Source organism: Falco rusticolus, chromosome 1 (genome assembly GCF_015220075.1).
Source record: "Falco rusticolus isolate bFalRus1 chromosome 1, bFalRus1.pri, whole genome shotgun sequence".
NCBI classification, from domain to species: Eukaryota; Metazoa; Chordata; class Aves; order Falconiformes; family Falconidae; genus Falco; species Falco rusticolus.
Window position 1 is genome coordinate 112,546,276 of NC_051187.1, and position 272,494 is coordinate 112,818,769.

Genomic DNA, 272,494 nt, shown 5'->3' on the forward strand with positions numbered 1-272,494 from the left:
AAAAAAAGACGAACGGGAAAAGTCCCGTCCGGACTGACCGGGAGCCCAGCGCCACCCGGTGTCCCGGGCGCTGCCGCGGCGCGGCTCGTCGCTCCGGCGGGGCCCCGGGGGCGGTGGGGGCGGGGGGCGCCGGGCGCTGCGCGGGGGGCGCGGAGGGAAAGGCGGGGAGCGGGGCCGGGGTCTGTGTGTGTCTGTGTGGATGTCTCTGTGTGTGTCTGTGTGTGTCCCGGCGTCCCCCACCGGCGGGGAGCCGCGGCGATCCTCCCGCAAAAGCGCACCGCTGTCCCGCTAACTTCCCCCTGCCTTTCCCTTCGAAAAAGAGGGAAAGGAAAAAAAAAAAAAGAGAGAGAAAATAAATCAGGGAAAGTCAGCTTTACTGAAGTGGCCGGGTTTATTTCCATGATTTTCACTTTGCAGCAGGAAGGTTAAAATAAGTGCTTAGGTGTTTAATTTCTCACCTAAACAGCAGACTTGGTAATTTTAAAGGAAATAAAAAAAATTACATTGTATCAGCTCTCACTGTCGCCAGCTCGGAGAAATGAAATAAATCAAAGTTAAAAGCTTGAGTATCATTTAATTATGGTGCGAATAGCGCTTGGAAAGAAGTAGAACAACATCTCTAAACAAATTATGGCCGGGCCAGGAAGGAATTATTAGATTGAAATTTCATTTAGGCTCGGGAGACACAGCGCTTCAATATGTAATCTGTTATGCCTCATCTGATTTGTATGCTTAATTCAGCTTGACGAATTTATTAGTTTTCATAATAGTAAAAAAATTGAGCAGCACTATGGGCTAATGCATTGTGTGTACTATAAATTGTATGTCACCGTTGAAAGGCTGAAGTCTATAGAAATCTTTTATTAATGACAACATAGGAAAGAGGATTTTCTTGCAAGCCTTTAAGGAGTTCATGCCAAACCTCCGCGCTTCGTGTCTCGGTAGGCTATTAACATATCGTCATACTAATTAGGCTACTTCATGAGTGATATAATTTCAAACTTTAAATTATGTTCTAATTAACAAGGGTTGTCCAATTTGCTTAATCTTCAAAAGGCTTTTGGCTTGTCTAATTAGTCTAAAGCATCGAGCATCTCCAACGCCCAAGAAAAAGCCATCAATAACATTTTGCGTGTTTTCCGTGAATCCCGGGCAGAGCCCACGCGGGGCGCGGCCGGGACTGGCACGATGCCAGCGGCCCCTCCGCCGGGGGCCCCGCAGCGCGCGCTCCCGCCCCCCTCCGCCCCCCCCCCTCCCCCCCCGGCAGTGGCCGCGGCCCTTAGCGCTCCGGCGCGGACGTGCGGGGAGGTGTGCGGGCAGCGGAGGGAGATCTCCCGCTGCCGGGGGAGGGGGTGGGGTGGGGGTGGGGAGGAAGGGAAAAAAAAAAAAAAAACCAAGAAGAAAATACCTGGTTGGCGCCGGGCAGTGCGAGGGCAGCCCGGCCACCGGTCCGCGCCGCCGGGAAAGGGCTCTGGGCTCTGCCCGCCCCGCTCGCCGGCGGAACTTCGGCGGAGAGAAGGGCGAGGAGAAAAACCTCGCCACGCTATACATTTAACCCCTCCCGCACTGAGTTTAATTACTCGCAATAGTTGTCCTAATGTATGCTGTCACACGGGAGAATTGAGAACGCATATCGTTAATACGAATTAATCTTGACTTTAATAGCAACTGACAACCGATCTCCAAAACGCTGAGCGCTTATCGCCGCTCCGAACGGCCGCCGCGGGGGTGCGGAGCCAGGGAGCGGAATAGCCGCGGAAACTTTGCCGGGTGCCGCGCCCGGCAGCGACCCCGGGGGTCCCCGCGGCGGCCGCGGCTGCCGGTGCCCCCCGCGCTGCAGGGTCCCGCCGCCCCGGCCCCGCGCAGCGCCCTGCCCGCCCCGCCGTTCCGGATTTCCCCCATTTACCCCCGCCTGGTACTGGCTTTTTTGTTTTGTTTGTTTTGTTTTTGGGTTTGGGTTTTTTTTTGGAGAGGGACGCCCCGATGCCCAGCTGCACACCCCGCCCGGTGTCGCCGCGGGAGCCGTAGCAGGCGTGGAGCCCCCGCCGCCCCCCGGCTGCTCGTCGCCCCCCCGGGGCCGCGGGCCCCGCAGCCGGCTCGGCGCACGAGCGGGCCGCTAAATAAAGGGAGAGACACCCCAACCCCCCCCTTCCCCACGCCCACACCCTGACCCACGCAGACATCTGGGGAGAAATCACTGTCGCCTCTCATGTATCCATGTTCTGATTTACGATTAAAATTTAAAGACGCGCATTCATATTTTACCGAACCTAATGCGCCCTATGAATTTTTAATCCATTAAGATGCGGGCTACACTTTGAGCAAACTCTACCTTTGTTTTGAACGCCGGGCAGCGGCGGCCCTGCCTTTGCTGGAGGGGCGGCCCCGGTGCCCCACATCGCCCCCGGCCCCCGCCTCCTCCGGGCCGCTCCCCCGGGGCTCGGGGGCGCCCGGGCCCCGCCGCCGCGGGGGCACCGCGGCTGCGGAGAGCTGCAACCCGCGGAGCGCCGGCAGCCAGCGGACGGGACGCCCCGTCGAGGCACCCCCGGCGGTACCTCCGCACCCCAGTACCCCCCATCCCCGCAGCCCGGCGCCGCTGCCCGCACTGCTCCCGCTCCCGCTCCCCCTCTCCCCTCCTCCAAATCCGGGTGCGGAGCCGGTGCGGGGCGGCGGGCGGGCGGCGGCAGGGGGGTGCGCCCTCCGCGGCGTCCCCGCCGCCCCCCGGCCTGGCCGGGGCCGCGCTGCCGCCGCAAGCCCAGTCAAGTCACGAAGTCAAACTTAGAGCCCGGAACGATCAATGGAGACTTTTGCCGTCCGTGGCGCCTCGTGCTTCCTGGCACTAAAATAAATGCAAGAAATCGAAACTTAATTACTTGAAAGAAATCCAGAAATCCCTCTGCATAATTTATCCCGGCATTTTTCGTGGCGTTTGTGTTGAAGGCACGCGTTTCGCTCCGCACGCTCCTCTCCCCAGCGCCGCTTCACTCCGCGGGCGCGGGGCGGCCGGCTCGTCCCGGCGGACCCCCACACCCCCCGCACCGCGTGCGGCCCAGGGGCGAGGGGAGGGGGGGCAGTCTCTGGAGAAGACCACGGTTCTGCCTCGGGCTCGCCCGCGCTGAGCCCCCGCCCCCCCCTCCCCCGCCCCCCCCCCCCCCGCGGCTGAGAACATCTCCCGGGGCAGGGATGCAGGCAGGGCAGCGTGTGGTACCCTCCCCATGCTGCCTGCGAGGTCTGAGCCCTGAGCGAGGCACCTGGCAGATATTTTCTGATCAGGAACGTCTGGTGTAACAACCCCAGTCTCCCAAGCGTAATGGAAAGTGCCAATAAAGTAACTCACTTATTCTGATAAACTTCCCCCTTGTCTTTGACGATACCCCCGTGGCCTCCGCAGCCCTTCTTACACACAGGGTATGACCTGCTGGCTGGGGGGAGAATATCAAATGGCAACGTGGCGATGGCCTCCTCGCTTGCCACCCAGCCTGGCTGCTGAGAGCCCGCTCCGAGCCTTCCGCTGAATTCATCAGGGCTGCGAGTCTGCTGGCTCGGGAGCAAACTTTATCATAGACACCTCATCGAGAAGTTGAAGTAATGTTATGAAAGAATGAAAAATACATTTGGGAGCTGCCTGGAAACTGAAGTACATTTTGATTTAACTTACATTAACAGAAACCTAATGTAAAAGTGAAGGGATCTAACAAAACCATTAATAATTTAAAAATAATTACAGATAGTCTATCCTCACTATTCATAACTACTCAACATTTTAGACAAAGAAAGCTGAATATTCTTCGTGGGAGAAAGATGTGAGCTGACTACTAAGCAGAAGCCGTCCGGCTCACGCTGCCTGTCCTCTGCTCGCGTACGTTGCGTGTTCCCCGCTGTACCCAGGGCACCATCCCAAAAAGTGCTTTTACAGGAGGGAGGGTGGAAGCTGGCTGAAGGCGGAAGGCATGTCCTGCCTTTGTGCAGGGCTTTTTGGCAGGCAAGCAGCATGGCTTTCTGTCCCTCCTCCTTGCTGGAGTCACTATTTGAGGTGGGCCCTGTTTGGCAGGGGAGACCAAGGATGCTCTCGCACCTCCTTGGGCTCTCACGAAGCTCTGCCAACCTTGGAGGCTTCGCAGGAGGCCTTTTCCATCCAGAGCCTTGGTTGACACCAGGGGCAACAGTGACTCTCCTGTCCCATGTTGTGCTGCGCTACATAAGGACAGCTGATATCAGCACCATACATCATCGGCTTGGCTTGCCGTGACCCTGAACAAAAGTTATTTTTAATGCATCCATTTGAATTCAAATTTCCGTCATGCATTTTATAGCTCAAGGGTCTTGAGCATCTTGCAAGGACGTGATTTTGCCTGTGTTTCTGTTTGTTTGGGGTTTTTTTGAGGTACACCTGCTGTCTAAACACTGTGTAAAATCAAAGCAGCTGGATATGGGGCAAACTTCACTGCTTTTCCTTACAGATAAAGATACAATTGTAAAGAAGGAAATCCTCAGACATAAAGTGGCTTCTAAAGGAAAAGAAAGTATCATACAATACAAAGCAATAAGAAATGCAGATCTAACTCTTGCAGGAACCTATCTTACAAATAGCCTCACATGTGGGATCCCTTCCTAACCGCTTCCCCAGCCCCTCCTTGCACTGAAAACATTAAGATCTCATAGATCATAAAAAAAATATAATCTTATAAATCACACTGTGGATGTCCTTGGGACTCTACTCTTGCTGATTTAGACAAAACCCTGGTATCTTAGATTACCCTTCATTAATTATTTTCATTAATTTTCCCTGTTATAGATGTATTATCACAAATCATATTCCAAACACATCCCCTAATTAAGCACAAAATTCCTCTCTACCTCCGTATGCCATTTAAATGGAGCATTGAGAATGCGCGTGTTCAGCCTGGTGCCCGGAGGCTCGTGGCAGGCAGTCGGTGCAACAAAAGATGGTTCTGGCATGTCAGCTATCTTTCAGGACTTGCTCTAACGCAGAGGAAATATTTTGATTTTTTCATTTGGTCATCAAGATGGGCATGTTCTCAGCTCGGAGCTCTTGGCCCTTCCAGATTTTCAGTGTCTTCCATCTTCCTCTGCAGGTAAATCTGAGTTCCTTTTCTCCATCTTCCACCATGTGGGGGGTTGGCTGATCTCTTTGTACGTCCTCAGGATTCACCGGGTGCACTCACAGAGCAGCCTTTCCCCTTTCAGTCAGGAAGAAAAACTGCAACAGGTGAGAAGCATTGGAAAAGGTGGTGAAAACCTTGTGTTTCTGAGAAGGCTGTCACCAATGGATAGGTGCAATTTTAAAAAAGGGTTTACCAGTTGTGTCACTGGATCACTGTTTGTATTTCGGAGCCATTAAATAGTGGGCTAAAATACATTTTTAGGTAGACAGGGTCCTGCAGCTCCGTGTGAGAGGTGTGTAATGTACAGCTGTGGTATCTCGTGTGTGCTGTGCCATGCTTTTTCCACGGTCTCTAGGTTTGGTGAGGTCTTGCCTGGACTCATCCTGCTTGGTGAATGGTTAGTGGAAAGCACCTGTGGATCATTCTGTTTTCTCCCTTTGATTCCACATCCACACAATTGGAGCACAACATGACTCGACCCTGGCTGGTGAGCAAGGCCTACTAGGGCCAGCATCTGCTAGAAACAGTAGATATATGCTGAAGCATCGGTCCCCGCGGGACCAGGCACGCTGAGATCAGACCTAGTCTACAGGCTCATCCTCCTTGAAAACCAGGCTTTAATTTTCAAAAGACATATCTATGCATAAGAGTAGTGATAACGTTTGGGAGGGGATCCACCTTATATGTGGACATAGTTGTCTGCGTTATATTCAAAGCGAATCACAAATACTATTCTTTTTTTTCTGGTTAAAATTCAGGGGAAATGCATTCCACCTTTCCTACAACCTCTGGGCACACATCAAAGCCCTTCCTTTCACACGCAGAGCATGGGCACGTATCTGCTGGTGCTCTCCTATCCCTTATAAATGAAATATTGTATGTTCTGAAGACTGTTAATATAATGAAATTAAATTGTGAAGTGCCTCTGCAGCTCATATCAACATTTTCTATGGGAAACAGCCTGTTAGGACTATGTTACCACGTATCACTTGCGGTCCTGAGACAGCAATTGAATTCCAGTGAAATCTCTTACCAAAGGCAATCAAATTGATCACTGGGAGTTTTGCCAGTAACATCAAACCTGATGAAATGGTTCTGTGTTAAGAACTGGAAATATACACATGGAAAAGAGGACAGATCAGAAAATGAGAGTATGAAGATAAAGAAAAAATGCAGAAAGAAAAGAAAGGATACCCAGGGGAAAAAAAAGACCGCGGGAGATTAGTAATCGACAGACGTACATAGCCAACCCAATGCCGACATTTTAAAATGCAGACAACTCAGTTTATAGCCTGCAACACAAACTTCTATAGAGGCATTTACCCAGAAGAACTTTTATCCACACATCCCACCTTAAATATTTTGCTGAATTGGGATGATCTCAACTTGTGCTTAACTGCTTTACTGTGCGTTTTGTTGGGGGAGACCTGGGACAACCCGAAGAAGCTGTCATTTAAAACTTTCAAATATCACCATCAAGCTGCCTATGTGTCTGGTGCTACGTATATATAGTAAATATAGCATCATGTCAGAGTTTTACTTGTTAACCCCTTGACAGTTATGTTGCCTGGTAGGTACCCTGGCATAGTGAACTTATCTGAGTAAAATACATTTTGTTTTTCTTGTTTAGGCCAGCACGTTTCCTCAGAGTAAGTGCATTTGTTGCCGCACACCGATGAGACGGAGGCAACACTTTCTAACGGGTCCCAGCATCCCTGTTTTTCCCAGTGACTCGGGCTCCTGGCGTCTTTGCCTGCCTCTGAAAATATTCAAGCTGGCTCCAGACGCTCTGGCCCAAAGTGGGCCAAAATAATGGTGGTGGGGTTGATTTTTTTTTGTTTGTTTGTTTTCTTTTTTGGGGAGGGGGGGATTTTTGTGGTGTGTGTGGTTTGTTTTTTTTTTTTTAATTTATTTTATTTTAGCTTGATGCAGTTTTTAGTAATGTTCGGATGTTCGTGGATACTTTTGAATGAGGGCGTTGGATCTGACGCAGCTTTCCCAACCCGTAAAACTCATCAGGTTTAAGTGCTGCCAGCTGCGGAGCGGCGCTTAGCGGGGCGGGACGCTGAGCAGCCCCGCCCGCGGCCCCCCCGCAGCCCGCCCCTCCGGGCGCCCCCGCCCGTGTCCCCCCGCGGTGGGCTGCGCTGCCGCCCCTCGCTATCCGGAGGCAGCCGAGGCGCCCTAGGGGGGACACGGCAGGAAATTAAGGGCAGCGTGTGGCCGAGGGGGGGCAGCCCCCTTGTTTCTTTCCCCGGGAGGCTGGGGCAGCCCAGACGCCGGGGGGATCGGCTCAGGAACAGGAATACCCCCCCCCCCGCCGCCCCAGCGACCCCGGGCGATGCTTTGGGGGGGGGGGGGGCGGGGCTGGCTGCGGCTGGGGGTCGTCCGTGTTCCCGTGGGAACACCCGGGGTCAGGCTCTGGGAATTGCCTCTGGGAGTTTGTTGCGGGAGGTGGGATCCCGATCCCGGGAGGCGCTTCCCGACGGCTGGGGGTCCCAGGGACAGGCACCTCCCAGCAGCCGGTTTGCAGGGATTAGGGAAAATCCCTCTCTCCTCTCAACTGGAGCCAAAAGCAAACCCCCCCTGGAGATTCCCGGCAGGATTCCCACTGCGAGGACCCTGGGAGAGGCACATCTGGGAACGAAACGTGGTTTCATTCTTATTTTGTGTCTCTGCTACACCTGGTGTCCTTCCACATCCCCAGTACTTCGTGTCTCTGCTACACCTGGTGTCCTTCCACATCCCTGGCATGGCATGGCATGGTACGTTGCAGCATGCTATATTATGACTGGTATGTAACAGTGGGCATGTTACTTTATTAATAAATAAATAAATATATATCTCTGCCCCAAACATGTTACTTTATTAATAAATAAATAAATATATATCTCTGCCCCAAACATGCCAACCTAGAAAGAAGATGGTTCCATCTGTATTCATCAATTGCTCAGAATACTTAAAAATTAACCAAAAGACCAGAAAAGCTGGGGCCCTGACGAGTAAGGGTTACATGCTTGGAGGCCAAAGAACTTCAGTGCATCCCTTAGCAAGGCTCAGCTGCTGCAGGTACTGAAAAATGGGATGGAGGAACCCAAACAGAACAGGTGCTTTCTACCCAAGTGAGGGAAAGAAGGCATGAAAAAAGTCTTGCTTGATTTGATTCCTAGCTGCGCTCCAGCTGGGGTGGGAGCCAGCGCTGGGTGGGTGGGTGACCCCTGGCTGGGGTAGGGAGGGGGCAGGGCTGGTTTGTGACCCCAGTGTTTTGGGGCTTGCTGCAAACGTCGGAGGGCTCGTGTGGGGTTTGGTGTTCACTATTCGTGTGGTTGTGTTTTAGCTGGGATGAGCTCTCCATGCACAGCTGGTGTTTTCACAATCTTGTAGATAAGCTGTGTCAGCACAGCCTTTATAAATCCCATTTTCCCCAAAGATTTATGATCTAACTGTAAATGTGTGCTCTGGACCAGTGTCTTGCATAGAGGGTTTTAGTGAAGGATCTTAATTTTAGAAGGTTGGTGCATTTATTTTCTGTACCCAAGATATATGATGTAAAACATAATTTATAATGTGGCATAATAAAAATGGATGACCTTTGAGAGGACAGCAGACTTTCTTCTGTACCTACACAATATCCTTTTTGGTAACATTTTGATAATGATTTTACATGTGCATTGCAGTGTGTGAGAGCGGGTGACAGTGCATTTGGCAATGGTAGGAGCTGTTGTGCTAACTTATCAACCTTATCAAGACCACTATGCGTACACACGGCGGTCAAGTTGGGCGAAGAGGGAGGGAAGAAGCCCTCATTCAGCAAAAGTACGTGGGTAGATTTTGCTTTTATTTATTCCACTTTGAATCAGAAATAACCGAGTGAATTGGAAGCTTCTTTGCTGAATTAATACGTGTGTGAATGCTCCAAATATTTCAGCGTTCTTAAAAAATTCAAGCAGACCTGGGAATAGCTGGGTAGCTTGCTTCTGAGAGCTGAGATACACCACCTCCTGTACTGCTCTTTGGCAAGACTGCCTGTTTTAAAGAGGCAGTCCAACGTCACAGCTGGTTTGAAGCCAGGCTGCATTCGCTGCCTGATTGTGTGGTATTGCCATACCTGTTAATTTCATTGTAAGCACGGTAACTTTTTTCCATGCAGATCAAGCTGTTACACACAAAGTGGGGGCAAAACAGATCTCTGTAACTGTGTGAACAGTGGCTGGTTTTCCCTTTCCTCTGGCACTGTGTGCACTGAAGGTGCTGCAGGCGTCTGCAAAGCAAAAGCCATGGAAATGGCAAATGAACACTGGGCTAGTGCATTCTTCATTGTGGCAAAGCTCCTGCCAAGTCAAAGACCATCGAATGTGAGTTTCATCTGAATCTAGAGAAGAGACTTAGGCTATATTAGTACTGTGAAAATTGAGAAACTGTTAAGTGAAATTTGCCATCTTGTTTTGGTGGTGTTTTATTTCTGATTTTGTTTTAGTTAAAGAAATAACTGACAAACCAGCGACTGTAAAAACTTAGTTGCTTAGTATATACACGCAGTTACCTTTTGAAGTCATCATCCTTCCTTACACTATGCAAGCAAAAATTCCTACATATGTTGGCCCTTCCCTGGTTTGTTAGCCAATGTACATATGAAGTGGACCTTAAATACTATACTGGCACACATCACAATATTAAGAATTCATGTTATAGCAATTGCTCAGTTCAGTGTTATAATGTGAATTCTTGAACCACTCCCAGTAGTAAAAAAACCCCCAACTATAAGTCAACAAAAGTTATTCTAGGTCTTGTGGTGATCTTGCCAACTCCTCTGGTGTAAAATCTGTAAGTTTGCTTACTTCTCCTGTTTGACAGGTCATCTAAGTAGAAGCAAGGAAGAGGAACACCCCGACAGTTTTGGAGAGGGCAAAAATGAGAAAATAAAACCCCGCTGCTCATGGTTTTTATACCATGTTTCTAAAACACGTGCTAGCATGAGTTCTGAGATTAGCTGAAAGAGAAGAAACTTTGCTCCGAGTTGTCTATGTCTGCTTCAGATTGCTAAAATTGTGGTGTTCAGAATTTGCTTGAAGACTACTGAGAGTTTATGTGCAACCCCCCCGCCCCCTTTTTTTATCTGCCCCTAATTGCTATAATTTGTCATGAAGAGAAGAGCGGGAAGAGCCTTTTAAAGCAGGTTGAGGATGGTGGGATGACTGGTGATGGCAGTGCAGGATGTGAGCAGGAAGCACACGCCTTCTGAGGGTAACTTTTGTTATTTAGTGAGGTCTATGGTTCAGAGGAAAAGTGGTAGACGAGAGCAAGAACTTTGTGCTAGAGGGGAAAAAGCAGAGTGCTACATCTTCAGGATGAAGACTTTTGCTTCTCTGGTGTGGTGAAAGTTAGTGCTGTAGGGGGCGGGGGTTTTAGATTTGTTTTTTATTAATCCTTGCTTCTGCAAAAGGAAAATCTTCCTTTAGGACTGGTCCAAGGTGTGGAACAAATACACCCAGGAACCAGGGATGGATGCTTACTACCCTCTACCTCGCTTCCCACTTACCTGACTTGCTGATACAAAGATGTCTCTGTGTGTGCTCAGCTGAAGCATCTAATCACATACCCACTACTGAAATGAAACAAAAAAAATGAGACGGCTATAGCAACATGAAAGTCTAGGCAGGAAGGGAAAAAATATATCCTGAATGGCTGGGGTGAGGGTAAGGGAGCACAGTAACCCCACGGTAGTGCATTGCTTGCACTGCTTAATGTACTCCCTGTAGCAGCACTCGGATGTCCCTGCTGGGTGGTGAATATGGGCTGGGGGCGAGGGGCATCTGCTGCCCCTGTGTGCTGCCAGGACCCCGGGAGAAGGGCAAGCGGTCGAGCAGGAGGATGAGGTGACTCGATTAACATGATGGTTTTATTATCATAAACTCATCTGATAACAGAGGAAGTCAGGAGCAAGCGTGGGTTTTCATAGCCGTGAGGGAGAGTCCCCAGAGGAGGTGCTGGCTGGTCGGGCTCAGTCTGTCAGCCGCAGCAGCCGTGGGTGGTTTGGGTTTGTAATTTCCAGAAGCAATTAAGACAAGAAAACAAAACACTGACTCAATGGGGTGAAGCAAATGTCATAAATTTCAGTACTTACTCAAAAGTTATTTTTCAGCCCTGCACTTAGCTAACTCAGTCCAGGAATTTCCTTTTTCTCCCCATCAGAATCGAATTAAATCAAGATTTTAATCCCATTTATTTCAAGATCCTTTGCTGGAAAACGGTAAACAAAACCGCTGTGGCTAGCGACTGACAAACAATGCATTTAGGGCTTAGCAAGCAGCCACTGAGAGCTGTTTTCTGTTTGAAGATTCTTGCTGGCTCCAAGTTTTGGGAAGTTCAGACTGCCTATGTCCAGCTGCCACCTAGCCTGATAACCACCACAGCCCCACCTGTCTTGTTGTTACTTCATGTTTAGTGGGAGTTTAATTGCAAACAGCTGAAATTGGTTGCTAATCCCCTGTGTGGAGTATGCTGGAGGCTTATGTCCTGTTGGTCTTGGAGTAAATTGAATGTAGTAGGTTTGGCAGTAGGTGGACTTTTTATTTTCATAAGAAGCTGACCAACTGATGTTGGTGGAAGGTAGTTCCTCTTAATTATTTTAAATCAAGCAGCTTGTCCAGTAAGTGGGATGCCACGTGAGTGTGAGGCTGTCTGCTCTGTTTCAGGCAGGGCTGGGTGCTGCAGAGCTGGGTTCTGCCTGCGCCTGGCCCCTGGGCATTGCCGGGGCTCAGCTGCGGGACGGTGCTGGCTTCTTGGCTCTTTGGGGCAACTGCTGTCTTCTGGTACGTGTTTATGGGCTGAAAAGCACAATGGTGCTATCTTCTGGCTGGGGTCTTTGGAGGCTGCTACACCACCAGTAAGTAAAAGTTAATTGCAAATTTATTTCCACGTAGCAGTAAGGGAAAGACACTTGGGGCCAGTTTCCTTTACAGAAAAGGGGGGGAAAGCCTGTTCTACGCTCATTTGATTAACCGGTGCTGTTAATCACTGCCAGGTTTATGAACCTCTATTATAAACTTGTTACTCTAAGGGGTTTCAGTTCAGCAGTTGAAAAACAGCTTTTGGGCCTCGGTAGGTAAGAGTAGCAAGAAGTACAAGTAGAAGCACTGAGCCTTTGAAGAGTGTATAAATAATTAGCAACCTATTTCATGTGGACTCTTTTGTCAAGATACAGTGTCAGACCTGGGATTTTACCGGAACATGATGAAAATGTGGAAATAGCTCTGTATTTATTCCAGCGTAACAATGTTGAAATGGAAAATAATTTGGTATATTAGAAGCAATTTTAGGTCACAAGTAACAGCTCTGCACTGCTGAACTGGTCTGGTATCTGCCATGGTTTCTTCAGAAAGTGGAAAGTGTCTGAAAGATTCTTTACACTCTTGTGTCTTTTGAATCTTAGATCCATATTTCATGGTTGCAAAACTTACAACACAGGTGAAAACCTGAACTGCATCTTAATAAAGAAAAGTGATGAACAAATAGTAGCTCATGCCACTTTGGATGGTAGAGGGAAATATAGAAGGTAAAATAGAAAACAAAGGTGGGAACTTAATGTTTTCCACACTGTGGTGCAAAAAACCCCACAACCCACAACAAAAATCCCCAGTCCTCCAGGACATACCCATATATCTCAGTCAAAAGTGACAAAAACTTTGCTCTTACTAATAAACAGCTAGTGCAAATCCCTCTGATGTAATATATGTATCTGGAAGCTAATGGCATCGCAAGTGTCTTAGATGTCAAGAACAACGCTGTTTTAGTCATGGTTTGGTTTAGCATCATTCCACTTGGTTGGCTTTGGTTGGTTTCGTTGTTTTTCCCCCCATGTTTGTATGGTAAAACTGTTTGCTTTTTAGGGCAAGACTTCTGCTCTTCCATTTTCAAACACTAATGCTGATCTCTGGGGAAAAGCCCCAACTCCATCCGTTGTAGATGGCTTTGCTTGTTCCCACTGGGAGGGGGATGCTCAGTTGGCATCAGCATGAGTTTTGTTCAACTAAGAAATTAATTCAGGGTAACCCTGCATCGGTCGGTGGTTGTGGGACTCCTGTAAGAAATCCATGTGCTTAAACGCGGAGGTTATTTTAGCAGAAATGCGTCTGTCTCTGCTACTTTCAGAAATGCTAATGGGACTTCAGCGAGGTCAAGACTTCAGAAGCACTTTCTCTATTAACCCAAACAGAATCAAGATTTCACTCTTCACCTTTTTCTACCGAGGCTTTCTGCCCAGCTTTGAAGTCTGGAAGGATAAATCAAACTCAAAGAGTGAACTTCATTTTGCCTGCAGTTCAGATGTTTGGGCTGAGCGATGGTAATCTCGGTGCAGGACCACAGGCCAGTGAGTTTCTCAATTGTGGGTGTGAGGCATTTTCCGCCTCTTCTACTTACATTAGGAATTACATAAAACTGTTTAAATAATGATTACAGTTTTTTTTTTTTTAAAATAGCTTTCATGCCTGTGTGCATTTGTATTTTAAGAGGCTAGTTTTTAGCTAGCTTTAAGTTGTATTTGTGCTTGTCAAATAATTTTAAAGGAATATGCTGCGTTATTAAAAAAGTGTTCTCTGTTTGCTTGTTATGTGATGTGAAATGCAATGGGATCTCTGCAGAATATAATACGCAGTGAAATGAGAAGTTTCAGCTGATATGTGGAAGGAGAGAGCATTACCCTGATTCTCCTGGGTTTAGCTCGGCAGCATGTGAGCTCCTGAAAAAAGTGAGGAGGCAAAACTGGACCCAGCAGGTGCTGCTGGGCACTGCCCGTGACTCCGGCTATGTGGTGGGTGTACGGCTGCTCCCTCCTGCTCAGGGACTGCTGCCAGTATTTGCCCACCCAAACAACTCCGCAGAACTCACGGATGGTTTGTCACAAACCCAGTGAACTTGGTGGCAATGTCCTAGTTGCAATTCTGCACCGGTCCAGGTGTTCAGTCCTCTGTGAAGCATTACCCAAGTTAGCCGTTCTGTTTAAATTTTCATTGCCGCTCTTGCTAAGAGTGTACTGCTCACTCATTTTCACACATCTGCCTCTAAGCTTGCCTTTGCTACTCAAGTGCGAAGCTGTGTGCAAGAGACCAATGTTTAGGCACCAGACAAACTACCCAGCTACATACAAAGCCAGCTCCTCCTCCTTAAACAAAACTGGTTCTTCCCACCCTCATCTAAACTGGAAGCAATGCTATAGAAATCCACAGGCTTCAGCAAGGTAAGCAATGGAAAAAGCAGGTCCGTATTTTTTCTACCTTCGGTACCTTCTGGTGTCCACTGGATGCTGACACTAATCTGGCTGTTGCGCATCCCACAGTGTCAGACTGAGCGACTTCATAGCCATCTCTGTGGTGGGTTTGATCTTTATTTTCACCATAGCCCATAGGGCAGGTTTTACACTTGACAGAAGTGGAAACCGTACCGCTCAGCCATTACTTTTTAATCTGCTAAGCAGGAAAGTGAGCCTTTTAAGTGCCTGGCTTGTGGGAGGTCATCATTAGTCTGTCAAAGTATTTCTTTATTGCTCTCTTCCATAAATGTATTTGATATGGCAATTCCTCGTTATGTTGTTTTGAACAGACAAGACGTACTGTTTATGAAAACAGACTTCTTAAAAGCAAGCTGTGGTGGCGGGTAAAGGAGGAGAGGTTGTTTACAATATTTTAAGCCAAACGGTTCCTTTGGCAGGAGGTTTTCTGTAACAAGTGAGAACAACAAGAATTAGCTCTCCCAGCACTTCGACGAGCAGAGATTTTTGTCTGTAATGAGAAGAATGAGACTTGTTTGACATTAGCTACAAAACAACACAGGAGAGATGAAGAAGGAGGGCAGAAATACATTACTGAAGGTGAGGAGAAACAACTTCACTGCTCTACTGTGAATTCCAAGATTCTTGCTCATTATAATGTATAATTATACATTATTCCAGAGGAGAGGTTGAAAGAAGGTAGGTCTTGCCAACCGTGCTAAATCCTGTTGAGGAACTGACCACAGCAGCATCCTACCTGAGTTCATATCATCCAAACTGTTCCCATTTTATTCTTCTGTACTGGATCCTTCTTTATGCAGAAATGCAAATTCTCTTTGGACTCCTGAGATTTGAAAACTGATTAGAATTTTTGTGTTCCTCCATTAAGGGTAAAAATATGTTATCCCAAGACAGACAGCCCCCCAAATTATACACTGACCTGAGAAAATGGGAATAGCTTGCTTTTGTCATTAAACAAATGACAGTTTTCAGCATCCAGTGCCAATGACGTGGTTGCACCTCTTCTGAATTTTTGTTGTCTCTCTGTTTTGTTTTTTTTTTTTTTTTTAGCAGTTTAGTGAGAAGTTTACTAATGCCAGATTCTATTTACTTGAGGTAGGATATTCATCCATCTATCATTTAAAAGCCAATCTTTGGTTTGCTTTCTAAATCTAGTGTGTAATAGAAAAGTGGAGATATTATGTATGTGGCAATCCTAATTTCCTCTGCAGCTCTCTCACAGAGCAGAGCTTGAACTTAGAGGAGTTCAGCTCAGAGGAGAACAAGAGGAGGCTGGGCTGAAGTTTGGCTGCCTGAATGCATCTGGGTAGATATGTGTATGTGCAGCCTCTAGGGCATGGCTTTTGCTTTTAAGAACAGTGATGGATCAGGATACTATAGGAAAAAGTGAATATTTATTGACTTCAAGCTTAGGATGGTTGGTGTTGGCCAGATATTTCCTGCGTAATGAAATTGTAAGGCTCCTGCTTTCCCCCCTGCCCTTCTTTTCCCTTTGAGTGCAATTGCAAGGCTAGGTTGCATCGCTGGAGAACGGCTCCATTCCCACCAGTCAACGGTGCCATCTAAGCAGCAGTGGCTGCACACAGATGCCTCTGGACCCTGGTCTCCTGGCTCTGAAATACTTGTCTGTCTGGTGGTGGGGGACGATGATTGCTTTTCTTCTGGTCTGGCTCCCAAAGGCCCTTCATACTTCGCATACCCTAGTTACATTGACATGGTTCTTCCCTTTGCAAGGTCTTCTGACAGCCTCGAAAGTATTCACTTTGTCACTTGCTCTCCCCCGCTGTTGTTGGGTGTTTCATGGCAGCTGTCTTGGCTTTGCTCTCCCCCTCAACCTGTAGCACAACATGTGTATGTGTGCTTTGTTTCCTTGAAAGCTTGGGACAGGAAACTGGTGAAGTGGTCTGGTTGGAGTGGGATAGTAGAAAGCGAGAAGCTAAGGCTCTGTGTAATGGACCAAGTCTTATCTATGCAGCTTTCCTTCTGTGTGGATGCAACTGTGTGCTGCCTATTAATATTTCATTTGTATTGCACATACACACTGCTGAGAATGGTGCTCATCTAGGCATAAAAAGGCTATTATTAACCAATCTTATACGTACCTGTGAGTTTCCAGAATCTTATTCTTTTTGTCTGCTTCCATTCAAGTGTTAGAGGCTCCACTTGCTTCTGCTTCTCCACATAAGCCCACGTTTTTTTTTATTATGTTGTGAGAATAGCGGAGAAAACCAAGATATCTAAGGATCTTAAAGGAACTAAATAATTCTTACACAAGAGTTTAGGAAGATTTTTTTGGAACTATTTATTCCTTTTATTTCCTGATGGCAGTGCTATTTTCTTTACAAGGGCTGGCTAGGGGAAGTAAAAATGTGTGTTAAAGCCAAAGGGGCGTGTATTCCTCTGTACTTTACCTACAGTTTTTGGTTTAGACCCCGATCTGTTACACAGCCATAAAACAGGGATAATGCGATTGTAATAATAGACACAAATCAGGGTTAGGTCTGCTAAGCAAAAATTGAGAATTACATTGAAGTAAAGATTTATGGAGCTACTCCTAGGTATGTCAGGCAAGGGGAGAACCACGGATGTTTTAGATAGCACGTGAATATATGCAATAAAAGAAGTTATGAGGTTCTGGTTCTGTATAATCTGCTGAACTTTATTCTTTTTTTTGTGTGTATATGATAAAGAAGTTGTTAAAATCAGCAAGAGGAAAATCAGCAAAGTTTTGTTGCTGTGAGAGAGTTCTTACAATTTCAGGTCTACGGTGTCAATTTGGAAAACAGAGGGCTTTGTTGGTTTTTGTTTCTCTCTTTTTTTTTTTTTCTGAACAGTGGTATGAACTATAATTAAACCACACACCCACATATTTACATAGAAAGACAAACGGTCTGTTTATTTCAGCAGCTGTTTAACAAGTCACTAGCAAAATCAATTAAATTAATCCCAGGAAATAAAACTTGAAATAAAGATGATACCTGAAATCATTTTTATTCATGGTTAGAGACCATGCAGATTCTTTTGACAAGTTGAAAAATCTTATGGGTGATGTTGAAAACTTCAATGTACAAGTGCTAATTCAATTTGAGGGCAAAAAACCTGACTTGATAGAATGGTTTCTGTAGAGATATTACTAGAATAGCAAACCCCCAAGCAATACAAAGGCAGCCAGAGTATTGTATGCTCATTACCTGAATTTTCAAACACTTAACAACTGTGAGAAGTATGAATATGCAAAGCTTCCAGACTCTGACCAACATTCCTCTTATTCTTTTCTATTCTGGGGAATGAAAAAGCCAGGGTTTATGTCATTGCATACACGTAACTGTTATTAACTCAATTTAAAGTTGCATATGGTATAAGGTCATAGGTCTCTAACTCAGCGTTTAAGTAAATCAGCCTCCTCACCAGCAGCAGCACCTTAAAATATGTGTGCAAGTGCTCTGTTGAACTGGGGCTTAAAATTTCAGCCCTTGTATCTTCACAGCTGTTACGCAGGGAAGATGAACAGTGGACCTTGCACAGACAGTGTAATATTAAAAAAATATTAAATCACAACTATGGAGATTAAAATAGTAAAATGGGAACGAACTCTGGTCTTTAATGGTGAGGGTCCTAAACAGTCATCCTCATCTCTAGAAGGAAAAAAACATGGAAAAGAGAGCCTTATAATGAATGTCCCATGTGAGGGAATGGTTTGAATAAGAATTTCCTTCCCACGTGGAAGACCCCTTGACCTCCACGAGGATTTCGGGGACTTACTGCCATGTCGGGTCTGAAAGCTCCAAAGGCAGTGTTAATTTGCCTAATTTTAAGTTCTGGAGCAGATCCTGCAAGCTCTTGTTTGCATATATACTCCATTATGCCTGAATATTTTGTGCTGCTGTTATATGAAGGATAATGTATCAGCCCTGATGTTTTAACTGGAAATGCAAAATACCACAAAGCACGCACCACAGTTACGCTAGCATCATTGCCTGACCCTTACCTTTTGCTTTTTCTCACATAAGCAGTACCATTGATTTTAGATAAGACAAAAAAAGCCCCTGAGATATTTGTGCAAGACTTAGGATCTTGTCCTTACTGCTGAATGCTCAAAGCTTTGACATCTAATCTTAAAAAAGACTATAAAAACTACAAGAGTCTGGGGTTTTTTAAAAGCTAAAATCATGTTGCTATAAATAAAGGACACCAGTCTCTGCAGGTTTAGGCCAGCAGGGCAGTAGCAAATCTGTTTATGTTAGATTATTTCTTAAATGTAAGAAAAATGTGTTTTAAAAATCAAAAAGCTGAACTGTGTATAACACCGAAGAATGCCACAAAAAAAAAAAAAAGCAGTTTGTGCCATGAATGCTTTTTGAATGCTTTTATCTTTTAAAAGGCATTTTTTTAATTCTGTATAGGCATTAAAGGATGTAGTCTGGGAGGTTTTTTTTCTGAGCTGCCTATAGTCTTTCTCCTCCTTGCTAACTCTTGCTGGTGCTGTTTGCAAGAGTCTTCTCAGCTGCCTGAGTCCTGAGGGTGCCAGGTAGGCAAATATTCTAGGTTATGACAAAAGCATTAAGGCTCTGAGCAAAAGGCTGGCAACATCTGCAGTTGCTCTAGGCTCCTAAACTCCTAGTGCTCTGATCACTTTGATGGGACCTGTTGGAAAACATCTATCTTCTCTTCAGCCTGAATGCTCCAGTTCCCTTTCTGTGGAAACCAAGTGGCACAGTGGCCAGTTGAGCACCACTGGGTAGTGTTTCAATATGGAGGTAGGTGGTGATGTGCCCTGAGATCTGGGAAGTGCTTCAGGGTCCTTAGCATATGCTGAATTACAGTGGAGAAGTGCAGGGGGAGACACCACTGTAGTCTGGAAACGTGGCTGGCATCTGAAACGAGACTTGCTAAAAGCAGAGCTCCTTGCTTGTTCGTCAGTGTCTCCGCAGGGAATTTCCTCCATGGACCGATTTTTCTACTGAATTTTTTTTGTCTCCATTACTTAACCTGAAATGTGAAAATCAGTCCAAGTTTCTGCCTAAATATTTTAAAAAGGGAAACACAAAAAAAAAGATGTCCACCTGCTTGCCTACTGCAGACATGTAATAGTCTATGTACTAGTTGACACAACATTATCTGGGTTTTACTGAGCCCAACGAATTCTTTATGACAAAAGAAAAAGAAACCTGCTGGTCTTTAAATCACTAAATAATTTGTAAAATAAGCGTCTCAAGAAAATGAAGAGATAAGCACAGGGAAGGAATGGTGTCACTTTTGTGTACCCAATGTTCAGAGCACGACTTGGGTCTTAACTACAGAGGGCCCTGCCAACTACTGACTGGAATTTAACGTTTTAGCTCCCATGTGGCTTCCTATCTAAGAATTGACAGGTGATTTGTGTAGTAATCAATATGCTGCTGCTTCCTGGAGTTGTACACATTTTCTAATAATCCCAATTTTTGTTTGGCTGTCACTGTTAAAGATGATCAGAAAAGAAGGGGTTTGTGAATATAAATGAAGCATCCTATCGCTCAAGGCTGTGCTCTGTCTAGCTTGTGCAAAATGATGTTATTTGGTGTTAACTCCATAGCTTGCTTTTTTGCAGAAGGCTGGCTCTGTATTTTGGAATGCTGAATAGAAAATTAAAAATGCAGGCCAGTCTTCGGGAACATTTTACTTACTGTTTTAATAAACTTTTGTTTATGCCTAGAGGTGCCATTAAATTACCAGCCAGACATTAATATACAGTACACAAGGGATCTTGTATATAAGCAATGATTATTACTGCGTGACTCAGACGAAGCTTGCTATATACACAGATAGCTGCTGGACGGGAGATGAAAAGTGAATACCTGTCTGCATAAAGAGTGGTGGTACTTAGGCAGTGGATGTGCTATTCGGTCGGCTATGTTCAGAAGAAAACTATTTTTTTCAGAACAGAAGCATGACTCAAGGGGACAGTGGTGTGTCATGGTAGAAACACCTTTGCTTTCATAAAATGATGGAAGGCAAGCACATGGTGTGGATGATCCCGGAGCTAAAGTTACTAAGTATCTCCAAGTGAAGCATTATTCTGGCCTCTCTTAAACAAGGAGTCTTTTTGCACCACCAAAGCATCTACTTCAGCTGCTGACTCTGAGTATGCAGGGATGCTTGAAATGGTTAATTCCAAATGTGGCTTGCTTTCTGTGCTCCTGTGTCTGCAGCGAGACTACCACCCAAGGAAGTGAAGGCTGCAAGAACAAGCTGGAGTAAACATGGGCCATGGACCCCACACTGGAAAGTATCTGTCTGAGTAGCAGGGTGGACAGGTAAAATCAGAAGGATGCATTTTGCTGTAGGCCTTGTGCTTGCATGCTTCCACAGACAGGTACAACGTCAAATGTGGGATTGCAGGAGTGTTTTAAGTTCATCTAGAAAGAAGAAATTCAAAATCCCTCCAGCTCCTGAAAAAATGTATGCCAATTAATTCTGAATTGGGATTTTCCTTTACATTTGATCTACTTAAGAATGCACCACAAGGAAAGTTTCCTATGAGGAAAGCTTAGAAATGCTCTCAGGGAAAAGGCACCATCGTAGCTCTCCCACTTCCTAAAGGGATCAGGGTAGAGCTCTGCTTAATGCACATCCTCTAAAGGAAATATAAGGCCCTACCTAATATAGTCTTCTTAGATTCTGCTGCAAAAAAATAACCAGATGATTCCTCCCCATCTGCTCTTCTTGTTTCTAGCTTCCCTGATGCACTTTCTGACTGACTTGCACCTACAAAAAAAATGAGTTCTTTCCCTCCTTTACTATAGCACATGGCTCTGGCATTAAAGCCGCTTACATGGAATGAGATGTGGGAGACTGGATGGGACCTCTGAAATGAACAACGAGATGACTTGTGTGGTATAAGCTGGAGAGATGGCAGGCAGTGGACAGTGCTGCTTGGAAATCTTTGTGAGACCCGAGTAGGTTGTAGGAATATTTCAAGTTCACAGCAGAATAACTTCCTTTCCTTGAGAATAGGAAGGAGAGGGCAGACTGTCCCAGGGGCAGACTGTCCCAGGATGCTGAGCCTGAGAGAAGGGAGGAGTGAGAGAGTTTAGCAACTGTGTTGGCTGTGCTAAAGAAACAAGTGGTGGCCATGTGCCAAAGGTGCAAAAGCCTTGCCTCCTGGTTAGTGAGGCAGTGGTAAGCGAAATGCATCTGTAAGAAGAACAGTATGGCAGTAGGCTTGGATAGAAGAGGCTTTCCCTTCAGTCTATGTCCTTCATGACGCTGTTTACCTTGGGATGGTATGTACCCCAAAACTTACCTCAGTGTCACTTTAATTCTCAGTTCCCATGCCATCATCCTCTCTTTGTTCAATTAAGCAGTCTGGGCTGGATGCTTCTGGAATAATGACTGCATCCAAAACTTTCATCAGACAGTGCTGACTTCATGATTTGTATCTGATTACTGCCAAAAAAATGAGGCAGTCATGTTTTCCTTATATTTGATGGTTGGAGGGGCTGTATTTGTTTCCATGCTTATGTTTTTCATTTATGTTATTATTTGCCAGCAATATGCAATCGTGTCCTCTGGTTTAGTTCAACTTTATTCCCTTGTCCTCATGTGATAGCGTTTTAGGCACAAAGCGTCCCAGTTTTTTTAATATTTCATCACCTATTAATGCTGCAGATCGTGGGATGAAGAGTTGTCAGCATCCTCATTTTTTCTGTATTGACAGATATAATAGCTGATTTGTTATTAAATAGTCAAGGTTCTTTTCCTCTCTGGTTATATTTTTTTTTTCCTAATTATTTAGCGTATTTCCCAATAGCTTATCTCCCTTTCTGATGCCACTTTTTTTTTTTGTGTGTGTGTCTAATTTCGCATTTGAGATATGTTTTCCACTTAACTTTGAAACTTTGAGGGGCAAGGCAGAAGTGAACCTGGTCAACGCAAGAGATATCAGACCCAGAGATATCAGATATAGACTGATATCAGATATAGACTAATATCAGAGATATCAGTGTGCCTTCATGCCTCTCTAAGAGAGGGCTTGTGAGGATTTCTGCAGGAGATGAAGCACGAGTTTGTCTCAGTTCAGAGTACTGCCAGTGGGGATCTCCTGACAGCTTTGGCCTGGTGGTCCCCATTCATACTGAATCACCAATGGTATTAATTGCTGCAGCTGGTACTAATGAGGGCTACATTAAAGTGAGGTCCATTATGTGTCTGTGCAGTACAGGTCCTTGATTGTGTGCCTGGGTTTATGCTTGCACAGTACCTGGTCCAAAGAAGCCTTGCAGTCTGATCAAGATCTCCAAATTCTGCTTTGGTATAAGCAATTTAGGAAAAAAGAAATAAAAGAATATACCACTTCCAGCACTCCAAAGGGGCATAGTGCTACACAGATGGGTGGGAACATGCACCTTCCTCTCGGGTCTAACATAGGCAGCACACAGAAGCACTTATGTTCCTGCGGGGGAACTTCCTAGTCCATTATAAATCAAAAGGCCAGATAGGCTGGGATCAAGTAACTTGATTTTTCAAAGACTGGGGAATTTACTTCAATGCAGGTAAATGATGGTGGCACTGTTAATATACAACTGTAAGCTCCCCTATTTCCTTGCATTTTCAGAAAGGGTTACTGAGGGAAAGGCAGGCAAAACCTTCCTTTGTAAATCTGTACCCTAGTATGTATAACAAGCTGCTTGGTTTCCAACCTGCAGGGGGAAATTGTGGTGGCTTGTCAGGACTGAATGGTCAGGCTCTAAGTTATGAACACGGTTTGATGTTCAAAATAGTCAACAGAGGCCAATGTGCCAAGCTAAGCACAAAGGATGTGTCTACACTTGCACCTTTCTATTGCACATCACGTTGACCCTGAGACTGTAGTCTCTGAAATGACCAAACTGGCCGTGGTCAGAGTTCATCACAGGAATGCGCTTGGTTTTTCTCCAGACTGATGGAGAGCTGGGTCCTGGCCTGTGGTGAAGACAGGACATGGCAATGGTGTGCGAAGATCCAAGAGGTATGAAGCAACAGGTGCTGTCATATGATGAAGTCAAACAGACAAGTCTAAACCTAAAGACAACTTCTCTGGCATTCTTCCTCAGGGAAGCTCCTGAATTTGTTCTCTGTACCTTTAAACTCTTTGCTAACACTAAAATCAAAAGGGACAGACACAAGAGAAATCAGGCTCCACCTCCCATCCAGCTAAGTGAATACAAGGTTTGGAGCATGGGCTGTCTTTCCTCTTGGGCAAGCCCTGCTGTTCCTTCTTCTAGAAGGCAAAGCTCAAGCTTCTAAAAGCCAGCTTTCAGCAGCCTTAGGACAACCCCTTTTTCTAGCAGCTGCCTCTTTCTCAAGCCTAAATGTGCTCATGTATTTCTGATTTCTCCAATGGCTGCTCCTTCCAAACTTGACCTTTGTGACAGGTATCACAGCTTGGAGGATTGTTCTTTCTGATTTCTCTGATTTGCATGTTTTCCCATTATGAGTGGTTAGTTGCTCTGAAAGTGTTGTAAAATGTTTGCATCTGCACACGTGTGTGTACGTGCCCAGGAATAAAGCTGCTGCTTCTCCCCTGTAAAAACACAGCACAGGTTTTTATGCTGAAACGGCTCGTATTTGAGGTGGTTTTGGTATGATTATTGTAATATTAGAAGGTTATTTTTGTAAGCGTAAGGAGAAAAAGATGTAAAAGTATCACCATCTCTGAAGTGTCTTACTTAACAAGTTAAATCCAGTTGTTGTTCACTGTGAAATCATCCAGAGAAGCCATTTCAAGTTCTCACTTTCATTTTCCAGGTTTAAGTATGTACAGCTTTTCATGGTTTTACGAAATCTATATATTTTTTCTTATGTTTTTAAATTGCAGTTAAAGCAGCCCATAATCTGTTTCAAGCATAACTTTATTATGGCAATTGCTTTTTGTTTTTCTTTTTTTTTTTTAATGCAACCTTCTGAATGCATTATAGCCTTGTTGTCTACTGGGAAACCATATTTTTGTGAAAAAGTGCAAAACATGAAAATTTATCAAATCTATATGGTCTCTTGGAGGTCTAGGAGGACAAGGCAAGAATGAGTGAAGCAGCACTAAGCCAGGTTCTGTTTGCATTAAGAACAAGCAGGTTCTAGGAAAGGGTTCAGCAGCGCCATGTTAGTTGCCTTTTAAATTTTCTTCCTAATACCTAAGATTAGTGCATGAAAATTTCACACTGGGCTCTTAAGTAGAAGAAAAATTGCTTATTTGTTGGATACCTAAATATACAAGGACTCTTCACTACAAGTGGATAAAAAAAAAAAGCATTATGCATTTTAAGTCTCTGGGGAAAAACAAATCATACCATTATAGAAATAAAACCAAAGATTCACAAAACCTTTTATCACCTTACAGCTTCTATTTATAAAAGCATGCCTATACGTGTGTTTAAGTCCCATTAAGTGCTGTTCTAAATTGAACTTGTACATAATTCCTACTACTGCATTATGCTCATGGTAGTAAGTCCTGCAGCTGGCAATACCTAAGCGCCCACAGGCATTTAATAATATTCAGCAGCAACAACCAAAAAATCCCTTGCACGTGCCTAAAACAGTGTAAGAACCTAGATCAGGAGAGAGTAAGAGTTGTGAATTCCACTTCCATAATGAAAACCAGCTAATGGGATCAGTATAGCAATTTCAAGCACCTGAGATCTGAAATAGTGCCACTAAGTGCTTGTGAGAAATGTGTTGTAAACTGTCTCCCATATATTTCCACTTTTTCTCCTCAACTTTCCTATTTATAATTAACACCTCTCTTTATCTTGTTCATTCTGAATATCTTTGTTCTTTTCAAGATAAATTATTTACTATCTCTTTCTCTCGTTTAAGCTCCCTTTATCTCGTGATCCCTTCTCCTTTATATTGAAATCTCTCCTGTCTAAATGCATAATCAGATGACGTCTGCCACTACAGAAGTTAAAAATCCCAGTGCATTCCCTAAAATAACTTAAATGTGCAGTTATTAGACAGTAAGGTATAGCTGTACAGGTAAGAGGCTGGGTACACAACAGAAAAAGGCTCCATATGGCACAAAGGGGAGCTAACATCTCGGCATCGGTTGCAAACCACATGAGACCGATTGTTCGTAACGTGAAGCCCAGAAACGTCCAGTCCACTTCTGCATCTTTGCAGACATGAAAACTGGTCGCTGCTCATATTAACGGTCCTGTTGATTTCAGTAGATTACCTGTGAGCAATGAAGATGTGGTGTCACGTAGCTACGCATGTCACGAAGCTTTTGTATTATGCAGAAGGAAGCACAAGGGCCTTGAGAGGCAGGAAAGCATCTGGAAGCCCCGAGGTATGTTTGCCGTTGAACAAAAATGAAAATTTGGTCATGTGAAATCAGAGAGAAGCTAAATTCTCGTTCCTGTACTGTGTCTAAGCCCCAGCTAAATATATCCCAAAATGCTTTTGTACGATGTAATGGAGCATACATGTACACATGTGCCAGACCATTTTGGGATCTGGTCGAGTCCCAGTGGTTAATGAGGAAAGTGAAATGTTGCAGGATAGTTGTGGATGACAGACACTGAATTGCCCCTCTCCGATACTGATCAAATGCCTCAATATGGATGACAAATTGCCTTGTAACAACAGTGATGCTGTCTTGCAGACTTGAGGGGCTTAAGAGTCCTGCTAATTATACAGTACACTTGTAGTGCTTTTTTCCTTCCTGTTCCGAGCTGGTGGGGCAGGGCTTAGAGAGTGCTGTCGTATTTAAAAGCAGGAACAACTTAATCTATTTCTCATGTATGAGACCTATATGTTTATCATGCTAATTGAAGAATAGCTTTTAAACAAAACCAGTTAAAAAATCTTTGTGAGTCTTTCAATACACAGCTTAGAATATCTGCATATGATCTTAAAAATTACAGAAGAGACATAAATCTGTATATTTTGTAAATCAGTTGGCAAAATAAGTTTATTATAAACTTCAGATCTCTTTGGAAAAATCTTCCAAGCAAAGCATCCACTCAAAGCAATGGAGTCTTATAATGTCTTTAGTGAGTACAGACAAAAGTTAAATTTTTTCTGTGATACCTGATAACCACTGGCCAGCCATTAGGTTTTTTTTAGTATTTCTTAACTGTTATAATATGCAGTGAGATAGCTCATCCTTGTCTAGAGAATGAGAGACAGGCCTGGGACGGCGCACAAGGAGTGACCTTTGGATGGGAAAATGAGAGCAACCTTCCAGGGCCTAGGGCAGAACCTGAGGTTTCTAACTTTTGCCAGTTAGATCTGCTGTAAGCAAACATCTGAAACTTGTTGGCAAAATGAACCTAGAGTTAACTTGGGCAGTGGGCAAGATCAGGAATCCCCAGTTGGCATCCACCTGCAAAGAGTGAGGGGCAGGATAAGTAATGTACAAAAACAATGATGCAAAAGCAGGGAGAGACTGCCGTCTTCACTGCAGGATTGAATTTTATTACAGACTGAGTGCCCTCCACACCTGCCTCTACTTTGCATCTGTCTACAGCTTCTGCAGCAATTGCCACCTTCGTTCACTATGAAATCTGGCTGCTTCTGAATACTTAACTTTTGGACTCATTAGATTGTCATTTTGCTTTGCCTCGGTAACAATGCTTTCCTGAATTGTGCTGAAACTGTTTGTGCTTTCTCGTCCTGCAGGTGCAGACTGAGGCCTCTGCATCGTGCAATGAACCAGCTGGACTGAACCGCCAGGCAGAAGGTGCCAAGCTTCCTGCCCCATCTCTGTTAGGACCGCCAGGGCTGTGCACATGTTCACAACAAAATGACCTGGGAAACACTGGACATCTGCCTGGTCTCCTGCTGTGTTCAGATCAGAGGGCCTGTGCCTTGCTAGCGTGTTTTCAGAGCCACGTAAGAAAAGATCTAGGAGTGGTGCAGATAAAAAACATCACAGAACTATGGCCCCCTCACATGTGAATGCGTATCCACACAAAGATTTAATGTAATTTATATGATAAACATTGACTTTACATCTTTAGCTGATCCATCTTATCCTTCTTGTGTAGTAATCAAATCCTCCAAGTGATCAAATTCTACGCTCATTCCAATCACAGCTTGCTCTAGAAGAACAGCCGTTACGTGTTTATTTTCTCCCCAAACAGTCAGCCTGTAGCAGTTCACAGGCAAAACACTGTGAGGTTTTGCAATTTGGCACTCATATCTGAGAAAAGAGCAAGGACCACCATGTACTCCAGCAAAGCAGCGAAATGTATAATCATCTTACACTGCACACTGTGGATCCCTCATGGGTGGGAGAAGGCACATTTCCTCCCTATTAAAAAAAAAAAATCAGCTATGACGTATATGTGTTTACACAAGTGAACCTGACAGGACATACAGCAATATACACTTCCTGAAGTCGCCGAGAGCACAGCAGAGCTCTGAGGTACAAACATTTATTTACGTGGTAGCGGAGAGCAGAAAAGTGCGTGGCAGGGCTGTTCTTTGAAGCCTGAATAGACCCACAAAGACCGCGAAGTACAAACTTACCGAACCGTTCAGAAGTCACACGGCAGAACCGCTGTGTGGGGAACCCGCCAGCCCCTGCCAGCCGTGGCCGTGCCGGTGTGAGCAGCAGTGGTGGCGGCACGTCTCGTACTTTGCCATGTCCCTGTCGGTGTGATCCAGAGCGCGGGGCCGCGGCCGGGCGGGGGCTGGGCTGACGCACCCCCCGGGAAGCGGCGGGAAGGGGGGAACGGCGACGGGACGCGCAGGCCGAGCACCAGCGCGGGGGGGTTTACCACACTCTGCTTTAATGGAAGTGTATTGAACACTGAAGTAAACCCACCGACCTCCGCACGGGGAATCGTCTCCAGCTTGGAAGCCGGCCCGTTCGGCAGGCGCACCGCAGGTGATGTCGGCAGGTCGCGACAGGCGATTCTTCTCCCGCGGGCAGGGCAGACGCCTGTGGGTCCGCTCGGGCCAGACAGGCAGGCGCCGTCCTGCGGCAACCAAGCGGCACAGGGGCGAGCTCCGGGGCGACGGGGAACAACCTGCCGCCTCGGCGGGGGGGCGGGGCGGGGCGAGGCGGCCGGCCGTGTGCGAGGCCGGTTCGTGCGTGGCACGGCCGGTTCGTGCGTGGCACGGCCGGTTCGTGCGTGGCACGGCCGGTTCGTGTGTGGCACGGCCGGCGCCGCCCGCCTTCGCAATACGGGCTGCAGGATTGCGGCCGGCGCTATCCTCACTGCCGGCAGCCGCGGCCCGCCCCCACGGGAGGATCCCGCTCCGCTTCCCGGGCGGGAGGGGGCGGCGGGGGTGCCCGTACGGCCCGGGAGCGGCCCCGTCGGCCGCCCCCTGCCTCAGCCCGCTCCACGCGCCCAACGGCCAGCCCGCGCCCGCCCTCCCGCGCGTCAAACGCTGGGCGTCTCGCAGGCGTTGTAATGTACCAAAACAGCGCGCACAGCCGCGCTGCCCCGCCGCGTCCGCTCAGACCCCGCGCCCGCCGGGGCCGCGCCGCCCGCCGGGACCGGCTCTGGGGCCGCGCTGCCCGGCCCGCCTGGCGCTGGCGCTGCCGCCACCGTCCCGTCTCCCCGCTCTGTTCCGCCGGCGGCGGCGGCCCGGCGCCACCGCCTCGGAGCGGGGAACGCAGCGCGGAGCAGGGGCGGCCGAAGCCGGCGTGGGGTCGGCGCTGCGGGCAGTCGGGCGGGCGGCGGCGGTGGCTGCGTGTCTATTCGGAGGTGCGTGGTAGCAATGGCGGCGGTGGGTGAGACTTTTCCTGTCAGCGGATCCGGCTGGTCCTGCCGGCGGGCGGTGGGGCTGCACCCCGCCCCGCCGCTGCGCCGTGGTGCGCCGGGCCGGGCCGGCGGGTAGCGCCGCGCCGCGCCATGGGGCTGCTGGAGCGCCTGCGGAAGGAGTGGTTCATCGTCGGGATCGTGCTGGTCATCGCGGTGGCGCGGCTAGAGCCCGCCGTCGGCGTCAAAGGGGGTGAGTGTGGCCGCTGCCCCGCCGGGGCTGGCTTGCCTCGGTAGTTCGGCGGTGTGGCGAGCGCCGGGCAGGGGCCCCGGAGCCGAAGCCCGGGCCCCCCTGGGGGGGCTGGCGGGACTTTGTCAGCTCCCCGGCGGCCGGCGCTGCCCCCCGCCGCGTTTGGGTCGTGCGGGCCGGAGCTGGGCCCCGGTACCGGCGGGGAGCGGGCGGCCGCGCAGCCGGGCGGTGGAGGCAGTCGGCAGTCCGCGGGTCCGTGGGCGGAGGGTGCCGGTCGCCCTGCTGCCGGGGGCGCCGAGGCATGGTGGGGCCCAGAAACTTTGAAGCGAGTTGCCCGGGGGGCGGCGGGGCTGGCGGGCACAGGGGGGTGGGCCGGGCCCCCTGTGCGCCCCTCGCCCTCCCGCCGCGCTCGCCGGTCACTTTCTCAGGTAGCCGAGGAGTAGTTCGAGGTGTGTTCCCGTGTGTAGCTTTGCTGGGCGCTGTGCCGGCTGCTGGGATAACAGCCTGCTCTTTTTTTTTTGATTAGTAGTAATGAGAAGTGGATAGCGGCTTACTTTGAACGTGCTCCTCCTAAACTAAAGACTTCAAAAACTCTTTAAGATGGGCCTGAAGCCCTTGCACTTCAGGGTGCGGATGTCTGCCATCTGTGAGCTTCCCGAGAGATGTAGCTTAATCTGTATTACAGTGTATATTGTGTTAAAATCCCAGGTGCTGTATCTCAGCCAGATAATTTTTTTCACTTTATAGCAACATATTTGCATTTTAAATATTTTTCTTTTAATTATTCCCTCATGAAAGATGAGGGAAAAGAGTGATTGTATGCAAAATGGTGTCAAATGTTAACCGTAAACAAATTGGAAGAAAGATCTGTCCTTTTCTAAGCAGTGAGGTCTTGTTTGCTTTTCGTAAGGAGAGCTGATGAAGTAACCGGTGTTATTTTAAAATCAACAGTGTATTTTTTAAGTATAAATGTGGGCAGCATCTTCTGATTAGTTTCTATTGTAACTTCAGTTCCAAATCTTCACAATTTTCAAAAATAAATTACATTTTATATGTACTTTTTTCTAACTGATTTAAAAGATTTAAGAAAAGGGATGTAGAACACTTGAACAAAATTCCTTCAGTAATTCCATGTTAGGGGAGGAAGAATCTAGCTGTGTTTCTATACGCATAGATTTTTTAAATTTTTTTCTTTCTTAACAGAGCTGAAGTTTGAGGATAGATAGCTTCTCAGCCAACCCCATCCCCCTGCCCTCCTTAGGTTCTGGGAAAAAAAAAAGTGATTTAAAAAATACAGCTCTGAACACTTGCTGTGGCCACTAAGGCTCTGGTACTTCATGGAGTTCAGGGTAGGCAAGTGCCTGCTGTGTGAGGATCTCTTCTAACATCTGTGTGCTCTTTTGCATAGGTGAATAGGATCCACTTGGGGCTTCTTCCAGGATCCATGCTGTTGTCCCTTTCTTGTTTGATTGTCATGCTAACTGTTAGCAGCAGTGTGGGAGATCCTTTTAACTAGAATAGGAGATAATTTTTTCCTCAGCTTACTTCCTGCATGGAAGCACTATGATGGAGTAGTTCGTTTAATTATCCTATTGCAAAGAGATGTCAGGCTTTGACATGATATTGTTCCCGGGTCAACTTGCTTGAAAAAACTTGCAAGCATTGATTGAAACGTGTGAGCACATGTTCCCCAAAGTGGTATCCCTCATCTACTCATTTTAAAACCAGAAAAAAAAAAAAAAAAAAAGGTGTGAAGGCGTGGGAAATATCAGCGTATGGGAAATCTTTAGTTTGTAATCTTCTAGCTGACAAAACCATATATTGTAATTTGCAGGGCCTTACTGAATGGTGTGGATGGTCCAGTGTCCATACCAGTGGAACATTGTGCCACAAATAACAAAGATTTGTGCTGTTGCCACCTTCGGGGCATAAGCCAAGCCCTTTTTGTGTGTTTTCCTATTTGATGAATGAGCCTATTTATTTCCTTTGTGAAAAGAGCTTTCCTGACCAGTTTTTTGCAGGAGAGATGAAGGGGATCTGTTCTGACCAGAGTTCCCAGTGTTCCATGAATGTGGTTGCTCTAGTAGTGGAGGTTTCTCCTGTGTAAAGGAGTTCAGGTAGCCCAGTGAAAAAACCTAAAATACACACACAGAGTCCTGGAGGAACCCTTATCTTAGCCAGACTAACTAACCCACTACCAGTCTGCCCAGTGTGTATATGCATGTACGTATATACTCTAATTTTCTAAAACATTAGAAAAATTTTATATATATAAAAGTATAGTTTTCTGTGTGACTACATATATAACTTTTCTGTTGTTTCCCCCCTCCCTCCAGCTGTTCAGCTAATGTGCCATAATTTTGCAATGAGCCATGTGCTTTGTTGCAACTTTAACTCTTGCATTTCCTGGCTTACTTTTACCTTATGCTTCATATGAGTGGTTTATTTTTTGTGTTTAACACAGAGTTTTAGTGTCTCATAAAGAGAGCCCTCTCTGAGAGTAGGGTTTGGGTTTAAATGACTAGAGATGCAAATTTGATTAGACTCAGTGTATGATCAAATCCCTCTAATTTAAGGATCATTGACCTTGTTCCAGTGTGACCATCAATGTATCATTCATCCAAGAGAGCAGAAAGGATCTTCTCTTCTGGAATGTTGAGTAAAGGCTTGCTTGTTTGCTGCTGCAGTTTTGCTCATGAAACTTGCTCTCGCTTGCAGAGTTAGCGTATTACTTTGGTCCTAAGTAGACTGCTAATATTTTCTTTATAATATAATAATTGGTTGAATGCTTGTGAAAAAATGAGTATATACATTTTGCGCTTAGTGGCCTCCAAAGGCAAAGTGTATTAAGAGAATTCATCATTTTTATAGGAGTGTAAAAAGTATTTTATTTTAATCTCCCTGGAAAAAAGTATATAAATATATACAAATGTAAGTCTTTAATATAGTGGAACCCTTAGAGGTGCAGGCATCTGCCCTTGCTGATCTTACTGCAGCAGTGTGTCTGAAATGCCTTACTGTAGGGCAGGAATGAACCATTTTGCCACAGCCCTGTTTTGGAGGAATAATGCAGAATTGTATTACCCCGAGGCAATCATTGCAAGGTACCATTTGGTTTCCTCTGTACAGGCAGCCAGACAGGTGTGTGTGTTGTGGTGGAAGAAGAGAGAGGTAGATACGTGAATGATATCAATGGCCCTGTGGAGGGAGCAGCTGATATTTTTATTTAAGTGTATAGTTTGAGTTTGCTGATGTTACAGGGGTACTCTGATGATAGAACTGTGAAAAATTACCCGTTTTCAAATTTCCAGAATTTACCTGTTAGTTCCCAGTGGCCTGTAATCACGGAAGCCAAATGTATATGACATCATGCTGCACTCTCCACTCAATGGTTTGCTTTTATTTAAAAATGAGTAGTGTGCTTTCTGTAACTTAATTGAAACCCTATTCTTCTTATTAGAGACTTTAATGATTAGTTTTGCTCCAGGTATTTTTCTAAGTATTCTCATTTACTTTGATGTAATATATGCATATCATTATCTCTGACTGTAGTTAATTTTGTTCTCTACGTCTATATTTTTTAGGACCGTTGAAACCAGAAATTACCATAACTTACATTGCTGTTTCAGCTATATTCTTTAACAGTGGACTCTCCTTAAAAACTGAGGTACTGTAATTTCTCATTGCTTCATTCTTGTTTTCCTTTAAAAAGTTTTGTGTTGCTTTTGATTTGAATGTAATTGCAATATTTAATTACTATGCTGCTGTTGTTGGGAGAACGGCTAACGAGAAGATAAAACTTGGACATTTATGGAATAACCCCTCCTTGATTTCAGATGATTCTTTGCAAAGTAATGGACATAATGAGAAGGAGAGTGGGAATAAATTTCACCCATCCATAGAGGCTGGGTTGCTTGACTTTTCAGGGCTTTGATTGAATGGAAGTGCTGAGCACAGTTTTGAGCTGGATGCTACATGCTGCATGTATCCCAAACCCAAAAGAGTGAGACCCAGGACCACATCAGCACCTGCCTTCTGCCACCCCTTCTGCGCCATGACTTCCCTGCTGCTCAGTTGAGATACAGGCCAGAAAACTGTCTGAATCCTAGGGCAGAACTTTGTAGGGATCTAGGCAGAGAGGGGCTATGTGGAGTCTCCATGACTGTGGGACACAAAGAGGTGTGAGCTCTCTGTGCCTCTTCATCTCACCTGCTGGTGTGCTCTCTTAAGTGAAACTGTTCAGGCTAGTCACTACAGGACTGATGCAAGCAAAGATCTGGTGGCTTTAAGTTACCACATTGGGTAGGCACAGGACAGACAGCATCCAGTGTCAACACAAAGGGGTTCCTCTGCAGAGACAGGGCCAATATACAGGTACAAAGTCTTGGCAATCTTTTTCTATAGGGTTTAGTTGTAGATGAGTGGACTTGAAGTGCCTGTGCTCTGCTGCATGTTGGAGACACTGATACTTGTTTCAAATTTTGTCACACATTTTTCAAAGAGGAATAATCTGGGAGTAAGAAGAGATGAAGAGGAGAACCTCTTAGTGATGTGTAAAGGAGATATGGAGAAAGGAAATGATGGCTACGTGCCGAGAAGAGAAGGAGCAGCCAGAGTTGACTTCAAACGCTGCATGCCTCTGCTAGTCTAGTTTCTTGATTCCTTTTACACTGTTGGCTGTGCTAACAAGTGATGTCATTCATATGTTGCATGCTACTAATGTGTAAAAGAATCATCATGATATTGTCCAGTTATCTTCTGGGCAAAGTAGGATTTGGGTGAACAGCAGTTGTTCAACATAAAAAATTTCTATGCCTGTATCATCGTTATAGTGATAAAACTTCAAATGGAGGTGATATTTGAATTGATGACAGTCCTTTCCTCCTGTGTCTGCTGGCATTTCTGGCACCAGGGCCTCTAGTTCTGCCAGGATATGGTGTAAATGAAGTGACGTAACTTTAGTCAATTCTATAGCAGCTATTTAGACCCTTGTGGTCTTATACGGAAGCAGGAAAAACCATGTTATCTGTTTGACTGGGACAGTAATTAATCCTAATGGAAATAGGCTGCAGAGAGGCACTTTGTTCCACAGAGGACCTGAAACACAAAGCCCGAGTAGTGCTAATGGAGTTGAGTTTTCTGTTTTCAGGGTTAGGAATCTTTGCATGTGTTGTGGCCGGAGCCAAAACACAGCACTGTACTAGCTACTAAGAAGAAAATTAACTCCATCCCAGCCGAAACCAGGACAGCACGCAGAGGATAAAACCTTGAAGCTTTGTATTTGTAAAGCAGCTGTGACTGAGGGTGAAATCCGTAGCATTATCAAAGTCTTGATTAGATTCTCAGTGCTAGTGTACCTCTAACTTTTCCCAGTTAAGGTGACATGACTGACAGGTTCCTGGGCAGTATGTCATGTCCTACTTTAAACTTAACTTCTTTTCATCTTTGGTTCTAAAAGCAATATATTGATGTAAATGAAGCTTTTATAGGTGGTGTAAGGTAGCGTGTCAAGGTAGCTCATCTCAAATTGTTTTGGAAGCATCAAGTTAGCTGGATGTACAGCACCAGTCCTTTATGTTCCATCAAGAAGTGAAGCCTTTTCTGAATTTCTGCTGTGGTGTTAGAAGATGAAGAGGAATTAAAACACTTCACTCATTGTACCTTGTGCTAATATTTTCAAAAACGTACATTAAAAACAATCCTTAAATGTGTTAGGAGGCCAGGTCATGATTTTATTAAAATGCTTTGGGGCATGTTTTAATTGTTTAAGGCACAACTGAAAGTTTGTATTATTAGTCAGTTAATCTATCTTTTTATTGGATTGCAATGTAAATAATTTCTGCTTTTGTCTTTATTAGTTCTTGACCTGTGTGTCAGCTGTTCTACCTTGGTTAATATATTAATTAGATTGAAACTTGTGTTTGGTATGCTTTGTGAAATGATGTTGTGTGAAAAAAATGTGTAAGTGTTAATGGAGGCCTTCTGATAAATCTGACAAAACATAGCTGATGCTTTTCTAAGGTTACACTTCTGGTTTTATTTGCTGTGAAAGCGCATGCTGAAAAGAATTTGCTAACATGCATTCAGAAAGCATTTTACAAAATAATTGGCAGCATTCAGGGAGAGCCTGCCTGTGTATGGCCTTGTTATGTTTTCAAATCTAGAGGTGACTGAGGTCCTGTTACATTTGTAGAAATAGTCTGTGTCCAGGAATTACAAGAACATTTGATTCCACCTTAATATAATGCTCTTTCAGTTTTCAGTGAGTAGTTAGCTTGCTCTTTTAAAGCAAATACTTCCTGTAGGGCCCCAGAAATTAAGTTACATACTTGAGTTATCCATTTCAATGAGGAATTTGGCAAGCCACTGAAAACAGTGTTTGCTCTGTGTGGGTATTTGCCCAGAGGAGTCCAGCTATGACCATCTGAGTGTGGCTGGATGGCAACAGGGACCCACACTGACCAGCGAGAAGCTAGGATAAGCTCCCTAAGGGGTCTGAAATACGGGGAAAGGCAAGGTAACCTGTTCCACCTGGTGTGCAGGAAGAGTTGTAACTAGCAGCTTCCAGTAACTTCTGAGACTTCTGCTTTTTTTGAGAGCTACAGTGACAGATGTATTTTGGGACAAGCCCTTGCAGATTGCTTAAAAAGGTGAAGGCTGTTTGCCTCTGTGTTTGTTCTATGATGATATGGTCTAAGGAATTCTAAAAGGCAATTGCTAGAGACATTTTAAAGGCAGTAATTTAGATCTGCAAAGACCGGCTCCACCAATACAGCATTCCTTCATGCACTAGGTTGGCTGTGTTGTAATCACCTTCCTTGTTCCCTGGAAGCTCTAACCAGTCTTTCTGAAATTTTTGTCTTGAATTTTGCTTTTGAAAGTATCACACAGGTTTTTTTCAAACCATCTGTTTTTAAGGTGTTTTCCAATTGTAAAAATACAAAACTAAAAGGGCACTTCTGTATGTGTGATGTGATGCCTTCGTAGATTGGTCCAGTAGGAAGTCTGGGGCTGGAGGTGACTTCGCAGGAAAGGAGTCAGAATTAGCAGCTTTGCTCAAAGAAGTCACTTGTTTTGGTTTTTTTCAATTGTATTATTTACTTTTAAAATGTACGCTTTTATGTAGGTGCCTTTTCTTCCTGCATTGGATGTATTTCTACTACTTAATTGTTTTTTATTTTTGCCTCTTTTTTTTGAGATCAGATGAGATAGTTCTATGGTGAAGCTATTCGTAATGCCATAGGTACTGTGACAGGTTATATGTGAAGAAGGCCCATTTTCCTCATGCGGAATGATACTAGCCTGCTTAAGAGCTTGCTTGATTTTTTTAAAAAAAGTTGTTTCATTCGGTTAACCAAGCCCTGAATGTAATGATACTTTCTTGGTAAAACTGGATCAAAATCTATTTTTCAAATCCACATTTTGTATAACTTTAAGAATAGGTTATGAACGGATGTGTATTTTTTTTTGTGGAAGGTTTTTTTTCCCCTAACCCAAACTTGGGAGATACTTTATTTGTGTTAAAAAAATGAACAGGGACACGGTGCTGAACTGCTAGTACTTCCAGATGTATAATTACATCAGTGTGGATTTGGATGGTTGAAAATGGGGTATTTGATTGTGTTTCATAAAAGTTCGCCTGTTTTGAATCTGAGGGAGCATGGTATTTGAAGATTGGCTGCTGCATTACTGTAGAAATGAACTTTTTTGTATTTTTTTTTAATGCGTCCTGGGGTGTCAGATAGCTGGAGAATCCTAGCATATTAGACATTGAATAAAAGTGCCATCAGCTTTTTTTTTACTGTTGCATTGTTTACTTGAAAAGAGTGCCAGTTATTTTGAGAGAGGGAAAGGAATTTTTGCTCTCAATCTGAGAGTTGAAATGAGCTGAAATGTACAAGGCTTTTTTCTTCTACTCAAAAACTGTGTAGAAGGTCCTTGGAGTGCCTGAAAAGAGGGAAATAGGGAGAAACAGAGCGAACTGAAGAGTTTATTGAGTAAGGATACTTGATCATCTCTCTGTAGTGCTCTTACACTGTTTAAAATTAAATTATTTTTTTTCCCTCAGTCTCTCGTGTTTTGCACTTTATTTCTCTGACTTTTATGGCTTAGCTGTTGTTAGTTTGTTATGGTCTTGGTATTCTTTCATTGCTGTTCTTCATCAGCTTAATTTTTTTCTATAAATTTCCTATCTGTTAATACAATAAATAATCAAAATGTGCTATAGATTACTTCACTTTTTATGTTTGTTGGTCTTCCCTTAAAAAAACCTCACCACAAATGAAGACTGTTTGTAATGTAAACATCCCATTTTCATGGTATAAATGGGAATCACAGTTTGTGGCTCTCTTTAGACTAAAGAAACCTGCAATCACATGGACACTGCAAGTTTCCCTTCCTCTTGATATCAGCAGTCAATAAACAGGCCGTCAGCATAGTTAACACAGGTTTTGAAGCAGTGATAAAGTGCTCAGGCTGCCTGCTGAAAAGCTACCCTTACAAGAGCTACACTATTACTGAAGTGGTGGACAATGCTTTTGGAAAAATGCCCAGAAGCAGACAGAGCTTTTATGCTCTCTAGATGTACTTCATTAGAAGAGGAGATCAGATGATCCCTAAAAAGGTGTCTTTTTGACATGCACTCTTTGTATTATAAAGATGATCCTAGCTTTAAAATCACAAACTGATCTTACTTCAGCTGTTATGATTGCAACTTCCTCTCTTCTTTTTTCTTTTGCAGGAGCTGACAAGTGCTTTGATGCATGTGAAACTACACCTTTTTGTCCAGATTTTTACCCTTGTGTTCTTCCCAACAGCAATATGGCTCTTTCTTCAGCTATTATCAATCACACCTATAAATGAATGGCTTTTAAAAGGGTATGTTTAAGCATAATGAGTGAACTATAATTGTAGCTGTCATCTTAAAGGGCTGCTTATCCTGCTGTGGGTGCTTTAAGACTTGTATTACAAACAGATTTTGCTGGTTGTTTTTGTGCTTCAGCACTTTGCTGTTTAAAACACTGTATGTGCACAAGATTATCCTTTCAGGAACCTGGTCTTGTTTTTAGAAAGTCTGGTCAGTTAGTTTCACATTTAGGAAGCTTGCAACAGGTTAGCTTTCTTTCACAAAACCCAGTTGAAGTGATGTGCTGGGTCTCAAGGACTATGAGGAGGAAAGAAAAGGAATGCTGAAGGAAAAACATAACTTGGTGGATAAAGACTGTATATGCCACGTACTGGTGTTCCATTCTGTTTTTAAACAGTCCGTATGGGGCACCTCTTGCCTGTGTCCAGACTGGGGTTCAGTATCTGCTCCTAGCTAAACTATATGGGGGGGGGGGGGGGGGGGCAAGAAAGTAAAGTTTTTGTAGGAGGACAACTTTGAGATGAGCAGAAGCTAAGTTACCATGAAAACAGTATGTTTTCAGTCTTTGGTGTATTCTGTCAAAGTACTGTGTGCTTCCAAAGCTGCATTGATGGTGTGGTAGTGATAGATGTTATGAAAAATCCAAAAAATGAAAAGCTTTTTTCAAAATCAAAGTTCAATACCTAGCACCATGCAGCTATACTGGAGTGTTTGAGTGCAAAAATCAATTCTTTTAGAAAACTACTTAAAGAATCCCCCATTGTTTCTTAACTGCTTGGTGAAACACTGCTTGGGGAGAGTTCCGGTCTTAAAATTTTAATGATAAAGCTGTTCATGTTTATGTTTTTACAAGGCCTGAACTTAAAAGAGCATTTTGTTTTGTTTGTAAGAGACTTCTCCAGGTGTGAAGTGGTCCAAATGATACTGAGAACCTGAAAATTGAGACATCATTTAAAAGTTAGCACTGTTTTGCTAAACAGCATTAGTACATTGAGGAAATAACAAGGTCCATCTGCATACACTGTATACAGTGTCTGTATGCACTTGGCTATTCGCAGTAAAGGTTATTCTTTAAAGTAAAACCATTGTGAAGGTTTTCTCAACTAGGACAGAGACATGACTTTCCACAGTAGCCAAAATTCCCTCCTAATCTGTATGAGTCTCAGTTTATGAAGTGCAACGTGCAAGATATTTTTGTTCCTTGCAGCACTTCCCATCCCTTATTTCCTATGACTTATGCCACTTTGGTTCTTAGTATTAAAGTGACGTGATCTGTTACATGCACAAATATATGTGTATGTATATACATACACACCTGTGAAACTGCATGTAAAACTACGTATGTATATATATTTTTAAAAAAAGCTCATGTGTGTATCTCTGTAAACGTGGAGCCTAAACCAGCCTTATTTTTCATGAAGGTGTGTCTGTGTATTACCAGTTTTAAGAGTCTGGTTTTTTGTTGTTTTTTTTTTTTTTTGAAATTGTGCTTTCTTGATAAATACTGCTATTCAGGATATGTTCAGGGCAGCAGGCGTGTGGCTCTGAAGGCATCCATTGCAAAGGGAGCCTGCTGGGAGCTGTACCTTCAGTGCTGTGTAGGTGAGAAGATACTGAACTTGGTCCTAATCGTAGGATAACACATTTTAAAGCAGGTACTCGCATATCCCTATGTGGGTATGTGAAAGAACAGCAAGGAGCCGACATGAGGAACTGTCTGTGCCTTGGCCGCTCTGTGTAACCAGAAGTTCATCCTAATGCCCTGCAGCTGTAGTTCTTACTCCCTAGAAACACTGAAGTACCCTAATGAAAACATGGGAACAAGACAGGCTTTGGCAAAGTTACTTCCTCGTCATGCATGTTTAGCACAGCTTATGAGCTGTGGGAGCTAGCAGGTAGTTCTCACAAAGGCCTGGAAAAATAGACATATGTACCCAAGGGCATGCAGCACCCTTTACACAGGGTGGCTCCCCGGGGGACTGTAGTTCTCCATTACTCTCTACACAAGGTTATACCTAAAGGACAGTGTCATGCCCACAGCCTATTTCCTGTCTTGCTTCAGAATGAATGGTAGATTATTATGTCCTCTATAATAGTCTGTTTTGCTGTAAATATTATTTGAGAGGCAGATTCAGGTGGTACCAGCTTTTCATCTGTGCGTCTACAGTTGTATTCTTCCTGCTCTTTCATGCCTGGGATGGTATTAGGAGGTTTGTTGCTTTGCAATTATTTTGAAATATATAAAACAGAGGCTAAACCGTCATCATCCCAAGCATCTTTTAAGTTAATTTTTTATTAGATGACTAGGTTTTGCATTGGCAGCGCCCCTTTGAAAAGGAGCATGAAGTGGGTTATTAATGTTTGCACAGATTCACCTCTTCTGCCACTCCTAGCATATAGCATTTACGGTACAGGTGGTAAGGCATGAGATACAAAGATCTGGTACAAGAATTGGCTTTGATAGTTCCGCATCTAAAATATGTGACTTTGGACCCTACTACTTTGTTGTCTGTAATGTATCAGCAGAACAGGTATTATTTATCGCTCTTCAGCAAGTGTTTGGACCTCTGGTGTTAGTGCATATAGTATGACCTGTACCAGTGGAACGTTTCAGTTCATTGGTTGTTACCTGTAGTAAGTAATCTGTTGGTCATTAGAGGAATTTGTATATCGGTAGTATTGTGTGTAGTTGGTACAAAGCAACAAAAATCTTCACAGGTGCATGTTTCAATACACCTTATTAAAAGTATTTCTGTTTAGTGTGTACCAGTCTTTTGTAGATAACTGTTTTCATAGGAAGAATATTAAAAACCATAGCTTGATAGTGATTTTTATTTTTTTTTTAATTCCAAATGTATTCTGTTAAATGTGAGAGGGTTAACAGAGCTTGTATTATTAAACTTTTCCCTTATAGTGTGGAATATCGCTGCCAGCTGAGATGAATGCCCTTGCACACATTTCATGCCTTTCTGGATAACTCTGAACTTAATCCACCCCTTATTAGTGCAGGTGAGAAGTTCAAGGAGCTGGCTGCCAAGAGACCACATAGAAGAGAGATAACAGTATCGCAACCGGTGTAGGGGATGGACATCAGACTCGCTACGTCTGCTGTATATTTTTGTATTTATTTCCAAACTTTTCAGTGTAGTTTTTTTCCTGTATTTCTTTTCTCTTCAAAATGAGCTTATCCTGCTAAGTGCTGACAACTCTCTGCTTCCATAGCTTATTTCAATGTAAGCTAAAGGTTCTGTATACTTCCAAGGTGGTGCTTGGCACTTTGTGATTGGATTTGTGTAATGCTTACATTGGTTGCCTCTTTCCTTTTCCACAGTGTCTGTAGCTGACAAACTGAATACCGTCATTGTCATTTACCTGTTTCTTCTGTTTAAGCTTTTTGTATATTTGCAGCGTATCAATTGCACTGTAATATGCTCCCTGTTGTTTGGATTTAATACTTCTTTTTGCTACAGCTTTTTGACACTGCGTTTCTTGGGAATGGACTAACACAGTTACAAGTGCAAAGTAGTTCACCACTAGTAACTGATTGTTCTGAACTAGAATACTGTCTCAAACTCCAATACTTGAAAACATATAGATTCCATACTTTTGGGGGTTTTGCAAAATATTGTGTCCCATACCTTATTGTTCTTTCGAAGTCAAAACAGTTGTTCTTCAGAAGCCCTATTTTACTTAGGCCCAAATTTAATTTTAAACTATTGTATAATGTTGTTGTTGTTTATAACTACACATTTTATCCAACTAATTTTTGTAATAATCAGTTTTTATGGACTGTCTTTGGAAACAAAGGAAACCTCACCATTTTTTCTTACTTTGCAACAGTATTTACTATATACATTGATAATTTTGCTACGCAATCAACAGAAAAAATGACTACAATAATGTGTATTTTAGACTTCTAAAATGCATGAGAAAGCTTTTGATGTTTTGATTAATGGAAGTCAGGTGATTTTACCAAGAAGTGAAAATATGCATAAAAATTAAACATTTGATGGGCTTTTAATGTTCAGGAAATCAAAAGCTCAATTGTGATTTTTCTTTTAAACCTTTTTTTTTTTAAGTAGGAGTTGATGAAAAACAAAGTGTAGTGGGAACCTGGAACAGTGAGCATGGTTCTTCTTACTCTTCTACTAAGCAGAAAATGTTTTTCTTGATGAACAGCTTTTCCAAGAAATAGAAGTTTAGTTCCTTATTTTTTTTTCCAAATAGCTATGCGTATCTCAAAACACACTACAAACTTTACTATATCAGGACTTGTGATGCAGTTATCTTTGTGATAATTGTAGATATCTTTGTGAACGTTTTAACAGTACTACAGATGGGGAAATGAAGTCACAGAGAAGTTAAGTGTGTGTATTTTTAAATGGTGGTGTGACTTCACTGTAGGGGTTGGTAAGAGATGGCATGGAAATAATGCCAGCTGGTGCAGGGCTGTAACTGTAATGCAAACTGATTGGGTTGCGCAGGTGATAAGATGATTGTTTCAACTCAGCTATTTGGTATTTTAAGGTTATAGGTTGCATAGTGTTTGCATTGTGTGAGGTATGTAACATTTCTTTTCATTGTTTTCAGCTTGCAGACAGTAGGCTGCATGCCACCTCCTGTGTCTTCTGCAGTAATTTTAACCAAAGCTGTTGGTGGAAATGAGGTGAGTTTTCGTTTTGGTTTTGAATGGTTTTTTTAAACAGAAATTCAAATATATGTTTATGATCAACTCATGTGGCAAAACACTGACTGCAATGTAGTTTGTAAAAAATTCTAGAATTAAAGCTTGGGTATCGTGTTGGTGTCAGACACGGGAAATAGTGGTGTTATCTGCTGGCATTGGTCAAACTGAAGCTGAGTTTTATGAGGTGGTAGGAAGTTTTCTGATATAAATTGGTGTTAGGAGATTTCTGCTTATTGCTGCACTGTAATTCCTAACAATATAATGATCATATGCTGTGTACTGGTTATCTCGCGGAACATTAGCTTTATGCTGAAGGTCTGCCCTTGCAGTGATTGTTTGGATGGTGTTTAGTATTAAGAGGCCCTCAAGCTTGAAGTTCCTCAAGCTTGAAGCTGCAAATGTAGCAAGAGAGGTGATGGAGACACAGACATCAATTAAAATCTTACGTTATTATTTGAGACTGCATGAAAGAAAAATTCTGGGAACATGGAGTTCTCTGACAGTAAGGCAATGCAAATTCCTCAACAGATAGGAAATGCCACAATTGAAATTGCTTGTGCAAACTAATTTTGGTCACATTATACTTCTGTCTTAAAACGGCATATGCTGATACAATTTTGGACTCTTTCTTTAGGCACAAAACACATGCTATTTTCAGGAAGACCAGTGTTTAGGAAATTAATCCAGGTGTGATATTAATGAGGTTGTTTCCTTTAGAACTGCTTCCTCATAACTGCTGAAGGTGGATGAGACCTAGTAGGTGAGGAAGGGAGAGGCTAACACTAAAAGAGCTTGGTTTTAAGGCTAGGGTTCTTGAGATGCTGTGCTGGAAGGTTAGAGCCAAATCTGAATTCAGCCATAGAGCTCTTGCACGAGGTTGGGTGAGTCACTTCAACCACATTTTTAAAATATGGCCATTAGTTGTGTACTTCTCATTTTCTGAGTTCAGACTCTTGGGACCGATTAATGTCAGCTTTGAAAAACACATGATAGCACTGAAATAGATTGAAGTTGTACTTTGTACTGACAAAGTGCTGTTTAATTGCTCTATCCTCTGAAGAGAGACCCAAAGCATTTCAAGTCAAGCATCTCTAATTACGGGCAATCCTGATGCACATTGCTGTCTCCCAGTTTGCTACCTGAAAAAGAGTCATAAATTTGGCTGATGGAGGTGCTGTGGAACAATTGGTATAAGGAAATAATTCAAGTACCTAATAGTGATCAACAGAGAAATGAAAAGTTTTCTAGTTACGATTCTAGATGTAGGTGCTGTAAATTATATAAAGATATCACATAGTGAACAGTGAGGATAAAATGAAGTATTGAATGAGTGCTTATTCAATGTTAGCACTGTCTGTCCTGTCCTTAGAACAAGGAAAAGATCCTCTGGAAACACATGGGGATATGGTTGGTTAGTTGAAGGCAGTATCATACAGCTTTCGTGTGCAGGAGGGAGAGAGTTGCTTTAGTTTCTTGACCATTAAAGTTCACTTTTTTTGTGGTAGTGTTCTTCTGGGGTGGTGGGAGTGTTCGTACTTTATACCGGCTGAAAAATGGAAACTTTCTGTCATGTGAGGCTTGTGTAAGTAATTGTATAAATCGCTGACAAAGTAAGGTTGAACCTCTAATTCTGTATCAAACTGGTATTGGAGGAGTGTAAAAATGCATACCTAGTGATTTTTACAGATAGTTGCTGACAGTGAATCAAGAATTAGGTTTTGGGATTTGAAAGTTCTCAGTCAGGCTCTAGGAACATACGCAAAAGAGAAACACGCTTTAAACATGCTCAGTGTAGACAAAGTATGTGGCAAATTTATTGCCAAACATCAGCAAGTTTCCAACGCAAACGTATTTTTGGAGTTTGATGCTTCTGTGTCATTCAGACTACTGTTAATTTTTCTTCTGAAAAACAGCAAATCACATCCCTCGTGCTAAGGGAGAAGACCCTCTCACATCTCCTCACCAAATTTCCTTAAGCTGTGACTGATGTATTTCTTTTTCTGACATAAGCAGAACAATGCATTTTTTCCCATTTAAATGTAAATCCATTCTGATAAGTGAAGAATTTAAACCTGGGAGTCAACTGGAAATATAAGTGTTTGTACTGTGAGAGCATTTGTTCATAATAATGTCTCTTAAACCACTTTTGCCTCGTCAAGCATGTATCCCTTACCTGGAGAAATTGATTTGTCTGAGGGTGTATCTACACTGCATAATGTAATATGAAGATAAATGAGCTTGCTCAGAAGCAATACAGTGAAGAAGCTCCACATGAACTAATTAGTCTGAGAAGTGTCCTGCTGCTGTAGAATACAGGCACACCCTCAATAAGTGCTCTGAAAACCTCTTTGGGTTTCTTGAAACACAGCATATGAGAGCTGTGGTAGTTGACGGTAGTACGACAGTATAGAGGGTTTCTGGTTTTCCTTACCCAAGTAGGAGTGATTGTTGAATGTCAGCTTGGACTTGGGTTTTTCTCAAAGGAGTATCAGGCTCTATGCCATGACTTGCCTGGGGCTGAGGAAACACAGATTCTATTTTTAGCTGTGTCATTTACTTGTTGGGTAAAAGTGGGGTGTCATGTCTCTGGGGTTAGCAGTAATGGGTAATGGCAACTTTGAAGTGTTTGAAGATCAGTGCTGAAAAGCCTTACCTAAGAGCTGTATTTTATTGTTCTGGGACAGGGTTATTAAGTGTTTGGTCAAGTGCTTGGAGAGTCATTAGAAGCTACTTGGATGGGGGATTTTGCTGCGTATCAGTTGGAAAATTCAGTTGTAAGATGATAAAAGGAAGAAACTTTTTTTAGTATTTCAAGAATCTGTTTTTTTAATTGATAAATGCCTGAGGGCAGAAAATAAAATGTTCTGCTTTTGTTGGCTGAGGAAGGTGTGGCCAAAGCTGATACTAAGAATTCTGATTAAACTGTGCTCCTCACTGAAGTTAATGTTCTGGGATTGTGAGTATAAATTCAGGTAAGTTAAACTTTATTATTTAACTGTCCCTGTTTAATAGCAACTACACAATCTACCAATGTTTATTTTCCCAATGGTTGAAACACATAGTATATCAAAAAAAGTGTATCTCAGCTTTAAGTTCTCTTTATCCGTGTATAAGAATAGAACAGCAGAACAGTTACTCAAGAGTGCAAATATAAAATTGTCCAAAGCAAACCCAAGTCTTCTTCCTATACATCATTTGATCACCAACCCTGTGATCTATTATACTTTCAAATTTCTAGTCTTAGTGTCTGTTAGGTGTGCCTTCCAAACTCTACCACGTTAGCCATTTGCCTGGTAGGTGATCAGGTGGAGGCTGGTTTTGATGGTTGGGGTATTCCAGAGGAAATCAATCTTTATCAGAAGCCCTTTGTCAGCAGTAGCCTTCTATTAATAAGGGAAGATGATCAAGATCAAGACATTTAGCACCTTTGCTTGTTGTATCTGTGGCATTATAGTGGGTGGAAGCATTATAAAAGGCTTCCAAGTCTTTTGGTGTTTAAGGGTGAAAATTGACATCTTCACTTAGCTCTGATGTGTGAGTTGGTGGCTTGTTTTAGATGACTGGAGAGAGCCTTCTTCACAAGTCCTAGGGATTATAGAGAGGAAAAGATCCTTGTCACTTTATAAGAAAGACATGGAGAGACAGCAAAGAGATTGTCAGGCTGAAAGCCAGTAGCAGTTTTTATAGGTGTATTGGATTTTTTTTTTGCCATAATCAATGGAGGAGATATCCGGTGTTGACATCAACAGAGTGGAAGAACAAAGGATTCTAGCTGCAAAGAAAATAATGGAGTGACTAGTTCTGTCTCAGTATTTCTTGTTACACGAGACTTAAGACAGACTTTTCAAATCTCATTTTCTTACATACTGCCATTGATGGTAGTGGTGGCAGCAGAGGTGTTTAGCTGTTCAAGACAGTGTTTCTGTATTGCTTAAGAATAACGTGTGTGCTAGTAGTGTTATAGGTACCGTGTTCTGAAAATATCTGATATGTGGCATTGTAAGATACTTACCTGTGGTTGTTGGAAGAAGGTATGGTGGAGATCAAAACCGCTGTCCAAAGATGAGCCTATATAATTCAGACTAGCTGGTATCGTTCTATCCAGAGAGGTGTTGGCTAATGTAAGTGGTATGGAGGAAAACTCTCTGTGCTTTCTGAAAATCTGGGCTTTTGAAGGAGAGGAAGATTTATGGCTATTCTGTCTTTTGTTTTGGTGGAAGTAGCAGTTCTTGATGTGATGAGCAGAAATACGACTTGTCTAGTAAGGCTACAAATTCACACCTATTGACTTTGTGACCCATTCCTAGTTTTTTTCAGCTCCTCTCCCTGGTTTCTGTATGATGTGTGGTTTGTTCTCTCAGCTGCCTTTCAACTCTTATTTCTTTTCTCTTTTTCACCCTCTTCACCCTGATTTTTCCATCATTCCTCTTGTGATCTCTTCCTGTATGGTGTTACTTTCATTAACCCTGTAAACAGCTTTCTAAACCAGCCTATTCCTAGCTTTTGTTGCAAATGCATTTAGTTCATCAGCAAAGCCAGTTTCTAGTACTGAATGTGATTTTATGGATGAAGGCCCCAGGTGAACAAAAAAATGTTCACATGTACACCAGCAAAAAGTAAGGAGGGAGCACCATGAGAAATCAAAATCTAATTTTTAATTTGATTGTATTTTCTCAATTATTTAATTGTTTCTGTCATCAGTAACACTGATGAAGTCTCTTGATTTGTGAGGAGGACAGTCCATGTAGTAAAAAAAAAGTTGGAGTGAAAACCAGGTCTCACTTTTGTTTTTTGCTCTTTTTGAGTCGTGAAGGGTCAGGATTTTAGTGACGTTGTTGCGTCTGACAGCACAGAAGGCTTTTCTGTGTCATTTTTTTTCCAAAATTCTTGTAGTTCTTCAGTGAAATTATAAACCCCAATTCTTTAAAAGTTGGCTTCTAACTGTGCATTTCTGCGAGAGACAGACAAATAAATACATCAGCATTTCAAGGTGCTGTAAAGACAAACCTATTAAAAGCTTGGAGATCCTCAAACAGAAGTGCTGTGGAGGTGCTGGATATTACTACAAAGTATTCAGATGGCAAATGTCATACTCTTCTTAAGAATCAAAGTAATGAAGAAGAGAGATTGAAAATTAGATCTATAAGTCTATTATCAGTTTGGGAGAAAAACAATTTGTGATGACTTTTATGGCAGCTTAATGACATATTTTTGAAAAGTGTAACATAATAGGCAAGAGCTGTGATAGAATTGTACAGATAAATCGTGGCAGACAGTTCATTTTATTGAAGAATACTTGTGGCTATTTTGCTATCTCATACACAACAAAAACATTGAGGTTTTTTTGTTCAGTTAAGCTGTAGCTTGTACAAAACCTCATAATCAAGGTGCTGGGTGGGTTGGTTTTTTTGGCAAGTTTTGTGTGGATCTGCTGTGCCTTTTGTAAAATGTGTTGCATATGCAAGGCAAGATTTTGAAATATGAAATAGACTAATGAAGAAAGCGAGAATGGTATTTACAAAGTAAGATAGAAAGTAAAGAAAGAGTTCTAGTATTGATTTTTAGATTTGTTTTTTGAAGCAGATGTAGAACATAAAACCAAATATAAACTTGCAAGGTCTACAGCTAGCCTTTCTGGAAAAGAATCAAGGAAGAGTAGTAACATTTTGCCAACAAATTATATAAAATAGTTTAAACTGATATTTTAAAACAAAGGGCATATGCATACTCACTGAGAAATGATCACTGGAAAATTCCATTTGTGAGTGGTGTGTTTTTGATTTTGGCTGGTGGGTTTTTTGTTTTTTTTTTAAGTAAAAACAAAAAAGTGAACCCTAACACTACTGTAAAGTCACAGGAAAGGTATTGATTTATCTAAAAATACCTGAAGTTCTTTGAACTGTGTATACATGTACATTAACCTTTTTACAAACAAAATAAAATGAATAAAAAGAAGTACAAGCTCTAATGGTTTGAGATTCATACACTGATGCACTAGTGTACCAAGAGTGTTTACCCTTGGAAGGTAACACATGAACATTACGAAACAAAATCGTTTAAGATCTTCAAATAAACTATATGTCATGATGTGTAGTTGTCTACTATAATACAGTTTTCTCTTCTCTAAAAATAAGTACAATTTTACAGTAGTATTGTCTAAAATTTGAATTCCAAATTGCATTTAAAATATACATTTTTTTAGGTTTGTTTATGGAAGGGTAAGTAATTTCATTCTATTGTTTTTAAATTTGATACTGTAAAAGGAAAAACCTATAATGAAAATGTGTTTTTATTTCCTAAGCAATAAATTTTGTCTGCCTACACAGATTAAACAGTTCTAAATGAAATTGTAACTAATTCTACCATTACATACAGCACTGAAGTCTCTGGGAAATGTATGTGGGTGTCAGAGGACAGATTTAGGGAAGATATCTGTACTTCACATGTACAAATATAAAGAATTAACTGTGTCAGCATAAGCCTTGTATGTACATAGGAGCTGTTGTGCTATTAAATTCACCCACTCTATTCTAGTATTACAGTCTAATTTTTTATGTATCCTAAGAGTTTACTTTTCTTCTATCATTACTGTGCTTGGAGCAGATGGTTTTTATTGAAGTATTTATTGATACTTAGGGTTTTTTCCTTCCCTGAGTGGTGAGTGCATTTTATATCCATCAATGCATAGGAGTAGCCCAAATTATTACTTACAATATGAATTTCATCACTATAATGTGTCCCAGTCACGCAGCTCCATTAGATATCTCTAGAGTTCCTTATTGTCTTCTCAAGTCTTCTATAACCGAAAGCAATTGTGGAATCTTCTGGGCTTCTTCCCTCTCTCACTGTTCTGCTTTCATTTATCACTACCAGTTCTAATACAGATTCACTACTAAAACTGTTTAGAATGGAAGGGATTTTCAAAGGCATTAATCTCTGCTTTTAGTTCTATAGGAGCAAGTTCAGGCAAACAGTGAGGGTTCTAAGTCCCCGTATTTGAACACTTCACCTCCAGATTCCTTACTTAGCTTGTATGAAGTTTCAGATTCTCCCAAGACCTTTGAAAAGCAGCTGATTTACTAACCTAAGGTGTTGAGGTTGAGTTGACTTGGATGAAGTAAAATCTTTGAATCACCTGGTTTACAGTACCTCTAACTCAGGGTCTTTCTTATGGCTCATAAGGTATCCAGGGAAAAAGCCACTCTCCTGCACTTGTTGGAGTGTAAGAGATTTAATTTATGTTCTTGCACTGCCCTAACCTCTTTAACTGCACAACTTTATGTACTGTTAAGATGTATGATCCAGAACTTGCGGTTCTGTGCATGTTTAGCTTTCCCAAATCTGGGGTGCTTGTAGCAGCTCTGCCATAATCTAGAATGTTGTAAAATTGCCAGTTTAAATTATGCTAAACTACTTGGGCTGTGGCTGGAATCTACCTGAAATCATTGTAGCCTTGTTACAGCCTTTTTACAGCAATGTTTGCCCACTGTCTTAGATCTGACTTTGTAACCAGAGTGTTCTCAGAGGCTTTGCTGTTGCTATTCTACAGTGCTTGGCTGGAGACATCAGTTTTTTGTCTGCTGTGGGATGTTCAGTGACTCTGAAAGCTGTTTGTGGCATAAAGAAGCCAGGACAGAAGAGGACTCTTGCTCTCGTGCTTGCAAAAGTGGCGTTTAAAGCAAGGTGGTTTTGTATTTGTCTTGGTCTGCAGGTTAATTCAGTGTAAAACTATAGTGTGCAAGAGCTTCCTTTATTTAGCAGGGAGTGCTGTATGAAATGCATTGCATATGCAAAGCATGCATTTTTTTAAACTATTTGAACAAATCATTAATACTTCTATTAAAATATTTGTGGAGAGTGGAGTCTACTGCCCCACTAAAATTCAGCTACTGTACTCTGATGTTTAATCTTTACAGCTGTTTGAAAGAGAGAATGCAGATATTTTACTAGCAAGGGAGGTGTTACCCAGTCTCTCTACCTCAGTCTTTGAAAAGAAAGGTTATCTTTTGGAGAGCAGCGGAGACTGGAAATATTATTCTGAAGGTGACAGCTTCAAAAAGTTACAAGTGGTTTGTTTGCAGTGGAGTGTTTTATGCAGTCTTCATTCCATTGAATGCCTGCACGATGCCAGTGTTCAGCTGTGTAAGGGCTGTTTTCTAATGGCTTGATTTTGGCAGAGCAGTGTAGTTAGTTGTCTACTGGCACCAAAACCCAGTGAAACACAGTTCTGGTTCTGCTGTCCCTCACCCATTTGCTTACAAAGCAAATGCTAATTTAATGTTAATTTTAATAGTAACAGAATGATTATGCAATAATCATTGCATATGTTAAGATTGGTGTTAAATCAGCAGAATGGAAACTATTCAGCTTTGTCCGCTGCTTGTAGGCAGTTTATTTTCTACCATGAACAATAAAGATGGTTCCTTTGACATCTGTTCATGTGTTCACCTGTCTCTGTGGACCCCTTGCACAAAGGGATACTGCTCCAAATGGTTTAGCATGGCTGTTGGTGGGCCCTGCGTTGTGACTAGGAGTGAAAACATGTATTTTATAAAACCAGCAAAAGATAATATGCAACAATATTGATTGTCAAAAATGGAATTAATTCAGTATTTCTTTCTAAAAAGAACCTTTGGAATGATGATGTGTAAAGCATTGCTAACATTTTGATATCTGAAGAATACTTTATACGTTTGACTGTTGGCAGCTCACTGCAGAGAAATCAAAATTAAACATGTCTATTGAGAATACAAAATGCCCTTTAGGAGTGTCTTCGGTGGATTTACTCAAGGATAGCATTACTGTTCTTGAAATGTGCCAGTTCTGAACACTGGCTTGTAAAGAGATAATGTTACCTTGTTTCTCCTTTCTTAAATTTGTCCTTTGTGTGTTAAAATCAAAGCTTCAGAGTATTTCACTTGGTAAAGTTTGGGGTTTTTTTTCTATCCAAGCACATTTTTTTCTGGTGTGAATATATCTGCTTAGTGGCTACTGATGTAGGAAAGAAAACTATCAGGCTTGCAACGTTAATAGTTCTAGAATTTATTTTCTTTAGCTCTCTTTTTGGGTGTGCAATACAAAGTCCTGATTTGTGGAAATCATAGCTGTAAAACATGAGGCAGGTATTTCAGTTAAAATTACTATTGTCTTTAATTCTTTTTCAAGAAAATTAAATTGACTTTATTGTCCTTTTTTCCTCATTATGATTATGAGAGAACATTGTGAAGGTTTTTGTCTTCTGAATTGTTTGTCAAATGATTATATTCAATGCATGTTAAGAAAACGTGTTTTGCATTCTATGAGGAAAACCTCATTTGTGTGAAGAGGCAGAACAAATTTCTAGATTCCTTTATATAAATAAGAATAAACAAGCCCATATTTATTTAAAATGTTTTTATAGAAATCTTATGAGAAGATAGAATATTTTAGAAGTGTTTCCCAGTTTGTAGTATTCTTTTTTTTACTTTTTTTACTTTTTTTTCACTTGTTAGAGCATTTGGCAAAAAATGGGAGAGCAGTAGAGCAGCAAATTTTCTCTGATTTCAAAGGATTATTTAGGCTCCAGTTTCTGGAAAACATTGGCCCTATGACAAGATCTGAAAACAGCATACTGCTGGTAAACTGTTTCTGGACATGCTGAAGAAAAGCCGCATGCCTCCTGGGAACCCTTTTTCAGACATGCAGTCCCCACAGCCGGGTGCCTTCCTGCTCAGCTAGGATTTTTACCGGCGTTCCCTTGTGCCTGTGGCCTTTTCTGTCTGAAATCTGCTACTTCTCCTGCTACTTCTAAATTATCAAGGATAGAGGGGAAACGGCACCCCTTGGAATACCTGTAGCAGAGGCTTAAACTCCTGTATTTGCATGGGAAGTCCCTATGAGAAGGTGGTAGTGCTCAAGAAAATTTGAGGGGCAGGAGACTTGCAAAGGAGAATTCGTTAGTGCATTCGCTCTACTGTGGGTGCCCTGAAAGCACAACAGCCCCTGGTTATCCATCTGTGTGGTGGGGAGAAGTTTTACCACTAAATACATCCCCACCATAAGCTGCATTTCCAGATTGTTTGCTTTGCTGGTGTTGTGGGTCCTCTTGCCACCCTCACCTTAACTACTGAAGGTCTGCACTGCTTGCCTCTCGGAATCCTGCCCTGCCTGGGGCCCTTGTAAGCATCCCCAGGGAGTTGGCACCAACTGCCTGGCGGCTCTGTGAGACAGCATGAAGCAATGTTGATGTGGGAACTGGTAGGAGCCACGGTCACGCTTGGCAGTATGTTATCATTGGTTGATGTGCACTTTTAACACTCTGAGGCAGTAGCTATGTACTTTTTGACTAGGGCTGCAAGGCAGTGCTTGAATTTAAGGTAAATAACGTTTCTGAAGGAATTTTCCCTAAGATTCAAGGGAACAAACACCTTGTCATATATTGAGTTGGATACAGTAGTTCTGACTTAATCTATTTTTAATGGTAAAGGGTTGTTTAGTAAGAAGTACATGAGCAAACAAAGCAGGTAGTGTATTTATCAGCAATGTCAACAGCCATAAACTAACTAGGTGTAGTCTAATGCAGCAGTTCTGGTAATTATATGGCACACAAACTAAAGAGAATATTAGTGTGCTTGAACTGAATTGTGTTTCAGCTGGTAAGTCCAGAGCAACACAGTATATTTCCTGAATTACTTTGCCAATTTACATATGCTACTACTTCCACGAACTTTTGAAACTCCCTGTTCTAGCAGATATTGTGGATTATTGCAGCAAGATACCCAAAACGTTGAATTTCTAGTGTGTGGATGACTTTGCTTAGCTAGATCTTTTTGTTGTAGTATTTTGTAATGATCTAAGTTAATTTTGTTTGTTAATATTGTTGCAAAATATCTGTAATGTATACAGGGATCTATACTTTGATACATACTGTGTGAGTGTTTCAGCTCCAACTGCATATCCAAAACCTTTTAAAAAGAAATCTCAATGAGCCCCATGGGGCAAAGTAAATTATTACATGTGGTGAACTCTTAAGTCATAGACCAAGGTCATGGCAGTGAGAGTGTATTTCAAAAAGGTTTTATCTGTGCTTGGAAAGCAAATGAAATCTCTCATCATTAACTTTAGAATTATAGTTATAAGAGGATTTTCACTAGAGGTGAAAGATCAAGTTCATGGCGGACATAATGGAGTCTGAAAAGTTATTTCTCAGACATAATACTGGGGCATGAAACATTCACTGAGGTTTTCGCATTATTGATGGGGAGTTTACAGCCTCTAATCCAGATACAGAAGATGAGAATCATTGTGATTATTGCTATCTATTGTGGCTTTATTTCAACCTTTAGATGGAAAAAAAAAACCCTCTTTTTTTTTTGTAATGCTGTAAAGACTTTTAGAAAAAAATCCTAGCTTTTCAGCTGTGTCAGGTTTTGTCATAGGATACAAATAATCCCTTTCTTAGTTAATAACAATAATCCTTTTATAGAAATGTAATTTAGTAAACCTGAATGATCTTCAGTCCCTAATGAATTAATCAAAGCACATGTGTGTGCAGTGATGTTGCGTCTCTGTCCGTGTTTGTTGATAGTTCACATAAACCAGAAAGAACAAATTTTGAAGGGAAATGGGGCAGAAAAGCGTAAGTGGAACTAAGGTTTTTAGTGACCTAGACTATTATCCTGTCAGCAGAAACGGATATTTATTTGTCTGTTTATTCAACAGACTTTTTACATTTTACTGGACTTTGCATGTGTGCATACATGCATTTCAGCGGTACCAATGAGCAGTAGAAATGTGCTCAATAGTAGAGAGTCTGAACTCTGTGCTTGCGTTTTGGGAATGGTTTTGCAAATATCTCTGCCAGTGACAGCACTTGCTTGTTCACAGAGTTTACAGTGCTCAATCTGCTTGTAGAAGCGTTGAGATTTGCCAGTTATGTACTGCATTTCAAAGTAGAGTATTAAAACAAGCACTGGCAAAACCAAATCCTTTCATATTTGTGCTTTCACTGTCATGAAGGTTATTACATTTACAGGAAAGTTTCAGCTGTTGTGATTTTATTCAGAAGAGTCCGTTTAGTCCTGTTTTCATGCCATTTCTAAGTAAAACTTAAGGTTTTGGGGTTTTGTTTTCTTAATGCTTCCATCTACTTTAAGAAGTGATGTTTGTTAAAATGTGCATTTGTTTCCTGAGTTACAACTACAAATAGCAAATACGTAGGCATTTCTGGCAAGTGATATTTTAATTTCTTTGAAAATATAAAAAATATGAACTGATACAACAGTAAGAAAATTCTATAACTGGAACTAGAGAAAGTCAGCTCTAAGAATGGCTGTCAGGTTTTTTTATTCTACTTAAGCAAAGTAGTTTGTTTCAAAATGAACATGTTTTTAGGGAAACTTCATACACTCAATGTATATGATTTCTTAAAAGTCCTATGAGAAGAGGAAGCATAAGCTGTATTGATAAGTTACCTGTAAGTCAAGAAATGACAACATTAAAGTTGGGCATAAAATCTCAGTTTTGATCTATGGATATGTTTTATGCTTCTGTTTTAAAATGGCATGTGAACATGCAATTTAGAAAATGCATCCTATGACTTTTTTTTTCTGTAATGTTAATATCATATGTGTTATCCCAGAAATACTTGCTGTACTTTCATTATCCAAATGGTCCAGAATATCTGTATTGAGTGAGACTTTCTATATAGGTTATGTTCTCTAAGGTGTATATTTCAATAATTTAGTCAATGGCCTCTTTTACACATTTTCTCCTCAATGAGCAGTGCAATCTCTTTTGTACAGTTGTGAGGCATTTCTATTTCTAAGCGTAGTCACAAATGTCTGTGACCTATGATACTAGGACATTTTTGCTATTCATACCACCTTTGTTGATGATTTCTGCATGACTTGATTCTCTGCAATTTATGATCTGAGAAGCTCAGAACAATAGATATTATTTGTAAGTATGGAATACCCAGAAAAACAGGCAGTATTGTAAAGTGCTGTCCTCAAATACTTCTGAAAATGAGTCACTCCAAGGCATCTCTGCTTCATAAGGGGGCCACTCTCATGACCCCTTGAGTCACAAATGCCTATGTTGTTACATCTAGGTTTTTGAACTTTCCAAATACTCCTAGCAGATAAAACTCAAGTGTAGTTATCTTCTGCAAATAACGAAATACCTACTCTGCAACCTTTCTTTTCTATTTTCTTTAGAGTATTACATTGAAATTAGTTGTATTTTATAGGTAACAATTTTCTCTCGTTTTAGATGTATATAAATTCAAAACAGTAGCCTCTGCATTAATTCTGATTTACTTTGTTATGTAAATGGGAAATCCTGGAATGTAATGACATTTTATAACCCAGGTACTTTGAGTCTGACAGTTTAGCGCTGAGTTGTTAACAGGACTCCGATGTGCATTTCTGTCTTTAGAATGTGTAAAATTTCTTTGTCGTTGTCTTAGCAGTATAGTTATGCTTACTACCTTCCCAGCTCTTCCCCCCTCTGGTATTTTTGCATAACATAAGTCACTGTGCCCACTGTGTAAGTATCTTGTCTTCTCTCTTAAGTGATCACACTGACTTTCATTTCCCTCCTCTTTCAAATCATCAGCCAGTTCCAGCATGTTGTTTGTAGTCTTTCTTGCTAATACAAAACCACAGTGAAATCTGCAGTAGTCTTCTGTTTCCCAGACTGCCTGGTCTTAGTAGCAGTCAGTGCTTTCAAGAGATTATTTTACTCAGGCAAATTGCTTGTTATGCTAACTTATCATACAGTATCTTGTGAGGTAGATGGCTCATTTAGCAACACTTCCAGCAGGCTATGCTCATGGTTTCTGCATCAGCTCTTGTGTTTTTATTTTTATTTTTTTTGTTTTGCTTTGTTTTGTGAGTGGTGGGAGGCAAGAGTGTCTTTTTGTACCCTCTAATAATTTTTTGCAACCCGATGCAGATGTGCCATACAAGCAGATTTTATGGAGACTTTATGTCTTTCAGGTTTCAAATTCTTTCTAAATTGTGTGAGGCAAACAATGGAAAATTTCATTTTCTCAGGTTATTTTTTCCTGTAGAGTATATTGTAGTATGCTGAGACTTTATTCTGAGCCTTAGATGTTTTTACAAAACTGGAAATAGTTGAATTTGGTTTTCCTGCTAATTAGCACATGCCAGCTGCCACCAGCAAAAGAACACCTGTGCTGCTAGTGAGAGTACCTGGAAACTTGGGCATGATTCTTCTCCTTCATCCTAGTGAAAATCAGATATTCTTCTGTTGAAATCGAAGCAATGGACTGGGTAAGTGTAGGAAAGAGTCACAAATGAAAATTGGGTCTATGTGATTTGTAGTACATGGCTTCCAGAAGCAGTAATTGGCCTTAGCTGGTGTCCTTATGCAAAAGTGTGCAGTTGACATGATGTGCTAAGTAGTATGTACAATGTCTACTGTACATTAATTACTGTCTTTTTGAGAATATAGTCTTTGTTTCAAATAAATTGTGCATGTAAATTTGAAATAGAAAAGCGAAGAAAAGTGTTGCTCATACTATAAATCAGGGGTCCTCAAACTTTTTAAACAGGGGGCTGGTGTGCGGGTGAAGTGGTAGGCAGTCATCTGCGGCTGCTTGGTCGTCCCCGCCCCCCCCCCCCCCCCCCCCCCCAACTCCCGGCAGGGAGGGGGTGGTGGTGGTGTTCTGTAAATACCGGGGGCCGGATTGAGGACCCTGGGGGGCTGTATCTGGCCCGCGGGCCGTAGTTTGAGGACCCCTGCTTTAAATGCTTCTATAGACAGAGCTTTATTTGTGGGTTAAGTGTATGCCATTCTCTTGAAGCTAAGAGTAATCATACTTATTTTTTTTTTAGGAAGTGTGTTCATCAGGAAACATCACTAGGTTTTCCCTCTGCTTTCTCCTTATGGAGATATTAGAGGAGTATAAAGTCATTTTATTAGCTGACGTGCTGTTTAATTGCAAGGTAAGAAACAGAGCTTTGCGCAGTGGAGGAAATGCATTCTTCCATCTGCATTCAGAAGCCTGTTTCCTCCAGCCTTTATTGGAGGTAAAGACAGCCTCCAAAACCCAGGAGAATTTAATCAAAGTAGTTTATGGATGATTTTTCCTAGGTTTGTTCATACATACAGAAATAAAATATCTAAATCATGAAGAACTGCATATTATACATACAGTCAGCAGTGAACTATAGAGCTGTGCTGTTAAATGTCTTAGATTAGGAAAGAAGAAAGATGTTATAGTTGTATTATACAGCCTTTCAAATATATGTTGGAATCAGAAGCCCTATTTAGAATTTAGTACTTTGGTAGGATTAATGGTTCTGCAGTGAGATCAATGCTTGAACTGTATGTAAGTTAAAATATTGCTCATTAACTCTTTATGATATAAACTGACTAGGTTCGTGGAGGAGTTCCAGATATTGTTCAAGGTGGTGGTGCTAATATCCAAAATGACTTTTCCTCTCTCTGTTCTACTGTAATGACAGATAAATGGGAGCTACTCCGTTCCATTTCCAAATTAGGAGATGTGTTAACATGGATTTTGTTTGAAGACCTTTTTTCTCTGGAGTTTGTTTTCATACTTGATTTACCTTTCTAAATATATGTTGGCATTCCTGTCATGGCTACAGTGCTCACTTCTTCCAGCTGTTGAGTTTAAGAGAATGGATGTGGGGAGTTTTATTTAGTGTTAGAAAACCTCACTGAATAGCTGTAATTTTGGAATAGATAGTGCAAGGCGGCATCAGCTACCAATGTTTGGATACCCACAGAACAGAAATCTATACTTAAACGGAGGAGTGTTTATGTTCTGAAGCATTTGCTTATTTGCTGTTGGAGTCCTGGTGATGGTATATGGCTTTGAAAATGTCTGTAATACATATGTCCAAGCTGTAACTGTAATATTCCAGATAATCCTATAAAAACATGCTTTTAGACACTGTGAGAAATGTTTGTTAGAACCTATATCTATATCCTCTGTGTTTTTTCTGTCTTTAATATGAAGAATTAACATGGGGTTTGTTTGCTTTATTGACTAACTGTTTATTGGGGACAGGCATCTTAGTAGGGCCTGTTGTGATAGGATGAGGGGTAATAGTTTTGAAATGAAAGAGGGTAGATCTAGATTGGATATTAGGAAGAAATTCTTTGCTGTGAGGGTGGTGAGGCACTGGCACAGCTTGCCCAGAGCAGGGGTGGGGCTGGGAGCAACCTGGGCTGGTGGAAGGTGTCCCTGCCCATGGCAGGGGGTTGGAACTAGATCATCTTTAAGGTCCCTTCCAACCCAAACCATTCTATAATTTCCTGTGTATTTTGTGAAGTGGTTCTTACATGTTCATATGTGGAGTATTTGTTATTGATTTAAAAGGAGTAGGGGGGAAGGTGTGGGATGTACTATTCAAATTTTGTGGCAAGTGAAAAGAAGAGGGTGTGTAATGAATCATCTACAGTGTATAAAATGCCAAAATTAAAATTCCTCATAGCCTTTACTTTCTTTTTTGGTGTTACTTGTGTTAATGTTATCTCCGCTAATACAGTCACATGCTATTTTTAAAACATATTAGCTTGATCTGTTCTAACTTACAGTGTTTTTCTTATTACACTGCAGTCTGGATTGTTCTGCAGTAGATGATGTATTAATAAATACAATACAAGTTTTTAGTGTGGTGGTATGGAATATTTTATGACTTGTTTCTGTTTGCAAGCTGCAGCAGTCACAGAAGTCATCAATTAATCTATAACAGACTGATATCATACCAAAGCTTTTAAGAGACACATTTGTTGAGCATGTATTGTATATAGAGAGCACACAAAACAGTTTATATTGTTCTGGTGCTGCTGGTATTTTGAAGTTTAATTATTCAGACTAAGCCACATTCACTCTAACAACATACCTGCTTGGTGAGAAAGCAAAGGAGAATTTGATTCATATTCAGAAAAAAATTGCCTAACAACTTTCTGAATATCTCAGAAGTATGTTGAATTGTTCAGGAGTGTTATTTTACTGTTGATATGATGTAACTAAAGCTAGGTGAAGCACAGTTGTTTGGGTGTTTTTTTTTTTTTTCTTCTTGATCCGTTACCGTCCATTAGGAAACAGCTAAAATACATTTGGAGTAACTTTTAAGAAAGTAGGATGCTGGGTAACAGCTTGATCTCTAGTAAAGTTCAGTGCACTATTTTCAAACTGCTTCTGTCTGTAGCACCTTTTTAAAGGTTTTAGCAGCAATCTGGTTTTTTTGGGAGCTGGTGTGATATGGCAGATTATTCGGAGGTTTCTCCAAAGCTCTGTTCCGAGTGCTTTGAAAATACCCTGAAATGAAGCAAAGTTAAATCATATAGGCCTGCCTTTAGAAAAGTATTAGAATCTGAATTTATTTAGTGTCCATTCTTTTTAACTTGCTCTTGCCAATGGAGGGGAAGAAAAGGTGTGGTGGTTAATTGGAAACAAAAAGGATACCCGCACAGAAGTACTCTTGTCCTTATCGTTATGTGCCACCCCGGGGTTTTAAAAATGATGCTGCATGGCTGGGATAAAGTTCATAGTATGGCTGTACTTACTTCCCTCGGAAAAATACATGGGAGATGTTTATTTCTTTCCAAGTGCCCTGGTTCTTTCAGTTGCCAAGTGCAGGCAGTAAGCATGCACTGAGAACACTTAGGCTATAGGGGCCCTACTGTAGGAAGGATACAGGAGCACCAGTATAGGAAAAGTGCCTTCTGCAGGACTGCTTGCAACAGTGCTTTTCCAGCATCACATCAGACGTAACCTATTATGATTTGGAGAGGATGGGAATCTGATTGACCCGAGTTTGTGGCAAAACCCAGGTAGCCTCTGATTGTAGAAGAGCCTGGCCTCAGAATTCAAACCTTTCTTTCTCTGTCTTTGCAGCCCATCTCACCCCTGTGGGTTCAGTGCGTTGTGAACTGCCCTGTCTCTAAGCCCAGAGCAGCCACTCAGGCACTCGGCTGAATCTGTTCCAGTTGTCAGAAGGTCATACTTTAGGAATAACACTGCTGGCAGCTAAAACCAGTGAATTAGTCAAAAATAGAGTGGATGTTGGAGTAATTTTTTGGCAGGCTTTTAAAAACGTTGTTTGATCATGCCGTGTGTTGACCTTTCAATAGAATCTTCATTAAATCCACCCATTCCTTGCAGGTTTTTTTACTTCTCTTTGCCTTTGTTACATGTTCTTTCCTGGATTATCATTCATTAGCTTCTCCAAAGAGATTAACAGTTCCTTAAAACAGGATCATGTGCATTCTGGTGTTGTGTGTGAAAGCGGACCTGGAGAGTGGAGAAGCCACAGGATCCCTATAGAAATCTGAAGACAATTTGATACCCTAGTCCACTCGAAAATCTGCTGATACTGTAATGTTTTTTCCCTTGCCAGGACCCTCCTTGCCTGGTGTCATTTCTTGAGCTCTCATGGGATGAGATTAGTCTAAAACAACAAAGTAGCCAGATGTCTGGTTCTGAGAGAGTCCCAGAGGCCAGGGTATGGTAGGCAATAGTAATCGCTTGGGGCTGAAGATCAAAGATACCTGAGAATTACTTATGGGCACATACTATGTGTCATTCCCATTATTAACAGTCTGAGAAAATTTGTATCCCTAATTAACCCTTTTGTTGGTTAAATTTTCTTGCCAGTACAGCCCTGTCCGTAATAACTATTTGTTCTTTTTGGTGCTGTTACATAAAAACATGTTAGTTTAAAAAAAGAAACCAAAATGCAATACTCTCATAGTAGCAAATTTATGTAACCCTTCCAGATACTTTTTATCATGGTCATTTGTAAATGTCAGAAGTTAGCATCATTTCTTTTTGTTTACTGTGCCATACTTAGGGCTGGTGTTATTCCTATCCAGAACTGTGTCAGTAAGATTAGTTAACTTGTCAGGGTAGTGGGTTTAGTTCATTGCTTCCTAATCTAAAATGAATTAGAATCTAATCCCAGAGGCAGGATGTCTGCACATCACTGCTTTTTCCTGTAGTGATATTTCTAATGAAATGCTAATTAATATTTTCAGTGATCAATGTTTGTTTGTATTATATACTCTGAAATAACAAACCAAGATTTAGGTGCTGTCTCTGAATTCTTGTAGTGCTTTTAGAATGAGTGGCACCTGGAGAGAGAGAGAGAGAACCTGATTGCAGCCTTCTGTGCTTTTTTTGTCCTCAGGTGAAAATATCAAGGTTGTAAGTGGAATGTCTATTTTACTAAATGATGACAATGTCTGCACTGTAGGACTGAAGACTTCGAACAGTTTTTCCTAGCTGTTGAATAGTCAGCTGTAGTTATTGGAGATACCCGTTGCTTGTTACTACTGCTAGAGTTTCACTTTCTTTAACATGATATAACATTAATATGTGGTAAATACTGAAAAAAAAATAATTAAAATGTGGTAAATACACACTGTGTGTGAGTGGGAGACTCTGATTTTTCTGGTCACACTGAATGTGTTTGTACTTTATTGCCTATATTACATGTGTTTAACAATTTTAAGAGACTTAATTTTGAGTAGTGAGTGCGGAAAAGATCCCTGAAGTGATTTAAAGGACTGAATTGATTTTACCTGTTTCAGTCTCAACAGTCTCTCCTCAAAATATTTTATTTGAGCAAGAAGCCCCCAAACCTGACTTGCCTGAATGTGTATTGAATTTTTACATTTTCACTTTTGACACAGGTACGCCTGCTGTGTGCATCTTCCAACATGGCCATGATTGCTGCTCTGTTGTCCCTATTCCTGTTCACTTGCATAAGTCATCAGTCTTGCTCTACACCCAAAGGGCTGTTTAAAAAAAAATAAATATCAGCATCTAAAGAAATTTGAGGGCAGAGTTTTCTGATTGTGCAGGGTTATTTAACCTTTCAGGCCCTATGGCTGTTAGCGGGTATAGCCAATCATTAATATTATGTACCCCATTAAAATTCTTATAGGATAGGGACAGGTACTCTGCTTCTCAGGGACACAAAGGAGGGAGGAGCTGTGTAGGAATGGTTCACAGGCAGGAAGCAGCCATTTCCCTACGGATGTAGGCACTCTGGATTTTGGATCATTTGTTGCCATTCATGTGCCGTAATCCAGGTGCATGGGGCCTCACTGTGACTGCTTGGGAGCCACATGCTGCTCAAAAGATTCTGGCTGGCTATCCTGATATGAAGAAACCAACTCTTCATAACACTTGGATTCTGTTTTGCACAACCTTTGTGGGCTGTTTATTTTCTTACTTTTCTTTCTAAGTTGCTCCTTTGGGAGGCATTGCAGCAGTTTTGGTTGTCTGCACTGCTCTGTTGAAGGTCACAGTCAGCACCAGAATAGGTAAAATCCAAGTGTCCACGAGGTCATGTCTGCAGAGGCCAGTGTGATCTTTTTTTTGAGTTACCTTACGCAGGCAGCAAGGTGCTTCCCATAAAGGTGTTGAATCCGTAGCTGAGGTTTTGGGAGAGCCCTACCAGGGTGGATTTGCAACATACCTGAGACAGAAATGCTTTTCATTTTATTCTCTTTTGTTATCTGCCTAAAGCTCTTGGAAACTAAGAAGCCACAGCTACTGTCGACAAGCGAGGACATGACGTTGTCTGCAAATATTACATTAGTGTATATTAGTAGAAGCACTCCCATCCCTCTTTTTGTTTACAGGCTGGTAAAACATACATATAAATTTTGATCACTAGTACCACCTCTCCAGTTTAAGTAAAAAAAAAAAAAGTGACTGGATCTGAATGTGGGAGATTCAAATGCAGTGCAGGAGCAGAGAAAAGCACTGCAGACCTACTTCTCCCTGGCTGATGCCAGCTACTTTTTATGCTGAGGGATGAAGTTATGAGACACTAGTGGTTATTAAACCAGTAATTAAAGTTTGGAACTGGCAAAATTACTGATTTCTGCAGTTAGATTGTCCCCCAGTTTCTTGTTCATGTAGCACATTTCTTTTCTGTACCACAAAATGTCTTGGGGACCTATAAAATGATTCCTTATTTGGACTTAAGGAAAAACAGGCTTTAGAGCAATTGAGTAGACTTGGGAGTAGGTGTAAATATGTTATCCAGGTGTATTGGGTTTGCATGGCAAGGCTTTTGTGGGGGGAGGGGGAGGCGGGCTACAGGGCTGGCTTCTGTGAGAAGCTGCTGGAAGCTTTCCCCATGGAAACTGGCCAAGGCTGAGCCCATGAGTGGCAGTGGTAGTGCCCCTGGGATAATGTATTTAAGAATAGGGGAAAAAAACCTTGAGTGACTGCAGTCAGAAAGAGTAGTGAGACTCTGTGAGAGCAGCAACTGCAGCCCCCAGGCCGGGGCAGGAGGAGGCCAGGGGGGCTCCAGGCCTGGAGCAGATCCCCCCCTGGCAGTCCCCGGTGCAGCCCCTGGCGGGGCAGGCTGTGCCCGTGGGGGGCAGATTTCCTCCCCCCCCCCCGGCAGCCCATGGAGCACCCTGCACTAGAGCAGATGGATGCCCAAAGGAGGCTGTGACCCCATGGGGAGCTGATGCTGGAGCAGCTCCTGGCAGGACCTGGAGAGAGGAGCCCAGGCTGGAGCAGAGTTGCTGCCAGGGCTGGTGAAACACTGGAGCAGTCTGTACCTGAAGGATGGCACCTTGTGTGAGGGACCCATGCTGGAGCGTTTGAGAACTTTAGCATGCAGGAAGGGCTAGTGTTGGAGAAGTTTGTGGAGGGCTCCCTGCTGTAGGAGGGACCCCAGGCTGGGGCAGGGCAGAGTGCAAGAACCCCCGCCCCGAGGGGGAAGCAGTGGCAGAGACAGCATGGGATGGACTGACCGTAACCCTGTTCCCCTGCGCTGCTGGGGTGGAGGAGGGAGAGAAAATCAGGAAGGAAGTTAAGCCCAGAAAAAAGGGAGATGTGGGGAGAAGGTGTTTTTAAGATTTGGTTTTATTTCTCATTATCCTACACTTATTTGATTGGTAATAAATTAATTCCCTAAGTTGAGTCTGTTTTGTCTGTGATAATAACTGGTGAATGATCTCTCCCTGTCCTTACCTTGGCCCGTGAGCTTCTTGTTAGGTTTTTCTGTCCCCTGGCCAGCTAAGGAAGGGGAATGATAGAGTGGCTTTGGTGGGACCCTGGCATCCAGCCAAGGTCAACCCACCACAACATGCTGAATAAATTTGAGTACATTAAGGTGTTAATATTACATATTAATGATTACAGCTTCGTTCTGGGTTACTTCCATTACAAGAGAGTCTTTATGAATTTGAAATAACTTTTGTAAAGGAAAAGACATAGGAACTAAAGAGACTGTTCCCTATGCATGTGGGAGCAGCCTTCTAGCCAAGGCTGATAGGCACCTGGGGATTACAGGCTCATATTTGTTCTGCTGGCACAGCTATGTATGGAAGATGACTGTTGTCTGTTGCACTAATGTACTCTTCTCTGGTGTTTAAGAATAAAATCATAGGAATGGTGCTATCAAAGAGCAAGGGCTGTATAGGTAGTCAGGAAGAGTGAGTCTTGCAAAAGAAAAGAAAATTGCAGTTGAATTGAAGGAGAAATTGTGAAGGAAATTACATCATCAGCATGGACCTAACTGTTCATTACTTCAAGGAAATTTTTTTTTATAGTGATGTTGTCATATGAAATACATTTTAAACAACATGTATATATTTTCCTCCATACGGCAACTTTTATGTTTAGTAATTTCAGGGGCTATTCACTGTTTTAAACAGCCCATCACAACTTGAGCATATTCTGTGTCAGAAGCTTAAGCTACAGCTTCCCTTTTACTTAGCTGTTGCAATGTTCTGACCTTGGGCTGTTTAAAATCAAATTTATAAATTTCCTATTGACTTAATTGGGACATGGATCTGATCTAAAGATCATGCCATGAAATAAAGAAATCTGTATTTCCGTTCACAAGTTTATTTCTGTTCACGTGTTCCATTCACAACATTTGAATTCGTAAGAAAAGTGATGGATGTAACTAACATTGCAGCTTTCTGCTGTCATCTGCCACTGCTGGCAATGTGTCTGTAAGCGCAAAGCATTCACCCCTAACAGCAAAAGCTACTTGATGACTTGATTATACTTGATTTCTTGGTAGAGAATTCTTGCTGTTGATCTTGTAGTCTTCCAAGCGTGTCTGGTACAGCTTGCTGTTACTTTAGTTTGTGGAGTTTTTGACCTTGAGTTTGGAGAAGGAAGGAAATTAATTAGAACAAACCTCTAGAAAACTACAAGTGTTCAAAGGTTTTTTCTTCTAATCTCTTGTAATCAAAAATGTTACTCCTTTTCCTGGTTTATGGATAACCAAAGTAATTTATATTTAGAGGTGTTGAAGGAGAAAAGCTGTAGTTAATGTTCCAAGTGCTGTTCAATTTTTACATCACTAATGGGAAGGTAACTGGTTTGGGGGGCAAAGGAGATGGGTGGGAGGATCATGAGATAGTTGACAAAGCTCTTACCTAAATTGCAGATTCTAGAAGTCTAGATCAGGTCATAGTAGATACATGAGCTTATGGCTGTGTGAGAAGACTGCTATATTAAAATGTTTTGTAAACCTGTAGGTTATTCTAGTGTTTTTTCCTGTGACCTAGAATGAATTTAGTGCAAGGGGCTATTTTAACTGTACCCCTCTTCCCAGTTCAGAGGGGCGTGCTGCTAACAAGTTATTACAACTAGGGTGGCAGAATGTCTATGCTGTGAAAATTAATTGCTTGTAAACATAGTTTTTAAAAAAATGTGTCATGATTTTCATGATATGTAGTTTTTGTTACCATTATGTAGAACTTCCTTACCAGTTGCTTTCTAAAATATTTAAATTACATAGCTAGCATTATTTTAAGTGTTCTTCCTCAGGCAGACTATTGTGACATGGATTACTGTGCATTGCACTTCTTTATACTGATAATATAACAACCAAGCATTTAAAATAAAATGTGAAATTGCTTCTGAATTTTTCCTTCTTTGAGAGGGCTCGATAAATGAAAATTAATGAGGTTAGGGAAATTTTGCTTCACAAGTGATAAAGTAAATTTGGATTTGCACAGTCTGCAAAACATTATTTTAATAAGACTGTATTGCATTTCTGTTGTGCCTTCCATTGTTAAGGGAAATTAGAGAATATGTATTTTTTAATTAAATTAAAAGTTCTGTTAGAACCAAAGGCTTTATTCCTAGTAGCCTTTGAGGTTGCCTTGTATAAGGTGAAGAAAATAGTATCTTTTACTGGCAAGTGTGTTTATTCTTTTTGGTTAAGTACCTGAGCTTGTACTCTGTACAAGCAGCATATATACTGTAAATGAAAAGGTTTGTAAGAGAACCACATTGAAATACACTGCGTAATAAATGTGACCATTATTTTTTTTTTTTTAATTTATTTCAAGGGCTCAATAGAGGGGATGTGCAAATTAGTATTCTGAGTTGCAGTTTGCTTGCTACCCAAAGCATTTGAAATCCGGGCATATTTCTTAGATATTAAATATAGGTTGGGAAGAGTAGTACAATTGTAAGCTTTCTTTAAATTGGAAGACTTCACGAGTCTTGCATCCGAAATCAGCGTTGCATGGCAATTCTTGGAAGTTTCTTGTCTGTGTGTTTGTACAGCTGAATCCTTGTCAGGGGCTCTGTTCCTTAATCAGTAGCTGTGTACTGCGCGGTGGCAGGCCATGTACCAAAGGCTGTGAAATCGCTTTGCAGCTGAAAATCCTCCAGCTTTGCCAAGCCCAGGAAGAACAAGCAAGCCAGCCCTGAACTGGTTGCCTTGGATGGCATGGCACAGAAATAGCAAGGGCATGTATGTTTGCCTTTTTGTTTTTTCACGCTCTTTCTCTCGGGGGGAAAAATCCGGAAGGCAGGTAGAGCTGGAAGTTGCATCTGGAGAGCAGTGCTTTGTATTTGATATTTTGTTTCAAAGTCTGGTTCCTGCTGGCAGCAGCAGTAGGTCCCGTTAAAAACCCTAGACTTCCCAGAAGTTGAAAGGCAAGGAGTCGGCTGGAAATGGCGAGGCAAGGCACATTCAGATGGTAAATAAGGACGTGCAGCAGGTAGGTTAAGCAGGCGTGGAAGAAGGGAAGCGTGTCTTCTGTGGGAAGGTAATTGGGCACCCGGGCTTGGCAGGAGCCGTGGGCCGAGGCGGGGGCGACTGCTACAGGTTGATGGGCAGGTGATCCGGCGGCTTCCACCTGGGCGGCGCAGGAGGCCTGCCTAATATGCTGTCTGCCCTAAGGGCCTGGGGGAACACAGTTGGATTATTATGTTAATGCCTGAGCCTGCTGCCCTCTTCCTATCCCAGCTGGGCTCCCCGTTGTTAGGAACTGCTTTGCTCTGACAGTGGAGTAATATACTTCATGATTGAAAGGGCAAAGGGGCTCGCAAGAAAAAAGAGCAGGCCTGCACAGATATGTAAATGAAGGGGGGAAGGCTGCAGGGGAGGGTTTGTGCCTAGGTGCGGATAGAAAGTTTATTAGGAAATGAGTAATATAAATCTGCTAATTGAATTGTTATTTACAAGTCCCATTTTCTGATTTGTTTCTTTGTGCATTACCCCCCCTAATGCTGATGTACAGTGAATTCGAAGTGCTTACCAAAGCAGGCACTTAGGTTGATTTATTTTAAACCGAGGTGCTATAATACACTGGTACCAGTGTACAATGCTGACAATGGTGTATTTTTCAGGACTTTGATTACTGTTTCATGCTCTGCCACTATATTGCTGCACTACAGCTTACAGAAGTGATATGATTCTTTTATATATTGTAGATAAGTATATCACTCTGAATTTTGTTGATACTTCCACAAGAGTAGGAGATAGATACAGATTACAGAAATGTATTTGTTACGGTGTTAGAGCAAATTGAACTTTGATTCAACGAGATGGTGACTATGTTGTGATGTTTTTCTGAGGCCTTTCCTGCTATAGGATTGACTAAACAGCATCTTGGTGTTAGAATGAATGTATGTGAGAAATGAAAATCTGTTCTCTAAACAGGTATCTTTAATACTATTTTTTTATTTATTTTCATGATGATGACAGTGATATGACCTGGTATGCAAAGTCTTTCTCCACTTTTTATCAAGCTTCTATCAGTGGCAAAACTTGACTTGGAATATAGCCAGATGTGATTTCTAGCAACCTTATTTTTCTATTTTACCCCCAAAGCACTGATCACAGACTACTCTGAGAAGTAGCTGTTAACCTAAATTACACTTCTAAAGTGAGAGCTGTTTTTGTGGAATGCAGCTAGTGTGTCAGATGCAAAGTTGTTTGATAGGTGAGGTGCTTTTCTTGTAGGTTTAGCTGATACTTGGTGTTTGTTGTAAGATGTGATTTCTGATCGCTTGTAGTGTGCTTTCTACTCTTCACCCATTTGCTTACATATCCCAGTTCTGTTCCTTAGTTATGTGTATTGCTACTCTGTTTTGCTGTTAAGAAGGTGCATCTGTCTTGGCATCAGGACCTCCTGCTGCGCAGGAAAGCTGGCAGCTCTCGTACTTTTGACCTGGCAGTTGTGAATGGACTTCTTAAGCAGTTTTGTCCACTTAATGTATTATAGGGCATCTTATGTTACCGAAGCACTTTAAGGTGGAAAAGAATTCTGGATCTAGGTTGCTTCTGCAAACTTAGTTTGGTCTGACGGCGTAGATACAGGATGTTCTAGGCTTAAATGGCATGGTAGTACAATTTTGCTTCCACACCTCTTGCCTCATTGGGTGCCCATGATGAATAATCATTGCAGAATAGGTAGTAGTGGTGTCTGTGTTCTGCTGGGGCCTTTGTACTTCACACAGAATTACCAACTTCTTTATAGAGTTCTCCTTGGAGTTCTCTGTGGGCAAATCAGAATGCATTGGCCCTGTCTCTAGAGTTTATTAGTAAGATGAGAAGATATCTTTAACCACAAAATGGTTAAAGCTGGAAACAGACTAATTGTTATAAAAGGGGTGTTTTCCAGTTGAAGGAGTTTTTTCTGATAATTGCGTTTTTCTTTCATATTATGTATGCACCTAGTTCTTTAACTGCTTTAGAAATAGGGAAGTCGGGCTATAAACCATGCTGATTAGGGAACATTTCCATTCTTTTTGTCTTGCACTGTGTATGCAATTTAGACTTTGTAGAAATGTTTACACTTTCGGGGAAATCTGTATGTAAATATTTTGTTTCAGGTCAGGTTAACCTGGGTCAGTTTTGCAAACAACTAATTTTGACTTTGTCCGTGTTCTTCAGTGTAACTTAGGTGCTCCGTGCTTTCATTTCTCTTGATAAGCTGATCTTCCTGGCTGTGTCTTCTCTGTGCAGCATAAGAATTTAATAACAGTGCTGCACTGTGGACCAGCTGAAAAGCTTGTGCAGCGACAAACCAGGCAGAGGTCATCTTCTACTAGGCATGAGAGCAATTCAGCTGAAAGCAGCAAAATACCAAAATGAAATGGTTAGAAAAGAAAATTTCAATCACTGTCTGAGAAGTGTCGATTCTAGAGGTGGAGGGGAGCTTAGGTTTAAAGCAGATGTTTAAATACCGGAATATCCCTTATGCTGGCTATTCCAGTTTTCAGCCAACTCTGGATGCAAATGGAAACTGTGGAAGCTCAGTGAATGCTGCCAGAAAGAGCATGTTCGATGCAGACGGCAAGTTTGTGACCTTTTGCAGTAAAACAAGCTTGTGCGTTTCTTAGGCTCGCACCCAGCACAGCTCTTGGTGAGCCTCTGCTCTCCACAGAAAGTGAGTAGAGTTCTGTACATGAAACTCATAGGTTTTAACATTTTTTTTCCCACTTTTTCTTCAGAGAAGTAGTGGTTATATAGTGTTCTATTCCGTTAGAGGATAAATTACTTCAAGGATGTAATAAAAATACCTTTAACTTAGTTGAGTTGCTATGTATTTTATGTATACATTTATGTAATATATGTATATGTTTATATATATATATATATATTAAAAAAATCAAAATTCCAAAGATCAGTTTCAGCATTTCTGTGGATCATGGTGTACTCCTGCTGATAGCCAGGTAGTTGTGAAAGCAAGTCCCTGACCTAGACTTATCAGCATTTGAGTATTAATCCTTGGACTTTAACGAAGATAAGCCTCCCTACCCCACCCTCTTTGGATTAGAAGGTGTAGCAGCCTTCGAGGAAAATGGGGCAACTAACTGGTTAGAACTTTGGGCATGCTTCAAAATTTGTTTTCAGAGGAAAAAAAAGCTTGGATCTTCAGTTGTTACTGATCCACTACTTAACTCCTTGGACAAATTTTGGGGATACGTAATATGTAAAGATGCACATTTATGCACCTTCTCACTCTGTGTATGTGTAACTTTTAGTATATGAATTGCTAATTTAGATGACGAGTATCTAAGCAGCATTTAAAAGAATGCAGCTGTATGCATCAAGACTGTTCCTTTTTTACCTTCAGGCAGTGGCTATAGCGCTGTTCTCCTTACAGTATGCAGCTTTTCTTTCCCTTCCTTTTCTACCTCTGCCACAGTATTGCAGGGTACAAAGCTTTGGCTGGGCTCATAAAAAGGGAATTTCTAGTACCATACAATACTGGCTTACAGTAAAGCCTAACCTTCAGGCTTCACCCACACCTAGTAATTGTACCTTCTTTGAGATATGGACAGACATTTGTTGATGAGATGAAAAACTCCTTATCTTTTAACGGCAACCTGTGACACAGTCTGACATGAGCTCCAGAGATTGGGCTTCATGGATCTGTGCAGTGAGCCACACTACTTTTTATTTTATAAAGCTGGTACTTCAGCCAGCCTCCTCATGCTGTGGCCTTCCTTGCTGCTAGTGTTTTATTTCCCATCGCCTGGCATTGCACAACTTACAGTGAAGCTGTTCCCGGTGGTAGTAGTGACAGGGACTTGAATAACAATGCCATTCTGAGCTGGTTTGGATGGCACAGCAGTTAAAATGTCTGGTTCTGCTACTAACTGCCCAGAAAGCAATATGACAGCGGGATATTTATAGAAAAATACTGGTGCAGGCACAGCCTTACAGTTGATGCAAAGGGCACCTTTTAAAAAGTGGCCTTGTGCTTTCATTTCACTTCAGCAGGGAAGTAATACTCTTTGGAGTTGTAGGATGCATTGTTTAACTAGACCTCTAATCATGTTATGGATGATGTGTCTCCAGGAGAATCAGGGGACAAGACCTTTAAGTGTTTTTATCACAGCTTAAGATCTTAGAAAATGTGAACTTAAATAAAAGTATGTTTGGGTGGTTGTTATTGCTCTGTATCCTTTTGAGGATACCTTCTACAGTAATATTTTTTTTTAAGAGAGAAAGTCACTTACAGTTATGAAGTGCTTGACCATAAGAGAGGATCAAGTTGGCAGAGTTACTTGTATACCGCTGTTCAGCTGAGCCTCCTTTATTAAATCATTGTTCAGCATTCCGTTTGTTCTGGTGGGAGAGCTAGTGGCTTCATTGCTAAGGTAATAAGCCTTGAGTTACTAACAAATGCACAATGTGCATAAGGTTTGTGGATAGTTTTCATACCAAAGTGTCAGTGACTCAGTTTCTCTCCTTTTTGCGCTCTAATTGTGTAGCATGGTCTGTTTCACAGGTCAAATGTACAGCTGCTAAGGCTTCTACTTTACAGTACGTAGGTAGAAGGGGGAAGTTACCTTGTTTCCCCATGATTAGGAGAACTATGGAAATGGGATTTCCATTTGGGGAAAAATACATACAAAAAGTTTGGCTGTATGCCTTCCTGGGAATCCAGAGCTTTCCGGCATGGCAGAGCCATATTATGGAGTTTGTGGAGGAGTGGGTCAGGTGCTAGAGCACGGAGTCTGTGCATAGTTATGCACATGTGTACTCAGTATGAGAAAGCATGTGTTCCTACGAGTCTGTCAGCTTTAAATCACTGCTTACTTGAATGTTTACACTGGCACTGGCCAGTAATCTTAATATTTGCATTTACAGTAAAGTAGAGGAGAGAAAATTAGAAACTGCCTCTGTTTATTCATGTTGGTATTCAGAATTCCACTGTGGATGTTCAGGTTACTGCCCATTGGGGTGCATGACGTAGGAACTGACACTTAGAAGGCCCTGTGTCTTCGGTGCATGATTTTTGTGTTTTGTGCTGCAGCTGATGGGAGGACAGGAAGATTAAGTTATAGCTTCAGGGCTTGGGGCATAGCTGGTCAAGGATTGTCTTGCACAAGGATGAGGTGAGATTACTGGTGGCTATCTCTGCTGACAGCCCTTCTCGTTGTCGAAAGGAAACAGACCATGGTTGTTAGAAGGAAGAAAAGGGTATGGGTGGATCTGTGGCATTTATGATAAAGCAAAAAAACTACGAACAAAGTGACTACTGTACAGCTGATAGCCTGGGCTAGTCAGATACTGTGCGCTGTGTCTCATAAGGTATCTAATCTCTTCTGTACCTGAAGAGACCAAGTCTTGGTTCTTTCAGTGTGGCGATGGACATTCCAGCTCCTGAAAGAGTTTCTTCCCTCCTGGCTTCCTTCCTGTGATCTTTCTGATACTGATGACAAAGGTTTTTGTTTTCATTCTGCTCAGTTATACAAGTAATCTCAAGTAAAAAGATCCAGCCACGCAGGGCAGTGCTGCTTTCCAACCTCTGCTCAACATGAATTTCCTGTTACTTATATAACTTCCTGTTACATCTTAGTATCAGTGGAAATTTGCAGACCGACACATAAACGTTTTTGAGGTCTGAATGCTTAACCTTCACTATTTGCATTGTTAACAAATGTTTATGTTCTGGTTTTACTCTCTGGAAAAAAAGCCTTTGATGTATATATTTTGATGTCTTCATCTACGGCCCCTGAATGAGAAATACAGTGCTGACGCTCCAGAACTGCCTTAAGTCATGCCTGTCACAGTAGAGAAGTTACTGTTTCTGGTGAAAGGAAGCAGGATAGTTTTCTTTCCCTGTTTCAGTATTGCTGAAACTATTGGTCAAACAGAAATCCTTCAAAGGAGAGCACCACATACACTAAAGTGTCTAAAAAGCCTGCCTTTTGACATCCTCTTGATTGATGTTTTTTTATTTATAAATATTATTACCAACAGGCGGTGATGGTTATGAGAAACTGCAAAAATGTGGGAGTGAAAGAGTCATTTTCAACAGAAGGAACTTGGCTAGTAAGAGGTAGGAGGTAATAACTCTCTGCCAGCAGAGCCCCCAGCTTGTTTCTGTGCTCTGCTTGTGGCAGAACGCTGAGCCTGACTGAGGCAGCACAACCTTGTACTCGGGTGATGGCAACCTCTGCCAGCCCGGAACAAATCTGGAGTGTATGCAGCTTTGAATCCATGGCTCAATGAGGTATTTTAGAGGAGATCATTCTCTGGATGACATTCCCCCACTGAAATGTGAACAAAAAGCACATTAGTTATTCTGTTTTCATTTTCTGGTGCCTTTTCAGCATTATTTCCATAAAACTGATGGTTATTGAACATGGTTGAAATAAAGAAATGTTTTCGTATTTTCAGCACAGCTCTAGAGGCAGGTTGCGGATTAGGCCATATCTTTTGCACAGTCAACAAATTGTGTTGGACCACAGGGAATGTGGCCGTGGATAAAAAACATAATCCCCACCGTATCTTGGTGGGTTTTCCTGTTGTGTTCTGGCGTTTCCTTGGTTTGCAGGCATACAGGTTTTTTTGTGTGTGGTATGGGTTTTTGGGTGATTTTGGTTTTGTTTTTCTAAGAAGATAAGGTTATGTGTACAGTTCCACTCCACTAAAAAATTGGAGATTGGTGTCTTTTTTTAAAAGACTTCTTGAATAAGAGTTCAGATTTTTATTAAGGTTTCTTTGGACTCAAAATGTAGTTGTTGCCAAAGTCTGGTTTTGTGTGTTTTGTTTTTTTTTTTTTTTGGGGGGGGGGGCATGTGTGTGTTTGTGGTTTTGTTTGTTTGTTTTTTTTAATGAAATAACACTGTTGAGGTGGCCTATCATGTATACAATACGTGGGGCCAAATTAATGTGTAAGATGCATACTACTGCTTCTGCTGAATTCAATATGGAGTGTTTATACATCTCCAAGAGTCAAGTCTAGACCCTGTTTGTTTCTCAAAGATGATGCTGTAGTGTTAAAAAGGCATGTGCGTTGCCTTTGAGGGGGCAACTGTGCAGCTAGAGACTTTGTTGAGCAGTTAACACTACCTCTTTTATTTTGCCATGCTGTAGCAGGATTTTTATATGCATTTTAACAGTTATTTAAGAGTCCCCATATGCTTAGAAAAGAATCTGAATATATGTGCCTTTTTTAAAGCTGCATCATAACTAGGTTATTTCATCAATACAGTAGATTGACTAGGAGCTGCAGTTGGAACAATATGTAAAAATACAGCTTGTAAAAGATTTCCTTTATTAACTGTCATCATCCACAGAATGTATGTTCAAATAAACGTTGTGTAATAACTAAATTTGAGATTAATAGGCCCCTTAAGAAACAGCGAAGTCATTCAGGATAGTCAGTGAAAAATAGCCTGTAAGACTGTAACATGCACATATTGTCCTGCTTACATGCTCTCTCTGGTGTCATTCCCATTTATCAATGTCGGCAGGCTCTGTTCTCATTAAAACACTCTTGCACAAAAGCAACTTAATTTTCTTAAGAGAAGAGGACACCTGATTCAATTTAGTGCTCAAAACCAGGAACTTGAATATATATATTTTTCCCGTCTGAACTCAGATATGAATAGTTATGAACAGCAACACAGATTAAACCTTATTAGGTATATTTATATTCTGTTTGCAGTAACAGTGCTGTAGCAAATAGCTTTCTACAGAGCTGTAACATCTTATTAATGGAAACAGCAGTTAAGACATGAGCTGTGGTAACACTCACATGAGATTTTATTTTTAAATAGAAGATTGAAGGAGTTTAAAGGGACTCTGCCAGTGCATTCAAGCTACTTCTGACATCCTACCATCTTCCTCCACCTTCTTGAACTACACTGATCTCTTTGGCGAGATAAAATTTCCTTTTCTGCCGTCTTGGGTCAAACCATTTCCATCACTTTCTTCCATTTTTTTAAATTTTTTTTTTCTTCTTCCTGTCAAATAGGAGACACAGGTCTATCAATTTTGCATTAATAATATGGACAATGTAAAATCTTACAGTACTACATTGTGTTCTGTGCCTCTACTGCATAATCCTGCTAGAGTCATTGTCTTTCTCCAGTTCCTTTCTACTGTTCTGGGGTTTTCTCTCTTCTTCATTATGCCATGTGTGTTAAATAGGATATTTAATCTTATGCCTGGTGCTCGAGCTGTATATCCCCCACTAGTGCACATCTGAAGATGATGAGGTTTTAACTGCAGGTAATTGTGGACATACTTGGAGCAGCTTTGTATGACACCCAGGCCACTTCCTTCTGAGACATTTTAAGGTGATTTAGTTTCATTACGCTGCATCTGTGGCCTTGGCCCTGGAATGTCCTTCCCGCAGAGCAGGGACAACTTGGGGCCAGGCGGGTCCTAGTGTGCATAGCATATGCTCTCTCAGCTATAGGGTGCCTCTGGGTAAGCATCGGGTTAAGTACAGTTAGGAAGGTTACTTTCCTAAAGGCTGCCAAATGACACTCAATAATCAAATGTTTTAGTGTTAAAAAGATACATACATATTGGTGAAAAAGCCTTTTACTTTTTTACGTGATCCACATACAAAGCTATAAGGCACCGTTGTTTCCCTGTGACTCTGCAGTAAAAGAAATTGTAGTTCCAGTTGAGTTGTGCATAACAGTTTCATTCAAATACTGCCGATAATGATAGAATGTTGGGTTTTGACCCAGGTGTTCCAAATGTTGCCAGTGTATCTTTTCCTCTTCTTTAATGTGGTCTTGCTACATTACTATCAAAAGTTATCTAGTCTAATAAATTCCAAGGTAGTTTAGTTTGATACCAAAATACAAGGAAGTGGAATAGAGTTCAGAATTTATTCTGTGTTTACTGCTATCAAAACCTTAGCACGCTTGTTCGATTTGCTGCTCAGGTACACGGACTGGAATGCTCTGTGTACTTGCTGCTGCAGTTGGGTACCCACCCGTGGGGAAGTGCTCAGCCCCTTGGTTGTGGCTTTGCCTTTTTCTTCTTTTACTAGCCTTTGTTACAATGGGATCCGTCTTGGTTTTTGTTGCCGTCACTGTTAGAAATTGTAGCAGTGTTTTCTGTACATGTGTTCCAGATAAGGTGAGAGATGAAGGGCTGAAGCTTTGCACTAGGTTTGAGGTATGGGAAGAGGAAGGCTTCTGCCCAGTGTACTGCCAGATGGGTTTCCTTCAGAGGTGGACTGAGTTACTGCTCCCTTGAAAGTGCTCCAGGCCAGCAGATCCTCCCTGGAAATGCCGACCAGCGAGAGAGTTCCCTCAAGTCCAGTGCCATACAGAGTTGACTGAAATTGTACCTGCTTAACATCAAGCAGATTTGGTGTTTAGTGGAGCTAGTGTGTACTGTTTTAAACTGGAGATGTACATGCTCTCCTGTACTAGCCCTGTTAAGAGTACCGATAGTGACTTTCAGTCATGTCTCTGAGTTGATGTAAACTTGAATGATTGGTCTGGTTCTTACTGCTGCTGCTTTTGAATGTGGTCTGACCTTGCATTTCAAGACATGGCTATGCATTTACCTTTTGAAAGGATCTTGCCATTGATTTTATAGTGAACTCTCCCCTCGTATTAACGGTAAGTGCAATGAACGGTTTGCAAACACATGCGAATCTGAACTTGGAGTATTATAAGGACATCTAAATGTTTTCATGTTTTATTGTTTCATTTAAGCTGACTGCATATAGTCTGATATCTGTTGAAGCACAAAAGGAGCAAACACTAAAAAAAGTTATACAATAATAGTGACTAATAAATGTTTCAAATAGAAAACGAAGAGCCTAGCTGTATCATGTGTCAGCACTAATGTTTATTTGTATCATCCCTCTAAGGATCTCAGAGTGCTTTTTAAGCAATGAATTAATTTTGACAATGCCCTGTGAGGTATGTAGGCAATATTATCTCTCTTGATAGAAGGGAGTTGGAAGCACAAAGTGTTTAAATTCTACAGGGTCGTGCTACTAGGTATGTTTAATTACGAATTGGAGCAACTCAGTTCACTACCAGTTTGTTTAAGCTGAACCAGAATTGCAAATACAAGCCCCAGGTTTGTGGGTATGAGAAAAATTTCCTCTGAATTTATTCTGCAGGAGAAATTTTTATAATGAAAACTGCAAATAGACTAATTGACATGTGTAAGTCCTCCCTCAGTGAGGCAAATAATCTGAATGATTATACCTTAACTTGCGGTTTTCGCTTTTTGTTTTATTTTCCCTTCTTTTTCCTCTTTTGCCTCTAATGTGTGCTTAATCATCTGCTATGGACAATTTCTGACACTTTGGAGAAAGGGAATTAAAAATTGCAAACTACTGTACCCCTGGACTAGTTGTGAATTATGATTTTTGCACATGACTGGCTGAATACCTGAAGCATAAAAATTGTCTAAGACTGTTGTCTTAGTACCTGTTATGTGCTTGAGAATATTAAAAAAACCCAAACAACCCGGAACAAACAAACCCCCAAAACAAACAAATCGGAAATCTTCCAGCTGGATTGGGAAAGAAGAAAGTTTGTTGATAGCCAAAACATCACCATCCAGTATTGCCACCACAGAGCTATCTAGCGTCTCTCCTTAACACCTTTCCAGGTACAGAATTTCTCCTGGAAGTGGAATTGCAGTGTATTTTAAGTAAAAAATACATTCTTGTGTCTGTAGATGATCCTCAAATCAGAATTGGTAGCTGCTCATGTGGCTAAAACTAGATGCATGGTGTCATACTAAGTGTACCGGTTCTTGCCAGCTACTCCTTTGAGCTACTGCTTTGTTTTTTGTGCATCGTTGAGGTGACCAGGAGAATGGCTGAGAGCTGTCTAGCACTAAAGTTATTTCTCTTGCATCAGTGGCTGTGGTCTGGCAGGCTCACCTGCAGTGCAAGCAGAGCCTGGCCTGAATCCAGCTTCTGGTAGGACTGGATATTTTTGAGACAGGGAGGTAAGTTTAGCATGTTAGAAAGCGAAGGGCTACTACTTATGCTCTCTATCCATTTTACGTTGGCTCCACCAGCTTTCCTGAAGAGGGTGAGCGACACAGTTCTTTGTGGCAGACAGAAATGTAGCTGTCGCTCTGCACACACAATTTGCATTGGGAGGAGGGGACCATCAAGTTTCCTCCCAGCCTTCTGGTGTGGAAGTGAAGCCCAGATGCTTCTGTCTTTCAGATCTTAACAGTTGATTTACACTGATTTATATAGCAAAGACTGTTTTGCAAGGAAGAGATCTTTAAGTGTGCTTAAAAATGGAAATCTAGATCCTCCTTCATGGATTCAGAGGCAGATGTAATAAAAGGGACCTTTCTGCATCTTTTCCGGTTTGAAGAGGTCAAATACAATCAGTCTGTGTAAGAGTGGCATGTGTCCAACAAATACCAAAGAGACTTGATAAACCTGGTGGGTTTTTTAATATAATCGTGACAGGAACTTGAAGAGGGATATATGAACAAAAAATACCTGCAAGGTGATCTGTATTGAAACTGATCCTTTGCAGTAGGTTTGTGTGCATGGGTGTAATCTGGTGCTCTCTGGCCACATGGAAGTATCAGCTGCACGGTAGAAAATCCTGATTTAATTCACACTTGTTGAAAAATTATTTTAAGTAGTACTCACTCTTGCTTTCAGCTGTGATCTCTGGCAAGAGGAACTGTTTGGACTTGTGCCTCTTTTTATGTTCAAAAAAGGAATGCTGATGAGGAAGAGGTGTTAAAATATGTTACTGTAGTTTACAACTGTCAACTATAATGTTTTATTTAGCTGTATCTATTCAGATGCTCCCTCCGCAACATGGAGTGCCATATGCCATTGTCCCTGTTAGTAAGCAAGTCAGCAAAGGTTTCCCAGTCCGCATTTGTTTTTGTATTTGGGCCACTGAGGAGCTGCAGTCCAGTGCCATCTTTTATTGATAGGGCTAGCAGAGGAGGAATCTAATGAAATTATCAAAGCTTTGAATTAATTATGAACTTGAATAAGAAAGCTAAGCTCTCTAGAGCCAAGGATCTCATTACCCATTCATTTTCATTGCATCCTCTTATGGAGCAGAAGGCAGGTTCAGCTACAGCTCCTACCCTGATTTTGGACTTTATTCAAACTTACTAAACTCGCTAGCATCCACTTGTTATTAATCTTTAGCTGGAAGTGTCCAGAGTGATTAATTTGACTGTGCTCTAAATTTTCATGTAGATGGTAGATTTCCCTTCTCCCTTTCCTCTTACCTTTGCTGTGTGGCTTTTCATCATCAGACTGGCTACTATACAAGAGTTTCCGTTCTTTCTTGGTAATTGGGGAAAGCTATTCAAGACTCAAGTTTTAATTTCTTGGAATTTAATGAGTTAATATTAAGAAATAATACTGCTACCTTGTATTTCCTGGATATTTAGGTAAGCACAAAGATGTCTAAAGTCATTATCAGACTTGTTTATTTTCTTATTTTAAATGAGTGTGGAGTAAAAAGTGATGATTAGACACTGCCCTCAGAAGTGTGGGGTGGTTGTGTGGTTTTGGTTTTTTTGGTTTTTTTTTCCTATTTTAAATTTGTTGGTCAAACTACAGAAACTTACGAATTTGTCAATACTTTATTATGATGAACAACTAAGTTTGCCTGCCTGATTAATATTCCATTAAAAATTAAGTCTATGAAAATGCAGTGTTTTACTTAAGTCAGATTATATTTATTTCAATTAATAGGTGTCAATATGTAAAAATGTTTCTGGCAAATCAGGGCAAAAGCAGTGAGATGAAGCTTCTGTGTAATATTCTTAGTTCTTGTGGATATACCTCTTAGGTCAACTGGCAAGGATTTTCTTCTCCTGCTTTTGTCCATTTCAGCACATTACTTATAAATGCATAAACTAGAACCTATCAGTCTTCATAAGTTACAGGCCACTGGCAATTTTTTAAGCAGTGGCCAACTGCCTAATGTCTCTGTGTATGTGTGTATTTGGAGAATCGAATAGCTTGTTGGGTGGGGGAATAACATTTTATTCTTGTACTATAGCTGTTTTACCATTGGTGATATTTATCTTTTTCTCTCTTCAGGCAGCTGCTATATTTAATTCTGCTTTTGGAAGTTTTTTGGTAAGTAATGCATTATTAATAGCAAGTGCTTTTATTTTAATAGTGTCATTGGTGTGTTTGTATTGTTCACATTAGTGTTGGTGGAATTATGCCATATAGCTGGCAAGAATTTGAATCATCTTTCAGTTTGTGTCACCGTGCCGTTAAATGCAGCTACTACAATTTCTTTTTGTTAAACTCTTGAGAAAAGTAGTGAGTAAATTGTTTCTGCTCGTGGTAAATTAATAATGTGTAAACACATCTTAATTTTCTCCTTAATGGGTTAACAGAAGCTATTATTATGCAGATGTTTCAGACATGGGCATCAATATATTGATTTTTCTAATAAGGCCCATCAAATACTCATTATTTTCTATCAAGAGGCCATGGATTTTGAAAAGAAAACATGACCCAGCTGATCAGAGAGTAGATGCTAATTTACTCAGTGACTTGTCATTTGTTTAGCATATTTTGCTGTCAGTGAAGCCACTCTGTCTCTGAGGAGCACACTAAAATAGCTAGATATGGGAAAACAATCAATCCAGCTGGAAATATAACCATTTCTGTAAAAAGCAAAAACAGTATTTGTGGGCCTGATGGTATCCAAAGATTCAGAAAGGACACTATAAAAATCACTAAATATATTTATGAAGAAAGGAAGATTAGATTTCTTTTATTGATATGTTGTTTAGAGAGACATTAATGAATATTAAATACAAATTATTTTATGTGTAGGCAAGATACTGCGACTGTTTTATTTATTTAGGCAGCTAATAATTTCATTTGTTGGTTTTTACTAAAATTTGTAGTTGTTTAGAAGTATTCACTCGTGATTCCAATCCTGTGTCCCCAGAAGGAGGACTATGTTGTATAAAATGAATGAATGACAAATTCAGATTAGAAAATTAAAATCAAAACTGCAAGTGCAAAATAAGTAACTTGATGCATGTTTGTTTTATGAATAGTTAGAGTTTGGGAGTTTTAAGTATGTAAAGCTGTACTGCCAGGAGAAAATTGTGTGGCATTTTGGAGTTATGCATTCTGCTGCTACTTTTGAGGGTTTAGCTTAAAGTTAGGAGGGTGGATATAAGTTTTTTGGGTATAGATGACTTCACATTTTTAAAATATCAGTTCCCAAAATACTTTTTCCTTTCAGTCATCTATCCTCTCCTTTTCCAACGGGAAGAAGGTGCTTTCTGCCACAAACTGTGGAATCCCAGTGTTAGAGCAACTGTTAAGTCTGTGTGTGTGTGGCATTTTCTCTTGTTGCTTGGCATGAGCTCCGGTTTCTCTGCTTTCCCTGGCTTTCTGTTCAGGAGGTTTCCTTGAATACCCAAAGGCCTCAGTTCAGCTGTCATTAGGAGAATATCTTTTGACAATGCTGGCTCCTAGTAAGGCACCATAAACATATTTCAATTTCTAGAACGTGTTTGTAGCTCTTTGAAGAAATCTCGGTTAAAGAAGCTGAGCTAGTTTGTGTGTTCATGTAATACTCCCACTTTTGGTTTTGATCTTAGTTCCATGAACTGATCCCTGGAAAGTTCAATGTACATATAATTACCTCATTTAACTTTTTTTATTCACTTCACTTTTTTTTTTTTTTTTTTTTTAAATCTTGGAGCAGCATTGCAGTAAATATTCTTGTTAAAAAATTCTTAGGAAAGACTTCTAAAAATATTGCAGATCAGCTAGAACCAAACCAAAGTACCAGCTGATTTCTTTTCTAATAATTGATTTGTTTTGAAAAACAAAATTATAAAGAAAGTGGCCATTATGAATTCACAAATACATGCACACAATGAGATGCTTGTTGTGGTATCCTGGTTTGAAATCATGATTTTGTAGGGAATATGTATGTATGACAGAAAATAAATCACAAATACATTTACTGAAAGCCTTGCTCTTACAAACATTTCCAGTTATGAAGTTGATAGGATGAACCTTATGACTGAAAATGCAATGGGGTGATAACGGGGCAGGGACTGCAGTAAGTAGCCAGTGCTGTAGGTAGGTCTATGTGGCCTTTATGGAGTGGCTTCTGAATGTCACTAGCATGTGGTCACTTACTTGCAAGTTTTCCATGAACAACTAGCGAAGTAGTAATTATATACACGCACACATACTTGTTTGAAATCAAAACTGTTCTGTAAAACATGAAAATAATTGGCCTTTTTCTGAGAAGATAATGGAAGGTCCTGGTGGTGGTTTTGGAAATCTGTGTTTATATTGGTGCCCAACTTACAGACTTGGCTGTAGGTGGAGATCCTATTTCCTGTATCTTTAATTCATGATGATTCTAAATCTCATTTGCATTTTTCTTATTAGTGTCTGATGATGTGCTGTCTGTGGATAGGCTTAGGTATATAACTATATCTTTGTGACCATAACCGTGTACATGTCCTGGAAATAATGTGAAAGGATCTGACCACTGGCAGGGCTGCAGTTTTCTTATGTTCCCTGTCTTAAAATGTGTAGCACATGGGCTGTTAATGTAGCCCTGACAAAGCCAGGAGGACAGTATGTTGTTGTCTGTTCTCAGACTATGCCCTGTGGGCCAGTGCCTGCATATGATACTGTGAAGCAAGCTGATTTGAAGGGGCTGAAAGATGTGCTATGCTTTTAAATCTCTTTTTTTAAAATCTTTTTTTTTTTTTTGTAAGACTAGGAAATGGTCCTTGAGAAGTTAAGTAACTGTGGAACAAAATGTTTGTGGGAAAAGACTTAGCATAATGTTAGAATGATACTGAGATGAGGTTACTCAGGTGAAACGGAACACTGTGGTATGCAAAACGTAGAAATGCCAAATATGTCTTGATGAGCAGAAATACACTTAGATGAAGCCTTTGGAGGTGTTTTCTGGTAAGGAGATTTACAAAAATTACCAACCAACTGCAAAGTAATTATTTTTTAAACTCTACCAAAGCCCATATTCCTATAAATACACAGGCAAAACAATGTATGGAAAGATACTATATATATTTACACTTAGTTTAATAATATCCCAGGTCTAATTAAAATGCAGTGTTTTACAGAACTAATTGTTACAGAAAAGTGTTTTTATGTAGCTAGATTAGTAATAACTAACGATAGATGAATTCAATTTACATAAATTTCAGCCAAGAGAATATTTAGAATCATACCACAGAGGATCTCTTTGAGTTGGGTAGTTAATGTCATTATCTCCTCCCCTCGTTTAAACAGTTTGGTTTACAATAATTGTAGAACGTAATAAATTATTTCAGTTTTTCCTTTTAATGAGGTGTTAATAAAAATCTGATAGCGTTTTACTAATATGGGGTAGTTGGTTATCAGCAGGGTTGCTAACGTAAAGCATGCAAATGCGTGCTAAGATCTGCTGGGATACAAAGCACTGAAGTAGTTGCTTCCACTTGTAGGAGAGAGTACTTTTGCACCTAATGGCTAAAGAAATTGTCTGGGATGTTAAGTATGGGTCTGCTGAGATTCTTAACATTGTATGCATTACTGTTGCTTCCTAAGCATTTCTGTTCTACTTCGAAAAGTTTTGCTGCAACAGGAAGGTAGTGGTTGTTAAAGTCCAAAGCACAGAGCAATAGGCAGGATACTGCAAAACATGCTGTGCTGATGGCTGTTCCATGGTGTTTGCCTGGGTGGCTCAGCGTCCTTGACTTTTAAGTTCAGCAAGGCATAGCCTGTCATTGAGGCTGCTCTTGCACTGAAACAGACTGTGCTCAGTTGAGAGCTAAACTCAATTCGCAGTGACAGTATAATACCATGTACTTGAAAGAAGGAGAGTCAGAAGTGTAGAAGAGGTTGTCCTCACAAAATACTGTGCACTGCTAGACTAGGAACAGTCTTGTCTAATCTCTTCCCACCTCTCATTAATCTCCTTTCCAAGCCCACTGTCTCAAGCAGAAACCCATGAGAGTACGCAGCTTGTGATGTGAGTCAATTTTGTCTGATTCTTTGGTGCCTTGGGGTTATGAACAGTAAGTGTGAAAGGAACAGCCGTCAGCTTCACCTTAAACAAAGAACTGTAACCAAGATCTGAAGGTCTGAGGTGGCAGGAAATCATGGGGAAAAGTAAGGATTCAGAGGGTTCTGCTGCTGTGACGATGGCACTCCTGAGAAAACAGAGCAAGGGACAGCCAAAAAATGAAAGTGTTGGTTGAGACTTCTTCAGATTCTGTCTTTGATTAGCTTTGCTTCCTCTGTTGGAACCTATGGGATGAAAGAAGGCATGTGTCTAGGCTACATAAGTCAGTCTGAAGGAAGGAGCCTATTCCAGGTGCCCACCACTTCATCAGTCTCCTTTGTCCAAATTAAGTATGTATGGGTTTGTTGGTTTATCTGTCTTTTGAAGGGGGCAGAGCTCATTCATATTGTTCAGAACTCAGTTAATTTTTGGAGCAGCCACTTGGCTAATCAAATCAAGGCTAGTGTTTTTATTTACATTGTATTCCAAATGAAAGCTAAAGCTAGCATGGAATATGTACGTTAGCCTGTCACATGTATGCAAGGCCTAGCTGGATAATGAAAATGTATGGAATTCTTATCTACTCTGCTTTAGCAGGCATAATGATTTACACAGCCTGACAGCACTAGTGCAGCAAGTAAATGCATTAGTCATAGTGTCCATTTTTCTTGCAAATTTGTGACACAGATTTAATTACGGGAATGACCGGCAACTTACAAATCTAATTTTGGTAGGCTGAGACAACTTTTTTATTTTAATAACAATGGATTTTTTAGCAATGATTTCATTACTATTTAAAGAAATCCACTCGTATGGAAATAACCAATTGGCTGAATTTATTTACTGTATTTTACCTTAATGGATGTTGAATGGTTTAGGTTTGTTTTGGGTGTTTGTTTTTTTTTTTCTTTCTTATTGTTATCACTTTTTCATCTTAGTTATTTCTAGGATAAATATCCTTCTCTGGCTTGATTATTTCATAGCACAACCATTGTAAATATTTTTCTAAAATCCGGCAAATGTTTGTATACCCCTTTGTTCCCTTTTAATTGTGTCTTTGCAGTATGAAAAGGGGCAGAACAGTCATCTGGGATTCCCTTCTTACTGCGCTAGCTGTTTACAAGAAAATCTTGCCAGGACGTCTGTTCACAACAGGTGCTGAATTCTGGATTCAGTCTTGTTTAATTTCAAAGCAAAGCTGCTTTATGGTGAGCCACCATGCTCCTAGAAGTGGTCTCTTCTTCTGTGAAGCAGTACAGTGGTGCTGCTGGTCTGTGCTCCACATTTGATTCTGATGGTTCTCAAAATCCTGAGCAAATTCTCCCTGTTAATGAGCCACTTGGGAAGCCACCTCGGCCCTGAAGGGTGGGTTTTTGCATGAGTGGAAGGGGATGACAGATCTCGGCAGCAGTGAGTCTTTGGACCAGATATTGTGTACCTGGCAAGAGGAGTTTAGATTCTGTGGAATTTAAATAATCTTGGAAGCCACTTATGTTGCCTTAGTGTAACTTTCTTTTATTTTGTGGCTGGTGCTTGGTTCTCTCATTGTTATTTGACATGCTCATTTTGATTTCTGCTAGCTTGATCTGAAATCTCAGCGTAAGTTTGGGTATTATCAGCTGTTCCCAGATTTGCCACGTAACTTGATAAATGTGTAGGCCTTCACTCTTACTGTGTGTTAGTGCTTCCAGTGAGTAGCATGCTCAGTTTAATACATAAATTTGAATTAGCTTGTACTATTTTGGTACAAGCAGGGCAGAGTAACAAAGTTCACTGTGACAGAGACCTGTTAGTATGAGCTTAAGAAAAGAGCCCTTGATACTGATGATTGTTTTGAGGGATGGATAGGTGTGTGCATCCATACCAGTATATTCTAATCCCACCCACTCCACCTCCTGCCAAACTGACAGAGTTATGTCAGTTAAAAAATGAAAAGGAAAATCTCCTTGTCTCTGAGTAAATAAAAAAGGAGTAAGTATAAAGGTGTGATTATCAGAAAGTTGAAAAGAAGTAAATGAGATCCTGCTTTTAAGTGACTGAGAGAAATCGGGTAGGGGAATAACTGGAAATCTGAGTATTACAACACTTACCGTGTGGTCTGTCTGACACAGCTCGTTTGAAAAGACCAGTGAAGCCAGTAGGGGTTGACATGGCCAGCCAGCGCAGACTGTTTGAGAACCAGTTAACAAGTAATAGGCCTGCTGTTGGTTATCTTTGAAACATTAAGGAGAAGGAGGGTAGGTAACAGTAACCAAGAGGAAAGAAAAATACACTATTAAGCTTTCAGAAAAGAGTATCCTCTAGAAGGCCAGTGATTTGTCCCTGTATTTTTTTTTCAATGGCTAAGAGGAAAATGTCTTGAAATCTACATAATACAAAAAAATGAAGCTATTAGCTGTCAAATGTTTATAAATTATGTGAGCTGTAGCTGGTCTCAGTGCTTTCTTAGTGTTCCCATTAGCTTTTGCTACTGACCATTTAATTAATCTCCCTTGGTCTTAAGGGACTCAAGTAGCCAGTTCTTCCAAAAAAAAGTTTATTTAAAGGTAGCAGTAAGTAGGCCATTAAATGTATCTCTTCATATTCTCTTTGCAGCCCCAAAATAATGATCTACAATCTTTTTAAAGATAAATAGATTTGGGTATTCTGCTTTCTACACTTCTTCATATGATAGCTAACAGTAGGTAGAATTTTTTCTTGCACCTACTTTTTTGGTCAGCAACCCCATCTAGTGCTCTTGCTTGGTGTGGTACTTGGTGACAGACAGCTTTTGAGACAGTATATTGAACCCTCCCATCTCTCATCATTACTGTCTCTATGGGTTAACAGGCTCTTACGGAAAGAAATAGCTGAGGATGTATGTGCAGTAGCATTTTTGAGTTAGTAAAACAAGCAGCAAAAGTGGAAATTGCTGCAGAAAATTCAGAGGCAGAATTTGGGGTGTTTGTTTCAAATCAGAAAGATAGCATGAGAGTTGAAGCAGCTTTATTCTTCCAGGCCAATTTCATGTAGGAATTGCAGAGTAGAAGGGAGTGAAGTTTTAGGAGCTAAAACTGAGCATTCAAAGTACTTTAAATTTTATTATCTGACCATATTTCTCCTGACCACATAGTGTGGGGAGACTGGAAATGAAAGTGACTATATGACTATGGTACAGTCATCTCTCTCTTACTGAAAACTTATAAAAAGCTTGATTCCATTTTAAATGAATGCTAATGAATATCAGAGTCAAGAGAGTATGTAAGTTTGGTAAGTATCATTTGGAGAACATCTAAAGGAGGAAATGTGTGTGTTTAATATTATATAATCAGGCAATTTGGATTGATATGTGAATCACATCCATGTCGATAAACAGTTTTTGCATAAAATCAGCTTGTCTAAGATTACTTTGGTCATAATTTGTAAAATTCATCATTGCCGCCTTTACTGTGAAAATTAGCATTTTTGTCAAAAGGATATGCTTTTTTTGGTCTATTTTTTTCTGGTTCTGCTTTTTGTTAATAGTCGACTTGAAAAAAACAACTGCACTAGTGCAGAATTGTATGCAGATCATAATGTTGAAAAGGTTATGGTATTAGTTTGTGATGTTTTCTTGTCTTCTGTTTTGCAACCATTTCTGTTTACTCCAAGTCAAAGACAGTAAAATTAACAGAAAGAAATATCACTAGTTCTGTTAGAAAGATCAAGGTGTCTGACTTCTAGTTAAGTCACTGAAGTTTGTATCATGGAACGATGTCATATCACTTACTTGAAATTAGTTTTAAAAAAGTTGCATTTGTTTCTGACATATACTTGGAGAATTATTTGCATGCTTTGTTTAAAAAGGTGAGAATTAGCACTACAAAACTTTGAAAATTGGTTTGTTAAACGAGATTTAAAATTATTGCAAATAACTAGTTGTCTGTGGGAACCAAATATTTGAATTTATTGGTTCTTTATGGTAGGTATGTTGGTGCATGAAGGAGAAATTGAGAAGGGAGGCACTATGAAAGACAATGTGGTTTTTATTTCACCCTCTCTGTAGTGTCTTTTAATACTAGAAGCAGCAAAACTGCATTCCTCTAGAGCTGTGGTGTACACAAACATGTAGTCATTTGGCCTGATTTGAGGGTAAATGTTCCCTGCAGAAAGATTTGGAAATGCACAAAATATATAATTTTCTCCCTCCCTTTTAAAAAATTCATCAAAAGGAAATGAAAATGTTTTTAGACTCTAGTGTTAATGTTCTCCCCCAAAGTTTTAGTTTCTGATTGAAATGGAACAACAGTCTCTCCTCTGTACTGCAGCTGTTAGTCACCTGCATGAAAAAAGTGTGTTGGGATGAGGAGGAGTGGAGAGAAATCATCCCTTCATTTGGAACAGGGGTATTTAAACCCCTGTCTTCTGCTTCATTAGCACTTTGAGCTAGTGCTGCTGAAAGGAGTTGTTTCACCTGATGTCTGTGTTGGTTATAAAATATAATCTGGTATGCTGAGGAGTCACCTACATGAATGCACTAATTCATAATGGAGCATGGAGATCTTTCTCCTTCTCTGTCTACCAGCTGGTGTCGTTTCAACAGCCAGCAAGAGTTCAATTCTAGAAAGCAGTATGCGTTCTTCATGATATCTCTTTACAAACAGCAATACTAGTGCTGTATCATTTATGCAAACCTTTTACTTTGAGTTGACTCTTTGGCCGTGGAAAAATATACCAAACACCTAATTTATTAAGCTGCTTGAATTTTTGGCCCAGAACAGGTTAAAGCTCTGCCTGGGTCAGGATTATTTTTTTTTCCTGTGGTTTTCTCTCTGACCTAGCAGTGCCTGTTCAAAACTCAGCAGTTCGTGAATCGGCAGTCCTCAGTCTCTTGGGGTAAAAACAAGAGGGACATCATTATTAATATAAGTTGAGTGGCTGGAAACCGTTCCCCTTGCTGTCAGGGTGACAAATACTGTCTTAATGGAAGTGCCAGAGGTTAGGTCAAGAGCTTTCACAAAGTCTTTTAAGTTAGCTAGCAGGGAAGGCACGGTTGTTATAAAACTGGAGCTTCCTTTGGAAGTTTATGTTTCTTTATTACTTATTGTTGGCCTTTTAAAAGGCAGTTTTGGGAAACTGTTGTGACCCTTCAGTATGAGACAGCAGTAGTTTGTGTATTTTTTTTTTTTTTTGAATGGCCGTGCTTGTGTCCTTGCTAAGAGGCTCCCTTCATTATTATTTTGCCTTAGCTTCTTTCAAAGTATCAAAACAACCCTCAGCTTTCATTCTTAATGGCACTTATTTAGAAATATCAGTCATTGTGAAGGAGGGGAAGAAATGTTTTAATTAATGATCTGTCATTACCTGGCTGCTTTTAACACTGTTCTGTCAGTGGAATAGATTGTTTGTTTTGACTTTCTGTAAAAAAACAACCACCAACCAAACCAAAAAAACCCCAACAACAACAACATCAAAAGCCCTAAAGCTCCACCCCAACAAAACCCAAACCATCTTGGAGATAGTTACTTTGCCTGCCTTGAGGCTCAGACTTGTTCGTACAGTTTGTCACCTTTCTGCCATGACATGTCAGCAAATGCATCTCCCAGCATCTTCTTTCCTCTTCCTTCATTCCAGTTCTCCACCCACATGCCCCTGATTATTTTCCTGTAATGACAAGTAAATTGCTTATTTGTTGCTTCTACTTTTTTAAAAAAGATTGTATCACAAAATTCCTTTTCTAAAATATTTTCTGAAGGTACCTTCTTGGTCAACTCCAGTGTAAGGGCTTGTTGCAATAATGGCTGTGTGATGTCCTTTCCCGGTTAGTTGGTGGAAGATCAGACTAGGTGATCATCTGGCTTTTATCTATGAAGAACTCGGTATGTTGTACAAAGTGGGGTCACACGCTGACAAGACCGTGTGAGCTCTGACAGGGTGAAGCATTTAAAAATTTGCTAGTTTTTACTTCCCAATAAAAAGACTTCTTTTTACTTGTATCTAAATGTGGTGATCATTCCATGTCAGACAGAAATTTTTTTATGTTAACATAAGAACATTGGTCATTATTTCTACATTTGTAAACCATGCTTCATATTATCTTCTGGTTTTCAGCCAATGTCGTGAAAGGACAACTTTGGACACTTTGACTGGATACCTTTATTTTCCTAGTGTTTAACTTGACTGCAACCATGCATGACTGGGAACAGCTTTTTTGCCTGACAGAAACCCACTGGATGAAAGCTGCGTGTGGTTTCCCCCCTTCTGCATACTTTCTGTATGTCACTTTGTACTGTGGTATGATAGAGGTGCTCATGGTGATGCCCACCTGAGTGGAAAAATTCTAGCTTCTTCCTCCTGGTGCATTTGAGGCATGTGCTAATAGCCTGAAAAGGCACACCTTGTAGTGCCTCATTGCTTAATTGTGGTCTAGTTTCTTTCCCACATTTTTACTACCGTATGGAAAGTGAATGTTAACTATTTGAAGGAGAAATATATTACATAGGATTAGATAACATGAATAATGTGAAAGCCAGGGTTTTTAAAAAACTCGAACCTTTTAATAAAATGGAATGTCAAATATATGAGCATGTCTTTCAAGAAATGATCAAAAAACATGTGAAAAGTTTCATATCCTTTTAAAAGTCAAATAATTATCCACCATCATATAATTTTTGTTAGATGGACAGTACAAAGATGAAAGAAAATTTTATAGATAGCATTGCACTTCACAGCCGACTGAAGCAGGTGTTAGAAATGCAGATTAAGTATACTGACTAAAGACTATATAAATTTGAAGTGAAAATGCCACTGGTCTACTTGCAGTGCCCTGCACATGTGAAGTTTCAGATAGTTAAATTATTAATTTTATTGTGTGAGATAGTGCAGCAGTTAGGGAGAAGGTCCTTGTGCATTTATGATGTTTTTTTTCCCCTGTAATCTTTTTAACAGTACATGGTGCGCAGCTAACAGAATTCGCTTCATCGTGGAAGTTTTGATGTGGAAAGAGATTACATAATGCAGCTAGATATATCCACACTGTATGTTTATTTGCCAGTTAGGTGTTTTACAGAAACATGCAGTGCCAACACACAATTGTGGGTAAATACAATTTCTATAAATGAAGGAGGCTGAATGTTAGTAGTGTTGCTGTAGAAGTCCTCAGACACTGGGAAATTTGTAGCTGGCTCCTTCAGCACGCTCCTGTGAAAGTGGTATAAGGTATGTACAGGTTAATGTACAGGTCATTCTTTTCTAGACTCTGTAGGCTTTTTGTGGACATTATGCTTCATGATGTACGGGTGGGTGCCTTACTCATGTGAGTGGTATGAAGCTTGTTAGGGTTTTGGTAGGAGGGCATTGGGAGAGGGGTTGAGGGTATTTTCTTGTCTTCCAGCGACTCGGTAACCTGCTAATAAACTGTACTAGCCTGTGAATTTAATTTCGTCATGACTTATCAGGTGCCTGGAGCTAGTAATCAATCTGTACGAGGTCTAATTCTCAGATAAATTAGAATTGGAAGTGGATTGGGAGAGAGAATCTCTTAAAGTGAGGACTTTCTTAAAGAAAGCAGTACAGAGGCCCTTGCTCAGTGTGAGGGACAGTTTATTTTCTTCTCAGTCTGGACCTTTGTGAGAAGAGGTTGGTAGGATCCCCATGTTAGCATAACATCTGGGTAGTGCAGGGGACAGTAACAAGGGTATGGCACAGTCCTCTGTCACCTAGAATGACTGCAAGGGAAGGACAGCTTTTGCAGGATTTTTTCTTAGTAAGTAGTCCCTTGATCTGCTAAAAGTACTAAAGGTATGTTGTCATGAAAGAGCCACTTTTTTTTTTTTTTTTTTTTTAATAAACAGTATTGTTTTGTCAGTCAGCTCAGGGGATTTGCATTGGCAACAGTTCTGCTCTGACTGGAGGAGCTAGTCCATAGTCTGTAAATATCCTGTATATGGTTGAGAAAGCTTGGTTGTAATGAGTGGAACAGATATCCAAGTGTCTGTCCAGTGCTTCCTGGGAGATAGACAGCGTGCAGCTGGCAAACCAGTCATTTGAAATCTGCAAAGGCTATAAATGGTTGTAAGTGTCTTGCATGTATCTGCTTTATTTTTTTCCGTAAGAACAACAAATAAATCCCAGATGTTCCACTGTTTTTCATGCACCTCTACCCATAGGCACCTAGACCTAGCTCTGTTTCTCATTTCTGTTAACTGGTGGTTAGTGACATGAATTTTTTTGTTCCTACAATGACAGTCATTGAATCTTTCTCTGTGCTGCAGAATTGAGTTCCCTGCAGTGGGTGTAAAATCGTGTGTAGTCATACAAAGTCCCCAGGAAGGCCACTTGGTGCATTCACAATACAGATAATGCACTTTAATGAAGTTGTTAGCAAAATAACAATGGAAATTTTCCTCTAGCTTTAACTCATGTGTAGCATTTCAGTAAGATTTTTCTGGTCACTGACATTGTATGAGAAACAGCTTCTGTCCATCTTCCTTATTTTGCAGGCCTGTTAAAGCAGAGCAAAAGACTACATATAGTTCATTTTATAGACTCTGTAGTGTCCCTAGCAAAGAACTGCTACATGAATTTATGTGTAAAATGTATTTATTACTATTGCTTTTCATATTTTTAGTAGGTAATTAAAATACAAGCAAAGAGCATCACTGTAATGCAAACAGCTTGCAAAATAATAAAATCTAGATGAAGCTTAATATTTATAGTGTACTGCCTTAATGCTTAGTTTAGTCACTTGGTTAATGGAAGTGCAAGTATGGTTTTGCTGCACTTTTTTTTCTTCTTATTTTTGTTCCCTCCTAATTACAGTGTGGGCTTCCCGGCAAAGCTGGCCCAGTTGCCAGTTTGTCTTCCAGTTCCAAAATCCAGTCAATGTGTATACATATTCAAGTGCAAGAACTAAAATAGGATTTCATCATTACTATCTCAGTTTGCTTACCCTCAAGCAGAGTTAGTGGGGGGCTGATCCTCCCTGCATTCATAAAGGTCTGTCAAAATAGGGTATGTCACTCCAAAGACATTTGGAAAAATATATTCTCAGAGTCCTAGTACCTCAAGCTGTGGCATAATTACTGCACCATAAATGCTTGCAAAGCATTATGCTGACTGCTTTTTTATTTTTCAGTCTGATTTCTCTTAACTTGTGGGATTAAAATTGTTATGCTAATTCAGTCAACAGCAGAGTCCAGTGCCCCTGAACTTGTATTGAGAACATCCTGAGCCAGTGTTACCAAATAATATACAGAAAATGACATCATCTGTAATATATGGGAAGAGTTATGATTTGTTTTATTTGCTGTTGGAGTTATTCTAAAAGCTATTAAAAACTCTCTACAGCCTCTTCCAGATAATTATTATGCTTTCTTTTAGGGGCATAAAAGGCCATCACTGATAGAAAAAATACTATGTTTCTATCCATCTGTTTCATAAAGCTGTTCAAGCACCCTAGATTAGCAGCATGATATAGATTAAGACTTCTTAGGTGTGGTAGTCACTGTCTCTAGGCTGTCCACATAAAGTTTTTCTGATATGGTGCATGGATTTCTTAAAGCTCTATCAGAGTAAGGGGGAGTTTCTTCCTCTTTGGACAACTAGCAAGAGGGAGATCCAGCAGGCATCAGAGTTCAGTCAGGCACTGATATGTCCAAGCAGATTAAAAAGAGATTTGTGACAGAAAGGGGTTTTGGGACAGGAGAGGCCTGGAGAGTGGGAGGTCTAAATTAAGATGGTATATTGGAGAAGCATAAGTGAGAGAGGATTGACGTATCTCTGGGGAATGCTGGTTTTGCAGAAGGAAGAACAGCAAGTTCTGAGTCAGGCTGGACTGGGGTTACCCTGCAGCAGCCCCTGCCTGGGAGTTCCTGTTTCAGGAGGAGCGTGCACACACCACAGCTGTCCTGACATTCCCTCTGCACAATTGGAACATCCTCTGCCGATCTGTTGTTCTTGCGCCCATCCGGGAGGCCTCATCCAAGTAGTCATTTGAGAGCCAACACTAACGTAACGTGTTTAAGCTGAGATGGGAACATAGCTCTTCAGGGTGTTAACATCAAGTGGAAGCTGCTATAGTGATAAACTTTTGAATTAGATTTTCCAGACTGATTCTGTTACAAATGTCCCTATAGAAAAATAATTGTTTTATGATATTATATGATAAAGTTCTTGAACTGAACTCATAGGGAGTACAGTTTTCATGGATAATCAGGCAGTAATCTTCTAGAGCCTTTGAATGCTATCCTCAAGGTTTTACAAGGAGCATGTTAAATCATGGTGTAAAGCTAATCATCAGTACTAAGATGCTGAGGCATGCCTTGTGCTGTTAAGATTCTTTCTGATCACCTATACATTCATTGGCTGAAATACTATTTCAGTGAAGATTTCACAAATTCAAGACACATTTTCAGGTACTTCCTTGTATTAGCTTCTCTAGTGCCTGAGCTTTGTAATGGACCATCTGTCCTGCTGCATGGGAACTGTGGTGCACATGGAGTTGTGTATGTCTGGCATAGTGAAGGTGCAGTGTGGGTGTATTAAAAGCTTGCAGACAGACATGTTTTTGAAGGTTTTTTTCCTGAAAATTATATTCTGAAAGGAAGGGTTTTCTTGCTTAATAATTTTGAACTCTGAGCTTACTTCTACTCGAGAACAGAAGTGTGGAAAATTGTTACACTAAATGAGAACACAAATCAACTTGTTACAGCATGGATGTGTCCATACCTAGAGTTAGCTTAGAACAGCTATTGCACAAATGCTGAATTTAATCTGTATTGCACAAATACCACAAGCATCTCAAAAGGATATATTCTTTTTTGCCTTACCATTGGCATGTGCAAAAGGGAATTTTTGAACTGCAGTCTAGTAGTTGTGCACATAACTGACTGTTTTACATACAGAGCTATTAGATTTGCACTTACAAGGTATAAATGTTTGAGTCAAACGTAGAGCTTTATCTACTTAGGCCATAATCTCATACAGTATCTTGTGCTTACAGTAGCACCTTGCATAGACAACACTACTGGGAGCTGGATTGCTGACTTCCCACCCCATTTTATAATGGGTTGAACACCACTGTACGTGCATGAGTAATAGAGAAGGTGAGAGAAGAAACGTTTTCAGTATAATTCTTATGACAGTATCTTTTTAGAATCTGGGATTTCTTTATTAGAAATACTCAGAGGTTTTCTGTAATTTACACAGTAAGAAACATTTCTGAAGTCCTTAAGAAAGAGCCATTCTTTTCCTCTGCATCATGATAAATGTAGCAATTGTGTGTGTATACTAGAATAGATCATATTGAACATCCCCTGAGCTCCGTTTGCAGACAAGTCCTATCTCCACCATGACAAAATTCCCATAAGAGTTTAAATTATTAATGCCCTGGAATCTGCGGGGTTCAGCAGATATGTTCAGTGTTATTGATGGCAAACTTTATCCCTCTATTCCTAAGACACATAATGAAATAGGGAGTCCCACAAATAACTGCATTTTATGTTTAGGCTAATTTTGTAGAGGCCAGTGGGCTTTGCCTTAATGTGTGTAAATACAATTTTTCTCTTTTACAGCAGATTGCGTGGTAGATGGGAAGGAGGCTGATTTGGCACTAATTTATGAATCCTTCAAGCATTCTCTGTGTGCTGCACCCTGTGCGGGCAAGATGCTCTAATTACACTTACTCTATATAATGAGAGCTTTTAATGACAATTGCTGATTGTAGTTACGGATGTTTAGGGACCATTTTTTCTAGCTTAAGATGATGTATTGACTTCTACAAGAGAAGACTTTTATTTTCACTTTATACAATATCTCTCCTTCCTCCCCCCAGCCTTCACAACTGATAGGTGGACTGGTGAAGCTGCTAAAGTGTAGCCACAGAGATTTTTTTTTCCCCACTTAATTTAATTTTACAAGGTACAATTTTTCACTGGTTTTTATTTCTGAATTCAAATCTGTGCATTCACGTTTTTTTTTTCCCTAGCAACTTAGTATTTGGAGTGATGTTATACAAGCTGCGTTTGTTTTATATAACAAGATAAAACTACTTTGCACTGAATATGTCACTGCCATGTTAAGCAAAAACATTTACAAAAGCTTCATTTTCCCTTAATGTACTGGTATAAATGACATTTTACTATGACACTGTCGATTTTAAATAGGAGTTGGTTTAATCTTTGATCCCTTTTTCAATTAGATTAGTTATAATGGAAAACAATGAGTCCGCTCACAGTCCCAGATTACAAAGTTGCTTTGCATAGGGCCTGCTCATCTTTTTTAAGTAAGGCTGTGAATATACCTCTCATCGACTGTTGCCTTTAAATATAAATTCAGATATGGGCAGCTTCCAGTTTAGCGGTCACTGAGCTGTCAATAATTGAAAGATCAGTTTTAACACTTGTGAGGAAGAGATAGTTTAAAGATTGGGGGTTTGCTTTTTTCCCCTCCCCTTTCACTTCGGTTTACTAGTTTAGGGGGGGTGTTAGAGGTATGTTTCTTTGCTTTGGTTCCTGCTGCTGGCAGCCTTGTATTGGTGTGGAAAGTGAAGCCTTCTTGTAATTCCAGGGAAGCAGAAGAGAATGTGAGAATTGCCTGTTCTCATTAGCAGCACTTGTGGCTTTTCATTCCCACACATGCCCTGCAGCTTGCTGTGCCTTCTGTTGTCCTAACACAACTAGCAGTGGGACTGGGTTGGAAGGCAGACCTGGTCTGAGTATTAAAATAACCCTTTTGATGTTTGTTGTGGTTTTCTTGTGCTTTGTTCTATTTTAAATCCTGACCATGGCAGTAGTCTAGTTTATTATACAGCTGTTTTAAGTGAGAAGATGGTATTCCAGCATATGGGAACAGAGGTAAAATGTTGGAAGAGAAAAGAGAATGGCAGCTTCTGGAATTCATTTATAGCTGAAGACAGCAATTAAGTAGTCATACTATAAGAAAGATAGTCTGTATACTACTTTATTTCTGTGGTCTACAACGTTGAGGCCTTAAGTCTGATCTTAGTATTTTACTAATAATACTTATGTGTACTTCACATTTATTTGCTAATTCTGCTAATGTGTTAATGAAAGGCTTTCATGAAATCAGTTCAGGTCTTCAGTAGAAGCAGCCAACTCTTCAGTTTTCAGGAGGAATTTGTGAAATTAGAGGCTTAATTTGTCACTCTGTTAGCATGATGTGTCATTGCCTTCTCAAACTATTGAGTGTACGCAGATGGTTTATGACAAGCATTGCAGGGCCTCATGTCTGTTAGAGTTCATACCTTTGGACCTATTTGGACAACCAAAAGTGCACAGGTAATAGCAGATACAAACATCCTGGTTAAACATAAAACATCATCTCCTAGGACCAGTAATAGGAAGCAAGAATCCTACTTCTCTGTGTTCTGGCATTGGTTCATAAATACTTGTGTGACTGGCACACGGCTTGCATTGTGTTTTGCTGTGTAGGCTGATTGACCTGTGCCTCTGACTAAAATGGAACAGGTCTGGGTTGCAGTCACCATGGGCAGACACCAGCCTGCTGTGACTGGATCCAGTCTCCAAATCCCACAAGCTAACATACCTCTGGGTGTTGACTCTGTGATAGGTTTTGCTTCCTAGCAGAGGACCTCTCAGTTTATTAGGTTGTTAGGTTATGCTAGATCATCTCGAGTAGAGGAAACCTGGTTCCCAGGCCATGGTATGAGGATCTTAGCCCAGAGATCAGCAATACACAACCTGGGTGCTAAAGAAGTTGCTAAGGAAGAACATGAGAGGCAAGGTCAAGTGCTAGGAAGTGCAGCATCTTAAGAGCTGTCTGTGAAAGGTGACAGCTCCCAGTTTCTGTTTCCCAGTAAAACTTGCAATTAGTAGAAATTGGAAGAACCTTACACAAAAATAGGATTATCAGCATCTTGCTCTTGAATAGGAGCATATCTGAGCTTCTGAGTTTCTGAATAGACTTGTGAGCAGGCTTAGCCTCTGATTTCAAGTGTAAATGGAGCCTGAGAGAACACCCTTACAAGGATTTTGGCCCAGGCTTAGCCAACCTTTTCTCTATGATGATTATTTTTAGTCTGTCTCACACACCCCTTCCCTTATCTAGTGATGAGCTGAGGCTTTAATTTTCTAATTACCTGTAGTAGGAACCACTTGTCAGGAAGGCGAAGAATTGTGGACGTCAAAAAATGAATTTCTTATTCACAAGTCTTACGCAACAAGAGAGTTACCCTAGGAAAAGCACAGGCTCCGGTTCCTTTGTTCTTCTGTCACTGCTTCTGGGAGTCTTGCATTTGTGCCAAGCAGTTTTTCCTGCCTTCTCGGCTCAGCGGGCATATTTTTTGGCATTGTTAGACTTCTCTTGCTTACAAAAGAACCAGTCCTTTCAAAACTGGCTGGTTCCCAAGTCTCTCTGGGCTGTAAATTGGGTGGTGATTTCAGCTGCCAGCCCATGTCTTCGTTTCCAATATTCTTTTCCCAAGCCTTCCACTTCTATGTAATTCAAAATCCGTGCCACAGTTGGTGGAAAATACGCTGTTGTACTGGAGAGGAGTCTGTCTGCACTGGTGTGTCTTGTTTGCTCTGTGGCCGCACCATCCACTTGGTGTCAGACCTCTGTAGTATGGGGAGGTTTCTGGTTGTGCTGGCAGAAGGTTGTGGTCAGCGTAACGGTAGTAGCACTGTGGATCTTGAATCGAAACTCTTCACCATCACCCCTAATGCACCAGCAAAGAAGTGTATCACAAGGACTGCAGAACCACTGGGACAATTATTGTTTATGACAGCATAATATTTGGGAGAAAATTCCTTTTTGAAGCTTATACGCTTGAATTTTTTTTGGTTCTTCCTCCTAAGGAAGCCTGAAAATATGTCTGAAAGAGTAAAACGTGAGTGTGAAGAATGTGCAGGGATTTACTATGTGAACGGAGAGAAACACTTCGAAGTAAGTCACAAGTGAAGTTAGTATAACTTACCTGCTGGAAATGACATCTTGGACATCTCATGTCTACTCTAGGGAGCTGTCAAACTTTTCACTGTAACTGTGGAGTGATTAAAAGTTGTTTGTGTCTAACAAAGATATGGTAGCCTTTGGCTTGTCAGTACAACTGTAGGCTGTTTGGTCAGAGACTTAGTTTTTATGGTACCTGCAAGAACTTCGAGTGGGATCCTGCAAGAGACTTGTGTGGTGCAAGTTTTATTTTCTGTAGCCCTGAACAATGATGAAATGACTGGAAGAGGGATATTTTGTGGGATGTTTTGGATAGAGTTTCTGCAGTGAGTCAAGCCAGAGTCACTTTACCATGAACCTGGGATCATTAGAAAGGCATTGATTTTGATAGACTGTTTAGGTGAATGGAGCTACAAAAGAGAAAAAAACATCAAACAGGTCGAAAAATGAACCTTGACCTTTTAAAAGAAATGTAATGTTTTGAGAGCTAATCTTGTTTGGAAAAAAAAGTGGGGGCAGGAAAATGAGTTCCAGAGTAGGTCAAAATGGGCAGTAGGCATTTTTGTGTGTTCCAGTGATGACATCCCAGCTGTTCACAGTTCATTGCTGATGCCTGATAATGCTAAAGAACACTAAGCTTCTTGGCTTTGCTTGGTTTGCTGCTGTGATAAAGCAAGCAATATGCTTCAAATGCTGCATTTGTGTGGGGTTATACTGTGAGTTTCAAATAAGGGGTATCTTTTTCCTAAGTGTGTTTACTGGTTCACTTCATTACCTTGTTTTGAGGGTTCTTTTCATAGATAGAGGTAGGGTGCTCAGAATGACCAATGTTGCTGTCCAGTGACTGTCAGGGTTTTTTGGTTTTTTGTGGGTTTTTTTTTTTTTTTTGGTTTTGGGTTTTTTACAGCTACTCTTTTTGTTTTGTGGGTTGTTGTTGTTGTTGTAGTTCCTTTCAAAAGGGAAGTGTGATCCAGCAAAATGGGATTTAATTTTTTTCCTTTTTCTGTTTTTTACATCTGAGGTGCAATTCCTCATTGACTTCTCTGGTGACAGAGTGAGTTTAAGAGGTGACAGCCCTGCTTTCTACTTCCTTCATAATGCAAAAAAATGATGCCAACCTGTTGGTTTCTTGGGCCATGTTTTAGACTAGTACAGTGAAATGAGCTGAGTTTAAAAACAAAAACCTGGGTTTTATTTCCCCCACTGGGATTATGTCTGTGATCCATTTTAGAAATGGTCTCATCTGTGCCTGAAGAAGAGATAGTTCACTGTGGGCAGAGAAGAGGAGGCTAAGAATGACAATTTATTAGCTTTGCTAGAGGAGACTGAAGTGAAGCTATGCCTTGTATAAAGTTAAAAAGTAGAATTCTGCCTTGATGAAAATCAATGGAAAAGGCTGTTTTTTTGCCAAAGTGCAAGGTTTCTTTAATTAATGTTTTGCTATGAAACAGAAGGGTTACAAAAAGTTGGTGTTTTGGTGGTTTTTTTGTTTGTTTGGGTTTTGTGGTGTGGTGGGGTTTTTTTTGGCTGGGGGTGGTTTGGGTTTTTTTGATAGTGTATTTTGTAGTTTATCTTGTCAAGTATTGAAGTGCTCTAAGCTATAGCCAGGAAAAAGCAACCAAGCATGTTTCATATCACTCTCTTATCTCTCTTATTGCCCATATATTGACCTTATTGCGCTCTACAACTACCTAAAGGGAGGTTGTAGTGAGGTGGGTGTTGGTCTCTTCGCTCAAGTAACAAGCAACAGGACAAGAGGAAATGGCCTCATTGCACCAGGGAAGGTTTCAACTGGATAATAGGAAAAATTTCTTCACCAAAACAGTTGTCAAACATTGGAACAGGCTGTTCAGGGAAGTGGTTGAGTCACCATCCCTGGAAGTATTTAAAAGACTTGTGGATGTGTCACTTAGGGACATGGTTTAGTGGTGGGCTTGACAGTCCTGGGTTAGTGGTTGGTCTTGATGATCTTAAAGGTCTTTTCCAGCCTAAATGATTCTATGATATTTCATTCCAGTCTTGAGATCTGAGTGGGGTTAGAAAACTGGGAATGCTATAAGCTCATACACTTACTCATATACAGTCTTTCTGATAATGTCCTTCTCACAGCTCTACTGGATTCGCTGCCTGAACCACATGACAAATCATGTACACAATATTCTGCCTTTCCAGAACTAGGATGAATATCTTCCCAGCTGGAGAAACGTTACTGTTTTCAAACCCCTTTTGCTTGACTGGAACATCTGCAAATATTTTTAAGATATGGTTACATGAAATAACTTAGTTTTCAAATGCTGAAGTTCAGTTGAGATACAAAGTAATAGCAAATGGGGATATACATGTAAGTAACACTGTTAATATGTTGCCAGCATTGCCTTTTTCCTCCCAGTTACTTAAGATCTTCCAGTTACATTTTTTAATATGTGACATTTATCACACAGTTTGATAGTGAAGTTAAGACTGGGTAATGCTTCTAAGGGGCACGTGGATATTACAGGAAAGGGTCTGGAAAAAGCCTGCTAGCATCCTCAAATGATGGAACCAGAACTCTTCCTGGCTTTCATGCAAGAAATCAGAAGAGAAGTGCCCTTTGCAAGTACCACTGTTGTATCAGTGGAGTGTGGGCTACACTGCTTCAGAGGGGACCTCTTACCCATCTGATCTGCTGCTTGATGAAGCAAAGTGGGGGAATCTTCAGTCCTCATTTGTTTATGGATAGGTATTCTTATCCTCCAAAAGTTGCATAAAGAAGCAGTCTTTTCTGTATTATTCATTGTTAATATGAACTGTGACATGCATGTGACACAGATGGAGTATTCTTTGTTTCTCCTTCTAGTAACCAGCCCTTTATCAAATGCCAGCTTTTACCTTCCTACAGCTCAAGCAAAGGCAGTCAGCACAAAAATAACACATATTTAACACTTCTTCTTAATCCGTTGTCTTTGCCAGCCTGTTACACACAGTATTGTGTTAAATTTGAATGTTCTGGGTGTACACTTTGTGAAGTCTCACCTTGTGCTAGATCTCAGTACCTTGTACTTAAACTCACTATATAAATATCTACTGAATCCAGTCAGTTCAGGAGCACGTGAACAGATAGGTGCACTTGCTCACTTCATGCCATTACTGTTAACTTCCTGTGACTCTTCAGGAATTTCTGTTAAAAATAGAGTTAAAAAAAAAAAAAAAAGGCAACCAAACCAGACAACCCCCCTCATATATCTATCTGTCTCTTGGCTTTCTTTTCTGTTCTCTGGGGATTTTTTAATGTATGTCTCATAAGCCAGGTTATAGACTTTTGGAGGAAGAGACTGCCTGATAAATACCTAGTTTGCTGCACATTGGGTTGTCTAACCATTTAGCATTACTGTAAAACAGATAATGCAAATAACTCTGTTCTAGTGGTGAGAGTCCTCTGTTAATTTGTAGGTTAGCACTTATATCTTCCTTTTTATGCTTTTGTTTCTCCTGTATGTGTGTATGAAGGTTGCATACAGATTAAATAGGAGACTGATTAACTGGCAGTGTAGAAAAATCAGTGAAACCAGCTACTCTGGCTGTTTGACAACCATTTGCATACTAAACTGAACAGAAAGGAGAGGTGCTTTTTACTCTGTTTCAGTCACAGCAGCCTAATGAATTGTCCAAGGCTATGTAAGTTATTGGACATAGTTTGTGCTGGAGTTTATTTTAAAGAGTTTATTGTATTCCCTTTAAAGGTAATCTGTTGGTGCTTTGGTACAAAAAGGAGGATTTATGTTTTCACTGTACCATTAAATATTCTGAGGTTGTGCCTTTTTTTTTTTTTTTTATTAACCTACTTGGATTATATTCCTTTCTGGCATTTCATTATACATGTATCTGAGGTGAGAGAGTGTGTTAAAATTGTGCACAAGAAGAGCATTTATTAAACCCCATTTGTTCCTTTAATTAACATTTAGCTGCCTGTGTTCTCTTCATATGCAATCAGGGCAACATTTAGGAAAATACTGTGTTCAAATATGCCATTTCACAGAGGGAAAGACAAAGAGAGTTTGCCAGGGCAAAGGGCAAGGTCATCAATTTGTATTCGCTGAATGTGACATATATTGTATAAAGAGGATTTGATCAAACGTTTTTAATGTACTTTTGTTCAAGAGGTTGAAAGGAATACTGCTGTAATTGTCTACACTGTATTGGCATTGGAAGGCAGATGGCTACTAGAGAACTCTTCACGGGTTTTCCCTTCAAATGTTTGCAGGTATATGATAAGTGAAACGCTGCTTTTGGATGGGATTGTGTTGATGTCAGTAAGACAAATGCATATACGTCCATCTGCAGAATTTCTCCTAATCTAGATGTGCTAATGTAGAACTAATTGATACTGTAATTCATGTACTGGGATTTTTTGTTGTTTGTGTTTTTCAGGGTTTGGTTTTCCCTTTTTTTTTAAATACAAGTTATTACTGTCCTTAATTTTGAGACTCAGCATGTCCCAAGATGGGGATAAACAAAAATATTATTCTATGTATCTTGTTGACGAAGGATGGTCGCACACTTTAAATATAATAACGAACTTTTTATCATGTCTGATACACAATGCATTTTTTTAAAATTATGGTGGCTTGTGGGTTTTTTTTTTTTTTTTTGCTTTGTATATACCAGTTAACTGAATAGGTAACTTCTCAGGTGGATTCAGCCATGGAACAAGATTTTATGTTTATGTTAATGAATCTTATTTTTCTAAGTTTTCCACACTTCTTTATGTCAGTGAATGTATTTGCATTTAGTGTGCGTGTGTCCTGGTCATCTAAGATTCTGTAGTATTTTGCTGTGCCTGAAAACCTTTTCCCGTTGAACACCTTATTATTCCACCGGGTATCAGATTTTGTTCAACAATTTATTTTTATCTGTCCTCTTTGTCCAAAAGAATAAATATCATGTTGGAGGAAAATCTGATACATTTTGCTAGCAGATCTGTAATACTGAAGTGCATAATTTGGCAAGAGCTTGGGGCTATTCTCCTAGCAGTTGGACATTTTACATCCCTCAGCCACCAGCAGTACATCTTGATTCATTAGAAAACAGTGAATGGGTAGGCTTTGTTTTCTCTGTAGCCTGGAAATGTTCACTCAGAAAGAGAGCAGTGTCCGTTATGGTGTCTTAGCTGTCTGTGTAAGAAGCTGGTGCACTGTGCTGAGGCAGCGGATCAGCAGAAAGCGTCTAATTGTTAATAGAGGTGACAGATCTCAAATAATATTCAGACTGACCGAGCGGTATTGGAGGTTGTAGCTGCAGATATATTCACTGAGGCTGTTACTGTGGAGGTATTTATTTCCAGATTCTGTGCCTGAGTTACTCAGAAGATAACTTCAGTGGAAAGGGAGTTTTTGTGCCATTTTGGGCTTTTAACCTGCTTTTTTGAACCCACTGTTCTTTCATAGTTCTATCTGCAGATTATATAGGGAGCTTTCTGTTGGATCCATTACTCTTCAAAGACTTAATTAAATTGTACAGTGTAATTAATCTGTCTTCTTAATTTCTAAAATTCTCCTAGTGTGTAGGTAATAAACAGAGAGACTCTGTGGCTGCTTAGCTGTATTATGGGTCTGGGTGGAAACAAAGAATATATTCTTTTTGATGGAAGCAAGTTTATACATGGATGGCTGAGACTGTATTGCAGCAAACATAAAATCTGCTGTACTGGGACTGACCAAATATTCTTTTTCTTATCAATGGCCTCAGAACAAATATTTAAGGAACGCTGTATTTAAAGTTCAGGGAATTCATATATGACACTTTCCCCTGAAGTTCTCTCACTCTCCAGCTCTGTATTTCCTGAGCTAGTTATAATTTCTGCATACGTAATAAACTTCAACAGGCTTTTCTTCTGTAAAATTGTCCTGTTTTTTTCTTCAAGCCATGTACACGCGTCTGGTTGTAAAAGATAAACAGTTTTGAGGAAAGAAACATTGGGGGTGAGTGTTTTTTCTATTAGGTTTAACCAGAAGGTTCTGCCATTTCTCCACATACTGACTGTGCTTACTAGCTACTGCTTTGGGTATTCTACTGAAATAGTAGGGCATTGGTGTCTCTGGCTCACACAACAAATGAAAAAACAGATAGGTCTTTGAACAAAAGTCTTCAAAAATAAAAAATGCCACCTGCAGGCGCAAGGCATGGCTTTAACACCTGGTTTGAGATGGGCATCAGAAAAACTTGCATTTGTTTGCTGCTTGATTAGGACTGTCATTCACCAAGGAGATCATCCTCTTCAGGAGACTGGTCCAAAGTTTTGGTTTTGGGATAAATAACAGACAGAAACTGTTTGGGCAAAGGCTTATGCATGTATCCTGTCCTTCCTCTGCTTTTCACATTTGTTGCTGTGAACATATCCCTTGTGATGATTTCAGCTATATGTTCTGATTTTACAAAACTTCTGTGCAAAACAGTATCAGTAGTGAAAAGTATGTAATTTCAATTACACCTTCAAAAAAAAAAAAAATCACAAGATGCCTGAGAACCTTTACAGAAATGCCTGTGTGTGCTTTGACAGATTTAACTCATAAGGTTAAAAATATGTGTGTGGATTCTTTTGTTTTTTAATGTAGCTATTGATAGAAGAGGAGAATACAAATGTAACAAAAGAATAACTAAACTGGCTCTTTGAATCTTACCTCACAAGAAACATCAAAGAAAGAAATGCATGCCACCTGTTAAGGTAGTATGAAAGGTTAGCAAGTGTGCATCCTTCTCTACCATATTATTTTGCTCTTTTAAATCAAAGTTAACTAGTTCAGAAACTTTGATTTTACTTCAATAGGTGAATCCTCTTTTAGTTGCATTATTTCTGACATTCTTCTTACTGTTCTTGGGATGGGAGATGCCTTTCAGTTTCATGCTCATTTAGTCTTTCTGGGGCACTCTAAGCAAGCTGAGATAATAGTGTTGGGTTTTTTTCATGTAGCAGTCACTAAAAAAGTAAGAAATAATTAAGCACAGTGCTTATTAAAATAATTGCTGATCCTTTCAGTGTGTGCTCACTATTTTGAGCATGTGTGCGCTAATGGGATAAATGGGATCACATAAATATCTTGTGTGATCTGTAGAGGGGAAAAAGAGGATGACATATGAAATACCTCACGCCAACATGAAGTTTTGTGTCTGCACATCCTTCAGTTCAAATACAACTGTTTTTATTGACGCATTTCCCTTGTTGCATCATTGTGTTGCCAGCTCAAATTTCATAACATTACATTAGAGCTTGAAACTCCAAATATGTGTAAGCAGATATATGATTCCTCAGTGCTGCACCGAGGAAGAAAGCTTTTCAGTTGTTTGCTGGTGTTGGTTGGCTCTAAGTATGTTGTAAACTTGTATGTAATTCTGAGATACTTGCAGGTTAAGGGAAGAGTGTTGCTGATGGACAGCGCCAGGGAAGCATCACAGTACAGCTGTGGTTTCAAGGGTCCAGGTTTCAGTGTGGGGAGAGTCTTGTTTTCTGAAGACTGGGCAGGACTAAAGTTCCCAATTCTTGCTGACACTTGGGTGTCCCAACACATTGGCTAGAGGTACTCGGTGGTACTCTGTATTCCACTTTCTGGTACCTGTGGGCAGGGGCCCATGACAGCTGACAATAAGTTGTTCAGCTTGTACAGGTCAAACATAAATGAAAGTGAGCTCTGCGTGTCAAACACGCGCATTTCTTTCCCTTCTCATTCCTCTGAACAAGGCAAGGTTGTATCAATCTGCCTATCCATACTTTCACCATCTGTGTGAAATGGAGTATGTTTGCAAAGCGCACTGTGGTACAGATAAGCTGCTTTCTCCCTTCCTTCCTGCACCTGAAGTCCAGATGGGTAAATCTTTGATGCAGACATGAGCTGCGGAGGCTGAGGAACAGCAGCTTCTCCTAAGCAGGATGTCAAGATAAGCTGGTAAACTAAAACTTGAACTTCTTTCTGTGATCACACTTGACAACACAGAAGAGAAAGCAACGTTTGGCTTGAAGCATATGAAGAAACTAAAACTTCCACTTGCAGATTTTAATTACTTAATACCTGAAAGGGTGTGGAAAGTAAAAAATCTTAATTAATGTTCTTATTCAAGATACATTAATAGGATAATGAAAAGAAAAAGGTTTATTTACTGGTATTTATACTGTGTCTGCTAAGTCTGCCATTGTTTTCTTCTTTAGTTCTGTATAATTTTAAGGCAGCAGCACAGCAAGCTGAATCCTGATGTGACCTTACGTGCCTTGCTGTTCAGCTCAGTGGTTTCCCTGTAGAAACAGAAACTGACACTGCCTTGCTTGAATTTTCTTCAATCAATACGAGTGTGGCACAATACAAATTATACAGTAGAATAGTATTAGAGAAGAGCTTATCTATTGATACAGATGGATAGAGAAACCAGTTTTTATCTAAGAGCTTTCAAAGTATTATTTACAAGTTAAATGGGACCCCATGGAATCAATTGTGTGTTTTGTTACTTTTTTAGATGCAGACATCCTTTTCAGCTGGTTTTAGCAGTGTAGAATTCCTTCGTATAAAAGTTCATAGAGTTATTTACTGTTACTGTACATCTAAAATGTAGCTATATAAAAATATTTATGCATATGGTTCTGTAGCTTTTAGAACAAACCCTCAGAGGTTATGGATTGTGCAAGTGCAAGTCTACAGCAGCAAAACTGTTAATTTGCCTGACTAGAAATATTAACCATACTATATCAAATAACTGCCAGGAACAATTCCCCACCATTCCCTGTGACTTCATTTTAATTGATTTTTTTAAACTTCCAGCTTCTGAGATTTCGTTTACTCTGACAGAATGTTTATTAAATGTGTAAAAAGAAAATTGTTTTGTAAATTGTTTCTGAGAGTGTTTTTATCTTCCATAAATTGGTGGCTCATTTAACATTTTCCATCTACCATTGTTTTCAACCCCTGTGCTCTGCCTCATTTGTTTCCTTATTGGATTTGGTGATTAAATACTGATCAGCTGCTGGTCTGATCAGCTGTGCATATTGCTTTCTTTTAAACATTGTTCATATACACCCTGAGGACAGGGTTACATACACAGTTATAAACAGAGTGTGTGGGGGTGTTTAGTGGTACCATTTGATCTGTTTTACAGATGATGGTGAGCTCGACAATGAATATTTGTAAAAATGATCATTGAAATAGACTTCTGTTACAGCAGAAATAAATGATGCACGCAGTCCAAAAGGGCTGTCAGTTGGTTGCTTTACATTGTAGCAGAGCTGTAGTTTGTGTTCAGGCCTCTGATGCTAAACAGAATATTGATAATGCTTTTATGAGGATTTTTCTGCTTTGTTCTCCCCCTCCCATATATTCAATCATAATACTGTACTGTCATGTATTACTGTATTAATAATACTGTACTGTCATGTATTGCTGTGAAGCTTCATGAAGCAACATGGAATTTACATATAAATTTAAATGGAGATTTTTCTCTTTGAAAAGCAGAGATAACTTCTGCAAATGTAATACTGCTGTTAAATGCTACCTCTGAACGACTTGAACAAATCAGGATAGTAAAGAAAATCCTCTCAGGATTTAGACTGTACTTCAATTGCAATATTAGTCTGTTTGCTGGGAAATATAATATTTTATTTCTGCATGAAACAATTATTTCTGAGTAGCCAAATCCTATGAAATCACTGGAAATTTTACAGGAACAAGAGACATCTGAAAAACTGGTACTGTGTACAGGCCCAGTCATGGGAAACATGGTGAATTCATAACTCTTGTTAGGCTGGTACAGTTGGTGGCAGGGCTGACTTCAGCACTCCATGATTCAAATTTAGTCCTTTTCTAAATCCCTTGGAATCAGTGTATTTACAGTGGTGTAAAACTGGAACATCACAACAGTAAAACATACATTTTCATTTGTTTATGCATAGTTATATATGAATGGTGCCTACTGACTCCTGTGAGACCCCCGAATAGTAATTCTAGGACTGGATTAGTCTTTTAATTGTTTTACCTCTATTTCTGAAGTACATTCAAAATGAACTGAACATTTAAATAATTCTGTAAAGTGCTGGTTCTTCCAAGGACAATTTAAATCCCTTTGTTGTTGGCTCGGGGACAGGAATGCTGGTCTGATAACAGTAAGTTCCTTTGCTGTCAAGGTTTCAAGCATACTTCTTGATACACTGAGGCTTTTTGCAGGTGTTTACAGCACGTGAGATAATACTAGTTCAGGAATACAGTTGTCATTTTAGGTATGCATTAGTAGCTTTCTGTACGCTCTGCAAAGTCACGGTAGGTAAAACTTTTCAAGGCACCTAATTTGATTACTCCCATTCATTCCTAAGCCATTTATTATCTTTTTTTTTTTTTCTTCTTTCTTCTGAAAATGCTCCTAGGGACCTTTGTCGGTCCTTAGTGACTAAATAGTTTCAAAAAATCCAGTCAGTGCCAGTTATGCATCTGAGCCACTTGATCCTTGATAATCTAAGGAGCTAGGTGTGGTCACAATGTGTATCATTTCACTTCTTTTTGAAGTGCTTGGATCTGTGGCACGTGTTCAAAGGCATTCCCTTTTTGCTTCCAACTGCTGATGAATATTTTTATTTTTTGTAATGGTTCTGTAATGTAAAAGCAGGTACCAGAACATGGTACCCATCCTTCAGTAAATGGTTGATGAGACGTGCTTATCACTATGTGTAGAAAGTGAACACAGAGGTGCTCTTCTCAGTGAAGATGGCAGCAGCTGTGGGCATGCAGAGTAGAGGAATATTAGGCGCCTCTGTCATTTTACTGATGTATTATTTGGCAGCTACAGACTTGCTCCCACTTAGAGAGATTATGAGATTTTACCAAATAACAATTCAGATTCTGGAAATGCAGTTCTACTTTGGTAGGCTTTACCCTTTGATCATCTTTGGTAATTTTACAGAATCATAGACTCAGGTAGGAAAAGGCCTTTAAGATCGTTGAGTCCAACCATTAACCTAGTATTGCCAAATCCACCACTAAGCCATGTCCCAAAAGCACCACAGTACACATCTTTTAAATACCTCCAGGAATGGTGACTCTGCCACTTCCCTGGGCAGCCTGTTCCAATGTTTGACAGCCCTTTTGGTGAAATTTTCCCTAATACCCAATCTAAACCTCCCCTGGTGCAACTTGAGGCTGTTTTTTCTTCTCCTATTGCTTGTTATTGGGGAGAATAGACCAACACCCACCTTGCTACAACTTCCTTTTATTCTTTCTCTTTTCTTTAGACTTTGCTCATGCTGTAATGTTTAGAAAATGCACCAGTGCTAGGCAATTAGGCCATATTTGTCTGAAGATCTGTGCATGCGTTTGTACATTGAATGTACATTGTACATTGAATACTGCTACTCGGGATGCTGCTGAATACAACCCTCCCTAGCCAATTCTGTACCTAGGTCTTGCAGAATCAGTGCTTCTGCATGCCCTGAGTCTGTTAAACTAGCTAGTTAATCTTGGTTAATGTCCTAGGTAGCTCTTTCTTCTGGCCCTGGTAAAACAGCTGGGTACAAACTAGGACTGAAAGCTTGGTAACTTCAACTATATGGTTGACCTTTATGATCTTAAAGGTCTTTTCCAACCTAAATGATTGCATGATAAATCAGTCTTCAGTATACCATGGGAAGAAGCATTTACACCATCTAACCTCAGTGCCCAAGTTAGATTTCTGATGGAGTTTAAATACAAAGCCCTCCTAACATACACGTTTAAGTTATATGTCTTAATGTTAAGAGGTCAAATATCCTTCCCCACCAACACACTTTGTTTAATAAAATAGGTATTGATAATAATTTCTTGCACATATATTATTAGTTTTGTAGACATAGGCTCAAAATAATTTGTATTTATTCTATAGTTTGAGCAGCTTTTCAGATTTTTCTACATTCATAATTTCTCAGCACAATTGTGTTTCATAGTTATTTCCTGAAAATTATTTCCCTCTGTTTTTTTTTTTTTTTTTTTTATGAAAAAAATATTAGCCATGGTAACTGCAATAAACATGTTTGTATAGAAAATGGTAAAATTTCTATCAAATGGGGTTTGCGTCATTAGCTGTCAGGGCTGAAGAAGATGAGTAGTTAACTGAGTAAGTAGTGTGTAACATTATCATTGACGGAACATTTCTTACCATTAAGCCTTCAAACTCTTACTCAGCTGTCAACACATGGGCACTTTCTGGAGCCAAATTCTCTCATGCTGTGCACTGCCTGCAGCTCGCCTGAAGCTCAACTTTGACTAAAAGTGTTGATTTCGCTTCTTTTAGCCTTGTTCTCATTTAGCATTAAAACCTGCTTAGAGTTTGCCTTTTATTCTGTAAAGTACACATGCATGTGTCATCCCTCGCACACTTCTGATGTGAAGTTAAGGCGCTCAAAAGATATGCCTGTAATCTTAATGAATAATTGATTAGAAAGGAGTCTGGCAGTGTTAATTGTGAGGTGCAGCTGAGTGAATGCCAAAACAAAAGCTCTTCTAAATGTTTCCGAAAACCTTGTAAAGTCTTTAGCATTGAGCAACAGGGTCAGTGCACTGAAGTGGAATTTAAAGGAGGTTCTTGAATGTAATGGATTTTGACTTCCCTTTGTCATGTGCCTCAGTGCATCATTGATTGAGCACTCATTTGTTAAATCAGCTGTATTTTTTGCCATTTGTCAGAGCATAGACACTTACTGCAGCCTTTTCCCCTTTAAACACGAGTTTCTTGTCTTAATAAATCACAGGCGTAAATTAGTTTTTATCTAAGGTGGTCAATTTTTCAAGCAGAGAGGTGTGTGAAGATGGTCACAAGGAGACACATTGTGAGCTTTTATTTTCTTAACTATTAGCAGAAAAGGGAAAGACCAGGGATACATTTTAGCTGAAACATCGATAATTCATGTCTTTAAATTCAGCTCCCAGCAAAATGCTCAGGAATGATTTTATTTGGAAAGGTTTAAATGGTGTGCATTGAAAGAGCAGTTCAAGGCAACCACTGTTCAGTTGATTCTTTAAGAAATGAGCAAAGGAAACCTGAGGGTTAAGGAACAAGCAGCGTACTGTAGGTTTGCAGTGATGAGAGATGCTAACTGATGAGTGGAAAGGCTAATTACCTGGAGTATGCAGGAGCACTGTAGGTGCCGTGCATACCTGATTAGAGCTCTGACAGCAGGGCAGAAGAAAGAAGACCTTGAGAATGTGCCAAAAATATCCCTTTATATAAGCAGATGCTATTACCCTTGGAAGAGAATAGTCACTTATCCGGAATGGTTATTGCTGCTAGTAATAAGTATTCTATGGATGGGCCATCTACTTCTGAGAAATGTACATGTACGGTATTTAATACAGCAATTACTTGTCAAATCTGGAAATGTTCATCTTGATGCTTTGTGCTTGCTGAATAAATGACCAAATCAGATTTATTTGCCAATTGTCATTGCAGCTCAGGGTCTAAGAGTAGTCAGTAGTTGGGAGAGACTGAAGACAAGCTAATGTTTGGAGTTTTATCAATGTAGATGCTAGTAGTGAAGTTAGAAGGTGTTTCTTGGTCTCATCATTAAGTAAGAGTTCTTAAAAAAAATTTGTATCTATGACCAAAAAATGCAGAGAACCTCAGTGTATAGGCTGAAGTGTTATGTATGCTTGGAAGTCAGGTCTTTGGCGGATTATACTTTTAATCTTTTTGGAAAGATTTTGAGGAGGGGAAAAAAAGAAAGAAAAGAGACGAACAGAAAAGTAAAAGAGACTCGAGAAGGCTAGGGAAGAGAAAAGCCAATCATTTTGACAGAAGAACTGAAAGTTTCTCAATAGCATGGAGTTTAGCACTGTGATTACCTAGGTATAATTACAGTGAAGAAGAATGAAGAAACAATCCTCAGCTCTGACACTACCTCCCTTTTTTGAATCAAACCTTTCTGTAAGATGGTGCGCTTTTTTTTTTTTTTTCCTTCCCCTCTGGGAGGAGCTGTAAATGCTCAACACCTTCAGGCTTGATCCGTGATGAGCAGCAATGTAAATTTTACCACAAAGTTGCTGGCAAGTAGAATGACAGTGCATTTTCTTGTATTGTGGTGAATCACGATAAGAAATTTAATTGTGGCCATGACTTGATAAATATGTTTTGCTTTGCTGCAGTAACACCTGCTAACATTGCAGAGAAGGTGGCTCCACTGCAGCAGAGCCCCTTGGTTCCAGACTCACTTACTCTACAGGTAGCTTGCAACTTCAGCAGCTGCTTTCACTTCTGATACTGTCAGGTGCTTCGGGACAGTTTTCTCTCTCTCTGGCTCCCTAGGCTCTATCAAAAGTGTGAATCTGAAACCAAACAAAATAAAGCTTCAGTCCACATCTTTGCTCAGCCCTTTACATGTACATTTTGCTGTTTTGAGTTCTTTTAAACTGCAGCTATCAGAAAGAATAAAATAGTGCATCACCTAGTAAGAGTACTGAAGTGAGCATCCAAGCAATTTTCTTCTTCCCTGAAGCCAGACAGCCAAAGCTTTTTATTACTGACTGACTGAACTTCCTATGTCTGTCTGTCGAGGTTGCTAGGCCACCTTGTTGTCATGATTGTGATGTTAGAGGCTTTTGATTGTAGGCAAACCAGAAATCCTAATTTAAATATAATATTTACATTTAAAAAACCCTCTTACATAAGGTATGTAAAAAATAACCCAGCAGGTTTGGGGTGTGTGTGGGGGGGTGGGGGGGGTGGGGGTGTCTGTGTGTGTGTGTCAAGCTCTAGTAGGTATCTGGCAAACTGATCCTGGAACTCTTTAGTTCATATACTGTCTCAGTAAAACAGTGTGGTTAAAAAAAGTATTTGAAGTCTTTAGCTTGCAGCTCCTTCACAGCACCAATACTGGGAATGACTGTCTCAAGTTATTGTTACTTTTAGCCTACAGGATGTGTATTTCTGCTCTGTGTATGAGCTAGGCTGATGTCCTTTGTGTCTGATCCAGAAATGAGAGGGGTGATGGCATTGTTGCCTTTTAATACTAAGGTTGATTTGCCCACTGCAGTGTTAGGCAAACCTGCATTATGTGCATTTGCATTGCGTATAATTGCTTTATAGGTAAAAGAAACAGTTAATGTGTAATTGTAAATAAGCAAGGCAGTTATTTTTTTGACTCTTACCACCTGTGTGAGAGTATGCAGCAAAACTTCAGGAAAAAAAAAAACCACAAACAACCAGGAAACTGAGTTTTTTTTTCACATGGAAATTACACTTAGAACAAAAAGGGTTGATAATAAACTGGTGGTAAGTAAACTGGTGGGTAAGGATCCCCTCTCAGATGAAACATACTTTTCATACCTAGGCAGCCAGGAGCTGTTGTAGCTCTCATTTGGAAAGTATCATCTGCAGAATGCAAGCAGAATCTGTATTTAACACCAAGGTGAGGCTATTTAACCCTTCCATGTTATGGGTATTAAAACTGCCCCGTAACTGGTAACTCTTGGTTACTAACAGCTAATACTGAGTTGAATGACAGGTTGTTTTTTTTAATTTTCAAAATGGTTACAGCTGGTAGATTGCAATGATTTGTAATGCTAATTATTAGGTTGCATATAATTGATTTCTGTTACATTAATGAGACAAACAGTGCATCTGAGAACAAATTTGAAAATCAGGTGAGTTGTTCATCATAGGTTAAATCTTGATGCTGTCTCCATGATTTCCATATTCAGGGTAGAGATCACAGGTGATTTACATATTCTGCAACTTCTGTGGAGAAGTCCTGTTTGTTGCCTACCAGGTGAAACAGTTTATGCAAAGTGTTTGGCACACAAAACAGACACAAGTGAATCTCTTGTTGGTCAGAAAATCCTAGAAATCCTCAGTAAAAATTAAGGGTCTTAGGGATATATTTTGTCCCTTCAGCTAATGAGGTTCTGTGAATGTGTGTGGCATGTCATTTAACCAAGTACAAGGGATTTCAGTTTTAAAAAGAATGTATTCCACTTGTGGAACGAGAATTATTCTGGATGCAGAGGACTGGGGCCTTTAGAAATTTAAGTACACAAATGGTCTAATCCCGTACTGTGAACTTCCAGCCTTGCAGTGATTCTTTGGGAATAGCTGGGGAAAAGCCTGAGGAGTCAGAAAGGAGCTGCCTAGGGAGCTGAGATTCCCTGGGGACAGAGTAGTCTGAAGGCTCCTGCCCTGAAAAGGGGAAGGCAGAAATATTGGACGACATCTTTTAGCTGTTTCTTTGTTTTACCTCCCATAAAGTAGGAAACACCCTCCAAGTTAGTATTTTCTTGCCATTTGAGCTCTTGGGAGCTCAAATCAAAAAAAGCCTTTCTTGTGGGGGCTGTGAGGGAAATACATTCTCTTCATTTGGTTCCAGCCTCACATGCCAGCTCCCTTCCCTGCCTAGGCAGTCTCTGCCAGACTAGGACTGTTTTGTTTTCAGAAACAATTTTCCCCCTCTGGAAATATTCTGTTATGTTACTGAATCAAAGATCCGCATTTCAGGGCAGATGATTTAAATGCAAAGCCGGTATTCATATCAGACAGGGGAAAAGCAGGCTCCTTGTGACGGCACGCTGGAGTGGCATAACCCATACAGGAAATGGAAGTACAAAGCCAAGTTTTATTTGCTACCTCCCCCCCCCTTTCCTTTCTTTTCCTTTTTCTTTTAAACAGTTCTTTAGGCTGTCTGCCTGAGTTTTTACCTTTCTACAACTGACCTGTTCCAGTACCCCCTGAGTGTGCCGCCTTTACTGTTCCCAGGTAGACTGTGACATGCCATCTTTGTCAAAGGACACTCACCAAAAAGCTCGCTGCAGTGGACGTGGGCTTCTGTGCCTGTTGCTGTACTCAGCCCCATGGCAGTACCCTGCCTCTTGCTGTGCTCCAGTGATGTGAGTGATGCTGGGCAGCCCCAGAGTCTTCCTAGGTGGCACTCCTGTCTGCTTCCAAGGGCAAATGGTAGATGGGAGCCAGGCGGTGTGGACTTGTGGAGCTGAGTTTCAGGGAGGTGAATTTTCCTTGGACCTGCCAGCTTAAAAATCAGTGTAGGCAGAGCTCTTTTGATGTGACAGCACTGTAGATTCAACCAGTTTCCTGCGTGCTTCAAAGCAGTTGTCAGTTTCTTCGGCAGGTAGAATGAGCGATTTAGGATGCTGTGCTGAGGGACAGGCTGCTCGAAGCAATACCTTAGCCAGTAGGTCATCTGTGACTGGAGCGATAGCATGCAGTTGAACAAACGCACCATTCTTTTGTCTTGAATGTGAGATCTGCATCTGTATCTAGTGGATAACATGAAAAAAACATCTTTGAAGCAGATGGTTAAAAAAAAAGAATTACAACATGCTCAGATTCGTGTTGCATTGATAACAAGAACAGGGGGTTTGGCCCATTCTACTACATGTGAACAAACCCCTGCATTTTCTTGTTGCAGGTGTGTGTATTGAGCACATTAAAATGTGTATTAAGCAGATTGTGTACTCCACGGGGATATCCAAAACAACCCAGAAGTTTTATGCTGTCAGTCCTTTGTTTGGCCAGTAACTACAAGAGGGGTGGCTGAGCACTTCCAAAACCACAAGAACATGTCCGTAGGAGAAAAGCAGCAGTTTTTATGGATTGTATAAATTGATGAGATGAATAATAATCAATCTAGTCATGCTGATGTACATTTGGAGTTAGAATTGAGACATTTTCTGCTATAAAATAATCTGGTAACTCTTTAAACAGAATAGTTTCTTTTGTGAGTAAATTATCTTAATTTAATCAGTTAATTTAAACAGAATCCCATTTCTGTGATTTGGGGTTTTTTTTAACCTTAGTGTGCTATAGTGTGTACTTGTAATTTTTGAGGCAGTTATCTGCCACAGAAAGGTGGTTTATGGTCCTTTTTCCTTATTTGCAGTCATTATTAACATGTTCAACCCATGAATGTTCAGCGATTTATGCACAGTTCAGTTCAACTGAGTATTATAATACCCCATCAGTTCAACTGAGTATTATAATACCCCATTCTAACCATACAAAACAGTTATCACAAGATAACATTAGGCCAGAACACTCAGTAGGCTGTTTAAATTGTATTATTGATTGCTACTTTGAAGATTTTCCTCAGTTGTGTTTAAACCGTGTGCTTTTCTTTGCTACTGGCTTCTAGAAAGGATGGCCTGGCAACATAATTTGAATTGAGATGTCTTGCTTTTGATGCCTGGTTTGAAAGTAAGTGCTTATATAGTTTCATTTCTTACACAAATCGCCTAGTTCCAGGCTTTTTGAAGACAAGGCTGTATCCTCAGTTACATCTTCCAAAGTGGAGAATGTTTATGCATCTACTATGGAAGTTAATGTTTTTATTAATTAGTTTTACTAATGCAGGACTTATTCTAGAATTTATGCAGATGTAGAAGGCAGGAAAGATTTGGGTTTACAACTGGGTTTTCAATCAGTTTAGTTTGTGTGTGTCCTGTAGACATTTTGTAGTCTGCCACCCACCCTCCCCGGGGGGTGGATTGGTAGTATACCAGCTGGTGTGTTCTGTTTCTAAAATGTGAGATAATCACTTCCGTAAGACTACAGTCCTAATGTCTATAGACTTGTTTGGAACACTGAAAAGAAAGAATAGATACAAGAATCACCTCTTTTTTTTAAACATTATCAACTCATTTATTAGGATCTGTGTGTTTTTTTAATAAGACCATTGCTTTCATTGCCTGGGTGTACATCTCTTTGCATGCATTAAGTTTCTTCATCAAGAACAATTTTATTTGGGACTGAACTTGCTGGATTCCTAGGAAAACAAAGCCATTTTTTTCCTCCCTCTATTTAAACCATGGTATTTGACTCCTCTTGAGTATGTATTCATTATCTTAAAATAGAAACAACCTCCCCTCTCTGTGCTCGGAATCAACATTATTGTTGAATTCCCAGGCCTAGGAGAATACTGGTTGCATTACAAGCAAATAATTTTCCACTCTGTATGGTGGAAGAAACTGTCAATTAGTATGAAAAGGGTTAATCATATTACTCCTTTCTAAATACCCCTTTGTTTTGTCTGTCCTGTGTTTGCAAAAGAAGACACAATCGAATGGCAAACCTGTGTTTTTGTCCCTTTTCAAAAATCCCTGACAAGCCCACGACACAGGCTACTGCTGTAGCTGTACATTTCTATTCATTATTGATGACTTGGGGCCAGGCAGGCAGCACAGAACACAAGCAATATAGATTACCATATTGGGGGCTGGGTTTGGGGGGGGGTTGTGTATACGTGTGCGTGCACACACACGTGTGTGTGCATTTTGGTTGGGTTTGGCCTTTGAAATACTCAATTCTGACAGGAAATCCTATCTGGAAATAATAGTGGAAACACATTGAATGAGCTTTTTGATACATTTTAGTAAAACAGTTCAGGGCACTTAGACTAAAGGAGAAAAAGAATGTATGAGTGAGCTCACCCTCAACCTAATTATTAATAGCTTAACTTCCCAGCAGACTTGGAAATGATCCTGAAGGGTCCTGAGCATCATATACCCCAGGGGATTTGGAGGGAATTTCTCACCTTACAGAGTATAGTTAGCACCTTGGCTGATGAGACGTTTTCCTGGCAAAACCAACTTAAGCTGTCTAATTTATCTATAACAACAGTTATAGCTGAACAGTGCTATTGGTTTGATTTAAGGAGGGGATGGTATCTCATTTCATGTATACCACAGACCAAACCCACAGTCTGGGTGAGTGTGAGACTCATGGCAGCACTTTAGTGATGTTTTAAGTGGTATTCCTGAACAGCAGGTCACCAAGAGACCTTTGCAATGCTAAGAAAGTGTTTTACTACTACTGATACATAATTAACCTTAGAGGTTTTTATTGGCACAACACTCCTGACCGTTATATAACGTTCTTATTTTCTTCTGTATGTCAAAGCGGGGTTGTACAGAGCTTTGCACTTGCACTGTTTGAGGTTCTTGAAAACATGAAGGAAAATGAGGGACCTAGGAGTTTATTTAAACATAGTGTTTATGTTAACAAAATGAAATGTGCTTTGGTTCATATGTTGATGGTGTATTTATACATAAACTGTTCTACTTAAATAGTTTTCAGTTACAAGGAAAGCTAGAAATAAGTAGAATCAGTTTTGATAACTGCTTGTAACTACTCATTTCTGTAGTATTTGTAATAGCTTTTCCCTTAGGTTTCTGCACCTTTTTCCCTTATACTTCTATTTTCTTTCACACAGCTGATTATCATGGCAGGAAAAAGATAATTTACACTTAATGCAGAGCTTACTGTGTTAATTTTTTTTTTTTAAAGAAAACATTCAGTGGAGTAAAATACTGAGTGCTAGAGCGTGAATGGGCCTAGCTTGTAAGGAAGGAAGGAAGAGGCTTGTAGGGACCTTGCTGTGTTGGCTCTCTGGCTTCAGACATCACTATTTCAATTCAGTTTACATGTAGAACCCTTTGAAAACTAGAGCATAAAAACTGCTTTCTTTTGTTTTGGGAGGGAGAGGTGAGAAGCCATTCCAGTGGAAGAGGGACACTTTGCTATTCCAAAAAGCAGTATCAGTGAAAGCAGAATGTTTGCTTACCATTTCTATGGTTCTGGTTTCTCTTCTTGTGGCTTGGTACTCCTTAATGTATTTCAAAAGACAGAGTGAACTGTATGGCTAATTTTAACAGTACAACAACTTCTGTTTTAGGAGGAGGCTCTTTTCCCTGGAAGGTCCCACAGCACCATCTAGTGTGCCATCCTTTCGTATTGCCAGTGGTTTTGTGATAGCAGAGGTGCTGGGGCTGGCACCTTTTGCTAGGTAAAGTCAACTTAGTTATTAACATTAAAATTTGGTGGTTACTCGACATAGATCCAAATACAGAAGAAATTTAGATCCTTGGTAACTTTCTTCTGCAGGAAAACGGACTTAAAATTTTAGAAGAAAAATACCTTTTCTTCTAAAATGTATGTTAACTGTATTTCTGTTCTCTATGCACAAAACAAAGGAGAAATTGTGGTACGTCCTTAACACTGCACTAACATACCTTTCATCTAACGCACATTCCAAAGCACCTAACAGTGAGTTTGTTATATTCTTATTGTACGTTAAACCGTTTGTTGAGAAAGGGCCATGCCTGTACCTACAGATACCTTTACTCCAAGCTGTGTGTCTTTCCTCCTCAGCCCCGCTGGGGTCGTGGTGTGGGAACCTGCCTGTGTTGTAGAAATTACAGGATTGTGTTGAAGTGATTTTTGCAAAGACAAGGGGATTAGTCTGAAAAATGAATGAGTGTGGACAATTGAGAAGTTCCTTTTTGGCTTTTTTTCTAAGGAAGGCCCACCTCATGGCAGTGTATAAATTCAGTTCCTATGCTGACATGCAGAATTATAGTGGTCTTGTTCTCTGCTGATACTGCATGAAAAATAAATTTGATTAGGAACAGACAATGGTTTAATGAGCTGGAATTTGGAAAAGTATCGTGCATATGAAGAAGTTTTAAAATATCCTCATGGAGGTGGGAGGTATAGGAGAGGAAGTCTTGAGGGCAGGAATGATGGTCAGCAATAAACAGCCGAAGAGGAAATGGGAAACAGTTGGAGCTACAGGCTCGGCGGTATCATTGAATGCAGCAAAGATGTCAATAAAACAGCTGACTGGAACGTGTTGCCTGAGAGAGACAACAAAAAGTTGCAGGAAGGCATTACAAGTTTGGGTGGGGAATGTGGCTTGATCCCATTCCCGACACATGAACAAAGGCCCACCAAAATCTCCTTTGGTCATGCACAGCGCTGCTGAGCTGCTGCAGTAGCAGGAGGTCACAGCACTTGCAAAGTATGGCCAGAAGCAGTTTCTCCAGCAGCTCGCCCCAACCCATTGTAGGAACTATTCCATGCGCTGGCAGACAGCTCCCACATAGCTGAATTTCATTTAGGTTTTCTTAAAATACTGATAATATAGGTTACGAGGTTTCATGATGTTTGATGAAAGCACTCATTTCCAACTCTGATTCAGACTTTTGTTGTATTTTGTGCATCATTCCAGATACTATTCCAGTATCACCTGCAAAGCCCCAAGAAGTTTTTATAGTTGCTTTAAAACTTCGGAGTCCTTACTACTGTGTTCTGAACTATATGAGAAGAAAATGTGTAATGTGCTGAAGATGCCCTCTGCTGGGAAACCAGGCAAACTAGGCTTACATAGAGTTTTACCTTTCCGAAGTACTCTTTTCCTACTCCTGGTTTAACTCTCAATCCGATACTGGAACCTCAACCTTACTGAAGAAAATACTTTCTCTTTTTGGTTTTATTCTTTACACTCAATCTGTAACAAGTGTAATAGCGTTACTGCCAGTAGTTAATATCACTTTATTTCTTAGTTTCTAGGTTCTGTTGTGTTGGAAGAACCAAATTCTGGCTGCATTGCTTTTCATTCCATTTTGATTTCATACTTGCAAAAAATGTGTGAGGGGAACATCTGCAATTAGTAATTATTAATAGATAATGGAAATGCTTTTGACTTCTACTATTATCTGATGCTAGTGTGCTTTTTAATATTACTTTATCTCTCTTTTTTTCATTTCTTTACTTTTTTCCCTTTTTTTTTTAAAAAAAAAATAAATTTCCCACGGTAGAGGCCATGGGGTTGACACAACATAACGTAGGTGGTACAATGTCTGGAACGATTCACAGTAATCTCACAGTTGGTATGAAATCTGGTTTACCCTCTGATAAAGCAAAAACCATTTGGACATACTGCTTCTAATTTTACAGTTTTGTTATTAAAATCCAATGTTGACCTGATTGGATGAGTTGCAGCTATTGTTGCGGTACCTATTTATAATTATAGTTGAATTAGGGTTATGTAGAATTGTATTTTCAATTTTGTATTATAGTTCCTTGCCTTGGCGTTGTATTTATGAATTTGACAAAAAATGTGTGAATTTAACTTCATGCCCTTTTCACTATGTTTTCAGATTTTTCGTTTTATTTATTAGGGGAATGATGAGTGTATTTAGCATCCTAAAAATCATAAATTCATAAGCCTTTGTTCTTCCCAGAATTCATATCAGTCATTTGATATAAAGCAGGACAATAAAGAAGTAAATTACATAATTTATTCTGAAGTCCTACAGTTGAATAAGCCATTTCAGAACCAGCAATGTCACTGGAGTAGCTGACAGAAGAGGGACCTGTGGTAGGAGACTTTTAAAGGCCTCTGTTTTGCACCTGAAATGATTTTGAAAATAATTAAATTGGAAGACAAAAGGCAAGTGATTATTTGCTATCAGGAACTTCGGTGATATCCATGGAGGAACAACACAGGGATGTTGAAGTTTCATCGTGGCACAATGACTGAAATTACAAGGACACCAGAAGGTGCAGTGCCAATTTAATCTCTTGAGTTTGCAAGAGGTAAAACCCCAAAACTTACGTCATTTACATGGACATGAAGTTTGAAAGGGATGAAAAGCTATGTTTTATTGTGGAAATAGAGTTCCACGTCTCATTCCACAAAAATTTGTGACCTGCATTGTCAGCTTTAAATAGGAACAAATGAACAGCACAGTTTGCTTAGCCATGCTTACAGAAATACTAAAGACTGTTTAAAGAACCCAGAAAAAGGTTGTCTCAAATAGGCTCCTGCAGCCACTTGATCCAAATACGAATGTGCTGAAATGTTTTCCGAACAGCTTCAGTTTACAGGCTTGAAATCATCATGTTAAAATAGTTTAGTACTTGAAAACTGAGATATGGAAAATTCACAGTTGCCTATGCAAGCCTGTTATCAGGCCCTTCTCTGTTAGAACCTCTCTTTCATGCGGCACGTGCTGATGGTTTTGCAAGAGCTTGCCTGGTCCCAACCTGACTTTTAGTGGTTTTTTCTCTTCTGGTTTGGAACAAACTAAGTCTATGTAGTGTAGGGGTTTTTATCTTGTTCTGTGGTGTCTGTTGAGAGGTTCTGCATGGTTCCAAAAAAGGTAAGTTGCAAGGCTCTGTTTTGAAATGTAAAACGTTATAAAGTTGTCTGCAGATTTGTCAAAAAATAAAGTGAAATATATGTATGTTTTAAAAAAACACACGTCCAAGCCCAAAAGCAAGGAAACAAAAGATGTAAGAAAAAATAGAAGTATATGTTTCAAGGCAAAGTCTCTGTCATGTAACTGGAAAACCTACACAGATGTTATTGGGGGGGGAACAGGCTGGGTTTTTTTGATTGCTCTTTCTTTCCAAAAAGTGCCAGTGACTCTTGAAATAAAACCATATGAGAAATACTGCTGTACACAGATGAAGATTGAGTTTCAGTTCTCATTCATGCTTGTCTTCCGATAAAATTATCCAGAGTTCATGGTAATTTTTCTCGCACTTTACCATATCAGTAGTAGTGGAAATGCTGCCCAGTTAACTTTTTACTAATTTTTATTCAGTTCATAACATAATGCTGCTTATGCTTTTGCTCCTTTTGTGGCTTGCTCTGATGAAGCGTTCAAGAACATCTGTAGAGTTAAGCAGAAGTAGATAATGGATTTCAGAGAATACACATTTGTTCAGAACCTTGATTACAAAACCCTTTTTTTTTTAAAATTTATTTCTAGCCCTACTTAAGACAAGTCATGCATGACTTTGGTTAAGGTTTTTTTTTTCACTAATAATTGCCACATGCGTGTTATACTGATGACCTGTAAGAATGAAGAAAAATTGCATGGGAAATTTGTGGGTAAAGGAAACGAAGGAAAGTTCACATGTATTTCATGCCTCATTACCATAATCCTTACTCGTCTTCTACCATGTGTCCTTCTGGATCTGTGCCCACCTTCTTACAATTTGCATAATTTCTTAATGATTTGCCATCATAGTTTCAAATCCATTATGTTACTTCCTTTTGCTGTCTGATTTGGCAGCCAATTACATGTATTGATTCTACATATTCTTTTGGAGAATAAACACTTTTTAATATCTGCTCAACAGCAATGCTGTACTGGATGAAACCTATAGAAAACCTCTTAACATCTTTACCTGTACAAGGCAAGTAACAATTAAATGGATCTCCAAGTATGTCGTTGCTGTTAAAGTGTTCGTTTATGCACATGCTCACACACACAAACCTGTATTTAAACTCTCTTAATTAAGACATGTTTCATGATCTTTGCTGTAAAAAGAAATCTGTTTAACAGTTATTTGACTATTCAGACTCTTGTGTTGTATCAATTTCTCCGGTCAGACTGAGATTTTTTTTTCTTCCCTTCCAAGTAAAATCATTGAAATATATTCAATCAGTCTTTCACATCAGAGGTGTAAATGGATTTCTTGAAAGTTTTTCTGCTGATAGCAAACGGCAGTCACTTTACAACTTTGACTCCGTTGTGGGCAGCAGTCGGAAAGCTTAACACTCCACCCGAACTTTGAAGATGCTAAAACTGTGTAATGACCTTGCATTCTCAAGGGCAGATGCTCAGCTTCAGCTGGAAGTGCTAAGCTACAATCTGTTTATCTCCTACTCCCATGTATTTCACAGCACTTACCTGGAAAGCAAGGCAGGGAAAAGCGTAGTCAAATTCAGTTATTTTTTTCTCTCTGATGGTGTTAGTGTCCTGTGGACTTAGAAGTAATAGTCTTTTTAAAAATTTTTAACTCCCTTTGCACTTTTCAGCCTGTCATAGTCTCAGAAAGCTGCACTGCCCAGGTGGCCACTGCCAGAATACACTTGTCTTTGTGAAGCCTCTGCTAGTGCGTGAGCTGGACTGTGCAGGGTAACTGTTTTCCTTCCACCTTTTCTTTATTCTCAGTGAATTGGATTTTGGGTTTGCCTTCAAAACCTAAATTTCATCTGTACTTTCTATCAGCAGGCTTTAGACTCATGTGCTTTATATATTATTCTTTAGCGGTTATGACTTGGGATGCGTCACATAACGCTTATGAGCATATTGAGGAGCATGTTTCTAATGAAGGGGTAATGTGTTGAAGCAAGGCAGTCTGTGCAAGGAAAGGTAAAACCTTTTGTTAGACAGATACACTGTAGTCTTGTAAAGCCTTCTTCAAATCTGGAACAGAAACCCTAAAAAGAAGGGCTTTTGCATATAAAAGAACATCAGTGTTTTCAGGTAACATATAAATGGGCTTTACATGCCCCAAATTTGTTCTTTACCAACTCTATCACTTGGTCTGGTAACAGATTTCCCTCCCCTAATAAGTCTTGCCTTGCTTGTACCCATAAACGACCAGAGTCACCACAGCACCACCGGCTGAAAAAAACCCCTTTGGTTTTAATGTAATCCCTATGGTTTTTCAGACAGGTGCTCCTTATCAAAATGAAACATTAACATAAAATTACTCTGATTCAGCAACAGCATCTATTTTTTAGTATGAACTTGGCTGTTCTGTCAGGTGGTTTTTAGCTTCCCAGGGAATTGCGTATGTGCTGTAAATGGGAGAATTCAAACTTGTAAATAATTTCTGTGGTAAGGCAACAGGACACTTGCTTCTGATTATGAAGATCACCAGGCTTAATAGCAAAATTTTGGAAATACCTGCTAGAATTGACCTTTTGAATGCTGAGTCTTCTACAAGCTCAGTCAGGAATCTGTTTATGTAGTATACCAGGATTCTCTTCCTCTCCACTTACAGAATTATGAAGAAGTGTTACTGTCACAGAAATAAGGTTTCCTTTTGTGACATAACACTTTGAATTAGCAGTGGCTGTTGCCCATTGTGTTAATATCACTAAGCTTCTAAAGCAAATACATAATAAGTCCCAGGACCCATCCTAAAGAGGAAGGATACCACCTTTATTTATCAACAAGATACAGGGGAAGGCTGTTTGTTCTGGGTTTTTTACCTTTGTATTTTTTTGTAATGTATAAAAGTGCCGTGAAACGTACTGAGCCATGAAGTGCGTAAGAAATGACCAATAGTACTGAATCAATTCCTTCAGATTTGGAGGAGAGCTGGCTGCACTCACCAGCTGGCAGCGTGCTCTCTTCTCCCTACACTCAATGTTTGTTTGGAGTGTAGGATGCTTTTGATGTCTCACCTCCAGCTCCATCCATGCTCCTCTTTGCTGCTGCGAAGGTCTGAAGACGGAACCCTGCTGCAGCGCTGTTCTGCCGTCCCAAAATTACAGGGTTCTTAGGGAATACTCTGGCACTTGGTAATATTTGAGCTGCGCAGTGTAGTTGTTGGTGGGGAAAGGAGAGGAAGGGGAAAGTCTGGCTCATTTGTTCTTAGTAGCGGCGCTGGAATTTGTTCATTCTGATGAAATGACTGTGTTGCATCCATATTCTACAGATCTTACTGTCAGTTCTCTGTTCTCAGCATCACAGATGCTACTGTAGACATGTGTTAGTTCAGCTCATTGTGCCTCCTCCCTTACTCAACTTTTGTTTCTTCCTCTACAGCCCGTATACTTAACACCTATATTTCTTTATAACTGTTGTCTGCATTTTGGTCTAGGCCTCCTTGTAAACAGTGAGTGACTCCCTGAAGCAATTCTTATTGTATCTACGGCTTTTCTTTCTGGTCTTTTATGATCTATCTCAGCTGTGACATTTGAAAAAAGATAAATGATTATGGATAGCTAGGCTGTGGGGCAGTCAGATATGGCATATATTATTTATTTCAAAATATATTTTTAAATTCTGCAGAGCCTTCAAGTTGCACAGCTTAACTGTTGCCTCCTCAGTCCTTCTTGTCTGCTCTCATTTGTGGCATTTACTTGTTGCAGTTTTTTTAAGAGCGCAATAGGAACTCTCGGTGTCAAATGGGCTGTCTGGATTCGTGACGTTTTGTGGACCCAGAAAGCAAATACAAATCTAGTCATATAAGTTTTTTCTTTATATTAGCTTCCAAAAGATTGAAGTAAAGCTGTGTTACTTTCTCAAGGTTAAATGAAAAGCAGGGGACAACTGCTTTTTTTTTTAATTGTTTTTTACTTGGAGCTAAAATCAGAAAATAAGCATCCTTTTAGACGGATGTGAGCAAGTTTTGGATTTTTGTCCTTTAAAAAGAATGTTTGTGAATAACTGAAATACTAGTTATTCTTGAGACATATCTGGATGAACATGTCTGGTCTTGACTTAGAGAACTTCTGAGCAAGCTTTGTGAATTAACATGCATTTAATGATAGAATTTTATTAAGCAATAATAAAATATTGAATTCAGATGGAAGGATGATGGGGAATTGCTCTTTGCAGCTATGAAACTGATGGATGTCATGTTAACTCCCAACCCAAACAACTCATTTTAGGATTTGCTCTCGTGGAACTTAAAATCCTCTATTTTGTCCAATCATCAGCTTTAAACCTCTCCCTTGTCAGTGAAGACAACAAATCTTTTTGCTTGCATCTGCCTGGGGGATGTGGAAAGCTGAGGTGGTCCTGTGTGATTAAATTAGATGAAAGACTCGCCTTCTACCAGTGAGACGCAAGGTCTAATCAAGTGAAATGAGTTTTGAGATCTCAGCTCATTTCCTTGGGGAATATCAGTTTACATTACACAGTCGTGACACCTAATTCATCATGGTTGATGCAGCTTTTGCTCAGAAGAGGACCTGGGACTGGGTAGCATGGGACTGGATCACAAGTCTCCCCCTAAGGAGAGGAGCAGCTTAGTGAAGTTAAGATGCAGCATAGCGAGGGAAGAGCTGCAATATGGTTTTCAAAATAAATTATCTATACTGTATATTGGATCTTTCAGAATAGAGGCGCATAGGTGCAAAATGGGGAAAGCTAGAGGTAAAAAAAGATACTTTGTACTGTGTATGGCTTATAAAATGATCGGCATACAGATGTTAAAGAACATGCCTAGTGAAGAACAAAGTTGAACTTCTTGTTACTTAATTTCTATGATGTTGAATGATGTCTGCGTATTTCCATGCGCTAAGGTACAAGGAAGTAAAGGCTATTCTGCTTCCCTGACTAACAGACTATTTTTGTTTCTTTTGTTTTTTCCAGGGCATTGTAATAACTCCACTTCTGCTTTTGCTTTTTGTAAGTATCTTGATCTTAAAATGTCTTTTTACTGGGTAATCTTGCACCTATTAGACCGCATATTTAAGATATAAATTTGGGTGATTTAACAATGCTTAAATAATGAGGAAGATTTTTCTGGTCAGTATTTTAAATAAGCTGCCTTCCATAAAGGCCATCAAAGCATGTCACAGTGAATGCAAACGCTACCTGCACCTCATTCTGAGAGGACCAGACCCCATTATTCTTGCAGAATTGTAAAACCATATGCTATTAGGCTGGTAAAATACAAACACTTGCCAGGTAAGGTGATCACTCAGGAGATCTCTTGGAGAGCTTTCACATACACGAGCTGGATGAAATTGAACTAGTCCAAAATGTATGACAGGCCAGTTGAGAAGGCACTGTTCAGATAAACTGAGCCTTGCTCTTGGACATCTAAGCCCATGGGTATTTTTGTGGTAGAAGCTAGTGACATAGCAGCAGCAGCAAGACAAATTACTGGAGCCCCTGTGTATCGCTAAATATGATGCTGCTTTGTTCCTGTTCCAAGATTTCTTTTTCAGTTGTTACGTTTTCAGTCAGGGCCTTGGTTCCTTACAGTTCATAGTAGAAGGGCAAGGAGAAGACAGTTTTATTTCAGTCAGGGCCTTGGTTCCTTACAGTTCATAGTAGAAGGGCAAGGAGAAGACAGAGTTTTATTTTCATGTTTTATAAAGATATGGGTGTTAGCCAGCAAACAGTGAAGGTTTTAATAGATGGATAGTGATGCTTTAGTGAGTCCCTTGTCAGTTAGGAAGTCTTGGTGCTTGAGGATTTGCTGGCAGAAATGCTATGATGTGGTGCAAGTTACTGAGGACTGCGGCTTTGTGAAGAGCAGGGAAATCGGCTGAAACACTTCAAGGATTTCAGGGGAGGTACACGTTGTCTTTTATGTTTATCTTACTAATGGCATTGTATGTAAGCCAGCACATTGGAAGGTGGGGTAAATGTGAAGTTAGCCTGAAACAATTTGTTAGTGGCATGCAAGTGGCATGCTGTTTATGGTAGGGATGCTCGAGCCGCATATGTATTGTATACAAATACAGCAGTGTCTACTAAACTGGGATAAACAGTACTGTGAGAGTGGTTGTAACATTATCAACTGCTGCTTCAGTAAATCTGTGTTGGGAAGATTTTTTACTGTAACAAATTGTAATCCATCTGATGTAGCTATGTTTACACCAGAACTGCTTTGACCATATCGTATATATCCATACACACCAGCAAAGCTTTCTTGATATGATTGGGACCATAGACTTACTGTAGGTTGAAAAAGATAACTGTTCTAAGAAAAATGGGAGTTTTGTTATTCTTGCACTGAACTCATTGATTCCAGATGGTCTGCCTCACTGTTTTCCTGTACTCTTCCCTCCTGTATGGAGATGCGTTTCTTCCACAGGCGCTCACCCAGATCTGTGCCTGTGTTCAGGTGACTGAAACTTCAGCTCTTGCTTTTGCTCACTGACAACTTTCACCCTGCTATACCTTGCTGAGTTTTGGTGCCCTACATAGCTAAAAGGGATATTTTCTGTAAAACTGAAATGTTAAGGAATGATCTGCATACTTTTTAAAGCAAGATAAAGATCTTTCCTTTGGTGACTTTATAGAATCATATAGGTTGGAAAAGACCTTTAAGATTATTGAGTCCAACTAGCACTGCTGAGCTCACCACTAAACCATGTCCCGAAGCACCACATCTACATGTCTTAAATACCTCCAGGGATGGTGACTCAACCACTTCCCCAGGCAGCTGAGATACTCTGTCCCATAAATTGCAGTTTTCACTGTTACCTCTCAAAAGAAGTGATAAAACTTCGTGTGCAAGAACAGGACGGCAAAGCGTATGCCTCTGTTCTTCCTGCCAGCCCTGGAGACACTTGTATGAGAAGCGCGTAAAATGCACATTAATTGTTGTGCAGTTTCTAACATGACTCAAAGCTGCTGTTCTTGTGGAAAATACACACATGAATTATCTTTTCATTGGAGTGATAAACAAACTAGTCAGGGGATAGGGGGAAGTTACAAAACCTGCAGGTTTTGTCACAATGCCCAAAACTTGAGAACTTCTCTTGGGGTATATAAATATTTAAAACTTCTTGAGGTCTTTCCTGAGAACTTGACACATGAAGAGCAGCCGTTCTGGTCAGCCCAGCAGCACATCTTACTATGATGGGGTCCACCTTCTCTGAAAGTTCAGTGTATCCAGTGCTGGGTATTTAGGATAGTGAACTAAATGTGCACACCCTGATGCACGTTCCTGTATCCTGGCAGTCAGTGGTTTGTACTGCTGAATCCTTTTTTTCTTGTGAACCTCTAAAGTTCCTTTGAGTTTCCTTGATACCTCTGGCCTCTTCACCATGTGGTGGATTCAAGCACACATTTCACAAGCTTCTGTTTGTTTACAACTTGCTGCTTGATCATTTCATGTGGTACTGTGGAGTGAGAAACACTGACCAGTAATTTCCTGGTTATCTTTTCTGGACCATTCCTGAGTTTAGTCATGCAGCTTAGCCTTAATGCTTAGTTAATAAAGGGTGGAATTTTCAGCTTTCAAGATAAAGCTGTCCCTTACCTCAGCAGTAGTTGAGCTGGGCTTCTGGATACCATTCAGGGACCTTTGAAGTCAATGCTTTCAGTGAATTTTAATTCCTGGATTTGGTACTTAGGAGCATTAACTCTTCACAGAGTCATACTGTAATAGTCTGGATACTATATAGTATTAGCGATCCTGTTAGTCTCCCTGTATACACTGAGAGAAATACCCTTAGTGCTGCCAGAAATAAATTACATTGTTGTCTGTTAGCTTGGTTTTGTTACGTAGCTTAACCTGTGGAAGTGACGATGGGTTAAATTTTGCCCTAGGTGGACCAGAGAATATAATGTTCTGAACTGCCTTTTCTCTTCATAATTGCCTAGTAACGTAAATATAAATTGTCTAAACAACATTGATAAAGGCATGTTGAAGCTTATAATAAATAATGCATTTAATGCAAATAACGTATCATCTTAAATGAATGGTGTTAAACATAAGATTGTCAGTTATGCTTCTGAAAAGTGTATTTCTACTATGAAACTTCTGGTGTAAAGCTTACTCAAAAAAAAGCGTTCTAAGAGCTTCTAATTGATTAAATGAAACCTTAAATAATGTGCACATAATTACCAGACTGTATCCTTCTAAGGATGCCTTGCTAGAATTCAAAGAATAGTGGATCACCACAGATACCTCTGATTAAGGCTAGTAAAAAGCTACTGAATCTGGCTTTCAGATGCATTAATCTGCAATAACATCATCCTTGTGTTAACCCTTATTATTAACAGTTAATGTGTTGTATTCTCAGCAAAGATACTATAAATGGGCAATGTCCCATAAACTATATATAATTGATTAGAGTTCATCTGTGCGGTGAGCTGGAATGTTGAAACAAAGTGCTATAAGATACATCAGTTTCAAGTTAACATGAGGTTATGCTGTTTGCGTTTCTTCGCAATGTTCTCCAGTTTCATTCGTGATGATCAGGAGGCAGTGTGCCAAAACATTCAGAGAAGGATGCTGTCAGTCTTCCTCTCGTGAGGTCATATACTTAGCTGAAGCCAGAGGTAACAGATTGATCGTGACATTTTTTAAAGGAAAGAAATAAGTTTTATTTTCTCAAAGGCATTTTGGGGGAAAAAAAACCCAAACGACTGCCAACTAGAAATTGAAGTGTAGGCTAAACTTTTTTTGGGAAATAACTGTATTGCTATCAATGAATAATGAGTACAGATAGGTTAAGTAATAGCTGAGGAAGTTAGTCACTTGGGTATGACTGTCCATCTTTACTTATATGACTTGCTCTTTATGTTCAGTTTAGTTATTTCCTTTAGCAATTATAATAACATTTTATGATTTGTAATAACAGCTTATGGTTTGAATTCTTAAGTATGCTGCATTTGGGCACATTTACAGTACTAAAAGACAGTTAAACAAAAGGTGTCATCATACTGTGAAGATAATAGTGCTGTGATCTCTTTAATAACCTGGAGATGTCAGCACCTTTTTATGATGTCTTGTTTGAAACACAGAACTTCAGGAGCACTGCACTCTGCAACAGTTGTAGCTGTATCGTCTCACACGTCCGTAGGTTGTAACTTTAGTCATGAAAAAGAGGAATATGTATGAATGCAGGTTTATTTTCATTGAGGGATTTCATATGCCTATGTATTGCACAGGATGGAGGCCTGGAAGCAGAGTGAGCATAGATACTATACTACCGTGTAAAAGGATGATGCATAGTCACCTTTCTCATATGAACATAGCTCTGTTGCTTTCCAGCTGCACTGAGATGGGGTTGTCTTTTCTGTCCTTAAAGTCAGTTGAGCATGTGTAGACTGGCATTTTTACCAAGCCATACAAGCTTATGATTTTGTTGATTGTATTTGGTATCAAAATACAAGAAGTCAGTCATTCGCACACCTATTGGAGCCAAATGTGATGCTGTGGTATTTATAACACAGTATCCCAGCTCTGCTGCCTTCTTGGTATTACCCTTGCTGTTGAGACTCGACGCCTGACAGATGTGGTCTGTTCAGTTGCTGGGAGCACAGCCAGTTAGCTATCAAAGTGACAAAAGGTGTGTGAATCAAGGTGTGTTTTTATTGAAAGCCATCAAAGAAAATGTTAGAAATAAGTAAGTATTTTACATTTTATGTACTTTACATTCTTCAGAAGTATGCATGCAAACCAGTTAATGTGGAATGTTAAAGACCCAATGCAAAATTCATGTGTATTTTTAAAAATACACTTGCCAAAAACTTCCATGTAACTGTCATGCATTGCTCTCATGTTTGCTGTTTTACCAAGGATGACTACTATGACATTTGTGTCAACATGGAATCTTCCCAAGGCTTTATCAGCTTGCTCCTTTCCTTGATTTATTCAGTGATGTTTTCTTTTTTGGTGCCCTTTCATATGTCTGAATTTTATAATAGGTATTTTTATGGTGGCATTGTAGCAGTGATACCATAAGTACTAGAAAGTAGCATTGCTGAAAGAATTCAGGAGTGGACAACTGAAGGAAATTACATGCAAATATCACAGAGAAAAGTGAAATAAAATGACTGGTGAATAAGGATGTGAAAGAAACTAGCAGATTGAAATACTGGAGTTAAAAGCTTTCCCCTATACTCACAATCCTTAAATTAAAACATAGTTTTAAAAGTTGTTGATATAAAATTTTTTTGCCTTCTCCACTCCCATGTATTTCAGATAAATCTTTTTATTAAAAAGACCCGTCATTCCTCTTTTTTTTTTTTTTTTTTTTAGAACAGGATTTGTAGATACTGCCGTGTTTTTCCTCTCAAGTAGTCAGTAAATGAGAGTCAATACTAGCCAAATGAATCGTTAAATATGCAAATATTTTGGTAGCTGCAAAGCTTTGAAAGTTGATAAGGAAGTTGCAGCTAATGGATTTCACTAGTATGTGACAAAAGGTTGATTACAGAGAAGGGGGCGGGGGGCAGGGAAGGGAAGCAGAATAGTGCATGAGTTGTTAACAGATCAACTCATTCATGTGGAAGATTTAAACTGCATCATTATTTCTACCTGGTTATTTACCTCACCGTTTCCTTTCCTTTCTCTTTAATCATTGGGAAGACAAAGTTCTCTGAACTGATCCAAACCCTTTAAAATTAACCAGAACTTTTTTATGGCTGCCATGAAATACTTGCTTAATCATTTTATTCCTTTTTCAAATTCACCTTTTATGGCTTTGCTATATAAATTGGATACAAATAACAGTCAGAGAATCACAGGGTCCCTCCTTTCTCTTCTTGACACACACAAAATATTGTAAATGTGTCTTGGTAGAAGACTAAAATATGTAATGTTTCCATGAGGGAACCTTCTGCTTTGGTTTGCTCTTGAAATTTTCATCTATGCAATTCTAGGGGAGCCTTTTAAGTACACATCCTGCTTCTACACAGCAGAAACTAACCACATACCTTAACAGGATCATAGAACTAGGATACCAAGAGCATCCAGTCCACCTCTTCCATGCTGTGCAGTTCACATCAAAACTGAATGTGATCCAACTTAAAAGTAAGGATTTTTGCCCCCCCTCCACCCTTGCAACACTAGACTTGTGTCTCTGAGCAGAAACCTATCCAATATTTGTGACAGGTATTTTACCTGTTCGTTGCCAATGTTACCACACACCTGAATAGCACCTCTCTGAAATTTATCACCCTGGCTCAGACATAGTGTACAATCGTATCCTCTCCCCTCAGTCTTCAGTCAACTAGACTAAACCAGCCATGCGTTTCTAACCTTTAACACATAAATAAAAAAAAAAAAACAAACCAAAACCCAAATAAATCCCTTATTCTGAGGTGGTTTGTGTACCTGCTACAGTTTTAATTCCTTGTTGAGCCTAGGTAATAAGAATTGTGCACAGTTGCACAGTATTCTTCACAAGGACCTATTCAGGCTTTGTGCAGTGTCAGAAGTATCCCATGCCTTGATTGATTTAGTTATTCTGGTATGTCACAGCTGCCTTTTTCATGGATACATAATATTCATTGTTCTTAATTATCCTGTATTTACTAATTTATTTCTTTCCAGTTAGTCAACCCCTTGTTTGCAGCAGAACTTTTGTATACTAGTCCTTAAGTCTCAGCCCTCCAAGGGTATTAATCATCTAATTCCCATTTAGGTGCCTTTGGGCTTTATGTGTGATCTCATTCCTTTACATTAGCCCTCAAGATTGTGGTACCATGGTAAAATGGAAGAGTTGCTCTGGTATATTTTAGATTAAAAATACCTATGGTTATTTATGTAGCTCTATAAAAGGCTTTAAAATCAACAGGTATGTTTGGATTGGATTGGTGTTTAATGTGTCATAGGGGAACCTGGAATGGCATTAGGCATCTGTGATTCCTTTAACAAGGGAATGCCAAAATATACAGTCTCCTTGCCCAGTTTGGGGGGTTTGGAGGGGGGGAGAAAGCAAATACTAAAGTTAAGAGATTGTCAGCTTTTCTTTTTCAACACTTCTGATTATGAAATGCTGAGATTTTTTTTTTGGGGGGAACAAAACTGGAGGGTGTATGTAGACAGCTATTTTTTTATATATTTGTGCCAAATCAATTCCCAGGGCCATAGAAGCATATAGAATATGCAAGAATTTGCAAAATGTACCATAAGACCAGAACATCTGTTTTCCTTAGCAGAACTAGAGATTTGTGTCTGCCTTTAATTTTTAAGAATAACAATGAAAGATCTGTTTGTAAAATACGTGACTGCCAAGCCGTTGAACATGAACTCTGTTGTACCTTTAGCCCCTGTCTCTGAAGCAACAGACAACTTGCAGTTTTTGATAGGTAAAATTAAAAGCTTTATTTTAAATCTAAATACATAGAATCAGAGAATTGTTTAGGTTGGAAAAGACCTTTGAGATCATCAAGTCCACCCATAAACCAGCATTGCCAAGTCCATCACTAAACCATGACCCTAAGCACCACATCTGTGTGTTTTTGAAACACTTCCAAGGTGATTCCACCGCCTCCCTGGGCAGTCTGTTCCAATGACTGACAATCCTTTCCATGAAGAATTTTTTCCTAATATCCAACCTAAATCTCCCCTGGCATAACTTGAGGCCATTTCCTCCTGTTCTGTCACTTGTTACCTGGATTAATTTCATACCAATGACTCTTCGTCAGTCACTGGGAGTTGGCATCTTTTAGAAAAACTGCCTTACTGAGATACTCCACTGCTGTAAAGGCATTATTCATATGCAGAGCATTTAGGTAAGAAGAACATCCTAGTGAGCTGCCAGCTCTGTTTAGACTGCTGTGAGATGTTATGTAGGAATGATCATTTCATCTTTTTTGACCTCCTACCAGAAATCTAGAGCTGGGTGCTATGGAACTCATAGGAGCCCATCAACACCATTCCCATGGAGTAGCGCAGACACTTCCTGCTTCCCAGAGCCTCAGAATCATTACTGTTACTTCTCATTGCAGTGTATTCTCTGCAAAGCATTTCCATTAGCCAAGTACCTGGGTTACTGAAGGTGATGTGCATACTTCTGTGCTGTAACATCACACACCACTGTGACTGGGTCAGGATAAAGGTTCTGGAAAAGAGTCCAAAGCAAGGGAGGGCTTAGTTCAGCTGGTCAGTCTTGTTCATTGTCCTTCATTACTGAACTGTATCCCATCCGCATCTTTTCCAAAAATGCATCCCCTTACATGTCCTTTCTGTAATGGGGCTGTTGTCCATAACAGGACATATAAAGGGTTTAGCGCATGCGGTGGTCCAGGCAGGCCTCTAAGGCAGTTGTATCTGGACTGGATGCAGAAGCAGTGATGATACAGCATTGAACACACAATTTAAAAAGACAGGTATCAAAGTAGCCTGACCTGAAGGTGCAAAAGAAAAGCTTCAGTCTCACATGAAAGAGCAGCCAGTGACCCTTCCCCTCAGTTCTGCCCCGTTTTCACCCCTGCCTCGCTTCCTTGCCTGCACTCAACAAATGGCAAGGCTGAAGCTGGCTGGTGGTGCATGAAGAGCACAAAGACACAACCTGAGGAAACATGTTAGTTGCAGAACACTGGAAGAGTAAGGCCCCAAAGGACAGCTGCCTCCAAAGTGGGCTCAGGATGTGCAGCACACATGACACTGAGTTGTTATTTGGTGTGAGTGGCAGGAGGTGTGTTTCTTCTGAGTCACTGGCAGTAGACATGGGAACACCCACGGTCAGCCAGAAAGATGAGAATAGAGCATCTGGCTTATGAAGACAGCCTAGTTTGGGAAGTGGAATTGTCTTGTTTTTATGCAAGGAAGGTTTCTTTTTTTGGTTGGGTTTTGCTTTTTGTTTTTACCACAACCAGTGATTGCTATATTTGCCTATCAATTAAGGATAAGCCACCTTTTCTACCACAAACTCATAAAGAAACACGCTAAATAATTTGTCAGTAGTTTTTTAAAACAGTCACTGTCTTGAGAAGAGAGGTCTAGAACTAAATTAGCAAGAATGCTACAGGTCAGGTTTGAAATACTGCACTGTGACAGAATTGTTTGGAAAGATTTGCCTGGAGTTCTCTTTCATTACAGCCATATCCAGCAAACACTTGCAGAAGGTGCAGTTCCTGCTTATCTGAGTTGTCCTTCTGAAATCACTCAGATTGTTTAAATGAAAAGTGCCTTTCTCTAAGCAAGAATTTTCAGGATCTTTTTTTGAATAGTGAGTAAATTCAGTCAGGGCTGGCTTTTATTAATAAACTGTTAATTGAAATGCTGCTATCCATAACAGCACATAACGATCACTTTACAGTATCAAACTTCTGTTTCAAAATTTTCTAAGATAAGCATAGACAATATGGTGGCATGAAAATTTGTGATAGCTTTTTCATTAAATGGTGTTTTACCTCCCATAAGAGATTCCCATCTGATTTATTTTTTACAGCTATAAATCAGCAGTTTGATTCTATGTTTTTATACAAGTTCTTACAGTGCTATTTCTTGTTTGCCTGTGAAGAAAGGTTCGTTTTTTAGACATGGAGATGAGGGTATCCAAATATGAACAAATGCTAATTTTGGTGCAATTCAGATCATCTAGGTTGTCCTTTAAAAAACTTTGTTTCGTGACAGAAAATGGAACACAGAACTTAGCCTGATCCAACTAAAACCTGAGCAAAATCATATTGATTCATTCAGACAGAATATTTTAATTTGTAAATGTACAAGAAGGTTTGATTAACATGATATCAATCTTTTTGTTTCCTCTGTTCCTCAGTTCTCTTTCTCAAAATGGATGTGACGAACATATCCAAGTTCAAAGGAAGTCTGGAACCCAGGCAATGCCTGAGAGTCTGTGTGGTGCTTACCTTTGTGAGCCTAATGAATTTGCATACTATAAATGTTGAGGGACTCCTTGTCACATTGTGTACCCATTAGCTGTCTGTCCTGTATTATTTGTGATTCCTCATGGTTAGCCACTGTATGTCCAAAGTCTGGGTTAGAAAGTCTTTTTCTTCTGTGCGGTTAAGATGTTCTTGAGTTCTCTTCAGCCTTTATTTTCTGTGCCTTTCTCTGGGAATAGATTTAAGGTTAAAATAATATAAGAGTTTATAAATGTTCTGTAACAGATAGATTCTGATAAAAAGCAGTCCGCTGAAGTTATTGTCATAATACACAGAAGGGGAACAAAGTTTAGAAGTCTGTCTGAAGAAGTACTGACGGTACCATAAGTGGGACAGGGAGGTCTAATACCATAGCAGTGCATGAAGGGGGGGCGGGGGGGGGGGGGCGGGTAGAGCCTAGCAAACACACTGCTTTGAACCTCTGTGTCCAGGTGTGGTGTAGCAGAGTGTTAGGACCTCATAAGGAACCAAGAAAAAAGCTAGTTCCATGCTATTCTGGAGAAAGCAATGAAGGTGCTGGTGACTGGTGGAAGAATATGGTTCTCAACTATACAACTGAAACAGGATCAAAAATAGTGTGGATCGTGCAGGAGAGGAGTCAAATTAGAGGCAGAAAAACTTGACTTTTTCTCCAAGGAGGAGAGCAGGTTTTTTCCTACAAACCAAATGTAGTTGAAGAATTAACTTCCTCTGGCCAAAAGGTTGATTAACGAACAATTTATTGATTTATTAATTTTGACACTTTGGACTGATATGTGGATTTCTGTTTTGTTTAAAATGTAGATAGGGTGAGAGAGTTACCTGAAATATCTGCCTTTTGGTGGTGGAGATGACAGTGAGATGAACCTGAATGGGTGGGGTGAAGTTGAGGTGAAGAACCATATGCTGATATCCTGAATTAGAGGATTGTTTCTTTGAATGAAACAATTTTACTTTTCCTAGCTAAATTGGTCTAGCATCCCAGCACAGTACCTGTAATTCAGTTTCTAATTATGTAAAAACCTGAACCAAAGCAAAAAAACCCACACCCAAACCCCACACCCAAACCAAAACATATCCATATATATATATACTACGTGCATAAGAATCCACAGCTTGAAGGCATTGCATTTAAAGTAATATTTTAAAAAGTTGGCAAGATTATTGCTGTGAGAATGGCTGCCTTTTTCAGCAGTGTGTTATATTGTTGAACAGTTTTTCATTCCTGACTTAGAAACTGATTATGCATCTATTGAGCATAAAACTTTCATGTAGCAAGAGAAATCCAATCAGTGTTTTTATAAAAATGCACAAGAGCCACTGCTGAAGTATCATAGTTTTGTGAAGCTATGCAGAGGGTCCTGGCATGTGGACTGCTTGGTTAGATCCACTCCTCTGTGACCCAGGCAGATTTTAAAGTTTTAAAATCTTCACTTTCACTTGAGAAAGCTTCTTTGGATACACAGTAAGTAACGCTTTTAGCTCCTCAGCATATAGCAAAAAATAAGTCCAAAACTAGTTCGAAAAACTATGAACCTTTTAAAATTTCAGAAGTTCCTTACTTGAACTTACTTAATTCAGAAGAATTAAAACAACAAGGAGATCATGAGTGGTATGATGGAGTTTTCTGCTCCAGTTTCTATAAGGAGTCATGCAGAGAGCCCTGTGTCCCTTAGGAGTGGAGGAGCTGCACTGCCTGGCTTCAGGTACTCGTGTGGGTGATCTGTATCTCCCCCTGCAAGCCCACCCTTCTCCCTCTTGACTCCTTGGGAAGTTAGGCTCCTTAAATTTGGTGCTTTCACTCCTATCCTACTTGCAGATGGAAAGTGTTGGTGATGATACCGTCTTCAGGTCCCCTCCAACTGCCTTCTGTGCACACATTGTTACGATGGGAGGTGATGGGGATGCGATGTTATCATTTATTAAAGGGCCAAACTGAGTCTTGATGTTGCCAGTTAAGGTAATGTGTAGGAAACAGCCATATCCTGTACGTTCTGCCCAAGGCTCTGGACCCAGAGCATATTCAGAAAGGGACATACAAAAAGCACGTGATGGAGTATGTTTAAAGAAAGAGCGGATGCAGTCTGCTTTTAAACTCTAGGCTGATCAAGAAACAAAGTCCCATGATTTCCTAATGTCCAAAGTTAATTCAATTTCTTGCTGTTTCCCAGTTCTGATGCCATCTGCGTGCACCAAAAGCTTAGCTCACATAGACAGCCTGTAGCCATGTTCGCTGTTTTCTCAAGCAGTGCATGTACAAATGGCACTTACAAAAAGCAGTGCACGTACATGTAAACCACTGCCAGAGGGGTTTAACTGGCATTTTCTCATCAGAGAACAGGTAAAGGTTACAGTTGTACATTTCTGAATAAAGTAAAATACTTCAGTATGTGAAATTTCTGATTTTTCTGAATTTCTGAAGATTCTGGTTTCACGCCAAACCCGGTTTTATGGCCGTATGTTGGTTTTTCTTGACAGTTACAGCAAGTGACTAGATTGTGTGATCACCTTGTCTTATCATGCCTGCAGGTAGCCTTGAAAGGAAGTTAAGCATCAAAAGTGTAACGCAATCTGAGTGTGAGAATGACATATGTGAGAATGTTTTAGGAAATCAGCGTTATTTAGATGGAGCTAAAAGATTCTGAATTCTGGCATTGTTTTGAGGATCTTTAAAGTGAAGTGCAAAATATAAAATAATGTGGATCAGTGAAATCCTCAATGTTATGTCATTTACCGTCATGAAGCAAATGGTTGTCTGTGGAAGCTCTGATAATGCTGTTTCAGTCCTCTTACTATATATTTCTTAATGTGTATTCTATTGCTGTTAAAGATATGTTAAATTACATTAAATTTTTCCATGACTTGGCATAAAAAAAGTCCAATCAGAATGTAAAAAATCCTGCATATTTACCTAAGCATTCTGAAGTAGGTTGCAGAAATTCCACTCTGTTCACCTTTTCTACCTGCACCTTTTTAAAAAAATACTTCTAGCTTTTACAGTCATAATTAAAGAGATCACCTATTTGAAGACTAAACCTGTCACAGTTTAGTTGTCTTAATGAAACAATTGTTATATACTTTCAGTAGATCTCTTTTTTTATTGTCACTGAAATAAAACGTGAATGTCTTCACTATTTAATTTTTATTTATTTCTTGAAACAACTACACCAATTTTTGTTGCTTGATATTTGTATAAATGATAAGGTTAGTTGAGCTAATGAGGAAGATTCACTCCCTGTCTTTTTAGACTGTCATCCTACAAATGCTTATATAATTTACTTGGCATATATGTGTAGCAAGGTTTCAGTTAAATGAATAATGATGGAACTATTACCTTAGGTTATAAAATAGTCAACCAGAGATTGTTTTAGTTTTGTTATCGTGGAATACCAAATATTTTATTGGGACTTAACAACTAAACATGTGTGCACATACTTCCAAGTTTTTGTGTGTAAAATAAAATATATACTAGTATGTGATATCTATGTATGAAATGTGCAGATACTAAGAAAAAGTGCGATATTAATGGTATGTTTTTATTTTGCAGCTTGGATCATCCTCCTCTGTGCCTTTTACATCTATATTCTCGCAGCTGTTTATGACTGTTGTAGTGCCCCTTATTATTGGACAGGTATGTCTTTTAAATATACATTCTTATTTAAAAAAATAAGATAAAGAGAGCTATCTTAAAGACAGACTGGCAACCTCATAAACTGCCACATAGGAACAGCCTCAGGATAGCGAAGTCTAATATCAAAGAAAAGATGCTACAGTGCTCCCTGGAGCCGCATTGATCTTTGTTGAGATTGAGCATCTGTCCCTCACTACCACAAACATACGCTACTGCATATCGAGAAGGGAGTTTGTGAACATAAAGTGGGAAAAATGGCAGCCCAGACTGTGAGAAATTCCAGACCCATACAAATGAGCTTTGAGAATACTATATAGGCCTTTTGCCACATGCCCTTTGCCTGGATAATGAAGGAAGTTCTCCCTGTGTAGTATCTACTACTAATTACAGGAATAAAAAATTCTCAACATTAAAAAACATATAAGGGCTAAGCAGTCAGAAGTTAAGAAATCATAAAATTAAGGCTGCTCGAGCTGTTTTGCATATGCTTTCCAATAAGGGTTTTAATTGCACGATTGCAAACTCTTCTTTTGCCATGACTCCTGTATCATTTGTTACACTGGATGGAGGGTATTCATGGAATGAGCAGCTGTTCAATATTTCATTTTATACTCACTGTTCATACTGTAACACAAGGCCTTATTTTTCATGGCATATGATAGAAACTTTTCACTGAATGTAAAGATACTAATTGCAATATAAGATTTTCTGTGACAGTTGTCTCTGTAATATCTGGGGTTTTTTTCACAAATATTAATTACTGTTTTCTCCCATGTCATGGTGGGAAATTGCTGTATTAAGACCAAAACTTGTCAGATGTGTCCACTATTCTTGGACACCAAAACACCCGAAGCCTAATTGTTAATACCTGAAAGTATTTGTTGTTCTCAGGCATTCAGAATGCACAAAGGGAGTGTCAGTGGGTATTCCCAAGGGGTACACCATTGCTGGTTCTAGCATCCACTTTAACTCTGGGTTCAGCTGGAACTTTCTGAATTTTTTCAGCCTAAAGTAGACTTTGAAATGGAAAGTGTGGTTAAAATGTAGGCAAATCAAAATGGAGTCTATAAAGGAGCACCTTGGACAAGGTTAAGAATATCTGTCATTGCCTGCACTATGTAGAACAGGCAGTCAGTCTTGTATCAGACTATAACTGCATATTTCAAAACTGGTATGTACTGTAACTTACCAAAGTCCTAGTGAAATTTCTTATGTGGTCAAAAACGCCCAGCATCAGCACCTGTGTAACCTGGCTGCAACTGTACCATGTGGAAAATGGACATAACCTCTGTGTCCCTGAAGCCTATTGAATTGCTCATGTGCTTAAAAGTTAAATGCCTAAGAGTCTCCTAATTAATTAGGACCACAAAGGGTTTCTGACGAACCTACGGATGTATCACATCCTTGCCTTGTCAAGATTATATTAAAGTGTCCACCAAAAGGGGACAAGCAAAAGTATTTGAATCCTTTCATCCTGAAATGTCCAAAAACTGGAAGCTATGAGTTGGGAATTTCTAGGAAACAAATAGTGTGACAGGAGATCTAGCAATCAAGTAACCTATAGTGATGTAATATCAGCAATCTGTACTGCAACATAGTAAGCCTGAAGATGATGGTAGATTACTAGATAAATTGATTGCAAAATTTCAAGAGGACTTCCATCTATATATAATGGCATGTTACTTTGGAAAGATATAAGAAATTGCTATGTGAGCTAACTGGTGGAGTTGGGGTTTTTTTGGCTGCAGCAAATAATAAGGCTATGTAACATGAATTGAGCAGTAAGCAGGTGAAATCTGCTGTGAATGGTCATAAGTTCAGAATTAGAATTGTGATGAGACTTAACTGAGAACAGATGTGATTTAGGAGTTCTGATAAAGACTGAACAAAAAGTACAGATAATCTCGAAGCTTATGTAACTCAGTCACAAATATATATAAGAATTTTTGGTTTTTATAAATACACTCCAAGAAGAAATAGGCTGTTTCTCCTTTAAAAGTGTTTGAAGCACTTTTTGGAAATGAATGGTCAACAGAAAGAGCTCACATTCCTCTAATTGTGAAGATTTTGTTTCTAAAGTTATTGCACTTGTTATACCTGTTCAGAGGAAATGGAAGAGAGGAAATGCTAAGGATAGCTACAGATCAGAAATGCCGGGGTAGTTTATGTTGATTGTCTTGATTAGGTAGAACCATACAAAGGTAAACCAACCTGCCCAGATAGGAGGAAGAGAAACCATTTTTGAAGGGGGAATATAAAAAGATAATGTGCAGTAATTGGGGGAAAACAATAAGCAAGAAAAGAACTGACACCAAGAGGTAACAGTAATAAGTCTGCTTGCCCTTCATCCAGAAGTGGTGTGGATCTGTTCTGATTAAATGGGAAGTCTAGTTCATAGACTCATGACTAACTGTTGCACAACATGCAGCACAGCAAGGTAACATTGCTTTGTGAATCACAAGTTGCTCACTTTGGGGTTATAGATGTGTTAAGAGATAATGGTCCACAATTAAGAATGATGGTTTCAGCACTTCTAATCTATCATTTCATTCCCACAGTGTCAATTCCTTTCCATGCAAAATCATACTGTTCAGCAGAAAACTCAGTGGAAGAATGCTTGGTAGGGTTACCTGGTAGCAAAAAGCTTGACTGGGAAAAAAATGGACTTGGAACCTGCCTGCTTGGAGGATTGCTTCCCTTCAGCCTTCCTAACTCAGTTGTGAATAGCAGAGGCTTTGTGCTGGATCCACATCAGTGTAAAACAGAGAAGGCAGCTTAAAGGAAGCATTCTCCAAGGGCTTTATTTTCCTTTAAAAAAAAATCTCGCCTCTGGGAAAACCTGTGTTGCCTAAATGCTCATTTCCTGAGCAGGCTGCCAGAGCTGGTTGTTTGAGGAGCCCCTGGGACATAAGCAAAGCAGATGAGAAGGTGCTTTTAGATTTGTTTTGTTTGGGTGTGGGGTTTTTTTGTTTGCTTTATGGCAAAATGTATCAAGAGTTTTGGTTGCTTGGCTGACTTGTCAGAATTCTTAATGATGATTGGGAGAAAGAAGGCACAATAGTGTAATTGATGCTTATTTTCTACTGTTTCTTGAACAATTATTTCAGTGTGGCAAGACTGCCATTGACGAGTCACGCTTTTCTAGCCACTGACAATGAAATGTGTAAGGGGTTGCAGGTACAGGCTCTGCTCAGGTGGTGCCTGCCATTTGGTAGGTAAAGAAAGAACGGTTAAAGGAGGAGGAAGATCCTATGTTATCAGAAAGGCTCCGAGTCTTGCACATAGCAGTTGCTGATAAATGGTCTTCAATAAAGAGAACTGCTGTGCTGTGTTCTTTGTCAGGGATGTGCAGGTTGTCTAAACCTAAAAAAGTGTTGTGACCTGCATCCTCTGTGTCTGCAGATGTATTTTGCTAATTGACAGTATGATGTTACTCAAGTCAGTACTGGTAGTATAATATCTGATTTACTGCTGGTCAAATATAATTTGTATTTATAGAGTAACGAATAAGACCTCTCTGACAAGAGATCTTGAAAAGAGAAATAATCCATAGTATTTTATAAAGATCTAAAGTTCTACAAACCTTGAAGATCTGTAGTGTGTAAGAGCTGGGTATTTGTGCACCACTCTTGTATCCCTCTAAGGGGAATTTGAGAATACTTGTTATACTATAAACTTGGTGATAGTTATTTCATGGAAAAGCTTTTGAATTTACTCTGGAAGCTTGAAGTTCTGATGATTTTTTTTTTCCTGGGTAGCAGAGTTCTGATGCAGATTACTGTTCCTGAGCTGTTGTGATTTTGCTAAAATAATTGTTTCCTTGTCTGTAGATGTTGGTAATACTTTTAGCCAGTAAAATGTAAGGTGTTGAGAGCTGTCCAAGTGGTTTCTTCACGACTGGTTGTGAGATTTGGCTGAAGACTGTCATTTCTTTGCTTATTTTTTTCTTCTGAAGTGACAGACAACAGGAACAGTGAAAACCACTGCAATATTTCCTTTCCCCTTTTTGCAGACTTTTTCCATTCCCTACACCTAAATGCTTATGACAGACTTTTATTTTATGTTTTATATTAAAGAGCGATTTATGATTAAATGTTAATGAAATAGAATTTTCACTGTGCTTTCATTATATTCTACTAGTTTGAACATTTTTCAAAGCAGCACACCAAAACCCACTGTTTTCTATGAATAAATAATAAAAAGCTTGTCTGTACATTATCATTCATGCATTCTCTAGTTGCCCCATTGGTAATTTGTCTGCCAGCGTAAAGTGGGCACTTCACATTAAACAGACCTTAACTAAAGCTAAAATTAATGTTATGATTCTAAGTAGTTCTTCTTCCCAAATCTATGAAATGAAGCCAGTTGTACAGAAATCCTCGCTGAATCTAGTCACACACAAAAAAAATCATGATGTCCTACAGGTAAAGGATTTTAAGTGCCTTCTGCATTGGTGCCCAAAATGTTCCAGAGGAATCCTATCAGTGTTTGGGAGGTGTGCATATAAACACAACTCTAAAAGGGTGCTATGTTGCAATACAAGTTATCAGTGAAATTGAAACTAAAAAGCTTAGCAATGTATTTATTTTTAAAAGAATTATAAAGAATAAGAAATTGAAAGGGGAAGGCAGTTGCTTCAGAGTAGAAGGTACTGTTCACTTAAGCCTAATGTTTGTTTATAGTGGGTGGATGGGGGAAACAATAGTTAAAGAAACTGTTATAAAAAGGGAACAGTGTCAAATCCTTTTGTTCTTGTAACTTAAATCCACATGGAAGTAGCCCTACTTTCCCTTCAAAGTCCAGTGGAGCTGCGGGGAGGAGGCATGGTACCCTGGGAGATAAGCACTTCTAGAAGCTTGTTACAGAAAACTGAGATGGCAGATAAACAGCCTTCAGATCACAGTTCTGTCCCTTCTGATGCTTAACTCAAACAGGGAGCAGAACCTAGTTTCCACAGAAATAGAAAATATGGCGAAACCATGTACTGCTGCTACAGGCTCTCTTTACATTTTTGACGTTGCGCCTGTTTGTAAGCTTTTAAAGCAATAGTTGTAAATTACCCCAAAATGTGAAAGTTAATTTTGAAAATGGCCTTGTCTGGGTTTTATAAAGCTTGCTTTGAAAAGGTGTAGATGTGTCAAGAGCTGTCTCTTGGGAGTATACTGACTGACATAATGGAGTAAGATAGCTTTTTTTGGGTGGTGGTGGGGTGGTGGTAAGCTGAGGAAAGGAAACGGCACTTGTAAAAAAGACTTTTTCCCAGATGGCAAAAATGTTTTTTGTTCCATCCCATCATTGTGCACTCCATAGAATAAGGATAGATTTGACATTTGTTGATGTCCCAGAAGGTATAGAAGGGTGGGTGAACCAGTACAAAGTTTGGGACTTTATAGCAGCATATAGGAACAGGTGAGAATGTGTGCCTTCACACAGGTACAGTCCCTATAAAATTACCAGGACAGGGGTCTGGCTGAAGTTATAAGCTCCGCTTTGGAAAAGGATCTATGCATTTGAATTGTGATGCAGACCTTGGGTATATGGAGGGTGGTTATGCTATAGAAATCTGTGAAGGATTTACCATCTTATTTATGTCATTTCTGCAACCTGCATGATCTCCCTTCCATTCTAGCATCTGATGTTTTTTCTACTGGTCTTCACAGTCGCTGTCATCTTAGTGTACTTTTTCCCAATTTTTTTCCCTTTTGTGTCTTCCAACCTTCACTGAAGTAGTTCCAAATACTCCATGCAGTCTTCTTTCTTGGTTTACCATCATCATGTAAGAAGAGATATTGGAAAGTTACTGAACTCTTGCAAATACCTAGCCTGACTGAAAGCTTTTCAAGAGAAAATTTTGCATTGCAGAGTTCATTGCAAAGGTCTGTTGATGTAAGTAGTAATAATCTTAGTTAAGAATTAGTTAGGAATCTTACCTTAAATTAAATAAGGTAACTGCTGCATTTAGATATAGTAATAATCCATCATAACTTCAGCTTGTTGCCTTGTATGTTTCAACATAAGGAAAAAGTCACTTGTGTTACTGTGTGGAAATGGTAAAGCCCCGGGTGTTTTTCCCAGGTATTTAGAAGTACCTACCAATACATAATAAACAAGAGGAGCAGAAGTGCAGTAAAACATTGTACTTTCTGTTAAAGATTAAATCACTCCAAAAGAGTTGATAGAATAAGGAAAACTATTTTGTGTGATGATGTAAATAAATACCAAGAGATATTCTTGTGTGTATAATGGAAACAGAAAAAGTGACTTCGGAACCATCTCCACTGGGTTTGTTTTGTTTTGTTTTTTTCATTTAATGGATTTTTTTTTTAAACGCTGAAGATCTAGATAATTTTTAAAAGATGTACTGCATTACAAATGTCAGAAATTATTCTATTCCATATAGATGGTGGGGGAGCTCCTTGCTATGTTTAATTCAATTAATAATGAACATTAATGAATTACATTGTTTATTGCATCTTTTTGTCTTGTATGTCCAGCACTTGAACAGTCATATGGAAACAACCTAGTTGTATTTTACTGACAAATTTCTCTGGGTATACAGTGACAGTGTGACTGTTACGAAGGTATGATTAGATAAGTGAATTGTTTTTCAGTAATAGATCTTCTGTTATTTTCATGTATGACCTTCTAACAGGTGAGCATTATTTACCTGTTTTGCTGGAGTAGCAGATTGTGTTTCTTTGTACAGGGGATGTTAGGTGAATTAAGCATCTAAGCAGTAAGTCCATTTGCTTAGGGAGGCTGGTGTTTAGACAGGGAGGTTATGGCAGGATACGGAGCAGTCTGGAGGAAAAACACTGGATGTAACCATTCTGGTAGAAGAATGAAATGGAAATGGGGACACTACAGTTAATTCATGTGTAATTACATTGCTTTGTTTTTAAAAATTAAATCCTGGGCAAGAGGAAAGTTTGAGCCTCAAATTGTATTTTGAAGGAAATTTGAGCTGATGCTTTTCCAAAAACCTTTGGAGATTACCAGGGCATAGTCAACAGGAGGTATTTGCCTTCTGGACATGTTTATTTCTTGTATCATGTAACTTTTCTATGAGTTTATCAGCATTTTTCATTATGCAGGCTATTCATAAAATATCACCTACTTTTCGAGTCTTCTGTCCACTAACCATAGTTGGAGGGAAGGAATCACAAAAGACTTTACAGTTTATTGTACCTGATGAGATGGCTACCGCAGGCCCAGAGGCCCTGAGGCCCTCCTCACAGAATTACATCTGCAGGAGTCTCTGCAGGGGTATGGGCTGCAAGGCCTTTGTACCTTGAGATTCGTACCTTAAAAATTGTGCATGCATTTTCTGCAACATGGTAGCATCTTGGAGCATTTCCCCTGTAAAGTAAGTTTTAAAATGCTGTTATGTTTCACATAATGATTATTCTTGCAATATCTCGGTCTCCCTCTCCCTGTCCACACACACACACATACATCTGATGTTGTTTTTAACTGCATTTTTTGATGCGAGGAATTCCCTTTCACTGTGGAATTACTGCATCTGAAGGTACTCCCCTGCGGTGGGCTGACCCTGGTGGGGCGCCAGGTGCCCACCGAAGCCATGCTGTCACTGCCCTCCTCAGGGGAAGGAGAAGACGTTTTGGAAGGCTCTGGGTTGAGGTAAGGACAGGGAGAGATTATCCACTAATTACTGTCATGGGCAAACCAGACTCAACTTGGGGAAATTAGTTTTAATTAATTACCAATCAAATCAGTGTAGGATAACGAGAAATAAAAACCTTCCCCTCACACCTCCCTTCTTCCTGGGTTTACCTTCCCTCCCGATTGTCTCTCTCCCCACGCCCCCCACCCCCCCAGCAGCGCAGGGGAACAGGGGTCACCTCAGCCCCCCACATGCTGTCCCTGCCGCCCCTTCCCCCGCAGGGGACCCCTCACACCCTGCCCTGCCCCAGCCGGGACCCCCGGCAGGCAGCCCCCCACCAGCCTCTCCGACTGCCCCTTCCCCGGGGCTGCAGCCGCTCACAGGCTGCCGGGGGGGATCTGCCCCCGCCACCCCCCGCGGGCTGAGGGGCACAGCCTGCCCCGCCAGGGGCTGCACCAGGGGCTGCGGGAGGAGCTGCTCCGGGCCTGGAGCCCCCCGGCCTCCTGCACCCACCTGGGGGGCTGCAGAGTTGCTGCTCATATAGTCTCACTCCTCTCTCCAGCTGCAACTTTCCCCCTCTTAAATACATTATCCCAGGGGCGCTACCACTGTCACTGATGGGACCCGCTGCTGGCCAAGGCTAAGCCCATCTCTGAGCCGCCTGGCATCGGCTCCATCAGACATGGGGGAAGCTTCCAGCAGCTTCTCACAGAAGCCAGCTCTGTAGCCCACCTACTACCAAAACCTTGCCATGCGAAACCCAGTACATCCCCTTTTTGCTCTTTTCCATCAGCATGCCCATTTGATGCATGTGTTTTGGATGTTGGTCAGTCACACTTCTGCCCCAGGCTGGAAGTTCATCCTTTCACTCTGGAAGTTCATCCTTTCACAGGAGTTTCAGTTCAGAGGTTTTCTCAACTGCTTGTTTGTTTGCTGCTTGTCCCTCCCTTGTGCCCCGTTCTACTGGCATGTGCTTCAAAATACTGGACTTCGTTATTTCAGCTGAGGGCTGGCACGGTGGTTTGGAGCCCAAGTCTGGTGTCCTTCGTACAGGCCATAACACATAAAAATGATTGTATTAGCTTTTGCTGTGTTTGCAGACAAATGAATCTTAATATCTCTGCCCAGGCTCCAAAGCACCTATGAGATTCTTTATGTAATCATTTACACCTGCGTTGCTCATGGCTTTTCAACCTCTATTAGACTTCCCATCAGAGTGCTGGCGCCACAGAACAGCAAGATTCACTGGCTGGCTGGTTCTGTACTTTATTGGGTGTTGTCTTCACTGTATTTGTGGGATTTATTGTTACTTCACTACAAATCTTCACAATTTTAGTTTTAAGTTCTGTGTTAACCCTGAAAAGTTACAGAATTGGGTTAAGAATTAAAAGGCTTTCAAAGCATCCTTGTCCTGAAGGAGATCTGCAGGGCATGAATAAGTAACAAATGGATTGTTTTTCAGCCAAAATGAATCAGCTGACGTGACCTTCCTTGTGAAAAATCTAGCTGAGTTTTTAGAGATGCCTGTAGGGGGTCATACTTCTCCCCTCTTAAGTTATGCAAGAATTTAGATTACCTTGAATCAGTGATCGTAGGCTGATTCAGCCTCTGAAACTGTAGATCTTCTTGAACCTTGTGAGAAGATCAAAATGTATGGGATTCTACGAGAGGATGTATTTTGTCTGTGTTTTTACAGTGTACGTTTAGTATGATGCTGGGTTGATCAGATGATTTCCTGAAGCCACAATTTAGTTCTTCAGGGTCCAACTATGTCATTTTTAAAAAAGTACAATGTGCAGTAAGAAGCCATACTGGTATTTATGATGGTTGATTCACAATAATTCCAGACTAGATAGAGGTGGATATTTAAAGAAGATACCAGCCAATTGAGGATTTTGAGGAAATACTGCTTGCAGTTACATTTTAAACTCTCTTTTCTTTCTTTTATATGTCAGTCCTTGATAAAGTTGTTATTATCATGTATGTTATAATTATACCTTGTACAGACACAAGGTTATAGTTTTGTAATAAATACCTCCTGTATAAATTGTACTGTAGCATAGTTAACTGTCACTTTTCTTTTTCCACATCTCATTACTTGCAATATAAATCTTCTGGAATGACCATAAATAAATAGGTGGTCTTCAGTAGCTTTTTTTTTCCGCCAGTGTGACCTTAATTTAGGGGATATGGGATTTTTTAAAAACTTCCTTAAAACCCACGCACCTTAGAGGTGAAAGACTTCACCTTTTACTTCTGATAATTACAAAGTCCCAAATCTGCTCAGATTAGACAGATCTGGTCTTCCTCTTGATGTCTTTCACACTGGACACTAAGGGTCTTCACTGAAGTTTTCTTGTCTGTCTTCATCAATAGTCTTATTCCTACCCAGTGGCTTATAAGGAGGTGGCTGAAGGAGCTCCATGGAATGCTCTTTCAGAACTTTGGCTGTATATTCTGAGTTGTTGTTTTAACATCTGGCAAGCGTGAAATTTTAAAGTTGTGTGTTTTCACTGGAGTGTTGAGCATTCCCTTACATGGTTTCCTGTAAATCTGTTGTTTTTTCGTAAGTGGGAAACTTAGAAGTGCTGAGAGGTAAGTGCTGGTCTTCAGCCTGCTTAGCTTTGCGTGAACCCTGTGTGCCAGATTTTTAGTATGTGTCCTGCCATGTGATCTTTGAAGTCTGTATGCTGGTGGTGACTGGGATAGCTGCTTCCAGGACTTCCCTATTGAGAGACTTGCAAACAAGCTGGGAAGGCAGTGGGGAAAACTTGACAGCTGTGAAGTCAATCCCGCAGGTTTGGCAGTGTGTGTGTGAAAAGGTCATATGGTAGCATTGATGATGATGCTTTGATATCGATCTTGAATACCTCTAAATAAAAATACTGTATTATTAAACCAGTAATGGTGATGTTTATTAATGGTACTGCTATGGGGAGGTAACAAGACAACTTTAGAGCCCTCTGGTAGAAATGTTTCAGGTTCTTGTGCTATTATTCCTGAAAGAGCATGGTTACAGAGAACATCAGGAAGTCTCAGGAGAAATTAAGCAAGATAATGTGATTGCTGAAAAATTAACACAAGTCACAGCTGTATGATAAAAGCTTTAAAAAGTTTTTTCAAACCATATAAAGTAAAGAGAGAAACTAAAAGCGACTCCCCAGGCAGGGCTGAAATAGATGCATTGTATCTGCCGAGGCTTAGTCCTGTAGTATTTGGCATAATTTGAAGTTGAAGTTGCTTTAAAATTTATAGTTGTTTCTAAAAAATTCTTGAAAAACAACTTTAGATTCTGTTTCCTGAAAGTGCAAATGTTCCGCTAAGTACAGTAGGTTTCCTTGTTCTCATGTGTTAATTCTGGTATTCTAAAAGCGTGCAAATGGCATTTGTCTTTGGATTTACAAAAACTCTAGATATTCAGAGTCTGAATTATTTAAACTCCCACAACACATGCACTTTTGCTTTTCAAGCTTGAGTTATAATTTAATTAAAAACTTCTGGTGCATCGCTAGCTATTTAAATATTAAAATGTTCCATGGATCACTTTCGATTATCTGCCGTCGTGAAATTCCTGAAGATGTCAGATTTTTAAGATTCCCAAAGTTGCACTTGGAATTGTCTGTTGATGCAAAGGGGACTGTGATAATTACATACATCCATTAGTATCAGCAGAGGAGATAAACTTTGGGGAGGCTTAATGGGCATGTCTCAGTGACAGCTAGCAAAGAACATTTGGCATGATTAAGGATGGATTTGAATGTACTTGAAAATATACTCTCATTATGGACGCCCAGTGGAAGTTGCACTACAAATGTTAAATTCCCCAGAAGAAGAGTTGTGTGGCAGGGAAGCTTTGAAATCCACTGTGGCCGTCATCCAAATTACTCTCTTCTCTTTGTGTCTTTCCGCTGTCAGATTCACTTTGTGATGCCCAACTTGGCTCCCTGCATCTTTGAAAAGAGGCAACCTGTTGGTTTCTGTGTTTCAGATTGTCCGAAGATACATCAAGGACTGGCTTGAAAGGAAGAAGCCTCCATTTGGCACTATCAGCAGCTGTGTGCTCCTGATGATCATCTACACAACATTCTGTGATACTTTCGCCAATCCAAATATTGACCTTGATAAATTTAGCTTGATTTTAATAGTGTTCATAAGTAAGTTCAGCCTTAAAGCACCTCTTTTATCTGTTTCAGGTGTGTAATGAGTTATATGTGCTGGAAAGGGTGGGGCTGCGGGGAAACTGGTATGGGGCTAGAGTTTGTACTTTTAATGCATCTAGTAAACCAGATTACCAGACTTTGTAGGGGCCAGATGCTTTTAGGGGATTGAGTAAGCATTTAGAGGGGGATGAAGGATGAACCCCGCTATTCAGGTGTGCCTGGAATTGCTCAGTGGTCCTCCCTTTCTAAAGGGGCATGGTATTACTTTCCAAGTGTTTATGATTCTGGTTTGGCTTCTTAGTTATTAAACAACTATAAATGCTCAGATGTTGCATTCCAAACAGAAAGGAAAGATTTGGGTTTGAGCTGTTATTCAAAACATGGTTATAACTTTTGAATAGTTCTTCCTTACCGTATAATAAACCTAGAAGCTAGCTGGGAGTTTGAGTACATTGATATATTTCTGTGGATAAACACATTTATTGCAGAGTTTGTTTTAGAAGCACTCTAGTCATTCGGCCTTAAATAACATACACATGAGAGTAGACAGGTGGTATCCTTGCCATCAGTTAAAAACACACTTGCAGATCACTCACTACCTCCCAGGGAAAGGCAGTGGTATACAGGCACTGTCTGCTCTCCCAGCAGGGAATTCCTGTCTTGCTTCAGGGTTTCCAGATACAGGAGTTTCACTTTGCTTGGGGGGAGAGGTAACTACACATCTCATACCCTTCAAAACTGTTAGATTTTAAGGAATCAATACATCACCTACTTTGAAATATGTGTATGCGCACATATTTCTGTCTAATAAAAATAATGTATCTTCTATAAATCCAGCCTCTGCTAAAGTGAGTAGGAAATTTGCCCCTGCCCTTTGTGGGTCAGTTCTTACTCTATCCTAATTATGGCAGGGGTTTTTTTATTATGAAACGCTATACATGTGTGAAATACCACATGGGATTATAAATGGTACTGTATAAATACTGTATTCTGAAAGGAAAGATGGAAGCCATGCTAAGGAGGGCTTCTTTTCCAAATGGAGGAAATACTTCTTTGCATAGGCACCTGAGAAAGACCACATCCCAGATGCACTTAAATCACTACAGAGTTGTCAGCAAGAGAGAGCGATATGGAAATTTTAAACTCTGACTTAACATGCAGAGAAACTCAGAATAAAGTAATTTTGCTAATGTGCTGATGGCTACTTCGAAAAAACAAAGGTTTTTTTTCAGTTTAAAAGGCATGTTTTTCCTTGAACAGTTGGTGTAGAGTGGTTGCTTCCATTGCCTTTCTTGTCCGTCCTTTTATTCCTCTACAAGGCAACTCTGCATTTGTGCCATGTGTAATTATATATGCCACTTGCAGGGCAACACACTGAAATTCATTATATATATGTTTTCACTGCCAGTGTGCATAACTGGAGTGTCTTAGTAAGAATATTAACAAAAGCATTGAAACTGCTTGGAACATATCAGAGATTTGTTTTTTTCTAAAATATTTATAAAACAAAAAAACCAAGTAACTTGGGGAGACGGATATGCACATTGTGTTCTAGAAAAAGTTTCTGTATTGCTATTGGATGTGTGTGTTGTGTTATACCAGGATGTGAAATAAGCACGAGGAGTTTGAGATGAAACTGCATTTATTATTCTGCTGATTAATGTTTTTATGTAATTTTTATGTTAATATTCTAGCCACAGCAAAATACGCACAGGGGATAATTGGTAGCAACGCATGCTTATTGCTTTACAGAATTATATGTATTAAGGGATCTTTTGTTTTTTTCTGTGCATATTAAATTAATGTACTTAGTTGCAGAAATAATGTAATTCAGGAACAATGGATTGCTTCCTTGCTTTGTGAAGGAAGGATTAAGTGCATGCTGAGGTGACATTTATACATCCTAGGAAATGTGTGTAAGAGAATGGAAAATGTCACTGGTAATAGCTAATATCCCTGCCACGTCCCCCAGTTGTAAACTGGGGTCGAAATCAAATGTATTGTCTTGGCTTGCACTGCCCTATGGGACACATTAGCCTTATTGCATTCACAAGTTTTGCAAGGAAAGGGAGGAGGATCCACCTCAGATTCTGCTGCAGGTAAAAGCCTTTCCCTTATAACCCACAAATACCCAGAAAAGGTTTGTGCAGGTCACAAGAGTTTCTTCTCCAGCTCTGTGGGGAGTTCCTGCACTCCGGCATGACGCTCAGTCTCTGCAGTCCCAGCAGCTACTCATGGCACAGGGGGAAGCTGCCTGCTTCTCCCCACGTCTCCCCAGACCAAGGGTGGGCTCGGAACATCCCACAGCCTCTGTGGGTGTCAGGAGGGCTGGCAGAGAGGAGAGCTCCCCTCAGGATGCTCAGGGAAGCCAAAGCTGACTGAGCTGGAACGAAAGCTGCTTTGTCTGATGTACACTGCCCAGTTCAGTAATCAGCCTTTGTCTCAGAGGGAATTAAAATATCTGTGATGATCTTCTCTTAATAGTGTTCATTCATCAGGAGAGTAATATACCCAGTGTGTGAGAATATTTATTGTGATCCTGCTTACACATTGTACTTTCCGTTGTTAAATAGAAAGGGGCTAAATTTAAATATTTGGCAACCAGAGCATGTCTGAGAGGTTTTATGCTGTCAACCCAATAAGCAAAACTAGTGCAGAGAGATGTGGAGCATGCAGTAGGGAAATGTCCTGCCATTCACTGTGCCAAGAAATACTTGATTCGGAAGAGTTACCTTGGGAAGAACTTTTGTGTAGCCACGATATGATCTCTGGCTTTCTTGGTTGCAGTAATACGTATTGTTCTTCCAGACAGTGTTTAAAGTTTGTCTGTCATTGGGTTTCTCCGGACAGACTTGGTCCAGTCTAGCTTCTGACCTGTTGTGTGGGGGCAAAAGGCACGTACACAGCAATTGCAGAGATATAAGTGATCTTTACTTCTGTGATCTAAGTCTAATTTTAACTTGTTTCTTTTTCAGTATTTTCTGTTCAGATGAGCTTCATGTTTCTGACTTTCCTCTTCTCTACAAGGTAATTGAATGTGCTGAGTCAGAACCTTTGAATATTTGTTTTGTGTGATATCTTTGATTTGGTTGCTACAGTTTATGCAAATGTGGAAGGGCAGATTTCTGAACAGGGATGACCTCATTTTGGCATTTCATATTCTCCTTACTGCATTTTCTCTGTTAGAGTTTCATAGGCTAAGAGAGCAGGACCTGAATTCTGTCCTTTCTTGTGTGTTAATTACAGAGTTGTTAAATCTCAATCAATCACTGCTATACCTCATCCACTGAAAAAAATGGATTTGCACAGATGTCACTGAAGGTATAATTTGCCCTGCAGACATGCTGATGACATATGAGAGAGAGAACTCAGTTTGACTTTTTACATCTCAAGATACATTTGCTGGGCTGGCAATTTACTCTGCTCTGTATATGTCAAATTTGTTACATTTATATGGTGATTCTTAAAAGACAGCTGTCCTGAACTAATGTTTGGTAGAGCTATTTTTTTTTTCTTTTAAAATATCAACCAGGAAGAACAGTTGTACATTCACTTCTCTAAAAAACAGTACTGTGATACTTAATGCATCACTTGAGCTGGTCAGAGTATTCACCACTGTCCTCTCACTTTAGCTTACTGGAGCAGGTTTTTTAGTGGTGCTCTGCTGAACGGAAGGTGCCACAATACAGCAGACTCAGATATATGCTTTATATAAATTATAGAATATCTGTAAGGGAGAATCACAAAGAATGGTGCAATGTCTTAGAGCTACTTACGGGTTTTTTTAGTGCCACAGGAAAATTTCTCTGTGACAAGATCACCCCCTGACCTTAAAAGGCATTTTTAAATAACTTGAATTGCCAGTCTTAACCTGGGGGGAAGATACGTCCCAACACTAAAATCTAAAATGCCATAATAACCAACTCAGCATGGTAAATATCTAGAATCTCATAAAATGATTCCTAACTTGGACCAAAGGGTGATCCATTGGCCAGTTGTATACCTCTCTGTGTATGTCACTTTTCCACCCTTTCTGGCCTTACTCCCAGTGTGTAAACCCTTAGATGCAATTTTTCTCTGAAGTGAAAGATAACTACATATTCTAAGCAGTGCTTATAGTGCAGACTCAACACACAATCTAAACTGAGCGTTTTGTTAACATTACATACTAGGAAAAGAAATTGTAGGTAATTCTCTTTTTTTTTTACAGGGTTAAGCTGGTCACTGCTGTGATATAGCATGTTTGCAAAAATAACCTTGGCTGGAGTAAAGTTGTGTCCTGCATACCATGTGTTCTGAATTCCTCTCCTTCACACAGGAGCATATTCATTAGAGAGTTTGCTACAACTGAGAAACAATTCTGCTTTAAAAAAAAAAAATCAAACACTACTGTTCATTTGTGGGTAGAATTATTTCTGTCACTAGACCTGATCAAAGTGATGTGAACATTCGATGATGTTTTAAGAAGGTGTTCGCTATCAAAGGTTATTAAAACTCTTTCTTTTCTAGGAATAACTCTAGTTTCACACCAGCAGACACAGTGGCTATCATTTTCTGTTCCACACACAAATCCCTCACCCTGGGTAAGTCAGGAGATAAGCTTTTGAGCAAAACAACAGTAACATTCATACCTTGCTGTCTTGAAAAAAAAATAATGTTGGTGGTGTCTGGCTTTTCTGCTTAAATGGTTTTGGTTTTAGTGTGACAAGTAATGCTACCAGTATGATACTCTTAGTAGGATAATATTCTTGCACAGATAAAATAAATGCTTATTATGGTGCAGACAAAATAGTCTTCTCACTCAGCTGAGATTGTAGTGGTTGATACAGTAAGACCACCTTGTTTATGAAAAGCTGGATTTTTCTTTCTGTTCTTATTCTGGTTTGTCACCTAATCCAATACTGATAAAATTTCAGGTTTGTTACTAAAGAGGTTGTAAGGAATTATCTGCCCAATCTCACAGTAAAATCTTAAAAGCTGGGATGTACAAGTGAAAGTCAAAGCATGTAGTATATTCAGAAACCACAAATAGACAAGATTGTCTTTTGCTTAACATGAGCAAAATGTATGTGTTTTAAGTCTGCCGATGTTTTGGGTAGTTTTGCTTATTAGAATTCATTTATCAAAACATCATTGAGATATTTGTCACTTACGACACTTTAGTGATGATAAGATGTTCTGATAGATATTCACAGAATATTGCTAAATCAGTTATGCTTACAGCCACTTGCTACTGCTTCATCCATTATATTCAGTTAGTGAAATGACTAGAATATATTCTTACTGTTTTTCAAAATATGAAAACATGTGTTTGATAAAGTATATGTGACTGAATATACGCCTTTTCAAGACTGTATCTGTCAAAGAGAAACACAGCTAGTGTCAATAACAAAGGTAAGAACTCAGCCTGAAACAGCGGAAGAACAAGTCGGGACTTAGGTGAGATGTTTTCCAAGTCAGTTTGATACAGCAAAACTCATCTCAGGGTTCTTTGCTTCAGCCAGGCCTGTGCAGCAGAACTGTTAGCAAGTGCCCTTGAAAGTCTGTGGGAAGTGAAGGAGTTCCTGGAAGACAAGAAAAAGGCAAACATAATGCCTCTTTTTCACAGTGGAAACGAGGAGGGGACAAGGAATTATAGATCAGTGAGTTTAACTTCATTTTGTAGAAAACTACTGAAACAAATAATTAAACTATTGTAACAGTGTAGGAAGAAACAAGGAAATGAGTAACAGCCTCGTAGATTTGTCAAATGCATATCATACCAAACTAACCCAATTTCCTTTCACACACAGTCTCATGGGTTGCAGAAAAGTAGCAAAAGTTGTCTGGCTTGAGCGTGGTATGGCTTTCGACATTTGCATGATATTTTGGGCTCCACAATTCAAAAATTATGTGGACCAACTGGAAAGAGATCAGAGGAGAGTGCCATGAATGATCACAGATCTCAAAAAAGTGACCACAGAGGAAGGTTGAAACAATTGGGATTGTTGAGAAAAGACAGTGGAAATACAGTTGTGATCTTCAAATGCATAAAAGGTTGATGCAAAGGAGGAAAAAAAGTAACTCTTTCACAGTGGACTTTGAGAAGGGAAGGACTTTGTTACAATTATGATGATTTCAGCTAACAATCAGGGAAACCTGTCTCATGTAAAACACTTTAGTTGTGGAATATGTTGCTTGTTGATGTCTTGACTCCCCTATCATTGTAGACAAGCCTTAGGCAGGAATCAGATAGCTAGAGTTGACTCTGCCTTGGAGCAGAACATAGGTTAAATGATGTTAGGTCTTTTCCCCCAAATGTTCTACAAAACTGAAGCTTCAACTAATAGATGAGCTTGTATTCGGGAGGACAGTTACACTTACATTTCTAGAGAGCAACCACACAAATTAGTCATAACACACTACCATACTTGCTATTTGGAGGTGTGTATAAACTTAGGACACACCTGTGAGACCACAAAAGAGAAGCTGGTTGTATTTAACAGTACAAATGTGTAAGTCTCCTCCCCGTGAAAACACTTTTATATACGCTCTGTTGAGAACTTCTGCAGCTTGCCATGACACTAAGAAAATACGCACAGACTTTTTCAATATTTAAGTCCTAGAGGGACTTGCCATCACCCAGAAAAAAATGAGGATTCTTCCATTTCTTTTACGCACTCTACTAAGCATCCTTATGCAGCTTGTCTTGACCTGCATCCTGTGCACACAGCTGAGTCAGTTCACTTCTGCTAGTATGCTCTCCTTTTTATATTTTATTTTCTTCTTTAGAAGAACCTAGTTTGATGCTCCTAGCTTGTTGACTTTCTGGCTCACATTTTCTCAGTTCCAAGCTACTGCGCTCATTAGCATAGACTGATGAGTCGAGCTTTGTATTTTGCAGCTTTCTTTGCTGAAGCACACAAAAAGCCCCCAAAACTTTGGCCACCTTGACTACAAGGACTCCTACAGCTTCTCCCTAGCCATACATACTTCTGCCCTGCTAATACAGGTGTCTCATGGGTAAGTGTGCAAGTTGAAATGGAACAGTAGGTGGTGGAACGGAGTATTGTGGGACTGTTTCTTGCCTCCAGACTGTTGTGTTTGTCAGCTTCAGGACAGACTGCCTTACCTTCATCCTTGTAGAGCTGGCATCTCATGGAAAGCAAGTTTACCTTCTAGGTGGCTAGTCAGAAGATGCAGTTCATTCTTAGGCTTTGCACTACCTTTCCTTCCTGCTGAGGCCCTGCGTTGAGATCGCTGGGCGGCTGGGACCTGTGCTTCCCATGCCGTATGCCATCTCTGGGGCTCAGCCTTGTCAGCATTTCTTTGAGGCTTCCAGGCTTGTCTTGTGTGGGACCAGCAGCAGCATGTCCTGAATCAAGCACCAGCCCTGATGGGGAAATGCTCTTTTTTGGCAGTCCCTGGGAGCCCATCTTTGGCAAACCTGAGGGTCCCACCACTCCTGTCTGCACCCCTACACCATGTGTGCACGACGTAGGTGTGCCTGCTGTGTATCAGATTCAAGCTGGCTAGTTTTGAGACCGCTGGTATTTTACCAGACGCAGATAAGATAGAGCTGTATAAACACACATTTCTAGGTAAACAGGGATGATTGGGTTTTATAAAGCTGTAGTGCGATGAGGCATGCCCCTGAGCTGGTGATGTAAACAGGAATGTTCACCAGAGCAGCGAGCATTTATTGCTTGGCTGAAGGTGGAAGCAGAGTAGATCTAATTTGTTTTTAAGGATCAGCCATTTCTGAATGACAGTTAAATCTTTACACAGCACGGTCTTGTCCACTTTGATCTCAGCAGAAATGAGAACAGACGCAGGCACTTTGGCCCTTACTCTTTTGTTGTTCTGTCACGTTTCTGCTTGTCCGGAGGTGTTTGCTATAAACGGTGCAGTGAGAAACCTTCTGTTCTCTTGTAGCAGAGAGAGTTTTTCCCTCTCCGTCATTACAATGCCTGAAAGAACAAACACAGCTCAGGGTCTGGTTTCACATCCGTTGTGGAGCTCTGCTTTGTTTGTCTTCAAGATTCCAGTGGTAGTGTATAAATGACCCCCCAACACTTGTTCTTTCGCTTTGAAACTGATTTCTCTCAGCTTGGCAGGTGAAACTCCAAATAGGTACGTCTGGCCCATTCCCTGGGGAGCTTAGAATGGCACCGACTAAAATGGGAGAAGAGCTGACAGCTTTAAAGCTTTAGAAGTGGTAATAGGAGAGGCATGAGAAGACTTTTGTAAGTCAGTTTCTCCCACACCATATTATGAAACCAACTAATTCCCATGCAGTGCATGCTCATGAGGCCAACTGCCACTTCCACTGTTGAATCCATGAATAAGCGCTTGCTCTGCATGGAGATGAGTGCTGTTTCCATATGCTGGGTTTTATTTTGTAGACAGAACAGTTGACACACTTTTTGTCTCAAAGATCAGAGTGCAGGGCATGTTTGTGTAGGGACAAATTACACAGGGTAAGTGCCTTTGCGTTTCTTAGTTAGGAACACAAGCTGGTATTTCTGCATAGAGTTGGGTGCTTTGGCAGTTTTTTGAATACAGTGCATCACATACACAGAAAAACTAATATTTATTTGTATTTCACTTAATGAGTGAAGCAGGATATAAACTTACAAGGAGAGAAGATAAATATAGTATTCACAATGCCCTCTGGCATATTCATCCACACTTTGTTCTCTTTCTCTCCTTTGCCCTACTCACATATATGCACGGTACATGTGGGCACATACATATGCGGACATTTGATGCATGGCTTTTATTAGTGCATTTGCCATTGATTGATTAGTACTTAGTATTAGTACTTCTTCTATTGATTGATTGCAGATGAAGTGACTATTTGACCTTTAATTATGAGCCCTGCTATTGAAAATGACATTGAGCTATGGCTTCACATAATCCATCTGGAAAGCCCGACATGATGCCATTCCCTGGAGTTCATTCAGTGAGAAGAGGCCTCAAGGAAGTGCAAAGCTATCAGTGTGGCTTATCTAAAAAAATACCACAGTTGTTGCTTGCACTTAAACAAAAGTTACAGCCAAGTACAGAACATTATTTTATTTTTTGCAGAGAGGGAATTGCTAGCTAGAAGTTACAACTCCAAAGGTAAAATGCAGAACTGTAAAAAACCATTTTAATTCTTTGTATTTACCATGTAAAATTATTTTATCAGCAAAAAATGGAGTGCACTACCTATTTTGGCTACCAGAAGTGCAAATGTTAGTACTGTAGGTATGATGAGCAGCAGATTGGTAAAAAAATAAGACGGGGTTATTTTTGTTGGTTTATAATAAAACCAGGGCATTGTTTGTGATGCAGAGTACATTTTTCCCCATTTAGATTTATCAGCGTAGCAGTTTGTTCACCATGGGATTCTTAAAGTAATGCAGTCAAAGTTTCTAGGCTACAAAATACTTTAAGGAAATAGAGCTAACTTTGCAAATAAAAGCCAAAGCACAAACTTTTCCTATTGTTTTAATTTCATTCAGATTTTTTTTTTAAATACTCAGCTTCTTACTGCACAGGTATGGAACTGATATTCTGTACTTGAACAATTCTTAAAAGCCTGCTGTAATGCACAAGCAGATTCACAGGCAACTCAAATTGTCTGTGCACGGATCATCTGGGCTATGGATTAGTCAGCCCGTGCTTTCCCCCGTGTTCCCCAGCTGCACAATGTGACAGAGTGCATCGTGCTCACATGTAGCTCCAGTCTGCTCACATCTTATCTATCGTTTGCTCATATTTTCTACAGATACCTCCTTACAACATTTTTCGGAGATAAACAATATATTCATACAGCATAAACCACGGCTGTTTAATATTAGCTGGATTTTTGTTTCATCCGTTCTTTTCCTGCACCCAAACTCTGTGAAATGCTGTACTAATAAAGCACAGACTCTTATTCTGTGGTGATAATCGCCTTTCTCCTTTACATAGAAAAAATGCCAAAATGTTCTAACTAGTGTTAAGATAAAAGGTAGATAGATCATTTTGATTTTAAAAAGGGGGCATCTCTTAATAATTGAATAGAAAGTAAGATGGTAAAATTGCGTGCATTTCCCTAAGTGAGTGTTCAGGCTATACTCTGGTATTTTTGAAATGTGGTGGTGGTTCTCAGTTCCTGGCAGAGAATTGTCCTTTAAGGCGATTGATTATTCATCAGGGTACTAACTGTGACTAGCTATAAGTGTGTAAATAATTCCTCTGACTTTTACATATAGATCTAGAAAATAATCCTGGTTAATTGCTCTCTGAAAGTTTTCAAGAGTAAGACCTTTGATACTCTCTTTTACTTTCGAAATTTTCCTATGAGTGTTGAACAGGAGACATTACTGCTGGTATCATGTCATACTTCTTGGTGTTACTATTGCTTGAATTTGCGTATTTTCTTACTTGTTACAGACTTTTACTCTCATTTCTTCCCTACATGTCTGGTAGAGTGATATAAGTGAAAATGATCTAGTGACTGCTCTGCCTAGAGTTGGTGGGTGCTGACCCTTGGGGCAGAAGGGAGGCTGATGGGAGGAATATTCTTGAAAGAATGAGTGTCATGGAGGCCATGTCTGGGCCAATATGTACCCCTCACTACTGCCAGAGAGTTAGAAACTCTTTCGTGTTCCAGCTTCTGGGATCCCAAGGGGCTTCAGCAGCAAGGAATTGCCTGGGCTTTTTCCTCAGCTCTGGGATTCCCCTTCTCTTTGTCCTCTCTCCATCCCTGGAAAATAAGTACTGAGGGATTCATGTTACATGATATGACAGTAGGGAGAGCAGAAGCACCTGCACATACTGCACTTCTCTCATGTTTGCATCTTTTTTTCTTGTAGCCCAAGTTGAAGGCAGCTGGATTGCCTTTCCTAGCTCAGCAGTCTTCTAGAACCAACATTTAGTTCTTATCAAATGATATTATTGGTCAGGTTATTACCATGTAATTGGTATGTCTTCCTTCCTGATACACCCCAAAGAATGCCAGGAAATGCTGTTTCCAGTACAGCTGCTATGTCAGAATACTAGCAAAACCAAATGGTATGGTATGAATGGCATGAATGTTTCCTGCTTTCATGGACAAATCCAGCCATGGTAAGATATCATTTTGCATGTGTAAGCATTTCTGTAACACTAAGGCCACCACCCACTTGAAGGGGCTATCTCCACAAGAAATCAAACTGACAGTTTTGTGTAGGCTGTTGTCACTGAGTTAGTCTATGCCAGAGCATCTCTTTTATTTTCCCTTGCTACTCATATACGTGGCTGGGCAAACACCCCCTGTTTGTCTCCTTCACACCAGAGCATCCCTAGGGGCTGTACTTTTGGGAAGGAAAGGTGGTGGCAGGCCATTCCGAAAGTAGGAAATGGTATAATCTGGTGAGTTATAGTGGCTTTTGGACACCAAGTACCTGATTCTCCTTTGGTTTTCTAATCACAGATTCGCAATAGAGCATGTTCAATCTATTGCAATTTACTCAATCTTGACCTCTCTGTGATTCCAGAAGGGGGAATACTAGAGTAAATTAGGGAAACTCCTTTCCTGTTGGACCTGAAACGTATGTTTCTTTGATTAGGCTTAGAATGTGGCAAGAAATTCTGTACTGGCTCCCAAGGCTTCCTTTTCATCTGTATAGGTTTTTTATTAATATTTAGAAAGTTTGCCTCCAGCAGTACTAAAATGTGCATCAGAGGACAACAGTTGTTTACTGTGTTTGAACTGAAGAATCTCACCCAGGAGATCTCATTCGCTTGAAGTTTACATCTCTCAATCTTGACTTGCAGAAAGAGATCGATGAATAACAATTGTCATTTCAGAGTTGCACCTCTCCAATTATTTATTTGGTTGTGTGTCTTCCCAGATGTACACGTAATTGGATCAGACACTAAAAACCAGATTGCCAGTTTTTAATGACAGCAAGCTCATACCTCTTTATAATAATAATAAAAAAAATAAACACACATACTCATCTGTAAAATGATAATGACAGAAGAGCTCTCCCTCCCCACCAAAAACAGTTAAAGTTAATTTACCTACTTTAAGAAACTACATTATATTCAGCAGACAGCTGACAGGTTACCCTTGGGAAGATCCACGTTTGGACATGACTCAAGATTTTTTTTTTTTTACCTCAAGCTGGCAGAGGCTACAAGTGTCACCCATACTAAAGCTGGCAAGTATTGAAGATGATGTTGAGTCTCCCTGAGAGAGTTGCATCTACATTTGCAGCTCTCAGTGCACCTTCTGGCAGCCAGTCTGAGCTGCTGACTCCAGACGCTTCTAAAACAGTGGGTGCAAAGATGTGAAAAATCAACAGCAGCAGCAAAATTTAGAAATCTCCTATTACAGGATAGTTTTGGGAATCTGGAAGAGGGATCCTCCTCTAAAAGCTGCCATGACCACAGCAAGCACATAACCCTAGTCCACAGAATTTCAGAAATAGTATCCCTCAGTATTTCTAGGTAGTGAGCCGTTTTCTCAAAATGCCTTCCCGAATGACTGGAGCATTAAGGCTTTTCTGGCCTCGTATCTGCCTTTCTTGGGCACAGAAATCAAATGAAGAGAGAATTAAAGGAAAAATTAAGCTAGTATTCCTAACTTTTTTCTTTATGAAAAGAAGTGTTTTCTTGTTTTACCATTTATAATGAATTTGTGTATCAAATTTTTCTTTGCATCAAGGTTTCAGAAGGAATAAAACCTTTTAAAAAAATCTAATTAAAAGGTAGTATGAAACAGTTCGGAGCATAACCCTTTCCTGCTTGTGCTTGCAAATACAGTTAGAACAACTATAACACATGTTTGTAATGGCTTTTTTAATATGTGTAAATAAAATCCACATAATCAAAAGTTTAATGCTAAGAAATCTTAGCCTCAGCTTTGTGTGGAAAGGGCAGTAATGTTCAAGGAAATAATCAAATTAACCAAATCGCAGCTTTGTGTTTTTAGAACATTTGTCAATCTCTTTGTCCAGAATTCCTTTCATTAGTAGGTCTAATCTATTAAATATTCAAAAAGTGTTGGCTACAAGAATTATAAAGAAGGGAAGGAAGTGTTTGTATCTCATTGGTTTAAATGTCATAGCTTAGATATTGCCAGTGAATTATAAGGAAGAATTTATTCTGTGCCTTGAGTAAGTTACGTGTATGAAGAGTGAACTGATACCCAAGCAATTAAAAAAAAAACAGCACTGAAGTGTGAGGAAAAGTTTACAACATTGCTGTGCCCACGTTGTGGTGCCAAATTAAGGATAGGTCACCTTTAAAATATGACTTATGGTGGTTCAATTAATTCTTTAATTCCCTGTTAACTAATTGCTACTACCATATTGTCAGACAGGTGGAGGTGTTTTGGAGTCTAAAGCACTAGTCTTCAGTTGTTGGTGTTAAATGTTTCATTGTTAGCATCTGGTAAGATTGCCTGTGTTGTGTTCGTTAAACATCACTTCTAATCTGAATGCACACGTTGAAAACCCAGAAATAGACAAACTGTACTTTCTTTCTCTTCCCTCCCAGCTTTTACATTTTTATTTACTTAAAACTTACCAAGCAAAATATCAAAAAAAAGTATCAAGATGTGCTGTTTCTTAGTAACTGTATTTACATTGCACTTAAATTACTGCTCCTCTGAGCAGTATAGTGAGCCAGCTATCTGAAGAACAAGAATTAATGAAAGCATTCGAAGCATATTAGGTTTTCTTCTTTTTTAGTTCTTGTTATAGCAAAAGAAATACTTTATTTCTCATTCATTTCTCTTCTTCCTTCTCCTTCTTTACTTAACTATTAGACCATCCAATCTCTTCCAACGTGGTGTGGGTCTCAGTGAAATTCTTGCATCCTAGCATAACTGTATGGCCCATATGTGACCACACTGCTCTGATTCAGTACAGAGCCTTCCCAATAATTCTAGGCCACCAAAAGAGGTAAGTCATGTAATGGAATGCAAGGGCTTGTTGAATATTCGGGTAAATAATTGTTCTTTCCCAAGGAGAGGGACGAAGGTGAAAATGCTTTTTGAAGATGAGGGTCCACGCAGACCTCCAGACTGAGCTAGGATAGCTCTCCATCTTGCAATTTTCCTCTGCAGCTCTTCCAAACTCCCTTCATGTCTCACCCATCCCTTATAAAACCTCCCTGTCAAATGTTTGGTTTTATCACTTTGTGAGCCTGGTTTTTGCTTTCCATTACATTATTGCTGACCTGAAATATGAAAACATACTGAAAGAATCGTCTTTTTTCCCTGAAAATATTTTAAGCCCAAGTCTTCATACAGCATGTATGTGGGCAAAAAGGCAGGGGAAATGTAGTCTCAACTGCTACAAACATTGTAGATCCTTCCCAGTCAGGGAGGGAGTGTCCCGTCACCTGGAGGCAGTTGTGGTTGTGCATCGTGATGGATGATCTCTTTATACCTTCAGGAAAATCAGACTTCCATGGTAACACTAGGCTTTGACACCAAGGTGTGATTGAACCTTAAGTGCCACAAACCATTTTACTGCTGTAAACCATTGCCTAGCCACTGCGAGTGGACTCCTGACATTATTTACTTCTGGACAAGACAGTAGCAAAGGTTGTCTGTTACTTTGCTCAGCCTTGATTCCTTTGCAGAGTACAAAATTACTCTAAGGTTTAGAATAACTTGGTTAGGGCTAAGAGCAAAAGAAATCTCAGAGTTACAGCCGGAGTGGGCCTTGGAAAGGGCTACCAGTTTCTTCCCTGAGGAATTTTTCACCTGAGGAAGAGCTTGGCTGCCTGTTTAAGGCTCAGCTTCAGGTAACATTTGCCTTCCAATGTGGTGTGATTTCATATTATGTTGGAAGGTACTTTCTTCAGCTGAAATGGGAATACTCAGAGGCGAGCAAGTATTTGTATTGTTGTGGGTTGTCAGCTATTATTTAGCTATTCCCATACCTGAAACAAACTGGTCCGGAGGGAAAAGCATTTAACCTGAGTTCAGTGCATACTTTGGAGAGGGCATGGATATAGGGAAAAGAATCCTTAGGCACTTGATTTCTCAAAAGCATCTTCTCCTGTCGTGATCTCTAACAGAGTCTGGACAAGGGCAAGAAATGCCTTCTATACCTGGCTAGCTTTCCCTGAGGATAGGCAGAGTATGTAAGCTTCTGTCTCCTCAAAACTAACTGTGGCAATACGACTTGCCTGGGAAGAAGAGGGAAGATTAGCAGCATCTTGCCATTCTGGTAGCTATCTGCATGAACAACTTTTTTCTAATCCTCTAAACTGGATTTTGCCTAGATCTCGCCACCCTTTCCCACTATGCGGTCAGTGTGCTGTATGCGATACTATTGTGAAACTTGACAGTAAAATTTCAGGTGCTCAGTTGGCACTGTCTTTGCAGGAATGAGCTCAGACACCTTCCGCTCTGGCAGCTTAGGAGGGGTTTAATGCCGTATATGCCCCTCTTTACAGGCCTTTTCTCAGCTGAAAAGAAGAAATAGCTATTTGACCTACTAATGTTCCCTTCACATCAACCCCTGAGAGGATCCTTCAGAGAGAGAGTAGCATGGAGAGTGTCAGAGAAGCTACCGTCATACATTTCATTCATTTTGTATATTACACTTGAAGATTATGGCAACGGAGAGTTGTGAAATGCATAGATGAGTAGAAGGGAGAACTGAAAATCCAGAGGTTAAGGCTTTTCTTCAGAGTGTTTCCTCTGCCTCTTTACGAGGGTTGTTTGGCATTCTGATGCCTGAACGCCTGGTCCTTGCATAGCCCCAGTGATGACCTCTTTGTTTTGCCCCAAACCTCTTTTTCTAAGAAATGCTGCAGCGTTTTGTGATTTGGAATGTGTTTCAGTAATGTAAGCAATAAAGTTTTAGGATAAATTGTTTGTTGTGAAGACATTCAAGGGGAAAAACCTATACAGTGGAGTATGTAAGCAGAGCATCTAGCAATAATTCTGCTTTGGGTGTGAGAGATAATGGCCTACGTTTTGGTGGTAATAAAAATGTTCTATTAAGTTCTCTGAACCCATTGCAATGTGATAGAAAACAGCAAATGATGAAACAGTGCTTTAAGGGGAGCTTATACATTCAGCAAGCATAAAATAAACATATTAAAACAGAAAAAAACCACCCTGATTTCCAGTACTTCTGTTTTATCACTTCCATCATGGGTATAGGATAAAAGAAAACTCTTACTTGCTTGTTAGAAGAAGAAAGCTCCTACTTGAAGTTCTTACTTGGCAGATGTCAGTTGAAAGCCCTGCTATGGAATATGCTGCAATGTCAAACTCTGTTGGGTAATTTTAGACAAATGTGTCATGTGTGACATGGAAATATGGCATGCTGTACATTAGTGATTTCCCAAGTGTTTGGATCAGGTAGTAATGTGCTGAGAAAGTGCTCTTTATCTCTCCACACTGTGTACTTGTATAGCAGTGGGGAAAGGCTTTTGGTAGAAATTACTTTAGTCAGAAAAAGAATCCATTTACAATATGTGCCTTCTAACATCTTTGAGACAATGCATTGTATTAAAGAGGCATTTTTTGATTAATGTTTTATAAACATTTTTCAGCATGACAGCTTAAAGTCCCTGTAAAATTGTAAATGCGTGCATAGTGCTCACTTCCATAAAGTCAAATGCCATCTCATAAAGTCTAGTTGGATCCTGTCAGTGACAGTGACACAGAATCAGTACCTTGGAGCATTAAAATTAATTTGCTTCATTTATATTACTGCAGTGATAGCTAGATGAAAAGAGTCCTATATTTAAATTCTCTTAAAAATACCTTCAAATCTTTTAGGATTTTTTATTATTATTATTTTACAGTTAACTAAATGTAGTGAAGCACAGCATAATATTTTCATGGGCCTTTTACGAAGGTGACTACGAAGTGTGAAAGTAGCAAAGGGGAAAGGGGAGGATGTGGGAGGTTATGCTGGGTGCAGAGCTGGAGGAATGATAGGGAGCTTTCAGTCGTGCAGGCTACTAGAGAAACGGTGGCCTTTGACTGGGGCCGATAAACCACAGCCTTGGAGCCAAACTGGAATGCCCTGGAGCAATGGAGAGCAAACAGGGCTTCCCTATACCAGACCGGTGAGAGCAGCCCTCTCACTCCTCCTTGCCGTTGTTGAAGGTCACGGATAAACAGCTTTTGCCTTGCTGGCTTTTCCTCAGGTTTGCAAAGTTCTTGGGTGAAATGGGCAGAGTGGGGACACAAACAGGGAGAAAAATGAAATGTGCTCCATGTCACAGGCCTAACTCTTCTCTCTGTTGCAGTGGGACTGTGATTTTAGGGGAAGAACCCAAAATTTACACTGCTACAAGTGAGCAGAATGAAAGGTCTTGGGAAGCAAACCCAGGCAGGCTAGAAGCATGGGAGTGGAGAAGAGGAGGAAGAAAGAAAGGGAGAGAATACAAACAGAAAAAAGAAAAAGAGCCTCTGAATACCAGAGCCAAAGCGCAAGGAGGAAGATGGGAACACGGGGGAGCGCTGGTAGGAGAAACATAGCCAAACAAAGGAGAAGAGGGAAGTTCAGGGTAAAAAGCTGGGAACACCAATGATCCTGTTTGTAAGGGCCATCTGTGAGATGATCTCAGTGCTTCCTCTCTTCTGAGACACCACACTAGTCCTGCTCAGGTGAGGTGCTGTTTTCTCACCCAGCTGGGTATCACATTTTCTTTGGAGGTGGATGGGATACAACCCTGACTTGTATTTGGTCAGCTTTGATCCAGGAGTTGGACACACATTCGTGCAATAAATCCCATTTAAAGGATTTTGGCAACTCAACAGTTTGTTACACCCCTGCTTTGAGCAAAGCTGCACAAGTTGGCAAGAAACCACAGAGGAGCACTTTGCCATTCAGTTCTCATGGTAGATAGTGAGTGAGGATCTTTGGCAGAGGAGTTGAACCAAGCTGCTGGAAGCCTGTAACTGCATAAACCACAGCAACACAAATGGGTGTTTGTGGTATGAACCTTCAGATCATGACAGCAGTCTTAAAACTTGAAGACTGTCTATAAACTGATAATGCCAATGTTCCTCCTCCAGTGTCAATCAAGATGAAGACCCATAGAAGTCAGTCCAATTACCCTGAAATGCAGATAAGCCTGATTAATGGCTCTGTGAAAACGAAACGAAAAATCCTTACAGGCATTATTCTTCACACGTCTGAATGCAGCCTTAATGCTCCAGATGGCAAATAAGTACCCTAGTAATATTAAGGCATGGGAGGAGGGAGGAGCTGCTGTGTACTTTCAGGACACTTAAGACTAAGGTGGTGGTCTGGGTTTTAATATATGTGATTTGGTCCTGTGCAAAACTTTGTTTATCTTAGACTTGGTGTAGCTGTCATACTCCATTAGCACTGGAAGCAATATGCTATAAAAGATGAGGAAAAGAGAAGTAGACAGCCCAAAATAAGGATAACCATATCGGTTTTGTTTAGCACCTTCATTCCTTGCTATCTATCTGAAAGATTTAAACTCATCTCACTCACACTTCCATAGGTTTGTTACAGCCACACCTGTTCACGTCACTACTGTAGCAGTCAGTGTCTGTGTTTCTGTTACAGCTTCTCTTAGTGCTGGGTCATGATCTCATCTTGAAAATGCATTATGGGCTCAGATTGAGCGTACAGCATCAGCCCAGGCGTCACAATGTCACTTTTCTTCCTTTGGCTGGGATTTGGTTTTCATTTTGGTCGTCCTGTCCCCCTGTGTGCCCCCTCCCAGTGTTTTTTATACATTATATATATTTAAAGAAAAAAGTACAGAGATTTTTTTTTTTAAGAGAGGGAAAAGTAACTGTTAAAATACATTTTTCCTAATTAGGAATTTGCATGAGTTTTATGCATTTGGAAAACGTTAGCAGTCATACTGATGCCTGCAGTTACAATGTATTGCTACAAAAAAGTTCTGACAACATTTTAAAAAATAAATAAATTTCTGTTTAGCTTTGTGGTAATATTTCTGATGCAAGCATTTGTGACTGTAGTTTCTGGGTCCCTTGTCATGAAGTATTTTCTGAGAGAGTTGCATACTGGCAAAGTTGGAATTACAAAAATCAGAAAGTGCATAAGAAGCCGACAGGGCTTTTTCTTTCCATTGAAATAATGCTTACCTGCAAAAATGATTATTATTTCTTCTTTTCACCAGTTAGGTTTTCCTGGTAAATAACAGGAACTTTAATTGCACATTAGTAGCTTACAGGAACCTATTGTTGTGACATGTATTTAAACAAGCTGTGAATTAAGAACCGCTTTCCACCCAGTGATCTAATTATATTGTCACACTAATTACAGTATTTTGTATTTGTATTTGACAACAATAGTTTTCTTTTCCTAGTTTACTGAAATAGCTTTCCTCTAGAGAATTTACCTTTTAGACTGGAATTTCTCATCTTTTCTTTCAGAAAATGTACAGTAATTTAAAGCGTGTCTCCGTCACTTTGGGTCCATTCTGTTCACATCTCTGCCATTAGTTTTCTGTGTGATCCCAGGCTAGTCATTTTAGTGTTCTCTGATTCTCTGTAGGAGTCCTGTTCAGCTTACTTAAGCGTTTTTGGATCTATGGGTGAAATTGCACTACCAAAACACCAGGTACTGTCTTACAAACATAAATACAGCATGTTCATAGCTTGGGACTCTAGTTTTATGTGGTTAGAGAACAGGAAAGGACCCACAAGGGTCAATTCCAAACTTGGAAATGGGCAATAAAACCTTTTATCCGTTTACAAAAGCAGTATGATGGACATCTGAAGTAAATTACACTCCTTAATATCATGTGGATGTCCATTTAATTTCTATCCCAATACTAACTATCCCCAAGCCCCAGAAACTAGTGTTAATAATAAGCAGCCCTACTGTGTGATAAGTCCATGATGTTGTTTTGAAGGTAATTATAATATTGAAATTAAGCACTCAAGCCTTTATTTATTTGATTTAATCTTTCCCTGGAAATGTCCGCTAAGTAAAGGCTACTGGTATGGGGACAGCATTGTTAGTGGTGTAATGTGATGAAGCAAATGAAAATAATTACAAGAAACGGTGCTGTGGAAACATCATGAAGATTCCGGCAAGCCCAGACATGTGTCGGCAATAGTGGGGCACTAGTGGAATGGTAATATTCAAGAAATAAGCTGCTTCCTCACATAGGGAGAAGGCAGCTTTCATTAAGGGAAACCTGAAACGGTGTTGAGAATGGGAATTTGTCCGGGACACAGAGAAGCATTTATGTAAACGCGGCAACTTTGGCTGATCTGAAACATCTTCTGATGGGGGAACGGAGAGCACGTAGCACTACGCTCAGCTTTTTGTCATTGCTAAGAAAGGAGACAGACAGATGAGCTCTGTGAAAACCGTGTGTAGTCTGCTTCGCTGCAAGGTTGATGCTGGTGGAAGATTCATAGAATGACATTTAAGATGAGGGAAAAAATAAGGTATGTTCTCAGGGGGCTCCCGAGGGATCACAGCTGCTCTTGTTGGTGACTATGCAAATGTCTGGTCAAGTGAGACAGAGATGGTTGCAAGTTTTGCCCACACCTATGCTTTGTGGAGCACAGTAGCAAAGATTTAAGCAGGTAATTTTGAACAATGTGTTCAAAGTAAACATAATCAGTTTAATTACTGCAAAACTAGATCAAATTTAATTTTACATATCACATCGTCAAGTGGGAAAATTGTGCATGGAGGTATCTAATAGAATTAGCACTGCTGAGTGCAAATTCGAGCTCTTAGGAAAAATGGCCCATCTTTAGCTCTTAACAGTCACTTCTTTCAGCATCTGACAAATTCTGTACTCAGCTGCTCCCCAACTCTTCATAGATGTGACCACTTCATATTGCTCACTTGGTTCACGAAACCTTTTCTCTCATGCTGTAGCTCTTCTGAAACATACAGGTAGAGTAGAGAGTTTTGTTCTCTAACAAGTGAGCCTCATCTGTAGGGCACCTGAGTCTGCCTTGACTGCATGAATCGAAGCAGGGAAGGCTGTCATTTGGGTACTCACCAGCTGGCAGGGGCTATGCCAGGGAAACGCAACCCTCCTGCAGCGGTGAAGGGACTCAAGAAAGGTTGCAAGCAGGAGTCAGGCAGGTTGGATGGAGGGTGATCATGAAAACACAAACCAGAGCACAGGGAGAGAGAGGAAGAAGTAAATAAGCAGCACAGAGTGATGCTCAGCAACCCAACAGTCATGCGATAGCAGAACATATTTTATATCAAATCTTCAGCAGGAGTTTGACAGCTAATAGCATAATTATAAAAGATCTTTTATGGCATTCCCCTATTCCTTCCTTTCTGCCACAGAACCTTCTCTGCCGTTTATTTTTTTTTTGTTCATGTTCTTGCTGATTTGTTTGGGTTGGCTTTTTTATACAAAACTTCTGAGTCCTCATTTTGTTTCTTTTGAGTTCATTTGGGTTGTTTTTTTTGTTTGGGTTTGTTTGTTTGTTTGTTTGTTTGGGTTTTGTTTGGTTTTTTGTGTGTGTGTGTGAAATGTCAGTGCCATATAAAATGCTTTGCTCTTATCTGGAGCTTAAAATCTGAGGTGAGTGTCTGCTGTTTTTCTGCCTACAGGGATTCCAATGCTGAAGATAGTATTTATGGGTTATGAGCACCTATCCTTAATTTCCGTCCCCTTACTCATCTATCATCCTGCTCAGATTCTTCTTGGCAGTCTATTGGTACCAACAATAAAATCTTGGATGGTTTCTAGGCAAAAGGTAAGAATCGCTGGTTTTGATTTATAATGACTGGTGTGCTATGAGTTAAAAAAAATACCTAAACACGTCTTAAACTCCTTAGGTTCCTTCTTGAGGATTCCATGGTAGGATTTTTCTGTTCCTTTTCTCCCTCTATGGCAGTGATAGCCACAGTAGTGTCAAATTAAAAATGCAGAACTTTATCCCCCTTGGTTCTGAAAAGGTTCAAATCTTGAAGTCAGACCTCTACAGTTAGTTCAGATTATGAATTCATTCAAATTACGAATTCAGATTATGCCCAATAAGAATGGCTCTGTCTTTAGCTAATAACCACAGCTTTGGATCTCCCTTTTGGAGAAGTAACAAAGATCTGTCCACTGGTGTGGGTGCTGGGGAAATTGCGTAAAATGAGGGCACTTCCTGAATTGAATGGAAGCAGGATGTAAAGTTTTTTAATTATTTTTTTCTACTTGGGTCACCCTGTACAACAGTAAGAAGTCTTAGAAGTCTGATGCATCACATTTCATGCCACAGTTATGGCATGGGATAGTTTGTTAGGATTATTGACTATAACTAGAGGTTTTTGCATCGACATCCCTGATTCAAATTATGCTTATTGCAATACAAATTGAAGCTACTGACATCTGACATCTACATGAAATAATTGCAGTGGTTTTGGTCAGGTTCTCAGAACAGTAGTAACCACCTCGCAGAAAGCTAGTCCATGCAACTAATTTTAATGCTATCTTTAATTTTCTGAGATAATAAGGATCAAGAAGCTGATGCTTTGTCTTTGACAGCCATTTTAGATGAAGGTTGGGAAGCTGTGGGAAGCCCAGTGCCACCAGTACCTTGTATTCTCCACTTCTCAGTGGAGAAAATTTTTTTTTATAACTTTCGTATTTAGAATTTTCAGCAAAACCCAACAGACTTCCATTTTAGTAGCTTCACCAAAGTCACCTTGTTAACTTGAATGCTAAAATCCCCCACATTTGTGGTTTTTATGTGGCTCCACTTTTGCTTAACTGAATGGCACAAAGCAGGAAAATTGTCAGTGTTCAGGAACTGTGTCCACAAATCAGACCTTGCTAAGACGCATGTATTGTAGTATCTGAAAATGGAAATTGAGAATCATATGTCATTTCTCTTATCAGTCCAAGAGTCTTTTTTTTTTAGTGAGAAATTATCAGGAGACATTACAGCTTGTGTAAAGAAAATTCCATTGCTATTCCTGCAGAAAGACAGCCTAAAGTTGATGCTACTGGTGAATGATCCCTGCAATGCTGGCTTCTCTTCATCATCTAACTGCTCTCTGCTGCCACAAGACCAGGAGTGGGGCTGGAGCTCATCCAGACCTCCCTGATCCTCAGGGGTGATAATGGCCTTTAGGGGCTGCTGTCAGTCACTGCAAGTTAACACTGCCTTTAAACAGGGCATCAGAAAAGTCAGCCAGTACTGGAGAGACTTACAGTTCACCAGCACTAGTTTCTTATTCATTAAGCATCAAATAAACCTCCTGTGCTAATCAGACTGTAATGCTGCTGTAGAGCCACTTTGGGGGATTGTTGTTCTGTTGCAGCAGTTTCTTCAGTTGGTCTTCTGTATTATTTACAAATGTTATTTTAATTACTCTTTGAAAAAAATCAGTGAGGTTGGGTCTGGTACAGTTGCAATAAGTATAATAGAAGTGAATGTTGTGACTGGATAATGGTCTCCTGCTTTGAAAATAAACATGTCATCATCACCCTTGATGTTTATTTTCTATAAACACCTTGGCTTCATTTTGGCATCTCTCTTGCAGGGGGAGACGGTTATCCAGTCACAGTACTCATCTGCAGTGACATTCTTACTTAATTATGATAGTACATGTGATCTGGTTGTATGAAATTGAATTTAAATATTTAGAGGTTCATCTACACTAAGGTATTTCTAGTTTGTAAATATGGCAGCAGAATCTGCCAGACTACAAAGTTAAAAAATTGTTTCCCCAAACAAAATGTGAAATGATGTCTCTCTCCAAAGTCTCTTGCTGAATAATAACCAAAAGACTAATCTCAAACGGCTAGATTTAACAATAGTTAAATGCTGGTGTTTCTGAAAGCTGGTGTTTCTGAGGGGAATATAGCCTATTTATTTTTAAAGGTTTGGATTTTTTTAAGGGTTTACATTTGTGCTAGAGCGTTTTTCAAGCAGTGCTTACAAGCTTTAAATGTACAATATTAAAGGTTAATATCTACAATAAGAAGACCCATCAGACATCTCTCAGACTGAAAATCGCTTGTTTAGCCAACCCTCCAGAAACGATAAGTCTCTTACTCGACAGGCAACTGCCAGTCTGCCTGGGCACTTCACCCAAAAGGCTAAGGGAAGCAGAGGTTCCAAATTTCAGGATTTTCCCTCTCACTCAGGCTGATTCGTCCCGCACAAGAAAGCACTGAGCTTTTTTGTTGCAGAGCACACCAGCAACAGGCATCCTCACAGTGACCACGCCGTGTAACACGGGAGCAGCTGAAAACCTGAGACCTTTTAAGCCTGCTGCGTTTGCCTCCCAGGTTAGAGGGGCTGCTTCCAGCCAAGCCAGAAGCACGGTCGCCTGCCATTTGAGGTGAACTGTCACACACTGAATAAATAGCTCAGCTACCATAGCTGGCCCACCCTGCAGGGAACGCAGAGCTGGACCCTGCCATCAGGTAAAGGCAAGTGGTTTCCCTCAGTTAAGAGTAGGCTAGAGCTACAAAGACATCAAGTGTCCGCTGGCATAAGACCACCTCTGGGCTGATGGACTTTGGCTTCTTTTTACCTTTTCTCGGAAGGGTATAGACATCAGGGGTGCACGACATCCACCCCTGCGGCAGTGACTATACTCTGAGCAGCCTTCGAGCCATATGGAAGGAGGCCAGGGAACACAAAGGTGTTGGCAGAAATGTTCTTCACAGTCTTTCCCTACGTGAGTCAGAAGCTCTCATATCTCTGCCACAAGTGGTTTGAGTGGGGTTCAAATAGTCGCTTTCTAAAAGACATCTGAGACCCACCTCCGCTTCCTTTACTGGCACTGTGGCCATATTCCTTGTGGTTCCGCTGTGAAGACTGTCTGTAGCTGGGGAGGTTGTGATGTGCTATCAGAGAGAAAAACATCATCACAGATCCCAGAGCGGCCTGTCAGCTGCATGCTGGCTCCTCACTCAGCCTCCCAGAAGTCACACAGCATTCTCTTGCCCCTTATAAATTAAAATCTTGTCTTGTTCTGTTGGTTGTCTTTGGAGAATATAAAAAAGTGACTGTTTTGTTTCCTTTTCACAGGCACTGAAGTTAACCAGGCAGCCCAAAGCACCTGTGAAGGTATAATTACGGAGATGGCCGTCACAGTGAATGTATATATGTACTATACTGTACACACAGACAATTGAGACAACTGGGTATTTGTGAATGTTGCTTCAGTGCATATTTTATTTTTATATATATATATATATATTAAAAAGATACCTGTTAAGTGCCTTACAGATGCATTTTTGGCAAAAGCATTGTTTCCAGAAGCTACTTTGTTGGTTACTGCAAGAGGTTGTACAGTATTTTGGAGTCCTTTAGGTTTTATTTTTCTAACGGAGTGAATGGTCATGACTAACAGCTGTTTCTTCCATTGCCCCTGCTTTTGAAGCCAGGGTGCACCAGCTGTAAGACTCTGTTTTAAACTAGCCAAAATGACCAGAAGCTTATCCCACTGCTGGCTTACCCTGGGGAAGAGCTTTCTGAAGGTTTTTTTTCCAAGATTGACTTGAATTTTTGTGTGACTCTGTTACACTCCCTAGTCATATGACTGTGACATGCCTTTTTCTTCTGAGTTTGTGTATACTCAGCATGGGGCCATCCATTGGATAGAAGCTGAGAAGCATGAATTATTTGCATTTGTTGACACAGTTGTCTAGACATTCCTTCAAAGTTAATGGTTTCTCAAGAAAATTCTTTCAATTCCATTGTATGATATTGTGCCATTGTATATCTTAAATGCCTCATAAGCTTCTTCAAAGAAATGGTCTGGTGCTTGGGTTATGAGTGAAGTATTTGTGTTTGCAGCTAGGAGATCTTTTATAATTTACCCCTGAAGAACACAAATTCTTGTTTTTCTTTTTTCTTTTCCTTCCCCTGATGCAATGCATGGAGATCCGCAGTGACAGAATTTAGGATGCTAATATTCAGCAGAGCCTTTATTGTAGTAAGCCAAGCTATGTTTTCTATATTGTTGCATTGTTAATGAATAATAGCTTGTGAGGACAAGAAAGTTGACAATATTTTTTTTTTCCAATTAAAAGGATTCTTATAGCAACAGCAACGCTGTCTTAGCTGATTTGACAATCAGTCACAACTTTTTTAAAAATAAAATGTTACTCTTTTTAATAAACTTACATGAAAAAGAATACAAGATACTATTTCTAAGAGAAAGGAATACAAGCATATACTTAAACATAGTCAGCACTGCATCTTGTCCAGGAGACTAAGATGCCAGAAGTGTACTCTAGTCCAGACTCTGAAGTGTGCCCATCCACAAAAACTATGCTGGCAATTGTGCATTAAAACATTAAAAGGAATGAAAGAAACAAGTCAAAGTGGGATCAATATAAATGCAGAAATTTCATGTGTGGCATGGTTAGCATTGCAGTTAATCGTGCAACTGAGTGCAAACACCTAGGAGCAGATCTTTAGCAGATGTAAATTATCATACCTCTGATAAGACTACAGCCATTTACACAAGCTAAAGATCTTTTGTATGACAGTAGGCATGTGAAATTCGTATCCTTTTGCCTTTGTGAAATAATCTGTGTTTGGTTTACCTAGTCTGTTATTCCTAGTCCATTACTCCTGTGAACAACAGGAAAGTAATCTGGTACCAATCATCAGTGCTTTACCTGATGGCCAGTCAGTGCAAGACTGCTCTGTTGTCACCCATGAGAAAAACAACTGGGAGCTGACAGCATCACTTTGTTCAGCATTGTCATCACCAATAAAATGACCATGTAACAAAGGTACACTGAGGTGGCAACATGCTGGATTCTTGTGTTCCCTGGCAGGGGATCAGGCTGTGCACACTGAGCAGGTGGCGGGGCTGAGGGACCCGTGTCCCCTAGGGTTGCACTCTGCTCTCACCAGCCAGTGATGCCAAAGGGCAGTGGGCAGCGAGCTCACGCTTTTGATGAGCACACCCGGAGGTAGCACAGTCACATCCACCAGCAGGCCAACCTGTCAGGTAATTGGAGAGAATAGCGTGCGTGTTCTTGGACCAAATTCAAGGTTCCCCTTCTTTAAGCCTGCTAGCCAGTAACTGGCTCCACATGAGGAAAAAAATCCTTTGGGCTTAAAAACCCTCCTTGCAACGGAGAGTTCAGACACAGGACGGTGTGGTTTTGTTTTGCTTCCATAAACCTGAACTTCCAGAGTACGTAAGGACTTAATCCCAACCCCCACTGAAACTGATGACTCTTTCTGTGGGTTTTGAGTGGCAAAGCAACAGGCCCAGAAAGAGTGCTTGCTTCTTTTAAGGATATAGGAAGACTTCAGGCATACAGTAACGTACTGTGGTTGTGTCAATGCTACGTAGTCAGAACACTGCAAGTACCCTTACTGAGCTACCTCTGCGTACTGAACCTCCAACTTTCAGTGCATCCAACAACTTGCTTAGATCCACTGAACACATCCTTTTTTCTTCATTGATTTTTTTTTCTGTGTTACAGAATATTTCAAACTGGTTTACGATGGAGTTTTGTTAGAGCCTTTACAAAGTCCTTGTTAATTGTTTGGGGCAGCCTAAATGCTGTGTATGAGTGTTGGAGGTGTTAATCTAAAGGGAATATAAAGCAAAACTGAAATACATATTTTAAATCCGTACTTCATTATGCATATCAATTCTGTTATGTTTAAAGACTGTTAAGATGTTTGTTTTATGACTTGTTATTATGCCTACTTGTTATTATGTCTTTAATAAACAGAATGCTTCTGAATTTAATTTTGTTAGTAGGAAAACAAGATAAAATTACTTAACCTGTAGGTCAACTTTTACCTCTGTTACCTGTGTTTTGTTCTTTTGTGGGTAAGCTTTTAAACCGTTTGCTTGTTCTTAAAAAAAAAAAACAATCTGTGAACTGTACTGAAATATTTTATGAACTAAATTTGGGGAAAGAAAATCCTCAGAATACTGCAAATTATCACTGACTGAAAATTAATTAATTGAACTCCACCAGTTTTTCAGTAGAGGGTTAGAACAGTTCTGAATCTTTTCAACTTCTTGGCTTTAAATCTGAGAGATATCGGCTACTGAACATAATCAGGCAAAACTGATGGTAAATGAGAACTTTGCCTATATTAAAACATAAGGATTTTCTTGATCATCACACTTCTTACCTTCTGTGTATCTGTACTCCCATCTAATGATAGCAGAGGAAAAAAATGCCTGAACAATAAAAGAGCACTTCAGAGGTCACAGGGAATCCTAGCACTTTGTGTTGAGTTACTCAAACATTTTATTTCCCTTTTTTGTGCACTAAATTGAGAAGCTTTTGATGACCTCAGTAATAGGTCCAAGATAAATCACTTTTTATGTAGTTAAAATCAAAACTGTGGTTGTGTTTTTTCTTATAAATCCTTTAGTTAATGCAAATAGGTTATATGACAGAAAAGGCAATCTCAGCAGATGCTGCACAGTTGTGCTTGTTCGCAGAGCGAAAGGAGAGTGATGCAGCAGCTTGGTTTTACAGAAGTAGTCCCCTACGTTATTCTGGCAGTCAGGGAGAGAGGAGCCATTAGTTTTATTTGTGTATGGTTTTCTGTGGAAATATCTTGACAGCAGGAGGTTAGAAGGCAAGATGAAATATTGTCTGTCTGCAACCACATTTATTTATTTGCAAGTGCATATGTGTATAAGAGATGAGCGGTTATATATGTAGAAATCATTAGAAAGGACCAAGTCCCTGGTACACATTTTTTTTGCAAGACTGCATATGGAGAAAGAGCTACTTTTTTGATGTTACTCTGACATTAAAAATGAAATTTCAGACATTGAATTGTTTTGTGTTGAATCATAATCTCATACAGAACCTTTACAGCAGACAATCGCAGCATTGTATTTGTAAACTGTAGACTATTTTGCACTTAAATAGATGTTGATGCATTTGGGAATTACAACACAGTAAAGGGCTAAATCATAGTTTCTCCAAGTTGTTATAATCCAAATGCATTTATATTACTATTATTATAAAGTGCCAGAAACACATACAGTCCCTCACAAACACGTTAAATAGACAAGAGACTAAATTCTGCCCTTGGTTACACTTGCACATCTCCAGTGAAAGGGTTGTTAAGCTGCAGAGCGGTCTCCCTAGGGAAGCTGTTTGAAAAGCCCTGCCATTGTTCTAACAAAGCTCGGTGATAACGTAGCACATGATGAGAGTAAATGAAGAGTATTTTACTTTAGATTTGATGGCCTGCCCTTTCCAGCATCCAACAAACTGAATCTCTTGTGTCCCTATTTCCAGGAGTAGTCCCCATCTTCCAGACTAAATCTATGTCATCGTACCAGAACAATGTCAGAAGGAGGAGGCTGTCTCCTCTTTGCCATTTTCTTGCTTAAACCACATTACCCCTTGTGATCATTAGACTGTGACTTCTTCGAGGAGGCATTTTGAATTAAATCCTTCGAAGTTTATGTGTACGGTTCCTGTAAAATTCTCGTTTGACAGGGAAAACACCCTGCACGATGGTAAGTAATCTCCTGGATCACCACGGGCAAGGACTGTGCAATGGCTTTAGATGCGCAGGACTGGAGAAAGCAATGCCAGGAAATGCAGGTGCGAGGCACTGCTACGGGCAGGTTGCTTCATGCTGGCATCTTGAGCTGCAGCAGAGGTGATGAAAGCAGCTTCTAAGTTGTTCTCTTGCCAGAAAGGTGGAGAGTGAGATCTTCAGTGAGAAGTGAAATTAAATTTGTTAGTGATTAAAAGGACAAGAGAGATGTGTTGGAAGCAATTGGTGCCAATGAGGCCTCTCGGCTGCTCCCCTAAGCAAATTGCAGTCTCGGTGGAATATCAGCTTCTCAGTCCATCAAATTGCAGTAATCAAGTCTGGAGCTGATGGGAGCATGAGTCACCACTTAATTTTCTCATCAGCAGAGGCCAAGTTTTCAAAATATTTTTAGATGCATTTCTTCAGAGATTTCTGCCAGCCAGTGACCTATAGAGTGACAAGAAAATGAGCAATAGCTGCTGTTGAACCAGCTCTGGTCCCTGCCACCTGCCCTACTGACTGCTGTTTTGGGCAGGGAGGGCAGGCAGATGGATGGCCTTTGGCATCGTTACGCAGAAAAGAGCCCCACTGAGTTGATCCCAACACCTGGATTCGTTAAGTAATAAAATAACCAGTTCATTCTCAGGCTATCTGGTAGGTTCAAATCAACTCTTGTCTCGTGTGTTGCTAGCCCAGCCCAGAAGCAGGCATGAGATTAGAAATGGATTGTGATGCCTGCTCGGAGAGACAGCCGGTACCGAACAGCTGCGGCGCACAGAAGAGGCTGTGCATCTCCCAAGGATCCCATGCTGGTGTGTACTGTCCGCTCGTTACCTGTGAGTAAGGTAACTTCACAGTTGCCACCTGGCGTAACCATTTTCCACCCAGTTAAGAGGAGGAAGAAAAAGCACCTCTTTGGATAGCATCTTCTGTGGGTGAGCTCCGTCAAGTATAATTGTAGCAAAATCAAAGGCTTGCAGATGCATGCTGGTGTTAGTTCATCTTTCTGTAAGAGAAAACTTACTATTTATGGTCAGTTTTCTTATGAAAGTTCCAAATTCTAAGAGAAGTCAGCTGTCTTAGAAGAAAATGGGCTGTCTCAAAGGAAGGACTATTTCATTGATAGGATTAAAAAAATTACGGAGGTCATGTGAAAAGTGGCCTTTTGCCAGAAGAACTGAAGGAAATAAAATTTGAGAGTCCCGTGACAATAATTGGGTATGAAGTTCTATTGACAAAAGCTTTTGCAGTTCTGTGCTCCCTTTGTTTCTTAGCATTGTGACTGCAGTCCTTCCCCACCGGTGTCCTTTGTCTGCTGCACGGTCCATACCTTGTATGTTACAGAATTCTATCTTGTCTCCTGGTGCCTTCCATGTGTAGTTTTGCCACTTCTTGTCAACACCGTTTAATGAAAGAAGTGATAAAATGTCTTTTTGCCCCATCTTCAGCCTAAATCCCCACCCCCCCTTTTTTTTTTTAACTTCTCCCAGTTAGCTGTCCCTAACTGAACCTGTTGGTGTTGTCACCGAGACATCCTCTCATCTGCTTGGAGAGCATCTCTTAAAGAGGCTGTCTTCTTACAGACTCCATCCCGTGCCAGCATGCAGGATAACCATGACCAAGAAACTAGGGCAGCTTTCCAGGATGCTGCCTGGGGAAGCAGAAGTCAGTTTCCTGTGCTGACGCTGAAGGACTTTACCCATGCAGATTATGGTTCTCATGTTCTTCGTTAGGACTTGCAGCTCCCCTGGATGGAAACACCCACATGCATGTGGGGCTGCAGCTCACCGGCGTATCCGTTGCAGTCACTGTTGGTCCTCTGGGCAATCCCGTGTCACTGCAATGGTATGTTTTGTCGAGGAGTTCTGCAAATTCTGAATTGTTCTGTGTCGTAATGTTGCTTTAACTTAAGAGAAATTTTGGGAGATCCTCAATATTTTTCTTTTTTAAAAATGACAAAAATCTTTCTTCAGGGAAATATTGTATATCACTGTTTGTCTGAAAAGTTAACTGTGATTTCCAAACAGTCATTCAGGACTTAAAAAAGATGAATGTAGAGTATTTAGGTCACGCATTCACTCTGCCCCTTCCCCAAAACATACGTGCAGTCTTTCAGGTACTTCACGGTAAGTTGCCTAAAGCCCCCTTTAAAAAACCGCTACATCTGTTTAGGTCCGATTCCCTGATAAATAAAATATATCCCAGAGGCATAATAGCGCACTAAAAATAAGAGTATGACACAATTTCAGCCCGCTAATACGATAACGCTGTCTGATGCCGCTTGTGGAGTGTTAATGTGGGAAGCCTGTATCTTTCCAGCTGGGCTGTCTGGGAGCTTCGCACACAGATCGCTCCCCGAGCCGGAGCCAAATCCCACGGCCGGCTGCGCGAGCAGCAACCTGGGAGCGGTACATCCCCAGGGCGCCGGGGGTTTTGCCACTCTGTGCTCACAAACCCCTCTCTTTCTGGCCCTTCCACGTGTAAAAACAGCTGAGTTCTGGTATGTCAGATTTTGTGTGAGTCGAGGGAACAGAATTAAAGCGCTGCAGTCCACAGAGCCTGACTTTCATCATGTGTCTGATCAGGTAACACGTGTTTGTGATGTGTAACACTAAGGTGTAACCTCTCTGATTTTAAAGGGCATAAAGAGCTGTACATAGCAATGCTATCACATCTCGGTGTTCCCAAATGATCTCATTTGAAGTATCTGTTGGGATATTGTTGAAAAACTCAAATCTTGCTGGTACCAGTGTTTTGGAAGATTTTTAGGTAGTTTTTTTTTTATTAAGGTGCATATTACATGTAGAAAAAATGCTCTCTGTGTAAGAGGATATACGTTAAACCTTTATCCTCTATGTTCTACAATTAAGTATTTTACTTTTTTGTATTGAACTCAAATGAACTGAATGGAGGAACGTGTTTTGCTTGTCTAGCTCTTTTACTTTCAGTGGCAAACTCTGCTAATACATCCCATTTGAATTTTTAGCTTTGGTATACACATAAATATGCTCCATTGTATGCAAGCAGCAGCTTTCTTTGTTTAAAAAATAACTTTAGTAAGAAATTTCAATATTTCCTGGTACTACTGAAAATAAAGTTTAGTCTCTTTAAGATGGCATAGTGGTATTCTTTGAATAGCTGCTGCTCAGAATGTGCTTGATTTTATTTTATTTTTTTTTCCCCACAAGCCCCGATTTAGGAGTTTATTGTCTTAGCAACAAAATGTTTGCTCTGAACAATCCCAGAAGCATGATACATTAGCGGAAAGACAACAGCATAGCCAGTAATTCAGCTGTTTACAGTTTATGATTGTAAAGAAAGAGAAAAGGTTTCCTTTTTAAAACTTGCTGCCACGTTCTGGTTTCAGTGATGCTGAGTAAGGTAAGTAATGTTCTTTTGATTAACAGTCAAGCCTTGAGTGGTTTTCATTTAAGGCTTCATTTAAAGAAAACTTTATTAAGCTTTTTTCTCATATTCATCTTTTTTCTGCTGTTTTGAACGGATTTCCATCTGAAGAAAACTCCCCATGATTTTTTGTAGCTTACATTAAATTCCCACCGACAAACAGGAGAATTATTAATTTGCTCCAGAAAGAACTAACAGGCTTTGCCAAATAAATCATGCAGATCACCAACTGTGCTATCTCTTCTGCATATTATTGCTTTAAAAATCATGATAGTTGTCCTTTAGAAATCAAAAGTCAAATCGGTCCTTTGACTTAAGTGAAAAATTTGACCGATGGTTGTCTTGGGCCTTATTTTTTTGTTTTGTTTGCAGTTCAGAAAATGACAGCTGGTGAGCCTGGATTCCTAGCTTCTAGGATTCTATTAGTTTGTTCCTTCAACGCTTTCTCTTGTGCCTGCATCCTCTGCTCGAATGGCACTTTGCAGCTCAGCTGCACGTGGAGACTGGAGGGAATGGGTGTGTGTCAGCAAACGGCTCGGGGATGCCCTGGCCGGGGTCACCAGCTGCCGCCAGCGGTGGGGTGTCTGGGTGTGTGCAGCTGTCCAGGTGTCAGTTTGTGTGCCCCTCTGTGTCTGTTTGCCTGTGTAGGGGGGGTGTCTGTGTGCGCCTGTGTCTGGGTGCCTGTCTGGGGGGGTACCCACCTGGGCGTGCCTATCTCGGGGCGTGTGTGTGTGTGTGCGCGTCTGGGTGTGCGCCTGTGTCTGGGTGTCTGTCTGGGTGCCCATGTGTTTGTGTGCCCATCTGGCTGTGTCTGTCTCTGTCTGGGTGCCCATCTGTGTGTGGGTGCCCATCAGGGTACATCTGTGTCTGGGTGTGCGCCTGTGTCTGGGTGCCCATCTGTCTGTCTGAGTGCCTGTCTGGGGGGGCAGGGGGGTGCCCACCTGGGCGTGCCTGTCTCAGGTGTGTGTATGTCTGGCTGCCTGTCTGGGTATGTGCCCATCTGTGTGTCCGCTGGTGCCTGTCTGGGGGTGATGGTGTCTCTGTGTGTGCCTGTGTCTGGGTGCCCATCTGTGTGTCTGGGTGCCCATCAGTGTGGCTGGGTGCCCGTGTGGGTGCATCTGGCTGTGTCTGGGTGCCCATCAGTGTGTCTGGGTGCCCATCAGTGTGTCTGGGTGCCCGTGTGGGTGCATCTGGCTGTGTCTGGGTGCCCATCTGTGTGTCTGGGTGCCCATCAGTGTGTCTGGGTGCCCGTGTGGGTGCATCTGGCTGTGTCTGGGTGCCCATCAGTGTGTCTGGGTGCCCATCAGTGTGTCTGGGTGCCTGTGTGGGTGCATCTGGCTGTGTCTGGGTGCCCATCTGTCTGTCTGAGTGCCTGTCTGGGGGGGCAGGGGGGTGCCCACCTGGGCGTGCCTGTCTCAGGTGTGTGTATGTCTGGCTGCCTGTCTGGGTATGTGCCCATCTGTGTGTCCGCTGGTGCCTGTCTGGGGGTGATGGTGTCTCTGTGTGTGCCTGTGTCTGGGTGCCCATCTGTGTGTCTGGGTGCCCATCAGTGTGGCTGGGTGCCCGTGTGGGTGCATCTGGCTGTGTCTGGGTGCCCATCAGTGTGTCTGGGTGCCCATCAGTGTGTCTGGGTGCCCGTGTGGGTGCATCTGGCTGTGTCTGGGTGCCCATCTGTGTGTCTGGGTGCCCATCAGTGTGTCTGGGTGCCCGTGTGGGTGCATCTGGCTGTGTCTGGGTGCCCATCAGTGTGTCTGGGTGCCCATCAGTGTGTCTGGGTGCCTGTGTGGGTGCATCTGGCTGTGTCTGGGTGCCCATCTGTGTGTCTGGGTGCCCATCAGTGTGTCTGGGTGCCCGTGTGGGTGCATCTGGCTGTGTCTGGGTGCCCATCTGTGTGTCTGGGTGCCCATCAGTGTGGCTGGGTGCCCGTGTGGGTGCATCTGGCTGTGTCTGGGTGCCCATCAGTGTGGCTGGGTGCTCTTGGCTGGGTGCTCGTGTGGGTGCATCTGTCTCAGTCTGTGAGCCCATCTGTGTGTTCGGGTGCCCATCAGTGTGGCTGGGTGTCCATCTGGGTGTGCCTGTCGGGGCCTGCAGCTGTGTCTGGGAGCCCGGCTGGGTGCCCGCCTGGGGGTCTGGGTGTGCCTGTCTGGGGGGGCCTGGCCTCTCTGGCTGTACACCTGTGTCAGGGTGCTTGCGTGTCTGGGTGTCCGCCCAGGCCCCGTGCCAGCCCCCGCGGCAGCAGCCCAGGCCAGGCTGCGGGCGTTCCGCTGGGCTCCGCAGGGTGACCTGCCCGAGCCGGCCCTCCGCGCTTCCCGCCGCCCTGCCAGCGCTCCGGCTGGGCCTGCCCGGCGGGAGCCGCTCGCACCTGCCCCGCGGTGCCCGGCCGCTGCCCGCCGCTCCCTCTCCCAGGAGAAGATGGCGGCCGGGTCCGGCACACACACCCCGCCGAGCAGTCACCGCCCTGGGCGCTGCCCGCCCGCCGCCGGCCCGGCCCGGGGGAGAGCGGCGGGGCCGGGCGCGGCCGCCATCGCCGGAGCAAGGCTGCCCCCTGGCGGCGGCGGGGAGCGGGGGCCGGGGCGCTGTTGGGGTTACATGGGGAACGTGTGCGCGGCGGCGGCGCGGCCGGCCCGGCCCGGGCCCGGCGGTGAGCTCGGCTGGCGGGGAGCGTTTGCGCTCCGTTAGGCGCTGGGAGTGACCGGTGGCGCTTCGCTGGACTGGGTTAAGTGGTTTTCTCCAGTTGGGGCTGTGCATTCGCACAACGCAGACCAGCGGGTCACCCCTGCGGCCTTGCCCTCCGCGGCAGCCGCCTCACGTCCCTCACACCTGGGCGCGGGGCTGCCGCCACCTCACGCAGGGCAGCGTGGACGGCGAGGCTGCTCTCTGGCTCGCCTTTCAGATAGCGACACGCTTCCTCCACAACAAATTATACTTTGACATTAGAAGGTGGCAGTCTGTAATGGATACTGCAATCCGAAGATTCAGAGAGGCTCCCTGTGATCTTTGTCCTCAGCCGAGCAGGCTGGAGTCTTTCATCCCTCCTACGCGTTATTTGATTGCAGTGCGTAACCTTGGGATGTACTAATAATCATTAGTCAGAGCTGATAGATCCTTTATGGGCCTGCCCTGCTTGGGGAGGGAGACGTTCTCTGCAACAGCAGTAAATCAGCAAAACCTGCACTTAAATATACAGTAAAATGTGGTTGCAGACACGCTCCTTCATACATCATATAACAAAATGCTTTATTGAGAGAGCGGTGCGCATGCTGGCGAGGGAGGGGGGCTGCTGCGGTGAGATGCCCCACCGGGAGCAGCTCGGCAGCGGGAGGGAGCCAGGAGAGACCCCCAGCAGCTGGCAGGCCGAGGGCAGGTGTGACCCCCCGGGTCTTTCTGTGCCCTCTCGTAGGTGATGTGGTGCCTGGGAGGAGCTGGCAGGGGAGAGGGGAGCCCTGCAGAGCTGCCCATGCGTGGTGACCTTCGGACTGAGAAGGTGGCAGGGGCAGGGGAGGGGCCTGGCTGGCCTGGAGCGGTGAGGGGGCTGTTCAGTTGCCCACCGGCTGGGTAGGTTGGGTTGCTACTTCGTTGTCAGTTTTTGCCTGTCCTTTTGCAGCTGAATATTGCAGGAAGTGTTAGAGCATCTCCTTTTTACAGGTGTTTCTCGTTGATACTTAAATCTAAGCGAATAAATGACACACGCATCTGCAGCTCCACCAGAGAGTTGGCTGAAGCAGGGGCAGACCCTCAGGGGTGACAGACGCATCCTCACCCCTCAGCAAGGCAGCCCAGGCATCATCTCCCTGTGCTCAGCTTGCTGGGGGATGTGCCGCACGTTTTACTCTCCAGGTTCCTGGCCTCCCTTGGTTAGTGTGGTCTTACATAGCTGCAGAAACTGTGCCAAAAGGGCTGGCCAAGCCACCAGCCAGGTCTCCATAATGCCTGGGGCCTCATCCTGCACTACTGGGGGGGGAGCACTGCCTCTGCTGAGAGCCTGAGCTTACATGTCCCTGCTGATCATGGCAGCTGGGGCCCCGTGGCTTCTCCTACAAGCCTTGTCACCCATTTTGGAGCTGACTGAATCAGTGCATATTTGGCTTTTTTTGTTTACTAGTGGCAATTCAACCAAGGAAATGTCCACAATGACTTCACCAAGCTTCAAGCCAACTGCATTGCTTAACGCAACCTCTCCGTGTCACATTTAGTGCCACTAATGCACTGGAGGGCTGCCATCCTCTGCTAACTGTAGTTGGGGCGGGCATCTTTAATAGCGCAGATGCAGCATTGCATAAGATGACATCTCCAAAGCAGAAGGGGAACAGATTTATGGAAGGGCTTGATGATGGGCAGAAACAAATTGATTTTAGATACTATGAAAAAGCAGTAAGAATCAGCAATGGTGTTACACACTCAACATGGAGGACTGATGGTTTAGCAGCAGCGGTTTATATTTTTGTGGAGCAGAGCGAAAGCAGGAATCACAGTGATGTGAGGTGGGAAAATGAGGATGCAAGTAAGGGTGTGATGAATGGGCATGTCTGCATGCAAATCAGTTATTTCAAAGTTGTTGGCGTTTTGATTTTGAGTTAGGATAGGTCAAGCATCATAGTGGCATCAGAGGATTTAAGCCATAGGAATTTTCACTGTCAAAACTGTGTTGGATGCTTGTTTGGCCAGTAGGGAGACAGACTCAGGATAGGTGTGCATTGGAGAAGAATGTGAGCTTCTTTCCACACCTTTGGCCAGTAATTCTGACCCAAAGCCCTCTCACTCTGCTGAGGGATGGCAGCCTAACATGGGCTATGGACGGCTGCAAGCTGGCCCATGCTGGAGGAACTGAGATCCCCCCAGTTCCAGCAGAATGTCTGTGGCCAACACCATCTCATGCAACTAGAGGTGGAAATAAGGCAAGTCTTTCACTTGTCTCTCCAGTAATATTAGAATGGCTTGTGCCTTTCTTCTCCTAATTCTGTTCTTTTTTCTCCTAAACCTGTTCCAAACAGGAGTACAGATGAATTTCCATACAGAGCAAGTCAGTTGACAATGGGGGAGTTTGAATGGTTTGGCTTTTAATAAATTAATCAGTGCTTGTGTTTTTAACAGCCGTAAGAAATAAAACCTCCATCCCTCTTGTCATGGCAACTACAATAAATGAAACATCATTCAGAAGTCAAGGGAAAAAAACCCACAAGCACTTTTGGTCTCAGCCAAGTCCGCAAAGTAGCAAAACTCATTACTAATTCAAAGAAGCTGTGTCCCTCAGAACTCACCATTGCTGGTTTTACTACTAATAATACTGGAGCTGCATAAATTTAATGGAAGGCAGAGTTTGGCAGAAAGCAAAGTGGCATTAAAGTGCCACTGTCCTATTCAAACATCTCCATGAGGCCTTCACTTGCTTTGGTCAGCCTGGCAAGGAGTGTTGCTGGGTTGTGGGGAAAGAGCAGGGTTACAGTCCTAGAGCTATAGCAGTCTGGTAACATTAAACCTAGACAGAGAGTGGAAGAGGCCATAGGTATTTGTAATTTATTCATAAACAGCTATGCCATCATAAGAAACTTTTTAAAATAATATGTGATAGTTCTTTAAATATTAAAGAGTTTGTTGGCCTATTTTCTCAGTTAATTAGGATAATTTTTTTTTTTTGGCTGCATTAACAATGACTTGAATGCAGTCTGCTTTAGTTGCTCCACAGTTCAGCTACACTGGGTTACAGAAACATGTATTCTTTCTAAGGCACATGACACAGAGGAGGAATGCCACTGTAAGTGTGTAGACCTGTACTTAAAAATGTGTAGACTTCCTAGTAGGTAGTGTTTAGGCTCGATTTATTGAACGTAAAACCATTCACCTGGCATCCTTTTGAGTCCTAAAACAAATGTCTTTTCAATTACAGCACTACCCTTGGTTACTCTGCAGTGAAAGGGCCATGGTCTGGCTGCCGTTCTCTTCAAAGTGCAGTGGTTAACACCATGAAGCTCACCTCTGCAAGCCACATTTGTGAGTACACTTCTTTTCTTACTCATTTATTTTGCCCAAGGCTTACTAGGCCTAGAAGTTAACTCAATAGAAATTTGGCTCTGTGTGTAGCATGTGTGCAGCTGTGTGTGCAGCGTCATGTCACTAATCATAGTAGAGTAGTATGGTTGGAAACTAGCTCTTCCTGAGCGCACATAGAAGGCACTGTTAGCAAAAGATGCACTGTGTTCATCATGCTGTAGGGGTCTGAATAGAAGAACTCATCTGTGTCCCACCTGTCTCCTCTGAAGTCAATGGCAAGGTAAGGGAGAATGTGGGAGCAGAGCTTTGACTGACTATCAAGCATGGAGATGGCCATGGGGGCCTCCTGACAGAGGGGGAGGTTGTCACTGGGGAGGACGTGTGAGCCATCAGTGTCCTGCCATTATGTGCTCTAGTTCAGGGGAGATTGCTGTGGGCTGCGAAATAAGCTGCAGCACCAAAGTTTGACCCCCATTACACAGCTTGGGGACCATCTGAGTCCCTCCACCCTAGAAAAGGACACCAGAAGGGGTGACTCCTGCTCTCTGAAAGAGTCTAAAATGTACATCTCAAGAGGATTCTTATCAGGACTATTTCTGGCTCTTTCAAAGCTGCAGTTAAATAAACCTTTACCCTTGTGGTCATCACCTCTCCTTCTTGGAAGGTGTCCAAGATCTTCATGTTTTACCAAGGGCTGTTTCAGTGGCTTCCTGCAGAAAACCATGTGGTCGAAGAGAAGTTTGCACAAACTCAGAGTACAAGGGCGCCATTAACTTTCCACACAGCTTTTGCTGAGCATCTCCAAAGTGACCTGGGAAGGGGACTTCTCAGTGCGTGTTTCTGCACAGAGTGTTACTGAGCTGACTCGAAGTAAAAGACTAAGTAAATGCTGGCTGTCAGCCTTCAACAAGCTTCCTCATCAGGTGCAAATGGACAGGAAAGGTTTTCTTCCATTTGCACCTGATAAGGAGGTATGTTTCTCCCCCAAAAGCTGGTGTCCGCCACCCCGTGCTTTGCTCCCATAGATAAATTTGGCATTATTTAGATCAATGTTCTCCACGAATGAGTTACTGCTTTTTATTTTCAAATTGAAACTTAAAATCTACTGGCAAATATTTTGTCATCTGAGAGATATCAAGTACACAGAATCAAACCAGCAAGCTCCTAAATGAGAATGGTTGGGTTTATATCAGGGGTTTATAGTTCCTGAAAAGAAATACAACACTAGAAACTTTTACTGAAATTAAACAGGAGACAATACTACAGCGCAGAGGAAGAATTTCTATTTTTGGCTACACCCTTAAGGCAACAGAGGAAGCGTATGTCATGGCTGCAGTGACAGCTAATGAGCAGAAATACAATATTAATTGCAGTAAGTGTAACAAGCTGAAAAGTCTATCAACTTATATTTTCTCAGCGGCTGTAGTTTAGATACTTTTGACTAACACCTCTGTCTCAACTGCCTGCTTCAAGTTTGTTTACCTATATGGCAGAACATAGAGGAACTACACCACCGCTTCCTAGAACCTGTGCTGTGCCATCTGGGCTATTTCCACCTGCACCGGCCGCTGTAGCGCTGCATCCAACCCTGCAGATGTTCAGGTGATTGTCTTCTTCCCACTGCTTGAGGGGCTGACCCAGTTGTACTCGGCTTGCACCAGCACGAAGCCATTCTCCCGGATCTTTCGGAAGTGGATCACCTCCCCGTTTTCTCTGACGGCGATGATGTTAGGGTCAGGCTCACTGAAGGAGACCTCCGTCCGCTTGTGGCAGTGCTGGGCACAGACACAGCGCACAGCAGCTGCCAGCGCCAGGCCCAGAGCGGCGGTGCAGACCAGGAGGATGCCGAGTTGGGCTGCAAGGAGTCGGGTTCCTCTGCCAGGCTCTTCCCCCTTCCCAGGAACAGCAGATTCAGGAGCTGCTCTGGTCACCCATGGCAGGGTGTTCCCACCTGCCTCTTCCTCCTCGCCCCTGGCATCTGCCTCCTCTGGCTGCAGTGCTGGCTTTCTTTCTGCCATTTGCCTTGAAGCTGATGACAAATTGCCGGCAGCGTCGGTATCACCAAACCAGGCTGTTGTCACAGTGGTGTCACCCAGGGGAGTGTGAACATACGGTGCAGAAGGAGACTCTGCCACATGTGGGGAGGCTTTCAAGATGTCTCTACTCTCGGTATTGGCCTTTGAAAGCAAAAACATGACAAGGTGTGCAGTGAGGGAAGAGAAAGGGGGCTGATTAGATGCTCACAGCCTACGTCATGATACAGTTCAGCTCTGTATTTCTGACACCCAGGTGTCCCCCTGGCCTTAGAGTAACCTTGTGATATCCCCTGGTTGGTTACTTAGTAGTTTTAGAAAATGAGGCAGATTCAGCGCCGCTCCATCTGTATCAGAATTGCCACGGGAGGGACAAAGCACTGGGAGTTGGTCCCAGGGGGGCAAGGCAGAGTGGGTGGAGGGGACAGAGGTGAAGGGCACAGGCAGAGAGGAAGGTCGCTGCTTTGTCTAAGAAAAAATCTGCAGCTCCCATTGTGGCAGTGGCAGCGGTAGCATTTTTCACAGGCATTGTTATCACACACAAAAAAATCACTTAATTAACAGTACCCCCCTTGAGTGATGCCAGGGCAATGCTGAAAGGACAGGCGTGATCTCCCCAGCCAAGCGTCATGTTTAGGGTCACAGCAGACCCACTGGGATTCAGTATTGCCCTTCTGAAGCTGTGGATTGAACCGTGGAGCAGAGGGACCCAGGAGGCTTGGGATGGCCTTTGGGGCAGTCACCTACTACCTGCGAACTCTCCCCCGAGCCTGTCTTGCTTTCTCAGTCTATGCAGCCAGTTTGAAACCTGCTGCCTCAGAGTGTTGCTTAACCACCCATTTTCGTGGGAATGACTCCTGTTCCTAGGGGCTCAGTTTTGTGCCGCGCACCTTATTTTATCTGTCACAAAACGACAGCCAGTCCATGCCAGTTCTGCAGCCCAGGCTTTGCTGCAGATATCATCCAAGCCTTAACGGTGAAACCGTCATACAATTTAGGAGGTCCCCAATGAATTTTTCCATTCCTACTGTGCACCTGAGCCCCCATCCAAAACCTGGAAAATGTACTGGAGTTTTTTCTTCGGCTCCACTGAGATTTGGATCTGGCCCTCAGTAGCTGGCACCTCTCCAGCCTGTCCAGCCCAGCAGGCTTTTTCACACATCCATTAATTACACCAGAGAAACTCTCACCCTCTACCATCATTAGCGATTTCTAAAGCTTGCTGGGAAGACAGTGTGACAGGAGCATAAAGCTGAGGTAGGAGACCTGGCAAGCTGTGAAGTGAAGCAGGGGAGGGTCAGAGCATTCTTTGTGGAAGAAAAGGCTTCTGAAGGTGCTAGTAAAATACAGTAGCAAATAAAAGACTTTCAGTGGCTGAACTGCAAACTGTAAAGTAGCTGGCTGGCAAAGTTGGGATTGCATGTGTATGGATCACTTGCCCTTAAAATGCAAACACTATGCTGTAAGGATACGCTGCAGGATTTGGGACTTTAGGATACAAAATGGAATTGCCTTGCAAGTCCTTGCCCTATCTCACCCCATTTTTCCTTTCTTTTTGTACTTTCTCCATTCTTGCCTAATGTCTCAATAGTTTTATTTCGTTATGCTCTTCTGGTCTTGCCTTGCACCGTAACTGTTCCTTTCCTTTGGTTACCATCTTCTGTCATTTCTCAAGTTCTCTCCATGCCTATGCCAGGTGCCCATGTTACACATCTCTCCTTTACTTGTTCTCAGTCCTCCACTCCTTTCTAAATATTTCTGCCTCATCATTCTCTGCTGTATGGCCCCTTCCTCTTCTATTTTCTTTGAGATTACTTCTCTTCCTCCTGTGCCATCCTGCAACCTGGATCTGGTTCTTTACTTTCCTTGTATTTTTTTCCTCTCCATTCCCTGTGTATTGGACTTCCCCTGCTAACTCTGTATCCCATGTGTCTAAGCTATCCCTGCTTTCCAGCTTCTCCACTGGTTCCCATCTGAGCATCCTCCTCTCTCTGCAGCCCCGGTATTCTTCAGTTTCTCTCCCTTCTCTTGCTCTCCTTTTCTTTAACTAATTTCTTGCATGCCCTTCCCAGCTCCCACATCTCCTTCCGTACATACAGCCACCTCGCTCCCCCAAGGCTGCAGTCCTTTCACACCTTTCTGGGCTTCCTCTCCTGAGGCCACCCTTTCCCAAAAGGCACTCTCACCTAGTCATCCCATCTGCCAGCTCCTGCTCTTCCAACTGTCTCCAGTGAGTGCACCCCACACCTGTAGCTAACCCCACCATCACCACCACCACCTCTGCCTTTCTGCTCCATCCAGCCTCCTGGGCTGACCCTGCCCTCGGAAAGCACACGGCTTCCTTGGCTGTCCCTTGGAAAGCTGAAGTCTTTGACCTCTGGTGAATGTCATGGATGGTAGCTATCCAGCATCTCTGGAAAGGAACATCTCAGCCTTCCGCAGGAACAAAATACAGGTTTCCAACACAGCAACATCCAGAAGCCTGTAGTCATGTCTACATATGGAAAAGTTATTTTAGTTTTTACAGGGGGACTCTTAAAAACTCAGGCAACGATGTCAAAAGGAAAACAAAAAAGAGATACGAAAACTGATTCCCAGTTAAAGTAAAAAAATTAAAACTCTTAACAGTGTCAGTGTAGTTTCACTTGTGAGAGCTACACGGGCTGCTTGGTGCTGTGATGCAGTAGAGAGGTTTTACCCTCATCTTCTCTTAGACCTTTCTGTCTTTGGAGAAGACGTCCTACCCAACTCCGTTGCTTACCTGCCTGTCTTCTTTACACGTCAAACACAAGCGTGTGGTGGCAGCACTGTCAATGCTTCCTGCTCTAAGATATGGACAGAGGAAGGGCAGGGTTAGTAAATGAGACCTGTTGCTGCAGCTCATGTGGGAATCCCTGGGCTCTGCACCACTCGAGAATCCCCATCATTTTCACCCAGACTATGAAATGTTGCATGAAAGCTCATGTGACCCAAACCCTCTAAGAGTTCTGAGCAGATAGCCTCAACCCAAAATTTCATCATTGCTTTTGAATCCTTTCTTCCTTTTCCCTGCAAATGGAGAAATAGGCCCGCTGAGTTCACCATTTCATTGAGTATTTGTATGCGCTTCTGGAAAAATACTGTAGCCACCAATAGTTTTTATCACATTTTTCAGCCACTGGCTGGTCCTCTGCTGGGCTGAGCAGCACAGTGTTGGGTTTTTAAGAGCTGGATTTTCTCCCTGTCACTGTCTGTTGTGTGCAATCTCCAAAGAATTATTTCTCAAGATCTGGGCAAGCAAACACCCTCCCGTCTCCCTGCCCCGAGCTGCAGACACCTTCCTACACGGAGCCTCGCTCGTCTGTGGGGAAACTAGTACTATTTTCGTTCTGCACAAGGGCTGGAGAAATAGCTCTTCCCACCGCCTAGTTTACCTGTCAGAGGTGCTGTAGCTGGAAGTGTCATCCTGGGAGAGGAAACCTCGCAAGGTGTCCATCATGCCGGGGTCTCGGGTGGGGAGGGATGGCTCCAGCCCCCAGCCGCTGGACCCGCTGCTCCTGCCAGACACAGCCCGCGAAGGCCGGGCTGGCTGCTTCGGCTCCATGACGGGATGGGCGTCTGACCTGACACCGAAACCTGGCTCCGGTGCCGGCGTTGCCACCGTGCCAGTGGGGCTGGCAGGCAGTGTGGTGCGCAGCGGGGAGTTGGTGGCAGCCACAGGAGAGGTGGGACCTTGTCCAGCACAGAGAGAAAACAAGCAGGGAGGGAGGAACAGAAGTCTGTTGTCTTTGGTTTATTTATTTCAGATCCCACTTGGTGTTAATGTTTGCCAGGAAGAATCATAATAGTGACTTTTTTTTAATCTTCATGTCACTTAATTTTAAGTGGGAACCCAGCTGGAAAGTAAAGCAGGAAAACCTGCTGCCTAAATTATGGTCAAGTGAAACAATTAAAACCCAGTCTTGGTGCCATGCTGAAAATGCTGAGAAATGCGTCTGATTTGGTTGTAAGTAAATTATTGGAGCATTTTACCGACCAAAGGCTGCATAAATACAACTAAATACAGACCTGAAGGGCAATAGTGACATTTAGAGACAAATGTATTTGCTTATTTAGAGAGCAGTGCTAATTGCACTTGCTTGTCCTAAGGGGCTGAGGTTTTACATAAAGTATGTTGTATTTTAGGTTTTGCATTGAAATTATAAGATCAGGCAGCCCTGTTTGTCTTTCTGGTGCCCTCCTCGGAACTGGCTCTGTCATCTTGAATGCTGACCCATACCCTCACTTCAGGGTGTTCACCATGGCCATCTCCCCAGTGGCCACAGGAGTTAAATGGGTCCCACCAGCTTGTTTGGGTCACTTGTCACTTTGATGCTTGCCTGGAATAAGCTTTAGAACTACTCTGTGGGGAGCGGTTGGTAAGAAACCCGTACCTTTGTTTGCCATACCTGTGGGGTGTGGGTCAGCTGGTCCCTGTGAGGGTGCGGGAATTATGGAATCGGGCTTCTTGCCGCTGCCAGCAAGTGTTTTGTTCTGTCCTTGCTGAGCCACGGTAGCAGATTCGATCTTTGCCCAGTAAACAAAGTATGACTGGACTATGGAGATGCTGTTAAAACATCATTAGGCATTTACTAATTAACATTAGGAATTTACTGGCTGTATGGCATTAATAAAACATCCAACTGTTTCACAGGGATCAATTCACAAGGACTGCTTTAATCCAAAGACAGGAGTGATGCAAAAGTATTTTAAAGGATTAGCCCATCACACATTTTATATTACAAATAAAAGATACCAGGCCCCATAAGAAAGATACAGGGTGAAGAATCACCAGCCATAATCAAGATCAGCCAAAAAAATGTGTGGGAACTTAAATTAAAAAAAAAAAGAAAAAAAAAAAAGCTGTTGTATTTGCTGTGTTGTTAGAAGCACATTTGGAAAACTTGGACTAGCTCTGCTGATAATCTTCTGTAGGCAGGGATACAACAGTGGTATTTACTAATTAAAACAAGTCAATGTAACTTGTACAAACAGCAGAATAGGTAGAGAAAAAAAAAAGTCTCTCTGCTCAGCCCTCTGATATTTGAGCCCGTCTAACCCTCTGCCTTTTGTCAGGTGCCAAAACTGCATTGGCCAACCTTTAACTGTTCACCCAGAGAGCCTTATTTAAGCTGGAGGTTTTGGGAGAATTTCAGCTTGGATTGCTCAGCTGCTTCTGCGAATTAGCTAAGGGGAAAACAACCCGGGTTTTCCTGTGCCAGCCGACTCTTATGAGGCATTTTTAAGCCTAACAAGGAGTTTTTCCAGATGCTGTTGATAGGGAGAAAAGGGAGAGGCTGTCAGAAATCAGCCTGGAGGATCAAAAGCCAGAGGGTGAAGGAAGCATAAGAGCGGGTGGCTAGGAGTGGGTGGTGTTTGGTTTGTGTTGGGTTTATTTGGTTGCTTGAGTTTTATGTGTTTTTAATAGTATTTCCTGATCTAAAACAACAACCGAAAACTGGAAATGCCAAGCAAGCGGCAATATTTCTGTTTCAATGAATTTGTGTTGAATCACGATGAGATGCACAAGCCACAGCACTCACCGGCACACTTGTGTTTTGGGGAGTGGCCAAGGATTTAGCCAAGCAGCTTCTAAGTGGTTTTGTAAAGTCAAAACGTAACAATTTAATTTCTTCCAAAATGAGAAGTCTCAGTGCTTCCTCTAAGACAGCCAGTTAGAAGATGTTTAATTTCATTCCAAATCAGAACCAAAATACTTGGACAGTTTGGGACTTTGGTGCAAAATAGAGATGTCAAGTTTTGACCCAGTGCTCCCTCTCTCTTCCTACTGTGAATAATTATGTTTACATATAACTTCTTTTAAACCCACTCATTTTTAATTATTTTTCCTTTAAAGAAGTGATATACAAGATTATTCTGTAGGCAGGGAAGTCCTGTGGGCTGTGTTATTTAGAAAGAGGCAACATGATCACACAGTTCTCTCTTTATGCCTTAATATTTCTATTTCTTAAGTGCTTATGCTGTCATCTTCCAGTGTATTTATTGTGAGAAAATAGTGACCATGTAAATAAAAAGCAGCACTACCCAGCAGCTATAAATAGTGATTTATCTACCAGCTGGGATACTGTTGCAGCATTTGATAAGTATTTAGCTATATGGGGTTTAAGATACATAAACCACTGTGCTGGACAAGTACGATGAAAAAATAAAACCAGACCTTAACTAAGAATACACAAATTCTGGTTAGGAACCAGTGATGCTCTTACAAAAACTTGATGTCTCCAATGGGTTGGTCTGGTGCTTTCCATACGAAGGACAGGTTTCTCTTCAGTGACTTGTCTGAGTGGGTGACAGTGTCACCATCTTCAAAGCAAGTCAGCAGCTTGGAACCAGGAGGGATGAAGACAAACGTGCCAGTGATTTCATCGTTAGACACTTTGCGAGCTTGAAGCAAAAACCCCATAAAATCCCGGGTGCTCCTCACTGTTACTGCAAGACAAAACAGGGAACACGAAGGGATTTGTCTCGTAGTTATGGGGTGAACTGTTTGCAATGGACTTTCCAGTGGTAGCACTGTAACTAAAAGAAAACCCCCTGCAACACCAGCAATAATGTTTTACTGTCTTTGTCCTCACGGTCTGTCTTGGACATGCTGGATGCAGGAGGCCAGACTTGAACTTTGTGGTATGGAATTGCACCCAAAATTTGCTTGAGTCTTTTTTTTTTTTTTTTCCCTCTCCTCGATTATAAGCTCCAAAGGACATTGCATTAGGCAGCATGCAGCCATTTTTAAGGAAGGAGGTTTGGGTACCACCCTGTAAATACACAAAAGCTTGAGTGCTGCCCTCGGAGAGGTTTTATTTTACATGGGGATGAGCAGGCAAGTGGCCAGGCTGGGGAGCAGTGCCTCTCATCTCTGCATCTGCCTTGGGAGCAACGATGCTGGGGCCGGGGCATGCTGCCCAGCCATACCTACGAGTCAGGTGAGCCACCCAGACCCCTTCGTGCAGTGCAGAGAGGCAGGGGAGGCAACTTTACCCTCTGGAGGTGGCTCTCATGCGCCATCGTGGCGATGAGGTCCTGTATGGTCTAGACAAATGGATCCCGCCCAAAGCATCCAAACCTACTGGCTTCCTCTGGCAAACAGCTGGACAAAACCATGGTGAAAACCTGGGGTCAGCCATCACCTGAGAAACCTCAGGCCAAGCGCCGCCAGCGGAATCCCTCTGCCAATATGTTTGTTTCCTCGTGACGTGACGAGAGAGATGGCATAGCTCACTAGGGGCAGCTGTCCCTCTACCCAGCCCCCACAAAGATTAATGCCATCGCTTGAGATTAGTTACCATGTATTTTTCAGACGCAGGAATGAGAAGCTATTCCTTACCTGGAACCTTGTCACCTGGGAAGTAGAAGGACATGTTGGTGTGGACAGTGACATAGTTGTTGCCGGGGCTGTGCAGCTGCACTCTCAGGTGCCTGGGCATCATGTCAGTGCAGGCAGAAAGGCTCGCGCCGTGTGAGAAGGCAGCCACGTAGGAGACCAAGCACAGGGTTGTGCATGCCCAGCCAGCGATGGCAACGCGGGCTCTTCTGCCGCCCTCCATCCTACGGCAGAAAACAACGGGCAGGTTCACTTCAAAGCAGCAGCTTCAGCAGCCTGTGAGCCCCTCTGGTGCCTTTGAATTAGCTGAGTTCCGGCACTACCCTGCCCACTGCCTTTAAACAAAGGACAATAAATGATATCTGTGGCACATGGAGCCACCTCCATAATCCGCAGCATTTCATGTTTTGCAGTAAATTGTTGAGGCTGGGGTTGAGGGGAGGTCGTGCAAGAGGATGCATTTCTTGCAAAGTTGCCCATGAAGGGAGCAGTTGGGAGAGATTTGCTCTAGAAAATCTTGTGGGATGGCATGTGGCTGCCTCCCGCTCTGCCCTGGGGGAGCACGAGGCACCTCTTAGCAGCCCGCACGTCGCGGCTCAGAACCGCTGGGCTGCTAGTGACTGTCAGACCCTTCCCCAGCTGCCCAGCAGCATTCCAGCTTGTCCTTGTTGGTCAGGGCTGGCTGTTGCTGATGAGACAGCAGCGATACTGACTTTGAAGTGTGCATTGGAAGCGAGATAAATGGGCAGCCGTTTTGGTTAACGCCAGGATTTCTCCTTCTCCAATTTTTAATCTAAGCAAGCATCTTTCCTCAACACAGTCAAAGTTTAATATTTGGTATACCATGTCTTTAGTACTGCTCAGCTTTGGTGGCTGGAACAAAACGCATCTCCAGATTAGCTGGGCTATTGTGTTATTCTGATTTTTCAGAATGCACTTTTGAAAGTGAAGCTGAAGGACAAGTGTGTGGCATTTATTGTAACAGGTATCGTAAGGCAGGTAGTCTTGCTTTTAACATAGCGCTTTCTAACATCTTGTCAACATGCAGCTTTTCCTGGCTTAGATTTCATAGTAGATGTAGATAAATCGGAGGAAACCAGCGGCTGAGGCGGTCTCGCTTACACCTCCATCCCTAGCACTTCTGAAACTTGCCAGCTAAGTATAACAAACCACCACTGCACACGAAACGGTCTGTGCCCAGCCTGAAGCAGGGAGCAGACGGATGCAGTTTAACCTCCCACAGCCGAGCATCGTGCCACTCCGACCATTTATGTGCCAGAAGATGCCCGTGAGACTCACAGGAGCCTTTGCTAAATATCTCAGCCCCTGCAGGACCAGTGTCAGGATGCCTCCTCTTCGTGGAGTCAGCCTCCCGTCTAGGCACACCTAAACCTCCCTCGATGGATATGATTTCTTGCAGGAGCTCACGAAAGCACCCCGAGCAGCAGCAGCTCTCTCCCTCGGGCATTTCCCAGGCTGCGCTGCTGTTTCCCACCCCTCTCCCAGCCGCCCTCCGCACCCCTCGCCGCTGGAGCACGGGGAGCAGGGCCGTGATCCCCAGCCCCCCCCGGGATGGGGCTGCTGGTGCCGCTGTCACTTACCTCGGGACACGTACGCCTGTGGGCTCGCTGCCACCGCTGCCCGCCCGGCCTGCCGGAGACCCATCCTTTCAGGGACCTTCTTCGCTTTCTCCTCTAATGGGAAGCGCAGCAGCTGTTACTGCTAATACCCACCACCTACGGCAGCTCTCCGGCAGTGCCCAAATCCTGCCTTAATCATATTAGTTTTCCTCTTCATATCCCACCCCTTTTTTTTTTTTTTTTTTTTTAAATCTCCAAGCTTCTGCAATGAAAACAAAGGCAATCAGCAGGGGGGCCAGCAGCAAGCCGTGGGGTTTGTGTGGGACACCCTGGGACTCCTTGGCAGACATGCAGGAGGATCGGACCCTTGCTCACCCCGTTACCCTCCCCACACCCCCTGCTTCCATGCTGAAGCTTTGCAAAGCAAAGCCACGTCAGCTCCCCCCAGGCCGTAACCCGCAGGCCGTGTGCACCCTGATTCTCACACTTAACGGGAGCTATTTTGGCAGTAAAAGCAGAATTCTGCTAGGAAGGCCAGGTGGGTTCATCCCACCCACCAGCCCTGCCAGAAGGAGCCATTAACACCCCCCAAACCCACCAGAGCTGGCACATGGGACTGAATATCTGATATGTGAGACTGTCCCCTGGCACACAAGCTGCATTTAAATCCAGGCTGCCACCCTGCTCCTTGCCTGAGCTACACTGCAGCCATGCCAGTGCCTGGACATGGAGCCAATCCTGTCCCTGGGCTTCCCGGATCCTCCTCAGATCTGTCTTGTCACGGCAGGCTGCTCTTGTGATGGGGACTCTCAGCTGACCCTGGCCACTGCCACCAGGCTTGCCCCACTCCCTGCCAGCAGCTCCTTGCTCGCAACGGATGGAAATTAGGGTCCAATTCCTTGTCATTATTAGAGCTGCCATCAGGAGATGCTGAACAAACTGCTGGCAGCTTGCAGCCCAGAGAAGGGCCAGAGGAACAGCCCCATCGGCCGCCTGGCTGGCTTTTCTTCAGTCAGCAGACCCTCAGGAGGCAGCGCTAGATGTCTGAGGGCCACCAGGAAGGGCGTTGGCCCTGTGGTGCAGAAAAGCTATTAAAGATGGAGGGGCAAAAGAGCACTTGGTGCGTTTTAGTCCTCCTCGTCCTCAGATAAATGTGTGGCTGATGGCTGAATGAATTCATGCTAGTGCTTAGGCCGCTCTCCCTGCAGGACACCACAAAGCTCTGTCTTGCCCTGTGACTTAAGGACAGACACCAACACCACCTCATTTCGTTTCTGCAGCTCCAGTGGTGCCTGTATTCAATGTTGCCTGGGGTCTGACCAGCATGGGAGTCTGGCCAGAGTGGGCATCGTGGTGACCTCTGCCCGGGGCAGCCCCTGCAAACTGGAGACAGGCTTGCAGACACCCCACTTATTAGCACTGTTCCCATCAGCCTGCCCTGGTCTACAGCTGGTCCTTTGGATGGGAAACTGAGGTACCACCACCAACAGCCTAGCTCTCATCTGTTTAACCAGTTTGAAAGCACAGGAACTGATGGTCCTGGGCTCTCAGCAGCCTGCTCTCCTCTGCGTTTGGAAGAGGTCTTACAGCCGCTGAATTTCAAGTTATAATGCAAGTCTTACAGTTTTCCTTCCTTTTGTCAGTGGAAGCAGAGGGTAGTTCAGGGGAAGGGGGGAAGGGTTTGCATTACTGATTATATTCCAGCTTGCCGTTGCCCATACTTTATATAAAAAAAAGAGACTACCTTTGTGCTATATTAAAGACTAATCCTTTCCTGAAACCAGCTGGTCTCTTACAGCCTTTCCTTACTAACTTAACCCTACACTGAACTATCCCTTGCTGATAACTCCAGCATAACAAAGCAGCAGCTCCAGACCTCCAGCAGTCCACATGGGAAATGCCAAACACATCGCAGCCATTATGGCACAGCGGCCAGGTCTGAAACTTACTTATTGCAGGTAAATGTAGGTCGTTGCACCTCAGCATGGCCTTGCATTACATGGTCTTCAGCTGCTGCCATGCATTAGGCATACATTTTTGTATTGGACCATTTCTCCATGGGCTTCCACCTGGAAAAGGGGGAAAAGCAGCAGCAGAGTGCAGACCCTGAAACGGTGGTGTTGGGTGCTCCCTGGAGCTCTGTGCAAAGCTATAGGGAGAAAAGCTTCAAACAAATGAGACCCAGATCCAACCCGTCCATAAAAGCATGGGACGTACCGCAGGGCTGAGCTGGCTCTGCCGGCTCCCGAAGCTGCGGCAGTGGGAGGAGGGCAGGGTGTGCTGCCCGGTGGCGCGGGATGCAGGTTTAGCAGCACCAGTCAGTGGAGCTGCACAGTGCTGCCTGGATGCAGCATTAATTGCTGGGCTGATCTGAAATACAGCCTTATGCAGAGTTCATCCTCACTGCTGGCTCTCAAGCAGAGGCTTCAAAGCCACTCTCAAACCGAATGTCACAGCCACCCCCTCCTTAGAGATGGAAAAAGCCTGTCACAGCCATTACTGTGACACGAGCACCTACCAGCAGCCTCAAAATGTACATTTGAATACCAAGTGACAGGCAGATGCTTCCAACGAGAAATACAGCCCTCTCCATAGCCTCTGGTTGCATCACCCACCAGGACAGCATTGCCTCAGCCTTCTCTGGCCAGAGCTTTGACCTGATGGAGTCACTTGAGCTCAGCCAGGCCCTGCGTATCACTCTGACGATGGGGCCCAGACAGACACGAGAAGACCAGGTGGCACTGCTGTCACTAGAGAGAGGTTTGCCTTTTTCCTGTCATAAATTTCTTTGTTAGTAGGGAGCTTGCAAGAAGGGGACATAACACAACTTACACCCGGCCTATTGTTTTCTCAGCAGCACTTGTGTAGTGGATTTTTAGCAGGAAAAAACCCACAGCTGGGATTTAAAAATAGCACTAGGGAAAAGTGTGGATGCTCTGTAGTAGCTTGATAACCAAGATAGACTATTGACAAAGTGCACAGAAGGATTATAAACGCAGTAACATCTCAGGCTCTTTGATACAGAAACTTTCTCCTTGCAGATTGCTTCCACATCTCTGCTTCGTTGGGGCACAACAGGGACAGCAGACGTGGAGCAGGTGCAGTGGAGGTCACTATGTAATGCAGACATGGATGTGAGCAACCCAGAGCTGACACTCAAGAGCAAGCTGGTTGCTTCATTGGCAAGTTGAGAAATGCTTTGCTACTGCAAGACAGTAAGAGCTATATAACAAGTTACAAGTCCTTCCTGGTCAGCTAGTGGCTACCTGAGTCCTGCGAACGAAGTTGGAGGGGGTTAGAGAAGAGTGGGCAGGTTGATGAAGTAGGGAGCTTGAAGGTGGCAACAGCTGAGTCCAGATCACAAGGAACTGATCGTTAAACCAACAAAGCTGGCAGCACCATTTTATTTAGGAAGATTTCAGGTCATCTTTAAAACAAGCAGCAGTGGCCAGCTGTGAGAGGAGTGGTTAAAAACTCACAGTAGGAGAGCGGCAAAACCCCATGGTAGTGCCCCAAGGGGACTGGAGAACAATGCCTACAGACTGGCATCTCAGGCTTGGCCTGTGCATGTCTGTGGCTCTGTGTTTGGGGAGACCAGGGGAAAGAGGATGTTTCTCTGACATCTAGTTAGGCAGAAGGTTGGCAGAAGTACTGAGAGGTCCTTCCATTTCCACCCAGTTGACTATTATTGCTGTTCTTCTATCCCACTTACTGTAGCGTGACAGTGGATTCAAATGTTACTGCTGGGAATGAACTGACACACACCTTCACACACAACGTAAAATGTAAGCCTCCTTCCCTTACAAATTCAGCTGAAAACCCCACAGACCAACCCTTTATTTGGTAACTACTGCAACGTGGGTAGCTGTTCGGTAACTACTGCAACATGGGCAGCTGTTCAGCACTGGGGGATGGGGTTGAGGGAAAGAGAGACGGTGCAGGGCTCTTTCTGGATCTCAATAAAAAGGGCTCAGCAACAAATAGCTTAATGACTGCTTTAACAAGACAGATGAGGAATACAGACAGCAAGTAAATTGTACATCCCTTCAGATGCTGAGCACCCCACTTTCATGTAGCATCAGATGGAGCCCAGATGGATTTTCCTGTCATGCATTGCTCAGAGCAGATGCAGCGCTGTCCATGGAGAGCAGCTCTCCCATCACCTGAGCTATTTTTTAATTTCCTTACAAGAAAACAACCCTCTTTCTAAAGGATGTTCTCATGAGAACTTGTTGCTGCTCTGCTAGATAAAGGCAAGGCCAGGCAGGTGGTGCAGTCGCAGTACTGTGTGGGAGCTGCCCGTGCCCCCCGCTGTCAGGACGAGGAGGTGTCCTGTGGCCAAGGGATCCATGCAGCCCAGCAGAGACCTGGAAGCCACGCTGCCAGCCTGAAGCTGCTGTGTGGATCACTGACTCTGACGTGTTCATGGGCCCCTCGGTCAGGATCAATACAGCAGCTCAGAAAAAGCCTCCTCCCATCCAGTTTCACAGCCTTGGAGACCAGTTTGGCACAGGAACCTGAAACTTTGCTGGCTCTGCAGCCTGTTTGCTTTCAAAACTGCAACGGGCCTGGAGCTAGACACAGGCACGGGTTAGCATGGCAAAGATTGGGCATGGGTTTGGTACCATCAGTCAAACATTCCAAGGCGATCACTTTGCAAACGCTTTCACACTGCCTTCACTGCCGCAAATAATGCAGCCAAAACCTGCAGAGCTGGGTGAGAGCCTGAGGGCTCAGTGGGCAAGTCGTAGCCACCAGGGCTCTGGGTAGCTCTTTGGTCATTGCAACACTGTGAAAAAGATGGAAAGAACTCAAATACGTGATGTTCAGAGTGGTTTGCTTTAGATTCCCTTTGAAATAGGAACCAGGTGGCAACTGAGTGGCCATCAGTGTATACCTTTAAAGCAACCTCCCAGCATGCTCTCCTGCCTTCATATAGGGGCACTTCAGGGTGCTGTAGCCTTGAGTAGGGACCTGGCTTTTGGCTGCCCCACCACACAGTGAGTATTTACCCCCTCCTTACAGATGGGCTTGCTTTAGTTTCCACAGGCTGTGCTGCACTGCTGCTCCCAACCAGGCTTTTGCTTGAGGAGATGTGGCTTAGTTTGGCTTTTCAAGTGCAGGAAGGTTACGCTGGATGTGGGATGCAGCAGATCCTGAGTTACTGCTCTTCCCAGAGTCTGTCTGGCGTGGTGAGGCTGGGGCAGTGGTTGAACAGCCTTGGTTTCATGAAATGATCTCATTGCATGAAAGTACAAACTATGGATGTGAAGGTGTGAAGGCAGCTCTAGTCTTTGAAATCCAGTTCATTTTTGTTTGTTAGTTTTGGATTGCTTAGTTTTGGGTGCAGTCTTCTAAGACAAGTGATGGACCAGCACTTGTAAAGTTGCTTAAGGAATGTTTCATTGTCAGTCCTGAGCTAGATGAGCCTGATCCATGAGTAAAACTGTTTTATACTCTTCTATGTAGGTACTGGGGCAAGAGCATTAGGATGTGGTAAATGAGGTAACGTGAAGGACATGAGCATTACTATGTAATACAGTCTTTTGTGTAGGAAGATACATTGTGTTTCTAAGTTTGTATGTCCCAATGGGATAAAGATATTATAAACTAGGTCGAGATACTCTTAAGCATCAAGAGTTTGTGGAATATGCCATTCTGCTTTGATGTTTACATACATATATAATGGGGTCCTCACCTTAAAACTTTGGATAGTGTTCTGTGTGCTGCTCTGAAAGCTGTCTAGCCAGTGTCTGATTTACTTGCAAGTGGTATGGTGTCCTACAGAATATATTAAGTGAAAACAAATTCTAAGAGATAAGTAAAAAAAAAAAATCAAAGGTGAAGGTTTTATTCAACTCAAAACAGACTACATCCGAACATTGGACTACCTAACTGAAGTCAAGCTTAAATGTTCACTTGATTTAAATACAGAGGCTGAAAATTGAATTAAGGAGGAAAAAAATCTTGTAAAATGTAGATAAAGGTCAGTGACTGTGGGAATTAAATGTTTAATTTCTTTAGCTACTTTTGAAATTTGAATATGAATTGCAACAGCTCATCTTGATGCAAATTTTCCTGTCTACCTCACAAGGTAAATAGTGACTTCATGATCTAAAATACATTTTAAAAAACAACGCTTAGCACGTGAACTACATAGTATTTTCTAAGTTCAGAGTTTAGTATGTGACTAGACCAGCTGAAGTAGATATCACAACTGAAAAATGTTCTATAACTAGACTTGTAGAAACAGAACTGCAGTTGAAAAGTTAGCGAGGCAAACTTTTGAGACTAAATCAAAGTCTGTGCAGAGCACATTGCTATAGGTGGGTAGGTGGAGGAAGAGTGGGGAAAAACTAACTCTTATTGAAATAAAAATGAGAAAACCCCAAACCCCAGATGGTCTCCAGAAACGAAACGCACAGTGACCTGCCAGCTGTGTATAGATGGCAAAACAAAGAAGCCACATGCTCCACTTGGAGACATCTTCCTTTTTTTAAAAAGTGACTTAGAGAAGAGCAAGTTGGTGATTTGTACTTAGATCCTGGACCCTTTTCAACCCTTGTCAGAAAACAATAAATTTTTGAAGCATATTATAAAGTAGCATCTCCATGTATTCCGTAGTGGCTTCTGAAGTGTTTAATGTGGAAAGGTTAACTATTGATTGCAAAATAATTTTGAATTATTCCTTGATTTTTTTTTTTTTAAAAAAAGAATTTAAAATTTGCAACCCACATTCTCTCCCTTGGATAACTAAAACGTCACTGTTCCCTGCTTGCATTAGAGCTACTGGTACTTGGGAAGAATGGACCAATGTTACATTCACACAATTGTCTGGTGTTCATCCATCCACAACTAGAAGTGTTTTTTTTTGTTCCTGGAGGCACTACAAACTGCCCAAAGAATAAAGCAGGGCTTCAGAAAATGTGTTTTTAAAAATTGGCTAAATTATCTCACAGTGAGGTATATTACCCTAACTTATAACTTTGTCCCAAGGAACAAGAAAACGTTCCGAGTATCTGGATTTTAAGTGCAGTAACACTCAGACTAAGAAATACCTGAATATTCAGGTGGGGCGTTTTTTCTTGTCTGACTGCATGTAAAAGGAGGAAAAGGTAATTTTTTTAAAGCAGAGTAAGTATCAATGTAAAACTGAGCTGGATTTACTCGTAGGCTTTAATTATCTGGGAGCACTGTTGCAAAATATAAACAAGTTCTGGCTCCACTGCCTGCAGAGGTTCCCCCTCCCTAATGCACACCCCATACTATAAGCTTAATGTATTTGTTCTTGTTTCTGGCTAGCACATAATGGAAGAGAACATATAGATGGTACTAGGTTGGAGGGAAGCGTATGGGAGGAGAATGAACTGTCTGAAGAGGATGCATATGGCATGTTTACAAAAGCTTCCTTTTCAATTCCTAGTCTGTTTTCAGGAGAAGCTTTAGATATTAGTTACAATTTCTTTTTATTAACAAAGACCACTGTGTTTGGTAGAGATGCAGGGAAGAAATGTAACTGCAAGCTGGGGGGTGGGGGGAGGGCAGTACATATGCAGAAGGTGAAGCAGCTTCTACTGTGATGGCATGCCAGCCAAGAGCTCTTCACCTGTGACTGATTCCTCAGCTGGCACAGAGCTTTCTTTTCACCCTTGGGGCTTTTCTTTTATTTGATTTCATTCTTTCCCCACTCCTAACTGTGCAAGTGACACCGTTACATCCCTTGAGTCAATCCACAATTCAAGATTTCTTTGGACAGCTAAATTTTTTACCTAACGACTCTTACTAGATTGGCATTTAAAGCTGACCCTGTGTTCTCCAAAAGGATGGGTCAGTGTCACTGAAACATTAGCATTTTCCTCCCCAACATCAGTTAAACTATTGTTTTGCCATCAGTACAAGGCTGTGATTTGCAATTACTCGGTGCCTGCTTACCTTCCTATCATTATTTCTGTAACTGTTAGCATAATCAAACAAGCTGTTGCTTTGAGTCAGTCTTGCAGCACTATTACATGCTTCTCTTATTTATTTTCTGTACAGTGGAACAAAGCAATGCTTTGAAACAAAAACATTCAGTAAGTTTATACGGCTTTACATTTATTTTAAAAAAAGAAATATTTAAACACTTGTGTATTTCACCTGTGGATTATTAACTACAAATCAAATAGAGCTCATCATTTTGAAAAGGTTCACAAGTACAAAACGGCCTCCTTCTGGCATCTTCACATCCTCCTCTTCTGTGTGCTTATGTACAATACTGTGAAAAGGAGAAAGTGGCACATGTAAGAGGGCCCTGGTAAATAATGTGCAGAAGCTTGTTTACTTAAAATATCTTATTTCCATGGCTTGTAAAACAACAGTGTAATGAATCCTCCTCAGCATGAATGAAGTCAGGAAACTTTGAAGTCCAAGTTTCAAGAAATGCTGTCACATTTACACATTATGTACTACTTTAGTTCAGTATACACTTTATTCATAGCCAAACTACATAGCCAGCAGATGCTGGCTGAACAGAGGAAGAATAAAGCCAGCTACCCTGCAGCATTACTGAGGGGAGCATGAGAGTTTAAGCAGCAAAATTACTTGTCAGACACTAATGCTGTATGATCTTTCAACAAAAGCTGGAAATCCCAAGCACTTCAGGCAAAGCTAATGATTACCTGTGAAGCAGCAGACATCTTGCACCTGCTTGCTGGTGATATCCTTAGATCCATTCACAACATGAAACTGCATCATGCTCCTAAACCTGGGATATCTTAAGTTCTCTGCTCAGCCTGTTCTGCAGCCTCCTGCCTCTCATCCATTTGTTTTAAGTTCTATAATAGGTTCTTATTTCCATAATTGATTCTCCAGCTGCAATGTCACTGCACTCCTTAGCATAATAATCCAAATTCCCCGCAAAAAGCGTTTAGCCTCATTCAAGGATTTTCTCCTCCCAAAGCACTCTGTCCTGCTGGTGCTGCATTCTCTTTCAGTCTTTTTGTAACATAGGATTCAGTTCTTGTTTGTTTTTATTCCCTCCCTTCTTCCTGTCCTCCATTTTCTTAAGTAACTTGGTCAAACTCTGCTTCATTTACCTTCTTTACAAGTCTCTTCACACCTGACTTGTAAACCTTTTCTATTTTCAGATATTCTTCTTCCTAGCATGCCCCGCTATTACAGCCTAACTGATACCACAGTCATTTCAGGAACCTGGGATTGTCCTTGAAATGCACTAAAATCCACCTACTGCACTGGGATATTCAAAGGCTCAATAGTGAAGTGTTAGTGATTTTTCTTGACTGGTGGTAAAAATATTTACTCATAAAGATGAAAATAGCCTCCAGTACTAATGAACTGCATTCAATCAGGTCTGGACAATTGCATCACATGAAAATATTAGTGTCAGCAATATCTGTACTGTATCGTAAATTTATGTGGTAGTTTGCCTAGCAAAACACAAGCTTCTATGGAGCAGAGGCCATCTAGGCAGGCAGTAAATGCAAAAGAGTAAACCTGTCAAACAACAGAACTAAGCTCTAAGGAAGGGTAGAAAAGAGCATGCTTCTCTAAATGAACTGCAAGTTCAGAGGCAAAGAGGGCCACAGGAATGCAGAATGCGCAGACACTGAAAAGCAAAACTGTAGAAGATAAATATGCTAAGGTTTCCAAGAAAGCCTAAAACTAATATTCTTACAAGCAGCTTGGTTATACCTCAGCCACTCTTCAAATTCAGAAGTAAATATCAAATCACAACCTTCTAATGAGCAATAACCAAAGGAGGAGCAGTTACCATTATTTCCTCGGATAAATGCGTCCCCATATTTGTTCTTTAATTGTCCATTTACATATTCTTCGGTCTGTTCCAGAGCTATATTCATATACCCATCCAGGCAAGCCAGGACACCTGAAGACAGTGACAATTTAAAACTGAATCAGCTTAAACTTTTTTTTTTAAATAAACAAAAATGCACTGTGTTTGAATAGTACTGAAAAAAACCCTGTATCTTTGTAACAGACTAAAAGCCCAGGCTTTGCTAGATGAGCCAGTAGGTCAGAGTATTCTTCCCGGAATTACACTGGGAGTGAGGAACCCCAGACACTTTCAAAGCAACTGTATCAGTTGATGTAAGAATGGCTGGGGTGGGGTGGGGGTGGTAAGAAGTCATTATTAGGGCATGACTTTCAGAAGATTGCTAACTTCCGCTTTGACAGTTTAAGTTGTCCCTTCTCATTTGTGTTTTAAGCCACACACCTAAAAAAAACCTGTAAGATTAAGTGTAACTGGATAATCAAAGGGCAAGGCTATGTAAATTGAGTTTCATCAAAACTTGTGAAGAATATAGCTGAGAAACAACCCCTTTAATACAGGACACCTTACACTTTCATAATTATCTTCATGCTTACAGATCTAGAAGAACATTAGATGCAAGTCTCTGATGTAAACAAAATTCTACATAATTTTCAACAGGCTAAGATTTTCAAATAATACTGAAATCTTCCCACAAAATTAAAATTACGTTGTTTGTAACTAATGCAACCCAAGGAAAAAAGTCTGTGCCACTTGTAATATTAGATGGGTTTTGATCAGGATAAATATGCATTTCAGTAGCACTGATTCTAGACAATATTCTCATTTCTCATAGCCCCTGTTGAAGGCTGTACTTTGTTCACACAGTGCTTCCTATGTGCTGGCAGCACGATGGCATTTTTGAATTTTAAATCACTCCTTGGCATCTACACCCACTGTTAAGATCAGAACCATGGCCATCTAAAAATTTAACTCGCCTGGTCAACAAATGGATTATTCGTGTAAGGAACCGAATGTGGGGATTAACAGATGTAAAGAATTGCTCAGAGAATACAATCTTATTTGTTAATAGTGCACAGAAAACAACTTGTAAAAAGCTGTATTAATTACCTCCATCTTGCATGTGTGTTTTCCTAACTTAATCCTTGCACACACGCAGAAAATACTAAAATATTTTTTTCCTCTGAAAAATACCCGATTTATTTACCTGGCATTAAAACTCAAAATATAGTGTACTGGCTGTACTTGGGGAGGGGGAAAAACCCCAGTCTGAGAATCCTCCTCTAGGACACATCCTCATTTTTCAGAAGTGTTACTGTAGTATCTTCCATGAAATAGTTAGGAGTTCAAGTTCTCCTGCCAGCTTGTAATAGTTTGAGGGTTATTATTTTCCTTTGGTTTTTTTCCTCTGTATCCACACACAGAGGAAAAACTGACTGCTTACAAAGTGTTACTAAATGCACCAAAAAACCCAACCCACAAGTCAAAACTCTTTCACTCCAGTAATGCAGAGTACACCATGTAACAACAGAACACAAAAAATATTTGTCCAAAATTTAAAATTGGATTGTGTGGATTTTCTTAAAGCTGCCACTTAGTAGGCCATAAATGCAGTACTTTCAAACTCTTTTGTTCCTAGAGTGCATTCATGGTTTTTTCATGCTCTTCCTCCTTTTCTTTGTGTTTACGCTCAGGCCATTAAATATTGTCACTGCCCGTCCTGGCTAGTATTTTATGTTTTATCTATATGTAGAGATGTTATAGTATAAATATCCATCTCTACACACAGAAATCATACGTATTAATTTAGCACTGATTACTTTCTCAGGGCTTATTCCCTTAGATGAATGCAGCACTTGACAGCAAATCAAGACATTTTACAGTTACACATCAACACTTGTATTAGGACACGTTTGTGTATACAGTGGCTTGGAGGGTGGAGGTACAGACATAAAATTAGCAACAACACCTAGAGGGAGAATCTAGACAGGTCTGTAACAGGAGCCTGAGTTTACAAATATTGGTCAAATTTCTCCAGAAAACAAAATGAGTGCATATTTTTCAGATGAGAACAGCATAAAAGTTTTTAACTGCAGGATCACATCAAGTGGGAAGGAGAGCAGTGGGAAGTAAGAAAGGGAGGGGGGGAAACCAGTAACAAATGAGGGTGTTCATCAGAACTGTGGTTCAATTCCCATAGGTCTGACTGTAGGCATGTTAAACTGGCTTTGTTGAGAGGGAAGTTGAGTAATTTATCTGCAGCAAATGGATCTTACCAAACAGAAGGTACCTGTGTTCTCAAAGCAAATAAAAAGTACGTCCAAAGACCAAATCCATTTTGGCCCTGCCTTGTGTACCTTTAGGTAAATGATGACTTGCTAAACTGACTTCCAATGTGCTGTCACTACATCCTCCTGCAAGAAAGAATTTACAGTAGCCAAAGACCGATGAGAAGCAGTGAAGTTTTAAAGATACCAACCCCACCTGAAGTGCTCAGACAATGTGGTCCTCAAAGAAATGACAGACTGCAAATTTTGTCAGCTGGGACACTAAAGAGGCAAAGGAAGGGATAAGAAGGCACTGCTTGCTCTGTCAGTGACCAGTAACAATTTTAAACTGTCATAATAAAAAGCTTCCTTGTCACAGCACAAAAAACGTCTCCTCCCACAAGTGCTAAATTGAGCCAATTGAATTAAACCTGTCTGAAGGAGTGACCTGTACCAGAACCATTATGTTTTAGACATTTTATTCTGGAATGACTTAATTGTGCACAACAGGAGATACATGATAGTTTTAATTAAGTTTGGATACTACTAAAAAAATAGGACAGTCTGATTTTAATGGGAGTAGGACCAGGACATTTCACACTGTACCAAGAAGTTTAATTTACTGGTTAACACCCCCTATAATCCTACAGCGCATGAAAAGTTCTGGAACAGAACTGCTGGATTATGTTACAATGAACTGGGCATATAGCAGCAAAAGCCACACTAAGCTTTCTCCTGTATGTCCACAAGTCTTGATCTAAACCATGTCTAGGCTGTTGTTTAAACAAGAATGTAATAACTCTTTCATCCCTTTAGGCTTATGACCAATAGCGGAGTTTACTGTTTGAAGCTTTTCTGGACCAAGGCCTATACTAGGAATGGGAGAACAGGAAGGTGAAAAAACCAGGTAGTTCCAACAAGGGCTGCTATCAGAGCACTGAAAAGGGGACTGCCTGGCCATTTCAAAAATTGTAATTCCAGCCAATCTTTACAAAAATCACTTTAGAAACTCTGAATCATCCCAAGACTCCGGTCTAACAATCTGTGATGAAGGACACTAATGATTTAGATAAGTAAATATCTCTAAATCTACCATTAATCTCCTTTTCACCAGTTTCTCCAGAGTTGCCTTTCTATTTTTAATGTCACCATTCTGAGATCTATATTCACATACTCCAAGATTCTGGATCACAGTTTTGTTTTTCAAAAGCAATGCATCTGTTCCAGCCATCCCAAACAATTACTTTACTTTGTGTGAGAGACAGATGGAGAACTTACCTCGATAATCAACTCCAGAATTTAATTTTACAACAACTGGCCTTCCAATGATTTGTTTTAGGAAGTCACTAGGGGTTTGCTTCCGTAGACTCATCTTGATCTTCTCTGGTAAGCTGGGAAGAGAAACGAGAAAAAACATTCGGGTAAGCAACACGCTCACATATGGTCTTTGAACGCTCAGTACAGACAGACGGTTCCCTGACTCTCCATACTTTCAGTAGAAGAAAATATCAAAGGAGATAAAAGCAAAACCTTAAGGTGGAGAGACAAAGCTCCTAGAGCCACAGCATTAAACCTTCCCTTTGGCATTTTTATAACTTCTGAAGTTATTAAGCATCCTTGCTTGCCATGCTGTGTGTCTTTGGAGCTTCCAACAGAGCCAAAGGCCTCTGTAACACGTTTTGCTAAAATGGTTTTACTAAAATTAGATAGCTAAGCCACAAGTAGCGGTTTGTATCTCTAGGGGGTGGGGTGAGAAGCCAGGGCAGGCTCTATACACAGAAGCCTGTGCTGAAAGAGCAGAAGGATTTTTGATCTCGGCTCCCAACTATGAGCAAAGAGTAAATTGGGAAGGACGCCTTCAAATGGATCAGTTACCTTAGACTAGGTTTAGGATTAAGGCTTGAGATTCGAGTTGTAGAAACCCGAAAAGATGCTGCGACTTCAAGACTGAGGGCGCAGCGCCCAGGCGCGGCTCGGTGCTCCGCCCGCAGCGCCGCCGGACCCCGGCCTCAGCGCCTGCCCCCCCTCCCCCCCGCAGCGCCGCCGGACCCCGGCCTCAGCGCCTGCCCCCCCGCTCTGCCCTGCACGCCACCGGCGGCGAGCGGGGCTAGTGCTGCGGCCAGCGCCCCCCCGCCTCCGCCGCTTCTGCCCGCGGCCGCAGGGCCCGGCCCCGCCGCCCTGCACAGCCCGAGCCTTCCCGGGCAACGCGCGCGTTCGGTCCCGCCGGTGGCGCCCCCCTCCCCCGCCGGTAACCCGCCGGGCTTCGCCTGCCGCTGCCAAGGCGGCGGGTTCAGGCCCTGCTGAAACGGCGCGAAGCGCGCTCCGGCCGGCGCCTGACAGCCCGCCCGGGCCAGGCGCAGCTTCGCAGCCGCTTGCTTAGAAAAGCGCGAAAACGGCGGAAGCACCGGCTACAACGGGCGCACGCGGCGGAGGTACGCGCACCACCGCACGGGAGCCCCCCTCCCCCGCCCACGTAACCGGGCAGCCCCCACCCCACCCCCTTCTCCCTGCCCCCAGTCCCGTCCCCTCCCCGGGGCGGCGGGTGAAGCGCCGCTGGGAGCCCCAAGCCCGCCCCGCACTCACCGCGGCCCGCCGCCCCCTGCCCGGCGCTCGCCGCCCGCCGCGCTCCCGCCCAATCCCCGCCGGCCCGCTACGGCGCGGCGGCAGGGCCAAACGGCGCCGGGACGCGCGGGGCGGGGCCGGGCCGGGCCGCTCCCCGCCTCCTCCGGCAGCGGCAGGGCGGGCGGGCCGTTCCCACCCGCGTCCGCGGGGGTGGGCGGGTTCCCCAGCGCCGCTGCCCGGTGCAGGGCCGCTTGGCCGCCCGTGCAAGGCCCCGCGCCCCGCGGGCTGTGCTGCCGGGGTTTCCCCCGCACCCCGCGTCAGCCAAACACCCGTTTCTCCACAGAGATGCGGTTTTGTATGACTTGTTTCCACTTACACTCACATAACGCCTTATGAATGTCCTATGGAAAAACCTGTATGATCCCATATACAACTGTAGTCTACTACGATGAGATCCTGTTAATCCCGAGGTGATCTGGCCCTACCGGGGCTGCCTCCTCAGACCAAGTGAGCGGTGGTTGCCACACTGACCAGGCCCGGGCAGGAGAGTGCTGCTCCACTCGCTTTACAAATGAGTTGCAGAACATTTTTATGTTGAACATAGGCTGAGATATGTTTTTTCCAGGTGTCATTTGGAAAAAAAATATGGCACAACAACAAACTGAACCTCTGTCCCCTCCTTTTCCTCTTTCCCCCAGCTATCTCCTGATGTCTGGAAAAAAAAGATTAAGGGATTGAGTACTGTGATAGGTGTTAATCAACTGTGAAAGCATCTGGACTGGATTTTTGTATTCTTCCATTATTGATTCAGTATGGTGGTGAAACTCTTAATCCTCGCTATACAAAGAAAACGTACTACAGCTTTTCAGAACACAGATTTGCATTCCTTCTTCCTTCCGGAGCTGTTTATCTTTTCATTTTGAACATGCACCCAGTAACATTTTTTCCCCCCTAAAGCTTAGGCTAAAAGGCTTTAAGAGCCAAGGTTTGCAAAGCCGAACCGCGTTCACCTGACTGTCCGGTGAATGTCAAGCACAGGCATGGCCAGGAAAGTTGGGCCATGTTATGCCTGTGTTTCCAGGCAACCGTCGTGTTAATCAGGAGCATCCAACTGTGCTTGATTATATCTAGTACTTGAAGCAGAAAAGGAACATAAAATAGTTACTCTGGGGAGCAGGCTTGCAAAGTTTTATTTGGCCGCCTGGCTTCAGCACATAATATTTTGATAAGGGAGTATTCTAGTTTGCGTTGTGTTATCGATCTCCATGATAAAGACTGGGCAAAGATATTTTTCATGCCTGAGCTGGTTAATTTTCATGACAATTTTGCAAATCCAACTGGGAGAATTTGGTAGCCTTCCTTTCTGTGTTATTTCTGTGTTATTTCTGAGTTTGTCTTTAGAGCTTGTATTTCTCTTTTTTGCTAGCCATCAGAACCTGAAGCTATTTTGCCTTCTGCTCAGCAGGCTGCTTTCTAGCTAGCTTAGGCATATACTTAATTACAGTTTCTATGTGTGTGAATCCTTTGGTTGTCTGGTGTCGGTCAACAAATTCTTCTGTTTTTCTGCTTCATAATATGTTAACCTCACAGACGCATCCGTTTTGAATCATGGGCATTGAGATTGGCAGGTTTTGTATCCTTTGCTCCTGTCTTTCATGATTTGAGGCCAAGTCATGAACCCAGACCTTGGGTGATTTTCCTTGGTTTGCCATAGGTCTCGAAGCAGTCTCACATGCCGTTCCCAGTGGTAAATTAACTCTCGTGCAACAAGGCCTATGTTGCTGAGCATTTTGACGTAGCGTGCTTTGCACCTGGGAGGACAACTCCCATCTTGTACATTCAGGAAGATTATGTCATCACATCTGTTATTAGGCAACCTAAAGAATGTGTTACTTCCTGAGTGACAAAACCCCAGTGACCTCAGGAAGGTGGTCTTCAAAGGATTTAAGTAATCCACAGTTGGTGGACTCCTTAAAGATTTCAAAGCTTCCAGAGTGCAAATAAAATTAAGACGTCATTGGCGAATGATTCTCTTTTGTTTGTTTGTCATCTAGATGAAAGAGGATTTTGATCTAAAACATCGCATACCTTGCTATCAGTAGATTCTTTTAAATACTGCATGGCTTTATCCTTTAATAGTGTACTGTGACAGAGCTTTTTCAGCTGTATAACTTATTGAAATCAGTGAGATGCTGCCCTTGCGTTTTAATCAAGATGAACTTGAAAGGTGAACATTGTAAGTGGTAGAAATTATTTATAATTTAGTAATAAAAGTTTATGTCTAACACTCCAAATTTCATACATCTGCTATGTGCTGGCCTTGAGATCCAGAACAATTGCAATTGCCTTTACATTTGGCCTTAGATGAAAGGTCATAAATTACAATGATAGAGTTCGTAGTCGTTCCCAGCTCACAAAATTTCCATATTAACATCTTCACCTCAAACATAAATGGTTACAAAGTTACAAAGAAAAGAGTTGTGTTGGCCTTTGTCAACTGAACTTAATGATGGAAGTCGGTGGGTCATGTACTATTGCTAACACTTAAACATAAAGCATTGCAGAATTCTTGTTCAGAGGACCTAATTAAAACTTTACAGTTAACTTACAAAATGAAATGGGAATTTGACAGTCTCTCATTCTCTTTAATGTAGTAAAAACCGCTTCAAAGTTAGGAAGGTTTTTCTCTTCCAGCTACTTGAAATAAAAGCATTTCCATAGAGTGAAGTGGCTATACAACACAAAATGTGTTGAAAGGACCGTCCAATTTTTCTATTTCTTGTGAAGTGCACATCATTTATGTAGGTTAAAGACAGAACAACAACAATCCAGATGACAAAAGAATGTCTGTGGCAGATTTTGAAATCAGCCTAAATAATCCCTGGCTGCAAGTAGTAGATGAAAAAGAATATGTATTGAACAGTCCTCACCTGAAAATATGTCAGAGAGGACAAACCCATTCTAGCCACAATCACAGCATACCCCATGATTTTAACAGTCACCTTTGGTGCCTTCTTACATTAGAAAGGAAAGGAAAAAAGAAAAAGAAGAAAAAAAAGAAAGATTGGAAAATTATGCAATGAAGTAAGAGGCCAAGAATGAGTTCCAAATCCAGGGGAACTTGTCTTGTTCACAGCCTCTGAGAGTGTGGGGGCAGAAGGAGATGTAGCCTCCATGAAACAGTGCTGAGGTGGAGAAGCTCTGCAGTTCAAGGTCAGCACGGTTATTGCAGGGTTTCCTGAGGGCCCTGAAGTAAACACGGTATTGCGTTTCTGGAGTTTGAGAGGTGGAAGGTGAGATTTTGTTCCCACTGAAGCCAGTGGAGATTTTGCTAATTACCTCTCTGTACTAAGGATGCCTCTACAAATTATTGAAAATATACCTGAAGTCTCAAAAGAAATCTGTCTTGATGAGCTGGTATCAAAAATATAACTGTTAGACTGGTAGTTGTCACAACTTGGTTTTAGAAACTTCTTGGCAATGGATTCCAGCTGCTGAACAATCAGCCCACCAGCCTGATCCAAAACTCCTCCAGCAGATTCAGGGTATGACTCGTAGGCTGCAGATCCTTTCCATCCACTTGGGATCAAGAAAGCACCATACATGCTTTCTCCGCAGCTATCCCATGGGATTCCTAAGGGAGAACCTCACAACAGGAGAGCTTTTGCAACCCAAGTACTTTGTCTGTTTTTCAGTCCTGAAAACCCTCCTGTGTCAGAAGAGTGAGGATTAACACCCCCCTCATCGCTGTGGACTCCCAGGCTGTTGTCTAATAGCAAGCAGTGGGTATGACTCGCTGGGGGCTCTGTATCTGGCTTTGTGTTGTCAGAGGTTGTGCTGTTTGCAGAGAACAGATGGGTGCTGACCTCACCTCGCGAGCTGGCATGAGCTCCATGCTCTCTGTCGCTTTCTTTTTGCTTCCGGAGCTGTGTTATTTTGATATGATTTGTGCTTCTTAGAAGTCGTCTTCTGATGCCCTGAGGGTATGCAATAGGACATTAAGTAATTGAAGGGTGCAGGAATGAACAACAGAAAGGAAGTATTAGGATCTTCCTCCTTTTCCTTCTCAGCAAACTTCCCAGTAAACAGGGAGCTGTGAGCACATCCTCAGGGAGCTGGGGAGAATAATGTGAGAACTTAGCCTGAGGCTTTCTGTCTGTCTCCTAAACTTTCAGGTCTGTAGAAAAGAAAGGGAGGATGCCTAGAAGCTTTCAGAGTTCACTTAAGCACCTCCAAGTTCCTGGGAGTGCTCTCCTTGGCTTCCCCAAGGGCCAAGCTTTTTCATGAGACTTAAGAGGTTTGACATCCCCCCTTTGCATGCATTTCGATGGGAGAGTTCGAGCCTTTCAGCATTTGAATGATAGTTTATCTGTGCCTATACAGTAAAAAAGCAAAGATTTTTTCTCCCCAAATGAAGGCTTAAGCTCTCCAACATTATTTCCCATGCTATGCTAAGATCATCAGAACTCCTGATTGCCAGCCATGTTCTCAATTAAAAAGTTAATGCATTTTTAAATTGGACTTTAATCAAAAAATATCAGGTTTGTGCTATAGATTTTAGATAGAAGAGCCTAATAAAATTCTGTCGTCTTCAAATTCTTACATTGTGCTCACCACCTGGGGTTGTTCAAGTCTTCCTATATGGGTTAAGTGACATGGTGACCTTTTGTCACATGTTTCTGTCTCCTACTATTCTTTCCAGTTAAAATACAGTTTGACAGATCATGTGTAAATTGTGCTTTCTGTTAAGTAAAGGCTGGAAGCTCTACTTGAACCTTTTCTGCAACACGTAGCTAGATTTTACCCAAAATATGATGGAATTGGGCACAGCCTTTTGTGTTTAGACTTTCTAAAATATGTGCATCAAAGAAACACAAGTTCTCTATGTTTTCCAGTGTGGAATACCATTTCCAGATGACATTTCAATGTAAACTTTTCCATAGTCAGTTTGATGATGCTAATTCAGTATTTCAGGATGAAAACTCTGGTGTCAAGTTTAAGCACAGACAAGGGCTGAAGTGGTTACTTTAAATTGACCTTCCGGTGTAAAGCATCTGCAAGGTTAGTTCCCAGCTCCCCAGAAATGCTTCTGACACAGACCTGGGGATATGAAGTAAACATGAGGCAGCTCTAATTTGTAGCGTGGTAAAAACTATCCATACCATGTTCTGAAATTCAGTGAAGAAGGAAGATTAAAAAGCGTTCAGCCACCTTTCTGTCCCTCTCTGACCCTTACCACTTAAGAATCCAGCTGATGCTCTAGGGAAGAAGTATAATCTGACTCATAGGATGTGTAAGTGACTTTTTGAGAACTGACTGGATCTGCCATCACCTGACTTCTTCCGGCCTCTCAGCCCAATTTTTCCATTTATCTGACCCTCTACAGGTATTTCATATATGGGGAAAATATGTGTTTGCCTCTCCTTCGAAAGATCCCAAGAGCCTTTCCATGCATTTCAGCAAGCAGCGGATTAGGAATCAAGCCTAAAATAAATTGAGAGGGTTTTTTTCTATCCACACATTTCAGTCTTTCAGAAATTGTAAGACATAAACGTGAACCCAGCAGTGCTACTTCACTGTATAAAGCAGTTAGCACAGTTTAATTAATAGTTGCAACAGTAGCAAATTGAGTTTTATTGACACAGGCCACAACATAAACAAGAAGGTAATGCTGTGAAATTCAAAGCATTTGCTGACACATACCAAGAAAATATACTAGAAAATGAAAACTTAAAAAAATAGATTAAGGTTTCAATCTCTGGCCTTGCAAACTTCTGGTTTTGTTGCTATTGTATATTTGTACAATATGCAGAACCTCCTTAGACATTACTGAAATGCAAAAAAAAATATTTAATAATCAAATGTCAGAGAGAAAATAAATATACAAGGATGATTCAGTTTGTCTATGTGAGGAGCACCTTCCTGGATTTTAGCCAGACTAGAAGGCACATGCGGAGGCTACCAAGTCAATGTTTACTCTGCTCATCCACGTTACTGTTGTGAGGATACTGGAAATAGGCAAAAACAATGGTGTTTGTTGTAACTCAGAATACCTGGGTTCTCACACGCCTCTGCCAGAGGCTTCCAGTGTGACCTTGGGTGAATCACATCCTCAGTGGCTCGGTTCCCACATTCAATTAACAGAAATTTGATTAGATGGAAGAAGCTATTTTTATTAGTATAAATTATTTTCGAAGTGAAGGGAAAATAGGGAAGGTACATGTAGAAAAATCTGAAATCTTCCTAATTTCAGTAATGTTAAACATAAATATTTGATCTACTGTTAATCCAGGAGGTGAAACAATTAAGTATTTAAAATAATGGAGACTATGGTATACTCACTCTGTTCTTTCTGTGCCTTTACTACCTGAAGAGCTCAATTTCTTTAGAAATAAAATGTGATTTAATATCAATGTTAGGTCATTCCTAGAGCAGTTGTGAGCTGGTATTTTCCAGCAGCCTCTGTTCTTGGCCACTGACTACAAAATCATTATTTCTGAGGTTAAGGGTATAAAATGGAATGTGATTATTGTGTAACGTAACAACAAAAGTGGGTAAAATCAAAAGTAAGAACTAGGAAACGTATACATGCAAGGTAAACAGTTTTGTTAGGAATAGACCAAAAGCATAAAGTTTCATATTAATTCAAAAGTTAATTTTTAACGGAGTACATTTTACAGCTCTCTTGTCTTTTTAACTTTATCATCATTTCAGTGCATACACTAGCGAAAATAAGGATGCTACCTATAAATATAGATCTTTCAATATGGTGTGACTGCCTGTGACCCAGTCCCCAGGGCCTGCAGTTTCAGAGGTAGTATAACCTCAAACACGATGTTCAGCTCTGATTCCCTGGTGTTCACACATGCAAGAAAATATTCCTATATACTTCAGTCTTGATCTTGACTGCTTTTACAAGAAAAAAAATATCAGAAAAAAATTACATAAAACAGTATTGAAGGTTATGTACTAACTCTTCCAGGTCTGTGATAACAGGTAGGAATGAATATTATCTTCTGGGAGAGGGGAATGATGCAGGGCAACTGACTCACTGTTCCATAGTCTGTTTTTCAGCTCTGAGGCAAAACTGCCATCTGTGCTATCAGTACAGCTCCACTAGTCCTAGGAATTGTAGGAGCTTTAGGGCAAAAAAACCCCAAAAAAACAAACCACCACATGTTTTCTCACTCACCTAATCCTGCCTAGAAAATTTAGAGGGCAGTAGCGCAAAGTGCCTGTAGCAACCCAGACCACCTGTCATTAAAAATTGCACCCTTGCTACTGCCAGTGGACCTGCACAGGTGTTGAAAACAATGGAGAATGCTGAGAAAGCACTCAGCATAGGCAAGACTTGTGACTGTGGAACTGGGAAGGTTCAAAAGGCTCCTGTGAGGAGAAGAGAGAAGATACAAAAGCCTAATCAGTAGTCCTTGCAGGCTTTTGTGGCTAGGAAGGTGTTGGCAATGTTGCTGTAAAATAGGTTATAAATCCTTATGACCTGGGTCATTAAAGAACTACAGCGCTCATTACTTCACTCTGCTCTGCTCTACATAAACAGAGGACTTCATTCTGCAAAGCGGGAGAAAATCCCCTTTGCATTCAGGAGGAACTGGAAGGTGAAGAAGCAAGCTGTGTTCAAACCATGCATCACTTTTCTTTGGTTTCTTGCTTCATTTCACTTCCAGCTCCACTGAGTGACACATGCTCTGGTTTCCTCCACGACATATGTGGGATCCTCTGGTCTTGCCTCATCAGACCATATCCCAACCATGTCATCTCCTCAGCCACTTCATTTTTCCTGTGTATTCACCTTCCTGTGATACCCAAATATCCAAATAATTTTGTTGGGTCTTTTTTCTTCCCTCGCCTGCCCCATGGTTTTCACCTGGGTGCTTCTCTACTTGGAACTGACATTACCAATTGATTTCACATAATGCACACAGCACAGCCTAAATATATATTTCTGTCTCTGGATGTAGGGTTCAGACATTAAAATCAATGGCTTGGAGGTGAAAGGCTTCATCATCCATAAATAACTCTTGAGCTACTCATTTCAGCTCCTCAGAGTGTCAGCAATGGAGTATGTCATTTGGAAGATGAAATTTGAAAATACACATGCTATGCTCGCACGCTGAAGTTTCCTCAACTGGAGGGGATTCTAACAGTAATGGCGAATAGCAGTGGGTTAATATTTTCACACAAGATGGATAAGGAGATTTTTATTTTTTTTTACATGTAATAAAGAAACACCTGTTATCATTCTAGCTGTTAATGAATAATAAATGAATAATCACATGCTGTGTGAACAGTTCAGGGGTACACCAGCAAATGATGCAAATTCCAGTTTGAAATAAGCAAGACAGGCTAGTCTAGAGATGTAGGATCTGCTCTCACTTTTGTTGCTGAGCTGCTCTCAAGTGTTAAGACAGGTCATCTCACCTCTCTGTGTCTCAATTTCCCTTCTGTAAAACAAGAAGAATGATATATCTAAAGTGCTTTCAGATCAATGGACGAAAACTTTATCTAATAGCAAGGTATTATTAATACCCTAATGATGCCATGAGAGAAAATGATCAATAATTATTTATATTTTTCTTTGCTGTTTAGGAGGTATTTTTCTACTGTCTATGTCTTCTAAAGTCATATGCATAACAGCTGAATGTTGTCACTTTCTTGCAGAACAGACAAGTCTTTTTGTATCTATATGATATAAAGATGAAAAACAGGTTAAATTCTAGTATGTCATTTCTCTCAAGGCTGGAGGGCCAAAGTCAAAGGGAAAATCTAATGATTTACTGCATGAGCAAGTGTAAAATCTTTGCATTAATAAATTCTACAGGACTGTATATTCACGCTTTACTCACACTGTTTTTTAAGCTTGATTTTTTTTTAGGGAAAGAAATACAAAGGATTGCTTTCAAAAATTGCCCCACATTAAATAATCCATGTTTAAGAAACTGTGTGTTTATTTTTAAAGTAACCTCATTACTACCAGACTACTTTTTCCTTTTGACAGTAAAGCAGAGTGCTTATCTTCCATATTTTCATAATGAAAGCTCCCAAGCACAGGAGACTGTGGCAGATTTACAGCCTGCGAGCAGCAGAACTGACAGGCATTTTAATATGAAAGGAGATATGATGTCTTTAATGTACAGTGATGTCACTTCTAACAAGGTAGAAGCCTGCTTTTTGCACTGCAATCACCATAAGAAGTGAAACCTGCCTGCTTCAGGGGTGACCTTTTAACCCAGGAAAAGGTCACAAATAATAGAAAAAAAGACGGGACTCTGCTTACTCAGGTGGAAGGGCACACTGACGTTGGAGGAGCAAGGCTATTGTGGATGTGCATTATCTCCAGGAAGTTGAAGCTAGAAATAGTCTTGCTAGAGCTAACCTTGAGAACAGAAAAGGAAAGGATAATGAAAATCCTCGAGGGAGTGTTAAACTGAAAGCTAGATTGCCTGTTGACCACCTTTTTTCCTTTTATCCAGCATTGATTGGACCTAATAACTTGAAAGTGATATTGACAGCGATATAGTCTACCATTAGCTGGACACATGATTATTTCACTGAGAGAAAGGACAGCAACACTACCAAAACCTAGGTCTTTCATTCTACATTAGACCAATTAATTTACTATTTTCTCTAGGAAATATTTGCCAGTGATTTTAAAGGCTGATTTAAAATGTGCATTTCTTAAGTGTGCTTCCAGCTCCTGACTGAAAGGTTTTATCGTGTAATTCTGAAGCTGCACCATTCTTGATCCTTGTATACAAGAGCATAAGATGAGAAGGCCATAAAATGGCAAGAAATCTCAAGGTCCAATAAGTATCTTGCGTTAGCATTAGGCTTGTGACTTTGGTTAAAGACAGAAAATTGAAGTATGCAGGCATCTACCTACCTGTCTACCTATCTGTATCTCCTCAAAAGATTAATTTCCTCTAAACTAAAACTCAGGAAAATCAACTTTGAATATTGTGTCTTTTGGTATTTTGGCAGTTTGCTCTTGAAGGAACGTACTAGAGGATGTAAAGAACAACATAAGAAGTAGTTCTGTTGTTTTCTGTTATCTTTGCAGAAATCTTAATTTTTAAAGAAAATGCTTTTCAGCAGGTTCCAAACCATCACGTTTTCCTAGCAGGGGTGCTGGGGCACTGAAAGAGTAATACTCCGGTAAGGCAAGCAAGGAGGAAATCATGGTATTGGTCAATCTGGATAGTGTTATCCCCAAAAGGAAGCGTTGATCTCAACAAAGCTGCATCTCTGTGTGTCTTGCAAAATCAGAAATGATGGCTGACCTCATAAAGATGCCTGTAATATTCCACAGCTAGTCCTGTATGGGTTTGATTTTACTTTTTATAAACAAGTATATTCGTAGAGGTGATGTGGTTGTTTTTAATTTACTTTGAAACAGCTGTCTCTCTACATCCCGCTTCAAAATGGAGGGAAGAGAAACTTCCAATTCAAGTTTACATATAGAAATAATCAACACACATTTCAGTGGAAAATGTCAGAAGTGCAGTATCAGTGAATTCTTCTCCCCATTTTGAGCCTCTTCTTCTGACAGCAAAGGAACATTTCAAAGATAAGCCCTGTGTATGCTTGGAGATATGATAATATTCTAATTATATTTTCCAAAAAGTAAAAATACTGGGAAATGAGGTATGATGTGATACTGCTATAGATCCATAGATCCCTGAAAAAAAAAATAATCAGATGCCATTAATATAAGTTAATGGTTTGAAAGGTCTTGTAACAGTTTTAAAAGGTCCTTGTGTCTAGAGACGAAAGCAGCTTGACAGACACAAGTTGTGAACTGCTTCACTTTCCACGCTACCTTCTATCTGTCAATATATTGGTTATGGAGCTCTGCCGAGGCCAGTCTCAAAAGGCAGACTGTCACATTTCTCAAAAGATAAAACATCCCTAAGGGTACAAAGAATTCAGGGACACAAGCTGATAGACAGGAGCAGCACTACAACTCTAACATTTTATGGCTAAGTTCAATGAGTGAGTCCTTAAACGGGTAATTGAATTGATGAAAGGCTTACAGTTGCCCCGATTAAACTTGTTCTTTCTCCATATGTAAGACTCAGGACAGTTTAAGCAAAAATGGAGGAAGAAATTCAGGAGAGAGACATTCATAAGCACTCTGAAAATCAGTCTCGCATGAAAAGCTTGCCATTTATTAAGTCACATGTGCCATTTGTCCACACAAAGAATCCTGTTGCCCAAGAAGTGTTATTTACAACAGCCAATTTTTTTCTAACTAAGGATTTGTAAATATTTTTAGAACACGTCTCACTGCTTCATGACTCATTCTCCTTACGGTCTTTGGTATTTTTCCCATTTGTGATCGTGTAGCATCCCTGTGACATATGGTCACCTGGGAAAGTACTATTAGCGAAGAAACAGTGGGATTTTACCTTTTTGTAATGACTCTGGAAGGTACAAATGTGGAAGAAGAGCCACACCAAAGCAACATGTTTCAGTTTACAGCATAACATCAACCAATCTCATTGTTTGTTCATGCTTTCCATGCTGTATCCCTCTATTGTATCTTTGTTTATAACTAAATCGTAAGCTATTTCGGGAATGGGCTTTGCTTCTTTACATGCTTATACAGTGCTAAGTGCAAGAGAGCGATGGCTTGTGACTTGGATCATTAGATGCTATGATAATAGATTTTTAAAATAAATGCATGTTGGACCAAGAACTCGTAAATTCCTGCTTTAAAAAGACTTGGGTTTAAACCTATACCTGATTAGTAACTTGCCTTGTTGTCATTAGCGTGTTTTTTAGAAAACTCAGAATGTAGTTATGTTCTTCATGTATTCAGCAGGTATATGATATCTTTCAGAGGATGAGGACTGTACCCTCAGATGCATAACAAATCTCTGTGTGTTTAATGACATTTAGATAGCATAGGGGAGAACACTTCCTGCAGGGGTGAATTTTATTTGCCTGTGAATGTAAGTACAGGTTCACTGATATGTGGTGCATAAAGTTCAACTCGTCTGTTTGCCCTGGCCACGATTCAGGCAAACGTTTAGTGTCAGCGAGCACATATGTTATAGAAGTTGTCAGTGAGGAGGCATGTACCAAGTTCAGGCAGTCCGAAATGAATGATTCCATTTGGACTCTATGCACCTCTGAAATAAAGCCTGTATTTGAGCTGAATTTATGATGTTTGAATCTCATAAAATTAACTTAATATGGCTTACAAGTTGTTTAAGACCTTACTTGCACGCTTACACTTTCTTCCTTAATATATATATGTATATGTTGAGTATGCTGATAGAGTTTTTGAAGAAAAATAGATTTCATTCACAGTACTTTTATGTATATATTTGTTTAGTGCAATTACATATTTGCACTAGTCTCACAGTATAAGGTTCACGAAATAATATACCATGTGCTTAAATATTAATTTTTCTTCTTTGAAGAGGGCTGGGTTATAACTGCATTTTTTTTCTTCCACCCAAACTGTTTTTGGATTCCTTCCACACATGTGACATCATTCACCATTCTGTTTAAATAAGTTGATTGGTGAGAATGTTTGACTTTTTAAAGCATCTTCTCTTTATGGAGAATTAAAGGCCATAGCTGGAAAACTGGCCATCCAAGCTCAGTCATTTCTATGTATTTTGTTAATTTTTCCTGGTTAATGGTCCTTTCAAATTCAGATTGCACACTTACTTCAGACTCACATCAAATGCTCCTCAGAAATAGCAGCTCACAGTGGGAAAAGATAACCTATTTCCTTCAAGCACTGTAGCTCTATCTGTGAACTATTGGCATCACATGAAGATTGATTAAAGTTCTGCAGACACCTAATGAAAAAACCAAATAAAAAATTGCTCTCCTTGCCTGTTTCAAAGGATAGCTATCTCAAATTCTAGCTGCTCGCCTCTGACGTCTGAAACTGGCTCAGTGTTTTTCAATTAGAGTGCCAATGTTTAGAACAACATTGAGAGGATGATGGTAATGAGGGACCACAGTCATGGCTGCAGGAGAACATATTAGTATTAACCTCGATGCTAGGTCATGCACTACCCCTTTTAATGAGGTATGTTAAGACTTCCCAGACAGGTGTATTTTGAGCTGAAGAGTAACATAACCTTTTCTATCTTATCATGTCAGGTGGCAAATTTAAACCACAGTGGACTGAAAAAGGCTTGCTCAGCACTACAGGTAATTCAATTCCTCAGCCATCTTTCCTCTTTATCTCCTGTTGACATGCTCCAGACTATAAAACAATAGAATAATATAAACGTAAACCTTACGAAGGTGTACAGTAGGCTTTGTGCCCTTCCCCTTGTTCACCTCTGTGAACTGCAAAGTGGGGTGCTGTTGGTGAAGAGGTGATGGATAAACCTGGATACTGAGTGCGCTGTGCTTTGGGGTCCACCTGCCTGTGTCTGACAGACTACCTGCAAAAGCCTCAGCAACCTTGCCCTGCCCAATGCGCAAGCCCAGGCTTTTTGGGGGGCTGTTGGTTGTGGACAGGGATATATGGGTTTGACCTAGTCCTTTTCTGCATGGTGTGCTTTTGCCAGTCTGTGCTCCCTTGGAGTTTCTATTTTTAAACATTATTTGCATGTCTCCAGAAAATTACCTATTTAGGCTTATAATGAAAAGTGTCCTGGGAACCGCCACCTTGTTATCTATTTCACAATGGGCTCACTCATAAAATAAGCTTGAAATATACCCTATTTCTCTTCAGGTTTTGGATGATAAAAACAGTTGATTCCATTAGCTATCAGTCAGGGACAGAATAGCTCATAGATCTGAAAGTGCTGAATCCAAATATCATTATTTATGGTTGGGAGGCAGCATGATTCAGTGAAATATGCTGCTTTCCCCAAGAGTTACATAAGAATTACCACTTTGATGCCGCTTTGTGATCTTGGATAAGCCACCTAAGCATTTTGTGACTCAGCTTCCCCTTTTATGAAAAGGGCATAATGGGACTTGCTCTAAGAAAACATGTTGTCATTCTAAAGTGCTTGGAGGCAGTGACAGGGATTCTTTGCTACACTAACAACAGCAGTGATTTTTGGGGCAGGACAGCAGAGAGATGCAGGTATATCAGCATTACCAGCTGTGCCAGGAGCGTGGAGTCAAGCAAGCCTGTTGAGCAGCAGCCAAGGCTACAGAAGCTTGGTGATGCCAGAAGGCCCTTGTAGCCGCCAGACTGTCCAGGCTACTGGCTTCTGCTGCCTCTGCTGCACTGTAAGGCCAACCAGAGGTTGTGACCTGACGCTAGGGAAAGGAAAGCCCTCTCCTAAGAGCTAACATCACTACTGGCTATCTAAAGGGAGATACTTGTTGCAACATTGATTCATGTAGTCTTTTAAATACCTTAAAATAGGTGTGGCCAGTTCCATGTTTGCAGTAGAGTAAGCTTTTATGAGGCCAGACTAATGAATGAGCTGCTCTGCACCCTCTGAAATCATTCGAGCCCCTCTCCCTGCCTTGCATATGGATGGAAATTACAGCAGCCACCATAGCACAAGTGTGCCAGTACCTAGAGAACAGTCTAGTGTATACCCATCAGTCAATGTCCTATTAATCATACTAACAGAAGTGGACTAGTAGTGTGTCAAGGCTAAAATGTTGCCCTGGTTTTATATTTGCACATTCTTCTAGAGCTAATGTGACTTCAATGATACCTCTATAATTAACTATTATTAATGTTTTATTCAATTAAAGATGTTCTGGAAGCATCAGGCATCTTTTTGCTTCTGGTACAATGCAAAATTTCATTTGGGAAAGGCTGCAGTAGCTCCGCATGGAACTCAAAAAGCAGCTGAGAGATCCTGAAAGAAGTTTTGATTAGTGAAGGGAGGTCCACAGCAAGAAAAACATGCTGATGCTCTAAGCATCCTCATTCTGATCCTCCCATTCACTTATGCCAGCTAGAGACAGGCCTACAGTGGAGTTACTATTGAAACTTTGGGGGATAAGCAATAGCTTTTCAGACATGATCTATTCCTGGTAGCTGATGATTGATTTTAGACATTTGCATAAACGCGCCTACCTTTTTTTATAGTCATAGAATTGTTCCTGGTGCATAAAAGTGTTGCATTACATTGCAACACTTCTAGAGTGCAGCGGCAGCGATAGCTGTATTTCAGGTGCCCTTCTTAATCATTCAGATCTGAGAAAAGAACATGTCTTTGAACTGCCTGGGGGACAGCGTGATGGGCATCAGGTATAAGCACCCCTCCTGTTAAAGCAGTGGCTCTGTGGTCAGTGAGAAACTACTGCTGATCAATGCCACCCAAACATAGCTGTCAGTAATGAAAGAAATCCATGCAGGAAAGGATTGCTGTCTTGTACCATAAAGTGCCTCTTGTCAGCAGCAATGCTGTTTTCCTGGGTTGACAACTCATGGGCTAAGGAATAAGATGGCATTCATTTTCAGGATGATAGCATGCAATTGTTTGTCAAAACCTGTGGGCTGTGTACTTGGTTATTTTACAATAGCAGTGTCAAGTATTCTGCTTTTTATGATTATGTGGTGTAGCGCTAGAAAAAGTACATAGCTGACAGCTAAATTTGTGTTTGGATAACTATACCATTTACTGTGATCCAAGAAATGTTCATCTTGCTCTATATCAATACTTGATTTGCATATTTATCTATATATTCACCATAAAACTACTCTCTTGCTATGCAGAGTTACACATAACCACTTTTTCCTTCCTCTCCATGTATACAATACTTTACGGAGGGCAATGTCTGCAGGGCTGTGTGAACAGATTCAGGCATGCCAGATATGTACTTTTACCTCTGCTGCTGTAATTCTTATGGGCCTGATCCAAACGCACTTGATTTTTTTTGAAAGACTTCCATTTATTTCAGTGATCTTTGCATGAAGTCCCAAGAGACATTTACTAGTTTTCTGGAGGAGAATTGTTAAATTATGGGAGTCCCACTTCAGTCACTTAAGGACTGACCCTTAAAACAGTGATCTCCAAACTTTTTGGACCATGCACTCCTATCAGCAAAAATATTTTGAGCATGTACTACCAGTGCATAAAATTTATTTATGACTTATATACATGTACTACCATGCTAATACATAAGGTACATTATAAGAAATACACAAAACAGAAATTAAAAAAGGATGAGGCAAAGATGAAATAGATGAAATTCATTTTTTATTATTTATTAATGATACACACAAAAAAATTCTTCCTGTATTCCAGTGGTTTATCTTCTGTGCGCCCACTTTGAAGAATGCTGTCTTAGAGGGTCCATTTATTGGCAGTGGCAACTTTACATCATATACCACCCAACAGTAGTTTATATACAACTACTTGTGTATGTATCACAGTTTGGGAACCACTCATTCACGCCATGGACAAGTTTGAACGCTTTACAAGCTTATCGATGGCATAACTGTTCTCATTTTTTCCATCTATAAAATGGGGGGAAAAAAAAGGAAAGTTAAGAAGGTTACACACCCTGCAAGGGTTTTTTGAGAAGACAACTGTAAGACTACTACTACTACTATAAGTCTTACAGGATGCTAAGCATTGCAACAGGTATGCTTCCTGGACAAAAAATATCTTGGGTAAGCTGTGGAGATTAATAAATGAGCCTGATATTACCTTTTTACATTATAAGAATGATCTCATAATTTTCATAACTTAAGATATGATGCCAGAATCATGCTTCTTCCCCAAACTACACAATTCAGCAGAGAGCTGTAATAAAAAGAGGCTATCTGTCATTACACTTGAACTACAGCTGAGCCAAATTTTGGACTCAGCCATCAAATGCAGCTGTAGTCAACCCTGGGTTAAGTTCAGCTTGGCCTAGAGAATCTGCTTCAGCTTTTGCTTTGATTTTTTTTTCTTTTAAAAAAAGGCCATTAATCATGGATGTGAAGTTTTTTCTCTGTCTAGATACGTGTAAATGTTTTGAAGCTTCTGTTCACTGATTCCCATTATGTTTGAACCCTGCTTATTGAGAGTAAAAACATGGGCCAAGTTACATCAGGTTGTCTCTCCTGTGCTCCTGACTACTTGAGCTGGTTCCACTAGAATGCTGTAGTCCAAGAGAATGTCCATGATGCTTGACCCTGCACATACATTTCCCCTGTCTCCTTCATTTTACTCTTCAGAATATATTATTAAATGTATCAGGACTAAACATGTTAATTTTTCAATAAACAAACCCCAAATAAAATTACTTTACACGATTATTCAGATTTCTGAATACCTGGGCGGGGGGGGGGGGATCACAATTATTTTATGAAAGGAGTAATTTTCAAAGGTACAAAAATATTCAATGTTCACAAAAGCTGCTCACATAAACGTCACTCTGAACTTCTGAAATCTCTTCCTTAGTTATTTTTCCTTTCTCTGTTTGATGACCTTAGGACAGAGAACATGTCTATTTAATGTCTACATTAAAAAGTAGCATGTTTACATTGAAATATTCAGCTACTATTACCCAATGTAAAATCAAATTATCATTAACTTCTTCAGATCTTGCCATCATATTAAGAGTATTGTCATCCTGTTTCTCCAATGAAACATTGTGTTAGCTGGACCTCCTAATGCAATGTTTAAAAGGATTTATTCCTTATTTTTAATAGATACCATTTGTTGCATGCAAACTACGTAATACAGGGAAAAGGGGGCATAGCTCTGTGGTGTCATCACCTTGTTAACATTGCCATAACCAGCTTGCTCAAAAGGGGAAAAACTTTAATATAGCACACCACAGTATATAAAGTCCCAACAGCACACAATAAGAAGTCTAGTATGTCAGTCACTGATTTAATATGAAAGATTTCAAAAGGAACCTTGCTGTAAGAAGCCCATCACAACAAACAGTTGGAAACATTCTCTCTTGCCATTTGAAATACCTTTCAGGAGAAGAGCTGGAGTCTGTCCCACCATCAGCTCAAACGTTAGTTCACCACTCTCCAGTGAGGAGTGCAATAGAAATTAACTCAGTAATGGCTTGTCTTCTGCATTCACAGGAACCCAGTCATCATACTGGACTTCATCCACCAAGATCAATGCAGTGAGTAATCCACACAGTAGGAGCTTATGGAAAGGTATAACATCAAACTGCAACTGGTTTATCCATGGCTGGAACAAAGCTTACCTAGAAGAAGCTCAGCTCAAAAAATCACACAAGCAAAAGTGGAAGGAAAGCTTTCCTTGGGTAAAATTAATGAAAGCAATTAACTCAAGAGCTATGCATTTTGGAAGAAGTCAATGAGGGATCTGCAAATTCTAGAAGGCAAATAAATTCTCATCTAGAATATTTTGTTCCATGTAAGTATGTGTATGTGTGCATTATATACCTTATATATGTATTTATATTAAAAGCACATCATTTACATATTTGGTAGTAATATCCAGTTAGTTGTGGCTTACAGGTAACAAGAAGAAAGCTTATAAAAGTAAAAGGTGACCTGCTGCTAGCTACCTCATATTTGTCCCTTCGTCAGCCTAGACTATAGCAGCAGCAGTTTACTGTCACTGTCATCAGGGTCAGCAGATCTTGTGGGCAACTTATTTTTCATTTACACACATATTTAGAACAATTACTATGCAATTTTAATTTTAAAAGCTTCTTGTGACTTCAGTAATATATGTAACATTTACACATAAATAACCTTTTCATCTGAATCTAGGTCAACTCATTGCCTCTGTCATGAAAATAATACCTAATACCTGATTATGTCAGATTGAGGAACCTGAGCTTAGCCACCTTGAATTGTTGGTTTTGAAGGCAAAGGTTGTCAAGCCTTTTTGTGTGCAACAACCTGACACAAAGGAAGTACCTCTGGCAAGTTGATTATATTTATCCATCTTGCAAGCAGTTGTCCAGCTTGTGGATTTCATCTCTTACTCTGCAGGACCATTTTGCAGCCAATATATACCTGCAGGATGCATAGGCCAAGGGCTGGTGAAGACTCACCAGGTTCCTGAATCTGAAACCACAGATGTTTAAGGATGTCAGCAGACCTAACTGAACTAATTGTGACTATTTGTGAGGTCTAAGTCAAGTGTTTTCAGATTTAGGACTGTGCTGGTTAGCATCAAGTTTAATATAACAAAAGCAATACATTAGTTTGATCCCAGACCTTTTAAATATTGAATTGTCTAGTGTGAAGTGGTTTGGACAAAAAAGTTTTGATCAACTTGCAATAACACATGGAAGAGTTCATGCAACTGCAGTCAGAACATGGAAAAACAACCCATATTGGCAATCATTTAGTAAAAAGAAAAACACCTGAATAGAAGTTTATTCCAGTTCATCATAACCAGATGTGACCTATAGTGTACCATAGTTTCCATTCTTAAAAAAAAATTGTGGGCTAGATAAAACTCTATTGCCATACTTGTTTTCAGTACCGAAAATATGTCCTTGATTAGATACCCTCAGTCAGAAACAGTTACATATATTTTCCTGATCCATGCTACTACAAACATTGCTGTCTGTGTTAGGACTGAAATGGAACAGGAATTAATTTATTCATATAGACAAATGCAATGAAAGTGGAAGTGAAAAATTTTCTGATTATTTTTTTCTTCTTATGAAATAACTATAGTGTTAAGAACATATTAAAATTCTTCATTAGTTTACATACAGTACTTTTTCCTAAAATTTTTTTAGTAGTGATTTTTTTTTCTCAGTCAATGTGTTTTGAAGCGGTCCTGGCTTCTCCAGAAGCTGCCATAAATCATGCTAAACCAGACACATATTTTATTGTTTAAAACTTGGTTAGGATGAGAATGTTAGTTCCAACTATGCAGTTTGAATTTTTGTCATCGTTTCTGTTGATGCTACAACAGAAGGGGGAAAAAGGTTTCTGACAGTTTACAGGCAATTTCAGAATTCCTGTAATCAAATTCAGAATGCTCTTTAATGGATGTTTGGGTTAAGACAAGAATCTTTGTTCTGGACTGTCAGAGGCATTGGAAGTACATCCTGAAGTACACAAGAAGAAATGGAAATGCTTTCATGAGGAATTATCGCTTCCAAAATAGGAATGCTTTGTGTAAGTTTGTTGAAATTTGGTGGATTATTTCTGTGGCTGTCTTAGGTTGTCTGCACTAGGGAACTTTCTACTATTACCAGTCTACATGTAGCACTACTCAACTGTAGACAAGCCATTTGTGTCCTTGCTGACAGGTAACAACTTTTTTCAGGGCAGATTTGGATGATACAGTAATGAGTGACAGCATCTGCTGGTACTTCCAAAGCACTATGGGCTGAGCTGAGCTGGCAGGCAAGCTGTAAGTACCCCTCCTAAAGTATTGATTGCTTTCATTTCTGACAGTAGCCACTATGAGAAACCTTGTCACATGGGAAGACAGCGTTAATGTACTCTGAAACTCTGTATGAAAATCTAAGGACCCCTGGACAAGTGGTTGAGGGAGGACAGGAGAGTCAGTGGAACATGGCCAGGCCCATGGCTGTCCTTGCAGTCCACCTGCAGCTGTCTGTCTTCTCCTGCCCTACCTCTCTTGTGGATCAGAGCTTGCGCTTACCCAAAATGCCACCAGGACAATGCTTGGGCAGCAAAATCATGCAAGGTGGATGTTCTTGGCTACCTGGGTTTCCTCTCTGGTTGCCGCATCACCAAGTTACATGCGAATAGAGTGATGTACCTGGGACAATGGAGAACCCATCCAGACTTCCCATACAAAACAAGTGTTTCTGAGCAGCCTGTTGTCACTTAAGAGCAGGAGCTTAGGGTTAGAGAGTGTCGTTAATGAAAATAGCAGCTCAATGCTGAGCAGCAAATGAAAAAAGAAAGGGGGGGGAAGGCAAATTACACGAGGGACTGTTAGAAAAGGAAGTGTCACGCGTGAAGCTGATGTAATGCAAGCAGAGAATGCAAAATAATTTCTGAATGCAAGCTTGACACCACACTGTGGCCCTTCCACCCTTACCTGTACCTGATGGGTGCATGCTTCGCGACTTTCCGGCGCAGCAGGGAGATGAGGCCTGTGCTGCCTGGGGCCTGCCAGCATTGGCTGCCCATGGCCTGCTGGTTTCCTTCCCCACCCAAGGCTCATGGGGGCTTCCCAGCCGCCGGCTCCCGCCTTGGCTTCCCCCAGGCACCCACCTGCTTGCCGAGGCAGCCATCCTGATGCCTCCTTCCCCAGGCTCAGACCCTGTGGGCTCCACCACTTCCCATTGGCTGGGGCAGCTGCCTCCTGCACCGGGATTGGCCCGCACCTCCAGCACAGCCATCCTGATTGGCTGCTGGGAGGGGTGCGTGCCCCGCCCTGCCGCAGCCCTGGTAGCTGAGGCGAGTTTGTGCCGGATCCGACCAGTTGGGGCCGGTTGCCGCCGGCTGCATGAGGGGATGTTTCAGGGTGCTCCTGCTGCCACCTCAGCGGCTGCCCCACCACCGCAGTGGCTGGGGACGTGCTGGCCAGTGCCAGCTGGTCGCCATTAGGTGCCTCCTCCTGCCAGAGAAGATACCCAAGAACCAGCAGTCACATTCAAGGGTATAACCACCAACCGTTAAGGCATTTTGGTGTGGAAAAGGGATGACCGAGAGGGGATATATCAGCTGCCTAAAAATTGTGACTGGACTGAGGAGAGTAAGTAAGAGTTGATGGTTTGTTGTTGCAATACGTGAGCTAGTATCAAAGGAGGGCAACATGCGGCAGGTCAAAACGGTGAAGTAGTGGCAGTTCTTCATGTAGTACCTTTGTGGTGCTCCTTGGCGCAGATGCAGTGGGTGATGAAAGCTCAGAGGAGATAGCTCAGGGTTGTTAACAGGCAGAAACCACCCCTGGCTCGTGGGAAGGCTGAACCACAAATTGTCAGGGGCCAGAGTGGTCTCTGGCAGTATGCATGCCGTAACAAGGACCAGTTAGTTCTGGTATTACTCTGCTTTCTAGGCATCTGCCTTTGGCCACTGCTGGGGACAGGGAACTGGATGAGGTGGCCCTGGATCTGACCTAGTCAAGCTGTCTGGTGTTCTTGTGTGGCTGCCGTTTACCTCTGATGTGCAGCTACCGGAATGGAGCTTTGCTGGTGTGCGGACACCTATACCTTGGCCTGGTGGTCACACCTGGGTGAACAGAAGTTTTGGCCAATGATACTGGAGGATACAGCTAAAGAAATGTCTGCAGCAGCATTGCTGGCTAACAACTTCAGCACGTTTTTTGACATTTGACGTTTCCAAAGTCCCCGGTTCTTGGAGTTATGGGAGAATGCAGAAATATCCATTTCCTTGCAGAGGTTCAGGTTACACAAGCTCTTGGGTTTGTAAGCTGTCTGAGAGGTCAAATCCAGTCAAATGCTTGTGTGGCTTATCTTATATTAAATATTGCAGGAGTCATCTTATCTATCTGAGAAAGGTGAAGAGTTCAGTGACCCTGAGACTTGAATCTGTGGTACCAGGGAGTCAGGGAATTTTTCAAACCTGCTGTATTATGCTTATCCTCTTAGAGTCAGACTTTTTTTAAAAGGTGGTGTTAAAGATTGCTATACAGTTAAAAAGGTACAGCTAAAAAAAAATATCACTCTGATTGTATTAATTCGTAAGCCTTGCTTATGCTCTGATCCTACAAAGCACCAAGCACCTCAAGGAAAACGGATTTTAACTTCTGTTGGCTTCAGTGGGAGGGCTAGTACTGTATGCTCAGTCAGAAATCAGAAGAAGAGAGGGAAGAGAGGGTTCAGAAATGTCTTTGGAGTTCACTTATGGCAACACTCACCACCTTACCACAAGGTCATGATTTTTAAGGGCTTCTACAGCTCTCAGCTCCCATAGCTGTGGTAATACAAGAATATTTGCTATCATTATACAAACAAACAAACGTCTAACTTTTGTGACTGAGAAAAATCCAAGAACATTGAATCCATTTATCTCAACACCAGCAGACAAGCCAGATGACTGAAATATCACAGAGATCTGAAGTACAGTAATTCTTAAAACAAACTCATGGTATTCTTAATGTGTTTAGGGTTAGCAAACTTGGGATTTTCAGGCTTATTTCCTGTTCCCCCATTGTGCTTCTTATTTTAAGTTTTGGACAACAGAATTCCCGCATCTGCACATGGGAGTAAGCTAATCCTCTAAAAAAATCTGAGTCCAAGACTGGTTGTCTTGATACAGTTTTCAGTGAGTAGGCTGCTGGGTCACTACTGGCCCTCTTAGAGGTGATCCTAATGCTTACAGTGAAAGGCCTTTCAACGATTGAGCAAGCTCTCCTATGTGTTACAATATGTTGATGCTTTCTTTACCTCTTCTGATACATTCAAAATCATTTTACAAACTGTTCCCACAAACAGTGGGATCAGGTTAATATAAGAAGCAGCACCTTCCCTGTGGGCCCTAAGCTACAATCTCATCCAGGCTCTTCGTATTCTTAAATGATTAGCAGTATTTTTGTTCAAAGCCCTTGGCTATTCTTTTTGGATGGAATCACTCTAACTCCTTAAAACTTTTCTGAGCAGCTCTTCTAAATAACACTGATACACAAAAAATGCTTTTCTCATTGCCTGCCTGGATTATGTAATCTCATATCTGAACAATATAATTTATTATCAATATCTGAAGTGGATTGCTGCAGCTTCCCCAGTATATTAATAGCTATATCCATTATTTTCTAAAGAAGAATCTCCTGGGCCTTTCTTGTGATATAAGCATTAGTGCTAACTGGGTAGCTGGCTGGAAAGGATGATAGTGTCCCCTGCTATTATAAATCTAGTGAGCTCACCTTTAAATGTCTGTCTTTATTCTCCCCTTTGGGCATTGTTCCAGTCACTTTTTGGCCTTTTTATTTTAAAGAAAAATCCTGTCCATATGGTCGAAGGAGGAAGAATACTTGCCCTCAGATTCAATTAATGTGTGCTTGTTCTACATGTTTTGGAATGAGACTGCCATTATGCAGGAGAGGAAGAAAAAAAAAAAAAAGAGAGCCATCTTCAATGAAAAACTAAATTAGTAGCCCGCATGCATCAAACAAGAATAAAAGCCCATGCTGAAGGATGCAGTAGATCTAAATATGCATGCCCTGATTCATGTAGATGGCCAAACTCTTTCAAACAGAAACATAATTTGACCTATGAAGTAATTAATGCCATGATTACGGGGAGGGAAGACATCACGGTTCAGGCTGCAGCCGGACTGCTTTCCATTAATAGAAAGCTCTATTATCCCCTCCCCCAACACACATACTTATCTGTTTTAAAAATTATATTGGCTACAAAATTTCTCTGTCTGCACTGAAGGCATAGCAGATTGTTTCTGCAAAATTTCAATAAAGTTAGTGTGAGTTTTTCAAGTTATCTGATTCTAGTTTTTTCCCTCCATTATTTGAAAAGTGTAGCTCACTTCTTCAGTCTTGCCATATAAATCCCTTTAACCAGATTTTTGAGGAAGATCGATTTACTTCAATTAAAATGTATTTATTGCTTTTATTTTAGGTAGTTCTGAGACCCATCTCCTCCACACCAGTATAAATGGGTTTTTTTCTGCTGGATTTAGCAGGATGAAGGATACCAGCACACGTTGTTTAGCTGAAATCTAGAAACATCATGAGAGGTTTTTTTCACACAACCCATAATTGAACTGTGGTACTTGTTGCTACAGGATTTTGTGGATCTCACTTTTTTATACATATTGAAAATGTAATCAGACATCCTCATGAGAGGAACACCTATCAGGGACTTTCAAACATGCAGATAGTAACCCTGCTTAAAAAAAATCACTAGAAACTATAAAACTATACTGAGGATGTGTCACTGTATGTATGTCCCTTCTTACTCACTTCCTTAGGTGTTTGCTATTGGCTTCTGCTGGAGGAAAATCGCCTGGTGGCATGGACCTTTGATTTGATCAATATGGCCAATCCTAGTTATGTCAACAACAAATTCACTTTGACTCAAAGGAAGAAACATACTTTTAGAACTGTAGCCACAGCTTTTTTAATCATCACACTGGAAATTCAGTCTTTCTTTTTAGTGTGATACACAGAAGAGTTCTGTTATGTTCTTCATACTCTATGGTCCCTTTTGACAATTATAAAGAAAAGGAATGTGGTCATCTTTTTAGCTTCTGGGTTAAGATATATTGACAAATAAAATATGTTCTAAAATTTTTGCATTGTTTGAGGGATACTCTATCAGATCAAGAGCCTGAAGATTGCTGGTTTATATTTTTGCTAAGCACTTGTTATTTCTTTGTATTCCTGAAAATTATACCACTACAGATTGAAGTGTAAGACATCCATAAAGGGCAAGGATAGCAATTTTTAAAGAAATTGTGGTTATTTTTATAAGTTGGTGTCTCTTCATTTAGGCAAAACCAGTGAAAAAATGTAGGTTTTGTTACTGAGGTTTTGAGCAATGTTGACCCCTTTAAAAAAAAACAACCAACCAACCGTTTTAAAAATACCTTTGAAATTTGAAAGAGGCCTCTAAGATATAATCGATGAACATTCTCTTCCAGGATGTTGCTGAGGTACAGGGCTAGGGCCAGGACTCATGTCTCAGTTCTTCCACTGAAATTCTCCATCTTCCATAGGCCTTATGAGGACTGTGCTCATACAATTTCTAAAAGGTCAGACCCATTCCATTATGCCTGTTTTCCAGTGAGGTAACTGAACATCTTGCCAAGGGTCACTAGAGAAGCCTGCTGCAGTGCCAGGAACAGAAAACTAGTATCATAGGTTACACCTACATCCTTGATAGAACCTCATTTGTAAATGGTTGCTATCTCTCCAGTTAGGACAGCTATAAAATCAAGCTAATAATGTTTATACTTAGTTTTGGAAAGAGCTTTGAGAGTTAGAAATAAATGCTTGCTCTGCAAATGCGAAGATTTATTTTTCACATGGAGTAATTGCAACTGAGTAAAAATGGGAAGATGATCAAAAACATTTAGAGGACTTAAGATCACAAATAACTGCTGGTGACACTTATTTTCCTAATATTTTAGATGTTTTTGTATATCCTCTAGGGAGGCTAATCTACATCCAGAAGATTTGCCATTATGTTAGCTAAGTTTTTGACACCTCGCCCCCGACATGCAGTTCAAAACCTTATGTTAGGCACAGCATTTCTGGCTGCATGAATATTGAATACCTTTGGCCAACAGGAAAGCAATGGAGTTGCATCAGAACACTGAGCTTGGAAGCAAGAGCCCTCTGCTAGGTGGAAATTAATTTTTCAAAGGGGTAAAATTTCTACTTTTACACAGATTTTGCTGGGATTTAAAGATACTTCTTGTTTCAGGCAGCTACTTCCTCATTTCAGGGAGATTACCCCAAGTACCTAAGTACTTCAGATACAAGAGAGCTGAGATCCTTGCAAAACCCTATTTTATAATAAACCTTGTATAATAAATACTGGTCTTAAATTAAAAATGGAGAATTTGTTGCTAGAGTTTAAGAACGCTTTTCTTAAAAATGTCCAAAGTGTAAACTGAGCATCTTCAAGCCCTGATAGGGCACAGATGAATGATGAGAAGGCTGGCCGGCAGCTACCAAATCTGGCCACAGAAAGAGAAGTATGGTGCATTATACCATGGCCAGCCTCTGCTGTCCTGACTGCAGGCTGTTTTACAAAACACACATAAGGACAAAGTCACGATTTGGAAGATGAGGCTTCTGAAACTCAGCAGCCTGGGACCACCCCTGCTTTAAATGCCAGTCGCTGAGAACAAGCAATCTCAGCTAGACACAAAATCAATCTGTAGTTAAAATCCATGATTTTTCCAAAGTTTTTTAAGCCAAATATAATAGTGGAGTCCAAGGGCTGGCTCTGAGCATGTAATGCTTTAATGTGGGGGTCCAGGCTCAGTTCCCTGTAAGCAAAGCACGGGCTTATGGAATGGTTAATCCATCTTCCCTCTCTGTCTCTGCTGCCTATAGTTCCTGCTCATTTGAACTGTCGTATCCTTTCTCTATTATGTAATAGCCTAGAGGTCACACATGCTCCTCTGCTTTGAATAATACATCTCTATGAAGCCTTAGTATCTCTGTTTGAAAATTTATTTCTTTCATTTTAATATTTTATCAATTTTGTCCTAAATGGATGACCTTAACTGGTTGCAGTTCATTTCATTTCTTCTCTGCTTAAATATTTTAAAGGTTCCAAAGTACAAACATCATTCATGCAGTGTGTAACAAAAATGCTCAGCTTGAGCTTTGGATTATTTAATTGTAATTGTCAAGCTATTACTAAAATTGATTACTTTTTTCTTTTTGCAATTTCTTCCTCCCATTCCTTCTCCCCATTTCTAACTTTGTTTGTCACATCTTTTATGCTGGTATTTAGCTACACTTCCCAGTGCTTATAGAAGAGCTATACAATGCATTAGTAGCATTACTTGTAAACAACAGTCAAAAGCTAAAATCAGTATGCAATGAGGATAGGCATTGCATTCAGAAAATACCTCAGTAAAGTAATTGATCCAGTACTGAATACAGTATTTGGTGTTAGGTACAAATAGAGCCTTTTGCCCCTTTTTTTGAAGAAAAAAGAACCAAAGTTGTATTTTATGAGCTGGTGCCATCTTGGCGCTGTGTCCAATCTGGATTTCATTAAGCTGGAAAATGGTTGTATTTGAATGGTAAATCTTCACGACATATACATGCACCACAGGAAATAAAAGGAGTTAACAAACATCTAGCAGTCTTAGCTGTGAACTGTGCTGTTAGAGGTGTAATTCTGGGCAGGTGAAGTTCCTTGTAAGAGTAGCAGTCCTACCCCTTCTCAAGTCTTTTTAGGTAATTAAATTCTATCTTCATAAATTTCAGTATCTGTTGGCTATGGCATTCATGCTTCCTGTCCTGAGCAGCTTAATGTCACTACATGCAGCTTCACACTGACAGTTGCTGAGTTCCTGGTCTTACTGACCCTTCTGATATATAAAATGCTTTGGGTTATTTAGAAATGAAAGGTAATAAAAGCTAGTAAGCACAATATAATTTCATGATTGTTATTCTGCATTTATACTATGAGAAAGAAAAACTAAAATATGTGCACCTCACATTGTGGCATTTTTATTAGAAATAGGAATAACAGCACTCTGAAGGAATCTGACTCATCTCCTTAAATCCTCTTAAAAGAACTGTAGCTGTTTTGTGTTTGCAAAATATAAAAGTCAGTATACAATCCATTTTTTATATTTAAAAGATTTTATTATTTGGGATGGATCTGTATTTATGCTGATTTTTACCTTTCTCATTTTCTTCCATCTTTCTTTTGTTCAGCACTAGCCTTGCACAGCTGTTAGCAGTGTTAGTACAATGTGGATTCATGTTTCATTTCTGACATCTCTGTGTCATGTTACAGTGTCATAACCTGTATTCTGGTTTAGCTATGTGGTATTCCACACCAGAAAGATGCATTAAATCCTTTTCTTTCCCACTAAGTCCCTAACTACCATATTGAGAAAAGCATGAAAGAAATGGCACCACCTCTCTTGCACTGGCTGTAGGATTTCATTTTACCTTGTGTCATGTCACCTGGATAGATGTTATTCAGATAACTAACAGCCGGCATCTCTATGCCTCCATGAGAACAAATGGGGACATCTTGTTTTCAAGTGTGAGTCTTAGGCTGTGCAAAGACATTAAAATGAGTCAAAATGAATGAATGTATAAGCAGGATGCCTGTTGTTTGCTCCTGGGATGAAGGCCTGGATTCTTGGACATCAGCCATGTATCCTGTAAGGTGTTCTTACAGTAATCATGTTTTCCCCAAAACCAGAGAGTAGGTATGTTTAAACCAAAGTAAATGCTTTGAGTAGTCCTTTAAAGGACACTTGAAACACTTCTTACATATTTTTTGCTCTGTATAAATAGTTCTCCTGGTCTCTGAAAAAGTTACTGAAGGTAACAAGCATTGCTTCTGTAACTACAGAGGTTTTATTATTCAGGTTGTGCGGCAGGTGAGGCTGTCTTGCCTCAACAGGGAGTATGTTAATATAATCCTTCAGAAAGTTTTTGCAAACACAGCCCTCATTATATAATTTAAAAGTATAAACATTGAAAATCCTTCTAAATACATATTTAACCCCTAAAGAATCTCCTTCAACTGGAGTATTACACTAGATAGAAAGCCTAGAAATGAATTGTTATTAGGGCTTGATACATTACAACTATTATGAACATGTTCTCTTTATTAACTAAATATCAGTAATGGTACTGTGAGTGCTGCAACTCGTACTTAAATTTGAACAGCTTTAATACACTTGTAAACTGTATTTCTAACTAGCAGATAAGCCAGAGAAAACAGGCGTGTATGTGTGTGTGTGTGGAGTAGGGTGTACAAGGAGAAGACTGGGAAATGAGGCACAGAGACAAAAAATACTAGAGACAGTTCATTCTGATTCCAGTATCTGCTCTTCAGTAGTAGCCAGGCACTGATACTCAAGAAATCATAAAGGAACCATGGCATTTTTCCAGAAGCAGATTTCCCTGGGAAATATGTCACTTTGGCTGAAGCGAACACACACGGCTACTCTTTACCTCAAAAGGGTAAACATGCTCATGAATAGCAGTATTTTTATGTGACTACAGCTGGTCTTTTAACTCTCTGGATAAAGACCTGAATTTTGGGAGCTAAAGGTTATGAATTCAAATCCCAGTTTCCACTTGCAGATGCGTGTATACATTTGGCTGGAAACAATACTGTCTGTATGTATACAGCCATGGATCATGGCAGCAGCACAAGTCAATTAGCCTTTGTGACACTGTCGTCCTGTGAAATAATTTTATGAATACTTCAGGCGATGTTGTCAGAAGGACAGTGCTGAGAACTACAGGACACAAAGGGTAAGGCTAGCAAAATAACCACCTTTGCCACAGGTTTCCAAACACTTCTGTGTTTACAGGCACCTGAACCTCTCTCCATTTCTTTGGTCTCTCTTGGGAAATACAAAGGATAACAATTAACCTTTACTTATTACAAACCACAAAAAGCAATAGGAGGGTCTCTAAGGTGGCATGCCTTATTTGAGCTTTCCACTGGTGTCTGCAATGATGGACGTGTCATGGAAGTCAAGATAGGTACAGCTGAGCCAGCTAATTACAATGTATTTTCATAGGCCCCATTTTGCATTTTTTAAAGGCAACGATACGCAGTAGTCTTCAGCTTTGACTTGCAATGTAGGAATCAGACCATTGTAAGACAAATTTCCATTCATTCTTCAGTAGTTCTATTTCACTGGAAGCTATCTGTGAAATAACAAAAGACTGCAGGTGGTTGTTCTTTTTTACCAACAAAATGTTTTTGGGTTTTTTTACATTTCCTATTTCCAACCCTCCCAGAAAATCTAAATTAATCTCTCTTAAGAAATACTGAAATTATGTAATTTATTTATTTTATTTTTAAACAGATATCTTGTCTGGTTTTTGTTTGGTTTGGATTTTTTTGCCTTGCCCTTTTTGGAAAGGAAAAGGTGGGCATGAGGAAAATTTTTTATTTTCTTTTTAATATGACATGAAATTTGAAAAAAAATAACAGGCTATTAATGTCTAGTATTAAAACTTGTGTTTTGAATTTCTCTCTAATGAAAGCATGAGATAATTTTTTTCACCTAATTTCTCTGTGTTTTGTTTGTTTGTTTCTTTAACTTTTTCCCCACTGGAGAAGTATGAAAAGGCTGCTTTTCTGAATAAAAACAAATTTAAGTAGAAGAAAGTATCACTATTTTTTGTTTTCTTCAGTTATCCCTCCTGCCCAATTTTGGAAAAATAAGAGAAAGTTTTCATTTTACAGAAAGTTTACAGGAAATTATAGTGGTTTTTCTTCTGCTCCATCCACTGCTTTCCTTCCCTTTTCAATGTTTTTCACAGAAGACTCTATATGTGACATTGCACATTCTTAGGAGGTGAAATAAATGTAGAGATTAAGTGTTAGACATGTGGGAGGCTTAACAGGGGGCAACAGATGAGAGTAGAAATAGAAGAAAAGAAAATCACTGGTGGAAAGAGCTAAAGATATGACTGTTTGTTAATGCTTGACATGTCTTGGAAAGCAATTGAGACAAAAAATAATGTAGGTTAAAATTAAATGAAAATTTATGCCAAATCAAAAAAAAAAGGTATTTTTTATAAATAGACACCTCCTAGTGTAAAAACTATGCCTTTTCCTGCAGGAGGCTATGAGCTGGCCATTGGGCATTGACCAGTCCCATGCCAACTGCACCCACTTCCCCCAGAATCTAACAGAAGACAGAGATTAGACCAGCTTGGAACTGGGGAGCCTGACTTTGGAATTAACTTACTTTGTGGCTGCCTACACAGGGATCCTATCAACTATCCCCTGCAGCCTCATGGCCTTCCAGACCACCTCTGGGTGCCAAGCTCTCTGTAGCAGCTCTTGCTGTCTACCACCACAGCTGTGGGTCTCTCCCACCAGACCTCGCTGCTGGCCTGCTTGCTCTTCTCCTCCCAGGGGTTTAGGCATCTCCAGCTTCACAGCTTTAGCCTGGCTATTGCTTGCTGCCTTAATTGCGTATTCTTTGACCAGCTTCATTTCTTGACACTGCCTGAAGCAGACAGTGACGTCTAATCCTGGCCCACATTTCCAACACCTTGAGATTCATTACTTCTCACAGGGAAGTATTACTGTTACCTCCTCAGCTTTTGAAATTTTCCTTGAGCAAAGGCAAATTGTAGGTCTTGTATGCTGCACACATGCCAGCATTAAAAACAAGACTTTGTCATTAAAAGTTTAGTATTGTACAAGTTTTGATAATGAATTATAATCAGAGACAAGCAAGGTAATTATTCTGTTTGACAGTCCTGTGCAAGCCTCATTTGCAAGGTTTAGTTCAGTTGTGGGCGCCAGGTTTGAAAATTACCTCAGAATGTTGGAAAGAGTTCAGTTGACAGTAACAAAAATACCAAAAAGTTGAAAAATGGAACCTATAAAGAGAGGCTAAGAAATTTTGGCATGGTCCAGCTAGAAAAAAAAAAGCTGAAGGGAGACATAATCATTTTAAAAATAACTAAAAAGGGATGTTATAAGGAAAAGAGGGCTCAGTCTTACCATTGAAGAAGAACAGGACAAGTCCAGTCTAAACTGTAGATTTAGGAGAAATGTAGCTGGTATGTTAAGGCTAGCTCACTCTAAGGGTTGTGCCAGAGGAAAAAAACAGGTAGAAGGCTGGATGTTGGGGTAAGGACTTTGCAGTGGCAGACAGTCACCTTCTGTTTTTCAGCTGAAGTTGGCGAAGGAGGGCACCAGGAGGTTCATCTTAGGAGGGCAGGAGGAGAACAACACTCAGGCCATGAGGGATTTGGGCTGGTAGCCCAATGTTGTCCCTAGCCAGCAAAATCTAATTACCTAGTTTTCCTTCTTCTGAATCCACAGGAGGCTGAGGCAGTTTTCACCAGAGCTGGCAGGTACAGTTTGACTCTGGCCCCATTTTATGTCTGTAGAACTAGAAGAGACTGTCAAGGGAGTGCAGAAATGGTTGTCTTAGGTATGGTTGAGATGACATTTGGTATGTCTCTAGTATGAGGAGTTTAGGAGTAATGAAATCAACTGTGTTCCTTGCAGAAGAATGAAAGTAACCTACTAACCACCCTGTGTCACAGTACTGATTCTGTTCTTATATTTTCGGTGCTTTGAAGCTGCTATGGTCTGTTGGTTTGTTAAGTCACATTTACAGGTTGTCCCTAAACACTGGCTTTTACATAGCCTGCATTTTAACACTCTTTAAGTGCATATCAGTATGTTCTGTCCTCTGTGCAAACCACAGTCAAAGAAATCCCATTTCTGCAATGGCTAATGAGGTACCAGAGTGGTAAAATAAATAGAGGAAGGAATTGCATAGTGTCACAAAACTCAACCAAAGAAGTGTCACCTTCAGAGAAGCAGCAACGGAGAAATGACCTTTCACTTTATTACAGTGTGCCAAATTTGTCTGTATTTAGACAAGAACCTACGATTACTGAATATTTAAAAGTGTATACTCTTGTTCATGAGGAGGCTGAATAGAGTTGGGGGGCTTATGTCATAGAAGCATATATTATGAAAGATGTGTTTGACACACTGACAAGTACCATGACTGAAATTACCGTTGAATTATGCAATTAGATTTTATTAACTATACATATTATTAAGGATTTTTTATTACAGAGGAAAGGATGTCAGGGTCTTGGTGATAGTACTGACCTCTTGTGCTACTGGGAAAGATGTAGAAAGGCTTCCAAAAGAGCAATATAGTTCCTATTTAATATTTAAGAAAAAAGGTCAAGGAACCATTGCTGCTATTTTATTTCTCTCAAGTCCTCACCAAGAAATCACCCCATTTTAATGTGCATTGCCTTAAATTTATACATATTAGTAAAATATAAATCACTGAAACATTACATACTTTAGAATGAACTTTGCACTGTATTTATAGCAGAACTTACAAAGTGTAGTATGTGCATGTATATGAATCCTCAGAATTATGTAACTAACCTCTGGAGGTTTCTCGCTTTCATTTACTTCATTTCTGATACAAAAATTACAAAGATAAAAGAAAACCCTCCAACAGATTACTTAAGATCTTTGTAAGGATGTCATATCCACACAGCTATTTATTTATCATGCCAAAGGAAGAAAAAAAAAAAAAGGTGGCAATTTGTATTTATAATGCAGTTTTATTTAAAAATCAAATTAATAATTAAAGATAAGTAAATGAAGGTGAGCATGCAGATAACAGTTGGCTCAAGACAGGTAGGGAAAAAAACCCAAACAAGATTGCAAGCATTGGTGTAATTACAAGGTTTTCCTCTCTCCTTCTTGAAGTCCACTAGTTATGCTGCAACTTTGACAAGAAGCCTAAATGTTCCTTAAAATTTTCACTTCCTTTCCAACCTGGGAGTGACCCTTTCAGAGCAGGTGCAGCCCAGTTCCTCAAATGATAGATTGCTCAACAGCAACCATACCAGAGCTGGTCATTTATCATAACCATACCAGCTTGGCCTAGCTCATTTCAGTAGGTAGAGCAGTACAACCTTACCCTTCTTCAGCCTCTACTTCTGCAACACACAGAAAGCTATATTAAAAGCATGTTCAATTAGACCCTGGAATTAAGCCTTCAGGATTTAGGAAGTGGCAGTACCAATGCTGCAAAGCAACCTTATCTCAGTTCTTGAGCATGTATGTCTTATGATAATTTTCAATTATATGATCGTTATTTTTGCAGTGGGATGCAGCAAAGGAACACTCATATTTCAATGGAAACCAGTGGAAACTCAAGTTCAACTCTGGACAGTGGTCAGCAGCATACCAAAGTGCCCACAGGTACTCTTGCCTCTCTTTAACAAACTTCAGCCCCTACATGTCTCATCCTCTCTAAGTTGCCCCTGTCCCAATCTTGTCACTTTTCCATTCATGGCCTCCTTTCCAGTTCCTTCCGCTTAACTTTAACTCCTGAGGCTTCTCATCCTAATCCCAGCCTCTTCATCAAGCTAGACCTAATTTGCATTACGGATATGCTTTCAGTCTGCCCCATTCACTCACTTTCCACAACCAGGCATATTTCTCCCAATCCATTCCCCATCTTTCCTTGGATGTAGTTTTTGTTCTGTGTTTTAATTAGACTAATTTCTCTCCTCTACTGCATGGATTCCTACAAATCACTGATGTGACTGAGACCCTGTTTTCACTCCTGGTGTTCAGCAAGATGAGAGTGGCCATTACAAAGAATGTCCTCTTGAGCTGCTAGGTGTTGGGGCTGCACTGTGATCATATACTTCACAGTATGAGTTGTCTGGTCAGCCCTCTAAGTTCAAGTATGCAATGAGGTTGGAATTTTCTGAGGCTTTAGGTGTTTTAAGTTCCAACAGTTCTCCCTTGCAAATAATGATTTTTCTATTCCAGAGCCAGTAGATATAGAATATTTCAAAACAAAAGTCTCAAACATATTTTGTAATATATTTTTTGCAAGTCTCATTCTCAGAAAGAGCTGAATGAGGTAGTCATCTGACATGGAAAATTTCAGCTCAATCACTTAATGTTTGGTCAAGTTATAAGAAGCTGAATATAAAATAATAGAGCAGAAAGCAATGAAAAGAAGCTATTCAGGATTTGGTCTTGAATATATGCAACACCTCATTCATGAAATAATAGTGGGATAGCTGCAGCCACAATACAATCAAACTTAAAATTATAGTGGGAGAGAGTAAGTAAATAAATTCATTACACAGATTTTCACTTTAAGGACAGGGAACTACATAAAAATGGGGCACATTCTCAAAAAAGACCCTTACAAGGAGCAATCTGAAACACAAGAAACCTAATAGCACCCTAAAGGCTGTTAAAAGTTACTGTGTTAGAAGCCTAGGTAAAAATTGTGCTACAATTCAAAAAGAAAACAAAACAGTCCAAAAGTCCCCTGCATGGCTCAATATGAAAATTATGTAGACCACCAAAAGAAAAAGGAAGGCTTTTAAGAAATTGAAATCTTGCTCCAATGAGAACAGGAAAGCCCATTAAAATGGCAAGTCATTTTCAAACAAGGAATTAAGAAAGCTAAAAAGGATTTGAAGACAGCCTTGCAGAGAATGCTGAAGCTGATAGTAGAGAATTCTGTAAATACACCAAAAGCAGGAAGCCAGCTGAGGATTAGTGGGGCCACACAATGGCCAAGGTATAGAAGGGGCTGCAGCAGATGAAGGAAGCTCAATGAACTCTTTGAGGTGTTTTTTAAAGCAGGCACTGTCTGATTCCCAATTCTGACGCATTCTTTGTAGCAGATAAATCAGAAAAAATAGATCAATTTGAAGTAAGTACACAGGATGTATTGGCCCAAATAGACAAGTCAGATGTCAGTAAGTCACCAGGACTGGATAACATCCACCCAAGAGTCCTGAAGGAACTCAAATATGAAATTGCAGAACTGGTGGCTGTGATGTGTAATATAATAACAAAGAGCTACTGTGCTGGAGGGTGGGTGCATGGCCATCTACAAAATTCCATCTACAAAAGCTTCCATCTACCAAAAGGGCTCTGGCTGGGATCTTAAGAACTACAGACAGTGAGCCTTACTGTCATTTCTAGCATAATGGTAGAATACCACCTCTAATAATAATAATAAGGAAAAAGATCAGGGAGCACGTAGATAAACTTCACTTGTTGAGGAGTCAGGCTGGCCTGACTCCTGGAAATCCTGCCTCACTAGGCTGAAGTTCTTTGATAGTGACAATAAAAAATGGATTAAAAGGATATATTGGATATAATGGATTTGGATTGTCAAAATGCCTTTGCCAAGATTCCAAATAATAGAATAGAATTAGAACAGAATAGAATATAGAATAGAACAGGACAGAACAGTTCCCATTGCAAAGGGACCTGCATCATCTAGTCCAGCTGCTTAAAGTTACTAAAGAAAGTAAATTGTACTAAGATTGGAGGAAAGGACCCCGTATGAACTGAAAACTGGACGAAGGATGGGAAGGCAAGAGTAAGAATTAATGGGCATTTCTCAGGATGGAGAAGAGCCAGCAGTAAGGTCTCCCAAGAACTGGTCCTATGACCAATTTCATTTGGTGTCTTCATCCAAGAGCTGGAGAAGGGAATGAACAATGAAATCTTCAGGTTTGCAGGTGATATTAACTGATTTTGCATCACAGGTTTCAGTGTAGACAAATGTGATCTAATGAAAAATTATCTAATCCCTACCTACATGATGTTGAACTCAGAACTGAGGTGCTGAACTACTGAATTCAGGAAAGAGATCTTAGAGTCATTACTGTCACCTCTCTGAAATCATGAGCTCAAGGTGCTGTGGCAACCAAAAAAAAAACCCCACCCCCCAAAAAAACCCCACCAACCAAACCGAAGCAAAGACCCCAAGGGAAGTACTGAGTACAAAAGAGAGATGACATTTTGTCACCATACAAAGCTGTGTGCACTCACATATTCAGTAGTGTGTGCAGTGCTGGTTTCCACATCTTAAGAAAGGGGCAGTGGAATTAAAGAAGATAAGAGAAGGTCAGTCAAAACGCTTGTGATGATGGAGCAACAGCCTTGCGAGGAGAGACTAAGAAAGCTGATATTCTTCAGTTTGGAGGGAAGAGTGAGGTGAAATGTGGTGAAGGTTCACAACATCACAGACATGATGTATTAGCTAAATCTTACTAGTATCAGAAAGCTCAGAAAGGAATTAGACAACTTCATGGACAGGATGTACATAAAAGGATAATAGAATGACTATGTGGGAAGGTAATCTTTAAAATCTCTGCAACAACAATGGATGCTGGACCGGTACAAAGGAAACATATTGCCAACAGTTGCCAAATTCACATGCTTTCCCTAAATAGCTTTTCCTTCTGTTGTTATCCCCACTGCCATCTCCCTTGTGGGCCAGGCATTAGCCAAACCCCATAATGCTTCCCAGGGAGAAAAACCTGAGGGAAAAGTAAATAAAGGAGAAAAAAAGCCAAAACTGTTTGAGGATGCAAAAACAAGTCATGGTGCAACAGGAAAAAAAAAAAAAAAGGAAGAGGTATGAGGGTCAGAGTATCAATAATATATAGATAGGAAAGTGGAGGGAAACACAGAAGAAAGCACCCAGGTGTGCTACTACTGCCTGAAGAGCTCCAGGGATGAAATAATGGAAATGGTTGCCAGAATATCCGCGCCCCCCCCCCCCCCCCTTCTTTTTCCTGCTGTCAGAGACATAATAACAGACTGGATGGATCATTGGTCTTACTCCAGAGGGTGTTTCTTATGTTTGAATGGTCTTTTATTGGAGGCATTCTTGGCCATCCTGGAATTCAGGGAAAAAGTTGTGATAGGTTCTACAGAGACTTACTGCATAATTTGTTTCTGTGTTAAAAAAAACAACTTTAAAGCACAGCCTCAATTTCCAACTGAAAGAAAAGTATAGGGTATTGGATAGAAGACAAGTAATACGTGGAAGAAACTGCTAAGGGAAATATTTAGGATGGATATAATAATGTAAAGCTGTAGCTCACATAAATCAGTGTTTTTTAATCCTTTCTGATTTCCAGTGTAAGTGTGTGGCAAATTTAACCTACTTAGAATAAGTTTGCTGCTTTGAATTTCCTTTTGCAGATCCCTTAGTTCTCTGTGAGTTCTGCAGACCACAGGTTGATAACCGCTATCTTGGAAGTTACCTGTTTCTAGATTCTTTCTGCAAAGTAAGAGCAAATCTGCATGAAGACCGACCAGATTATAATACTAATGATCACACCTTAGTAATATTTCTTTTGTAGAGCTGAGTAATTGTACAATGCATAGCTGACTTTGGGGCTTAAGTTTTTAGGTAGATGCTCATCTGTTTAGAAAGCAGAGGGAAGGCTCCAAATATTACATATGACCTCCCCCCATGGTGCATCTGTTCAGCTTAGACTTGCAAGACATTGGGTTGTCATCATTTGTGAAAGCGGGTCACAAACCAAAACAAAATCCTAGACAGTGAGGCCTACATGTCAGGAAGTAGGTTTGTAATTTTTGTTTCTCCAGGGCCTATTAAGGATAACTGCTTATTCTTCTTTGTGATTCCCAGGTGCTACTGTACCAAAATAATGAATGCATCTGTTTGCCTTTCTCTGTTACCAATCAAATGCCACATTGTGAAACAGATCTTCAGCTACAATAAATCAACATAGGTCCATTAAAGGTAATTTCATTTACAGGGAGTGAGAATTTGGTGCTGTATTTTGCATGTGATAAATAAATGAACTTGATTTAAAAAAACAAAATAACAAAAAACCAACCCTGTATCTTTTGCTAACAGTTATGCAAATATTTCTGATAAAATAATAGAAGATTGCTGCAGAGCACTTGGCAAAGAGAAGAATTATATAATAAATTGTCTGTAAAGCTAAATTATATGAAGACATGCCACACTATTTTACATCACCCACTTTCCCCCGACTACAGCATGTAAGCCTGATATAGTCCCGTCACATATCAGTCCTATTGAAAGACAGACAGACAGATCTGGTTAGGCTGTTTTTTCATCTTAATACCACTGCCTTATCACTTTAGAATTTTGAAATTAAAACCTTTGAAGAGAAACAATACCACACTACTAGAATAAAGCTATCCAAAACTTCATGATTCTGATTTCCATCTGCCTCAACCCTTCTGTAGTCATTTTGGCCCTGCAAAACTTTATGATGTTATTCTGGTAAATGGTAAAATCAGGTCCAGTGAGCCCATTTCCTTCTATTATACATTGAAAAGCATACGTGTGTGTGTGTGCATGTGCATGTGTATGCCTATAACCAATATAGTACAAATTTTGAATACTGAAGTCAACATTATAAACTGGGGAAGGAATTCTGCCCTTTTTTTTATCTATCCTTGCCAACTCTTCCCTTAGCTCTTTTGTCTCCTTTCTTTCCACCACTTTTATTTTTATTCTCCATGCTTATTTTTCTCCTCTTTTTTTCTTCCTCCATAGCTGTCCTGCTCTCATCCCTTAGTATTCCAGTTCTTCAGAGTTAATTTCGAAAATGGCCAATATACTCACTATTACATCTCGAATCAATTTCATTTAGGACCCAACTATGATCACCACTGAATCTGAACATTCACTTGCCTTATGGGGGCTAAGGAATACAGCACAACTCTACATCACTACAGGTATTGTAATCTGGACCTTTGTGTTTAAACAATTATTTTAAATAAGTTTCTAATTAATTCATTTATAATTTTAATTATAATTTGTGTGAGAAATTTTATGGACTGAAAATGGGTAAAACACAAAGGATGACTACTTCAGAGGACTCACAAAGGACAACTGCTTCAGAGGTTCACAGTCCTCGCCTTTGTTTCATACATCAGCATGCCCCTTTTGTAATTAAATATGTGAAATTCCTCTGAAATAACATGAGGCAGAGAGTATACCCCTGCACTGCCTGCCCAGATACACATCCTGGTAAGTGAGATAACGTGGGACTTCTGGAATACAGGGAGAGGTTTTGTAAATGCTAATAACTGAACTGCTACAATTTAGCTTCCTGAACCTTTTTTCAAAGCACATATTCTTTTATTTGACTCACCCCAAAAAGCACCTTGGTTTTACAAAAGTTTGAATGCTATTCATTGGCTGTGGGAAGTCTTGAGGCAGGCTGATACACAGAGGTTGGAACAGAACTGGCCAATCTGTGCCTCTTGAGCTGTGTGTGGCTTTCTAACTATTTAAGTACAATTCCTGTGCTGGCTGGCACAGGGACTGTGGCATAATCCCTGCTTGCAGAAGCAGTGAGTCAGCAGGAGCCTCCGAGGTCAGTATTAGTGGATTTCCCTGGCCTCTGCCCGTTTGTCTAGTTGAGCCCCATTCCTTGGGTGAACTCTGCAAGGCCGTGTCATCACCAACCTCACTGAACTGTTCCCATAGCCTCATTGCTCCAGAACAGGATAGGCTTCTTGAGGCATTCAACACAGTGAGGTTTTTGATGAGGTGTTTGTAGGGCTGAGGAGATCAGACGTTATGGGAAAAGACTGCAAAATAGTCTGATAGGTGGATATCTTTTCCTCAACCACAGTAAATTTTTTCCAAGCCATATGATCTTCAAATTACCAATACAAATGGGAATACAATTAATAGTGGTGCCATATCTTTATAGGGAGCATCACATTTTCATGCCAGGAAGGCATACCTTTTATTCTATTAAACTGAGCAAAAGTCTTCTCCTGGGCCTCATCTTCTCTGTATGGTGCCATCTTTTTAGGAATATATCATCATCAGAGTGCTTTGTCCCAGTGATGTATTACACTAATACATCTGTTGCTTTAATGATATATTAGTGTAATACCTTATCAGAGTGATGCATACCAATGATCTATTACCCAAAAGGTGGTGCCATTCAGGAATGAAAGAATTCATGGACATATTCAGTATAATTACACAGATAAAAGCCGACGTCCTGGAAGCTGCTTTCATGGAACCAAGAACGCCAGTATGAAGCTAGCCTGTTCGGTGCCATTTTCTAGTGCCATTGCACTAGATTTGTAATGCTGAGGTTGTTACATCTCTTTTAAACCTTTTAAATATACTAAGAGCAACTACCATTAACCTTGGGTCACTGTGAAGCAGACTGTATCCAGTTACATTATTTTTACTATATAGTAGTACAGTACTTACTTACCCGTAACCATATGAAACCAAGTAACATTAACCTCCAAATAGTCTGAAGAACATATCATATCTCATTATAATAATCTGGGCTTCATCCTTTGCTTGACTTTAATTATTGTCCATTCTCAAACATTTCCGATTACATGACAGTTGAACTTCAGCCTGTCATTAACTGTAGGCCTCTTTAATCTCAACCTTCATTTTCTTTACCATCACATTTTTTTCATTACTTTAGCCACTGAAAAACAGATTAACTCAGTCTGATTTACATTGCTTTGTATAGTAAGTTAATTAAACATTTCAAAACACAAAGATTGTGGCAAAAAGCAAGCTTTACTTTCTAAACTTTCACTGTAAAGAAGGGAAAAAACATAAGCCAATAATATAAAAAAATCAAAGCTCAAAACTTTTTCCCCTCTGTCTTAATTTTCTCACTAATTGTGTCCAAGCTAAATGAGAAAGAGAATTAGAACCACATTTTGGCTTGTGGTAATTTAACTGAGGTATGAGGTATTGATTTGTTTCTTTATGTTTCCTCTAAATATGTTTTACACCAAAGTATGAAGAATGTTGCTTAGTAGAACACTAAGGCCTCCAGCTTCTTTCAGTTCATCAGAGCAGGGAAAACGTGTAGGTACCTCTAGAATTTTTGCCAAATAATCCAACCCCAAACAAATAGTAACACAAATGAAGGAAAAAAAGGACAGGTGAAGTATTTATAGTATGTAAATAATGGATTTTTTCCTTCCTAAAGAGGAAATAAAGGAGGAAATAAAAAAATAACTTTCTCTTCTGTTATCTTCAGCTTCATTGCTAGTGACAGGTATCATTTTAATTTGCAGAGAGCGTTGCTAAAGCAACTTTCAGGAACATATTTAGGTAAACTGAATTCACATAAGCTGTAAATAGGGATACAGTATGATGGATGCAGAACATCCTACTCTCCACTTTCCTACTCCTCCAAGGTCAATCAGCTGACATGTGACCTTCCAGTTTGGAAACTACTGACCTGCCCCACGGGGAGATGAAGGAGCAGAAGCTGTCTTTTTAAGAGTCAGATGCAAGAAGTAAACTGCTTTCATCGGTAGAACAAGACTAAGTAGAATAGATCATGTAAGTGTTATGGAACAGCTAAAGCAGAAGGTGGCGTAACAGGTTATAGTAGAGGGCGAGGTCTGTGGCTGTGCAAATGAGGCAGCAAGATACAGATCAGTGCAGAACTTCTGGAGCAGCAAGTGGCAGTGACAGTGGCCTTTGTGGGGGCCTTTCTGTCAGAAGGCTTATCACAGTCAAACTAAGCCTTGGTTCATAAAGTCAGGGTCTGAAAGGGGGTTGCTATAGTGGCCCAGTCACCATCCTGTGAAACACTTTGTTGGATTTTTTTCTTTTTATACTGTAATCTCATTTATAATCTGGGAATTTATGGGTGGGGCTATGCTAACTGATCTCTCAGAGGTGAAAGCAGCCTGCTAGTATAGCAATGCAGGAAATAATGGCTGCAGTGAAAAGAGGGTCCTTCAGCAAGAGACAGTGACGGATTTATTTAGATCAAGTAACCTGCAAGTTACCTAACTGCACCTTAGGGGAGAGGTGGGGGTTCGGAGATGGAGGGGGAAAGCATCCTCTTTATCTAACCTAAGAAACCCTTAACCTCAGTAGGACTGATCTCTAGGGCCAGGCTAGAAATCAGTATTTTACCTAAAAGTATAATTGATCAAGTCACTGTACTAGGATATTTGCAACCTTTCCTGCTCTTCTTATCTGAGGAAACTGGTTGTTTCACTGAGTATTTACCAGGCTTCATCAGTCCTGAAAATCTACTGGATCTGGCAGCTAAAGTTTCTGTAGCGTTGGCCTCCTGGTTGTGATGGGTCTGGTATGTTCCTCGTAGAAGTCTGATCTATGACAGAAGCCTTCCAAAGCACTATTAGCAAACATGGTAACTGTTAATTTTGATAAACTGCAGGTGAGCAAACAGACCTTTGTGTAACTTGCTGTGTGTGCTGAGCGATTGGAAGGGGCAGATTTGGTATGTGGGGAGACACTAGCATGTGGGCTTCTCATACTCTGGCTCTTCTTATATACATACTTACAAAACTTATACAATAACATACACATTAACAGCTCATTATATGTCGTATATTTAGGGTCACAACAGCCTAGTAATGTAGCAGGGTGTTAGTCTTTTCTTACGAGGTGGGGATCTGCAATAGAGAAAGAGAATAAAGTGCTTAACAGTGTACAACAGCCTAGGGGACTGCAGGCAAAGTGTGTGGTCTTACCCAGCATGGCTTTAATGGCCATTCAGTCATAGGCAGCTCTTGTTTTCTACTTTAGAGGTGCAGTTTGTGGGGTCTTTGGGAACCCATCTGAATGATGCGTGACTTCAGGTTTTTGTTTTTCTGAGTTAATTTTGGCAACATCTGTTGTCCAATCTTGTTCACTGTGTGTTACACAAATGCTTTTGCTAGTGTGGTACAGAAAAGCAGGAATGATAGACAAGGTGGGTGGCAGTTTACATTTGCTCAAACTGTACTGCCACTGAATGTCAAACCGCACCATGTTACAAGGCTGTGTTAGATTCTGTGTGATGGCTTAGAACACAGCACTCCAGTTAGTTTTAAATGGCATTCCTTTTAGTTAAATGAATGATGGAATGATAATTGATTTTTGAGAGTTGGAGTTTGCCTTTGAGCTAGGATTATGTACCTACAAATTTGATGTTTTGTGTTGAACTAGTCTTTCAGTTCCCTCTGTAGTCCATGGAGAGAGAGCAAGGCTTCTCCAGAGAAATTCATCCTACCTTCCACAGGATAGGGAACAATTGCCAACTGGTACTGCTTAACTCTCTCTCTTGACAACAGGTAGCCTAGAAATCTAGGTTACATTAAATGACTGTCCCTCTATCATAGTGAAGACTAGCAGAATTTGCATTTGCTATCTACTGCCTAAAACTCCCCAAGGCTGGTATCTTCCATTAATTTCAAAAAGCTTTGAAACAAAATCTGACACTACTGCATGTCCGAAACTGTGAACAACAAAGTGGCTAGGTTAGCTGGAATTGGCTTGAGATGGGAGAACTGTGAGGTGACACACAACCTCTTGACAGTTTACCTGTCTTCCTGGTACAGGCTCCTATCTACACAGCATAGTCCCTGGCAAAAGCTTACTGTATCACCCTATGTTTTGTGTTTCTTAAAATAGAAAAAAAAAACCCCACCCTGAAACAATAAGATTGAAAATCTGAACTGGAAAATGGTAAGGCAGAAAGTGAAATCAACAGAACAAAAGCAGGGGGAGGGGGTGCCAGGGCATCAGAAATGGGTCAGCAACCACTTAATCTGGATCAGGAGCAGCTAGCAGAGTTTGTCTGACTGTGTCTTAACACCTGGACTGCAAAACACAGTGGCTGAGGGTAAGGTATATGATTAATTCTGCTGACCCTGTTATGGGAAAATTGACTTCTGGCAAAGGGATGGAAAGAGCATTTGGGGGCAATGAAGTAGCTTGAGCCTTGAAACAATTTGCTTTGGTGCATGAGAGCTAGAATCATTAGCCTCTACAGACAAAACCCCAGCTATGAGCAGATCAGTGAGGATTTTGCCATTGATTGAATTGGGATCAGGATTTCACTGTAATTACTAATTATGAAAAATGTGCAACAGTTGTGCTGCTGCTTAGAGCAAACTGTTTACTTCTGGGGGTTTTTTTGGTCAATGTTAGAAACTGGTTCCTTCCCTCTCCCAGCTTCTTAACATGGGAAGCAGGACTCATAAATCCCTGTGCTACTTGCTTTTAAAATGTGTGATTTTAAAAGTAGGATTTGGCTGATAAGGATTGATGCATTGAAGGACCATTCAAGCAAATGAATGGTGAGTGTTTCCTTCTTCAGGCCCTCAGGCACTGCTTGCTGACCTAAGTGCATTAAATAACTGCATAAAATATTTGTGGGTACTCAGGTACAGTAGAAAAACCTGATTTAAAGAAAAAAAAAAAAGGGAACTTGTAGCGGAAAAGGGTCTTTCTCTAAAATGCTGGTACTATGTCAGTGGTAATTCGAGTATTCTCATCTCATGTTGACATGACAGTGATTTCTGTTTATAGATACTTATTGGGGAGATTTTTATTTGCAGAATAGCTCTCTTCTGTTTCCATTCCAGCTGGTCTACAGAGACCTGTGATAGTCAGTAAAAGATATATAAGCCTAGAAAACAAGTTCACAGAACTGGTGGCTTCATCAGGACAATTGAAAAGAAACTGTTAAAATTTCAGATCATGCTTATTAAGAAGTCTGAGGACAAGCTGTTTTTCATTTGGGAAAAGTGTGCAAAGGACTCTTGATTTATCAGAAGTCAGTTTTCTCTAGCAGTGTTGACATAGTTGACCAGCAGAATACCTCAGATGAAGTTATGTATCTACTGGCTAGTAGGCCCATCCTCTAAAGCAGAACAGGAACATATTTGACAGGATTTCAACATCAGGACTTAATACACTCTTTCCCTAACACCCACTCCTTGGGGCGGGGGGAAGGGTGGGAAGTTGAGGTGTTCCACAAAAGGAGAGGAAAAACCATACTTTGATCAGCTGCACCTGTAAGTCTGGGTCACTGGATAAGCAGCCTGGTTGCCATCTGAGTCTGTGTTGGAATGACAGCTGGTGTGCATTGTTTTCTGGCCTGCCTGGTTTCACTCAGAAGGAAACTAACGCATGGAGGGGCAGAGAGACTGGTGAGCAGGAGAATTTCTCTGCAGTGAAGGTACAGTTTGTGACAGGCTGACAAAAAGGTAGCTTAAGACTAACAGTGCAATCCTGTTATTTTAGCTCCTTAGCATTTGTCCTATATCTTTCCTGTGTGTCTGATAGAAACATCCTGTAAAGGTTACTACTATTTCTCTCCTATGGAAATAAACTGAACGATTGAAGGGGGGGGGCAAGATACAATGAGTTACCCCACACTTCTATCTGCCCAGAACATGTTCAGGGGCTAGTGTTCAACAGTTGTTAAAAAAACCCCAAAAAATAATAAAAAGAAGTGCCCAAACCTACCCAGCCTTCTTCCCCCAAAAACTAATCCTTACTTACACCTGAGACTGCAATTAGGGAAAAAAGACTCAGCTGCTGTTCAGCTCTGGCAGCACCTAAATTTAGCTTTCTTTGTTAAAAGTTTTCCAGATTCAAATTGAGACTGAACCATAGTACACAGTTTGACCAGTGATTGTAGTTTAGCCTGATCTGAATCAAGAACATGCCTACCAGCCTCCACTGATGGAGGCAGTGCTAAGCAATTGGGCTGCTCAGAAAAGTCATTGGTTGCTACCATTTTCTTCCAGATCGAAGAAGTGGAGGAGAAGGGAAGAAGCTAAAAAAAAAAAAGAGTGGATGACACACAGTCTCATACTGCAGACCACCGGCTAATGAACTCCAGTACACAGGTAAGTTAACTTCAGTTTCTTTCTCAAGGGAACTGTTTCTGGTCCATGACTTAGTCTGTATAAATTGCACCCATATTACCTGATATTTGGCTATGTAGGATGAGGAAACTTCCTGAGGAAAATGTAAGATTTTACCAAGAGTAAAATCCATTTTCTACTGGCCCTAGGCAGCTTCTCAGCATGGGGTTTGTCACAGATCCGGTTCTGCAGCACCGACTGTCATGAGCTATGTAGGGACCTCAGCAGCCTAACCTTACTCTAGATTCTGCCCTAGAGGTAAGACTACAAAAAGGCCCTTTTTTAAATGTATTTTATATTTTTTCTGTATTTATGCATTATGTGATGCTTTTTCTCACATTCAAACATGACTGCATCAGCAATGCTATTGCTGTGATCAACTTAATAACATCAAACGAATGAGTAGAAGGTGCAGACTTGAGGAAATCACTCTCTGTTTTCAGTGGTAAAAGCAGCAATTTTCTAGATGCTCAGTAAATGAAATGGCCATCAAAAAGATAGTGAAAATGGTAGAAGTAAAGGTTAATAGCAACAACTGAAAACTTGGGTTTTGGATCCAGGATGAGTTGGTGCATTCAGAGTGCCTCCTTCATTTCCAGTATGTGTCCTCCAGTTCAGAACTTTGAAAACCCACTGGTTGAGAATTGTACTGACTTTTGCAGGCTATTGAGTTACAGTGGCATAATGAGGTAGCTGACTGTGTGCTTTTATCATCTTTGACACATTTGAAGTGAAACAAAAGTATTTTAATCTAACACATTGTACTTGCCATTTTAACAGTCTAAGAGGGTGCGCAAGAGCAGTTAGGGAAGCTCACCTGATGAGCAGCAACTTATTAAACCACAGTAATTTATCATCCAGGATTATCTATATCGTAAATTTTTGTCCAACTCTCTCTGACACTGCTGCAGAGTGTTCATTTTAGCAGCAGCTGTTTTCTGTGCTTTCCTGGTGGCAGTAACATTCACAAATACCTTGTGAAGTAAGGTCTGGGATAGAAATTGCAGTCCCAGAAAACTTTTTTGGCAGTTGAATGGTTAACAGCATTAGCATTTACACGTTTGAGTTGAATGGGTGAAATTGATAACCCCTCTAGAGTCTCATTCACAACTTCTGCATCAATAGCGAGCAGTTCCACAGCTAAACCCACATGAAAATAGCCCAAGTGAAAGCTACTGCTCAAGTCCAGTGACAGACCTTACATGATATGGGACCGTGGAAACTCTTGAGGTGGGGAGGTGGTGAGGGACAGACAACAGCTTTGGTTCACCAAGGATCTAGCAGAGTATGTGGGGAGACTTTAAAAGCGCAAGTGGACGTGCTGTGTCATTTTCTTTAAAACCTTGCTGCTCATGTTGTAGTTTTAATTAAGCAAAAGGAAAAAGCTGGCTGCAAAACAGAACATCTTTGAGCACACAGTGAGGCACAAATTGAGCCACACAAACTAACAGCCAGTTTGGGTTATTTTTAAGATGGCATTGATGAATTCTTCTAGGCTGTTGTTTGGTGTGGTTTTTTTCTCCACCTAGCTTCTGTATTAATTTACTGAAAAGCTGACATTACTACACTTTCCACAACATGGTAGCTACAGGCCTGCCTGAAATTTTGCTTTAATCATCTAAGTTTTAGTGATTCAGCATATTTAACTTTAAGAAGCAGAAATACTAACATAACAGACTGTTGCATGTATTTCCAGAGGACTTTCTCTTTTTTTGAATGATACTTTTTTTGTTTGGTTGGTTTTTTTAAACACAAAGGAAACTAAACATAAAACCACGTTAAGAATCACTCTGTATGAATCGGAGATAAAAACACAAGCCAGGAAAGCTGAAGTTAGGGCCGGAATCGCCCCACCGGCCTCTGACATCGCCACACAACGGGGCACAGCCGTAACGCCCTTGTAAACGCGCTGCCTGCAGCGCACGCTAAGGAGATGGCTGGCTGCCCCCTGCACCTCACCCAGACGCCCCCGCCCACCCGCGGCTCCGGTTCAGCTTTGCCGTCCCGGGAGGGCACACGGCGCTGCGCCTGCCGGCTGCGCTCAGCCAGCGCCCGCAACGATGCCCCGCCGCCGGCCCGCACCGGCCACCGCCCCTCGACCCCCGCCCCGCAGCGAGGCCCGCGGGCAGGGCAGGGCAGCGGCGGCCGGCAGCGCCCCGGTGCGGCCCGGCGGCCGCCCCGCCGAGCATGCCCAGAGCGCGCCCGCCGGGCAGGGCAGGGGAGCGGGCCCCGCCGCCGCCCCGCGCCTGAGGGCCAAGGCAGGAGCCCCCCACCGGGGCGGCCTGCTGCCAGGGGCTGCCGTGCCAGGAGGGCTGCCCGCAGGCCTCGGGAAGGGACCCTCAGAGCCGAAGGGGCGCTTTGGAAGGGTCGGTGCTGCGGCAGATGGGCTGTCTCTTCTCACCTGATAGCCGTTTCCTTCTGTTAAAACGTGTGAAAAAGGTGTGGGGGGTTTCAAAAGGTAGCTGCGTCTTGGGATGATTGAATGATGAGCTTGTCCTTGCTTAGTAAGATGTAAAAAAATCACTTAAATTCATGCAGGATTTTTATTCCTGCACCCATAAGTAAGTGGCTACCTTATCTTCAGTATTCTTAACCTTATCACTAGGAAACAAGTATTGGCCTGTAACCTAATCTTCCTGCATTTGTGACTTTGCCATCCTCTGTAAATTGACGCAGCCTTTCCCTCAGTAGCCTTTCTGCCTTTTGTGAAAAGTATTTCAAGTACAGGAGGTAGGATGTTGCCTGTCTTAAAGGATGGGTGAGCAAGGCCTGAAGAGTTGCCTGCCTCTTGGATGTGGGCCAAGGAAGAAGCAGCTTCATTCCAAGTGTCTGCTAGCATAGCTGCCTCAGTCTGGAGTCTGAGGAGAGTACCTTAGGACAGAGCTTTAAAGGCCCTTAAGGTTTCTTTAATATTTTTTTTCCTCCTAACTATGTGGCAAAATCACGTTACCACTTTGTATGTTAGATGGCTTTACTGTGCCAGTAAAAACCCAAGGCTTGGTTGTACAAGGAGCAGCTAAAAAGAGTAAGATGCTCAGTAGTATGGGAAGCCTCACTGGGGACAGTGTCACTGAGGTAATGGGAGACTTCAACAGAGCCTGGAGATGAGCAATTTGTCAGAGCAGGTCTGTGTGAAAAGTATAGGCAGACCAATTTTGAAAGACACTGGACAGAGAACTCTTCATAGTACAGGAAGCTGTTGAAGGCAGTGCAGTTTGGAAATGGGAAAGAGTTTGGTAAGGACAGTTGATTTTTAGCAAGAAATTAAGCTAGAAGCTTGTAATCAGATAGGATGGTTGATTAGAGGAAGAATATAAAGTTTAGGTGTTTGTGTAGGTTAGAAGAGTGTTCTGGGTCAGGATGAAGGAGAGCGATGTGCCTCAGTTGTAAAGATAAAAGGGGGAGAAACAGGGAGGGGTAGAGAACTGGATGAAGTGACAGTTCAGAGGTAACTCGGGGAAGAGAAAGGGCCCCTAAACTTCAAAGGTTTGAAAGTTAGATAGTCTCATTACATGACGGGATAACAGTTTCAGTCAGCTGAAATGTTTGAGCTGTCAAGCCAGAAACTGTTAAGACTTCCCTTGCAACTTAAAATGTCTTCATCTTTTTAGCATCTTCGGGGTGGGGTGTTGGGTGGTTTGTGGGTGATGTTTTAACTTTGTTTTTCTTTGTGTTGTATTTTGGAACCTGGAGTTTCTAGCTCCAGGTAATTTGTTGGGCTTTATTCTTTTTAATAATATATAGTCACTGAGAACATAAAGCAGGACCTTTGGCAAAATACTGTGTGCTGTGAAGATCTCTAACAATGTCAGCGATGGAGGATGACAGTCTTCATATTGTTATATCATCCAGTGATGGGTGTGATGAGCTCTCAACATTTTTAGTAAGTTGATTAAAAGCTTTGGAAGGGAGGGAAGTAGGTGGGGGTCAGACTTGACCCAGCTACCTTGATTAGCATACCCAGTTGGGCAGCGGAAATAATTATGTCTGACATGGTATCACAGCTGTGGGGACTGGAGGGTTGTATGATCATATAAACTTGATAAGCCCTGTGCAGAAGAGTTCCTGTCACATTTTCTGCATTACTGTTCTCTGCTGAGCAGACTTTTTTTTTTTTTTTTGGTGCTGGAAGATCAGAAAGACATTCCACACTCTTTCTTCCTAATCTCAGCTCACTGCAGTACCTTCTCCAATGCTGTTTTCTCTTGGAAAGCTGCACTTGAGTACCTTCTTGGCCCTCTTCCCAATTGTTTTGCTACTCGGCTGATGATTTAAAAGCCACTAATTTTTCTTTTTTTCTCTAATGTAAATGAAAGCATCCCAGTACCTCCCTTCTGACTTGACTTGATACAGCTCTTGTAGGGTTCACGAGGCAGCCAAAATGTTTTGTTTCTGATGGCCACTGTTCTTGGAACTTTGAGGTAGAGGCCACCTAACTTAATGGTTACTGAGACCAAGGAGGCTTACTTTTTTTCTCATTAGTTGCCATTCAACACATTGGAATGAAGCAAACATCTCAAATATAATAAAGATTTCCAAGAAAACCCAACAAAACCATCTTCAATCTGGTATGCCTTGACAAGACAGCTGCCTCTCTGGACCTCTTCTCTAATAGCCATTCACTTCAACTTTTTATCTTCTGCTTGATGACCTTCACAAGACTAAGCAGGAGATCCACACCTTCTCTGGCCAGGTGGGGAACACTTAGTGGTCAGGCTCCTACAAGCTTCCATCCATTTGGCTCGTGCAAAATCCTCCCCGTGTAGGAAATATGGAAAATTTACTCCTCCCGTTTACTTTAAGAACACTTCAGCTTCTCCTCTTCCCTGCTTATCTTCTTTAATACAAGAATGTGGAGGGGTTTGTGGGGCATAATCAAAGGGAGAAGCACATTCACTCAAATGCTTTCTAGCATATTCTTTCATTTGAAAATGGACCCTCAAATTCTTCATTCATGCATTTCGAGGAGGGAAGCGTACAGAAGAGCAGCCCCCCGGCCCACAGCCCCTTCGTGTTGTTTGCTGGGTGGTGAGGTGCTCGGTCGGGGGCAGCGCGGTGCGGGGCGCGGGGCCGTTACTCCCCCTGCAGGCAGGAGCGCGCTGCGCGCCCCGGGAGCCGCCGCGACCTCCGCGCAGCGCCGTGCGCCTCGGTGGGTAACGCCGCTGGAATCGGCGAGTGGTTCTCTCTATAGCAGTATCCGTCCCAGAACCTACATGCGAGTAAGAGTAACAAGAAGTCAAATTATATGAGCATCTCATGAATTTTACTTCCATGACATGGGAACCTTTAGGGCAAGCAGCCAGCATATGTGAGGGGATATATGGGTAAGTTGTATGCTTACTGCTAAGAGAAGAGAATTGCACAAAGAAAGCATGGGGCGCTGGTTAGTGATAAAAGCAATTAAATCTTGTGGCCACATCACCTACACATCAGGTATGTGTTGGTGGTAATGGTTTGATGGGAACAGCAGCCTTAAAATGCTATATCTAGCTTTGTTAGTGAACTACCATGGGCTGTTGTTGGAGGCAGAATGCATATCACCAGCTGAAAGGTGGAGGTAATGATGCTTTGCAAATGTCTAAGAAAAGTCTTAAGTCTAAGAAAGAAGACAGCAAACTTCCAATGCATATATTTTAGAGGGGTTAAAAATACAGGCACTCTTCTACCTGCTCTGCAGTTGTCTTATAGCTTCATTTAGTTTGTAAAATCTTCAGGGTAGGATCCACACTGAGGGAAGAAGAGTGAGGGAGTAAAACACCAACCGTGGTTTTGGAATGATTAGTCAATGTTTTCTGTTAGGAAGTAGCTCATAAACCAGTAGGAATTTTTCAAATATTTAGACATTAAAGAATTCTGGATATTGTCAGTGAAGAGTCCTGGTGGCTAAAAAAGCAGAGTAGAATATTTGTATTCTGTAAACTACTCCCATAAAATTAGACATGCACACCATGTTGAGGACACAGTAAACCCTCATGCTACAATACTTTCACAGGATCGTTTAGGTTGGAAGGGTCCTCTAGAGATCGTCTAGTCCAACCTCATTGCTCAAACAGGGTCAACTGGAGCGGGTTATTCAGGCAACCTATGCAAGTGTTTGAGCATCCTAACAGTAAAAAATTGTTTTCTTGTGTTCAGATGGAATTTTCTGGTTTGTTTTGTTGGTTTGTTTTGCGGGTTTGTTTGTTTTTCTCCAATTTGTGCCGGTTGACTCTTATCCTGTCAGTGGGTGCTGCTGAGAAGAGTCTGGCTCCTACAACTTCATTCCTGCCCATCAGACATTTGTACAAATGGATAAGATCCCCCCAGCCCAAGCCTTCTCTTCTCTGGGCTATGCGGTTAGCTCTTTCAGACTCTCCTCATATGACAGATGTTCCAGTCCCCTAATAATATTTGTGGCCTTGTGCTGGACTTGCTCAGCAAGTCCAGATCTTTCTTGTACCAAGGAGCCCTGAATGAGGCACAGCACTCCAGATGTAGCCTCACCAGGGCTAAGCAGAGGTGTAGGATCAGCCACTTAGGCCTGCTAGCAGCAGTCTTCTGATGGCTGGCCTTCTTGGCTGCAAGGGATCTACCAGGATCCCAATGTCCTTCTTGGCAAAGCTGCTTTTCAGCTGGTAGGCACCCAGGATGTGATGGTGCCTGGGGCTATTCCTCCCTAGATGCAGGACTTTGCATTTCCTGTTTTGAACGTCATGAGATTCCTCTCTGCCCACTTCTCCCGACTGTCAAGGTAGTACTTCTGAAAGGTGGCACAACTGTCTGGTGTATCAGCCAGTCCTTCCAGTATTATATCATCTGCAAACTTGTTGAGAGTGCATTCCTCAGCTTTTTTTGTGTGGAAACATAAGCTGCTTCCCTCCAGGCATTACCTCTTCTCCTTTCTTCACATTCAGGAAGTTTTGTGCTACTCTGTGTAATTTTTCACTGTTGTTAGGCTACTTCTTATGGACAAATAATTTACTTACTGTAAACTACAAACTTGAAAACACTGGGTGGCCTTAATGTTCCTGAGAAGTAGGGACTAGAAACAGTATTTTCATCAGTGTCAGCAGGGGCTGAGGAAGCTAGACTTTATTCCTAGTATCTCAAAAGGCAAATAACCTTTTCTTCTGTGCTGCCTGGTACAATGGGGAAGTGCCAATGCAAGAAGATATTCCTTACAGGAGGGGACTGGCCACATGACTTCATGCTCAGCAGGCAGTGGTGACAGCAGGCTGACTTGTAGCCCAGACCCTTCTGCTTGCCAGTAGGTGAGGGCTGATTATTGAGGACATGCAGCATGGTGAAGCATAGCTGAATGCCACGTGAAATTCATTGCACCAGGCAGGTGAAGTCTGCTAGAAGCTTGATCTCCACATACTCCTCCTCTCCCTTACCTTTATGTGTTTCGTTTCCCTGGCAATGTAAAATCTCAGCAACACCATGTTTTGTTGTGTCCCAATTGCCCTTCTATTCTAACTTACCCTTCTCTAAGATGTTAAAGTATTGCGAAGAGGGCATAGTTGGCATCAGTACTGCTAACACCTGCTTC

The 272,494-nt window shown here is 41.3% G+C and overlaps 3 protein-coding genes across 12 annotated transcripts; 1 reads left to right on the forward strand and 2 right to left on the reverse strand.

Annotated features, from left to right (window-relative positions):
• Window positions 1-29,117: 29,117 nt before the first annotated feature.
• On the forward strand, window positions 29,118-182,736 carry SLC10A7 (solute carrier family 10 member 7). Of its 9 annotated transcripts, XM_037396560.1 has the most exons (12): window positions 29,287-29,334; window positions 31,928-31,990; window positions 32,916-32,998; window positions 38,072-38,208; window positions 42,788-42,863; window positions 80,940-80,978; window positions 142,171-142,254; window positions 153,867-154,032; window positions 157,014-157,065; window positions 158,548-158,621; window positions 175,563-175,708; window positions 178,988-182,736. In XM_037396560.1, exons 2-12 carry the CDS (start codon window positions 31,939-31,941, stop codon window positions 179,030-179,032), a joined length of 954 nt encoding a protein of 317 aa, XP_037252457.1. In that variant the 5' UTR covers window positions 29,287-29,334; window positions 31,928-31,938; the 3' UTR covers window positions 179,033-182,736. The 9 variants fall into 9 exon arrangements, 8 of the variants coding, with proteins under 8 accessions (XP_037252509.1, XP_037252499.1, XP_037252489.1 ...); XR_005105646.1 differs by lacking the exons at window positions 31,928-31,990; window positions 178,988-182,736 and adding an exon at window positions 159,539-159,680 and having other exon boundaries at window positions 29,125-29,334; window positions 175,563-175,674; XM_037396538.1 differs by lacking the exon at window positions 31,928-31,990 and having other exon boundaries at window positions 29,128-29,334.
• Window positions 182,737-194,071: 11,335 nt separating this feature from the next.
• Window positions 194,072-202,584, reverse strand: REELD1 (reeler domain containing 1). The gene is made up of 6 exons (XM_037399589.1): window positions 202,244-202,584; window positions 201,126-201,348; window positions 199,239-199,465; window positions 198,294-198,591; window positions 197,642-197,705; window positions 194,072-195,075 (listed from the first exon to the last, which is right to left on the reverse strand). The coding sequence occupies exons 1-6, from the start codon at window positions 202,461-202,463 to the stop codon at window positions 194,446-194,448; spliced, it is 1,662 nt and encodes a 553-aa protein (XP_037255486.1). The 5' UTR covers window positions 202,464-202,584; the 3' UTR covers window positions 194,072-194,445.
• A 9,223-nt stretch (window positions 202,585-211,807) lies between these two features.
• LSM6 (LSM6 homolog, U6 small nuclear RNA and mRNA degradation associated) lies at window positions 211,808-218,524 on the reverse strand. 2 transcript variants are annotated; one of them, XM_037396633.1, is made up of 4 exons: window positions 218,458-218,524; window positions 217,153-217,265; window positions 213,590-213,703; window positions 211,808-212,074 (listed from the first exon to the last, which is right to left on the reverse strand). In XM_037396633.1, exons 2-4 carry the CDS (start codon window positions 217,244-217,246, stop codon window positions 212,040-212,042), a joined length of 243 nt encoding a protein of 80 aa, XP_037252530.1. In that variant the 5' UTR covers window positions 217,247-217,265; window positions 218,458-218,524; the 3' UTR covers window positions 211,808-212,039. The 2 variants fall into 2 exon arrangements, with proteins under 2 accessions (XP_037252530.1, XP_037252520.1); XM_037396623.1 differs by lacking the exon at window positions 218,458-218,524 and adding an exon at window positions 217,750-217,831.
• Between the last annotated feature and the right edge of the window lie 53,970 nt (window positions 218,525-272,494).

Excerpts from the sequence above, each read along its gene's own strand:
- SLC10A7 (XM_037396538.1), top strand. The coding sequence starts at position 29,235 with ATGGGGCTGCTGGAGCGCCTGCGGAAGGAGTGGTTCATCGTCGGGATC. Across the intron at positions 158,622-175,562 it reads ACACAAATCCCTCACCCTGG|GGATTCCAATGCTGAAGATA; the intron begins GTAAGTCAGGAG and ends TTCTGCCTACAG. Across the intron at positions 175,709-178,987 it reads GGATGGTTTCTAGGCAAAAG|GCACTGAAGTTAACCAGGCA; the intron begins GTAAGAATCGCT and ends TCCTTTTCACAG.
- LSM6 (XM_037396633.1), bottom strand. The coding sequence starts at position 217,246 with ATGAGTCTACGGAAGCAAACCCCTAGTGACTTCCTAAAACAAATCATT. Across the intron at positions 213,704-217,152 it reads TTCTGGAGTTGATTATCGAG|GTGTCCTGGCTTGCCTGGAT; the intron begins GTAAGTTCTCCA and ends CACTGTCTTCAG. Across the intron at positions 212,075-213,589 it reads ATTTATCCGAGGAAATAATG|TATTGTACATAAGCACACAG; the intron begins GTAACTGCTCCT and ends TCCTTTTCACAG.
- REELD1 (XM_037399589.1), bottom strand. The coding sequence starts at position 202,463 with ATGGAGGGCGGCAGAAGAGCCCGCGTTGCCATCGCTGGCTGGGCATGC. Across the intron at positions 197,706-198,293 it reads AGCTACAGCACCTCTGACAG|AGCAGGAAGCATTGACAGTG; the intron begins GTAAACTAGGCG and ends TCCATATCTTAG. Across the intron at positions 195,076-197,641 it reads CGTGTAAAGAAGACAGGCAG|CCCCCTTTCTCTTCCCTCAC; the intron begins GTAAGCAACGGA and ends GCATCTAATCAG.